The sequence below is a fragment of the Oreochromis aureus genome, linkage group 12 (genome assembly GCF_013358895.1).
Source record: "Oreochromis aureus strain Israel breed Guangdong linkage group 12, ZZ_aureus, whole genome shotgun sequence".
In the NCBI taxonomy this organism is placed as follows: Eukaryota; Metazoa; Chordata; class Actinopteri; order Cichliformes; family Cichlidae; genus Oreochromis; species Oreochromis aureus.
Window position 1 is genome coordinate 15,149,709 of NC_052953.1, and position 239,000 is coordinate 15,388,708.

The window sequence follows — 239,000 nt, forward strand, 5'->3', positions numbered from 1 at the left end:
CATTAAAAAATCTGAGGAAACTGCATAAGTGAAGGACAAAAACTATCTATGATAGTTGAACAGAGGCATGCCAAATTACACAGGAACTGAAATGAAAAGGCAACAGGTCTGGTTACCCCCTCCATGAATTGCCACCTAACCATGGTGGAGGTGTCTGTGCGTCCCACATTGAAGGGCTTTTGCTCTTGCCTCTTGGCAGCGACTCCCAAGGAAAACTGGTCCTGGGTGAGGTGCAAGACAAAGACCAAGTCAGTCAACTACTATGAGAGGAGGCACGGTAGGGGTCAGGAGGAATCCTGAGAGAAATACTGACTTTCAACCACATTAGAATTATACAAACTGTTTATTTATGTGTCCACACATGTTTCATGTTTCCAGTAAACCACTGCACCTTAGGGCTCAAAGCTCAGTGCTTTTGCACAGAACTATACATGTGACTTCACATGTATAGTTCTTCACTTTTTCTCTCTATGTATATTTTAAGTTATAGAAACTGTAAATCTTTTAAAAATTAAAGACTATCTAAATTAAATGAAGAATGAGTTCATTGCATTGGCAACCACCATGATATTAAGCATAAATTATTTAACATTTTAATAATTAGATATACTGTGTTTGAGGTAATGATAAATAATCCAGTCATTAACAGATTACATTAGATTTTAAGGGGATTAAAGGAAGATGAGATCATTTTCAAGATTGAAGTGAATTAAGTGATTCCAGTGTTCATTGCAAACATTGTCATATGTGTTATCATCTAATGCATACATTTACCAATGTATATTGATTTATATGTGTTTGTCGATTTATTTATCACCGCTTTGGATGCCTGCAAGACACTGAGGAAGAAATATTGGACAAAAATTGTAGGTGCACCCTGATGTGTGTTAGTATTTATTTGACTTGGATTCTTCTTACCAAATTAGCTTTTTGAGAATACAAAATGCCACATGTCCATACATGTATCTTGGTTCATCACCTCTCTGTTATCCTGTTGTGTAAAGGCAGAGCTTGCAGAGGACCAGAGCTGATGTTTTTGGTTTAAAAATGACTCCTTGAAAGCAGTTCAGACAACATTCTTATATAGAGATGTCTTACATTATATACACTTAATGATGAGCTTCAGCTAAACACCAAAGGCCTCAGGGCAAATCAACATTGAATGTTCTTGACATTTTCACTTAGGATTAGGAAATTGATTGCAATGTTGCTCCCTTAAGAGCCAGACTGGCATTTTCATATCATGGGAGCCTGAAACTCTCAGAAATAATTTATAGTCCATGGAGATGCAATCTCATTATAACCAAGAGATGTTGATCTTCTGCAAAGTTCAACATGAAATATTAATTGCATTTGGGTCCCTGAAGAGTTTTTCAGAATCAGAATCACTTTTACATGTGTGACAGAAATAGTTAGAAAGCGACTTAATGGCACACTATGCAGAGAATTATTAAAAACCAAAATGATCAGCGGTGTAAGGACATATTAAACTAGAGAAAGGAGGACAGCTTGAATAGCATTGTGTGACACACTGCAGAAATGAGGAGGATATTAGAATTCGGATGGTGGAGTCAACTAATAGAATGAGAGCCTACAACTGAAAAAAGTACAGAAGATTTCCCACTGGAACGTGAAGGAAAAGGTGAGTCGAGGCTGTTACAGTCGTGGGGAAAAGAGCAAAGATGAAATGACACTGTGATTACCATGAAAAAGGACCAGTAGTTGCTTTGGTATGTACACATGTGTACATACTAATGTCAATATTTCTCTAACAAGCCACTTTTTGTAGTGGTTGGAAACAAGGCAATTTCAGTTGGAGGTCAGGATGCACGGTAGTAGAAATTGTTGATATCTGAAACACTTCTTTCAGTTACCTCGAAATTACAAGAGGTTTCCGTCCAGAAGCTTTTTGAATCAGAGTAATTTACACAACAAATTGGTCAAAACAACTGAGGTATGGGAGGCATCAGGGATCGACCTTCTATCTCTTGTCCTCCTCTTTTATTCTTCATATTACATTGGTCTTCTTTGTATGTGTGTGCAGAAGTCCAACACCATAAAAGCCATAAAGCAGAAACTAGAAGGCTATCATTTTTTCCCTTTTTACTCTCTCTACGATTGTTGCCTTCTTTCAAACGTGTTGGCAATTTTGACATCAACACTTCAGAAGCATTTGAATGATACATTGTACAAACAAGTTTGCTTGGAGCATACTGTGACAGAGAATCTTAACCACACAGTACATAAGAAATGTGTAAAAATGCAGATATATAGATTGTCAGCGGTCTTTAATCTTTCAGTACTGCTGCTTTGATATGTAATGGCAAAGAAAACTGTTCTTGAAGTGAAAGTATCAATCCAGGCATCCATCCATTCTCTACTCGATGTAAAAAAGGAAAAAAAAACTGCTTGTAAAGGAATCATTAAACAGGAAAATTATATGACACCATCTAAACAGTCTAAAATACTTTAATCTTTGGTCGTCCACCTAAATGTTTGTGTGGCAGGGTCGGTATTTTATATTTCAAGCTGTAAAGTGTAATATATTGTGCCATGGTCCAGTGTACAGTGGAGATATTTCACAGAGTGGAATGAGACTTGAGGAATAACGATGAGGGATGGGTACCTCATATTTTTGTAGCTGTAGAGAGTTGTATAGTGCAAGGTCTGGAATTAACAGGGTTGTGCAGACGCTGTAGATTTCAAAGTATAAGCAATATCCACCCTGCTCGTGACAAATAGCATGGTAATAAATGGTGACTGTAGTAATGTTTATTACTCTATAACAAGAAGGAGTTTAGAGATTGTAGACGGCTGTGGGGTTTGAATCACAGGAGAAGTGTGATAGGATCAAGACAGCGTCTGCATAATTCTTAGCTATGGACTTCTAATGTACAAGACTTGGCCATGAATACCACCATCAAATGCAAAGAAAGTTATATATTAAAAAAGAAAAGAAAGAAATTATGATGTTGTTCAGTTTCTTTAACTATGGGTAAATAAACTCTGTACTAAGTATTTCAAAAAAGTCTTTACTACATGCAGTTAGTGCATAAAGCATTTCTTAAGTACCAGAAAATTACAAGTCTGTGTATGCTGAAATCATTAAGAAGGCAAATAGTGATATTTTTATTTGTGCAATATAAACTAAATATCATTTAAGAACAGATTACGTTTCTGGTTTTCATCTTTATAGTTCAAATTAAGCAAAATGAAGCACTTGTAATTTATTTATTTTTTAATCAAAGGGTTTCTGTGTTTCATGTTCATGCAAGCCATCCTATTTAGTGCTGTTGAGAAATGATTCTTATTTCATTTAATTTGTTTATCTTTGAGTGTTTCATCTTGCAAAAGCATTTCAAAAAGTTGTAAAAATAATACAGTTCCTTTGAAATACAGGATAAAGACCCAGAACGTCAAAGGCAAGTGGTTATGTTGCAACACAAAGGCCAAAAACACTGCATAGAAAGATGTGCTTTTAGTACAGTTGTTCTTAAATACAGGACTGAAAAACTTGAATTCTTGAGCCTGAGAGCTGAGACCACACGCTGCTGGTAATGATGCCCATGCTGACAGAGTTCACTGTGTGGTTTCTTTTATTGAAGATGGTGCAGTGGTTCTCGCATTTTCTACTTGCAGCACAAAGGCCCTTACTACCCAGTGGATTTGAACCCAGGATCCACTGGATCCATCGGCTGCTCAATCTCAACAGCCAATCAGTGCTGACACACCTGGAAGCAGTTTGGTATTGACCACCTGTCAGCGACTCAGTGATTACTTACATGTTACTATTTACTTCTTTTAAATCTTTTTGATTTTGATCTTTTTGATCATATACTTGACACTCAATTGAACAAATTGAAGTACTTGCAGAACTAATAGCCACAGAAGAATAGGCAAAGGATGTTAAAATGATGCAAGCTCAGAAAGCCAAACTGCATACACTTAAATATGAAATAAAGCAAGACAGAAATGCATCTGAAGCGTCATGAAGATAATACAGTTACAAAAGTTACAACTGGACAATGACATAATAAATAGCAGTATCTGGAGTACAAATAGGTAGGTGATGATGGCATGATGGTGAAAATAATCGTGAAACAAAATCAGGCTTTTGAAATAGCAACGCAACATGTATTAAATCCATGTGCCGTGCTATTTCAAATTCAACAGCCAATCTCTATGGCCTCTTTAAGTCAAGAGATGATCAGCCTAATTCAAGCAATTACAAACTCACTAAGCTTAAATTGCCTACTTGTTCCAGAACCCACTACATTTACTGGTGATCCTCTACAATTCGTGGATTGAAAAATCTCATTGATGGTTCTTATAGGTCATAAACCTCTCCCAGTAAATGAGACAATGCTTTATCTAAAGCATTATCTTGCAGGAGAGGCACATAAGGATGTAGAGGGATTCTCTTACACAAAGACAGAGAGCACCTATCAGAGTGTTTTTGCAATTCAAGAAGGGAGGTATGAAAGTCCATTTGTCATATGAAAGGCTTTCAAAAACAAGTTGCTGAAATGGCCCAAGATAGCTCCAAATGATCTGTTAGCACTTTGCAGATTTTTTCTAAGGTTCTTCCAAGGTTGCGCTGAAGCTATACCTCATGTCAAAGGTCTTACCATCCTTGATTACTGTGAAGAAAATCACAAGTTACTCAGGAAGCAACCAGAATGTGTTCTGTACAGATGAAGCCGAGTGGTTGTGGAGGAAATAGAGAAATCAAAAGACTATGCGAGTTACTCTTTCTTCACAGATTTCACACAAAGGGAAGCAAAAGTCATTTGTAATCCAGTAGCACCTTCATTCTTAATGAATACCAAAAACCCAGAGGACAGACTGCCTAAGAGAGCTAGAGCACTAAATACAAACATTTGGTCTAAAATCAGTTTATAAGATAGCAAGACACTCTAGATTACAAGCTTAGACAGCCACGTCTCACCTGCAGTTATGAAAGTCATAGTATTGCTAAGTGTTCAACCTTTGCAGCAAAGAACACTGACGATAAGAAAGCTTTGATTTATGAGAATCACTTGTGCTTTGGATGTTTGAGGAAAGGGCATACCATCCAAAGCTGTACAAGATGACATGGATGTGGTATAAGTAGTAGGATGTCATCTACCTGGAATTCATGAGGAAAGAGACAGATAGCTTGTGGAAATTCTCACCTACAGTATTTGATATTTGACACACAAGGGGTTCGACATGATTTTTTGGCAAACCTTAATGTTGAGGCGCAGTTAGTCAAGCTCAAACTAAACCCAGTGACATCTGTACAGAAGAATTCATAACAGCCGATCATATGTCCCAGCTAAGAAGACATCAATTCAGTGGCATCACCTCAGATATCTCAAAACTATCAGTGCTTCAGGACAGCAAAGTGAGCATGCTTATTGTTTTTTACGGGCCAGCAGCAATAAGCCTACATTGTTGTTAAAATGGCACAGCTGTCTCTTTTTCTCAAAAAATAGATAGTATTCCAAAATCCAGCACACTTTTTTGACTTGACCCTGTTCTAAATCATTGTCATTCTTTGTGTTGGTGGAAGATTGAAAAGGTCAATCCCAAGTCACAAGGTGAAACATCCTACAGCATCATTCCTACGAAAGACAATCACATCACCAAACTATGTGTGTTATACAACAGCACCAGGCCAACATCTGTAATTAAGGGAGAAATCAGAGTTTGATGGAGCTCAGAGTCAGTGGCTTTGGATAACTGATGGGAGAAAAGCTGTCACCAATTTAATTCACTAAGTTTCAATGCCAAAAACACAGATAACCAGCAGAGGAACACTGTAAGTACAGTGTACTCCCCCAGAACGTGTCAAAACTACTGCTCCATTCACATTCTGCGGAATGGACCATTTTTATCCATTTGTCATTAAAAGGTGCTGCAAAGAGATCAAAATATATGTTGATCTTTACATGCCTGTCACCCTGTGCAGTTTATATTGAGAAGATGGACTCACTGTCAATACAGTGATGCTTTTACCAGTGCCTTAAATTGCTTCATCATCCTGAGAGGTACTCCCTTTTAGCTCTATTATGATCAAGGCACAAAGTTTGTAGATGTAAAAAAACAAGTTCAAAGAAGTGCTTAAGCAGTGCAACACCCATCCGCTAGGCATTTCTTGCAGTCAAGCAGTGTGAATTCATTTTTAATGCACCCACAGCAAGTAATGCAGATGGTGCCTGAAAACAATGAATCTAGACCATCAGGACTGTCCCAAAGGTCAGCCTTGGCCAATACCCAGTGAGGCTGAATGATGTTTTGCTTTGGACACTATTCTATGAAGCCATGGACACTGTCACGGATGCAATCAGTAATCCACAGACACTAGAGACGCACACTCTAAACAACCTAATTTTAATAAGATCAAAGAATCCTCTTTCACCTCCAGGGGAATTGGTGCCTCAAGACACATATGCCTCAAAAAGATGCATTTCTGTCCATCATTTAAATGGACAATTCTGAAGTTGGTGGAAGAAAAGGTAGCTCATCACTTTAACCCCTAGTTCTTGAAGAAGAATGACATAGTCATTATCAAAGAGGAAATGCTGCCCAGGAACCAGAGGGAATTAGGAAGAGTGTTTGACAGTGACAGCTTAGTTCAACAAGTACAAGTAGGGAGAAAAACCACTCCACCAGATACAAATACTAGGACTCTCCACAAAATCCAAATACTAGGAAGGCCCATAAAGAAACTGGTTGTTCTTCTACAAGCTGAATGGTTAGCAACCTACCTTGGACTTTTAAATATACATGATGCATTTCAGTTATTGCTCTACTCTACCAACTACATTGTAAATATACTAATGCTAATTTGAAAGTTTTGTAATATGTTCATTTCTTATTCTAAAAGCCTTCCTGCAAAAACAGATGTCTTATTTCACCTCTGTATCAAAAAGATCTACACAGTAAGCATGTGTTGTTCATCTTTTTAGAGAACAGGATTATTGTCCTTTCTTAAGCTGTGTGGCTTAGTTTCATTGTATGAATTTAGAGTTCATTTATTTCGTTCACAGTTTTCACAGTGTGTCCATGGTACTCCATGGTGTGCAAGCTACTTAAATGATTTTGCAGTCCAGAAATAAAGAGGTTACAGCTGTGGAGACTCTCTACTGTTAATAGTTATTCCAAGGCCTGCTAAAATAAGTTTCAATGCACTTCTCTGCATCACATTTTTTGGCTCTTGCATAAGTCTTTATAGTCATCATCACTCCCATCAACTATTGTTGTTCTTTCTCTTCTGCTCCTGCTTAATGAAACATAAAAACATTTTTAAAAAATCATATTTGCTGGGGATGGGTTAGATAACGTCTTGGACTACTTAACTTTTACCCACACCGGCTTCTTCTTTTCCTGCTTATTTCTCATGATGCAATTGATCATTCTTGTAACTGTCTTTCCCTTTTCCTTCTGCCTAATTAATCTACTGTGATTTCAGTTTAAAAATCAAAATATAAAAACATTCAAGAGGAGATGAATATTAGACTCCACACCATGGGAAGGAAGGAAACTTTCAACCAAACATATTGACAATATAAAGTTTGAGTTGTTAAAAGTGTGTATTTTGCAGAGAAAATAGAAAACCCATTTTAAAAACAAAATGGGATTTTCAAAAATAAAAAGCAACTGCATTGATTTGCAATTCATTTAAATGCTATGTTTAATTGAAAATAGACAAGAAAAAACCTGATATAAATATTTTTGACATTTAACCAAATGTTCTCTGCATTTTAAAATGAGCACATAATGAACCACACAAACCTGAGTTACTATGGTTTGTGGCAGGCAATTTACTGCAAACTGGGTTAAATTTAACATCAAAAAGCATGCCTTAGGGATGGGGATTAATAAGAACTCAGTCATTACCATTCCATTATCAATAGAGCTGGGCGATATAAGATTTTTTCATATCACGATATGTTTTTTTCATTTCAGGCGATAACGATATATATCACGATATAAGCCAAATAACTATATTTGTAAGATTTAAATGTGCCGTTGCTCACAAGTAAAATGTGAAATAATTAGCAGCTTGTTTTAATTAAAATATTTATTTCCCATAATAAGTTCAACAGGGTAGATGTACTTAAGGAACATGAGACTTCAGTTTCAGATAAATAAAGGCAAATATTGTAAACTACACAAAAGGCAGCCGCTAAAGCGTTTAAGTTTCAAATAGAACAAACAAAACAGACCACTAAATTGTTAATTCCACTTAGAAACAAAATATTAATTCTAAAAATAAATCTTAGTTCGTTTTACAGAAGAACAGACAAAACTGACTAACTTTTGTCAATGTCAAATAAACTGAGAACTAAAAGGAAATTCTCAATCTCTCCTTGTTGTATAGCTTAGCTTTTCAAACAGTTTTAACAGTGACTTTAGTCTGACAAAAGCCGAATGATGAATTAGCGCTTTCAGTCAGAGATTGAGCATGCACCGCTTTATTGTATTTCCAGACTTGCTTTCGGCACAATTTACAGTGCGCGCTACTCTGTTTTTTGTCAGACTTGAAATAGCCGAAATGCCTTCACACTACGGAACTTCTATGGCCCTTCCGTTCGACAAGCTCTCCAGAATTGGAACCATCATCTGTTTTTTCTTCGGTAACCTTCGCTCACGCTCTCGGTTGATTTTTCTCTAGTCGGCAAACTCCTTTCCTTCATTACCCGGGCTGCACGGCTGTAAAAACAAATACACATGTGCGCCTTGGCACTTGTGCTGTACGTAACACGTCACGTGACGTGACGCTGCGGCTGTGATTGGTTCGGCTCTGCGCTACTTAATTTGGATTGGCTGTTCTTTTTTTTTTTTTTTCTAAGAGGACAAGAGAGATGAGGCCTATCGCAATAGTTAAATTTTTCTATCGAGAAAAAGTTATTTCGCAATACATATCGTTATCGTTTTATCGCCCAGCTCTAATTATCAATATCACTTATTGATTCTCATTGGGTTCTCATTGACTCTGGTTTGAGAGCCACCACCATCGCTAAGCAGCACATCAAAGATATTAGATTCATGCAAATTAATTGCATGATGTGTGGTCAGATGTTTGTGCATGTTGGAGGTATTTCCCCCCTTTTTTGTTATCAGTGTTGTGGCGGTACACAAGAAAAGTAATAAATTACACAAAACACTCTTCTTAAAAGTAATGCAGTATGTTACTTATTTACTCAGAGGTGGAATTTCTCACCATAATATGACCTTAAGAACCAGTTATCAATTTCCATCCCTACTTGTTATGTGTTTTGATATGTGTGTGATAGTTCCCGCTGTCACATCTGGATGGCTCGAAGCTGTATGCAGTTTAAAAACTGGGGCTCATAGCAAAGCTTTCTAATTACCATTTTATCTCAGTTTCATCACCATCTTGAAGCACCACAGTCAGTTTGAAGGCTGCAGCTGACTGCAACAGATCTCAGACTTAGGCCCTGTCTTCAAAATGACCATTTCAAAGGCAGGGAGATCGCAAGTTCATTACACAATAATTTTGATCTCAGAGCATCATTTTCCATAGTGTGACTGTAGCCTTACCTGTATAACAGTAACAAGTAAAACTATGAGTTACTTGACTGAGGGGAAGCATGATTGTTGAAAATAATAATGAGCCAAAAATAGTCTTGTGTTCCACATCACACTTAAGAGGCCTTGCTTGTGCGAAACCTGTATATTGTTCAACATTAATGGGGCCTTCACCAAAGTGAAATGCACCCTCATATTATCATGGATGCAAGCTTTTGAACCGTGTGCTGATAACAAGCGGGATGGTCCTTTTAATCTTTTGCCCGCAGCATGCTGCCTCCATGACTGAAATAGAATTTTAAATTTTGTTGGGCCAGACCACAGGCCAGTTTTTTGTTTTTTTTATTTTGCCTGAATCCATCTGGGAAAAAAGAAAACAGCAGGATTTCTATTTATATATGTTTTTGTTTCTTTGTATGGTAGGTTTTAACATGTATTTATGGATGTTGGAATGGACTGTGTTACTGACAGTGACTTTCAAAAAGGGTTTCTGAGAAAATGCAGCGATTTCCTCGACAGAATTGTGTTTATGTTCAATGCAGTGCAGCCCGAGGTTCTTAACACCATGGCCAATCAGTGACAGCTTATCTCATGTACAAGAAAATGTCTCTGCACTCTTGGAATATTTCTTTGACTTACTTTAGATCAAATCTCCAAATTCTTTGTAATTTTATGTTACACACTTTTATATATATAAACCACTATATGTATATGTATTTATACATATACTGTATGTAGAGTCTTTCCTCCTACATTTTTAAATTTATGTATTTATAAATGTAGAAGCTTCATTCAGCCCAGCTTTAGAATTTAGAAACCCAGAACCTATGTATACAGCCACTGCTGTGACTGTGTTACAACTGTGTAATCCTGCAGCTCTTCAATGTTTAATCCATGGCCTGTTCATGTCTTTACAACACACAAACAGCTATCTGCTATCTGCTGCTGCTGCAAGTTCTTATGGACCCCTGCTATGCATGATGCCCCATGCTAATGAATTTTCCGACCACCTCCATGTTTATACATCTTCCGGTAAACACAAAATTGTAAATAATTCAGAGGCTAAGCATGATCTCTAGAGAGGCGCTCTGATTATCCTGTAATTTACATGTGGTATTTTTTATTATTATTTTTTACCTATGCTCAAATCTAACTCTAATATTAAAGTCTGTATAAGCAGAAATAAATAAAATTTAAAACATCTGACAGTGTCTCTCCGTATCCTCAAATTTATTCTGGTGAAGAAACACAAGAAATACTCACTGTGGGAATTCTAAACACGTCATTGTCACAAAAAGTAGACCTGTAGATCTTTGTGTATTTAGAAACAGCTTTATAAATAGCTGTGAAAGGAAATGATCCATATTGAGGTCTTGCTTAAACTTCAGCCTTTCTTTGATAAGAAACTGTACACTAGCAAGTTGGAAGCTCAGACCTCCAGAGAGCCCTTAGGGAATTTTTGCAGAGTGTTCTATACATTTGAAGCGCATACAGTTGTTCTCTAGATAGCATCTCTTCACTTTTATGCAAGCTATTGCATTCATAATTCATACAATGTAGATGTGGCTTTAGGAAAAGAGGTAAATAAAACACGCAATTCTGCTCCATTTTCACACTCTTCGCACTTTAGTGCCTTTTAAGTATTATTCCGAAAATATTCCCCATCCTGGTCCTTCAGTTTATGAATATACAGTACTGTGTCACCTTTATGACTGTCTTTACATACATGCCTATTTTTTAAGGGCTTTAACTTAAAAGTGCAATCAGCTGTGATCTCTTTTCAGAAGGCAGTTAAAATAATGGTTGTAGTATTTACATGGGTCATTTGATGCACAAAACTGCAGTAAATTGTATCCATAATGTGAAGTGTTATGTGAAGATTCAGCAATACACAAAATATAACCTGACATGTGAACGTATTTCGTTCGCATGCATTCATACAACACACATTAGCTCTTCAGGCTGCCAGAGGACTTAATTCACCGTTCCATCCTCTCGCCTCTCAATTAAAACCTATCCATAATCGCTCTTCCTATTACTCTTCCTGACTAATCCCTTTGAGAATGCTTCTTTAACAATCCTTTCATCTTATCCATGAGTTAGTCATGTTTTCCTTTATCTCCTGTCTGTAATCTTGGCTCCAGTTGCACACCGCATTGTATCCTCGCATCTCACTCTCGGCAGCTCAAAGAAAGACAGAAAAAATACACAGAAATCACAAATTCAGGTTACTTTTCTCTCACAAACACCCTTCTAAAGCAAATGCAGACGGAAAAAATGGAGACACAGTTAGCTCCCAAGTACTATTCCTCTTAGAGAGTATGTGTTTAATCAATACATTCATCTAAAAGCATCAACCAAATCTATTGTATGAAAAGTAATATAAAGTAACATTTCAAAGTCATCTCTGAATGCCCTTGGGCACTAAATACCCAGCAAAGTATAATGAATCAGGTTTTTGAGTTCATTTTACTACAATATCAATGCCGTTGCACTGAGAATAGTGCTTTAAATGATTTTGCACAGCAAATACAGTTATATGCATTTGTCAGTCTCACCTGCTGTCGAGTTAAAAACAATTATTTTCTAATTGATCACATATTTGAGGCTCCCTTTTAATGTCCTCTGCAGTGTGCTTTTCAGATAGAACAGTGCTCTGGTCTGTAACATAAGCAGGCTGTACTGTCCTCCCTCTTCACAGCAGTGTTAAAATGATTTACTGCCTGACTTGGTATAGCCCAATTTCAAGGCTGGCTCACAGGCCCAGCTCATCTGATTATTCAGATTATCAAAGTCCTGCCAAAAATCAAAGGGGACTGTGTGGAAGAAAGTAAGTGGAGACAGGTTTGAAAAAAAAAAAAAGCAAAAGAGAAATGAAGTATTTTTAAACCACCTCCCTAGATAGAGTCAAGAGGTTGACAAGTTTGAGGAAAAATTGATGTTTAATCAAAAAATACATTCTTTGGTCTAAAATTGTAGGGTTTTTTTTAAGCTGTTCGCTTATAGAATAATAATGACTTCAATTAGTTTTGAATACTGCCTTTTTAACTTCTTATCTCTCACGGTCACGGCAGTGATTGATTCTCAAGTGGTTCTGTGAAACTCAGGATACCATTGCTTGTCCTCTTCACCATCTATTTTTAAAGGCAAAGTATTAAAAAATATATAAGAAGACCGGCAGGAAAGTATGTGTATTCTGTTGTTTTGGGAATGTTATTTATGTTGAACAAACACCGTAAATTATTGAAGAGATCCGGTTTATGTAGCTGTAAATCTATTATAACAAAACATTTAGCCTTTAACCCTTTTAAGCCTAACACAGAACAAGTCAGCCAGAGATTATCTTTACATTTTAATTGCGGTACAGCCATTTTTTGAAGAATTTCAAGTTGCTATGGATCAATACAACGTTTATATCCCAAATTTTAATAATATGTATGTATTAAGTTCATATAACTACATAAATTGCTACCAAAAAAAAAAAAGGTGCAATAAACAACAAAGAAAAACTTTTTTTTTTAACATATTTTTCTAGTTACAGAAATGTCAAAAGTATATCCCTCCAAACTGTAAATCCAAAAGAGTTGCACGAAATAGTTCCCAATCACAGGAAATTTATTTTGAGGGTCTTCATAATTTCATTTTGGGATACACCAAATTTTATAAACTGCAGCAAAAAAACAAAAATAGATATTATTGCGTACAATTTGGAAAAAACAAAACAAAACAAAATAGCAGTGCACTGTCGGAACTATTTCCAACAGTGCACTCAAAGTTCTAAGTGTCCCAGGAACTATACAAAAGTCAAACATGACTATAGATTGCCGAATCTACGGGGTGCACCTAAAGGCAACATGAACAGCGATCGGATGTTGAACCGTACATAATGCTGTAGTTGCGCAATTTTTTCTCAAGCGTGGATGGCACGATTGCGGCCTTTTAGGGGTTAACCCCACTGAAAGCCAACAAGTAGCTTGTCGGTCAGTAAAGAGGTTTTTATGGTTGAATGGCATTTTGTACATTAACTAATTGTGAGGGGAGCATTTACAAGGTCGTAGTTTACAGACATACTTAAGGTCATCTTAATGCCAACAGATATATTCAATATACTATATATTTTAAGCACAAGCTGATGTAATACATGCAACGTACCTATACCTCTCATACTGTCATAGCTCTAGCAGCCCCACAAGATTATACACAATGACATTTTTGATGAGCTTTTAAAATAAAATACAGTGATTAACCGCTTTTTCACAAGCTTTTTGGTTTCTTGTGTTATACCTGAAATCATTGCTAAACTTATGTTGAGGTGTAGTGGTTAATACATTTGCCTTTAATGCAAAAGAATCCCAATTTAAGACCAGAAAGAGACAGAGACCCAGCCTCAAGCAGTCAGAAGCTAATGTACTTCTAGTGCCAGTCTCAAGCCTGGGTCCTCCTCCTCCTCCTCCTGACAGCTCCATCAGATACTGATTTTTCCTTCTAAACTTTGCACATCAATATCAATAAATATTCAAATGATCAATTTTTGCTCACAAAAAAATCAAAGTAAAGAAAAAACAAAAACTGAATTGTGGTTTTTTTTTTCTTCTTTCCTGGCTCATCACTCATTTTCATCACAGCTCAGATTTACATGTCTCTGTATATAAAACTGTATATAAAGTAGTTCAAAATAGCTCTGCCTACATTTGTATGCTGCTCACACACCAGTGCTTGAGTGTTACCAATCTTATGATGTCATACATTATATAATAATAATGCAGTCATCCTCCCAGAACCAGTAGTATATCATGAATATACTACTGGTTACTAATATACTTGCATCTCATTGGATTTTTCAGAGAGGATTGATAGTTGGAGTAATTTACATTACTGTATTGGCACGTTTATTTAATTTAATGCACATCTTTCACCGCTAGACTGTTATTGCTGCTAAAATGATGTGTTAGTAAGAGATCATATCTGACCATTGCAATGTCATGGATGATAAAAAAAAAACTGCCTGAATAATACAATTTGGACCTGTCCGTTATGAGCCTATTTAGCATTCCTCTTGAGTAGTGTGCCAAATAGGCTGTAACACGCCACTGTTTTTGTTGAGTCAGCCAGTCCTCATTTTGAATCCTAATATGCTAAAAGTTACCAAGGTTATAACAGATTTATCCCTTCTCCAGAGATTATATCTCCAGTATGATAGCATAATATTTCCTGCTGTTCAAAACAGAGATGTTATATATGTGTATATATATTCACAGCCAACAGGCAAATATTGTTATTGTCAGCCTATAATATTTCATACCGTTTCTCTCACCCCCCATGGTAATTTTTATTTCTTTTTTCTGTCTTTAGGTCTTTTCTCTAAAAGTGGATTAGTACCGTTTTGACACAAGCTCCATGTATCTGTCCGATGCTGTCAGGGTTGACGGATGCACCTCTCCTCTTTTTTTTGTGTATGAGGCAGAGACAGATGCCCACGCATCTGCACCAGCCAAACATGGAACTTGTCAAAATACCGTAAACTGGTCGTGTACAACTGATTAATTTGGTTTGAGAACTGAAGCAGGTGTATTTATTAGCTTCAGAAACACAACAGGTGGTGAGGCTGAAACTAGAACTTGGCTTGTTTACATTTGTTTTCTCTTGTACTTTGCTGTCATCCCTCATTATTCAACTAATAACTTTTCATATTATGTCAACACTTTATATCAATATCTATTATTTCTTGAGATCCAGAAGCTGCATTGCAGCAGCAGCCTTGAAGGAAAGTGTTTTTCTTTAAAATCCAATTACTCTTCCTAGTTATCATTTTGTGTGAGTGTATTGGAGTTCTTCGTCAGGAGGGTGAACCAATTTGAAAATGGAGAGGGACCTTGATGGAATCGTTGATGTGTGTATGAATGCATGGATAATTCAGTGCTGATTTTGCATGTGTGTGTGTGGATGTGTTTATGCAGCGGTCTTTACAGTCTTTATCTGAGGTTCCCAGTCAGATGCATGTCCTGCTGTAGTGGTGAGTCTCCAGCTGCCTGGATCGTTGGCTTGATTCTGATCAGTAACCAACCGGTCCATGGCCGTGGTGTCACAGCAGATTTTTCTGGAGTGTGGAAAAGGTGGTTGGGCTTGGGGATTTGGAGGTGGACAGACCTGTTAAGATCATTCTGCTGTGACAGACCCTTTGCACTCATCCTCTCTACTCTCAAGTAGTCAACTCATTGCGCTCTCATTTCACACTTCAGGGCAAATGGAAAGGGGGGAAGGAAAACCAAGAGTGAGGGGAAGTAAGGATGAGGGGGAGAGGAGACACTTTTGTACGGTAAGGCAGAATGATGGGATGGAGAACAAGTGTCAAGAGGGGTCAGAAGAGGGCAAATGAGAAGAGCTGTTATGGGGTTGGCGAGATTAGGCAAAAAAGGAAGAAGAAGAAGGTCCAAAACAGGGCCATGGGCCATGGACATATATATGTATGTATGTGTGTGTGTGTGTGTGTGTGTGTGTGTGTGTGTGTGTGTGTGTGGGTGTATAGGGACAAGTTTTATACTAAACATTACCAACAAATCATATCACTCTGTAGAACAGAGGCTCGTGCTAAAAAAAACAGCATGACAGGATGCAAACCTTACTGTCATTCTCATAGCTGCATGTTAGGAACCTGCTCACAACAACCTGGTTGTCCAAATGCATTTTTTGGCTCTCTGAGTACTACAAGGCAAGTGTCATCTGGTTTCACTATATACATTTCTATAGCCAATGTCTCAAAAATTGGAAAGCTCACACCCAAACAGTTAATCACAATGAGTAGAGAGCACTACAGGCCAGAGGAACAATATATTAATTTGATTTAGGGGTAACTTGTCAACTTAAAACGAGACATTTGCTTTTAATCAGTGGCGTGCATTGACTTTGACAGAAAGTCAATGCACGCCACTTCCTCCACTGTTTAACAAGACAAATTGGACCAGATTAAAACTCAGATTTCGCGCTGCCTGTCTTATATATACTGCACTCTTCCTTGATGTCTTCACCTTTCTGCATTCCTCCCTGGTTGAAGAATTGTCAAATATTCTTACATCTACTCTTCTACTCTGCCGCCGTTCATTGATAACAATAGAAACATGTACTCTTAGAAGGAGGGGATTTGCTGCAACACACCTGAATAAAATTAGTAGGTCATTAGCAAGACTCTATAGAACTTGACTGCATGCTGAGGTGGCAACCCATAACCCTACTGAAGTAAATTAAAGTGAAGTAAGGTCTTTGGGAAAATGTACTTCTACAAGTACTTTTTTTGCACCATGTTCATTCACTCATGAGCTGCTGTACCATGAATCAAATGGCTTACTTGCCACCTCAGCATGCAGTCAAGTTCTATAGAGTCTTCCTAATGACCTATTTATGTTATTCAGGTGTGTTGCCGCAGGGACACATGGAAAAGTTTCAGGACACTGGCCCTCGAGGACTGGAGTTTGACACTTGTGCTCTAGAGTCTAAGAAAAAAATGTCCTTCTACACTCGGTATTGCACCAATTTGGTCCACTTCCGTTTGGCTTGTTTAGAGTCCCAGTCACCTTCCAATGTCTCATGGATTAGGTACTAGGTCCACACGCCACATACCCTGCTGCCTACCTGGGTGATGTTATTATCCACAGTGACACTTGGATGTAGCATATGTGGGGAGGGGTGCTAGAGTCCTGGCTCGCCAGTCCTTTAAGTTGATTGTGGTGACTTCCTCTCTCAGTCGTCAGGGAAGGGGTAGTAGGTAGTAGGTGTATTTTGTGGCATTGGAGGGATCGAGCAATGGTTCCACGTGGGCAGTGTCAGGGGAGGCTGGTCACAGGTTTCATCTTCTAATCATGCCTCCCATATTTCAGTATGATGCCAGGAACCAGAAGAGCGGAGAAAAGAGTGGGAGCAGCTGTGGAGAGAGCAAGGACATGAATAAGAAGGTGCATAGTTTATAAACTCTGTAAATAAAGCATTCACTCATTGGCTTAATTACTTGGATGCGGAAAAATTAAGTTGCATCCTTGTTTCAGAGTCAGTGGTCAGAGGCCAGAGGTTTAACTAAAATGCACATGTGCAAACAACCAGAAAAAATTGCTTGTTAACAGGATACAGATTCATCAATGAAATTTGCAGACTTCAGAACTGTAGTCAAGCAGAGTTAATCCTGCTTCCAGAGCCACACATAGGCAGTTATTTAAGTATGGGTACAAACAGGCAAGAAACTTTATGACAGAATGCAGTTTGATATTAACGGAGAGAGTTCCCATTTGATACATTTTAATTAATATCTATTTTTAAATTTCACTAGACCAGCACTGGTTGCCTTGTTTGCCCTGACAGAATGCCAATGCTTTTAATTGAGCAATTTCAGGCCTTTGCTCAATTAACTGAATCTTTCACCACAGTGTCTCTAACACTCAAGCACGGTCTTCTTTTGTTTACCACTTGAGAGCTTGGGGTTTCTGAAAATCAAACTTCAGATCAGCAGCCCTCTAGCAACATGCTCATTTTTAACCTTTTGACTTGAGTCTGTCTGCATGAATAACTTTGCTTTGCTTTGCTATGCTAGATATCTTCAGAAGGTGAAAAGGGGCTGTATTTTCTTTGGCACACAAAACAAAAAGGAAAACCGTGTTCTCTCTCCAGGGCCTTAATTAAGCATCTGACCAAATACTTTTCTTTTCTCATTAGATTTGCAAACTGGACTGTATGAAAAGAAAACTGCACTCTAAGCATGTTCAGAAAAAGAGCTGTTCATTTCAAACTTAAGGTAATACATTGCACATTTCATATTCTGAAATTAAGATAAGCAAAAGAGTAATTACAGTAATTATGTCATTCATAATTGTTTTTCACTGATGACCCGTTTTAGTTTCTTCACTTGAAACTGCCTGCCTAATGAGATAATATCTGTGGGCTGCAATAAAGATACTCTTACATTTTTATTCTAATAAATGCATAGTTTACAACAAAAGCTGCAGTTGAAAAGCAGCAAATCAGTTATTATTATGAATAGTCTTTACATCAATATCAGTATCTGAATGAATCATTTCTTTCTGTAAAGACCACTTGTCTTCTGTATTTACAGCAGACATTTCTCAATAGACGTGGCAGCTCAATGTTTTCTCAAGCTCATCAGTTTCTGTTGAAACACATCATCACAAACCATGCTTTGCATGATTATATAAAGGTACTTGTTATTGAAAAGAAAATAGAAAATTTATGCTTTAATCCATTATTTACTGTAAAATGAAATTTTAAAGAGCTTACAACTTGTATTCTTTTAAACATGAATGGGGTAACCCACTTACATTTTGAAGCAATAATTCAGTTTCTTTAAAAAAAAAAAGCAGGATTATACAATTTTTATGCTCTGATAGGAACAATTTAAAGTCACAATAATTGTTTAGTCACACACTTTGAATACATTTTAAATTTTCCTTTAAAATAAAGTCACGTATAGTTTAAAATTTCGCCTTGATACCCACACTGAAATTCATTTGTCCTGCTTTAATTGGTGATGTCCCCTCATAAAAAATAATAATAATATTTAAATTAAATACCGTTTAACATCAGTTATAGTATAAATTAAAAAGGCTTAGCTCACATCCGGAGTGTAATTTAATTTTGAATGTTATTTTAAAAATCATGCCCCTTGGAAATTCTCCGCTTGCTAAATTATCAATAAATTTGAGCCAGTGTGGCTCCTAAAATAGGCACATTTCCGCAGTCATTATTTAATCTTAATCTCTTCCAAAAGACACATTTTTTGAAACAGTGCCATTTCCCATAAGTAACATAGTGACTTAGACTCGGAGCTGTATACTGCCTTCTGCTGCAAAATGGGTTAGACGGCATGTACTTCAGATGGATTCTTTGTGTATTGACAGTGGCAGTTATACATTTTATTTACCCAGCTGAAATCATTTTAGCTATCTTTCATCCCAGAATAGAAGGGTAAGGCATGTCAAAGCTGCTTTTGTGTTTGGACGTGGTGACACATAGAAAGGACAAGGCTGCCGTCTCATCTTAAGCTGCTTCCTTTTATTTTGTAGAACAGACAAAGTGTATTTTGGCAAAGTGGAAAACATCAAGATTTTTTTTCCCCTTGCGAAGCTCTTTTTATAATGAACTTATGTATCTGTGGAGAAAGTCAAAGATGAGACCAAGAAAAAGAAGCAAAAGGAGTAAAGGAGAGAGCAAAGTGTGCATGTGTGTGTGTGTGTCTGCAATTTTTCCAAAAAGAAAAAAAATATAGAAGAGGGACTGTTCCAAGCTTCAAACGACAGGGTCTGCTCTTTGTTCTGTGCCATAGTGTTTGCACTGGAAGCTTTTTATGAAAAGTCTCTCTATGACTCAAGAGCTCCCACTCTGCTCTCTGCCTCCATCCACTTCGATTTATTTCAGGGTAGACTGACAGCACTCCACTCGATCAAAGGGATTAACACCGAAACAGAGCAAATCACAGAAATTAAAAAAAAAAAAAAACACAGCTATTTTTGAGCAGTATTAACTTCCAGCTACGTCATCTACTAATGCCACTTTACTTGTTGCACACCTCCGGGTGGAAGTGTGAGATATGAAAGCTGCATCTTTGTAGTTGAGAGATACAGACACAGACATTTAGACGGAGATACAGAGAGGGACGGAGATGCGGAGGGGGCTGCTGCTTCCCTCAGCCAATGCTTTTAGTGAGAGTGTGCTATAATTTTCTAAAACAGGAAGAGTGACTGCATCAAGCTTCAAACAGCAGGACCTGCTCTTTCATCCATATCTTTTCATGAAAATACTTCTCTGTTCTTTAAGAGTTTTCAATCTGCCTTCTGCCTTTATTTAGAGGATTTAAATAAGTAGACAAAGTACAAAATGCCTGAGATACAGCATTATAAAGCACACAATTACATTTTACGCTGTGCAATTAGAAGTGCGCTCATTTGCACGTTTGCCAGAGGCGCAAAAACTAAGAGCAACTGAGTGTGTTTAACCATAATAGTTCCGAAAAACAGGATTCGTCATCTGCAAAACAGGAAGATGCAAGTGATAAGGATCGACACAAAGGGATAGCTGAGGTTGGAGTAAAACTCACGGCTTTATAGTCTCATAAAATTCAAGGACTAGGGAGTAGCACAGACTGTGAAATTGTCAGTGATTGCCTTTTGCAGAAAAACATTGTTGTATGTCAATCAAGTTCCCCTCACTGTGATTAGTGAACAAACTAGGGCTCATCTGCATATTACACAAAATGTGAGAGAGTTCTGTGGCAAGATGTGGCAGTGTCCCAGCAAGTCCCAGTGAACTATTCAATAAAAACAAAAAATATATGCTTCCAGACATATTAAGAGGCTCTGGGCATTTTGGCAACAGATGCAACCAGTGACATCAGACACAATCCATTTATTAGCTGTAGAGAGGGTAACTGGGGTGGCTTTCTTCTGAAATAACAACTATATTTTTATTTGTAGGCCAAGCATGTTGTCAACGCTCCTCTCCCACCCACACACACACACACAAACAGCCTAAAAATAGCTTTATCAGTATTAATACAATATTATCTTCTATCTAATGTAGTATAGACCTATTCATATACTTTTTATGTATTCAGTACATATATATTCCCAGCAGTAATAAATGTTGCTCTCTAAGCTATAAACTAAAGTTTTGTGGGTGATTTTAAATGTTTTTTTTATTTTGCCTACATATAAAACAACATGCATTCCACGAATGCAGTTATGAATCGTTTCAGTGATATTGCACAGGGGAGCATGTATCCACACAGATCTATATAGCCTATATAGGCTTTTCTCTTAATGGGTGATTTATGAGAGGTACTAAAGTGAGGATGATGGGAAATCAGCTATGTAATTTACTTTGTCAGAGTGTGCGAGACTTGTAATATAGCTGATTGATTATAGGATCACGGTCAGGGGCGTGGGATTAATAAACAGCCTTAATCATTCTGAATTACACTCAAGAGACAGGTTGTAAATCTGAGAGTAGAACAAAGGGGTGAAAATCATGTAATACTGTGGTACAGTTACATTTGTCAGTTGCTGATGGACTGTAATTTAGAGGCAGTCAAGCAACAGAACACATTAGTAATGGCACTATGTCAGCACTCAGGCATATGTGGCTGAAATCAAGATTTAAGGGTTTGGCCAAAGGATGTGTCAAAATAGAAAGAAGTGAGATAAATTATCACTTTGGCTAAATGTCATTTGTGCTAACAGTGTAATTATTTTGACAAAAAGATTGCATCTGTAGCTCGTATAACTTTTTAAAATATTTTTTTTTCCTTTTTCCTTCTGTAAATATAATTTTTACAAGAAAAAGGAAGATATTACATCCTTCAAGGGGCTTAGACGACACTAAAGACATGTCAAGAGTAACAGAAGAATATTTCTTAATATATGGAAATAGGAACGATGTTGCATGCTTACAGAGTGAGCATTTTGAAGTGTCAGCAGTATCCATCAGCCACAGACAGCTGATTGTCCATCAGTGTCCAGCATTTGCTGATGAAGTTGGATGAGAAATAGTGGTGGCCAAAGACAATTTTCATCCTGATTATTCTGTCTGTTAATCTGTCAGGCAAGGCTTCCAGGTTTAACGCTGCAACTGAACTGCGGCACTACTTTCACCCAGCTCAGTGCACATACAAAAGAAGTGCACCAGTGGAGCACAAGCATGCACAGACTTATATACACACAGGAATGAGGACACACAAACTCCTGACAGATATGCCATCCTCAGTGTGTAAAAGTACAGACACGCAAAGGATAAGAGAAAGAGAAGGTAAGCAGAGAAATGACTGACAGATTTGGCTCTCTTACTGACCCACACACCAAATCGTTTTACGCGTAACTCACATCCCCACAGGGCTTTTATCCAAATCATATCCACCCTACCTCAGACTCATCATAAGAACTCAAACATTAAATCTGTCTGGAAAAGACGGCCTTACAGTACAAGGCGTCTAGGTAAAAATCAATAGGGATCAATTGCAGTGTGGACACACAGTGTGTTTCACAGTACCTGAGGCAAATTATGGAAGAATGTGTTCTCTTTCCAGAATACAAATGAAATGCCTAGGACAAGATTTAATAATATGTGTCCCGTTGGCTGTCTGCCTGACACAGGAGCTGCCACCATTAGATCATAAGTCTATATCTCAGTAGTTCTGGCTCAAAGCTTTAATTATGATTTGGTGGAGCAAAGGTGAAACTTTGAAAAAGTTCAAAAGAAGCTGGTTTTCGATTTTTCGTGGAGCATTATTCAATAATGAAAGGTCCTCTGAAGCCAAACCCTAACGGCAAAGTCCTGGTCATTGTAATTAGATTTTTTAGCGATGCTTCACCTCATGACTAAAAATGGATTCATGCCTAGAGGTGGACCTTTGTGCACTTACATTTGTAGATCATTTGGTTTGCACAAAAGGGGGGAATAAGTCATACATATTTGTGTTTTTGTTCTACTCTGCTTCATGTTAACACTGAAATTTTCCAAACAGACCAGACAAATAAATATGCCATACAAACTCATCCTGTATTAGCAGTTAATTTTCTGGACTCACCTAGAAAATCAGCTGACAGTTTATACAACACTTTAATGCAAACACAACATAACTCTGTGTTATTATATATAACTGGATTATGTCTACAGTTTTTTTGAAAGTATAGTGTATCTATAGATTTAGGCTTTGACTTAATTGTTTCTTGTACTCATGTATTTTTAAAGTGGCACAACAACACTCTCCTCAGATATGGTCCATCAACACCAGAGTCTGCCTCACAGATAAATAAAAGCCAATAAAGGAAGTTAGAATGGACTCAGTTGGGTAAATGTAAGGAAAAAAATCATGAATTTCATCTACTGCCTAGAGCAAGCCCCAGGGTTTGAATACCTTTAAGAAGTTCTGTGACAATGATCCGTTAAAAATCTGAAATGACCACTGTGATAGCCACAGTGGTCATTTCAGATTTTTAAGGGGTCTTCAAAAGGATTTCCAGCGGACCGCTCAACTGCTGGGTCGATTTTTGGTCTTACAAAAAACAGACTAATTTAATTTGACAGTGATCACATTAGTTAATCTGCTCTAAAAGTAGACATTCCATTTTCTACAGCTGTGCACTAGTCAAATACGCTTTATTTTATATTCAAAGTGAAATGATTAATTAATAGATTAGAGATGCTGAATCAATAGCTGCTCAGACAGTCTCACTGTTGTACAATGTATCTGCTATTGACATCTTACTTTTCAATATCATTCAATGCAGAGTAATCTGATAATGACATAAGACAAAAAGAAGAAACGGACAGACACGCCACGACCAATGAAAGAACTGCACCCCTGAGCCACAGACAGATGTTAGTGATACTGAGGCGATAGGATACTAATAACTGATATCCATTTATCTAATTGCTATTAAAAAAAGCAGACTGGTTTTAAGCATGACTATTGGCTTGAAAACTATCTCTGCTGTTGCAGTGAGCCAACATTTTACAGCTTCTATGTTTTTATCTTCAGCACAGGAATAAAAATGTACTTTTCTTCTACAGTATTCTCAATAAAGTGAGTAATCTTTTAATATTTTTTTTGTATTTGTATTTTTTTAATTTTTTTTTTTTTTTTTTTTTTAATCTACATTACATCACAGATAAAGGCTTCCCCTTACCTACAAATGAATATATTGAAAATCTACCAAAAGAAAGCTCAAAACTGTTTCAGCTACATTTTGTGCATCTGGATGAATCAATAATCAGCATTACTATAATCTATGACACTAGAGTCACAATGAGGTCACAAAGGTCTTTAGCTATAATCATCTGCACAAAACTAAAGTTTACATTTACATTTCCTGAGAGCAGCAGTTCATTAGGCTACACTCTGGCATCTAGCAAGTGTCATGATTTGCTTAGCAGGCTGCTGTTTGTAAACTGCAGTGGGTCTAGCACTGCTACAGTTCTAAACTCTTTGATCTCCTGATTTCAAAACTGAAGTCAAAATGAGAGACTAGGAAAAAAAAAACAGAAATATTTATAACTTCAAAATTGTGTTAGATGACACTGGGAGCAGTTTACAAAGAGTGTGTCTAAAAAACAAAAGCTAGCACAAAAACATAAAATCCAATTTAAGATTTAGTTCAGCAAATTACAGCAAATGCTGTATTCAATATTTTCTGCAATACTGCATTTGACATATTATCTGTAGGGACAAACTCCTGTATTTTTTATGGCAAACTAAATTATATAGTGTTCTTACTGAAACACACCCAATATGCTGAATTAGTTGAGAAATAAAACGCAGCTCATTAGTCTCATGTGTCCAAAGAATATTGCTCCAGAGGTCTTGTGGTTTGTTCAGATGCAGCTTTGCACTCAAGCTGTACTTCCATGATCTGTTTAGAGAGAAGAGGCATTTCTCTGGCAACCTCCTCTTCAGTATAAAGTTTAACAGAGTTAGAATTTTGATGTCTGGCAAACCGTGAGTCAATGGGCGGCAGTTTCATGGTAAGATTTTAAAAACGTAGCTTTAAAACGTGCTGCGGATGAATAGTGCTAATAAAAATCCAGAGAGGCCGACAGTGATCGCTGACTATTTTTTAGGGGTTTGTTCAGATTAAATAGAACACGATACAAAGCATTTAACATGTTACAAAGACAACAGCCCTAATGAACGCAGTGTAGTTTGGACACGGAAGCAGGGTTCATACATCATCATCTTTTTCAAATTGTACTGTAATGAACTTTAACATTAAACATGATGAATTTGCTGGAATGTTCCAGCTCTCTGGGAAGGATCTCTGGGAGGATTGCCAATTTGTGAACAATTTTCCTCAATGTAGAATGATGGACTTCAAATTATTTGGAAATGCCTTTCCAAGATTCTTCTGCTTCTCTAAGATCATAAAACTCCCCCCAAAACTCCCCAAACCCCTCCTTTTACAGAGGTGCTCACACTTGCCGGTGTTCAGCTCATCCAGTACATTTGATTAGCAGCATGTGCCTGCTGCTTACCCTCTTAACTGCAGGACGTGTTCATAATTTTCATACACTGCTTCTGCATTTTAGCTTTGCTTTTATTAAATAAATAATGACATGGTGCCATATTCTATGTTTTGTAATACATCTAAGGCTTTATTTTCTTTAATTTTAAGATCCGCCAAGGACTAGATATTTTTCATTATGCCCCCAAACTCTGGCTAAATTGATGTGAAACGGAAACTCACAAAAACAAGAAAAAGCTACATTTTTAACATCACCAGTCAAATCAGATAAAAAATGGTCCAAACATTTTGTAGATTTAGTCTAAAAACAAGTTAGAATTCTAACACCAACGCAGTTTCACAACATAACGACTTCATTAATGGCCAAGGATAAATGAAATATGGCCTGTCCCACCAAGACACCAAACAAATGCTATACTAATTCACATTATAGATCCATTTACCCAAGAAAAATGAAGTACACAACAATAGCCTGTCACTGAAGCTGTTCTGAATCTATACTGTGTGCATGTATTGGTGAAACAACATGATGTATTCATGTGTTTCTATTTAGATGTTGATTGGCTCTTTGGTAAAATGGTTAGGGAAAAGGCCAATTTTAGCGTTTCCAAATAATCCATTATTTTCCTACTTCTGTTTCAATTTCTTTTAGGAATTCTGATTCCTGTAATATTGATTACTGCAAGAAGCTTTTGGAAATATTAAATAATAACCATCTCAAACAAAAATTGACAAAAACCAAAACAGTCTACTTTTCTTTCATCTGAAGCTACAAAATTGCAGCTGCTAAAGAGCAATTTCCATGGCAAAACAAAAATACAGATTTCAGTAAGACGTCTTATCTTGATAAACACATCCTCAGGTGTGCGACTTCCCTCAGCTTAGCACAAGAGGGTTTGGTTTGCACAAGAAAATTACCAAACAGACACAAGCACACATAAGTGGCACTGCAAGCATATTAAAGTTAATGTTGGCATTGCAGCCTGTATCTTAAAATGAAAGGTCATTGCTCACTCACACACACACACACACACACGCTGCCGTCTATATTAAGTGCAATCACATTAGAGGAAACAAATTCTGTTTGAACGTGAATATGAGATGAGGATCTTTCTACATCTATTAGGAGTCTTATTAGGCTGAAAGGTTGCAGGTGAAAATACTAACCATTAATGCAGTGGTTCTAATGATGTGAGGCAGGTTCCACTGATGGGGACACAAAGTTTGCTGATGCTAAAATGCTAATCCTTATTTTAGTAAAATTCAACTCAATTTCTTTTTTTTTTATTGTTAATGAATGATAAAAAATTATGGAATGTGGCGTGTAAACATGGGTGCGTCTGAGCAAGTGTGTGTATGTTTGTCATGAAGGACTGCTCGAGGTAGAACCCACAAGTATGAAACATCCATTTCTTGTACACATTCAGACACTTTAGGTATGAAGAGTGCATCAGATAGGTATCATGCATCACAGATAATAAACAGCAGCAGGTTCCCTGCCCAGCAGATAGATGTGCATTGTTAGCATGTTTATCTAGAAAGTTCTTGAAGCTGTCTATTACCATATAGCCCTACTATGTGGAGCATGCAAACTGGGGAAACTGCCTTCATTATCATCATGTTTGCCATCAGTGCTGCATACATTCACAAACATCATTTGTTTGCCATAATCTTTTGACCAGAATAGCTTGCTATTTGACAGAAGGAAGTGACACAACACTTCATCATTCTAGGAGTAGCACAGAGCCATACAAGCATAACTGGGAAAAAAAGAAAGCATTTGGTTGGTAGGTGATGGAGCATTTCCTGTGATTTACAGCTGTTTGCCACCATCTATCAATCAGCAGTTACAGTGTGGACTGGAATTGCATCTAGCCAGAGTGATTGTGAACAAACTCTTCGATCATTTCAGGAAGGAAGGATGTTTTATGCTCTCGGCGAAGGTCAGCTTGAGGTGTGTGGCTTTTTGGTTCAATACAACTGCACGATTCTCCTTTGATAGCAACACAATCCTCTCAGTAATCAAGAGGAGGTTTAGCTCGAGGTGTGTGTGTGCTTGGGAAAACCAGAGACACACATAGCTGCAGTATATGTTAATATTATAAAGACTGTGACAGGGCCAGAGTCTCCATTTACCATCATTGTGTGCTGTGAATGTGAAGATGATTAGACGAACATGTGTGCCTTCAGACTGGACAGGTGTAAACACAGGGTAACTCGTCATCTTCTCTCAATCTTTAAGTCTTAATGCAATGTACAGCTAATTTTGCTGAAGGCTACGTCTATTATAACTATTTTACTAAGGCAATATGTTGATCTTGCCTTAGTAAAAGAAAACAGTAAACAGGGGACACCTAGCCATGTTCATGTAGGAAACATTTTTCAGCTGCTGAAATTCAAAGCCCCTTCATGCAAATCGCAACCTTACTGTGCTGGAATGGTTTGTGTGTCCCAGTCATCCCAAGGGCTATGTTGTAGGAGGCTTTTGCCCTTGTGAGGATCTTCCAAAGCAAAATGGTTTTGGGTGAGGGGCCATACAAAGAGCATTTCACAAAACCCATATGAGGAAAGGAAACCAGGGACACACCCTGGAGGCAGGCCTGGGGAGGAAGCTCAAGGGAGACTCCCTGATATCTGGGGCTCAGCCCATGGGGCCCAGCTAGGCACAGCCCAAAGAGGGGATTGGGATCTGCCCTTTTGTGGTTTCAGCATCTGCAGGTGGCACCACGGGGGTCAGCTGCAATCAGCAGTCAAGGTCCATGGCAGTCCCGTCCCGTTCTGTTGAAACTAGATCTTGGAATGTCACCTCTGTAGTAGATATCGCTCAGCCACCCTGTACATTAGGAATTTCCCCAGTAAATGAGAAAGTCGATTCCCTGTGGCTGGATGTTTGTTTGCACTAATGTGTGAAATGACAGATCCATACCCAACCTTCTTGGAGTTGCATGTTGTAGGAAAGGATACTGGACATTCCTGACAGCCCCAAACAGTGGGGGTGTGATGGGAATGTCTGGGAGAGGCCCCAGTTCATGAAATCTTTAATTTGCACCTTCAAGAGAACTTTAACAACATTTTGAGGGACGCTGAGGGCATTGACTGAAATGACGTGTTCCATACTGAGGTGGCTGTATGGAGTTGATTTGCCTCTGCAACACTGCACTGAGATCTTCTTCTGAAAGTTTCAGTTACTTCTGAATTGACTGGATAGTATAATCCAATTATAGGGAGATCACACTACATATGCCAGCCCCAGTGGGGCCCCAGTAACTTTGGTCCAGGCAGGGTGAACTGGTCCCTTTGTTGTGTCTTACAGTGATGCGAATGTTGCACTGGTCCTTTGTGGTCCTTTTTTCTGGTTACCTACGTACATACCCTCAGCTATGGTCACAAACTTTGGGTACTGGCCAAAAGAATGAGGTCATGGATACAGGTGACAGAAATATGCTTCCTCTGAAGGATAGCTGGGCTCCTCTTTAGTGATAGAATGAGGAAATCAGTCATTCGGGAGGGACTCAGATTCGAGCCAGTACTCCTCCACATCAAAAGAGGCCAGTTGAGGTCGTTTGGGCATCTGAAAGGATTCCCTATGGGGGTCTTTTGGGTGAGATGTTCCTGGCACGTCCTACCAAAAGGAGACCCTGAGGTACCCACTCAGGAGAGATTAAAGATTACAAAGACATTACATTTCTCAGCTGGCCTGGGAACACCTTAGTGCTCCCCTTGATGAGCTAGAGGAGGTGGGTGGAGATATGGAGAGGAGGTGGGTGGGGATATGGAATGTGTGGGACTCTCTGCTTATGCCTTTGCCCCCCTGGCCCGACCCTGGATAAGCAATAGAAGATGGATGGAAATATAAAGCTGTGTCAAACACAAACAGCAAGAGCTCACAGGAAACAGTGAGATTTTCATTATTCTGGTAGACATCCATTGCCTAAGGTTAAACTTAATTTGTAAAATCAGTGAGGAGTGTAGTTCAGAGGAACCATTAACCTGCAGTTACTAACACTTTAAAAAGTTTAAAATCTGCTTTGAAAAAACTTTTGGAAATAGGCTTTTGTGGATGTCTTTATAAATTAACCTATTTCGCTTTGCCACAAGGTCAGATGGACCTTTAAGACCATGTCATTTCAGATCAGATCACATGAGATGACCTGACATATGAGTGTCTGTGGATAGTCTGAAACAGTCATTCTAGTAATTTTGTCTGTATCCTCAAATAGAATAAAGGATTACCGTCACAGGAAAATCCCAGGGGAGAAATAATGCATCTAGAGGACAGCAGACAATACCAATCCAACTAATATTAACCAGTGATTCATCTCAAATCCCTTGATAATGTGTGTATAATTTTTTCCTCCCAGTCCTGTGCTTATGTAAACTGATTATTGTTGCTATTGCTATTTTGTGCACTATGAAATAAAGTCAGTATATACCGTACCCATCTAAACCCTGGAGCATACACAGAGACTATATACTGAAATCTACTCCATCTACCACATGCATGTGAAAGTACACAGTAAGCCTCTATGTGTTATCAAAGAGACGAATTACTTGAGACACAAATCTGGACAAAACGGGGGGGAAAATACATGATTCAGAAATAAATAATAAACCTTTAATCTGTGGCTGAGTGCAAGTGCATGAACCAAACATGTCAAGCTAACATGAGAACAGAACAAATTCATGTAATCTCACACCTTGGCAATGAAAATGTGTTGGATTCATAATATTTTGTGTATTTTGAGAGCAACGGGGCCTGTCATTGTACCCCTGCCTGCCTGATCTTTGTGTCATTTCTTTCGGGGAGAGCTAAGGGTGATCTTAAGCTGACAGTGTGATTCACATTTGGTGTGTACAGTGGCCTACAGCGCTCAATGTCAAATCGATTGTTCCAGTATGACATCGACCTACTAATCACAGTACAGCTTGCTGCTCCAACCTGCATGCTGTGCCAGTTTGACCATTGTATCACCACGTCAGAAATTCCAGGTGTGGGATTTGAGTGTATTTGTGTCCTCCGGGTGTGTGTGGATATGATTCTGTATAGGTGTACCTAATATAAAGTATGATGGTGAGAAATGGGTGATGATAGAAAACTTGACCTATCCTTGATACCTACTACCTTAAAAGGGTTCGTTTACTGTCAGTATCAATCCTTACAGCAGGCTTAGTCTGAGTACACACAAATAAAAGCATTAAAAACATACCTATAGTCAGTGACCACTCTGCTGTATATATTATACAAGGTAGCCACACCTACGATCTACCTCTCTAAACAGATTTAATGGGCTGAAAACTCAATCAGGACTCTTCCAGCTCCATTTGAGCATACACACTCTGGAAAAAGGTATAGGTAGCGGTAAACACAAACTCCACACAAAAAGAGTCAAGGAATGATTCGAAAGCACTTCATGCATGTCTGTGGACTGAAGTGTTGTTTTCCCTCAAAGGCTTAGTTTCTGATTGTTCCTTAAATCCCCTAAAGCTGATTTGACCTCATGCTGCCCAAGAAAGACCAACTGCTGTTAACCTTCCACTGTGCATGAGTGTTTATGTAAGTATCAAAGGAGAACATTGATGCAGGGGATTACGTGTGCCTGAGCAAACAGACTAGAAGACAAGAAAAAGGAGAGTGAGAAGGGGGGGGTGGAGGTCGTTTTGTGTCCGTGACTTAGTTCGCGTTTTTAGCAGTTCAGAATACAGCTGCATATTTTCACGGCGTCTTCTTGCATCACTGAGAGATCATCGACGGTCCCATGGACATAGAGCCTCTATTCTGATTAGCCTGCGTTCAAATCCTGGCAGTTCAACAAAAAGCATTTTTGTAACTAGTAAAATGTGTTCAGTTCACTCAAAATTGCAGCAGATGGTCAACTACAAATCTCCAAAATTACGGGAATCACTCAGCAGGAATGCATGCTTTTGTCGCTCAAAAAAGAGGATGCTTCACATAAACCAACTCTAACATAAAATAACACCATTAACAGTCACCTTGCTTTTGTATATGAATCTGTTATGATAAGCAGAACAAAGAGCTGCAGCTGCAGAGCTGTTCATTGTTATGTATTTCATAGCTTCTGACAACTTTCATCAGCGTACTTCAGCTTTTAATGTATTCACTTCTGAGATTGCCTTTCCTCTTATCTCAGCCCTCCTTCTCCTTCCTCCGCTCGCATCTTTCCACAGAATCACAGATGACTGTCAATGAACTTCCTACTTACAATTTTCTTTGCCTTCTAACCTCACTTGGCATAGCGCAGTTAAATCATTTTAGTTTATCTTTTTTTTTACCCCCTACTTGTCATTAGCAGAAGAGGAGATGGAGGAACAGAGTTTAAGGTGTGATGATGAATTCTTTTACAGAGAATGTAATCAGAGAAAGGACTTATTGCTTCTAATTGAGCAGCACATAAGCTCAGAGGTCATTTGGTTTTAGTCTCTGCCACAGTTATCTGCAACAAACTCAACTGCAGTATTTCCCCAGACGTGTCACACAGTTTTCTAGCAGGTGGGTGGCCAGCAGATATGCGCAGAGTTAACAGATCTGCTAACAAAAGGCTTCAAAATAAAAGGCAGTTGCACAGAGGGATAGGAGGAAAGACAATGAAAAGAAGGGCAAATGAATGCCAGAGAAAAGTGGGAAGAACAGAAGAACCACAATATCAGTATTCAACATGTGGAAAAGCATGCATGCACATATCCTAAAAGACTGTGAAAGAGAAGCAAGCAGAAGTGGATTTAGTGTTGACAGGACTGTGTAAGAACATGTTTCTCAGATCATTTACAATTTAGCAGATGTTAAAAATTACTGTTAGTTGCAAGTGTGAGCTCCCATGACCCCTTTATATCTTGATAAAACAACTCTCTTTCATTTTACAAGCATTTGAAAAGCACAAGTTTAAGAGGATAAGGTCATGACAGCCTACATCATAAATCTGAGATATATTTCCAGAAAGAAAATCTCTCCAGGATGATAAAATGAAGAGAGCAGCTGAGTATATTCTATGTTTTTGCCAATTTTCTCAACACTTTCCAAAGAATATTAAACCCACAATTTTCAGGCAGACAGATCTATGTGTGTCTACAAAGATGACAGGCTTCGCAAATATTGCAATCTCAAATTATTGCTTTTATTGCTATTTTTTTATGTATAAGTGAGTGTTTTAGATTTGACTGGTTTCCTCTGGACGTTTATCTATTGACTGTACTCATCCACACTGAAACTGAATTGCAATGTTATGTTAACCATTTTAAATACAGCATAAAAATGAAGCCGACCTACATCGTCCATGATAAAATAATAAATTTTTTATAATAATCTACGGTGGAGGGATGGTGGTTCCCTTTGATAAATGAAGCAATATATACAGGCAATACACCAGGGCTATGGACTTGCCATGGTTATGTATTATTCATATATAACACATACTTTTAACAACGAGTTATTTCATTAGTGCATCACTTGAGTTATTATTTTTCTGAGTGAAACTGAAATGCAATATCATAAAAAAATACTATTTTGTGAAATATTTATTTATCCTCACTGGTCACTTTGTTAGGTACACCTGTTTACCTTCTCTCATTAATTTAAATATCTAATTAGCCAATCACGTGGCAGCAACTGAATGGGTTTAGGTATGTAGGCACGGTCCACACAATCTCATGAAGTTCAAACTGAGCGACTAAATGGCAAAGAAAGGTGATTTTGATTTAAGGACTTTCAACGTGGCATGGTTGTTGGTGCCAGACGGAGTGGTCTGAGTATTTCAGAAACTGTTGCTCTCCTGGGATTTTTTCACAAATCTGTCTCTATGGTTTACACAGAATGGTGTAAAAAAAAAAACAAAAAAAAAAACAGTTCAATGGGTGACAAAGCCTTGTTGACATCAGAGAAGAATGACCAGACTGCTTTGAGCTGATAGGAAGGCGACAGTAACTCAAGCAACCACTTGTTACAACCAGGAGAGAATCTTGTTACACCAAGTCGAGCCTTGAAGCAGATGTGCAACAACAGCAGGAGATCACACCAGGTGTCACTCCTATTAGCAATTTTCACAGGCTCACCAAAATTGAACAATAGAAGATTGGAAAACATTGTTTGGTTTGAAGAGTCTTGATTCCTGCTGCAGCATAGTGCACAATGGTAGGGTTTAGAATTTGGCATAAACCGCATTAAAGCATGGATCCATCCTGTCTTGTATCAATTCAGTCTGATTTGATGGTGTAATTGTGTGGGGATATATTCTTGGCACATTTTGGGCCCCTTATTACTCCACGATGCCACAGCTTACCCATGTATTGTAGCTGACCATGACCACAGTGTGGACCTCTTCTAAAGGGCTGCTTCCAACAAGACAACACATCATGTCACAAAGCTCAAATAAGCCCCAACTCATTTCTTGAACATGACAGTGATGCCAGATCTCAATTAGTTGAGCAGTAGATTTGCAAGGTGGATGTGCAGTTGACGAATCTGAAGCAACTGTGCGATGCTATCATGCCAGTGATATGAACCAAAATATCTGAGAAGTGTATCCAGCATTGTATTGGCAGCTCTGACAGCAAACACTTGCACGCTGTACCAAGAAAAGCCTAGCGAATGCCCTGGCACCAAAGTTAGGCATCATAGATCTAATACTTACCAGGCAAAACTTTAAGTAGAAAACAATATATCATTTACACATGATGCACCATCATGTAGGAAACACCACCTCCAAGAGTTCATACCGGTATGATAATTTGCTGGAAATTATAAAAAAGCTAAACCTATTCATGTGTAATGACACCTCTACTGTGTGACACACATCAGCCAGACCGCATACAGAGCCATAATATCATAAGCAAACGCTTTCCCAGATCAAATCCTTTCCTGAACTTGTAAATCTCCTATAATGCGAAATTGAAACCACAGGCAATCAGGTAATCCAACAAGGCGTCTGGACCTCCAGGGCACCCATAAATCTCTTGTTGAGATTCCTCCCTGTTGTGGGCGCACTACAACTGATGTGTGAAAGCCAGAGGCAGCCAACAGTTTTTAGAGTGATGTTCACTATACTGAGGAGAAAGCTGGAACGTTTCCATGTTGTGATATTAAAAAGGTGACAATGTGAGGTGCTACACCACCGTGAACACGTTCTCTTTTGAAGCTGCTGCAATTACAGAGGAATTCTACCACACTATTAACATCGTTTTGATCCTGGATTGTGTACCTTTACAGAGAAATGCCTGCATAATATTCATATATGCAACCTTGTAATCTCTTTCCCTGGTAGGAAACATAATGACAGATTTGCCATCCAATATTAATCAGCCACCAGTAGAGAGAGACAGAGAATGAGTAAGAATAGAAGGGTCGAAGGGAGACTCGGATAAAAACAGGAGGACGCGGTGAGCATGTGTTTGTGCGTGTGTGATGGTGATTGCACACCCCACTTATTTCACTCTCTGATCACGCACTCCACTTACAGGTACTTCGGTGAACCTGAAACCACTCTGTCAAACATCTGTCAAGAGGCTGTCAGCGTGATTACGGGGAGCCACATCAAACAAAAGCTCGCAGTCACTGCGGCTGCCATGTCACAGTTAAACTTGCAGCCCATCAGATGTGAAATTAGCCAATGACAATCTTAACTCCTGTTTGAAGAGATGTCATTTAGCTAATTACCACCAATGTATCCCTTCTACAGTGGAGATTAAAATCTAATTTTGACTATAAACACAACTCCTGCTACGATATGGAACTAAAGTAAGTAAAGTCGCTGAGGAGCAGCTGCAGTGACAGAAGAAAACTATCCTCTGAGTTTCTCCACAGGGTGGTCACTATAATAAGAACACCTAATGGTAATTATTCACTCCAGTATAAAAGCACAGCAGAAAATATTTTGGCAATGCTTACAAAGTCAGATTTGTGTTAAGATTTTGACCAGGGTATCACTTCACCTCTAATTTATCACGCTGTGTAACATGTTTCAGAAACTGTGAGCTTCAAAGACCTGCACATCACCACATTCTCCAGGGGGATTTCCTTGTTGTTGTGAACATGGACAGGGGATTCCACTGCCGATGTCTATATCAAACAGAAAACTGTACAAACACAGCTTTTTCCGTTACAGTAAGGCTCTTTGCTTTTCTTTCTCTCTAACTGCATTCGTGACAATTCACAGACATGTCTCTTGGACTGCGAATCTATTTTCTTCATGTGGACAGTACTGTCACAATACCTGAAAGATTACAGCACACGCAAGTGGCTTGCCGCTGCGCTCGGCTCCACTTGCGTCGTGCACAGCTGGAGCTGAACAGGCTCAACACGAGAGAGGGGGGTCATTAATCCCATGGCAACAGCTTCCTCACTTTTACTCACAGGAATGGGATTCTCAGTCATTTTTCTGTGATTATGTGCTGCTAATTTAAGTGCTTTTTTCTTAATTCATCTTGTTTTACTAATAGCCACTTAGTCCATGAATACCCTCCAATGAAAATGCTTAACAGACTATAAACACTCAAGTAATCCTTCTACGTTCCCAAGAACGATATTACTCTGACTTCTGTGTGCCTTTTTACATTTTTTTTACTTTATTCACCTTGCTCTGAGTGCCATTAAACAGTGAATAACCGATAAGAGGACATTTTAGTTTATAATACCACTGATAAGGGCCTGTCTTTTCAGATACAGGCCTTATCTACTTTCCTTTATGGCTACCACTTATCAATGATTCCTTTCCAGACATTTCAGGGGATTACTTTAGGATTATTTCACTTCCAGAATTCCATCCGTTTACACTATCTTTTCAAGGATAATACAATGACATTGACAGCCTGAAACATCTATTTGTGGGAAAAATGACAAATAGACAAAAGCCTGTGTGCTCTCCTGTGATTAGCTGGACTGGAGTTGTACAGTACATTTGAAATTTACAGTAAATTTCTTCTTTAGGAAAGCACTCGTCCATTCAGTTTTTTCATGTTTAGAAAAAAGGGGTAATGCTTTAGAGCAGTTAGGCTGACGGTCAAAGTGTCTAGTTTTGAGTGTCAGCTGTGGTCTCAGTTTTTTTAACTTAAGAATGCTTAATGCTTTTTAGGTTGTTTGTATGCATAAGATGCATTTTGATTGCATCTAATCATCTCTTCCTATTGAGTTTCAACACCCTAATTTTAAGCCTTTGTGAACAAGCACATTTGCCAACTGTCTTATAGTCAAGACTCTTTTTGGCTTTGCTCCACATACGGCACAAATCTGCTGTGGGGAAATCATTGTTCTTCTTGTCGTTATTACTTTTGCTCTATGTTTGCGCTGATGTTAGAAAATGATCCCGCCCGATGTTGTGTGGTGGGTAAAACTCCAAACATTCAATGCTGAAGCATTTCCACAGTACTACATATGCATTTTACATTAAATAGGTCATAATCTGTTGCTTTTCAGTGAGTTCTCTAAATGAAATGACTCTTTAATACAGTGAGGAAAAAGGTAGTTTGTTATCACTGTGCCCTGGGTGCTGGACTCAAACTAAAATGTTGCTTGACATCAACATTAATGTGCAGCTACTGGGAGTCTTTTTGTTCACAGCTGAAAATGGATTACTTCCACCCAGAAACCTTGACTAAAAACATTTTCATATCATCGCCTTTCCTAATTTTCTCACTAGCGTAAGTAAGGCGAGAAACACTTTTTTGTTTTACTTTTAATGTCAGCCGATGCCATGAAGGCTTGCGGAGACGGATTAGTTTGTCAATACCCAAGTCAGGAGAAAAAAGATCAAAACAACAACACAAATTAAGCGACTCAATTAGAAAGAAAATAGCCTACTAATACTGTACAGGTCACGAGAACCCCCTGGCTTTACAGATGATCGATACAGTGGGTCAGTTCCATATATCACTTCAGTGGAAAGAAAACCTTAACATAATGGATCTAAATCCATTTCAGCCCACATGGTTGTAAATTGAATGAATAATAATTTAATAATTAATAAACCATTACTGCAAATCATTAGCAGCCCAAATGCATTTTTTTCCAAATAAATTCCCCTGAATAAAGACTAGTATACAATAAAATTTCCTAATTTAGATTACAAAATATACGATGAGCAAAAAACAAAAACTGCTTTAATATATGAGTTGTTTCTGGCACTTGCTAAAGAAATATTTTACTCTCATAAGGTACTGAGGGTTGATAACCAGCCAAAGGCAAAAAGTCTTGAGTCATATCCTGAGATAACTGACAATGTGTTGATAAGAGAGAGAAAGTGTGGCAGTAATATGACTGCAGTACAACTACTACTCTATTCTATATGAGCAAGAGGGAGGCAAAAGATGAAAACAAGACTGCATTATTACTGGAGTCCCCACCTGTGGGTTTCACGTTGGCTGCACTTCCTACAGCCTGCAGCGTTAAATGTACTGTGATACTCTGAGGCGTGAAGTAGAACATCTCCATTTCCTGCGTTCCCGTCTCTGTTCTTTGACAGAATTCCTGTGACATTTTGTCTTGTAGTTTCAGCTCTCATTAAATATTTACTTGCATTATGCTGCCATACTGCTGATGACTAGCAGGTTGTGAAAGCCTATTTTTACTTGTAATGATGATCTAAGAAGGCATGTACTTGTTTGCACAAGTGTCAAATAGCTGCACGGCCTTGCAAGATTGCAGTTAGCGTAAATGAAAAACAAAGACAGAAACATTGTGTTAAACGAAATAAAACACATACACGGCTTTAGGAGGAAAAATAAGCTAAAAGTACTGAGTAAGGAAAATGTGTTAAGAGTTCATCTCTGTCAGTTTGGTCAGGTTTGTCCTTACAACAAGGATGATGAGGCTTTGGTGCATATGTTTGTTAAAACTGGGATGTCTACACAACTGAATGAGTTGCCTTCATAAAGCATTATGTTTGTATAGGAATACATATTTTGAACCTCCTAAATCACGCCCCAGATCAGGGGAAGAAGGGAGCTTTATTTATCCACAACAGCATTTTTGGAGGCTTTAATTATTGAGTAATTACATCTGATAGGCAGGTTAACGCATATTACTGTCAAATTAGTTCATTTTTTTTCATGCTCTGCAATCTGGTGTCCCTTTCTTGGACAGTATGAAGATATGAGTTATAGACAATAAGTACATCCCACAGCTGCTTGCACTTCAGAACATTTAGTTGTCCTTGTCTTTGCTGTGATCCGTTTATGCTGCAGATGTAAATAAAGCTCTGGTAACATTTAGCTAGTACTCCAGAAGATGACTGAGCATGAAATGCAACTTTTCAAACAGCTCTGAAAATATCACCCAACACAAAAACTACCTCTGGGCAGTTTGTCACAAAAGGTGTCTGCTAGCTAATGTACTGCTAGCAGACAACTGCTGAATCTGCCAGTGAGAGAAAAAGCATGTTGTTGTGTGAAACTGAGAGGTAAAGAAAGATGCAAGACAAAGAAGACAGGAGAGGAAGAAGAGAGATTTTTTTTTTTTTAAGTTTTTAAATTAGATATTGGATCTATACATACCATGCTGCTGAATTACAGCTTTTTTTAAAATGAACTTTTTACACTGATGCACGTTTTTGGACTGGAGCAGAGCAACCTATAGTAAATGTGGTGAATGTCTGGTCACATTACAGGTGAGGACATCAACTTATAGTTAAGGAGATGATGCTGATTACATGAATACTATCGTTTCTGCTAGCTTTATAGTGTCTGGGCATTTGAAATCATCCATACAGCTTATTAAAGAGTCGTTTATATCTTGTCGACTTCAACTGGGTAAATTCAAAGAGTAGTGAAAGTTAAAAAAAACAAATCAATAGTGATAAAAACTAAACTAGAAATTAAGTTTTATAAACAATAAAATAAACTAAATTAATATGAGCAAAATAAAATTCCCAAATTGGTAATTAAAATGACTTGATATGACAAAATAAAAATAAACGATTATAAAAGTACAAAAATAGTTCAAACTGTGGAGCTTTAATAGCGTCGAAGTAGGCCTTCATTAATTATTCTGTTTTGCTTTAAAAATCTAAAGCGGTATTATTAAATTCATTCTTCAGTTCAACCATCACTTCAAAGATAGTAGCTCTGTTATCCAAAATGATTTTTGTCCATTAACTAATATATTAATTATTATTTTACCAAAATAATAATTTGGTCAGGATGCAAAATGGCATTATTATTGCTGTGACTAATGTGACATTAGAGTCATGTCCACTTTATATACACACTCCCCCCACCTGGTGCTATTTCTACGTAGCACGAGGTAATCGATCTCATGTCAGTGCTCTCTGAATAGAGAGCACTGACTGGTTGGTTGGTTGATTGGTAGGTTCTATACAACTGTCACACTTGCCTATAAATCTCATTAATCAGTGGACCAAAGTGACACTTCAATCAGCAAACTTTTCATATTCCTGTAACAGAAGCAAGATTTTGAACACACACAGATGTGCACAGAGGAGCACACGAGGACACTGAGTCATCAATACGAGGAGTGCTCATACACCTACTTGAAAGACATGCAGTATGGCCACATAATGATTGCACATGCCAAGAACTTCAGGTTTTAATTACAGGCTTCCACAGGCAGACAAGAACCGCCACTTCTAATCAGAATCAATGCATAGACAAATGGGCGCTCACCCACATGCTGTCACTGATACTTTTCTTCTACATAACCCGCACACAATCAAAATGACACAATCAGGTAGCTGTTGAAGCATTGCGAAGGAAGGACATATTTAAAGTATGCTTTAAGCAATATATTTTGCACATATATATAGTCACCGTCCACCACATCCCACAGGTGTTCTATTAGAGTTAGAAACTATAAAACCTAAGTGTGATAATGACAGATAGGACTCCCATTAACTTTTCATGGCCACATTCAACAAAGTGCTATTCTTCAGAGATTTTGGTCCACATTGATATGACAGCCTTGCACAGATGAATCTCTTGTTCCACCACATCTCTAAGGTGCTCTAATGGATTGAGATCTGATGACTGTGGAGGCCATTTGAGTGAACTTTCATAAAACCAGTTTGAGATGATCTGAGCTTTGTGAACTGGCATCAGCAATCAGAATATGTGTACCCTGTGGTCAGTGCATCCATCTTTAGAGTTTTAGGCTCTAAAGTGGAACATGGCTTTGAGGGATGTCGAGTGTGTGAGCAGACTTGTCACGAATATCCAAGTTATAGACAAAAACAGGTATGTGTAAAGAAATAAACATGATATAAAGGTTCTGCATTTCAGTTTGAGAAAAATGTATCAAATAACTTTTTTAAGCTAATACAATCGAAGTGGAAAAATTGTAGTGTTAGGACTGTGCCAGGCCTGCCCCTGCAGTCATTAAGATCAGGTAAATGCTTGCTGGCTGTGGCTTCATATTTACTATGATTAATGAGATTGGATATCATTTCCAGAACCAACTTGGAGCAAGGAAAAAAAAGGTAAAAAAACAAACAAACATTGAAGATATTTAAACTTTGCTTGCTATCTTTGAAAAAGCCTTCAACAGCATTTTTGTAAGTTAACTGCTACAAATGTGCAATGCAAATATTACAACAGTCTACACTGTAGTTTTTTTTTTTTATTCTAAAAACAAGTTACCGAAACAGTGAAAATAACTCGATAGAGTGAAGCAGAAAACTTCACAGCACTGATTAAACAGGGCTTCTAAATTTAGTTTGCTTTTTGATATTTTACCTCTTTTTCCTCATTCAGAAAAAAAATGAATATTTAAATGATCCCGGGTAATGAAATGATAAATGTACATAAATTAGAAGACTTAAATGAGAAAATTAGCAATTACCAAAGTTTTAGAGTGAACATGCTGCTGTGTAATGATCTTTGAAGTGGGAAGCTAATCCAATAAAGTTTGCAAATTATTGATTAGCTAATGAGCTAATCCTCCTGCTCTCCTTTACAGATAGTCTACCTGTGGTTCTTATCTGTCTATACAGAACTACACTGGTAGCAATAGGATGAAAGAGAGTGGGAGAAGAAAAATGAATGAATGAGTCCCTTGGATTAATAGTGCTGGCAAGGAAGAAAGGCAGGGTGGGAAGTGAAGATGGGTGCAGAATCCTTAATCACCCCTTCTGCACTCTATAAGCCACTCAAGTGACCAGTAGCCAGAAGTACATTTATTCTCCACCAATTAAGACAAATGGGCCAATTCCTGCCACTGCTGCCTTTTAGCATTGAAAAATGCATATTTAAAAAAAAAAGCAAAAAGCTGTAGTGCTGTTTTAAATGCAACTGAAAATAGAGTACAGCGATTCTCAAATAATTTAAACCCTATATATAGATAGAAGAGTGCAAAGTGGGCATATAAAATGTTAAAATTTCTTGGCATATACAGATGAAAATAAAATTAATGGTACAAGTATTTCCAAAGTGCTGTTAAATAGAGCAAAGACTTTTTAACACCACTTTTTCAAGCATCCTAGTTTTTTTTGGGGGGGGGGCATCCTGTTTCCACTGATGATCAGTCAGATGTGATACATTTATTTCACTGGACATGATTGGGAAAGGCACACGTCTGTCTATATGAGGTCCCATATTTGACATTGCATGTCGGGGCACAAACCTAGCCATGACATCCAAGGAATTGTGTGTAGACCTCTGAGACAGGATTGTACAGATCTGGGGAAATGTACAGAAACATTTCTGCAGCATTCTGAAGGTCCCAAACAGTGGCCTCCATATATAAATGAAAAGAAGTTTGGAAACACCAGGACTCTTTCAGGAGCTGGCCACCTGCCACTCTGAGCAATCTGAGTAGAAGCACCATGATAGGTTCATAGCATAAACCTATTCGCTGGAACGTTGAAGACAATGTAATTACACAGCAAAAGCATTGAACACCAAGCAGAGCTCTTTATGATTCTCGTATACGAGGGAGACCAACTGGACAAATGCCGTTCCTTCGCTTGACCCCAGTTGTTCTCGTCCGCTCCCCCGTAACACTGCACTTTTATTGAGGTTACATGAATATCCATAGGTTCATTAACATATGACGTCTACATACACACAAAGAGTACCTTGCCTGTGTGTTGTGTAAGAGTGTGTGTGTGTGTGTGTGTGTGGGGTCAAGATGTGACCCCGTGAAGACTCCCCAACGCTGGTGCCAGGAGTCTAACGGTCCATCTAAACAAAAGGCTCTTATACTTAACCAGATACAGAGTAGGTGTCCTCCTATACCATACCATAAATCAGTAAGAGCATATATAACCTCTCCTGACCTTAAGTTGTGTGTGCATGCCAGAGCACTCTGGAAGGCACACAGAATCTCCACAGGCTACTAAGGATCAAACCTCTACCAACATGACATTGATTATAAAACTCGAAGCATATATGAGTAGATATTTCTATGCATAAATGACAATCCACTATATAAACCTGACACACCATAGTCAGGGAGATGACCAAGAACCCGTCGATGACAGAGCTCCGGCATTGCTCTGTGGAGAGAAGAGAACCTTCCAGAAGGACACCCATTTCCCAGCAATCCACCATTCAGGCAAAACTCTCATGTCGGATTAAAACAAAGAAAGTCTTTGACCTTAATGTCACGCGTAATGTCTGGAGGAAACCAGACGCCACTTATCACCTGCCAATACCATCCCTACAGTAAATAATGGTGGTGGCAGCATCGAGCTGTGGGGAAAGATGAATGCAGCAATGTACAGAGACATCCTGGATGATAACTTGTTACAGAGCGCTGTGGACCTCACACTGGGGCCAAGGTTTGTCAACATATTTTTGCCTTTATTTTTAAATACATTTGCAAAAATTTCAACCAAACAACCAAACTTTGTTCACTTTGTTATTATGGGGTACTGCATGTAGAATTTTGAGGTGAAAAATGAATTTAATTTTGAAATAAGGCCGTAACATGACAAAATGTGGAAAAGGTGAAGTGCTGGGAATATTTTCCAGATGCACTGTAATCGTTCTCCAGGTTGTGCTTTGCATACTTCAGTTTGGCTTGAACATGTCAATGTGTGCAGGATTCTACTGATAGTCTTCTTAGACATTACAATTCCCAACTAGGCTAAGTCATTCACTAGTGTCTCAGAAGTTGTTTTGGGGTCTTCAGACACACTTCACACCTCTTTTCATTACAATCTTTCAGAATCTTTCACTTCCTACCTCTGCCAGGCTCATTGTTATGGCTGAATAATATTGAATTTCTTGATTATACTTGTCACTCCAGTTCTTTGTATATCCATCTCCTGTTTTGTGAGCATCAGCAAAGTTTTTCTGAAGTTGTTCTTTTGTTTTTGATGCTTTTTCAAATGACAGCTCAAACACTTGCTGATGTTTTTATACTGTGTTAAATTGGAAGATAACCCTCAGTTTTTGGTTGATTTTACAAGCTTTAAGCATTTCAAAGTTAAAGTGTAGCATTCCACGGCACTGGTTTGTGCTATAGGTCAATAAAAAAAGCAAGTTTTTCAGGGGCTAATAATATTGACCCTTGTAATTTGTATGTTTTGTTTTCCGTTGCTGCAATAATTCTGATAATGTGCGCAAACAGAAATAGTACGTTCAAAATAGTATGTTGAAAAGTTAAAAAAAAAAAGTGTCATCAAGTGCTTTAAAACCATCGTTGAGGTCACCACTTTTAAAAGCTCGTGGGAAATTAGTCAGCTAATTTTAACAGTTACCTGAGATTTTCAACCTGGCGTTTGTTTTTTTAAGTATTACAGTTTTGTAATTAGACTCCATTTCCATGTACCACTCAACAAATCTCGCATAGATCCATACAGTGTGCACACTAATCAAAAAGCATATCATGGATGACTTTCTAATAACTGTGAAACCATTTTGTACAAAAATTAATTCAATTTATTCCCCAAAATGAATTGTAATAATCTCGGTCATCACTTGAACTCTCTCATAAAACTATGATAAAGTCATATTTATTCTGTGGACTGGCATCACCCCAACCGGTCGGGGCCGCCCCTCCCTGAGCCTGTTTCTGCCAGAGGTTTCTTCCTGTTAAAAGGGAGTTTTTCCTTCCCACTGTCGCCAAAGTGCGTGGTCAGAGGGGGTCATAATTGGTGGGTTTTTCTTTGTATGTATTATTGTAGGGTCTACCTTACAATATAAAGCGCCTTGAGGCGACTGTCGTTGTGATTTGGCGTTATATTAATAAAAGTGAATTGAATTGAATCTTTTCTATTGCTCAAACCAAAGAGCCACAAGCATGGCTGTAGGATCTAGTTCTATTTCCCACTAATTGCCAGTTCATTTCCTTGTACTTTCTCAGTAGTTATTGCCCCATTTTTCTAACTGACAGCTTCCTTTAAAAAAAAAAAAAAAAAAAAAAAAAAAGAGCGTCTACCAAACTGACTTGAGTTTGCACATCAGGCATGCTGTACTCTCAAGAGAGGATACATCTAAACCTTATGCTTACCATCATATTTCAGTGTCCTGAGACTCTCCCACTTGTGCTCCTTTCCACTCCAATCAGTGGCTCAGTCCTTGATGTTCCAGCATTAAGGACAACTTCAAGTCCATCATATTATCTGCAGGACAATTATGTCTGATCTGCTAGAAAAATTCATTCAATAGAATCAGACTGCAAAGAAAACAGCACATCAAGAACTCAATAGGGACTAATGTTTTCAGTTACACAAAATGGGAATATAAAGACAACTATTCTGGCTGATTACTGCATTTTATTGAAGGCTTTGGAATATAAGTATTTTTCCCCATGAAAACATAACCAAGAGTTATAGCCCCAGAACTTCCTCTACTATGTCGTTTTCAAAACAAACTTAATAATTTCCATCAAGAGTTAACAAGTGAAGAAATCTTGTACTGTTGAACTAGTTAAGTAGTCAACATAATAGTAAAAAGGTCTTGTGTTTCACGGGTAGGTAAGGCTGAAAGCATAAGGCTGTAATTCTGACTGCTACTCAACTCTTATCACAGTGTCAAAGGAGCTAATGTCAGGGCCATCGCTTTCCCAAGAAGGTTAACACGCACCACGATGAAAAAAGAAAACAAAAAATTGTTAAACCATAAAAAAACTTATGTAAATAAGTCTAAAATTGCAACATAGTTTTAGACAATGTTTCCTACTGTGTGTGTAAAAATGCAACTATTAAATACTTAAGTGCCAATATTCAGTAATTTATTACTTTTCTTTATCAAATAGGTTCGTTCCTATTTATTAAGCATTTTAAGATAGAACACAAAAACAAATGACTCCTCTCAAATCAAATATATCAAACTATCACGCCAATTACAGGCCAATTCAGAAACAAAAATAAAAAAGACTGCAGGACAGCTAACTTCTTTTCCACCTGTGATGCATTGTGATTCTTTTCAATGGCTGTGAATGCCACTTGATAACAGCCGGACAGGCCAGAATTAAATTCTTCCAAATTAAAGTGATGATGAAACCTAACAGCATGTCACATTTGGAATAAGTCAAAATGAAGATGTGGCAACAAATCAAGATAAGGCTCTCAATGCCCCTAATGCAACTTCAGCCTAGTATACACTACTCTGAGGTCTTCTGCCATTGTGTTTAAGTATACTGATGTGAAAAGAATGAAAAAGCTGTGACAGTTTTGGTTATTAAAGTGCTCCAACACACCATTAATTAGCAGCGGTATGTATATATAAACATGGTTCAGCACTTTTGCAAATCAACCATTTAAAAAGCCCCCATTCTGCAATCAAAAAACAAAAAACAAAACTCCAAACCACCATACAAAGAAAACCAAAAAAACACTCTAGTTCTCTCAGTAGTTACTTCAATTTGACCTCAGGTTATGACAAAATTATTATTAAAAAAAATAGCTGTAGAGAAATTAACATGACGTAAAAACAAACTACAAATAATGTCAGGCAGAATATCATCCATACTTTACATACATACAAAATTACATTTCATTTTTTTCTCTTTTAAGAATAGATTCTGTAAACACTGCTTCAGGTCCTTCAGGTTTGGTTTATCCCCTTTTCTGCTACAATCTGTAGGTTTTTCCATAGAAAATAGTCCGAGGCTCCTGTTCTGGCACTGCAGATGATTCTTCCCCCACCCCCAACCTTCGCAACATTAATACAACTTTTTCAATTTTCTACCTATTTCACAGCAAAACCAAAAAAAGTGAGGAAAAATATAAGTATTGAGTGGAAGCTCTAGTGCGTTGATGTTGTCATGTGGGTGTTTTAAAAACGTGAAGATACTCTGACCCACATAAACCCAGTCTTTATAAAAAAGGGAAGGACAAGAAATAAGATAATAGAGAAGGGGGGGCATGGGGTGTTAGCTGAGGACAGTTGACAAGGCTAGGTTTTGAATATAGATAAGGCATAGCATGGGCAGAGGTTGGGGAGGTTTGAATTAGGAGTCCACATGTTAGGCAGACTGTTAGCCTTTCCAGTACATTTTCAAAAATGGGATCAGAGGGTAGCATTAGGCAAGGACGTTTCTGTAAGGTAGTGAAGGACTTTAGATGTGATTTAGAGGCCTTGGAGGAACTCCTGGAGCTGCCTGACGAGCTCCGTGTCCACAGTTTCCATCAGGGCTCCAAAGCCCTGGTCCCCCATCAGGGCCTGCTGCGCCTTCAGCTTTTCATAGACAAACTGCTGGAGAGAAACGCTGTGCACCGGATCCTCCAGGGCCAACTGCAGGAGGACAAAGAAAATGGAGAGTGGAAAAATTAGTGATCCCACCTGCAAATCAGCTGCTCATGGTTGTAATGTAGGTCTACCAGTTCCCATACATTAATTTCAGAGGCTGTTCAAGATACAGTAAGTAAATATCCAATTTTGAACTGAAACGAAATAAACCGATGCAGGGAGGATTAATGTTCTGGTACAAACTCAGATCTGGATTTTTGATTTTTTCCTCTCAGACTCGATTTCATTTTCATGATCTAATAACTTTTGGAAGAGATGCCGCCCTACACCAGGCCATTATTTTTGGTTACTGTCTCGGTATACAAGCTTTTACTCCGGTTTTCAGAATTTTTAATGGTTTATATGATTACTTAGCACTCTGAAGGACAACTACATATTTCCTTTTTACGACGCAGGATTATTGGTATTGCACACTATAAATAGTGGAGAGATACCGAGCAATATATACAAAGTATGTGACAGGAACAAAACAGGATGAAACACAAAAATTCATGACCACAGAGAGGTACTCCACCTAGAGAATAAGGAAAGCGTATCTTAATTAGAAAAGAGAGTGTAATCTTGATTCACTTAAAGAAAGAATATCAACATAATCCATAAAATGAGCTGCCTGACAAAAAAGGCAAATCCACTAATTACTCTTAATTTCATTAATGCCTGCTATGTGTGGCAATGTGAGTAAGTAGGTGTGTAAAGGACTTTCACTGAAAATGCACTGTGGATTGTTTTAAAATGAATTTTTTACAAAAAAGGAGGAAAATACAACAGAAACCTTTTACGTGTGGCGACTCTGCCATATACAAGTAACAGAAAACGTACACAAGAAAAAAATAATTCAGTATTCACAGTCACTGTCATCCATCTTATACCGAAGAAAGCGCTGGAAAAATAATAATTGACGACAGTGTAAAAAAAAAAAAAAAAAACAAGCACAGAAGACTTGAATGGTGGACTACAGCTAACACATTTCTGTAAACCTGCACACTGTCATTTATTTTCTGTGAAGTGAAGCAGAGGCAAACAACAGATGGCAAAAGCCTGAAAGCCGGGACTCGGCCTGCAAATAAATTAGAGAGGTATACAAGTTCTGTTAACACCACTGCACAAACAAAACTTCCACGCATGCAGTCAAGTTTTGAAGATTTCTTTTTGTGTGCGTCTTATAAAATGTATAAAGACAATTTTAGTCACCCTTTTATGTTTTTAATCAGTATGGGTACCTTACTATATCACCGTTTGTAACATTTCCACGTATTCTGGCTCTCTTTTTTGCTATGATTTCCCCACAGATTAATTAATTATCATTGTTGCTTCAAAGCAGGTGAGTATCTTGAATTTCAAAAAACTCTCCTTGTGATCTCCTTTATCACGTAGCACAAACTTGACATTTTGGCGAGCGTGTTCACTCTTAATCACATCAGCCCACAACTGAGAAACAACTCTGGGTCCTTAGAGAAGCACAATATTGCAGTGGCAAATCTTAGTCTCTAGCCAATCACTGGAAACAATACTTGTCATACTAATTTGTTCTTTGTCATTACAATGCTATCAAACTAGTAAAGAGAGGATGTTGTAGAGTGGCTTAATGGAAAAGCTTTCATCTAAGCTGCATAATTACCTTCTCTCTGTATACCACAACATCTTTAAGGTCTTTTGTGTGTGTATAGGTGTGTGTGTCTGAAGCCACATATCATGGCACTTGAATACATTTTTAATCACTATGGTCCTCTTAAGCATCTACTATGATCAAACTAGGGAAAACATTATTAATGCAATTCTTCATATGTCTCAGTAAATATCAGATTAGTTTGGGTTAAACAGGAATAGAAGCAATTAAGTCTGTATGTAGAGATTACAATATTTCAGCAGCAATGCAGCCCCTTATCAGGACTGCACACTTCATATATACTAAATGAGTTTTTAGAAAAATGCCAGAAAAACAATTCAAGTCTTTGCATATGATAGGGTGTGGATTAAAGTTTGCTGAAGTAGTGTAAATTATTAATTAATATTATAATTATTATTAAATTATTATTATTAATAAAGATTAAAGAGAAATTGATAAGTGAATAGAATTAAGAAAATAAACAGAATGTACACTCGCCAAGCTACTTCATTAGTTAACCCTGTTCAACTGCTCATGAACCCAAGTATATAATCACCCAATCACATGGCAGCAATATTATGGATTTATGTAGATATGGTCTTGATTGTATGGTTGAAGTTCAAACCAAGCATCTGAATGTGTAAGAAAGTTAACTTAAGTTACTTTGTATGGTTGTTGGTGCCAAACGAGCTGGTCTGAGTATTTTGGAAATTGCTGATTTACTAGATTTATAATAACCAGTCGTTATAACCAAGGTGTGCAGAAGAACAACTCTGAACCTACAACACATTGACCCTTGAAGCAGACTGGCTACAGCAACAGGAGACTACACAAGGTGACACTCCTATTCCTGTCAGAGAAGAACAGGAAACTGAGGATAAAATTTACACAGGCTCACGAAAATTGGAGAACAGACGATGCCTCTGATGAATGGAAAAAGAGAGATACCGAGAAACCCCTTTCCCACTTCAAGCACAAAGAGAAAGTAACATAAGTTATATGAGCAGAAAAATACTCATTTTCTGTTGTAACAGAAATTTGGTGTAAACAACATGAACTCACGGGTCCTTCCTGCCTGGTATCAGCAGTTCAGGTTGTTGCTGGTGGTGGAATAGTGAGGTGGGGGGTGGGGTATTTTGCTGGAACACTTTGGACCCCTTTCAACCAAGTGAACATTGTTAAAATGCCACAACTAACCTCTATTATGGTGCAATCATCATCTCTTTATGACCACAGTGCTTCCATCTTCTGATGGTTGCTTCAAGCAGGATAACACATCCTCTGACAAAACTCCTCTTAAGCTGGTTTCACAATGAGTTCATCACAATCACCATGTCTCCCATCCAATAAAGTACATTTGGGCTTTGGTGAAACAGTAAATCAAATTGTGGATGCGCAGGAATAGCACCTTGTTGAATATGTCCCACAAACGAAACAAAGCCGTTCTTAAGGAAAATGGGGGCCAACCTGGTAATAGTGAGGTGTACCTAATAAAGTCAATGTTTCTGTACCCCAAAAAACAAAGTTCTGAGATAGAGCAATGGACTGTATTTAGGACATGCTTTGTTGAGACTGTGCACATAGCAACACTGATCAAAAGCAGTTTACAATGTTGCCACTATCAATATAAACAGTATGCATGATCCAATGTCAACACAGGGGGGGAAAACAAGGGCAGAGATGAAAAAAAAAATAACGGTGGCATGAGGCAGTAAAACGTGTAGATGTGACTGGTATAAAGGAATGAAATGTGATAAGGGAACAAGGAGACAAATGTGACAAAAGAGGGAAAGAATCGTCATGCATGGGAATTAAGTACCAGGAACTGGCTAAGTAATGTGGTTCAGAGAACCCCATAAAGGCAGTGAGTGATAAAAACAAGATGATGTGGGATGCAAGAGTGGGCAATCACAGCTCTACCTCATTGTTCAGGACAGAGAAAAGAGATGAGTGGGAAACATGAGAGAGTTGAAGAGAGACAGCTGAAATGACAGGGGCTGTAAAAGCCCTCATCTCTAAAGTAATCCCAAGACTACTGTTGTCCTTTTCCAAAGCAAACAGTTCTCAGATATTTCTATAAAAACATCAGTGTTATTTAAAATTGGCCTAAGAGGGACTTTAAACACACTTAATTCACACAACATCATGTGTACCAGTAACCAAGATCATTAAAGCTCTCTGAATGACAGGCTCACACAAAGACAAATGGTATTAGTACAGAGATTGCCAATACTAGTTTCGGGACTGGGAGTAACAAGGACATATTGCACAGAGATGATAATCTCATAGACTTCACAATAGTAAGCCTTTTGTTTTTTGTTTTTTTTTAATCTTCAACTTTCTGATCTCTCATACCTGTTCTCCTATTTCCACTCCTCTTACAGTTTACTACAACAGACTACTCTATTCAGTCGAAAAACACATTTGTACTGTAGCAGAGGACATGAAAGGAAACTAAGTCAGGCAGACAAATGCTAACTGGAGTTAATGATGCAATAACCTGTACTTTTCCAGCTTTTATCTCACATCCCGTGGTGCCTCATGTCTAACTGCAAACACACAAATACTCCACAAGAGCGCGAGTGTGTGAGCACATACACTGACTTCTGTGTGATGTAATGAACTGTGGGCCTGCATGATGTATTGAAGTGTAAACTGTATTGTGTAAGGCGATGCTGACAGCACCGGGCTTAGTGGATTACACTGCGGGCAAATGTTAATTTCATCAGCTAATTTATGACACATCATCTGCAGCCTCGCCAGCTCGTCGCCTTTAGAATCTCTAACTAGACATGTAAGCTGCTCTCAAGTGGTCAAATTTGACTCAAAGCATCATGCTGTTTAAGAGAAGCTATTGTCAACTCAGGTTTTAATGGCATCGCGCTTATACAAGACCAGAATTTTTGAGTGAAATTATTTTTGATGTCAGTGAATATAAAAATATTATTGGACATGTGTACCAGTTATTAAAAACATGTGTAGTATAAGGCTTATGGTAGATATTGAGTCTCTTAAACATATACCATCATATACATTATAAAAAGTAAACTTATATTCTCTTATTTTTTCTGCATGTAAATTTTCTGTCATGCATTATCAGTGTTTTGGTTATAATGTATTATGCATAACACTTAAAAGCAAAAATAATGCATTATTTATTTGGTTCACAGTGAGTAATCCATTACACTACTCCCTTTGGACACGTTTTAGACTTTTGCACTACTCTGAGAGATGAGCTGTCACACGCTTAGATTGATAAATCTACCTTTAAAACTAACATTTTCATACACATCAGCACAAAGCAGTTTCCTAATGACATATAGAGATCTTTGCACTTCATGATTTGTAGATACTTTGCCATTTCTATACAGCCTTCTGTGTTAATCAAAGTTAGGTGATTTTTACACAATCTTGCATAAAAAGCAAAAAACAAAACAAAGAAACAAAACAAAACACGCATGACTTTCAATATAGAGATCATTTAACTCATGCACTGCAAGTGACAAATATTTGATTACAATTTGCATTTTGAGTGCTGAATTTAGGAGCAGTAATACGTTAGACAAATGTAAAGTGATTACATTTATGTGCTTCCCCAAACATTGAGGATTAAATGCATTTTTCATAAGCAACATTATTTCTCTATTCATTATTTCATTATTTTTCTCTTGGCAGGTAGTCCAAATCTGGTGTATAAACCTTAGCATGGCAATTTCAGCCATTCTGTTAATAAACAGAAGGGAAGACAAAAACAATCCCATCAGGATACAAATACTGCATAATGAAGGTGATTTTGTAAACTGGAAGCATATCTCATTTATGTCATTTGTTCAGTTGTTTGATGGGAGTGAACTATGTGAAATATGATTGGTTCAGGTCATTTGAGGCAAGGTTTCAATTTTGGAGTTTGTACTGTGAAGAAGATGAAACAGCAAAGTAATTGGGGGCTCTGGATAAGTGGGGAAAAGATAAAGGCAAGAAAATGACAATAACCAAAAAAGTAAACATGGTTTGCCAACATAATAAGTATAGTAAAAACAACTAGGAGGAAAATTGACCGAAAGGATGAACTGAAAGAAAAAAAAAACAAAACATACATCTGTATTAATATTAGGTAACTTTGTGCACAAGCCAAAAACAAACAAAAGAAAAACCCCAACAAACCCCCCCACAACATAAAAAGCAGGAAGGAAATATGAAACCAGTGAAATTTGAGGGGAAAAGAAAAGGAATAATGATGAGAGAAAAGGACAGAGGGAGAGTGACATGCTTCCTGCTGCAGCTCACTGATAAAGAAGCAATGGTCGCCATGCCACAGACACAGAAGAAGATAAATGAGAGGCAGGATGAATAGAAGAGACAAATGAGATGTGAAGGAAGTGGAAAAGGTTTAGTAGATGTCTAGTGAGAAGATATAGAGGGAAAAAAAGCAGAGGAGACAGAATGGAGAAGCAGGCGAGATACGCTCTGAAGGAAAAAACTGTAATTATGACGATAATGATAATAATAATGATCCTAAGCGCCCACGGCAGTCCACTTTTACCTCATACAAAATACCCAATAAAAAAGCCTACACTTGGTCCATCTGTTCTGACATTACTTAGAGAGGTTGCCAAACACCTTTTTGCTTGCATCTTTTTTCTGAGACCAGTGTTGTCACATGAACAACTGTTTCAAGGCGGCACAGTTTCACAAATCCATGCCAATAACATGTAATTTAGCCTCTACTCAATATTTGCTTGCAAGTTATTCATACACCTTTGTTTGGGAAATAAGCTAATCTGTGCCAACAGGCTGGAGAGGAATATAGCCTCAGCACACCTGAGAGAGTTTGGAACATGAAATTATTTGATCATGTCACCCCACTTCTAGGTGTAAAGTGGCTTACCTAAACGGAACAGAGGACTACTTAATGTTATTGTATGCAGCTGTTCTTTAGTCGGAACAGAGTGGTTTTTACTGGGAAAAGGGCATACAGTACTTTGAACAGTTATGTACTATAAAACCTAAGTGCAACATTCAAGAGTTCCATATCTGACACATTGGACCACCCTAACTTTTGGTGACACAGATTCAATAAGATGCTTCTCCACAGAGAAGCATATGATGGCATCATATGCTTGTTGCAGATTTGTTGTTTGTACACTGATGATGAGAATCTCCCATTCCACCACATGCCAAAGATGCTCTGCTGGATTGAGATCTGGCAACTTTGTTGTCCGTTTGAACATACTGAACTCATTGTGTTCAAGAAGCCAGTTTGAGAAGATGGCTACACTATGGCCCATAAAGGAATTTATGAGATACTCAACTGGCCCAAAAGTGTGCCAACAAAATATTCCTTACACCATTAAACTACCACCACCAGCCTGAACCATTAACACCAGTAAGGACAGATCCATGCTTTTACAAGTACGCCGTTTACGCCAAATTCTGACACTACCATCAAAATGTTGCAGTAGACATCAAATGATTTAGTACTTTCCTGCTCATATACAGTACTGCATGTCACAAGACATACGTTTTTAACTCACTTTCACACGTAACTTTTCTTATAATCATTAGTTTGGCTCTCTTCAGTAGCACGTCTTTATCCTGTCTTCGTTCCCTCACCTGAACTGGTCGCAGCAGATGGCCTCCCCTTCCTGAGCCTGGTTCTGCTGCATTTTTGTTGTTATTAAAAGAGAGTTTACTTTCCCACTGTTGCCAAAAAGTGCTTGCTCAAAGGGTGTCATATGATTATTGGGGTTTTCTCTGTTTTCTTTGTATTATTGCAACATCGTTATCTTACAATTTAAATCGCCTTGATGCAACTGGTGTTTTAAATTTGGCAATATATAAATTAAATTGAATTAAATTGAAAAGTCACACATGTTACATGCAAAATACTTTTGTATGCATGTCTCTTTTTTTCCGTTCATCAGTGTCTCTGGATGAACAGACCTAGCACTGGGCTTGTCTGTGCCAAACAATATGTGTTGTAGTAGGCATACGGTGCAAACAATGCCAACCACTAATAGTAAATTATTCACAACTTGGCAGCTTAAAAGTTTTAAGCCATACATTTTAATATCTATCTATATACAAAAAAGTCCCCAATTTATCACAGGCATATTTTTTTATGTGCTGCAGCAGATCTTTTTCATGCTATAGTTACTTAAAACCAGAGGATGAGCTGAGGGGAAAACACCATCAATCTGAATAGACAGTTAAAAATAAAAATAAAAAATCATGATGTGTCAAAAAACCTTCACTGCTGATAAAAAAAGAAAAAATGCTGCCATGAATGATGGTCCTTCAATACAATAATCATAGGCATTGGGGTTTGAGTAAATCCCACTTAGAAAGTATGATGCTTATAAGCACGGAAAGACAAAATCATGTAAAAATTAATTGTTGAATTTGCTCTTTCATGGGATTTTTTTTTAACAGTAAAGTGCAGGATAATGGGGCCTTGCCCTAATGCGAGGCGCCACATCAGATTGAACTTAAGACTGATTATGAACATCAAAGAATAAGGATAGCAAAGAATTGCTCCTTTGCCAGTAATTATGGAAGCATATATAAGAGTGTGGCTAATGGATATTATGCAAGAGAGGGAGTCTATATGTGTGCATGTTTTGTTGGCAGAGCTATGCTGGCTTGGTGGGAATGGGCCTGCTGAATATCCGAGTCTGACACTAATCCTATTACCTCTACTCCAACTGCTGCAGATATCAGCTATTGACTGGTGTCCCCACATACACTGTCCTGATTAAAGGACACCTACATACTTATACACGCAAGCATATATCTTAAGCTATTGGGCGGGGACAAATAAACATACACAGAACATGTAATCATGGACATGTTAATTCCACATTTTAAATGTAAAAGATGTAGTACAAAAATCTTCTTTCCACAGACATTCCAATTCGATGTGAATTTTTAAAGCATAATTTCATCTTGACGATGACTAACAAACTCATATCTGTCGTTATTCACATTCAGCTCAAGAGCAATTCAATTCCAACATTTTAAAGCCCACCACAGGCTTTTTATGCTCTTAAAGCATAAACATACAGTGGCTGGAGGGGAGCCTCTTAGCATCGGAGGAGCCAGTCCTTGTGTTTGCAGTAGCACGTTTACTCTTCCTGTGACAAACTCCAGTACAATCTTTCTGTGTCATAAGTGTGTTTTAATGCATATAAAACACAAACATGTGCAGGAAATGTCCACTAGTCCTAAAAGCCCTAAATAAATCCAGGACAGGAACACAGTAGATGATACTGAATAAAAAAGGTTTTAAAAAAGGTTAAAATAACTAATTAAAAATAAAGAAATAGCTTTGCATAATTTTTGAGAATGTTGTGTATTCAAGTATGTGAACAAAAAATTCATAAATAGGGTGTCCAGATCTAATGATCAGCTTAGCTCTTATTTACATCAGTAAGAAATTTAAGTGTGAGAAAAAAAAAAAAGATATTGCTTGATGATATAAAGTCAAGTCAGTCAGTATAATAATGGCTATAGCAATGATAGACATCCTGATCTCACCAACCTTGCAGCTGAGCAGACCGTCCCTTTCATTGCACCAATGACATTTTGTCTCGACCTGTATTAAACAGCACTGAGTGGACTTGCACCACTGGTCTCCCACAGCTCCATTTAGAAGTGAACAGTACCTCACTTTTAGTCAGTTGGGTGTTTTTGTGTTGCCTGCAGACTCTCTCTCCCACCACTTACAATGACAAAGATGAATTTTTTTGTAATTTTGCGTCTGTGTACCGCCACAGAAGATTTTAAATCAAATAATCAAGAAGTGATTGAAGTACAAATTGTCAGCTTTAATTTAAGGGGGTTAACTGTTTAAGATTTAGACCAACTTTTTAAAAAATTACATAGTGGTGGTGGTCAGACAAATGTAACTGCTCAAAAACCCACAAACAGTTAACTATGAAAACTCCAAACAATACAAATAAATTCCATTCTATCACATCCAACAAATCTTCAGACTAGTAAATAGGAGAAATTTCCTGACCAGTTGCTTTTTTACGTCTCACTCAAAAATACCGATGACTTTATGCTAATAAGACATTTTCAGTCACGCATTGCCCAAAAAAAACCCCTTTGAGACTGCATTGCTTGCTACTACTTTAGCATACAGTATTGCTAAGCTAATGGAAACCTCAGACAAAGAATCTGCATTACTTACAAAAAAAAAAAAAAAAAGCTATAATGCTCTCCAAAGGTCACAAACTATAGACTACTACAGACAGCAGCCTTACTGGATGACTTTACATTTAGTCATCCAGTAAGCATTTGCAATAACGTTTAATACCTAACATCAGAAACCTGACTGAAGACATATGTATCGCTCAAATCTGAGTCTTAGGGGATTTTAACACTGATTGCTTGACTACTGCTTCTGACCATTTAAAAAGGGTTTTCTACAGCCTTATTATATCTTAATCAGGGAGCCTGGCAGACCTAATCTCAAGAACCCCTCAGGATCAACGCATAACTTCTTAATATAAATAATATGAATGTAATTTCAATGAATATAGGTGTTCTAAATGACACAGGCATTCATCACACACAATGCAGTTCATTTCAGGTTTATGTATATAATTCCCTATTTCGAGTCTGAGTAACACCAAAGGACTTTAGGGACTAAGGTAAGAACTTTACAGAATTTTGGAGAAAAAACCCCAAGAATCAGATGAACCCTATGAGCAAGCACTTTGTAATAGTGGGATGGAGAAACTCCCCTTTTAACAGGAAGAAACCTCTGGCACAACCAGGTTCAAGGAGGGACAGCCATCTGCTGTGACCGGTTGGGGGTTAGGGGACAGAGAAAAGATATTAAATGCTGCACTGGGGTCTAACATGACAAGCATAGAGATGAGTCCACTGTCAGAGGCCATAAGGTCATTGGTAATCTTCACTAGTGCTGTTTCAGTGCAAAGCTAAAACCTGACTGGAACTTCTAAAATAGACCGTTCCTCTGCAAATGATCAATTAGCTGTTTCAAAAATTTTTGAAATAGGAGGACGCCTGAAGATTGGTCTATAATGAGCAAAGACAGCTGGATCAAGTAACAGCTATTTAAGCAGTGGTTTAATTACAGCCACCTTAAAAGCCTGTGGTAACTATCCTGCTGATAGAGATACATCGATCATATTTAACATTTTAGCGTTAATTAATGGTAAGACTTCTTTGAACAGTCTTGTACCGATGTGATACTTACAGACACGTTGATGATTTAAAGGAAGAAATTATTGCTAAGACTGACAGGAAAGAAAGCATCTAAATAAACAGCAGCAGTTATTAAAGTTGCTGTACATGTCTCCAGGAAGGCTGTGAAGGTTGTGGCAATCCACAACAGCAGCTGTAATGGCCGAGAACCCGTTTCTATAACAAGTTAACTCGTTTTCATCTACTTTTTCTAATTACTAAGTAAAAATAGACAAAAGTATTTAGGATTACATTTTGTAGGCTGTATTAGTTTTACAAATCACTATTTCATTACATGTGTTAAAATATGTATTTAGCATTCACTAATAAACAAAGACTACAACAAACTATACAATACCCAACACATCTACATAATTTAATCTAAGAGATTATTATGGACAATAAAACCCGAGGTTTGGGTAATGGATGGCATTAGTTACACTTTTAAAAAGAAGTATAAAAACTGAGCTCTCACTGTAAGCAGCTAATTGCCTACATTTTAAAACGGACAACACGTTTAGCGACGACAAAATAAAGAATTTATTATTTTTCTTTGTAAACTTCAGAAGCCCTCTCCAAGTATGTATTAGTTCATACATGAACAGAAAAGCATACTACAAAATGGAACTGGAAGCAGGATTGCGTACCCAAGTAGTTTCACAAACTGCATTTGACCTTTGTGAACTTTATACTATACATTATAGAGTGAGGGTATGGTGTTGGAAAATAACCATAATTTGACCACTCACCTCACCACTGCCGAACACCCACTGCCTGACGGCAGCAGCTGACCACAGCAAGACATGATGCCCTGCCACATTGCAAAAGCTAGCCAAGAACGTGCTGGAGGAACAAAACAAAGAGCCCAAGGCATTATAACTCTGCCTCCCAAGAGATCCCAAGCAAGGCGAGTATCCACAGCACAGCAAGCACTGGAATGCCACCAATCCATGAAGACTCCCACCCCTAAAACAAGTCCCTAAGACTTCACTGCCAAAGTTCTTGTGCCAGCCACCAGACAACACAGCAAGAAATTCTGTATCCAAGCCTTAAAATGCAAAGCTGTTTTGGTGGCATGCTTGGAACCCACAGAGTTTTAATATTATGATGGCTGTGTGTACATTCAAACATCACACAGGCAATCTAGTTAAGACATTAAGACAGAAATTAAACTTTCCTATCGTTTGGAGGAGAACCCCCCCCCCCCCCGAAAACAGCTGAAGCGGTCTCTCTGTTTAGGAATATGGTGATATGATGAATAGGGCATCAACTCCTAAGGCCTTGGATGTTGTTTATCATTATGCCCTTAGGCTTACTAATAGTCATGTTTATAGTGCATCATTAAATCTTATAAGAAAGACATGACAGGCATATCTCATTGCTTATCTGTAAGCCTCTCAGTGGGAAACTGTGACTTTACATCACTAATACACTAAACTTGTGCTCAAAGCTATATGTCAATGAGCTCAGTTTAAAAAAAAAGAAAAAAAAAAAAAAAAGAAGTGCTTTGGAAACCCCTTGGTCCATTCATTACTAATAGCTATGTCTCCAGTACCAGGACGTATATGTTACAATGACAAAGTAAAAAAAAACTTCTACAATAAAGAATATAAAAGAAACCAAACAACATCAGACAGAACAGAGAGTTGAGAGATGAGTAGGATAATCACTGTAAAGCAAAAATAAAAACAGAAAGATAAAAACACCACATACACAAATGTACACATCTCTCTCTACTTTTCTAAGTTTTCATTAGGGCATGGCCTCTTGACTTCGAGAGCAGATTATTCCTTGATTGCAGTAATTTCCTCACCTAGTGAGGCAGCATGAATGGCAATATCGTAATTAGTACTGTACTAAAGGGCTTAATGTAAGAGTTCCTCAGCAATCTGTCATACAGGTGCATACTAGAAAATGTGTAGGAGTTTATAAAGGCATATATATAGATGAGACTCAACATTTAAATCATTATTGTGTAACTTCCCCTTGGACTGCAGCATAGCTCTAAACCATTTGGACACATGGGGGTAAAAATATTTCTAGCAGGATCAGAAAAACATTTCTTTTTAGGTGCTCTAAGCTAAAGGCTATGAATTAGAGGAATCTTTGAACCAGGGCTTTGAGTGACAAGCTTGGTCAAACAGTGATATGTGACATCCTGTCTGAAATCTGGTGTGCCATCTGGTAGGCACTAAAAGATCAACTTCTGCATTTGTAAGATGGCACTAAGAGTGGAAACATGCAGTCAGCAACTTTTTCTGTTTAAAACTTTGTAAAATGTCATTAATTGAGGAAGCGTACAGAAAAACAAAGCACCCAGACCAAAGTTGAGTATTTACAAAGAACCTTTTCTCTTAAGTGGCTGTAGGCTTTTCACATGCATGCCAGATTCAGAAAAACAACAAATATTTGTATTATTGTTATTAACACTGCCGAGGAGGTATTTGATGTTTTTTCTCAATCCTGTTGCCTTAAAAACAGTTTTTCTTTATCAGTGCATTTTGCTTCATGTTCTGTATTACCCTGCACACAAATTTAAGTGTAATATTGCATATGTCCTCTGTTATTAGCAAATTAATATTTGGTTGCAATATTGGTAATTTGATGGTACGTCCAACTTAATACCTAGTATGTACTTTTACATACACACTAGCTATTAATGGTCCAGTGGGTGGCATTACATCAATTTTCTTCTCATGACAATACGACAGAGGTAGCTTAATTATTATTGATCTTTTTCATTATTATTATGCTAGTCATTTTCCATTTTCCTTTCCATATGACAGAGATATTTAAATTGCAAATTAACAATTTAACTTAATTAAACATTACTTGAGTTCAAGCAGAAATTCCCTATGATTATGTTTTGGCAGAGATGCCAGGTCTATAGCAGGCCTGGTAATGTATAAAGAACATGTAGTTGATTCCCCATAGTTAAAAAATAAAACATTATCTGAGTTGTATGTGTGTCTCAAGGGCTTTCCCAAATACTGCCAAATCTCATGTCCTAAAACAGACTGAGAAAGATCATTTGACAAATGTGAGTGCTTTTATTCATGAGAATTTAAAGAGGAAATGCTTAAAAAACGATACGGCTTAGGATGTTGCTTTGACCTGTAAAATACAATGCAGCAGACTTTGAAAGGACACTGTGTACATTATATTTTGCTCAATGATTGCTACAGTGAAGAGTTATTTTAAAAATCCACTTCTCTCAAGAAAAAAAAAAACCTTAATTGTTAGTAACATAATTTTTGGACTGTGGAGTTTAAACATGACTTTTTTAAGCGCACTTGAGTTCAATTCAAAGTAAAAAAAAACCCCACTAGTGTTTATAATAAAGTCTTTATTGTGACAAAATCTTCAAAATTGAGCTAATTGTTTAAGATGCCTGCAAACTATCTAAGGAGAACGTGCTACACTGTACCAGACACTTCATACTTAGACCGTGCCCTTTTAACAGCATCTGTTGTTCCATTACCCATCTTAAAATTGTAGCTTATGACAGAAAGTATTACATTATAATACATAATAGTCTATTCCACAATTCCAGCTTCACACATAATGTCACCATGATTTTGTTAGCAGCATGAGCAGTACATTTCATACTGTAATTCCATATCGCACTTTATTCAGTGTTCACTCCATAGCTTAACAATCTAAGTAATTTGTAAAACACTCAAAAAAGCGACTCTATTCACAGATCATACTGTTTATACAGTATACCAGATCCTTAAGTGCTGTGCTTTAGCTAACAGAGGGCAAAACGTAGTATCTGTCACTATATACTGAGGGCTTTTACATTTAATTAATGTCATTGTGTTAAAATTGCAAAATTTGCTAAAATAAACAAGATGACACTTGAAAGATAGTCATCAGTGAAAAAGCATTCATGGAACCAAACGGCTAAATTATTATTATTTTTAAATAGATAATTCATATATTGCTTCCCTTTCTTAAAAGCTTTTTAAAAGGATTAAAAGGAGGACTTTTTAATACTTCTAAGAAAATCTTCTACAGTCAAAGTCTAGTACCCATTCACATCACCAAATAGTGTGTTTCCTCACTTCAGATGCTCTGTTAGACCTTTAGTGCAGCCGCCTTCAGTTGCTGGTTGTTTGTGGGGTTTTTTGCATTCATTTTAGTCTTCAGGAACTGAAAGGCATGCTCTATTGGGTTGAGATCAGATGGCTGACTTAACCACTGACAAACATCGAACTTATTTGCCTTTTAAACTTGTTTTGGGTCATTATGTGCACTGTGAAGTGCCGTTCTATCAGTTTTGCTATATTTGGTCAGTCTGAGCAGCAAATATAGACCTGTACACTTCATAATTCACCCTACTTGTATCAGTCATATTATCAATAAACATTAGTGACCGGCTTCCACTGGCAGCATAGTGCATATAAAAAAGTATCAATTTCTACAGAAAGCTACAAGTGAGAGAGGCAAAGAAGGCAGCATGGCAAATTAGGAAAATATAAGATGTAGAGCAGTAAAATCACCAATTAAAATAATAAAAATAACAATTACAATTGTATATAAAAATAAAATAAAAATAAATGAGTTCTTCACATAGCATAGAATTTGCGTTAATTGCAAGAGACAATATTTCTCTTTCAAAAAATTTACTTTAACTTACCAATATAACTTACTCTAGTCAACTATCCAAACAGAACACAATGACAGCATTCCGAGTACTGCCTTACAGACACAATGCAATATTCTGCATTTCTTGATAAGCCTATTAGCTTTTCTATATCTTTTGCCAAATAAAAAAAAAACTGCAATCATGCCAACTCCGACTACTGTCATGGACAATAAAGCTGGGAACCGACAGAGATGAAAACTAATTTTGATAACTCTGTATGCCTTAGGCAGTACAAAGGAAAATCTGTATATCTTGTGCTACAAAATAACAGAGAGGTCTGTTATTCAACAAAACCAAATTATGCTGACACCGAAGGTCTGCTTGAGAACAGGAGCAATAATAAAGCAAGAATGACAAGTCTTCATTACTAATGCTTTGTGTGACTCAGAGTGAATTGATAACACGCTGAAACTCATTTCCTATAAATATATACCTCTGGAAGACCTTTGGAGCCAAGTTGATTGTTCTTTAAAATGAAATAATGAAAAACCGTTGAATGACAAGATCAATTTAAAGATTCATTGGTAGCTCATCAAAGCTTTAAATAATACTATTGGTTCACTCTGAGAAATGAAAACTTGTAATGTGAATTTTAAATGCACCAACTTTCTTAATTTAGTGTCTTAAAAACTCAAGCATATTTAATTGAATTTTTATTTAAGGAGCCAAATTAGTTACTTTGCTAATCTACACAAAATAAGAACACGTTCAATATTAATAAGTATTCTCTTGAAAAAATGTTTTATATTCATTTTGAGCAATACCAGCCACAGTGCAACAATGTGATAGGAATATAAACCTGTATGCCAACTTGCTGTCCCACATCTGAGTATGACAAATTGGCATTGGCTAAATCTGAGGGTGTTTTTTGTAAAGCAAAATCCTTTGTTTTGGTACAACGATGCAATGAATGCTTCTTAGCTAAATACAATATATACAATTATATTTCTATTTCTGAATGTAATTGCATTTGTGTAACAACATTCAGGTAGAGCTGCAGTCAACTTCTGCTGGCCCGAGATTAACTGTAGCATTGTCACTTTTCACATTCATAGAACAACTGTTCCAACTTTGAAAATAATTGTTATAGCACTATCATATTTACCAAACCCTTCCAATACCAACTCCAGAAAAACGGAGTACTGAAGATCAACTCATTAGCCTAATAGCCTGGAACAAAAATCTCATCAGTTACACATCTTGAGCAAATGCTATAAATGACTAAACCAAACATTCTGTTCAAATAAATCGAAATTACATTAAACAAAACATTTGCTGTACTCCTCAGTAAAGCACACCAAATGAGACTTTGAAAATGAGGATATGTAGCTGGTGTGCACCTGGGACGCTACAACGCAGCTGTCATATAATTACCCATAAGAAGTAATATGTGTAATGATATATGGAGTCCAATTCCAAGAGCTGATGTCCAACATCAAATCAAATGTGTTTATAATTGCTGAGACAATTTTTTACACATTAAAGTTTGGTCTGTTACAAATGAAGGGGGTGGGAAAAAAGTGAACACGCTTTAAAAAAAAAAAAATTAACTTGGCCAACTTTTCTTTTACTAATATTATGCATGTAGTATCCCAGATTCTCTAACTCTGTGCTTTCCCTAATACAAGTTCTATTTAATTGTACTGTAACTGGGTCACAACTTTTTGGCAAATCATACAGTCTGAAAAAACAAAAGAAACAAAAACAAAGAAAAAGAAAAATATAAAGTAAATATATATAAGTAGTATAATATAAAGTAGCACACAGGGCACTTCCTTATGTCCCTTGTCCATTTCTCGAGGTCAGAGTTATTTTGGCAGTAGGAGAGGAAGCTACACAAATTAATGTTGCGGCTCATTAGTGTACACATTCCTTCCTTAGCAATTACTATTGATTTGCCCTTGAGAAAGGTACCTGCCTACAACACACACTATTACAAATAGTACAAGGGTTGCTTATTTAAGCAGTCCATAAAGATTGAAATTAAACCTTGTGGTATTTTGCTATGTAAATAGGTATTGAATTTTCTTTTTCCAGTTCTATGGTCCAAACACTACAATGGAGGCAAATGGAATTTTATTTGCATTGCTCAAAGTATTCAATCAAGTGTGACCTTCCTGGATCACTATTCAGTGACTAGGTTTGGAAAACAGCCAGCTCACTATATACCTATTTATTTCTGAAGATTTGTTTGCAACAGGGCAGATGTATTTTTTACTTTTATGTTGTAGTTCAATCAGTAATTGGCATTTACTCACATAAATGCAGCACAATAACCTTTATGTGTGCTGTGCACATACATTAGCGTAGTGTAGTTTAAAAAAAAAAAAAAAAAAAAAAGACGAGCAAGAGTGATTGGTCTCAAGTGTGTGTGTGCCCCCATAACACAACAAACAGAACCCATGTCATTAGTACCCATTGGACAAAGTCTTTGATGTTGCCTAGCCTTCTTGTTGTTTGATGGTACTGGCCTTGTAGATGAAGCACAGGAATCAAATAATGCATTATGAACAGAAGCCAAAACACAGCAGCAGTTAGCTTAGTCTGGTTGTCTAGAATACTCAGATTTCATGGGCGAACATGCAAGTCCAAGGTTGCATCAGTAAGAGTTGATCTCAATGAAATTTAACTTTGTTGTGTTTTGCAACTGATCCCAGTTTCCAAAGTGACGGGTCCACTGGGTGAGTTATTAGGCTGATAGGGCTGGAAACAACTATGGATTTTTTTCCTGGCCCATTGGGATTTGTTAACATATAGAAAAATGGCAGGTACACCGCTGATAAATGCAAGATAATGCAAGATATTTAGGGTTGGTAAACATATTGGCCGCCTGACAAAATAAGAGGGTTTAAAAGAATTTTTAATGTTTCTCTGGGTTTTTAATGTGAAACTTTTTCATATTTATACGCATTAAAAAGTCATAAATTAGTAAATGAGTTATATTTTTGATGTAAATAACACAATGGGTTTAGTTAGTTTTGTTCACTTTGTCAGTACAGGTAATAAATTGGGTCTTTCTGAACTAACTGGCAAGCAATACATTAAGAATTGGTAGAATCAGTAGGAGATGAAGAGATGGCAGGAGCAAGATTTGTTGTTATGGTCTTGTGCATATGAAAGAAAGAAGGAGGAAGTCAGAATACAAGTGTGTAAACGTGAGGAAGACAGGTGGAAAGGTGAACAAGCAAGGAGTAGAGATAGTGAAGGCTGATGAGTTTAAATACCTGGAGTCAACCATCCAAAGCAATGAACAGCGTATAAGAGGGATGAAGAAGAGAGTGTGGAGTGGGTGGAAACAAGTGTCAGGGGTGATTTGCGACAGAAAGACAGCAACAAGAGTGAAAGAGAAGGTTTGCAAGGCAGCGGTGAGATCTGCTGTGATATATGGTTGGAGACAGTGGCAGTAACAAAAAAACCCAGGAGGCTGAGCTAGAGGTGGAGATGCTAAGATTTTTGTTCAGAGTGACCAGAATGGACAAGATTAGAAATGTGTATAATCAGAGGGACAGCTCAGGAGCAGTTTGGAGACAAGGTTAGAGAGCCAAGGCTGAGATGTTTTGGACATGTGTAGAAAAGAGATATATTGGACAAAGGATGTTCAATAAAGAGCTGCCAGGCAGGAGGAAAACAAGGAAACTTTAGAGGAGGACATGCAGAGGGTTGGTGTGACAAGAGGATGCAAGGAATAGAATAAGATGGCGGCAGATGATCCACTATGGCAATCCCTAAAGGGATCAGCTTACAACAACTGAATCAATGAGTGATGACTCAATTACAGTAATTTTTCTATTCTCACTTTATTCACCCATTGATCAGGACTGTGAATCCGTGCTTGGAAACAGCTAAATGGAATTTGGCAAGACGAAACAAAACACCAAACCAATACCTGCAGGCAGATGTTAACTGGCTAACTATACTATAATGTATAAAGACAGATAAATAGCAAAAACAAGGGAGAAGAAACACCATTTAGCAAAAAATAACAGTTACAAAGATGAGATGAGATAACTATAATGTTCTTTAATTTTTCACTCAATTTTTATATTTAATCTTTAGCATTTCCACACTAGTATATTCATTAAATTATTCCTTTTAAGAGACACTGCTGACATTTCCCTTACTGCAACGTTCACTTTCTATAATGGGCTGAGGCTGGTGTGAAATCAAGGGTCCCCTACACTGACAGCAATCAGTCCAATCGAGACGCTTCATGATTGTGATTTGCTTCAATGAAGAATGAGGAACCCCTATAAATAACAAAAATTACAATATGACTGGTGCTGCCATTTACTTCTGTGCTATCCAGTTTGAATTCTAATCTCACACTCCATGGGAGATGGATTTAGGTGTGAGAGTCCAAGTCAGAAGTCCAATTTTTATTCCCTCTCTGCCCCTGTGAGGTGGCTACTTTAAAGAAGTACAAAGCTGGACTACATTGCTCAAATTCTTTTTCAGGCACTTCGAAAATTAAGAAAATGAACAGAGTTCTATTCATCCACATAAAAAGGTAATGACTCAAACATAAGCTCAAAAGTCCAAGGAAAAGAAAAAAGAAAACAGAAAGAAACTAAATTATTTTGTTTAAAGAAAATACATGTGTATATCTGCTTGAAGAATTACTTAACCTCTTTTCCTGATAAACAGGACTTTGCAAAAATCCTAAACCAACTCTCATCTCTTTATGTTGTTTCCAAAGAGAGACTTTGACTTCTTTTTCACTCATTTTCAATCCAGTTCTTGTTCCTTCCCATTTTTATAGAAATATTTTTTTCTTTATTTGTTAGGGTGATCACTCAGATGATCACAATAACCCCTACTGAAAACTGTTGTTGAATCATTCAAGCACAAAAAGGCACCTAACAATTGGATGAACCAGTGTTGTGTCTAAACAATTTTAGATTGTATCACTAACCTCAAAAAACACATTTGTTCCCATTTCTTTAGATGAATCTATAAAAATGCTAAACATATGAATTTGACAGTCATAAAATATTATTTTTTCACCAACAGAGTAATTCTCAAAGAACTGTTGGCTGAAAACTTCTATTTTGACATAGTGTGCAGTTTGTATCTAGGAAAATTAAGAAAACTGGAAAAGTGGAGGATAAAAGAGGAAGTGGCAGGCCTAAAAAACTATAGGTTTTTGAAGTATCTGAAGAAGAAACAGGATAATATACAGAATGAAAAATGTAGCAAAACAGGAGAGTTCAGGCTGTGTTGAATAAATGTGTTCATACCAAATATAGACTTTTAAGCGTGTTAGAAGTGCAACAATAGAAGTCTGCTTTTCCCTTATGAACTCCATTTTCATGTCCTGTGTAGTTCCACATGTTTAAACACCTGCAGAACTTTTCATTTTTCTTAATAGAATAGAGAAATAAGGAATGGCTCAAGACTTTTTCACTATACTACAAGAAACACTAGAAAACGTGTCAGTGGTTTAACAAAACAGAACTCCTTCTGCATTATATATTTTCCTGTAATCCAGTCCAGTATATGGTGCTGGAAAGCAAATTTATCTGCAAAGGTTTTCTATGCAAAATGTTCTTCCTCAATCATTTTTTTAAAATGTACTTTATTAGAAAAACATTTTTTTCCAAAAGGGAAAATTCTAAACTAAGGGCTAAATTTAGGAAAACATGACTATCCACACGCCTGCACAGGGTGGCAGGAGGAGAGATTCCACCTCTGTATCGGACTTCAGTTCCAATAAAACATGTATGGAGGTGTGTTCAGATCTATTTGGGCCTGCTTCACCTCCTCCACTACCTCAAGCTTCTTCATCCCTAGAGACGTGACATTTCATGTCTTAAGTGCCAGTATCCAAGGCTTCTGCCCGTACCTTCACGTCACTGTTTACGCGGCACTGACCCAACCAGACCCCTATACTACCCCAGTGATGCAGATGGCAGACATATGAAGCAGCTTCTGATGAAAGCTGGAAAAAATAAATTCACTGAGAAGTGGACCTTAAACATAATCAAGCCACATGGAGATAACTATTTTAAATTTCAGCACAGAATTACATTTTTTCACATTAGCTGATCACTGATTTTCAACTGATGAGAAAGAAAATGAGAGGGGAAAAACTATAAACAAATAAATAAATAAATAAATAAATAATACCTGTGTATCTCACAAGATCTTTGAGACCAGCAGAAAAATACAGACATTAAGCACATTTCTTTTCATACAGATGCAGACACAGCTGCTAAAAAGTGTCACTAGTCTCCTTTCTCATCAACTTATGCCTCACATAGAAATCTCCATCATGCGGGCACTCCCATTGCTTGCACACATGTATTCATGCACGTCTCCGAGCACACAGACTCACAAACATTAAAAGGCAGAGAGAGGTGCGACTTTAAGTCTTCTCTCCTCTCTTCCCTGGAGCAAAAAGTCAGGGTCTGGGCTGAGGTGATAAGTGCACTGGGATGCTGCCAAGCAAATAGCACGCACACACATGCAGAGAAAAGTAAAACAAGAATATAAATATAGCTGTATTTACTCATTCAAACACAAATAAAATCCCATTTGTACAAAAAAATGTAATTTTGCCTAAGCGCACATTTAGAGAAGATCACTGACACCAACAATATAGTTAAACAATAGTGTGAATGAGTGAAGCAATTTGTGAACTTTCACAGTGTAACAAAGTGGTACAGGACGCATCCTCAGAGAACACATGCTCATACATACATGCACCACTTAATTGGCGTACATCTCCCACCTAGGGGCCACATGTGGGTACTCACTGACATTCATGCTTATCTAAAGACTTGCAGGAGGCTTTGAGCTTGCTCTGAACTGGTGTCTGACAACATAGTACATAAAGTGACCGTTTTCCTTTTCGCTGCCTGGAATAAACCTTTTTGCTCCTCTCTGCATCTACTGTGTGAGTTCCAGAGAGGCGTAAATTATCACAAGATTCATGGGACACAGAAAGACACTCTGATAAACAGAAAATTAAACTCAAAACAATAAGAAATAAATTCATTATTAAAGCTTTTTGTCTATTATCCAGTAATGAAAATGAAACAAGAGAAAAACTGATTTAAAGATTTCAAAATTAGATCTGTACTGTGTATGAATTATGCATTTCACTCACCAGTTTCTTCCTCTTGTCCTGCTCAGTTGGTGGCTCCTCATCATCACTCAGCTTGGGCTCTTCAAAATGGCTCATCAGCATGCAGCTGCAAACACAATAATATTCAACTCAATATTAATAACTGCAAATAAACCTACACAGTAGGAGACAATTTCAGAACAGGCAGCATGCATACACAGGCACTCCAAATGCTGAACCCTCTGGCACCCCTTTTTTCCTGAATGCTATTCATATTGGTTCATCTGCATGCAGAGAGAATTACAAGTGAAACCTTTGTGCACAGTATAAAGTCTGTGTATGGTCTTTTATTTCCTTTGTCCTTACTTAAGCCTTATTGTGAGTAGAAATAAGGTAGGGGGGTCCTGAATGTCACAATTTGTGATTCTGGTGAGTAGCTACTGATAACTCGTGATCAGAAATTTTAACTCTATTCCACCTAAACTAATGACATTCAAAGTCGCAAAAATTAATTAACTTAAAATTCTGAGTAGACAAAAATGCAGAGTAGTAAATGGTAACTCTTCTGGGCACATCATCAAAGAAGCTACAGTCGACATCTTGTACTGTTAACACTCAAAACCAGCAGCATGCCAAATTGACTTGGCAAATGGCATGTTATTTTACTGAATTTCATTCATGGCCGTAAGGACTTCTCATTTCACACTATGCAAAAACAATTCTAAACAACTTACGAAAACACAAGTCTATTCGTTTGAAAGTTTACGTAATTCCAAAATAAAAGGGGGAAGATTATATTGCTCACTGTTTTCTTTCTCAGTTGACTGCATTTATAAACAGCAAACAACGCTCAGAGGAATATGTGCATCTACAAATATATTATTGCTCATGTCACACCCAACAGGGACCCAAATCGATTCAACATATCACTGGCAAACAAACACATACAGTAGACTTTGCTCCCAGCTTTTCAGTTCATTTCACACCATTACATCTTAGTATGGTGCTGAGCATCTTTCACAGCAGTGAATAGGTGTCTATGTTTGGTGAACATCTGCTAAGAAACTGCTGAGAAAGAGAACAAAAATATTGAACCTTCTCTACATATTTCAAAGTGTAAGGAGCGCTGCACTCAGTAACTTTTCCCATAGTGAGAAAGTGATGTTAACTCAGACACGGGCATTACAGTGAAGGGGCGATTGTGGCTCAAGAGTTGGGAGTTCGCCTTGTAATCGGAAGGTTGCCGGTTCGAGCCCCGGCTCGGACAGTCTCGGTCGTTGTGTCCTTGGGCAAGACACTTCACCCGTTGCCTACTGGTGGTGGTCAGAGGGCCCGGTGGCGCCAGTGTCCGGCAGCCTCGCCTCTGTCAGTGCGCCCCAGGGTGGCTGTGGCTACAATGTAGCTTGCCATCACCAGTGTGTGAATGTGTGCGTGAATGGGTGAATGACTGGATATGTAAAGCGCTTTGGGGTCCTTAGGGACCATAAAAGCGCTATATAAATACAGGCCATTTACCATTTACCATTTATCAAGGTGCAAATACAACCAAGTCAATGACTCATTTGCTTTGCTTGTTTTCCCTGTAGTGAGCCGCTGCCCCCATGAAATTAATTTTTATCTCAAAATATTTCTTCTGAGGTTTGCATTTGATAAATTCCAACTTCAGCATCGCATCTGCATTTGTAGTGCTTCAAGCACTTTTGCACGTCTTCATTCATTATGCATGAGTTTTGTCAAAATTACAAACTCCATTCATTTGTGAAAAAAATGATGGGAAGGTTTGGACTGTATAATTTCCAAGTTTATAAGCACAGGTTTTTTTCTGCTCTTGAATTGTCAAGGAAAAAAAAAAAAATGAATACTTACTCTTTGAAAGTGCCCGTTTCAGGATCTTCTGTCATTACATCATGTAATGCCTCAACACAAATGTTGACGATGCCACAGAACTTGTCCTGAATCACGCTGATAACACAGAGAACAGAGCTTCATTACTCATGCTGATCTCACCATCACTTTTGATGTCATCAGTACATTTTTACTGGAAAAAAAATGGGACAGTGTTGATTTTACTTTATTAGTTCATGTAAATGTTGAGTTCCTCTCTCCCTGTCACACACACAAAACCTTATCATGTTGTTCACACAACAATTTCATATGGGCAAAATTCATAGTAATTCTATCTTAAAATGACAACTAGTCCAGTTGCTACTTCTAGATTGGACTATATTAATTTCTTACACATAAACACCCACACACACACACACACACACACACACACACACACACACCCACGCTCTTCAAGTACAAGAAGTCTTACTTTTTTTTTTTTGTTCCGTCTTCCTCTATCCTGTATGTCTTATCTGATTATTGGTTCACTGTTATCACTTATATCACTATGTCTGTAGTTCTACATTAAAGAAAGATAAACTGTATCATAACAGCCATTTGAAGAGTGTCTAGTTGAACTACTCCCTGTTCCTAAAACTAGCAATAAAACACCAGAGTTTAAAACCCCTCTACATATAAAGCCTTTAGAGACCAATCACACACGTACTACATTACTCCAACAGAACATTTCCATCTCATGAGTTCACACTTGCTTGTAGTTCCCTAGTTTCCAAAAGAACAATTCACTATCACGTACCCAAGACCTTGTAAGATTAGGCTTAAACTCTCAGTCACCATTTCATTTAACATGGTTTGCTGAAACAGCCTCTTCTTCTTCACTTCACTCTAAATGCACTCATAAGCCATTATTGCTTTAACTCATTAACTGTGTCTTGTCTTTCAGTTTGTAGTTTTTTCACTCTGTTGTCATTTGTCACCTGCCATTCTGCAGGTATATCTGGCTGCAGAGCTGTATTTTCCCAATCCTCACTTACCAGCCCGGCCAACCTGTCAACAGCCTGTCGTATTGTTTCTTCTATTTCTATACTTTTTACTTTAAAATCACCACAGTTGGTTGTAACAAATAAGAGTCCTCCCGGAGCCTGGTTCTCTTGGAGCTTTACTTCTGTTAAAAGGGAATGATTACTCCCGACTTTCAGAAAACGTTTACTTGAAGAGTCTCGTCTTGTTTATATCTGTAATACTGTTAGGTCTTGACCCTTCTATCTAAAGTGCCCTGAGATGAGTGACTGGCAATTTGGGTTATATAAGTAAAACTGACATCAACAACCTTTAAAAATTATATAGTTTATGAAACCCACCACACAAGCTCGGAGACATGCAACAGTCACTGGTGAACTACTTGAGTGAGTCTCAGTGGTTAGTGGTAGTGGATAGAATATATTTGTTTTTTTTCTCCCCTACATCAACAAGAATGAGAAAACAGGAAAGGAAGCGTTAGTGTGAGTGTGTATGGGCACTGATACATCAACTGTTCCTTCTTCTGTCAGTTCATATTCTTGCCCAGGTAGACCCCAGGCAATGCTACATAAAGTTCACTAAGCATTAGGACTAGCCATAACCTGGAAAATCAGAATGAAAGATGGTTCTGGAAAAAACACAGAAGAAGCAAGTATACACAGATGTGTCCCTTATTTTGTAAGTGTGGCAATTTTACACATACACATGGTACTAAATCAGACTAAATATTCATATCAATGCTAAATAATCTGAAATGTGCTCAATTATCTAGTCACCATAATATTAATTAGGAAATAAAGATTACTGGCCTGATGGTTTAAGCAACTTTCGCACACACACACAAAATCATGTCTAGCAGTGGCTCTACAGTTGATCCTTGTGTTTAGTAAAATATACCTACCAATATCCTGGGAGCGTAAAATAAAATCACTAAACACATGTGCCCCTGGTTATGAATAACAGTCTTAAATTGGTGGCCATAGCAACAACTGGAAATATGCTTTGCCTTTAAGATCATTTTAACATGTCTGTCAATTCTAATTCTATCAACCAAAAGCAACTCCCAAGTGAAAAACTAATAGCTGATTAGTGGTGCAGCTCAGTGCCTGTCATTTAAATCACCCTTAAGTGAAAAACTTCACAGTGATTGCATGATGGCTTGCATGCCAAAACAAACTATTTACAAACTAGTTCTTAGAGATCTTTGAGAAGTAGTCACTACTCTGTCACAGTAAATCCCATTTACTTTTCTTTCCCCTATTGTTTTCTTTTTTGTAAATCACAACATATTACATATATCACATATATCACATATAGTCACCAGCCACTTTATTAGGTATCCTTTGCTAGTGCTGGGTTCGACACCTTTTGCCTTCTCAGAACTGCTTAAATTCTTTGTGGCATAGATTTACGAAGGTGCTATAAACATTCCTCAGAGATTTTCGGCCATAGAGACATGACAGCATCAGCGAGTCGCTTCAGACTTGTTGGCTGTCTATCCATGATACAAATCTCCTGTTTCACCACTTCCCATTGAGATCTCATGACAGTGAACTTAGTCATATTAAATAAGTTCTGATCTTTGAGTTTCCTAAGAAAACATCCCCCAAACCATAATATTACCGGTAGCATCTTCAACTGTTGACCAGACAGAACCAGGTTTTTAAATTCTGACCCTCCCAACTGAATGTCACAGTAGAAATTAAAACTCATCAGACCAGGCAACTTTTCTCCAGTCTCAAAATTTGATGAACTGCAAACTGTACTCTCAGTTTCCCGTTCTAAGCTGATAGGAGCAGTGTCTGTTGTGGTCTTCTGCTGCTCTTGCCTATAACAAGTGGTTATTTCAGTCATTGTTGCCTTCCTATCAACTCGAAGCAGTTTGGCCATTCTCTTCTGACCTCTTGCATCAACAAGGCATTTGTCACTTGATATTTTCTCTTACTCTCTGCAAAACCCAGACATGGTTATGTGGGAAAATCCTAGTAGATCAGCAGTTTCTGAAACACTTGGACTAGCCTATCTGGCATAAAAAGTCACTTAAATCACCCTTTTACCCCCATTCTGGTGCTTAGTTTGAACTTAAGCAGATAAATTTGAACATGTTTGCATGCCTAAATGCATCAAGTTGCTGTCATGTGATAGACTGATTAGAAATTATGGTTTATAAGCGGTTCAACAACATACCTGATGAAGTGACCAGTGATTGTATATTGTGCCAGTTAGGGGAAAAGCTGCAAAGTTGGCTAATTTTTAAAAAATGTAACTTCACCATGAATTACATTTTGGAGCCAAGGAGTAAAGCTACAAAGCCTAAGTACCAAAAACTGTAGTACCCTGAATGGCATGAAGAGAAATTTGCCTCCAAAATGCTGCAAATGCATACGATATGATCCACAAGCGTAAACTAAGATTTGTGAGCTGAATTTAATAAGTTGTGAGTAAATGATTAGTATTTATTCAGTTTTATGATGTACGTATTTGCAAAATAGTTTTACGTGTGGTGATATTGCTTCATATTTGTGTTTGGATTGAACCGCATGCTTGTGAGTCCTCGAAAGTTACATACAAATCATTGAACACATTTGTAAATCTTAGTTTATGCTTGTGGATCTTATCGTACGCATTTGCAACACCTTTGAGGCAAATTTCTCTCAGAAGAACGGCCTATTGGGGGCTGCTCCAAAAGCAAGTAAATCTCTACAGGCTTTCATATGAAAATGCTCAACTTTACATCTGGGGAAAAAAAAAAATATGGTGACAGCTTGATAGAAAAAAAACAAACAAACAAAAAATTAAAAAAAGCCTGCCTGCATATATAAACATGTATCATTACCATTATCCTTCTGTCAGTACGGCACAGAAAATGTTCAAGTTCAAGTTCAATGTAAGAGGGCTGGTACTCTGTGTCTGTCAGCACGTGTCCACGTGTTTATCTCTTCATTATCATAGTGAGAGGTGTTGCCCAGAAAGTGTTTACTGTCGGGACAATAATCCACCAAAAGAAGACGGGAGACATAAACAAATATGTTTCATGCTTTGGCTAAAGGACGATGAATTACAGATTTAAGTAACATCGCTTACTATAGCTTGTGACATTAAGTCTTAAAAAGAGAGATGGTAAGTCGTTTTATTTCTGACAATATATTCTCGCCCCCATATGCAAGTCTGAAAACCCAGCTGTCTGCATTGGCCTGTATAAGGTGTGTATATCAGTATCCGCATTTGTGCTGCTCGGCTGACATATAATTGGCACCCAGAGTGTAAAGCAGGTGCCCGTTAAGCTGTTGTGCTGTTCTGCATTTTATGGCTGTAAAGAGAAATATATACAGGATAATTTCACCACCTATATCCATAATGATGAACAAGAGTCTACTAAATAATTTTCCAAGAACATCATTACTTTCCCCCTGTTGTGCCCTAAAGTCAGCTATGCGGTTCAATCCACTTTTCATGAGCTTAAAGCAAAATCAACACAGAAAAGAATTCAAAAATGATTCTCACCTGTTGTCTGATGGCAGGAGGGAAAGCAGAGCCAGCGATGACAGCTTCCTCCTCTCAGGCTGAGTGATGTTGTCCATTCGGTCAACCCACATCTCTATAACATTGCCCAACAACTGGTCCATCTGATGAGCGGAGAGAAGGAGGAAGATAAATAAGGAGGACAAAAAAAGGGGTTAGTGAGTAAAAAAAAAAAAAAAAAAAAAAAAAGAGCATCAGCAATTTGTATAGAGATCATCTCAACCTTCCCTATATTTTTGATTAAACTTCCTGACTTGTCCTCTGTGGTAAAAAACGAGCATGGTATGATGAGAGACAATTTAGAGAGGAACATCTTTGCATTTATTTAGATTAAGGCTGCAATCTCATAACTAGGCACAATTAATTTCTTTCCTCAGAGTTTCACAGAGGAGGACAACATTTTAGGGCTTGAAAATGTTACCATTTGCAATTCCTTGGCTCATTACTTTCAGCCTCGTTCACACTGATTCCCTTCTAACAGGCACTTTGCATTTATGTCTCCCACAGACATTCATCGAGTCTGTGCTGAGGAGACAGAAATGAAGGGCAGACATCAAACCTCACCTCCTGGTTACACTCAGAAGCCATTTGACTTAGCAAAGACGAGAAAAAACTGGAGTTCTGGAGCAGGACACGACCCATGATGCCTAGGTAGGTGGACATCACCACGGGATATCTCTGTAGATCATAGACACGCAATCATGCATCCAGATGATGAAGCATAACCATGCATAAATGGTTTTACATAAAACACGAGTCATTAAGCTTGATAAGAGGGAAAAGATGGACCCACTGACACAGCAGAATCCTGTGAATGTGTAACCTTTAACTGAGCTGACTTATCAATAATTGCCACTATACAGTCTTTGAAGAATTCATTTCAAGTGACAGTAAAGGACAAATTAGAAGAAGGGCCGGGACTATTAACACTTGAGAAAGAACTTACTAAAACCTTAAAAGACAAATTTAAGGTTAAATATGTGATGAATAATGAAAAACATATTTTTACAGGTTCCTCCTTTTACACAGTTCCAGTGTAGATTCGAGCAAGATGCAAAGGTAAAACTCACCTCACCATCCACAATACCTCTGAAGACAGCTGGCAGCAGGGGCTGAAACATGTGGGCTCCCAGCATGGGGCTAACCTTTAAAGCTATCTCTACCACCTGCAGGGACACAGGGCGAGGAAGGATGAAGGGCGACCCTCAGAGGGTGGAGTAAGCAAAAGGAGCAGAGAGAAACTGACAGGAAAATCTCAGGAGGAAGCCAGAAAAGGAGCACAAAGGGTCAGGCACATAAAAATGTAAAGGGACTTCTGTCGTTATGAGAAAATCCTTCATTTTATAGATGGTACAGTATGCGAAAGATGCAGCGTTTTTACATCTTGTTTTACTTTCCCCAGAAAACTAAATGCTGCTTCTTGTATTCATAATCAAAGACCGTGATGCTGCAGATAAGAGGGTCTAGAGTGAGCCGTTTGATATTCCTTATGTGCCATTTCTCAAATCCTTTATTAGTAATAAAAAAGTCATAGCTCCTCTTGCATTATAATGGGGTGTCAGTTAATAAGCAGCAGTGCTTGCGCAATTTGTGTGTGTAAATGATTATGTGTCTCCTTTTACTGGATATAATGGTGCTTTCAGCGCACCTGCTCTTCAGTGGCCACACAGGCAAAACAACCTCTCACAGTGGCTGAACTTAAAAGGAATGAAAAATAAATCCAGACAATAAAAGAGAATGAGACACAATCAGCTGTGATTTTGGAAAAAAAACATCTACGTGACTTGACTTTTAGTGAGAGGGGAGGAATGGGAGTACCTTGAGCACTTGCACCTGCCCTTCATTTGTGATGTCTTTCAGCAGGTCGCAAAACGATCGACACAAGGATTCGGCGTAGTTCTGGGGAGGGAATAATCGGGGTAGATGGTTCAGTTCTATAAAAACTTATGCAGATTATCATGCCAACATATATTATGACAGTATATCGTGCCAATATAAGAGTTATATGAAGTCCAAGTGTGTGAGTGCTCTTTTGTTGTGTCTCACCTGCAGAAACTCTGTGGCAGACAAATATATGTAGCCATTAACAATGTGGAAGCAGGTACGCAGGTTCTCAGAGCTCAGCTCTAAAACAGAAATGTAAATGTTGCACTTTACAAATTGGACAACAGGTAATTGTTGGAGCATTGCAGAACAAACAGAGGGATCAAAAACACTGTGAGGATATGGCTTTTGTTTCTAAATAATCTGAGGTGATAAGACTGCTGAGTGAGACTCTTAATTCAGTTCAGTTTTATTTATATAGCACCAAATGACAACAACAGATGCTTCACGGTGTGACTGGTAAAGACCCTACAACAGTATAATAATTGTTGTGGTTTTCTCTATATTGTGGGGTCTTTATCTTACAATATAAAGCAATATAAAGCACTCTGAGGTGACCATTTTTGTGATTTGGTGCTATATAAATCAAATTAACAGAATTTTTGTGTGTCTGTATGTCTGTAAAGTAACATCTGGCAATAGCAAGGAAGCAAAGCATTCAGCCATCTCAGGAATAATTAAAAAAAAAAAAAAAAATCATAATTATAAAAATTAAATTAAAAAACAACTGTATAATAATACAATTGATGTCATTTATTATTTTAGAATAATTTAAATTTATATAAATAAATGTAGTGTAGCCCATGCCCCCACTTTAGACTCAAATCTGCTTGCTGCAAGTATCACTGGAACAACAAGTGGGATTAATGCAGTCAGCCTTCAGCGAGCTACCCAATTTAAACAAAGTGTATTAACAGTTCATTTTATTTTAACTTCTGTAGCTTTATTTTAGATTTTTGCTGATTAAAACAAAATGTAGCTGCTTCCATTCAACATTAAGTTCGCTTTCCTTAATGTTGAAGCTTGCTGAACAGGTGGTTTGACTAAGGACTCCCGCTAGCTTTTTCCCAGTAAAGTTTGTAATGGTGGTTACAGTAGCAGGCACTGCTGTTTCAAATGCTACAAACACACTTTGTTTCACTTCACCTGAGCTAAACGTTTTGGAAATGGCTCGGCATCTTTGCTATTCACCCTCTTTTTAGACAGACTGGTTCCATGTTATTCACACACATGCCCCCTCATTAAATTTCTCTTGCAGGTCTGTTTTAGTCCCAAACCCTTAGAGTAAATGAAGGATTGAAGCAAAAAATCTGCCTCTTTGTGATAAAGTTATTTGAGTTACTTGATGAATCGTCTAAGGCCTAGTTTACAAGATGAGACAATAAACTCCTTAGTTATCAATAACTTTTCTTTTCTGTTAAATTAAGTGCATTTAGTTTAATTTAAGACCGATGAAAACAATTTCAAGCATTTCAAGTTATATCAGCGAAGGTAAAGACAAACTGTTCAAACAAAAGTCTTGAACAAAAATAAAGACAATTTATACTAGCAACTTGAAATCAGAATAATAAACCACCAGTGCTATCCCCTCTGCCTCCTAGTAGTCACACCAATGTATCAATTTCAAAATCCTACATCACCTTGTTTTCAACTTCTCGCATTCACAAATTCAGGTTTCCATGCTGCTCGCCCAGCAATTGACGACAATACGGTTAAAAACTGTTTTCCTGTGCAGTATTTCCTAGTACACAAACTTAAATATAATGTTGCTTAGGAGACTGCGATTCCTTGTCCTTTTAAACAAAATCCTACCTTTCTTTTGATTACATCAAAACACCTCAATCTGATGTGTTTACTTTTCAAAGTTTGTCTGCAAGAAGACTATAGTAGAATCCGTGATAAACAATGATAGAGGGCCCACTATGAGCGTGCCTGTTTGTAAAGGTGATATTTATGCTAATGCATGCAACATGTTTTCTCCAGCCAACTGTCAGACATAATAAAGTAATGAAGATAATGTATTCTCCCATCTGTTATCTTCTCAGGTGCATTATGTATTTCAGGAGCAATTTAGTCATCACATCAGCCAAACGTAGTATAAGGCTATATTACGCTAAACACATGTAATGAGAATTGATAATGAGTAGACAATTATTGAATATAACACAAAGGAGACACAGGTTAGTGCAAATTATAAATAAGGAAGAAGCAAACAGAGGAATGTCTAAAAACTCAAAATTACTATTTTAATATGTCATTCTGTGTAGAATTGAAGAGAGCATTAAGAGGAAAGAAATGCATCAGTTTGGTCAGCCCAAGTCATTAAAAAAAAAGAAAAGAAAAAGAAAAGTCAAGGCAACAGATTTCTTAATGGTGAATGAACAAGGGGACGTCAGTTCATTGAACATTGCAAGCATGGCAGGTCCGCAGACAATGGATAAATGGGTGTGCAAGTCCAAGCTTACTTAGAGACTGCATTTAATCAGCATTTGCATTCCATTTACATATTTTGACACGAAACTGTTTTTAAGCATATCCTTTATATATATTTTAGTAAATGTGCAGTAACTCTATAGTTACCTCTAACCCAGTAAAAACCAGAGATATTGTGTTGCTGGTATCCAGATACTTTTCCAAATGACCACAAATGCTGGAAGCTTTCCTCTCCTTCAAATTCCATTATACAGTTATTTAGTAAAGGACACAAAAGAGTTCATTTGATGGAAGCCATTATTTTCATAGCCTGAAAGCGAGCAAAATCAATATTTCAAAAATAAATGTATTCAAATAGATTTAACTTGGACAGAAATTCTTTTGTTGTGTCTAACTCATTTTATTCCTATCAAGGTAACCTGAAAGGAAAGGAAAACACGTGGGTGGCTAATCCATCACTGTGCTGTCAGTGACACCAATGATTTTATTAAACATTATTGAATCAAATTCAAAAGAAAGCAATACCTCCTGCTTTCACAATACCTGCTCTAGCTGCAAATTATAATTTGTGCCAACAAGACAATTACTGCATACACGTTTCTGTACACAAACAAATATAGGGTAAATAGAATAGCCTGAGCACATGCCAAACTAAACATAGCTCTTTAGCAAGTTTCTTTTGTTGTGACTGCAAAAATAGAACTACTAAGTAAGCAACTATGTTCAAACAATTGATGCAATTCATAAAACAAGACACAAATGAAAGTTGGCTATAGTATGTACTTAAATATCTCATTCATGTTTCTGCCTCAATTCACACTGTGTAACTGAAAACAGTTACAAGTTGCCAAAAATAGGCTGATTTAAACTACTGGTGGGCTCTGGCTGGTGGCAGAGCTCTCACAGCAAACCTCCAGTGAGAACCGATCAGCATCTAATATAACTGCTTTGAGCTGAGATTCTACCAGCAGGTCTCTAAAGGCCAAGACTGGAACAAACATGGAAAGGGGCTTTTATGAGTGAGCTTAGCGTGAATACCCCAGGCGCAGTTTAAAAGCTATTTCAGTTCATATGACAGGGAAACTAGTGGGGTGTACTAAAAATGTGGCAACAAGGTTAATCTGGTTTGATATGTAACCTTGAAATGAAGGGCTCTGAGAGGAAAAACAAATTTTCAGAAGAGTGGTGAATGTTACATTAATCATTTGTCTGTTATTCTACAATCCACCAAATAGAGTAACTTTGAGGGGAAAACCAGGTTGTTTCACCACAAATCTTCCCCAAGAGGGTAAAAAACAGAGCTGTGCACTGTAGACATTGATTGACAAGAAATAACTACTATTTGATATTCTGTTTGATCAGAGTCGGGGCTAGGCTTTTTATATTACTTTAGCTGGTTATTACTTGTATTTCATTCCTCTTCTTAAATGTGTACTTTCTGATAAGATGGTACCTTAAGTGTATACAATAGATCAGTTATGCTTACCTAAAATCTTAATTGAGTGAGCTACATGATACTGGAAGGACCAAAATACCCACACAGACAACTCAAATTTGAAATGTACACAACACAGGGCAGGGAATTTTTCAGGAAACTTAGTAAAATTATTTCATATATTTCTTACAGGTTTTTAAAAATATTAACTGTTTTACTGAGTAAACTGTCTTTGAAGTGGGACTGTACAAGGTTCTACCAGTAGATATGACCTCCAAGCAGACAAGACCACCAAGCCGTGATCGTGATCAGCAGCACGCATATTTTAGTTGCCAAAAAGAAATCATTATCATTTAAATAAATATAAGCATGGGTCTGTCATCAGAACATTTACAATATGAAAGAAGGACACAGACATCATGACATCACTCATTCATTTCGTGCTTCAAATTTTGTTGCTGCCATTTTTTAAATTTATTTTTTGGAAACAGAATTGATCATATTTAAAAGAAGATGACTGAGTATTCTACCCTAACTAGATTGGTTTTTGAGCTTCATCCACAAACTGTACAAATGAAATGCAGATATACAGATATTTGCTAATCAATGCTAATTAGTAACAGACTAATATCAGACATCAAAAAGCACAAACTTCTTGGGAGGTGTGCGCCAACAAGCAAACCTATATTAGTCAGTCCAGAGGTGTAATTAACTATGCATGCCATGGAGGCGCCACCTAGCAGACAATCAAACAGTCATATTCATAACAACGTCCAGCGTACAGCGTCTGCATCACTGCAGCCGCAGCACCAATCCATCTGCCGAACTCCCGCTCCCTTCTCCCCTGACTCGTAAACAAGACCCCAAGATATTTAAACTCCTCCACTTGGGGCAGGAACTTGTCCCTGACCCAGAGTCGGCACTCCACCCTTTTCCAGCTGAGGACCATGGCCTCAGATTTGGAGGTGCTGATTGTCATTCACACTCAGTTGCGAACCACTCCATTGGAAGCTGGAGGCAGTCACCTGATGAAGCTAACAGAAGCACATCATCTGCAAAAAGCAGAGATGAAATTCTGAGACCACCCAAGTGGAAGCCTTCTGCCACTTGGCTACACCTAGAAATTCTGTCCATCAAAATTATGGACAGAATCGGTGACAAAGAGCAGCCCTGGCAGAGTCCAACACCCACCAAAAACAAGTCCACTTTATTGCCGGCTATACGGACCAAGCTCTTGCAAAGGCTGTATAAGGACTGAAAGGCCTATAGCAACGGATGCAACGAATGCCTTCACCAAGTCCACAAAAGACATGTACACTGGTTGGGCAAATTCCCATGCCCCCTCGAGGATCCACGAGCGGGTATAGATGGTCCAGTGTTCCACGACCAGGATGAAAACCACATTGTTCCTCCTGTATCAGAGGTACTATTATAACGGAGGGACTCCTTTCCACCACCCTGGCATAGACTTTCCCAGGGGGGCGGAGGAGTTGGATCCGCCTATACTTGGAGCACACCCTCCGAACCCTTTTTTGAAGATGGGACCCACCATCTCGGTCTGTCAATCTAGAGGTACCGGCCCTGATCTTCACACAACATTGTAGAGGCACAAACCTCATCCAACCCAGGAGATCTGCCTCTAAGGAGTTGTTAAACTGCTTCAGTGACCTCACCCCCAGAGATAGACAAGTCACCCCCCTCTACCCCAGACTCTGCTTCTTCTACGGAAGACATGTCAGTAGGATTAAGGAGATCCTCAAAGTACTCCAACACCTGACAATGTCCTCAGTTGAAGTCAGCAGTGCTCCATCTGCACTGTACACAGTGCAGGTAGAGCAATGCTTTCCTCTCCTGAGTCGCCTGATGGTCTGTCAGAATCTCTTTGAGGCAGTCCAGGGAAAATAAAATCAACTGATGAAAAACTATTTCTTCTAAACAGTTTAGTTCTAACATAAACAAAGAGTAGACTGTTCTTTTTTCTATGCCTGTGAAAATACTGTCACCCCCATTATCACACTTCAGTGACACCATATGATTACACTCAAAAATACTTAATCTTACCTGCAAGCACAGTTACACATGCTGCATTGTCTTTAATGCCAAAGGCAAAATAAGAGGTAGTTAAATGCTTGTGACATCTCTCCAGTCCCTGTCCCTCCATAATGGAACCACCACAAACACTCCTGCCATGTCAAGCTGATAAGATGTGTACATATTCTGGTAATGCCCTATGAAGAAGAGTTTTGTGTAGCTATCAACATATAGAGGAAAAAACACGAATTAATATTAAAAGAAAAAATATACAAAGAATGTAATTCTTATTCTGGGCAGCCCAGAGTACCGAGGCCTGGACTTGATAAGACTTTCATCATTCACATCCCTCACGATTGCAAATGAACCCAGGCCACCCCCAGTGTCCATGTATGAATACAAACAGCCTGACAAAACAACACTGCATCTTTCTGGTTATTGGAAGTAAATTCACTTCCATTTCCACACAGCATCCCCAGACAATTTCGGTGTGACACTAATACGGCAGGAACAAAAGGATGGAGGATTTAGTGTGACTCAGCTTCTACATATTGGCTTCTTTTTACATCAACACAACAGCCTGATAAATGCTATTCTCTACCTTTGTTGTTCTCTCCTGGGTTCTATGTTGTGACTGGTCTTACAGTGAGATATGAAAAGTGCAATCCTGAAAGCACAATTATGATGGTCTGGAAATAAACACTCGGGTTCCAAATGAACAACAAAAAAATGTCTGCAATTGATGGTAACCAGTGGTAGCCCTCAGCCTTCTAGTAGGTAGACCTATGGTATCAATTTGAAAATCCTAGGTGACTTCCTTCTGGACTTATCCCGTTCCAAAGATTTTCAGAAAACTTGACCTCTGAGTGATGGTCAAGGTCAGTGAGATCAGAACTAGTCTGAGACTTAGGAGATACACCTATACTATTAATTTCAAACTCCTACGTTACTTCGTTCTCGAGTTATCACATTCACAAACTTGGGTGTCCATATTGAAGGCCACCTGTTCCACAGGATGACGCCACTATCCCATCAGCCTTTCACAGCTAAGGGGTAAAAAATTCTCTTTCAAATGTTTTTGAAAAGGGACAATGCACTTCCTCAGGTTTCCAGCAAAGTGCTCACCAAAAGTGCAGAACACACAGCTGGGCACGAGGAAATTTTTTTATTAATTAGTAAGATTTGGATGCAATTGAATTATAGAGAAATTATTTTAATTTTTTCTCCTTCCATGCATAGAAATGCCCATGGACAAAATATTAGAAAAGCCTAAGGAATACAAATTAGTCTAAATCAGAATAGGCTGTTTTGCCAAACACTATAAAAGCAATTAAATTTTAACAAAGATGTGGGAAGGGAGGACACAATCACCCCCTCCACGCACACACCGTCATAATCAAATAGTCACAAAAACAGATGCTAAAGCACTGATTAAGCTTTAGTGAGTACATCCTTCATAGCCCTGGGCATATGCTGCAAAATCCGCTTCAGTTATCAACATTAGCTGGGAAATGAGACTCACATCTGACTGCGATAACAGTCCCTGAAGTACCACTAATGGTTACTGGGTACTTCTAAAACATGTGGTCATATTCCACAATTCCACTATTGCACAATTTTCAGTTTATAATCTGTGATTAGGGTGAAAATGTTTGCAAAGTAAGGAAAGTGAACAGATAGCAAAAAAGCTGCGCCAAAATCTGCAATGAAGCGAAACAAGGACAGATAATGTTTGTTGGGCTCATTCTAGTCAGCCAGCTACAATAAGTTGGAGATCAGCAAAGCCCTAGGCTCGGGGGTTTAACAGCCTTCAAATGCATAAAACTTCACAGAAAAGTGACATGTCATGATATCTCTTGAATACAAATCCTAAAAAAAAAAATAAAGAAAGAAATTCCAAGTGTAAAACCTCTGGAAAGAATTTTAAAAAGTGTTATTTCAAAGTGTTAATAAATACTAGACCTTGTTAATGCTCTGAAATATTCCAAGGTGAAAGTATGAGATTACAGCAGTCATGAGAAGCTCTCTCCAAGCTCTGTAGCCAGCAAAAAAGTCTCAAACATCTCACACTGGTTAATGCATGAGGAACTCCAGGTTAAACATGGAGAGTATATCTGAAGTTATTAGACTGTAAGAAGAGCCCTTGTGGAGTATAATATCAAAATGGGAGAAAAGATGATAAGATGTTACCGCTTCCTCTATCGATGCATCAAATAAGGCCAAATATTTCCAACATATGTGATAGCTATAATCAAAGCCATTACTTACAGTTAGGAAACCTGTAATAAAAAGCTTGTCGTCTAATGGGGTTGTTCAGATTGATCCAGGAAACACATTAACAGGGGCAGTTACAGGGCAGTTAACTGTGAGTCTACATTATGAGAAATGTTAGCAATTCCCTCAGAGAGCTTTCATAAGCCCTTAGCAGGATTGCCTGATTCATCTGTGCCTGGCCAATATTTTTGCACAACAGCTCTGATGACACTGGATAATTGTTGCAACAACAACAACAAAAAAAAAAAACCCCAACAAAAAACAAAACAAACAAACGAAAGACCCCACAGACAATGATATATCTATACAATATGTTGGAAAAAATGACACCAGTGAAATTCACTTTCATCTTTGTTTACTGTGTTCATCTATCTGTTCTTTTCCGCTTATCCGATTCATAGGGGTTTTGGGAAGCGTATCTGCAACCGGAAGGTCGCCGGTTCGATCCCCGGGCTCTCTGTCCTGGTCGTTGTGTCCTTGGGCAAGACACTTTACCCTACCGCCTACTGGTGTTGGCCAGAGGGGCCGATGGCGCGATATGGCAGCCTCGCCTCTGTCAGTCTGCCCCAGGGCAGCTGTGGCTACAACAGTAGCTTGCCTCCACCAGTGTGTGAATGTGAGAGTGAATGAATAGTGGCATTGTAAAGCGCTTTGGGTGCCTTGAAAAGCGCTATATGAAATCCAATCCATCATTATACTCGTTGGGGGGTGGGGTTGGAAACTACTCTAGCTATTGTACGGAGAGAGGTATGATTCCCCATGGATATGCTGCCAGACTGTCACAAGGCTAACACAGAGAAACAGACAACCATTCACACTCACATTCATACTTAATTTAGAATCAATAACTAACCTAACACCACTAAGTGCACATCTTTGGACTGTAGGAAGAAGTGGGGGTACACAGAGAGAACCCATGCAGCGATGGAGATAACGAAACTCCACACAGAAAGGCCCCACCCAGATGGTGGATTCAAACCCAGGACCTTGCTGTGGACAAAAGTGCAAACCAACATACTTAGGAAAAATTTATTATAGTCGAAATATGAGTTTAGGGAGGAGTCATTCTGTAACAATAACTGTATATTGGTGTACAAAAAGAACAACTACACTAATGGTTAGTGCCTAACAGCCAAGAAGGGAACTTTTAAGCCATTACCAGCTAGGTTTTAACAACACACCTGAGACTTTAATATAACATTTCTTTTTCATTTTAAGGCTAAATTAACTTTCTTTCATCAAAATTTTCAGAATGATAGAAGCAAATGTGGGGAACTGGTTGGTGCCATTACCCCTTTTTATGCTTACTGCTGGCCATCACCCTCTACAAACACAAAATGCCCACAACGGTGAGCTAACACTTATCAAGTGCAAACAGATCTCTCATCTGTCAGCGGCTCTGACTTGACTGTGTGCAGCAGTATGTTATTACTTCAGCAAGGTCATGAAGCAGTTCTGTTTCAATTTATCAACCAGGAGGCAGGCTAATATACTGACACTACTAGTTTGATTACCAGTCACTCATCTGGCAATGTTTTAAACATATCCTGGTAGTAGCATCCTAAAGCTGAGTATTTGCAGATTTTTTGCTTTATATAACTGAACATTCATCATCTTAGAATTCAATGCAACCATCTATTTTCTTTACTGCTTATCCAATTTAGGTTTGCAAGGGAGCTGGAGCCTATCCAGGCTGTCACAGAGAGGGGCACAGGGTACACCCAGTCTATCACAGGGCTAACACAGAGAGACAGAAACATTCATGCTCACATTAAGACCTACGGCCAGTTTAGAATCACTAAATACATGCATGTTTTGGACTGTGGGATAAAATCGGAGCACCCAGAGACAACCTACACAGGAACGATTCAGAGTCCACACAGAAAGACCTTAGATGGCAGAGACCTTTCTGTGAACTCAGGATCTTTGCAGCTGTTAGGAAACGGCAAAAAGTAAAAACTGCAACGCCTCATTGTAGAATTTTGGATGACCATTTGGACCAAAATAAAGGTATTTGAAGACACAGGCTAAAATAACAAAAAGCTTATGAAAATTAGTATATATGGGCTGCAAGAGCTACACACGACTTCCATTTATCTCTTGTTATGAGAAGACAAGCAATCACTGGTTTTAAAAGATCTCTACATTTTGTGATTTTCTCTGTTTTATATTTCTCCGTTTTTAAATTAATACAACACTAATGCGTTTGTTTCTGACCAAAACTATGAACCTTTCGACCAAAACTTTGAACTGCTGAGTTTCTCAACACTGAAGGGACAAAGTAAAGTACATTAAAATGGCTACTTATCTCTATTTCTTGCTCACATTAGTCAGTGTAACGCCAGTAAGAGAGAAGAGAGAAACTTCTATGCTCGTGCTCCATCATCACAAGTCAGAGCACCACACACAGCTGAAATGTGTCCTAGTTCAGAGTGTGGTGGCAGTGATACAGAGCGTAGTGCTAGTCTAACAATTTAGCCAAAGCAAGGCTCTTGACATTCTAATTAGGGAATTTTCTCCTCCAGTTCAGCAATGATGGAGCAGGGCTCTTTATCAGGCAGGCCAGGCCACATACCTGGCAAGCTCCAACATCCTAGCGAGCCAGACTATCTCAATGGTCCACATCCCTCCATTGCTCTCTGTGGGCAAAATAAATGAACCACCAGATGTTCTAGTGAAAACTAGCCAAAGATGATGACTAGCTGAAGACTGATGAAAGAGAGAGATTACAAAACACAGGCAACTTTAGTTCTTGTATAAAATTTGTCATTGGTATATGGAAATAAATGCATGTTTTAAAGGAAAAATGTTTCTCTATTTAACTTCTTGTTCTTCCCAGCGTTAAATCACAGCTTTTCGAAGTGTTTCCTGATTTGTTCAAACCTGTGATCATACCTCTGAGCTATCATCTTTGAACATAGCAGCTTTGAAATTTCTATCTAATACTTGCACTCACGAGCACATTGAATGCAATTAATGAGCTTTAAACATGCAAACATAACCTTGGGAGAAACTGATTTTCACAAGAACATAAGACAGAGACAGGAAAAGGGAACAAGCTGTAGAGAAAGTACTTAGGGCTGACAAGTGGCAGTAATTTAAAGTCTTATCATCTGGGTTATTCGACTCATTAACGTAGCAGCAAGCATAGCCTAAAATAGCTGCACACATGCACAAATGCTACAATAGTGAAAACATCTACTGATGGCAAAGTACTATCTTAAAACCAGCGCGCTTGTTAAGAGTTTTTGAAAATTTGATAACAGCTAAGATAACAGGGGCCTGACTAACTGAGGCCCACTGATCATTCTTGACTTTAAAGACAGCAACAGAGAGAAGACAATTTCAGATTGCTCAATCGTGACATGACTGAAAGACTAAAAACTGGATCCTTTATCTCGTAGCAGAAGCAAGAAGAAATAAGTTGTCAATGAGATGTGGCTGAAAGTTTAATAAGTGCTATTAAACAGCCCTTGTGTTAAGAATTATCAGTCCTCATATGACATAACAGTAAAACTATTGCACTAAGCTAATATGTGCAACATCAATACCTAATCTAAATCTATTTTAGATACAGAAGCACAGTTTAACATGAAAAGATGATATGTCTGTATGAATAATTAGAAACTTGCCAACACTTTTTGATATTAGACATATGTATAGAAAACTCCAAAGATTTAGCCCAGATCTTTTTTATGAATATACAAACATGACTTGTATTTAAAAAACAATAACAACAAAAAAAAAAAGAAAGAAAAACACAATGCATTTGCCCCTCATTTATTTATTTATTTTAATACTAATGGAATCCAGTTTCCTTGTACCTGCAGAAATGTGAAAGCTTTTTTCCTTTTCCTTGCATTAATGTCTGGCATGGCCAGAGTAAAGTGGCACTCATCGTCACTGAACCAAATATTGACAGAAAGGCGAGCAAGGTCTCCGAAGTAAACACAGAAAATGGTAATAATTATAAGCATATTTGGGTCACAAAATGAGTCACATTATATTGACCAAGATGGATGTTGGCAAAGCAGGATCTATTCTTAAGGGAGAGATATTGTTTCTCTATTGCAGCCTCTGATGAGAAAGAATTATTATTTGTTTTCAGCGTTTTAACACATGAGGCTGCTGTTGGATCACTGGGAGGATGGATACATGATGTAATATGGCATTTCTGCTTGCAAAATCACTTTAATAACCAATTTGTTATCTAAATAGACTATTAATTTCCTAATTTGAAACTAATCACTGCAGCCCACATTTGAGCCCTTATGAGTTAAACTGCATATTAGGGAGATAAATGGTGCTGAATGGATGTGTGAAAGTAAACCTTTCATCTAATGTGAAATACCATCACAGCCTTTTCTCATATACCTTTATGACCGAGTTCATTTTTCTCCTGGAATTTGTGTTTCCACTTCCATCTGTCAATCTCCATTTCTACAGAACCTTATCTGTCCGTGTGTATCGGTCTCTCATTTCCCACCATTAAACCTTCAATTTTTTGCTGTTCTTTAATCTGACACCCTCTTATCAATATTACAGTCTGTCTTCTCTCCTTCGATACACTCATTAAGCCCACTTAAACCAGTAATATGGCAGCTGATCAGCACGCGCTGATTATATGACAGATCTTCGTCAATCAAGTGGAGGCAATCAGGGCTGACGTCTTTCAATCACACAGTCAAGACTTCTACGAGTGCATAAATGTTATTTGCATTATTAGTTCATCGTCTGTGCTGAAAAATGTTCAGCAAAATGCTCCTGAATGATTGGAGTCATTGTGATCACCTCCTTCCCACAAACTTTAATCTGAATTTAAAACAGTTTTTCTATCACTAGGATTTGGTATGCTTTTTCACTTCTCTTTTTTGGTTTCTTGGCAACAGTAGTTGTTTTTGTCACCTTCCTGCCACCTCTCTGTAATTTTCTGTGATTGGTCTAAAATTTAACATAACTAGCAGTGATGCCTTGCAAGAAAAAGCATCCCTTTTCCTGCTGTTTTCATCTCCTTGGTTTCCTGTTTCTGTTCAGCACTAGATAAGGCCTTCTCTTATCTTTCATCCATCCATGTCCACGCTCCTCCAATGCACAAACTTTCTTTTATGTGACTTTCTCTTTATGAATTTTCCAGCAATCACTTTTTAAATAATTCCTTTTCATTCACCACCTCCATGCCAAGTTTTATCAAGCTTTCCCCTTTCTTCATCCTCTTTAATTCCCTCATCCTCTAATACATCAATCCATAACTGTCAACCCGAGTCCTTTGCTCTTGTCTCATGATTCCCAGCCACACTGTAAGTGATCAAATGCTCCACCAAGCCAATCAAGCTACACTAGTGGTCATATCACTCGTTATGTGCAGAAGCACTAAATCAATACTATTCCTCATCACACGCAAGGCCACACACATACACCACTACAGAGTAGAACATGTGAGGTGTGTCCCAGTGCTGTGGGCCCGTGATAAATCACCCAGCCAGTTCTATTCAGTCTGCCACCCCTCACAGCTGCCTACAGACCAAGAGTAGTGACTCTGATGCCTTGAGGCAACTGCAAAGCCACAACTATGATCTTTACAAGCTACAATAGCCTGAGGTAATGAAACTATGAAAATTAAGTCCACGGTCATGCATTGCATCAACCTTCCCCTTCTCTGTGATTCTCAACTATTTGATCTGACAATGCTGGCTTGTTTTTGGGGGGATTGTGCAGCAATTTTGCATCACGGTTATGACCATTTCTGGAGTGAAATGTTTTTTGTCTCTCTCTTCATAACAACACACATACAAATAAATATAACCATTATACAGGAAACCCGCTCTAAAATGCATTATAGTCGCATTATTCTTCATATTATTGTGACAGCTTCCTTTCTAAACAACGATGTGATCTGCATATAAAATGCCATAAAGTTATTTTGGGGAGTGTGTGTGTGGTCATAAACCAGGCCAGGCAAACCGGCAAACAAAGAAACATCATGTGAGCTCACCTAGCAAAGCTGACATGTTCTGGAAAATTCTGAGCAGCTCTGGAGTGATGGCTGGGCTGTTCTCCAAAGTCACCAACCTGCATGATGACATGATGATGAGAGGCAGACAAGGGCAAAGTAAAAAGCAAGATGAGAGAGAAAGAGCAAAAAACAAGAAGTAACAAAAGAGATGTTCATTAGATTAGAGATGGCAAAAGAAAATTGGATGAGAAACAGCAACATGACAAATATTACAGGAAGAGAAAGAAGGTCACGGGGATTTAAAACGGAGGAAAAACAAGGAATTACGAAGGTTGTGTACAAAGAAAAAGGAAAATATCATAAAAGCAACATCAAATGGCTAAATTTTGGCTATAAATGAAGTCCACTAAGCAAATTGAAATGGAAGTTGCAGTCTATATAAAAAGAACTAATATTAGGTATCTAACAGGAAAATGTTCATTTCATTTACATTTTTAGGTTACTAAATGTGTTATTGACACATCATCAGGATATTATAAGCACAACACAACCTTAGAAGCAAACAAAAAAAAAGAAAGAAAGAAAGAAACCCGATTTCAGCTGTAAACCAAGCAAACAAATATTTAGGGCACCACTGTTTATCAAGTAGACTAAAAGATAGGAAAATAGATATAAGACTGAGGGTTTCTACTGCAAGACAGACATGGCATGCTGAATGCTGAACAGTGAAGCTCTCCAGCGCGGCAGACAGAAAAAGAGAGATTAAGTAGGACGTTAAAAAGCAAATGGATGATAAAAGAGCAATATAGGGTAACCCTGACAAATTCTCCTCTGCTGAACTGAACCCTTTGGAGGTAATGCATTTTCAAAAGTGAACATAGTGTACTGTAGCAGGCACCTTCATTAAAATGGTACATTCCCACACATTAAGATAAAGTTAAGATTGTGGTTGAGCTGCATGAATTAACAACACCTGCATTTAACTCAAGAATGGATGCCTTTGAAAAAGAAAATTGAGAGTCAGTAAATGAGGCTGATGTTTAACATGAGAAAAGGACTCCGGTGAAATAGAGAGTATGCGAGCACATGTGAGAATAGTGTGTATAAGTCATAAATGTTAGTGTACTGCAAATGCCTCTATACCAAAGCTCCAGCCCATCCTCCAGCAAATACACATGTGGCGGCTGCGAAACATCAGTGCTCAACTGGATGACAGGAAGGAGAAAAGGGTACAGGTTCTTGCTTTCTGCCCCGAGGCCCTGTGAGAACACAAAGATACAGGAAGTCAATGCAAAAAGAAGGCCTGACAAAGAATGCACTTTAAACACTCCACCTTATGTGCTTCAGTTTAATGGGTTTTCCTTGCAGATAACTTTAGCAGAATGGTGTGGAATAGAGACACATTGGCTTATCCAAAACCTGACACACCCTTCCCCAGCAACTGTTCAACTACTGGTAAAAGACCAGACCTCAGTGAATCAGGTTAACAGGGAGGAAGCTCTTTGTAAGCACAGAATGTTTCTTTGGCTACAAAATACTTGCCTTAGGGTGCAAGAGTTGTTTATGGATTTATTTTTTTAAATCCTCACTTTATGTCCCTTTAAAACACTATAGACCTATTAAGTTCGATTTCTGGAAAAAAGCATGGGTACAAGTCCTGGAACTAAGTCAGAGGTCCTTTCTTGGTCGTTTAGATTTTAATGACGTTTAAGATGACACAAGAGTACGAGTAAGAAATGACGGAACTTCCCCTTGGGAAATTTTTTTCTTGGCAAAGTCTACTTCACAAGCCCTTTGTTACTAATGCACCGGACATCAGTATGTGGCCATACTGTCAGACAGAAAAGGGGAATGAGCAACCGAGTAGTGTGTCATTTTGACCTCAATAGTATCACGCTGCTTTCAACTAATAGGGGACATAAAACAGTGCTACTGGAAGCAAAGATGAAGACTTTAAAACCAAACCCATATTTCAAGGTACATTACCACAGCTATAATGCTGGATTTGACTGTAAGAAAGGACACAGCTCAACACACATGCAGCTCTAAATGATTGTTAGAGGTTTGTGTTTCTGGAGTAAAATCTGGTCATCTAGTAAAGATTCTGCATCTCTTTTTCCAGATATGTTTGGGTCAAATGCAACAGCACCATATCTAGAGTATGACCAACCATTTGATTATAATTTTTTACCTTTAATATTTCAACCAGGCTATAGACTATCTCAATTTGGCTACACATAGTATAATTGAAACAGCTAAACTGAATGCTTCACTCAACATATCATAGAGAAAGAGAGTTTGTGGTTTTTCAAATTATTTAAAAAAAAAAAAACAACGCTGATTCCCAATACACTTTCCTGGCCAAAAAAGTCACACATGTCAATATTTAGTTGAACCATCTTAAGCTGGCATTGTTTCAATAAGCAAACCCCTGCTGTCTTTATCTTTCAAACTTGGGGGGTCTACCAGAGGCCTGGGAGCTTTAGGGTCCTGCGCATTATCTTTGCCTTTCCTAAGCTGTGTTCTTCTGGACGGATCTCAGATGTGGTTCCTGGGATCTGCTGGAGCTATTTGCCCAGTTTGGGGATCACTGCCCTGAGTGCTCCGATTATCGCAGGACCACTATTACATTCTCCTTCCACATCTTCTCTAGCTCCTCTCTCAGCCCTTGGTAAATCACAAGGTTCTCATGTTCTTTCTTCCCGATGTTGGTTAGCACTTGAGAGTGATACATCTATCACTACAGCCTTCTCCCTCTGCTGTCAATTGAAATATTTAATCGCAATTAATCGCATGATTCCCCACAGTTAGCTCGAGACTAATCATAAATTAATCACAGATTTCTTTATTTTTTCTAAATGCACCTTAACAATATTTTTTCACGTTTCAACATCAGCATGGAGGTGGGCAAACAGACTTGCTTTAGTCACATGTATGTTTATGTAATACTGCTCAGAATATTCTCCAGAAAAACCTCAAGGGTACTGCGTGCTCAAAAAATATGCCAAAAGTAGACTTAAGCATATATTTCCTCACAATATAACTGCCTGCAAGACATAGCCACCCATGTAGCTATGGCTGTTGAAAGTTTGTCCTTTGTTTTAGATTGTTCAGACGCCTCAGTTGAAAACTGTCCAGCATTGTCTGCGTTATTTGTGTTATTATCACATTAGCGTTGACAGCCCTTATCTCTCTGTGTGCGCGTGTGTATACATGGAAGTATATATGTGAATACACTGTTTGAGTGACTTCAAACAATAACACGGTTATTGAACTGACAAGAAAAAAGTCATCCAAATTCAGTTCAAAGTTTGTTTCATAAAAGGCAAAAGACAACCTTCCTTTAAGCAAAACTGTCAGCACAGTTACTGACAAAGGCAAAGACAAGTACATAAACACACACACAGCAAAAAAATAAATACATACATAAATCAGAATACACACAAACACACATCAAGTCAAGCACTCAAAGTTACCAATTATAGTGCCAACAAACATGTTTGTTCTAAATTATGGATTATGCCCTCTGAAGCATTTTTCACCCTTGATACCTCACTTCCATCTTTCTTCACACATATCCACAAACTCCTCTTGATGAAAACTTAACCGCTATCTGACACCATGGCCTTTTAAAGCACTCTATCACTTTAAGCTTTACACATCCACTCTGTGTATTTATAGAGAACACAAGATCATTTGGAAGAGGATAAGTGAAAGATGCTGTTGATGATGCTGAGTGCTTGGACACAGTCCCACTTTGGGGGTGTCAGCTCCTTTTATGCAGTTAAAAAGCAGCTCCCCATAAAAAATGATCAGATACTAAGACCTTGACTTAGCATGAGGTTGTGGTAAAGTTAGGATTTTTGCAAGCTTAAAGTAACTGTTAAGATTAGGCAAGTACTGGTTATGGTTAGAATGCATCTTAAAAGTCCTCAGAAGTGCTGAAACATGACTGTGCGTGTAGCAGGGGAATTAATCTGTGTGAAGGAAGACAGGATCCAAAGTAGCATTTCAGAACTGTCAGCACTGTTTTACTGATAGCATGACATTAATTTGGTCTAAATATGCCATCTCTTACATTTATGTGGGTGCAAAACGAAGACAGCATTTCTCAATCCCCAGATGGTGCAACCCTTCTCTCTCCATCAAACAAACAACAAAAAAAACCCAAGTCTCCTACAGGCAAAACTGAAGTTTAAAAGCAAGTAAGCCAATACGCCGGCTATTATGCTGTTGGATCACTGACGGGCATGAGTTGGTTGTGCCAGTTCCAGCTGGACATAAGCCAAACAATCCATACACACTTCTTTGCAGGCACAGGACTGGGTACATTAGGACTAGATCCAGGTACAAAAGGGTTAATAACACAAGTAACTCTACTGTACCTTACATTTTAACTTTTAAACATTAACCAGGGTTCGTACGCTTTTTTCAGGGTCAAATTCAAGCACTTTTTAAGCACTTTCAAGATCCGTTTTTAAGCTTTTCCAGCACCCCCCCCCCTCCCCTCCCCGCCCCCCCAAAAAGAATGCATGTTTCAATTCGCATCACCTCAGTAAGACCATGTGAAAAGACACCTTAGCTCCCCTTTTGTTCAGACATAGAAAAACGCACCACACAAAAATACTCCAAAAGGATTTCACTTAAAAATTAAGATGTGCAAATGTTAACAAATCAACTTGTTAGAGATATTCTTCTCCTGTTGAAAAAAAAAACGAAAAATAAAGAAGTAAGTTAGATAAGATATTGATGCTTCTTTCCTGTGTGCCAAAAAAATAGGAGACAGATGTTTGTTTGTTTTTTAAGTTATTTCCCAATAAAACTTGAGGTTACTTTATTCCGTAACCCCCGTTCTCTGATAACATGAGTGAGGTGTCTCACTATGGGGAACGCTCTCTCAGCGTTGTCCTCAGAAGCCTCTATATCATTACTCCAGCCAGTATTGGCTGGCAGTCGTGACGCCTGCGTCAGGGAGGGGCCACCCTCCTCCCTATAAAAGGTTGTGACGCAGCGTCACCCGTCATTCAAGATAAGCTCACCTCTTCCTCGCTTCGTGCAAGGAGGGTGATCTGGTGAGACACCTCACTCATGTTATCAGAGAACGGGGGTTACGGAATAAAGTAACCTCAAGTTCTCTTTCAAACATTCGCTTCGGGTGTCTCACTATGGGGATATGCAGACTCCCGTATTGCCAGATAAGCCCATCTGAACGACTGACTGCCAACTTAGGAGGTCTCGTGGGGACCCACACTCAACACAGTGTGGGCTAGAGATGGTGCAGTGACATCCAACCTGTAAAACCTTGCAAAGGTCGAAGGTGAAGCCCAGCTCGCCGCTGCACATATCTCCTCTATAGAGACACCCCTAAAAAGGGCCCAAGAGGTTGCCATCCCTCTGGTAGAATGAGCACGGAGTCCCCCTGGGGGGGACAGGCCCGTGCTTGAATAAGCCAATTGGATTGCCTCAACAATCCAGTGGGAAATGCGTTGTTTGCTAATGGGCTTGCCAAGCTGTGGTTTAGCCCAGGAAACAAACAGCTGATCCGACCTCCTGAAAGCCTTTGTTCTCTCCATATAGATACACAAAGCCCTAACTGGACAGAGAGCATGTAGGCGCTCCTGTCCAGGGGAGGAGAAAGGAGGAGGGCAAAAAGCGTCCAGCTCCAATGGGGTGCATTGGAGATAAGGATTTTTGGGCACAAAGGCCGGATTTGGCCTGAGTGTGACTCTAGAGTTATCCCGCGTGAACCGGATGCACTCTTTGTGTACTGACAGCGCATGAATATCACTGACACGCTTAGCAGACGCGAGGGCCAGGAGCAATGCAGTCTTCAAAGACAGGATTTTTACTTCCACCTGGCTTAGTGGTTCAAATGGTGGCTGTGAAACTGCCTCCAACACCAGAGATAAATCCCACGTGGGAACGAGAGGTTTAGACACTGGGTGGAGCCGTCGTGCCCCTTTCATGAAACGGCAGACCAGTGGGTGGTGGCTCACTGGGCCATCCACGAAGCCCACATGGCAAGCTGAAATAGCTGCTAGATATACTTTAATTGTGGAAAAGGCCTTTCCTTTATCTAACAGTTCTTGGAGAAAGGAGAGAATTGTTGTCACAGAGCATTGAAAGGAGAGAGTGTGAGACTTTCCACACCACTCCTCAAATACCCTCCACTTGTTCTCATACAATGATCTTGTGGAGGGGGCTCTAGCATTCTGAATAGTGGCTATAACTCCTGGGGAGTCCTGCCGTACTCAGATTCAGCCTCTCACGGGCCAAGCCCACAGGGCGGGCGCTCGGGATGAGGGTGAAAATCCCCCCTGGCTTGGGAGACTAGGTCTCGTCGGAGAGGGAGAGGCCACGGTTCGTCCCACAAGAGGGGCATAATTTCCGCCAACCAATGGGACCTCGTCCACCTTGGGGCGATCAATATCACTGTTAGCCCTTTTTCTCTCACTCTGGTTAGAGTGGGAGAAATTAAGGCCAGCGGAGGGAACGCATAAAGCAGAGCATGTGGCCAGTTGTGAGCTAATGCGTCTACCCCAGCGGAGCTTCCTGGTCCCTCAGGGAGAAATACAGTGGACACTGAGCGTTCTCCTCGAGGCAAACAGATCGACCTGTGGCTGGCCAAAGCGGTCCAGATTTCGGTCACCACATGTGGGTGCAGGGTCCAGTCCCGTGTTGCGGGTTTCCCCTGGACATTAAGTCCGCTCCCAAGTTCAGAGCTCCTGGAATGTGAGTAGCTCTCAGTGACAACAAATTGATGCTGCTCCACATGATCAGTCTGCGAGCCAGCATGTGCAACGGACGGGAACGTAACCCGCCCTGTCTGTTGATGTACGCCACAACAGTGGTGTTGTCTGTTCTGATCAGAACATGGTGGTTCCTCAACAGGGGAAGGAAGTGTCTCAGTGCTAGAAATGCTGCTAGCAATTCTAGCCAATTTATGTGAGCACCCTCTGTTGTGAGTCCCAGCTGCCGCTCACTGCTCTGCCCTCGTGAGTGGCGCCCAGCCCGTGAGACTCGCGTCCGTGGTTACCACCTTTCTGGCTGTGACAGCCCCAGTGACACCCCTGAGTGAGAAATGTGGGATTTCTCCAACAGCGGAGTGCTGCAGCACAGTCTGCTGTCACTCTGATATGGCGGTGGGTATGGCGCTTTTGATTCAGTCTCAGTGATGCGACCCATCGCTGAAATTCCCTCATATGCAGTCTGCCCAGTGGAATGACCGCCAGTGAGGACGCCATCAATCCCAGCATCTGCAGGCATTTCCTGAATGGGAGATATCTTCCCAACTGAAAAATGCCGGCATGTGATAGCATTTTCTGTGCTCTGTCCACAGAGAGACACGCTCTGTACGCTTGGGGAGTTGAGGGTTATTCCTATGAAAGAGATGGCCTGAGCTGGCTGCAGGACACTCTTTTCGTAGTTTATGGTGAAACCCAGAGCCATCAGATGATCCACTGTCAACCTGGTGTGCTCTCTTCCCATTATTTCTGACTCTGATAGCAGCAGCCAATCGCCTATGTATGATGCTATGCGGATGCCCCGCCTCTTCAGTGGGGCTATGGCTGCCTCTGTGCATTTCACAAATACCGAGGGCTCAGTGAGAGACCAAACGGCAGGACCTGGTACTGTACATTCTGCCCTGAAACGCAAAGCGCAGGGAATTTCCTGTGAGGCGGGTAAATAGGAATGTGAAAATATGCGTCCTTCAGGTCTATTGATGTAAACCAATCGCCTGGGCGCACTACATGCAGCAGAGTGGTGGGCGTCAGCATCCTGAATTTGTATGACCTCAGATGCTGATTCAGAGCCCGTGGGTCCAGTATCGGACGCAGTCCCCTCCTTTCTTGGGCACGAGAAAATACTTTGAGTAAAAGCCGCACTGGCTCTGCTCCTGGGGTATTTCTCGTACTGCTCCCTTTGACAGCAAAGTAGTTATTTCTTCTTGCAGGATCCTGGCTGATTCGCCCTTTGCAAGAGAGAAAATCACTCTGTGAAATCTGGGAGGGTGTTTGCGAATGCAAACGATAGCCTCGTTCTAATGTCCTCACAACCCATTCTGGTGCAGCGAGAGCTCGCCATCGCTCTATTCTCGCCGACAGCGGTCCCAATGACAGGCACTCCACAGTAGACGGAGCTCTGGCTCCCTCTTGTGGCGGAAACTGGTCCTTCGGGCCAGATCCGACTGCGCATCTGGGGGCTCGCGCCTGACCAGCGCTCATGGGTCCGGACACCACTGAGGAAATCAACCCGGTGGTGTCTGGGTGCGTGGGGCATTATGTTTTCAACATACTTTCTGTGTTTTTCACACATTTTCCCGTGCCCTTGGCAACATGCCTGGATGCAACGGGTGAGTTTTTAATAAACAGAATGTTTTTATGAGACTGTGACTCGCTTGACTGCGCTGAACAGTGTCTCGTCGTCTCTTTGTTGAAATGCGCTCTGTGGGATCCAACTCGAGTCCCAGGCGCTGAAAGGAGGAGGCAGAACACACTTCTCCGAACGGGCTCCGAACTGAGCCCTGGGTGAACTTGGAGCTCGGGCTGGTCCGGCTCCGATCTCCCGTGGGGATGTTAGGCAGTCCGCTTCTTCTTGCGGTCGGACTGCTTGGCTGGTGGTGGGGCACCCTGAGCGGCAGCAGGCGGGACATGCTTCCTGGGCCAGTGGGTCTTAGGGTTTTGCGATCCTAGGGGACCCTGGGCGCGACCTGCGGGCTGGGCGGCGAGGGATTTTAAACGTCGGCACGCCGGCTGGGCGGCTGGTGACCTGAGCGAACGTGCGGCGACCGGGTGGAGGCGGGCGCAGCCTGGGCCTTCCTAGGGAGACACAGCTGCAGGGCCTCTCCTCTTTCTTTTCTCCTCGCACCGTCTTTGCATGGTGGCAACAGCGGTCCCGAAAAAGGCCAGCGGGGTCGATGCTTTCATCCAGAATGTCACGTTTCTCTCTGTCCGAAAGCCCGACAGGTTCAGCCATCTGGCCCTCTCCTGTAGGGGCGATGATGCTGAGAGCCCTGCCCGCCGCTTGTACTGCCGCTCTAGTGAGGTGGAGACACTGGTCCGTGTGACGCCCAGCTCATCCCATAGCTCACTAGCATCCGGGTTCGCGGCAGCCTGGTCCTGGAGCTCCGCCGAGTAAGCTAGCAGGAGCGATGAGGCGTTCAATGCCCTCGCGGTGGTGGCAACCGATTTATACGCCTTGTCAGCCAGGGAGGACTGCAGGCGTTCGGCCTTGGAGGGCAGGGACGGACCAGATGACATGGAGAGTTTCTGGTTCGGGTGGAGATGGGAAGCCACCAGATTTTCCACTGTAGGAATTTGGTAGATGCCCTTCTCCTTCATTCCAGCGCAGTCAAACGCCGCCGCTCCCTGCACGGGTTGGGTGGCGAAAATGGCTTTGCCCAGCAGCGTGTGACCTCGTCCACGCATTCGGGGAAAAGCGGCAGTACCTGCTTAGTAGTGCGCTTTGCTTTGGGGAGCCTTTTACCCTCGTATCGTGAGGTGGAGGTCTCCGTTGTCACCGCGGGCCATGGGATTGCTAGCTTGTCAGCCGCCCGTTTTGCAACGTCGAATAGCTCCATGCCGCGGGACTGTGTGCGGGGTTGTCTGTCGGCCCCTTGTGTCGCAGAATTCCGACCAGAGGGGCAAAGAAAACGTCGTCATCCTCGTCCGAGACGAGATGTTCCGACGCTCCCTCAGAGGATTCGCTGAGTAGCTCGTCATTAGCCTCGAGGGAATCAGACAACATAGCTTCGCAGCTGACCTCGGCATCATCCACCAGCGGGAGGACGATATCCATCTCGTCGCCCCAGCCGGTGCCTGGTATTGCAGACTCAGTGTGCTCCATCGGTGGGTCGATTGGAGACAGCATTGGGTCCTTCTTTGACAGGCTAGCCTGGCGGGCTAGCCTTTGGCGAAGGCTTTTTAGGGTGAAGCGAGCGCAGTGTTCGCATATACCCGGTGTGGAAATAGCCGCCTGGGCGTGTTGCAGCCCGAGGCACATCACACACGCATCATGCGTATCTGAGCCTGAGATTTTGCAACCGCAGGGGCAAAGTTTGGGCAGCGGATTGCAGTCTGCCATGTTAAGGAAGCTTGGTGTAGCTAGCCTAGAATGGCTGGACGGCTAATGCTGATTTTTATTTTCTTCTCGGTCGAGTAGCTATGGTGAGCTCGTATGACCTAGCTAGTGTGGTGGCTAGCGCTTGTGCTACTTGGCTTGGTGACCGTGTGTAGCAAGAACAGTTAGCTTGGTCAGCTAGCTGTTGTGTTAGGTGCGTGGTGGCAGCTAACGAATAGTTATGTCTATAACTTCTGTTCCCTGAAGGAGAGGAACGAGGTACAACACATAAGTATGGGATATCACGCCCTCGCGTGTCCTGGCTGAAGAAACCTTTATTCACGCCTTTAAGGCAGATGACGTGTGATGACACGCGCACGGCCCCGCCTGCACATATAGCCGCTGTCATCACAGTCATCCCTCAGTTCGATAGCCGCTCTTCACCGAGCCAAACTGCTCAGTGGGGCCACCTTGTGTTGTACCTCGTTCCTCTCCTTCAGGGAACAGAAGTTATAGACATAACTATTCGTTCCCTTTCAGTCGATTCACTCGGTACAACACATAAGTATGGGACATATATACACGCCCGCAGAGCAGCCACCGAACGGAATCGGGCCACCACTTCCTTAGTGAGTGGTAGACCCAGCAGAAAGGACAGTATGAGCCACCGAAGGGGCTGTAACGTCCCAACCGATAAAACTGCACAAAAGTGTGCGGTGATGCCCAACTAGCTGCCGCACAAATATCAGCTACAGGCACCCCTTAAAAGAGCCCATGAGGTTGCCATCCCCTGGTGAAATGAGCTCTCACCCGTGGGGCAAAGCAAGACCTCTGGTGCCAGTATGCCAGTGAGATAGCTTCTATAATCCAGTGGGACAGCCTCTGTTTGGACAGAGATCTACCTCTATTTGGATTGGCGAAGCAGACAAACAGCTGATCACATAAACGCACATTCTGAGTGCGCTCAATGTAGGTGCGTAGCACACGCACTGGACAAAGAGAATGCATCCTCCTCTGCTCCTCAGATGCAAAAGGAGGGAGCAAAAGCTCAGCAACTCAAACTCCATTGAGCTATAAGATGCAGGCATGATCTTGGGAAAATAGGCAGCATTTGGACGCATGTCGACCTTGTGGCCATCAGGAGAAAACTGTGTGCAGGCGGGATGCACGGACAGCGCATGAAGGTCACCCTCTCGCTTTGCGAAGCCAAAGCGAGAAGTAATCTGAGTCTTATATGAAAGAAATTTCATATCCACAGACTCGATGGGTTCAAACGGGGGGCTACAAAGGGCCTCCAGCACCAAAGACAAGTCCCAAGCAGGGACACTGGACTTAAGCACGGGTCTCAGCCGGCGAACCCCTTTCAGAAAACGTATGGCGGGGGATGTGCACCTGGTGTCACCCGTCAAAGCCAATATGACAAGCAGATATAGCTGCTAAATAAACCTTAATTGTCGAAAATGAAAGGCCCTTATCCAGCAGCTCCTGCAGGAATGACAAAACATCCACAATAGAGCACTGAAATGGGAGAGTGTGGCGGTCCTGGCACCATTGCTCGAAGGCTCGCCATTTGTAAGCGTACAAGCCTCTAGTAGATGAGGCCCTAGCGCTCTGGATTGTCGCTATCACACTGGGTGGCAAACCCTTAGCAATCAAGTTTAGCCTCTCAGCAGGTAAGCATGAAGGCGCCACAGATCTGGGCGCGGATGAAACACTTCTCCTCCCGCCTGAGAGAGGAGATCCCTGCGGAGAGGAAGCTGCCAAGGACTCGCTGCTAGCAGGCTGATTATCTCTGCATACCACGACCTTGTGGGCCACCAAGGGGCCACTAGAATCAGAGAGAGGGAATGCCGACGCACTCTCTCTAGAACTGGAGATATCATTTCTACTGGGGGAAATGCATACAGGAGCACGTCTGGCCATTGGTGCGCTAGCACGCCAAAGCCCAAGGGTGCATCGTGGTCGATTATGGAGAAGAACAGGGGCAGTGAGTATTTACCCTGGAAGCAAAAGATCTATTTGCGCCTTGCCAAATAGATCCCAAATCTGAGCCACTATTAAAGGGTGTAACCTCCATTCTCTCACCAGAGGACCCCCCCTGGAGAGAAGGTCCGGCCCCAGGTTCAGGTGGCCCGGGACATGGGTGGCTCTCAGAGACAGAAAATGAACACTGCACCATAACAGCAGAGAGCGAGACAGCTTCAACAGGGGAAGAGAGCGCAACAGCCTGGGCTCCCTCCAAGGACGGAGAGCTAGCATGCAAGACGCGTTACCGCAGCCTCCTCCGGAGGTGACGCGATGCACACAGGCGGTGAGAGAGAGTCCAGTATTGAAACGCTCTCATTTTTAACAGTCCAAGTGGCACTACGGCGATCATAGATGCCATCATGCCCAACAAGCGTAATATCGTCTGGAAACGCAGTCTGCGTCCCAGCTGAAACTGAGCGAGGCAGCGATGAAACGCGGCCACTCTGTGCTCCGACAAGCGTCTTGGGCTGGAAAGCGAGCATATTTCCAAACCGAGGAAAGAAATCTGCTGACTCGGGATTAGCGAGCTCTTTTGAAAGTTCACAGAGAACCCCAGTGTCTGAATGTGTGACAGAACCAGTGACAGCTGTGTCTCCGCCTGCTCTCTGGAGCAAGCTACAAGAGCCCAGTCGTCTAGGTAGGCTAAGATGCGGATGCCTCTCTCTCTGGGGCGCTAGCGCTGCTTCGCACATTTCGTAAAGGTGCGAGGAGCGGCGACAGCCCGAACGGCAGCACTAGGTATTTGTAGGCTACGCCCTCGAATGCAAACCTCAGAAACTGCCTGTGTTTGGTGTATAGCCACATGAAAATAAGCATCTGTTAGATCGATTGTCGCAAACCAATCTCCCGGGCCGACTGCATTCAAGAGCTGTCTGAGTGTTAGCATCTTGAACCTGTACGTACGTAGATACGTGTTCAAGACTCGCAGGTCGAGGATGGGACGAAGCCCTCCCCCTCTTTTCAGAACAACAAAATAGCGGCTGTACCAACCTTTGTCTGTCTCCGAAGCGGGGACCACTCGTATTGCTCTTTTCTGCAATAGCGCCTTTATTTCCTCTCTGAGTATCATGGCCGCCTCGGTGTTGACAGTCGTGTTTACGACTCCTTGGAAACAAGGCGGGTTGACCCGGAACTGCAACCGGTAACCCATGGCAACGGTTCGCAGCACCCACGGAGAGGGGGCGCAAGCGCGCCACTGAGGGAAGTGAGCAGCCAGCCGGCTGACCTGCAGCACCGTCGGCGGGGCGTTGTCGCCCCCCAGTGTGTCTGCAGGGGACTGCATCACCTGCCTGACCTGGCTCATTCTGCCCGCAGGCTGAGCATTTGTGATTGTTTGAGAATAAACAACACTCTTTATTGATTGTAACATGGGAACATGTACATTCATACATTTTGTTGGAGGCACCTTTTCTGGGGCACAACAAAGAAAAACAGCGGGAACACTTGATGTGGTCACCTGAACATTTAACACACCTGAACAGGGAGTTACCTGAGGCATTTTGTGTGCAGGGTTTTGTGCTTGGGAGACAGTGTTAGGAAAGTGCAGCGCCTTCTGGGGCTGACAACCTGAACAGAACTTAAGCGGCACCTCTTGGGCGGCAACAGAGGGGTAAAAGCAGCGTCTCCTGCTGCTGGACCCCTTCTCCACTCGAAACCACAGCTAGGAGGGCTGAGGCTTCTTCCTCCTGGGCGTCGGGTCCCGGGGGGCCGAGGGTGGGCCTGTGCTCCAGGCCGACTGGCGTGGAGCTCGGGCCGGAGGATGTGCTCTCGCTGGCGGCGCACCCACTTCAGCAGTGGGCGCCGATCTCTTGCCAGTCGGCAGAGGAGCGGCGGGCCTGTGAGAGCTAGCTGCGGGCTTGGGCTTCGGCTGGCGTCTGGGGATGATGTCGCGCAGAGCTTCCGTCCTGCTTCTTCCTCAGATCGAATCTAGCCTGAATGGCTTCAAGTGAATGTCCGAATAACCCAGCCACAGACACTGGTGCGTCCCAGATATACAGCTCTGTCCCTATCCGGGACGTCAGAGAGGGTCAGCCACAGGTGCCTCTGCGCCACTACTGTCGAAGCCATCCCTCTGCCCAGGGAGGCGCTGCACAGCGAGATGCACGGAGGATGTAATCTGTGGCGACTCTGACCTCGTTAAGAAGAGGTGCCAAAGGGCTGTCATCAGGAACCAGCGATCCGAGCTCCGCCAGGCACATTGCCTGGTACGCGTCTGGAGCATGGTGGCGGAGCTCATGGCGCGAGCAGTGCCGCCTGAGCCCGATAAATCTTCTCCAGCTGCGACGCAGAGAATCTGCAGTGCTTGGGCGGCAGAGTTGCGGGGCCGTCGACACCATGGTTATGGGGCGGGGCCAGATAAGCAGCCAGAGACGGCTCCATAGGGGTGGGTTAGCTAAGCCAGCCCCTCGGCGCCGTCCAAATCCATGTACTGTCCATAGCCGGGCACAGTGGCTGGGTAGACAGAGGTTTGTCCCATGATGCTGTTAGCTCGCAGAGAAAGTCTGGGAACATGGGAAGGCAGTTTTTGGCCGTTGCGGGCTCCGTGGGAGGAAAAAACCCGCGAACCGCGACGGCTTCTGAGCTGGCGGAGGAGAGGGCCAGTCCACCTGCAGCTTCTCAGCAGCGCGGCGAAACAGGGAAAAAAGAGAGGTGTCATCGTGGCCGACCAGCGCAGCAGCGGCGGCACATTGGGCCGACAATGAGCTCTCCTGCTCATCCTCCGACAAACCATGGATGTCCAGGCCGATGTCCAGCACGTCATCGTCTTCCTGGGGAGCGCTGGCGGGCTTCAACCCAGGCTGAAGCCCGTCAGCGCTCCTGCATGGTTCCGGCTCGTCATCGGCTAACCCGTCAACATATTCCATGTGGTCAGCCCAGCTAATTGCGGGGACATCGACCGGAAAATCCTCGTCTTCGGACTCGGACGAAGCCGGGGCTCCAGACTCGGAAAGGAGAGGGTCATGCCGTGCGACAGCCGAGCATCCCAGCACTTTTTCCACAAACGTCACCCGTCTTTCCAGGGTCGAGCGCCGGAGCTGGCGACAAAACGCACAGGCTTCGGGCTCCGTCAACGCTCTCCTAGCGTGGACGATCCCCAGGCAGATAGGGCAGGCATCGTGCTGGTCGCTGTCGTGCAAACAGAAACCACATCCCTGAGGACAGGGGCGAACCGAAGATTTCTGCTTTGCTCGCTTCGGTTTGGAGTCCATTCCAAAACGCAAAGCGAAACGCTGCACAGGAAAAACTTGAAATTAGCGCTCCGCGGGCAGCCTACACACCAACTGGGCGGTGGAGGCTAACACCAACAGGGGCAGTTAAGCTAAGTTCAAGTCGGCAGACAACGGAGCTAACTAGCAGCAGCTAGCTAGCCCAACTCAGCAGAGGTGTTCTCAGCGAGGTGAAGAGCGTAAGAACTGAGGGATGACTGTGATGACAGCGGCTATATGTGCAGGCGGGGCCGTGCGCGTGTCATCACACGTCATCTGCCTTAAAGGCGTGAATAAAGGTTTCTTCAGCCAGGACACGCGAGGGCGTGATATCCCATACTTATGTGTTGTACCGAGTGAATCGACTGAAAGGGAACACACTCTCCGACCTGGCTCCGTGGTGAAGAGCAGGCGACTCGAAACGCGAACCGTGCAGCGCCCGGTGACCAAGGTGTTAGCTTGCTCGCGTGGACAGTTAAGCTAGCACTCACGTTCACAGTCAGGAGAGATGAGGTTTCTAAGAAGCGAGAAGAGGAAATTGAATGACGGGTGACGCTGCGTCACAACCTTTTATAGGGAGGAGGGTGGCCTCCCTGGCGCAGGGCGTCACGACTGCCAGCCAATACTGGCTGGAGTAATGATATAGAGGCTTCTGAGGACAACGCTGAGAGAGCGTTCCCCATAGTGAGACACCGAAACGAATGTTTGAAAGAGAACTGTTTTATTGCTAACTACATTGCTGTGTGTATTATTGCTGAAGTCCTAAATGATCACCTTTAAAGTGTTTGTGCTAATAACATCAAGTCAGACAGGCATGGAGAACAGCACTGACTGTTTAAGTAGTTTAATGTGTCGGTGGCGATAAACACATTTTGAATGAAAGCCGGGGAACTTCTTCTATTCTTTGTGACCATATGGATCACTCATATTACCATTATTTTCGTTTAAACGTCATTGATTGCGTTTACACTGCAATCTGCCTTTGGTGGCTTTTTTGCAGCAACTGTAACGTTCACTAGTAGAACTGACACACAAAACACAAAACGACTACACTACACACTAACTACACAAGACAACACACTAACTTGAGACTCCAAACACGATAAACGTCACAAATCTCTCACGTATCAAAACTCTCTCTCTTTATCGCTCTCTCTCTTTCCTCTCTTCCCAACAACCAAATGCCACATGTTGCCGTATCATTTTTTGACTGGTCGACATGGTACATTTTCCCACCAATAGGGAAGGAGTGTTTTTCTTTTTCACTCACAAGCAAAGCGTGTTTGCTAGCGCTCTCCTTAGAAAACACAGTTTTTACCGTTTCTTCCCGGAGTAAACGCCACTGTTGTATTCAGACCCCCCCCAAAAAAACAAAAAAACATCGGTTTTACGTGGCCTATCAACACAATTTAAAAACTGGTATACAGTTTGAAGTCCGCACGTTCGACCCAAGTTGAAATGGAGACTCTGGGTCCGTCGACCCCAGAGGGTTAATCAGAAAGCCTTAAGTTAGCTAGTTATGTATCGGGCTAATGTTTAAAGCTTTCACTTGAGTAAATTACTCATATTACTGCTAAGTAATGTTGGCTAAGTTCACAGCATATTCCGTAATAGCGCTGCCATACTGCATCACACTCAGTGCATTTCAATCATTTCTCCAGCGAGTTTGATAGCTAGCAAAATAATAATCTTTTTTTTTTTTTTTAAAATAGCATGTGTAACGTACGCGTCGCGTACTGGAAAATTATTTACTAGGACTCACCTATCATGCGACCAGAGAGCGCAAACTCCACCATTGTTGTTTTCCATCATTAAAAACATTAAAAGCATTAAAACAGCAACCTACAGGTATGTTAGCGCACTCATCCCCAACGTCCGAGGGAGGGGCGGGGTCACATATTAAAACAGACGCAAGGCAGCCCAGGCGGGGAAATTTTGCTTTTGCTTTTTGTGACTCATTTTATTTCTCTATCTGATAAGAAAACAATTCAATCAGATAGCTATTTATTGTGAATGAAATACAGTTACATTTTCAAGCACTTTTAAGCACCACATCTGAAATTCAAGCACTTTCCCAACCTTGAAAAGAGGACATTAGAATTCAAGCACTTTCCAGGATTTCAAGCACCCGTACGAACCCTGATTAACATTCTTCCACATGTATTACACAAAAAAACAAACAAATTAGCATGTGGCAACACAGTTGGATAATCTGAGGCCCTTCAGCTGCAGATTTTCATTTCGTTTGCCAGATGTGTACTCGTGTTACTCTCCCAGAGGAAACGTGTTTGTATCACCAGGCATTTCATTTCCCACCATGAGCTAATGCAGCCACACAGGGGTCCAAATCTTATTCAAGTCTGAGATAAGCACCTTCAATCCATAACATCATTCTTCTTGGGACAAATGTTATTCTCACTATTTAAGTTTATGGGGTTTCTCATTATTGATATCTCCAAATTAAGTTGCACATATTTGCAATCTGCAGCATAATTCTCACAACCCACAACTCCTATTTGATGATATCTTTAATTCTAATCATAATCAAAATCAGGTGGATATCTTCTGACTTTGACTCTGCTTAGTTGAAATGTAATTAATTATTTGAAAAAGGCACCAGCTGTGACCCCGGGTTCCTTTGGGAAATTAAAAAACAGACCACTGAATATTAATATTGAGATTTTTGCCAAGAGTGTTTTGAAAGGATCTTGAGAATGTGTACCTATAACAAGCATTACAGCTCTGGGGATTGTGAAATTCACAACTAAACTGAAATTTGGTCAATCCTGATGTTTTGGGGGGGTTTTTTTGTTTTTTTTTTTAAGAAAACTGTGGATCACACTTATAAACTTAATCACTGTAAAGTTGATACGGCGGATCAACTTGTTGTTGAACATTTTGACGCCTCATACTAATCAGTCAATTCACTCAATTTATTTGAATTGAATAGTGTGTGAATAGTCTATTTGCAAAAACTGTACCAACTAATGCAAAAAATACATAATCAAATTGCAAATTTCAGATGCACCATACCTGTACCAGTTGGATAAGTGTAGTTAGTATGGCACACCGAAGCATGTTGTGTTCTTCAGATTGCTTCCAGAGCAGAGGCAGGTATTGAACTAGACAGCCTACATAGGGCCGTATCTGAAAAGGAATCACATTAGATGGCAAATAAGAAGCACAGAAAATGCTCTGCAACTTAAGTTGCAGGTTTCACAACCGTTGTAACTCATGTTCAATTCACATCAGGCTCCTGTGGATTTGCAGAAATTAAAAGTCTCATTCGGGAGCAGAAAATGGGACAATGGTGAATTCTGATTCGCTGCTGTCTCAACAAAGTGTTATGCATATTTACTGCATGCCCAAACAAACTTGGAGACTACTCAGGCATATTTTCTCTCAAAATGTTCTTAATATTGTATATAAACTTGGCATAAGAAAAACAAACAGCCATCCAATAAGAAAGTTTTTTTTTTTGGGGGTTGTTTAAGTGAGAAATTGAGATCCCTTTCCTTTTATCCTCCCTGGCCTCCCTAGAAGCCCAAATCAGTCACTTCAAAACACATTTCAGAGGAAAGGCTGAGTAAATAAAATACTAGACAGGTAGGTGAAAATTCATAATATTTTTTTTCTTTTAAGTCTGTTTGTCAGCAATGTGAAAATTAAATGTGTCAACTTCATAATCTGCAAAAGCTCTTATGGAAGCTAATTTTGTTGACAGTGTCTGTAGCTCCACAGCAGCTAAGGCATTACATTTTACCAAACTATAGAGGATATGACACATGCACAGTTCATGCAAAAAACTTGACACATTTTTATGTGTCTCCGAATTCCATTATTATCCTCCTTTACAAAACACTGTTCTAATACCAAAATGGTATCATATCCATTTCCGTTCTTAGTTTACATCAAATCTTTTGTTTAAATAGTGTAAATATCTGGGTAGTTAGACACTAAGTGGATGCCATCACTCTCATTCCTGTGTGAAATTACAAAATGTGACGGCACACTGTGCAATTTAGGTGCAGTTACTTTGCAACCAGCCAACTCCAGGACATTTGAGTATGGCACTGAATTAACAACTACAGAAAGTATTCTGCTTTTTCTTGTACTGACTTGTGCTAGCCCTTTCTATTCCCTATAGTGGCTATGTGGCCAAGCTGCAGACCCCACACTGGGATTTTTTGCTCGATTACACCTTTATGAGGAGCCACCTAGGAGCAGAGAGAACAGTAAAAGAAAGGAAGAAAGAAAGAAAGAAAGAAATGCTGTGGAGCCTTGAGGAGAAAGATAAAAAGTGAGAAAAACAGACCCACAAAACCACCCTAGGATGACATTTGTGAGACTGACAGCATAAAAAGTAGCTAAATCTCATATCTGTCATCATGTTCATTTCAACTCAAGCCATATTCGTGGTTTCATTGCCTAGTTCCTCAACTGCTGCCACTCTTTGTGGGTTAGAATATTAATGGGACTTCCAGTGACACTAGAAGTTTAGCCAGAACCAGTGACTGGGGGAAGACTTAACCAGATTGACAGTTTGCTAGGCTAAAAGCCATTTTTGTGACAGATTTAAGTCAAGGAATTATTTAAGGGATGGCACTTAAAATGGATCTGAATAGAACGTAGGGGGGTCAAAAGGAAAGTCATTTTTTTCAGGGCTGGCAGTTAAATGGATTAGAACAACTTAATGGATGCTCAAAAAATCTAATCCATATGGTTACAAAAGCACTGCAGTGGCAGAGGGGAGACTGTATCTTCATTGTAAATGAGAGCAGACATCAGAAGAAGCGCTGCTTGAGGCTTTGTGATTTACAAAGAATCAAGATTTGGGCTTTATCTTTTAAGACAGATGGCCGTTTTACCTTGGTGGTGTGGGTATAACACAAGGTGACTGGTGATTTGTATCTGTGATTTGATGTTTTTAACAGCTTCACATGTCCCCTGCAGAGTCCAAGTCAATAAGTACAATTTGTGGAGTTACACTTCAAAGAGCACTGCCAGAATACATCTTTTCAGATGTCTAACACAAGGGCTCCTTCAAAGACACTTTGGAGTTTGCCTCAACTTTTCATACCATAAATGTCATTGTGCAGTAATATAAATATGCATATTACTTAAGGAAAACTTCTATCTGATATCAAACATCTTACCTGGATGCCTACTCTCTCGATGACGCAGGAGATGACATGGAGCACCTGCATTTTAGTGTCGCACTCTGTTACCTGCTGCAACAACTGGAAGAGCAGCCCAAAGATGGACTCAAGATACTAAACAGGGAGACAGAATTTAAATGTCAGACATAAATACTGATGTCTAAAAAACTTTTTTGGGGTGTGTTTAAACTTGAATTTCAGAAACTTGTACTCACTGGAAGGAATTGTTCTGTCCGGAACTCAAAGTCATCGACAGGTGATCATGAGTTAAAGAAGAAGTCAAACTTTAGGTTAGACAGACGTTAAAGCAATTCACCAAGACACACTCAAACATTGTACATTTGCTTTTGCAAGGACGCAGTCAGTTTACAATAACACTCAAAAGAATGATATATTCATGTGCTGCTGAAGTTAACTACCCTTATTTTCAAATAGGCCTATCAAAAGGATATTGAGTTTAAGAGTTGTAGCCGTCTCAATTCGCACCTATAAGAGGGAAAAAAAAAAAAGAAAAAAAACATGGATCAGAAGGTATTAAGCATTACATTGTCCGTCTAAACCGATACAAACAAATTCACATCGGGAGAGAAAAAATAGCAACCATAAACCTTAAGTAAAACAACTTTTCAGAAATAAACAAAGCTAGTTTGCAAGGCACCAAGTTAGCCTAATAAAGGCCATCAAATGCTCGAAGTGGCTGCTCAGCTTTCTGTATCACAGCAGCATAATCTGGCAATGAGAGTATGTTGGCAGAAGGTTAAAGGTTAGAGACAACTTAGGGGCAAAAAAAACTTAAATGCCACTCTACTAACATATCTCAAGCTTTAAATTCACATGCCTGTTTTGGTATATTCCGGTAAGATAACCCAGAACAGTCATAAGTCATCATCCATCTAATGATCTGTTACAACTCTCAGGTTATTGCCTGTAAACTGACAAATGTGAACTTGAGCGCAATTTGGGTGAAGAACCCTTAGGTGATCAGTGTGTGCAAATGGGCTTAAACTCTGTCACTGTAGGAGGAACAGAAAATCTTGTGAATTATGGATAGACTGTGGACACATGAGCATGGCATAAACTTATTGGTCCTTTGGCCAGATTTGCTAACCCGGATCTAAGAAATTCTTTTATGACAACAAATCAATAGGTGTGATTTTGACTGTTTTGTATCGTTTTTAGTCTGCAAACATTTTTGCAAGGTCTGTATAGCAAATTTCCCCGAAAAGGTGCTTAAGTTGCATTTTCCCTTCAACGATAATACAAATGGGGTTTCAAATTTGGATCACAGATCATTTCATATTCATAAACTGACTGGAAAACTTAATTGGGCTCTCTGTCTTTCTGTTTGTGTTGTACAACACACACAAAAAAATGTCTTTATGAAATATGAAGCACCCCATGGCTCTAATCTTGACCCTCAGATTTTCTCTCAATACTTCTTATCTTGACATATATACTATAGACAGTTTCACAAGCATTACCATCATCATTTATGCACATAACACAATCGTTTTCAAACAACACAAGTGCAGAGTTAAATAGGCTTCTTTGATTTATAGAGTTATTCTGTTAGGGTAAAGCCAGAAAACTGCAGAAATCAAAATTTTAATAAACAAGATTTGTGTTCTCCATTCTTATGACACACACGCACAGGTATATTCTATGCTTCCACCATATCAGTCATGTCATAACTTATCCTCCTTATTTTCATGCATATTTTTACATGTATAAAATACTGCCAAATCCAATTAAGTGTATTATTGTTCTGTTTTTTAAAAAGGACAATAGTAGAAAGAAAAGGCGTTTGCATTTCACTTTTCAATTCAGAAATCACAAATGTCAATATTTCTGACCGAATATCTTTAAAATCCTGAGCCATTTTTACTGAAGTTGTTGGTCTCAGTTTACTCTGCCTCATCATATCATGCCAAGTCAAGGTTTTGGAATTACTGGCACCAAACCAGTGGTATGATCACACTCACACTGGCACATTTTCCTCAATTATTAATTGACTTACTCAAATAAGCAGCATAACAACTTCTCCAGCTTGTGGTGTTTATACTTTTCTAACACTATGAACAGCTCATGTTTCTGAAGCACAAAAAATAAACTGATTTTCATATTATTTTTGATTTTTTTAAAAATGACATGACTGCAATAACTGTAAGTAAGCATAATCTAAGGTCTGCATCTCTTTGGTAATTAACTTACAACTCACACATTGATACATTAAGCAGCAGCTTAGTCAATAAAATATAAGCTGTATGATATTTGTCCACTAAACAGTTATGATACATTTGACCATTTTAAATGAATACAATTATTTGTATAACAATAATAATATGGGCTAACAATATTATAAATCCATAGACAAGAATTTTAAGCATCTGTTCTATGCTGAAAATACAGGTGACGAACAAAACAAATGGAAAAAGTACATTAACAAAAGATAAATCTGAAATTCAGACAGTCTGGTTTAGACACGAAGAAAAAAAAAAACATAGCCCTTCTGTCTGCATGTTCATAAAATACTGAATATGGTTTTAATAATTCCGCATACATTAACAAGCAACAAAAGGAGTATGTTGATGAAGTGGGCCCTGCAAGTGCCATCAGCACTGGCCTTGTTGGCAATTGGAATACTTATGAGTGAAACTACATTCTAATTCAACAAAGCACAGAGAAAAAACATGGGTTAAAAGATGGAGATAAAATACTCAGATGGGTCTTATACAAATGCATACGTATTGTCCGACACTGATTCAGTCACATGAAACATTCACTTTAAAATGTTACTGATGTTCAAAATATCTGAGAGGTTAAGAAGCCAAAAAGGAAAAAAAAATTAAAATCATCAGATTTATGCCAACTATAAAAGTCACTGAATGTCTAACCAGGGAAAACTTACATTTAACCAACTCAGTGAATCTGACTAAGATAAAAGTAACGTGAAAAAGCAATACCAAATCCAAAACAATTATCTGGAGTAAAATGATAATGAGCATCATCTAAGAAACCTGCATGCATATTAAGTAACACAAATGCATATCCTCTTCTGGAAAATATTTCAGCTAGTGCTCACTGATAAATTGTAAGTGTTAACTTAAAAAAATGTAATATGAATAGTGCTGGCAGATAAGCAACAACCATTTCCACAATTTGTAGTTACTGATGAGTTAAGTTGTTTTATAATACATGAGGAAAAAAACAAATTAATGATTATTGTTCACATAAATACATGTATGTGTGTGTATATGTAAAAGCTTAAGGAGTTAAAAGCTTAAACTCACCACAAGACTATTTTTAACCTTTACTAAGATTCTGTGAGTAAACAAACAAGAATGCTGCTGCAAGAGCAAAAACTAGAACACCTTGAAGGAAATGAGAAGATAAAAAAAAAAACTGTCACAATCCAAGTAACACGCATCTGTGATCTGTGATTTAGCTCATGAATGCCACTGATGGATGCTAATAAAGTGTGTGCATGGATGGCTATCTCACATATAAAGCTCCCAGAGTATGCAACACAACCACAGAAGTCTGCGTATACTGTAAAAATTTACATTTCTCAGAAGGAAAGCAATTACAGATATATTTGCATCTTGAATAACTAACCATGTTAAACCAGTTGTAAATACATTAACATAACTGTTGGATTATACATGCAATTTACAGTGCAAACAGCAAACCAAATACATACTAGACTCCAATTAGACACAGACCACTTCCTGTAGAAGAAAACACCCTTATTAATGATACTCTCTTTTTTTAGCCAATAAGCAATTAACTTGAAATGATTAGCATCTCGAAGCTATTTAAGAGAGCATGCTTGTGATAATCAAAATGTTAATCTGATCAAGACACCAAGGGCCAGTGCTTTATCACCTTTTCTAACAGTAAATGGCGCCATAAATTACAAAAAAGCTCATCATATTGTATTCAGTACAATGACTGAGGCCAATAACTCATCGGGAAAGTGTTACAGGTCACAGATCATGTTGTTTTTACCATAGACTTCTGCACAATTAGACTTCTTTATGCAACCAAATGAGCTTCCTTTTTCCATAACAATGAAGAGTTTGCTGCATTGCAGCATGAGCTCCTACATCTATCTTTTAAATACAATGCGACTATGACAAGGCACTTCAGTCTAATTTTTGGACACAAGATGTCACAATTAATTAAGTGAATAACTTTCCATGTTAATAAGGACCACAGTGCAGCAGCAAGGATATTAACAACTTAGATTGTTTATAAGTCTAGAGGTTTGATTAACAATTCATTCAGGTAAAGACTTTCTAATTGGCCCAGACAGATACTGATCAGGAACTACACCATGATTAGTGAGCTGGTCAGTTATGTAAATGCAAGTTCGTATGAGGAAATGCCGCTGAAACTGCAACAGCATTGAAATTAATCCCTACTTTATATCACAAACAATTTACAAAGTCCATTTACCTACACAGGGTGTAAATAAGAGTAAAATAGATAATACTTGCATGTAACTAAATTTGCACATTAAGTGCGCATTTTTTAATGCAATAAAAACCATCTGTGCACAACATCTGGATCAAAGCAGCCAAACGTATATAAGGTAACACCACACGAATTATGATCAAAGTTCAGGCTGGACCTTTAAAAAGCAAAAATCATTAGTGATTTCAATTAGGCTAAATTTGATATAGTGGCGCTACACATTTAGACTACCTAAGAGGCAGAACAAGACAAGTCTGTTTGAACTATGAAATCCTGCCTTCAAGAAAACATTATCGAGTTATTTTTTTCCCCCCCTCCTGTTTTGCCAAGAATATCAGTATAGCAAATTTCCTTGATCTATCATGATATAATTTTGAGGCTCACTTCACTACAACTTGAATTTTGTTTTGGTAGAACAAAGACAAATCTGGAGCCAGCAGATTGTGCGAGTGTGAGCGGTGGGGAGTTGAAACTGTTACAACTGTTTTGATATTTGTTCTCCCCAAGACATCTGAGGGATTACAGCAGTGCTCATCACTTGGCATATCACTGTGAATGTCTAAGAAAACCACAAGCAAGCTCCCGGTTATACTCCTGACCAGATGCGCCTTTATTAGTCAAGAAGATTGCAGGCTTTTTGCATGGCATAGACTTCTGCTTGGTTATCTGGGTCATAGCTATAGACCCAACTCTCCCCACCATTGAATATTTGACATGGAAGTTGGGACTTTTGATGTAAAAACGAACTTGCAGAATTTGATATATCCTACACCCACCTCATAAAGCAAATTGTTAAGTACACACGTTTTTATTCTAAATTCTAACCTATAAAAATGACTGACAACTCCTGTTGCATGTACAGGAACGGACAGAAACACTCAGTTCCACAAAAAGTGAGCCCGTTTGAATGATATGTTCCAGATTTGTTCAGTGTCTGCTATTAGAATTGTATTTGAACCCTAAACAAACTTCTCTAAGAGCATTAATTAGTGTTTCACAACTTAATAGAAGGTTGTTGAAATTCAAATGCGCAGTACATTTTCCAGTCTACATACGGGCACAAATAAATCTCTGTTAATAGTGAGTAACTATCCTAACTAGCCACCTACTGGCAAAGAAAAGTCAGCCCTCTGCAATGAATTTTACCCAATATACATGAAATGTATTTTGTATTCAACATCATACCCCCACAACATGACAGATGATAACTGAGTGTCAGTTAGTGGACACAGAAAATGATATTTAACTGCTACCTCTTGAGTGAACTGATCCCTGATCACATTTCTGGCTGTTTGGAGATTAAGTATTAAAATCGTAACTTTAATTAAAATGTTATCATATTAGTGGATATAAATTATATTAAAAGAAAACAATCAAGTGCATGAGGCAGAAAGCATATCGAATGATTAATCTAATTTTAACTTAAGGTGAAACTCATTCCAAATTGGGGTTATGGATTTGTCAAGGCCACAGCTAAATAAAAATGTTAGTGGATAGTAAAGGAAACATAAGAAAAAATTGAAAAAATAAAATCAATAGTAAACAGTAAGTTGAGAAAAAGATGGAAAAATCTTGTCACAAACTGTGATTACATTTGGCTTTTTTATGTAGAAAGATGGCAGCACAGTGGCTGTGGTTTCACGCTATTAAGCAGAAAACTGTGTTTGTGTAGCCGACTGTGCACTTTCACTAACAGCCCATTTCAGTCATTATGAACTGAACAGGATTGGGGGGGGGGTTGTAAGAGAACCTGACACTTTCATCACCAAGCAGTTTTGAGGGGGGAAAAAAACAAACAAAAAACTGTATATGTAGCTGCCTTACCACCAAGTCGGGATCCTGCATGAGACTTAAGATGACCTCATAGAGTAAAGGTCGAAGGTCAGATTTGAACTTGACAGAAATCCACTGCCCTATTAGCCAGATGACTCGTCGACGAATCAACTTGTACCTGAAGGACAGAAGAAGACAAAGTAACTTTTAGCTGAAAACCTGACCAGATGACTACTCTGTGCTCTTCAATTATATCGTAATATGGAGAAATTAACCAGCTGGTGCTATAATCTTAGAACCATAATATGAATACACAGCAGTAGTTAGCAGACCATTAAAAACTGCTGGGCCTATTCAAATAATGAAATCTGCACTGTCATTGTTTAAGGCTTATTCAGAATTGCTTTTTGTTTTGTTTTTCTATTGTTGCCTCCTGTATGCTGGAGGCTATGGCACAATTTGTGCTCTCAGGTAAATATCACTGTCACTTTATTACACCCTACAGATAAGTCCAAACTTGGACTGTAAAGAACGTATTTGTTCAGACAGATTCTACTGTATGTGCATTTGTTTAGATGAATTCATATGAGCAAGAGACCGAAAGCCTGAGGGACAATGAATCTTGTGACTAATGACCAAGTAAGAGAATTGGCCTAGTTAGAAAACTAGAATACTTAAAAAAAAATAAAAAAATAAAAAATAAAAAAGTACTTGTGTGGAGTGGTTATGTGACAAAAGCAAGCTGCATGTCTAAATTGCAAGACACTACATGTTTGGAAGTTATTTTTCAGACAATTATGTTTGGCAAGCTCCTTTTGTATGTCTAAGGACCACCTTGACAGTAATGATAGGGACTGAAGGACAAGGGAAGAGACAGATGAGGATAGGGAGTGACACTCTTGTTGGCTTCCTGTCAAACATCCACAGGGAGGCAGAGATCATAGCCTGGGCCACCAGCCAGAAGATGCTAAACAACAGTATGACTCAGGAGGTGGAGATGGAAAAACAACCTTGCATGTGTGCATTAGAGTCGTGCTGATGGAGGATGATGTCAGGGATCGATGATGGTCAAAAGGTTAATAGTGAAAGCTCACCAGTCAAGGCTATTTTTTTCCAGTTTACCCACTGATGCAATAAATCGATAATATTATCATTGTTCGGAGATTCATAATAATTTTAAAAAAGCCAAGCTACAGTGTCCCACTTCCACATATAACCAATACCTGCAACACAGAGGGGGATGATATAGTAAAACCATAACTGCAAGTTATATTATATACATAACAGGGTACATATTATTGAGTGGATACACATGGATACCATAGTGGTATGATGCTCTGGCACCCAGCAGCGATGCCATCACTCACTGGAGATACCATGAGGGGCAACAGGACTGGACTATGAAGCAAATCGTCAGCTTTAGTGTGTATGCACAAAACAAGCTACAAGTCTTGATCTTAAAAAATGTATAGCAAGGTAAATTCCATCACAAATAACATTAAATTAAAGGCCTGCTGCAAAGGATCACATTTAGAAACTAAAGTGGTTAAAGTGGTTAAAGTGCTCAGCAGAACTGGAGCATCAAAGAAGAATGAACAATCCATCAACGACGTTTAAAGTAAAACAAAGTTAACCAGACAAACTGGATTTCCACAGGTTTTTTCGAGGCAATAACACATGATGGTTCCATAATGAGAAAGCAGGTATGCCAATGCCACTGGCAGTAAACAGGCAACTGGGAACATTCAACCAGCTCTCAATAAATCAAAATGCAAGCATCTCTGATCCAAAGAGAGAGTGACACTGCATGTAAATTATCCCATGATCATCTGTTATCATACTATCACTCACACAAGTTAAAATCTGTGGCTAAACTCTGAGAATATAGTACCTTTATCCTTTAGACTTGCACTGCTTTTCATTAATCTAACAAGATTTCAGCTTCATGTTTGAACCCTACTTACTTTCCACAAAAACCTTAATAACGGTCCCTTCGAATCTTGGCCCCAATAATATTTCCATATTGCTTTCAACTCTGGAATAAGTCTAAGGGCAAGCATTTAATTAACGAATAAGCACACATATGAGGCATCAACAGGCACATCCAAGAATCAACAGGCAATGGCATCAGCTTTAATTAAAGAGTCTGCCTGCATCCAAAACGAGGAACCAGCCAGAAAAATTGGCAATGTGGAAGGAGATGCATGATGCTCAGATCACAGACGTCAGGAAAGTTTAGAGACCACAGCAGCATTGCCACACAAAAATGAGACGGCATCTTGAGCCAAGATTGGTAAAGACAATTTTTAAAAATCTGCGAATGCTAATATGTATGCATTTTTTAATCTTTAATTCTGTGGCACAGGAATTTCGGCAGAGTTCAGGGCTGAATTTGAAGAGTTATGATTAACAGACAGAGAAGTAAAGTCCATGTAAGGAACACATTTCCTGATTTGGTGATGGTTTATCAATGTTTGATTTTTGGCAAGGATCTGTGCCGCACAAAGAAATAAACAACATTTATGTATATAAGCAGTATTTTTTTATAGATTGTGTTGTAGAAAACCAGTTGCAAAATGTGTTTGAGTATCCAACAAATAAATCTTTAACCTTCTCAGCATTATTTCTGACTTTGTACTGGCGTGACTAACAGACTACACATTTCCAGGGCTATGTTGCATCCATGCAAAAAAATACTGAATATCTGCTTCAGCAAGGGAGATTACAGGTGGTACAGTCTATTATTAGTGCAGTAGCAAAGTGGAAGAAAAGATTAGAGAAGCAGATGGACAGACAGGTTGACAGAGGTATTTGTCAAAGGTCAGACATGACTCATCCATGCTAAAGCCGTTTCCTCCTCCACAACTTCACACAGCTGTCAGGAACCCTGTTCATCATTTCTGGCAAGCCCATGGGAAATCCGTGGACAGAAATGAGCCCAAAGGAATTTTACATTATCGCCGAGAAAGAAATCTTGCACAGTTGAGGCTACATAAATGTAATTTATTTCATACATTGCTGTGTGTATGTAAAACTTTATTTTCCCAATACTTAAAATTCCTAAGCAATGTAGTGTGGCACAAGAAATTCCCTTTACCAGTCCTGCAAAAAGCAATTCAGCCTGGGTCAAAGGTTTGAGTGAATAGTTCTACAGCACTGCCGTAAAGATTTAAGCACCATTTTTAGATTTTAGGACTCAAATTTCATTCACTTAGTCAACACCAAATGGAAGAGCTTGTAAGTCACAATCAGAGCTGATGCAAAAGAAACTGAAGAAAATGCAATGATATGACAAGTAGTATAAAAACAATAGCTGCTGCCAGAGCTACCCCTCACCTTCAAGTAAATGCACCTTTAGTATAAATGTGAAAATCCTACATTACCTCATTTCAGCTACTGTATTCACAAGATTTTCACAAAACTTGACCTCTGGTCACCTAAATGTCAAGGTCACGATATTCGAATGTGTCCAAGGTTTTTAGTAGATGCACCTTTCTCGAGTGATCCTGTTCACAGTATTTACAGAACACTTAATTCTCAACTTGATATCAACTAGTCCTAAGATTTTTAGATGTACACCGCCTCATTCTGGAATTAGGTATTCACAAAGTTGGGTGTCCAAGCTGCCTGTGATAGCACAAGACTTCATGGTTGAAGGATAAAAATGGAACCCCAATACAGTCCCAATCAAAAGTTCAAGACAACTTGAAAAATGGCACAAAAAAACTTAATAAAAATCACATTTTGCATGGTTGAATCTTAACAACTTTCCAAGCAGAGCTTCAACATGTAACAAGGAGAAATGGAAGTGAGTGAATGCTTTAAAAAACAAAATAAACAAACAAACAAACAAAAACAAAAAAAAAAACAGAAATCAAACTTCCAGGAATTGGAGTCGGATGGTCCAGTATCTTGACAAACAGCCAACTGGATCCTCCGGCTCAGTGCTGGTTAAATTTATTGGGTCTTCCACTTGACTTTTTTGTTCCATAACCCTCAGGATCATTTAAGAAATTCCAAATGACTGCCTTACTACATCCCACCTCAGCAGCAATGGCGTGCTGTGAGAGACCCTGCTTATGCAGTTCAACAACCCGACCACGTTCAAAAAGGAAACTTTTTTTTGCCTTTGCCATCAGAATGTCATGACAGTGTGACTACCTGACAGAAATTAACAATGAATCCACATTTTTGCACAAATTTGACCTTTTAAAGGCATGTGGTCAAACTTTTGAATAGCCTGTTTCAGTTTAAGCCTGGTTTTCAATAAACTGCATGCTCAAACAAATGTTTTGTCTCCCTCCCATTTCTTCTTGTCACATGTTGAAGCTCTTACTTGGAACCTTGTTAAGATCCAACCATGCAAAATGTGATTTTTTTGTCATTTTTCAAGTGGTCTTAAACTTTTGATCTGGACTTCATAATAAGCCCAGTTTTGTGCGTGCTTGTTTTCCCCAAGACTTGACCCCATGTAAACAAGTTTGTATCACAACTTGCTTGTGATACAAACCTAACAAAGATCAACCCAATGTGTCTAAAACTAGCAATAAGAGAACACCAAGACTTAAAAGGTAACCACTTTGAAAATTCTCTTGGCTAACCAACAGATGCTTTTTACTTCAGACAGACACATCAAGCAACAAAAGGGAATGTCAAAGTGCCAAAGTGTTTCACAGCCTTCTATGCTGGCAAAGCCTGGAAGCAAAATAATTGAACACAAACCATATCTGTTTAGGTTACAACAAAAAGTTTTTTTAGGTTAAACTGGGATGTCCAAGTAAATATCACACAGAAAAAGTTCTCAGCTATGTCCAAATACACGTCATGTGTTAGTTCTGAATATGTATGAGCTGCAAGATGCCTCACTATCTCCTCTGTTCTTGTCAGGCACGCTGTCCCGTCACAGGTAAGACAGCTGTTTTGGCTTAGGCAGGAAAGGGAGGAAAATAGTGACAGCAAGTCAAAAATTAAAGTACTGTTTCTCATGAGGGCTCAAGTGTGACTGTACACAATGTGCATCTGTGTAGTCATTATGCCAAATACTGACAAACAACTCACTGGCTGCCTGAGGCTCAGCCATAGGTGTAAGCCACACACAGCAGCTTTGCTGACAGATTTGGTGTGAATACATGCACTCTTACTACTTCACACCAAGTGATACAAGCAGACTTATCCAGGGCCTAAACTTATCATGAAACCTGCAAACTGCAAGAGGTGCAAGTGCACTATTAAAGCCTTGTAAGAAAATATACATAAAAAAAAAATGCTAGCAAATAAACATCTACATAGCTTCTACTGGATGAGCGGCCCAGAAGCATTAGATGGAGGGTGATTTCTCTTTGATACAGCCATCACAATTCACAATCAAATATCATTTGAATGCAAATTATATTCAAGTTGTTTTTAAGTTTTGTAAGTAAACAACATGAACTGTAGATTTTTTAAGTTTGCATTCTTAGGCAACACTTTGCTAAACGGTTAGGGACCCACAGCCCTGAGCCCTGAAATGCTGATTTGTTTTAAAATGGAATGAAGAAAAAAAAAAAGGTTTGGCAGATTTCTGATCTAAAGAATATATTCAACCCTAAAGAAACAACTCAAGATGATAAGTGGCACAGAAACTGTATCCAAGCAGGAAACAGAAAATCCTGTGAGTGAGAGGAGTTCGCCAAAGACATTGATTCAGCTATTGCAATGATATTGTTATTTGCAAAGAAACTGGTTTTTCTTGCATTAATAACAATTATACATGTCACTTGAGCATATTACTGGGATCTCTGGAATTCTATTATGTGTGAAAATCTGGAGATCGCAATATGCACGCCATATTAAACACTCCAACAGTGAATACCCAAAGGGCCAAGGAAGGCAGACAGTGCAGCATCTGGGAATGTTCTGGTAACAGTGACAAATGTGCATTGAGCAAGTGTGTCAGCCAGAAAACCTGCTTTGAATGTGACGTCTGCAAATACCAAACAGGTATTGTCCCTCTGCTTCCTTCTTCCTACTGACACTGCCAAGTTAGAGAGCTATTTTAGGTATTCTGATGCTGTGCTTTATTTGGTGCTAGTAGTGACTGGTGTGTGTATACTGCCCTAATCTCTTTACATACTCAAATTATCACAAGATGTAAGCCTCCCATTAAAATAAAGTTTTTAGATGTTTTTTAGATGTTTTAGATCTTTAGGTCAAGCAAGCTGATTAAAATTGAGCAAGTACATGTTATGGCTGGTTAAAGTTTCCCCCAAGCATTCATAAGATGACCTGCGACACAGATTGGTGGAACCAAACCCTCTATTTGCTAACGAGTCCCTGTCCCCGTCTAATTACTTTACACCAAATAAAGTGTATGAAGCTACTAAAATGAAAACGTGAGTACTAAGTGGCATGAAAAACAGTAGAAATATGATAGTGGTGGAAAAACTTTGCTCAACTGGCTAGGTGTTGCTATTCAGGGAAGAAAAATGGTAAAAATGGTATACTACACAATAGTGTAAACCTGCATTGAAACCAGAACAGAAGATCATCTAAGAACCTTTGATTTTAATTGCTTGTTTTTGTATACTCAGTCACTAGGGGGGAAAACCCCTTAGTTTAGCAAATAAAGTGATTATTATCATTTCCATAAGCACAAACATATACTTGGTATCAAATATCAGGTATTAAATATAGTAATAATCATATCAAAATTATAGCAATACAGTTCTTTAACAGAAAGGACTAGAACATTTTAGAGGTGTGATACTTTCAAAAATGTAGCAAATCACAGAAAGTTGAACAAAGCAGAGATAAGTCAGGTGGCACAGGCCACTACAAGTAATTACAAGTCTACAATAGAACACTTCATGATCTGGACCCCACAATTCAGCAGTATCAAATCCACCTACACACCTTTGGGGTGAACTTCAAAGCAGCATCAGTAAAAAAAGAACTTCCACATATAAACCTTGGGGAGCTGTGCAAAGCACTAATGTCTGCTTGGTTAGCTTTGATACCAAGAGCACGACGGCTCTGTGGTTCAGTAAGTGCCACGAGGGTGACAACTCTTTCAAATGTGGGCCTTTACTGTATGGAACAGCGACTTTCAACTTTATGGCCACGGAGTGCATATCGTATAGATATACTATATAAAATGAGTAGTTCAGATCCACTGTATATCAAAAAACCTGCAGATCACACATATTTGGAAGTTTAAAGTGTTTGGATTGCAGTCATAATAAAGTGTTCTGAATATACAGCTTTAACATCAGGTGGCTTTAGATCAACTAGGTAGGAGCGTGTGCATATGTGTGTGGGAGGGGGGTTAGCGGGCTGTGATAAGGCAGGTTACAAACAGCAAGTTAATTGCAGTAACATTACACAAGTGTATTCTTATTTCTAGTACACCCCACTGAGAGCTGAGAATAAAATACTACATTGCAACTTGAAAAACAAGATAATATACTGACAGTGTAAAGACAAGCATCACAAAGATGAAGTCCATTAACAGATGTAGGCAGTCATGCATGAGCACTTGAAAACAGAAACCTCTGACTGCTACAGAGAAAAACTCCACACACCACGGGAGATCATCAAGCATGTCCCTTTTTAAACCATCCATGATGAATACACATTCCCACTTCAGAAGCCCCATCAAAGTACTGTGGGAACCATGTGACAGAAACACAGCTTCATTTGCACACCACAACGGCGAAATCAATGAGAGTTGAAAAGTTTATCTGCTGTCCTCGATGTAACTAACCTTGGCTTTGCTGAATCCGAGTACAGCTCAAGGATTTGTTTTATATGACTTGCTTTGTTTTTGTGGACCATGAGTCGGAATATTGAATGACTGATTGATAAGGCCAGTATCTTTTTATGATCACATTTTTACTGAGAAGATAAAAAACAATAATGAATTTATATTGTAAGCAATGAACAGGCTGTTCCACTGTGTGCCACTCTTTCACCATCATCATGCAACATTGAAAGCATTTTATTTTAAAAACAAATACACAGACAAATTTTGTAAAATTTATGACACATATTGAGTGTCATGCTTCTTTGGGTAGTCATACCGCAGTGTCTACTGCTTTGATTGTGCATTCACACTGTAGTGCAAAAAGAACTACGAGACTCATGGCTTCACCATTTCCCAGCAACTGAGGAGCACCGCATATGACATGTTTCCAGAGTTTTAGCCGAAAGGGAATTTCTTACTGACTTCTAATTACTGTTCTACTTTGCAGTTTTAATTTCAATTTGTCATTTGCATCAATTTTAATGCCTCTACACTAGCAACAGCCGTAGCTTCAGGCACTGAGTTTTCAGATTTAAGTTGTGCCTCTCCATCTCCCCTATCTCTCTCTCTCTCTCTTCATTAATTTTATCCACACCCTTTATTGGGAAGGATATGGATAAAATTCTTAAAATTTGGAAGAAACATTCAAGTGGACTAAAAGACAGCCACTGTGACGTTGCAAAAAATGTTTTGGGCCACACTCAAGAATTTATATGCCAATTGTGATAAAATATGACACAGAGTCTATCAGGTAAAACTCATGACATGCCCAAAAGGTCAGAGGTCTACTGTTCTTTGACAGAATCCTGTGCATAATTATTTTCTAATCATCACTAAATAACATGCAAGGATTTTGATCATATTTCACATTTGGTCAGATGATGAACTGGTAATCTTTGTTAAGCTGCAACTTGTGTGTTTTCTGGTTGGTGCAGTAATTCAAATAGTCTTCAACTAACACCATTAATAAAAGATGTGCACAAAAAATTGAGAAAGATTCAGAGCTGGCATTTGACTGCATAATGGTGTTTTGGGTAGGGCTGCTCGATTATGGCAAAAATGATAATCACGATTATTTTCACTGAAATTGAGATCTCGATCATTTGACGATATCTATTTAACAATAACAATGTATTGAATAATGGCTTTAAAGATTGTCAAAAAATAATATAAAATAGTGTGCAAATACTGATTACAGTGGAAATGTTTGCAATATAAAAAATAAATGAAAAATGTAAACATCTATGTTTAGTGAATTTCAAAATACTGCACAATATTTGATCCACGCCTGACTCAAGAAACCCATAATGTTTCCACACCACTGAAGTCGTTTTTACCTCTCTTTTCAACCAACGGCATTCTTTCTTCAGCAGCCATTATCCTCTCCTCTACAAGTAACTTCTGCTTAGCTTTCCGAGCTTCCCTCGGGTCCTCTTAATTGTTGTGACGCATGTTCGAAACGCAGAGAGGTGCGCTCGATTTGCCACACGGAGCAGCGCGAGAGTAAAGCACGAGTGAGGTGCTAATAATCGGCTCAGTCATTTTTAATGATCGTTGAAAGCCCAGATCGTAATCTAGATTGAAATTCGATTAATTGAGCAGCTCTAGTTTTGGGTTTGTTTCTTTTTAACTCATCTTCAGTGTTTCTCAGGAGTCTCAAAATGTAAAATCCTCCCTTAGAGTAAAACTGCATTCTGTATTGTTTCTTTAAAGACTGGATTAAGCTTTAAAAAGAGATTAAACCCCAGGTAAAAGTGGAGGGGTTATCTGCACTTGCATAGCTTGGAGGAAGAATCAGTGTGACATCAGATACCATGCACTGTGACGTCAGCACCAACCCTCGGTGACCAACCTTCTGAGTGCTGCAAGGTTTTTGCTTTGATTGTGTTTTGCGTGTGTGTGTGTGTGTGTGTGTGTGTGTGTGTGTGTAGGGCACATCCATTGTTCTTCATTTCCACACCATCTCACCTCTGGTCAGTGTCTCCCTTTTCTAACACCTTTTAAATCCATCCATGTAGCAACTCATTGTAACTTTAGCTGACTGCCTGTAGAGTCCTTACAGAGTTCTTTCACAGTTTAAAAAAAGTTTTTCTATTGAGTGCTGCTGATGTTCGCATTTGTCTGCTGCTTATAAAGTGATGTGAAAACTAGCAGTATTTTTTTTAACATAACCATGACAGAAAACACATTCCAAGTATTTGTTACTTATGAGCTTTTTTGTATGCATTCAATGTGCTACAGGCTGTGAGAAAGCTGGAGAGAGGTTAATAGTCAATTAACTTGAGTACACTGGAAGGAGTGTTAAATATGCAAAATAACAGACATTGAAACTGAGCTTGCATACAGTAAAACAGCTATTACAAAAGAACTGCTAAGCTGCTTCACTATTATCATTTCAACCCTGAATGAGACCGATGTGGTCAAATGAGACATGTTCAAAAAAGGTAAGTATCCTCCCTCCAAGCCCCACACACACAAAAAATAATAATAATAATAATAATAGTTATAATAATAATAATGACAACAACAACATTCCTTTTAATAATACAGTAACCATGTCATACAAAACAAAGTCCTTATAGAAGGCTAATAAATTACTTAGATGTGATATATCACCTCTGTGAAGCCATAGGTGATTTAGGGCAAAAAATAATTTTATTGTTTAATGTTATCTAACCAGTAATAATTAGAGTGAAATTCCAAAAACTCATTTCACGGTCAAGTGGTTTACCTCTTCTAATTTAGTTAGATTTTTTTTCATTAGTGCATGCTTTAATATTAAAATACATTTTTAAAAAAAAGAAACAATTAAAAATAGAATATTTAGAGAAGACAAAAGGAATACCTGTGATGGCTGACTTGCAGCTCTCCAAGGAGCTGATTCTTGAACCACTGGTCAAAGTCCACATTGTCAAACAGTTCATAAGCTGCTAATCCCACTGCATTGTATACTGCAGAGAAAAAAGTCAAAGTTACATTAGTTACAATATTCACAATACAACTGACACGTTTCCCCTACAAGAACCTTTTCATTTTACAGTGTGACAGTATTATGCCATCTCTGCTTTTGAAATGGACTGACTGCCCAGTTCAGGAGCGGTGACTGGCCGGTTAGCCTCATGCATGCCTGAGGCCAAGTCCATTGGTTAGATGCTTGTGCAACACATGCACAGCAGCACAGATGAGCAGCTCTTGAAGCTCTTTGACGCGAGTGAAAACACAAAATTTAACAAATTAAACTGCAGGGGACCATCACAAAAATGTAACATCATCCAACTTAACATGGACATTTTAAAGAAGGGAATAAAAGCAAAATGGCTAAAGCTAAAGCTACACAGAGCTCAGAGCCAGTCAGGCTCTGCCAACCTTGACCAAGCTTGAGATGTTATTAGGAAACTTGAAAACTGGTAAGATAAAACATGTCAGGTAAATGTGGGTATAGAGTAATTTGGGGTTACTGGAATGTAGTTGTGGTTTCCAACAAATTAATGCTTGTTGTGAAGCTTTCATTCTGCTAACAGTAGGCTGAATATGCTTCAAATATGCAGGCAAATAGTAACATACCAAACAACAAAACAAAAAGAAGTACATGTTATAGAAACAGACATCATAATAATGATACTATAGGCTATGCTTCAGGCAGAAATGGGTGTAATGGTGACTAAAATGAAGAGGAGTGCGATAAAAGAATAAAATAAAAGATGAGATTAGAAAAAGAGTGACAGAATGAGAACAATATAATATAAAAAGGGATAAAAGAACACACACAATACAAGAGACAGTGGCTGTTACTATTTATAATTTATCTTCAGAACTAATGAATTTTGAAATGGCAAAAAGCAGAGAACAGGACTGATAAAAAAAAAAAAAAAAAAAAAAAAAAAAAAAAAAAAAAAACGAAGAGAGAAGGATCCGATTTACCGAGAAAGAAACAGACTTTTTCCATTATTTTAATTCTCTTGTATTATGTAAGGCTGAATATGGGCAACTTTTGAAACAAAGAGCAAAACCATAAACCAGCAAAAACAAGGGAAATATAATCATCTAGGTGTCTGTGAGCAGATTTAGAGGAGTTTAACACTTTAGATACATATTCTGTCATTTATTTTGATGAAAACTGGGACTAATGATATGATGTACAGATGGATAGTGGAGTGGTGCAAAAATAGCAATCTTTATCACAAAAACATTTGGGTTATATATACTACTGACAAGGGAGGGAAGTCTCAGAAGGCAGCTAAGAGGTCTTTGAAATTGGTTTTTACTATTGTTTATTTGTTTTTGTTTTTTTCATTAGCATGTCGTCACATTTTTGCTGTTGGTAAATTGTTGTTGCCCAAACAATTTGGCATTGTAATGGCCTGGTCTCCATTAGTGCTAGACTGTCCTTCTAAACACTATTTTTGTATTTTAAATTTTGGGTGTTTCAAAACAGGCCCATTTCTAACCTAAATAACTCTGAAAATGAAATGCTGGTGCCCTTACATGATTGAAAGTCCTTTTAATCCTGCATGGGCAGCAGCATTTCATTTTCAGTGCAGGATTGTCACAGGAGCAGGGTCACAATTGTGAACAATTTAGGAGCCAAAGAGGCCCTATATAATGTGAAGCCTGTTTGAGTATTTATTACTCCTGTAACGTAGAATAATTACGATTCATATGTGCAATACTCTCAGTCTCATATTTGTCATCACTTGCAAAGCCAGCTAACCAGACATGTAATTTCTTCAGAGACATGCAATTTTATCAGAGCAAGGCAACCTCGGTGCATAACTACAGTTCAACAAGTTGAAATAAGAAGCTGCTAGGTTTTTGGATTTCTTGTTTTGTTTTAGGGGTTTTTTTTGTTGGAGAAGAATACCCAACAAAAAAAAAAAAGGGGGGGGGTTATTTCTTTGGTGAGAGTCCTCTAAATCAGACACTCTGAATCCAATTTATTTCTCTTTTACTAAAACGTGGTAGACCATAAGAAAAGGGGAACTTGAGGAAAAAAGAAAACACAGGATAAAAAGATATGAACATGAGCAATTTGATGAATGCAATAACTAATAAGAATAAATTGGATTATAAAAATGTAACCATGTGATGATTGAAAATCTGTAACTTTGCTGCTAAATGCTTATTACACATTTTGTAGCTACTTTATTTCAAAAGTGTATCAGTGTCTAAATTCAATCAGTATATAAATCCTTCAAATTATTCCTTTGCCTTTCTCTCACACTATTTAGATTGCTCGGGGACTATGGTCGGAGAATTTCAGAACAAAAAACAAAAAACATTTGGCAACAGTAACATTTGTGTGTTAGAAAAGTCAAACTCTGATACTCCCAGCATGACAGGGCAATAATTACAAAGGAATAAAGTATAAGTATAAGGAATAAAGAATAAGTATGTGAGCTTTTGACTGACCTGCATCCTTCATTAGCAACTGAACAGAGTCTTCCACATTGGTTGGGCCTGAAAAGACACAAATACACACCGGATTTAATTTCAGTAACAAGGCAGAATCAATAAAATAAGCATTACAGCAACATATCTATTGTCCCAGTATTGCTCTTTGACAGTGAAATGTATGTAAGGTATGCAACTGACAACTGGAAATTAAACAGACACGGTTCCAAATAGATCGGTCTTGCTTAAGCCATTTTGATGGCCTGTTCTCTCTCTCTAGTTGTATACTCAGGTTTCAAAATCAATAGATGTCTTCTTTCAACCATAGAATTACCCAAACTGGTGTTTTCCTTGCTCCAGCAAAACCAATTTCCACTCTGACACTTAAAAGGAAAAGTAGCTCGAGAGACAGGGCAGAAGTGGACCTTGTAATCCACCCAAGCGAGCAATAGCACGACCAATTCAGCAACAGAACAAGAGCTACACACCAGTACCCCCATGAGATGAGGAGCAGTGTGCCAAATTTACATGTGTACATGACCGAGAGTTTAGAAAGGTGGATGTAATGACAACCAATAGCAGACTTCATACTGACTGTTAATCTTAAATATTGATTGTTAAAGGGCTAAAAAAAAAAAATCACAGCTTTAACTAAATCTGTGATTCATCAACAGATGTGAATAGACTTGTTTGTACTATGCAAACTGCCTCAGACCATGTGTATGGGCAAATAATAACACAAACAACAACATTAATAATTTTATTTATATACTTATTTAGCTTTCCAGACTGATGTCACCTAAAATTTAGTCCAAAGTTAGAATATTAATATTTATTATAATAATAAATATCATAAAGACAAAAATATCTTCTTCCCGTCAGCCATCGGGCTACTCAACACCCACAATAAACTCCAAGCTGTCACTAAACACTGCCGATACTTGGGTGGTGATACAAGAAACCATGTCAAGTAATATATATATATTCATATGAAAGGGCATGGAGAAAGCTCTACAACAGACTTTTTATTTTTTTCAATGCAATGCCCAATGATGTCACAATGACACCAGTTGCGCTGTCTGAGTGCTTTTCTTTGTCTTCATCTTATCCTTATATTAAGTGTATGAAAAATTAAAAACACTTCATGATGTCATTTATCACTTGTTACTCCAGTTTCAGTCACAGCAGTGAGTTTCTTATCTTGGGCTGATACGTGAGCCGTACCTTCACCTGCTTCCTTCATATTCTTTTGGTCTACCTGGTAGCCCCCCCCCCCCCTCCCACACAAACTTTGATGTCAAACCTTTTTTTTTTGCCTTCAATATAAGCCACAGTGCATGTCTCAGGGGATACAGAACTCATCTCCTCTGTTGCTGGAGCCCGAGCCTTGCTTTATTCTTTCCCATTTTTACCATTGTCATTTCAGAGGAAACACTGTGGAAAGTTGAACCTTCTCTGGCACTATTTTTTATCTTTTTTTTGTCAGAAATTCTCCTGCACAGAACGCCCCAAAGTTAATGTTTCTTTATTTAGAAAAATGGAGGTGTTGCAGATTGTGAGCCAATCGCTAATATAAGCAGTGCAGTAAGAACAAACTCCAGAATATTCCATGAATCTGATGGTAGTTTTGTGGGTTTACTTTTTCTTCCACACTGTAAGAAAATTTATATGCAAATATTAGTGACTCATGGCCAATTTCACTACTTTCAGCTGCATGAGTAAGGGTATATACTGCAGCTGAACAGAGGTATTCAACACAATCTTTACACAAGTATAACTTCTTATGAAAACGTCTTCTTAAATGCATTAAGAAAATCACTTATTTTATAAAAAACTGAAATTAAGATTACTTGGCACAAAATTTATTGTTTAAAAAATGATTTTTTTCTTAAAGTTTGTGTTTTGTTTATGTGATACTTGCACTTTTTTCCCCTATAAAGGACCTCCTGGGATATGAATTATCACATATTAGTGGGAGAAGTTGTTTGTTTCATTTTTGCCTTTTCTATTGTTTGTTTTTTGAGGTTAATAACCAAAAAAACAAAAACCCACTGTTCACCACAATCAGGCTACAAAATGATTTGCACAAACAGCCTCTAAAATGATGATAAACTGAATCTATTTATGCATTTCAAAGATGTATGAGTGTATTATTTTTAGCTAAATGTGCCCAATTGACTGGCTCCTGCCTATACAGTTTTCATTGCCAAGGTGTTAAAAATTCACTGGAATGAAAGTAGACTATGTGATTTGTAGGTATAATGCTTAAACTGACCCTGGAGATTCTGAACCATATCCAGCAGCACTGGTGTCAGGGTCTGGCTGTAGTTGTGGAAGATATCCAGGAACAGTACTTCTGTGCAGGGCTAAATACAGAAATAAGTTAGAACAAATAAAAATAGAGACAGGTAATCGACAGAATATTAACACATGCAGCATCACAGTTAGCGTAAGTCATTACAGTTACTTTTTATAGGATCACAATTCTTCAGCCTTAACAGCACCTTGGGTTCTGCTGGGCATTTAGAGGTGGGATAAGGTGAGGAGCGCAGCTATTGCATTAATATTTGATAAGGACAAAAACAAAGGTCATACAAAAACGTGTGACAAACATAAATAAACAACACATTGTGTTCCCAGTTCAATAGAAATACAATCAATATAACACTGTTAGGGGATTTTTGTGTGTGTCTATGCTCAATAAAGAAACGGCCTAGATGACTTCATTAGTTTACTGGGTTAAAAAAAAAAGCATATTAAAAAGGTGTAAGAAAGAGGTCATAGTCTGTGCCATTTGTGAAAACATGCCATTTGCCACTATATCAGTGAGAACTGATCTACTGGTAGTATAACCGGTCCTCTCACACAGTACTTCAATCAGCTTTATGAGAATAGGACAAACAAAACAGATTTTAACTGATACAGAAATGATCCGTCCTGAGGTTCGCAATGTGCTAAAAAAGTTGTTCAAATAAGTTTTGAGAAAAGAACAAGTCTGCCACCAAGCCTAGTGGTTGGTTTAGCCTATATTTACATGTACAATTTTTAAAAGTAAGTGTTCTACTCGAAAAGCAGCAAACTCTTTTGTTCAATAAAAAAACAAAAATGTCACGTGGGCTCCTAAAAAATTTTCTTTGAAATTACAAATGAATCCATTGTAAATCAGGATACACTGCAGTTGCAGCATACATTTGTGGATCCTGAGACTATGAGCGTATCTGTGGCGATTTTAAGACTAACTTCTCTCAAAAACAGAAAAGCTTCATAATTAATGGGGCGATCGTGGCTCAAGAGCTGGGAGTTTGCCTTGTAATCGGAAGGTTACCGGTTCGAGCCCCGGCTCGGACAGTCTCGGTCGTTGTGTCCTTGGGCAAGACACTTCACCCGTTGCCTACTGGTGGTGGTCAGAGGGCCCGGTGGCGCCAGTGTCCGGCAGCCTCGCCTCTGTCAGTGCGCCCCAGGGTGGCTGTGGCTACAATGTAGCTTGCCATCACCAGTGTGTGAATGTGTGTGTGAATGGGTGAATGACTGGATATGTAAAGCGCTTTGGGGTCCTTAGGGACCAGAAAAGCGCTATATAAATACAGGCCATTTACCATTTTTTAATTGCCATGCACATGTATGAATTCATGTGTGAATTCAGAAGTTACTAGATTCCAAAATATATAAATAAAATCATCCTCTAAGGCATGCAGTTTTATACCACTGCATTTTAAACAAAAAAAAAACTATCAGAAAGAAACAGATGCATTAAAAGGTATGAAAACTCACAAAAATGTTTTCTAGAAGAATTCAAAACTATGAAGTAATTAGATGTTTAATAAGTTCTTAGACCATAATGCCACTTTTCTTCTGCTGCGGCATGCCTTAAATGAATAAAAACTCGTACAAGGCTTGGAGTTCACTGAAAGAATGTGTTACTGTACTTCAAAGAAACAGCAGGGCAGACGTTTGTCATCTGAAGTGATGAAAGTAAGTGGAATGGGGCACAACACAGGAGGGGGATAGAGAAGATATAGGACCATGGATAAAAGATTATGTCATGCATCAGCAACAGCTGAAGATAAGCCTCTAAAACTAACTAGACTCATGACAACCTTTAAAACTCCAGGCACCACTAAATGTTTTATGATGCTGCAATGTATACAGTCTTCCACCACAGAACTGCACAGCATTTCTGAAAATACAGCACACACAGAAATATGTAACAATACCGCTGCAATTAACTGAAATGAAACTGGCTGTTATGATCATTTAAATCTACATTTTTATGATTGTAAAGACAGACATCAGAATTGATTTCTGTCTGTTCTCGACATTCAGTTTTACCCAAAAACACAGGGGATCGATTTATTTTGCTTTATTTATTCCTCTAATGCTTTTTTTTTGTATGATGAGGCAAATATTTAATTTCCTTCTTCTTCTGAGCATAAGACTGAACAGACTGTTCTTCCAAACCAACTCAGTGTGCTATATATGTAACAGTTCAAAGTACTGGTACTCATATAGTTACACTTTCCTATTCTAACTGAGCACTCAAAGCAAAGCAAAACATTCACCTATCCATAAACGCTCATGAATGTGCTGGTAGAGGGGACTGAATCACTGATCTTCTGATTAGTGGACGACCTGGTCTACCCTCCTGAGCCACAGCTACCCTATTAATTTACCATTTCTCTGCACATATATATAGATACATATAAAAATATACTTACCCGCAGACTGTATTTCCAAGAGTCACCACCTGTCTCTTCCACAGCTGAAACAGTTACAAAAAATAATTATCTATTAGAAAATGTTGATCAGGAGGTGATGGCTGAGACTACACAACAGAAACATCATATATATCATGACAAAGCCCTGAAATTGCAAATGTGTTTTCTCACACACACACTCCAATATGTGGCTCTGACTGACTATAAAATTGGATTCAAATGTCAACAGACTGAACTCCCACACTGGGCCCTTGTGGTTTTAGCTTTATGAAGTGTTATGTCTGAGTGGTCAGTGTCATTACGTAAAGCCTGTGAGGACACTATAATGTTTTGAAAATATATCAAGATCTCAGATGCTGCCTATAACTACAAACGCGCACCAAGAGCTATACCCTGTAAATTATGTCAATTGACAGTTTTAAGGAGAATCAAAAATAAGTATTATAAATCACAAAGTACTGCTTTAGACAAATCTGCAAACTGTCCAATTTATGGATTAAGGGTATTAATATAATATGGTGATATAATGGTAGCAATCATTTACCTAATGCTGTAGATTCTCCCTAATACATCAAAATTCAAAATACACAAAAAAGACAAAATCCATACAAGTTCAAATCTGGCAGCATATTTGTAGATGTGATATTACCAAAGCTCTCAGGGTCCTCTTCCCACATTGCTAGCTCTTCCTCTGTGAGAAGGAAGTAGTGTGAGACAAGGCGACGTCCAATCTCTGTCAATGTAGGGTGGGTGAAGAATGCCGTCTTGATTTTGTGAGCTTCCAGGCTCTCTGGTTTACTGTCTGAAGGATGGAGAGATACAATAATAAATAAAGGAAAAAGATAACACTTGAGTCATAAGTCATCATAAACACAGACACTTCAAAATATTGTTACTTAATACAGTCCAAACATTATATCAGTACTGCCACTACAGACATTTAGTATGTAAGACTCCTAAATACAAACGAGGACTGCAAGGCAAGATCTCTTAATTTTAGGGAAGGAGCAGCTGAAGTAATCCTCAAGTGTGACTCATTTTTTGCTGTCTGCTCGTTAACTTCAAAATCGTAATACATTTTAATAATGTTTCTGGTAAAAAAAAAAAAACATTCTGCTCTGTTGCTCATTTTTTATTTTGTATTAATTTGTGCATGATTTAAGGTTACAGTAAAAGAAGAAAATTAAACAGCCTTTTAACTTCCTCATTTATCTTCTCTGTTATAGGAAAGTAAAACTGAAGCCATGACCAACTCTGATACAACAACACAGTCAGATATTCGAATGAAACCCAGAACCTTGGATTGTTAGAATGGGAAAGTTCTTGAGTAAGGAACCCCAGAGATTATGCTAGCTGACAGAAGAAAGACCAACTGCTGTGCCATTTGCTAATGAAGCACTAGAAACATCAGACAGCTTGGGAAAAGAAAAAAGAAAAAAGAAAATACATGGAGCTGCGATAAAGTACAGTGACACCGATGGCGTTATAGCCCTGTGCTATTCAAACTCACTGTCAGTGACGCATATTCAAGGGCTTGTGGCATTTCTGCTAATTTTTAAATCACAAACCTAAAATGAAATGTTTATTACCTACCTAGAGCATCATTTTAATTTTTAGTGTTATCACGTATATTTTTCAGTTTTCTCCAACCCTTCAGACTCCTCCTTCCTCACACTCACAACTTACCATCAATGTTCTTGGCGGGTTTGTAGGCATCATTCTTTACAATCATCTTGATGAGGTTCATGCACTGAACAATAAAACGCTCAAAGGTCACTCCCTCTCCTGCAGGCGTGAACACGTAGGTAACAGCAAACTCCAGGGACCGCTGGATTAGCGGTATAAATGCGCATGGATGGTATTCCAGGAAATCTAACAACTACGTGAGAGGAAGGGGTAGACAGAACACAAGGACAGATACATAAAAACAGTGGTAAATTAAAATATTTTACAGAAGAAGCTATAACAGGCCACCCTCAGAGGCAGAATGCACAACCTATTCATGAACAAGTAATGCAGTCATTTATATCATCATAAATTAATAGACGGGTCAACTCACAACTTTAGTGTACAAAATGATGGTCTTTTCCAGCTTTTCTCTGCATGTGCTGTCTGAACCAACCTGGCGACCTGAAGCATAAAACAATCACATAGCTTTGTTACTTAAAGCAGTATTACACTAAACATATGCATGCAACATTCTTGGAACTCATTTCATTTAGATCCAAGATACCGGACTAAAAGGTAGGAAGCAGGAGCTGCATCTGCAACTCTTATTAAACTCTTATTGAAAAAAGAAAAGAAAAAAAAAAAGAAACAAAGCAATAATAACAATTTTAAGAGCTTTATAATCCTGGATATTCAATGCACACATGACAAAAAGGAGGAGGAAAAAACTGCAAACCTAATCACTCTGAATTAGTCATTAGCTCTATTTATTTTGGAAGAATTTATTTAGGACGTCTTTGAGATCAGTGATGAGGGTAAAGGGGTATGAAGGTACACCGCAGAAGAAATCTCTTTCCCCATTTCCCTAGTATTTTCCACTTCAAGGCCAACCTCTTCACTGATTAAGAGATTATTACTTGCATCTGAAATAAAAATGTTTAAGATCTCAGAGCTTAGGCAGAAAAGCCTTAAAGATAAAGACTGCCTGCTAGATGACAGCGATAGCGACCTAACATTAACAGACACATCATCTCTAAAGATCCTGTGTTAGCAGTATAGTGGCATTATTTTTTATAGAGGAGTTACTCTATTTTGAAGGCAAAAAAATCAAAATTTTTAAGCAAGATCTTCAGTTTGAGGTTTTAGAAATACTCAATATAAAGGTCAGAAGAAGTCTCAAAGCCTAACAAGAAAAGCAAATAAGTAAGTGTCCGAACTCTTTATAATTTCTAATGGCCATCAATTGGTGCACTTGATTTTAGTAAACATTTACCTAATGCATATTAAAGTAACAACCACTTCTTCTAAGTCATCTTCAATGATGCTTGATGTTCACTTTGTAAATTAATGTTTTAGATTAAAACAAAATAAAGCAGATATGATTTATGGCTTGGCTACCTTGTGACTGAAAGTTCCTACTGTATGTGTATGGTCTCCTCAGGTTCTCAGTCAGATTCACATTTTTGCTTCTTAAGAAATTAGAATGATTTTATATTAAAATCCAGGTCTGAATATCTTCAAAAGTATCTTTTAATTCCAGTGACATCTATGCATCAAATACAATTTCATCAGCATAAAAATGGTATTCTTGTATGCGCAGAATAAACAGCAGTATGTCCAATACCTAGGGACACATTCATCAGTCAACTTGGAATATGAGTTAAAATCACTACGAGTTGTAATACACCAAAAAGAGATGATTTTAACCGATAGTAGAAAACATAACTGACATTTTACTTATCAACAGATAGGGGAAAACCCTTTCAAGGATCTCAGACTGATGGACAAAAATTAAAAAAAAAAAAAAAAAAAATTGCTCTTATTGTCCCAAGTGAGCTAACAATGCCATTTACATCAATCGTTGCAGTACAAGGAAGACAGGAAAGAAAAGAAAGGGGGGGAAGAAAGTTGACTCTCCAGCTGAGACTTCCTTTTCTTTAAAGTCAGATGTCCACTACACCTTGCTGACCCTCTGATAATCCCATGAGTCCTTTACAAGCGCTGATGCATATAATAAAGCACAGTAATATAAAAGCTAGAAAATAAAAGACTCGCTCCCTCTGATGTAAATTTTGGCTCCATAAAACCACTCATGATTCTAGAGGCAATAAAGATGTCCCCTATAGTTTACATTCTTGCCAAACTCATTGATGAAATCAGCTCTGCCAACAACAGTCTCACACATTCCTCCAACCACTTGTGAGCATGCAAGGTCATTGTTTCCTTCAGCTTCATACACACTTAAACGTCCATCAGCATGTACTAATTTGAAATGACAAAAGCTTCACTAAAAAAGCAAAATAGGTTAATTTTGCTTTGTTTACTTTTTTGGCCACATATTCTTGATCCATACAAATTTTCAGAGCCCACTGCATTCTAACTGAATTCGTGCTCATGCCATTGTTTCTCTGATGATATGCAACAGTTGGTAATGTTAGATGCGCAAAGTCACCCACGTACTAAGGAACCAATATCTGAGCGATCAAAAATATCTTTAACTAAGCAAAGAAACATATTCGAAGAATTAAACCTTTATTCATTGTTCTTAAAAGATAAGCAGCTCAGAAAAAAAATATATATATGTATATTACAAGAATATAGTGACTAACAAAAATAGACAGGTGATCCGTCTTGGAGTACAAACCTCAAAGATAAAGAGTCTGACATCAGAATGGACCACAAACACTGTCCCCAAGAAACCAGTGTATATAGCTGACCTTATCAGACTGTGCAGAGCTGATATTTCTCACCACAAGCACTGAGCTGTCTTTCCGTTTCCCCTATCTGTCAGGCCAAAATACCAACAGGACCACGATCCTGTCTCCACTGCCATCAGCAGGGTGAATATTAGAACTGATAGTACTGGCTGATACTGCTAATGATATTTTTTCAACATCTGCTGCTACGGCAGATGGTGGAGTTGTGCCTGAGATTTATCTCAAACTGATTGGATGCTATGACAAACTTTTATAGAAAAGAAAAAGAGACCATAAATACCGAGATGAGAAGAAAAGTGAGCTTACGCAGCAGCCAATGAACTAAGTAGTTCCCAGTGGATAGAAATCCAGCACAAGGGCATGAGAAACCTGTTTAACTGATGGAACTGCACTGCTCAAAAAAACTTAAGGGAACACTTGATCATCACAAGAAAATCAATGGCCCCATACACAGGACTTTATGGAGTCTGGTTCTGATGGAGGTTATGACTTCAATTAGGTAAAACAGGTGGCCAACGTCCATGGTGCTGGGCTGTGAGTACAGGTCCCACTAAGGATGTTGGGACTTCATGAGTGTTGCATGTCCTTTTTCTGACAGTTTGGTCAGGAATCTGCACATTAGAAGCCATTTTGTCACCTTTTGATGAAGAGTTGGGTTGATGCCGTTCTACAACCCTGTCCTACTTTCCTGAAACTGCTGGGAAACAAAGCATGCTTTCTTCCAACACCATGTACTGGCTCCATGTACATTCTGGAGGAGCTAGACTACTTGTGCAGCCTGAATGGGCTGCACCTGAATGGGCTTATGCTATCAGTAGTGCAAGGACTAGGACTTGCTAAAAGAAAAACTAGAGAAAAAAGTCAAGACAGATAAGATCAATGGTCACCTCCAAAATCATTCCCATTTTGGATATCAAATCAAATCAAATCAAATCAAATCAAATCACCTTTATTGTCACATCACATGTGCAGGTACACTGGTACAGTACATGCGAGTGAAATTCTTGTGTGCAAGCTTCACAAGCAACAGAGTTGTGCAAAATACAATAACGTGCAACAAGCAAAATATAAAAATGGTTAATCTAAAAGTAATAAATATATGTACCATATATAAAGGTATATACATTACTGAATGTGTACTAAATATGTTTTTCTGTGTGTGTGTGTGTGTGTGTGTGTGTGTGTGTGTGTGTGTGTGTGTGTGTGTGTGAGTGTGTATATACATGTTTTACAAATGAAATAGAGTAAACAATAAAATAAGATATATAAAATATAAAATATACAGAGGTAGGTATGTGCAAAACAGTGGCATTAATGTACAGTATGGAGTGCATAATGTTGAAGTTCCAGTAGTGAGGGTGAGGTGTCTATGACGTGTTCAGCAGTCTGATGGCCTGGTGGAAAAAGCTGTCTCTCAGTCTGCTGGTGCGGGACCGGATGCTGCAGAACCTCCTTCCTGATGGAAGTAGTCTGAAGAGTTTATGGCTGGGGTGACTGGAGTCCTTGATGATCCTCCCGCTTTCCTCAGGCACCGCTTCCTGTAGATGTCTTGGAGGGAGGGAAGCTCACCTCAATTATCCGTTCAGCACACCGCACTACTCTCTGGAGAGCTTTGCGGTTGTAAGCGGTGGTGTTGCCATACCAGGTGGTGATGCATCCAGTGAGGATGCTCTCAATGGCACAGCGATAGAAGGTCCTGAGGATGCGGGGCTCATGCCAAATCTTTTCAGTCTCCTGAGAAAGAAGAGGCGCTGCTGCGCCTTCTTCACTGTCTTGTTTATGTGTACTGACCACGTAAGATCCTCAGCCAGATGTACACCAAGGAAGCGGAAGCTGCTCACTCTCTCCACAGCGGGCGCCGTTGATGGTGATGGGGGGTGTGTACTCCTCTGCACCTCCGGAAGTCCACTATCAGCTCCTTTGTCTTTGCGACGTTGAGGGTGAGATGGTTGTCTTGACACCAGTGGGTCAGGCGCTGACCTCCTCCCTGTAGGCTGTCTCATCACCGTTGGTGATAAGACCCACCACTGTAGTGTCGTCCGCAAACTTCACAATGATGTTGGAGTTGTTAGTGGCCGTGCAGTCGTAGGTGTAGAGTGAGTACAGGAGAGGGCTCAGTACACACCCCTGTGGAGCACCAGTGTTCAGTGTGATGGGGGATGAGGTGGTGCTGCCCAGTCTGACCACTTGGCGTCTGTCAGACAGGAAGTTAAGGATCCAGCTGCAGAGGGAGCTGCTCATATTGTCTTGGATGCTGCCCTTTCTGTGCCTCTGGTACTTTCAAACAGCTAAAATGGACTCAAAATTGTTTGTGCTTCCTAACTGTGCATGAAATTTAACTGACTTTGTGGTATGTAATGATAATGTGTTCCCCTATTTTTAAGCAGTGTACACTGTAGGGACTAAGATCATTTGCTGTAGTTCTAGTTAACAAGAAAGTCCCTGCTTTTTAAACGTAAACACTCCGGACCCTTCCCATTTTACAATTTATTTACACAATAGCTAAAGAATAAGTCAACTCTAGTATTAAGGAGGGAATATTAGTATTCATGGTTTATTGTCCACAGAGCCAGAAACTTTTCATTACCAAACAGAAAATAATGGAAAAATGCACATTTCTGCCAAAGCAGCAACAGGCTTTTTGTCTGCTGATCACAGACTAATCGTGAACAATCGTGTAGTCACACCTCACAGGCCCATCGTGATCCAGATGAAAGAAAACCAAAAAGGGGTCTTTGGAGATTAAATTAAAAGTAGATTCTAAATTCCTGGATGAATTTCTGTGACACTTTAGTACCTAGAATAATGTGGCCCAAAATTGCAAATACCTTCCACCAAAAGGAGACCCCACTCAAAGGTTGTGATTAGGTAAAACACAGGATAGATTCCACTCACCCTCAGGTTGTTTTGAGCAGCACTGTTGAAACTCATTAAATACACTATTAAATAGCAATGTTGGCTTTTTGAGTATAAAGTTTGTGATTCCAAGTGAAAGAAATAGTTTTAAATTCAACTGCTGCTCAGAACCAGAATATAAAACTCTAGGTCAGCAAAAAAACCACACAGTAAAGAACTATCATCACACCTAAAACAACATAATATCAAGGAAAAGAGGCAAAGAATAGGATAGGAGTGGCTGATAGGTGGGATTATGTCATACTTTTTTTTATACTTTGATCTTATGTTCACATGCGCACGCACATGATTATCAAAGTCGATTCATGATGTATTTTACTTTTTTCCTCAAGACATAAAATATTCATAGATTAGGACGTCTTTAATCCAAACTATTTTTTTAATTTAAGAAAAAAAAACCTTGTAATTAGACATGTTCCAATACTTCAGAATATAAATTAATGAAAAACGAGGCCCGTTAGGATGACTCTCTGAACTTTTCATTTTCAATTCGACCACCTAACTTCAGAAATCAGAAATTATCGGAGACTTTTCAGGAAATGCCTTCTGCATGCACTACATGAAGCACCACTAACACGTTTACTGAAGTGTGAAGCCTATAATCATATACTTAAGGAAAAAGAAAGCAACATATACTCACAGCATTCCAAGAACTGTTTTAGCCTTTCAAACACTGCATTCAGGAAGCCCTAAAAAGGAAGAGAGGGTGAAATAAAGTTTAATCTCTGACATTTTTGCATTTGATCACTGATGATTGCTTCATTAGTATTGCCCAAGAGGAGATATACTGACAAGGGAATAACTTTTGGTATTTGTGTAGGTGGGGAAGCTTGCAGCTTTACTCAGGAGTATATATATGTACATATATATATATAAAAATAAAAGTGCCAGCTACTCTGTATGAAAGAGAATCAATTTTCTGTAGCCTGGTATAGTCATGGCTTAGCATGGGAAATTAGATGATAGATGGAGACACAACTGTTTAGTTCTCCAATAATGTGCAGCCATGAGGTCAACAGCAGTGGCATTAATCACGCATTCAGCCAACACAGTCTAGTCAACAACTAAAGGTCCTAAAAAGAGTGAGTGAAGAAACGGGGGGGTCACAAGTGGAGCACAGAAGACAGTGTGGAAAATTACAGAGAACACGGTTCACAGCAAGCGTTCGCTATGCTCATGGTAGGATTTAGACAGAGGGGTATAGGCAAGGTGCATGGGGGGATATCAAAATGGAGCATGTAGGAAATTGCAAACTGCGAAAAGGGAGTGCAAAATAATTTCAATCAAATCAGTCATGTCAAAAAATATTCTAGAACTAAAGAGGAAGGGAAATGAGGCTAATAGTAATGCCAAGGAAGAATGCACAAGGATGAGGAGAAAAGCAAACAAATGTCAGCAAAATGAACAGAGATGGAAAATGGATACACAGTGATAGTCATCAAATGGGTATGTCAGCAGTACTGTGAGAAGTAGGAGATGAAAAAGGCAGATGAGTGTCAAATAGGCAAGTTCGCTTTGAGAAAAGATCTAAGGGAAAAGCAGTGAGTGGCAATTTAAGTAGTGAATGTTTTAGCTCTGTGATCAAGTATATGGGCACAGACCAGTTTTACAATGCCACAAGTGAATGTGCCTTTTTTGATGCATAACTTTTTGGAATGGAGTGACACCCAGATGCTGGAAAGCTCCTGGATGTTATTCATCCAGCTTTAGTGTTTTTTGTCTATGTCGAACAAGCTCTATTGAAATTCTATTGCGTCCTCACTCTTTTAGTGATTGTTTGACAATCAAGCTAGGAAGATTATCAACTGCAAAATGAGTTTTAAAATTCATCACTGTGGCAGCCTGTGTGCAGAGTGACAATGTTCTTTATTCTTAGAGACAGTATTTTCCAACTCACTGCAGTTCTGCAATAATGCAGCCACTGTGGTGAGAAGAAAACAAACTTAATCTTTTCAGAATGCTCATGCCATGTGTAAAGAGATTCATTGTAAAACAGCTTTTTAACGGGACCGCAAGTACGAACTCCATAAACGATGCCATAGGGCTGTGACACACTAAGCAGAGTTCAGGGGAAGTGCCAACTTAGAACAGATGGCTGCACAGCTCATTCTTCTGAAAATGTGGAATCTGAATACACTGGACACTAGAATCAATGGCATATAGTAATGTGCAAAAGTATCAGTCCACCGCTTTGTTCCTTTAAATTTTGCTCAGGAAATGGGAACAGCAAAGTATTAAAACATGTACACAAATGGAAATGTAGTCTATAAGGCAAAAAAGGGAGTTTGCACACTTCTAATGAGCTTGAAGGTCAACATTGGGATGACCACATTTATTCTCCAACACATTTACAACATTTATGCAAGTTTTCTTACAGTCTTCAAGTAGTTTTAAGGGACAGTTCTCGAGCTTCTTAGAGGACATTTAAAGCTTTCTTTGGATGTTGGCTGCCTTTTGTTCCATTCTATGTCCGTTTTATCACACATTGCTTCAATGATGTTGAGGTCTGGGCTCTGGGGAGGCCAATCTAGGATGAATGGTGTTCCATTGTTCTTATACACCAAACTGGTTTTTATATAGTTCTTTCCTAATCCACTTAAGTGCTCAATCTGCTTCATTCACCCACTTATACATGCACTTTTTTCAATCCTTTTCTACCCAAGCGCTTTCTATCTAACACCCCACTCACACTCCAATGAACAGATCGGGGAGCAACTTGGGGTCAGTATCTCACCCAAGGATACTTATCATACAGACTGGAGCAACCAGGCATTGAACCACTAACCTTACGATTAACACATTACCAGGAGGCAAGGAGATTCTATGCAGGTATACTTTTACTACATTGGCAGTGTGTTTAGGATAATCCCCATGCTGAAGAATGAAGCTATTGCCAACCAACAACATTTTCCAGATAGTATTTGATGGTGGATCCTCCACAAAGCCTGCACTGTGTTTTACTGTACACACTCACTGCTGTACCTCTCTCGGTCTCCCCTGTAGATACTGACAACAATCTGAACTAAAAAATTTCAAGTCTGCATTTATCACTCCATAAGACCTGTTGCCACTTACGCAAGAACTCATTTTCAATACAGTTCTTGTGTAATTTGTCATACCTCAAACCTTTTCTGCCTATTTCCCTTCCGTTCGAATGGCTTCTTGATTATCACCCCTCAACCGAGACCATATTTGTTGAGGCTTCAGTGAAAAGTAGATGGATCAGCTTAAAGGTCAGATCCATTTCTCAGGTTTCAGTTTTAGGCCTGACACTTCTTTTATCATCCACTTGATCCAGTTTTTTGTTTATTTGTTTTTAGGGCACTGCACACCATGCCATGATATACCATGTTTTCAGCTAATTGTTCTTTGGGAATCACCTTATTGGTGCAAAAATATTAGTTTGTCATCTTTGGGGTGTGTGTGTGTGTGTGGGGGGTATGCACTGAACTAAATAAATGGGAACAAATTATGTGCTTTCAGTAAAAGATGCAATTTCAAATTTGTTCTTCGCTATCCTGTCTGTCATGTGTAGACACAACACTAGTTGATCCCTTGAATTAGTTTTTTTTTTTAATGCTTGAATGATTCATAGGTCAGTGTTAAGTGGCTTTAACAAAAATACTTCCTCTGAAAATGTTCAAGGACTGGACTGGACTGAAAATGAGCAAAAAAGAAAGTGTCTACAGAAAAACTTTCAGAGACCTTCACAAAGCCTGCAGAACTATTGCTCAACACCGCTTTGTTTTGCTCCTTGGAAGGAAAAACAAATGCACACTATTGTATGAGGAGACTCTCCGTGAATCGCTACCTTATCGTGGTGGAGGGGTTTGTGTGTCCCAGGGATCCCAGGGGCTATGTTGTCTGGGGGCTTTTGCCCCCTGGTAGGGTCTCCCATGGCAAATTGGTCCTGGGTGAGGGACCAGACAAAGAGCGATTCAGAAGACCCTTATGAAGGGAACATCGAGGGAACAGTTTACCCTGCCCGGGATAGGGTTACCGGGGCCCCGCCCTGGAGCCAGGCCCAGGGAGGGTGCCCGAGGGCGAGCGTCTGGTGGCTGGGCCTTAGTCCATGGGGCCCGGCCGGGCACAGCCCGAAGAGGAGACATGGGCCCATCCTCCCGCAAGCCCACCACCAGCAGGAGGCGCCATAGGGGTCGGGTGCATTGTGTGCCGCGCGGAGGACAGGAGCGGAGGCCCTGGCGGACTGATCCCCGGCTGCCAAGACTGGCAATAGGGACATGGAATGTCACCTCTCTGGTGGGGAAGGAGCCTGAGTTAGTGCGTGAGATTGAGAGGTACCGGCTAGATATAGTCGGGCTCACCTCTACGCATGGCTTGGGCTCTGGAACCAGTCTCCTGGAGAGGGGCTGGACTCTGTCTCAGTCTGGAGTTGCCCCTGGTGAGAGGCGGCGGGCTGGGGTGGGTAATTCTAATATCCCCTCGGCTTGCTGCCGGTATGTTGGGGTTTTTCCAACCCTCATCTGCGCTTATGCGCCGAGTGTAGAGCAGGGCGATATGGCCAAAAATATTTATCACGATATATATTTGAAAATTTGCGATAACGATATAACTGACGATATAATTGATGCCAGACAAAATACAACTCCACAACTTTACTAGTGCAAAAAAACCCCCCATCCATTTATTTTCACTTAAACAAGCAGCTGTTTTTTTTATATGCATTAAAGCTATATACAAATTTAACAGTGCAAATGCAAATTTCTTGCTGAAAGTTTAACCAAAAGGCATTTCCAGTAGAAATGGGATGACATATCCTGAGCATAACCATGTATAATATCCACTGTAGTTAAAAAGAGGTGCTTTGCAACATTAAACTGCAGTGTGCCAAATAAAAAAGCCAAATATGTATTTTTCGGACCATAAGGTGCACGGGATTATAAGGCACATTAAGCGAAACAAAGCAGTCAGATAAATCAAACTTTATTCAACTCATTCTTCTTGCTTCCTCCACTTCTGTACCATTGATTCATTAATGCTGTATTCTATCACAGCTGCTCTATTCCCATGTTGTTGCAGTATATTAATGACTAACCTCATATTGTGGATGGATTATCTCAGTTGTTCTCCTGACTGAAGTTTGGTCCGTTTACAGCATCCTGCCATGCGATTGCATTTGTCCCTAACCACCAGGAACCCTCACGTTAACGTTTATCGAGTGGAAAAGTGTTAGCGTTCATCCTCCAGCTTCACTGTTTATGTTATGCTAGCATAGCTGTGTCGCTAGCGATCACGTACCACATCATTATATACCACCTAGCCCAACTTCAGTAACCCTACAAACGTCACTGCTGTTTAGTTTCCTGTCTTCATTTATGTTGGAAGTGATAGCAGAGCTGTGCGTTTGAATTTTTTCAGAAATCTCTCAGTCAGAACATGCTATATCATGCTTAGGTAACTAGCGAAACTAGCGAGCTAACTTCCGCTAGCTTCCTGCTAACTTCTAACTCCGTTAAATGTAATAAATTCTGTTTTCATGGATGCCTGGATGTTAAACACCTGGTAAAGCAGCAATGCTGATCGTTTTATTAAAGATGAAAGAATTTAGACAGTTTTAACTCTCAGTGATGCTGTGTGTTCGTTTGACTTTGGGACCTGAAGAGGACGGAGTTTAGGACCCAGATTACTCCCAGATTTACGAGCACCTTAGTCCGACAAATACGGTAATAACGACGGCCCGCTTGCATGTTCTACAAAAAAATGTGCTTTGTTGTGTATCTGACGGACAAACACCAAACCAGTTCCACATCACTGAAGTTGCACCATTTTTACAAACCAATTCTGGTTCATCTGTTTCACTCAACAATCGCCATGTGCGCACGAAAACAAAGGCACTGCGCATGCGCGTTTTACCCATATTCTATCGCGATATTTCATTTTCTTATCGTTGCCCAACATTGTACCGGTATTACCGTGAACGGTATAATATGGCCCAGCCCTAGCCGAGTGGCAGTTCAGAGTACCCAGCTTTCTTAGAGTCCCGGGGTGGAAGGTGCCCCACCTGGAGACTGGGAGACTTCAATGCTCATGTGGGTAACGACAGCGAGACCTGGAGGGGCGTGACTGGGAGGAACGGCCTCCCTGATCTGAATCCGAGCGGTGTTTTGTTATTGGACTTCTGTGCAAATCACAGTTTGGCCATAACGAACACCTTGTTCGAACATAAGAGTGTCCATAAGTGCACGTGGCACCAGGACGCTCTAGGCAGCAGGTCGATGATCGATTTTGTAATCGTATCACCAGACCTGCAACCATATGTTCTGGACACTCGGGTAAAGAGAGGGGCTGAGCTGTCAACTGATCACCACCTGGTGATGAGTTGGATCAGGTGGCGGGGGAGGACGATGGACAGACCCAGTGCACCTAAACGCGTAGTGAGGGTGTGCTGGGAACGTCTAGCAGAGGCCCCAGTCCGTGAGATCTTTAACGCACACCTCCGGCAGAGCTTCAACAGCATTCCGAGGGAGACTGGGGACATTGAGTCCGAATGGACCATGTTCAGCGTCTCCATTGCCGAAGCTGCTGCATTGAGCTGCGGCCGCAAGGTGGTTGGTGCCTGCCGTGGTGGTAATCCCCGAACCAAATGGTGGACACCAGAGGTGTAGGAAGCCACCAGGCTGAAGAAGGAGTCCTATTGGGCTTGGTTAGCCTGTGGGACTCCGGAGGCAGCCGACAGGTATCGACAGGCCAAGCGGAATGCGGCTCGGGCAGTGGCTGAAGCAAAAACTCGGGTGTGGGAGGAGTTCGGAGAGGCCATGGAAAAAGACTTTCAGAGTGCCTCGAGAGATTCTGGCAAACCGTCAGGCGTCTCAGGAGGGGAAAGCGGTGCTCTACCTGCACTGTGTATAGTGCTGGCGGAGCGCTGCTGACGTCGACTGAGAAAAAATTGTCAGGCGGTGGAAGGAATACTGAGGACCTCCTTAATCCCACTGACACGTCTTCCGAGGAGGAAGCAGAGTCTGGGGATGAGGGAATGACCCGCCAATTTCGGGCGAGGTCACTGAGGCAGTTAAACAACTCCTTGGTGGCAGAGCCCCTGGTGTTGATGAGGTCCGCCCAGAGTTCCTGAAGGCTCTGGACGTTGTAGGGCTGTCCTGGTTGACACGCCTCTACAATGTTGCGTGGAGATCAGGGGCAGTACCACCGGGGTGGTGGTCCCCATCTTTAAGAAGGGAGACCGGAGGGTGTGTTCCAACTACAGGGGGATCACACTCCTCAGCTTCCCTGGGAAAGTCTATGCCAGGGTGCCAGGGAGAGTTCGTCCGCTAGTCGAACCTCGGATACAGGAGGAACAATGCGGTTTTCGTCCAGGTCGCGGAACACTGGACCAGCTCTTTATCCTCTCAAGGATACTTGAGGGTGCATGGGAGTTTGCCCAAACCAGTCTACATGTGTTTTGTGGACTTGGAGAAGGCATTCTACCGTGTCCCTCGGGGTGTCCTGTGGGAGGTGTTGCGGGAGTATGGGGTGTCTGGCCCATTGCTACGGGCCATTCGATTCCTATACAACCGTTGCAAGAGTTTGGTTCGCATTGCCGGCAATAAGTCGGACTCGTTCCCGGTGGGTGATGGGCTCCGCCAGGGCTGCCCTTTGTCACCGGTTCTGTTCATAATTTTTATTGACAGGATTTCTAGGCGCAGCCAAGTGGCGGAGGGCTTTCACTTCGGTGGCCTCAGAATGTCATCTCTGCTTATTGCGGATGATGTGGTTCTGTTGGCTTCATCAGGTGAGGGCCTCCAGCTCGCACTGGAACAGTTCGCAGCAGAGTGTGAAGCAGCGGGAATGAGGATCAGCACCTCCAAATCTGAGGCCATGGTTCTCAGCTGGAAAAGGGTGGAGTGCCCACTCCGGGTCGGGGATGAGTTCCTGCCTCAAGTGGAGGAGTTCAAGTATCTCGGGGTCTTGTTCGCGAGTGATGGGAGAAGGGAGCCGGAGATCGACAGACGGATTGGTGCTGCGGCTGCAGTGATGCGGACGCTGCACCGGTCCGTCGTGGTGAAGAGGGAGCTGAGTGTAAAAGCGAAGCTCTCAATTTACTGGTTGATCTACGTCCCTACCCTCACCTATGGCCACGAGCTGTGGGTAGTGACCGAAAGAACGAGATCGCGGATACAAGCGGCAGAAATGAGCTTCCTCCAAAGGGTGGCTGGCCTCTCCCTTAGAGATAGGGTGAGAAGTTCGGCCATCCGGGAGGGGCTCAGAGTAGAGCCGCTGCTCCTCCACATCGAAAGGAGCCAGTTGAGGTGGTTCGGGCATCTGACAAGGATGCCTCCTGGGCGCCTCCTGGGTGAGGTGTTCCGGGCATGTCCCACCGGGAGGAGGCCCCGGGGCAGACCCAGGACACGCTGGAGAGCTTATATCTCTCGGCTGGCCTGGGAACGCCTTGGTGGCTGGGGAGAGGGAGGTCTGGGCTTCTCTGCTTAGGCTGCTGCCCCCGCGACCCGGCCTCGGATAAAGTGGATAAAGCGGATGAAGATGGATGGATGGATGGATGTATGAGGAGAACAAAAAATTAGTCTCTATATTCAATGAGCACTACAGCAAGACCAACTAACCAAGCCTTTTAGGATCATTCTATGTAAAGTCAATCAGTTCCTGACCACTTCAAAAGTGGCTAACTGGTTGCTTTTTTTTGTATAACAACTTTTGTATATTTAATGAAACAATGCAGAATTATTATAACATCAAGCTATGAATGGGTTGAATTTTTGTTGTATTTCGTTTTTCTTATTTTCTGAGTATTTTTGAGCCCTCATAACTTCATAAGTAGAAAACATAGTTAAAACTGAGTGACACAACTTTTTTTTGGTTCATAGCTATTGTTTGTTAATAACCATGTCTGAGCAAAACAGCACAAAGTTAATGTCTAGAATGTAGACTCACAGAAATTAGTTTATCTGTTACTGATCACTTAAAAGAGGAAAAAAAATATATTCAAGGGTTACAGTTTTATTAATATGTGAGGCTCAATCAACCTAAGTTATAGCATATGAAAGGTATCCTTTATACCCATAATATCAGGCTCATCTTATAGCATGATACTTATTATTTTGTTATAGAACATTTGACACACATCAGCTATCAAAATCAATGAAGCAACTCAAGCAACCCAGTAACCTACAGACACTTTACTTTAGTTCCTGACAGAAACATGACCTTGAAAGGGAACTGGAAATTAGATCATGCAATATGAATTAAAAGGGTTTTCTTCATCATCACACCCATCATCAAAGGAAGAGCAAAATGGGAGGTGACAACTCATCAAATTCTTCAAGAACTAATCAATACATAAAAGAGCATGACACATCCATAAACAATCACAACTCTCTGACAAACTTAAATAAAAAACATGGAGCAGTCGCTAAAACATTCAAAACAATTTAAATGAGATTCCTGTTACTAGATAAAAATTAAAAAATACTGGCAAATGCCAGTGCTACCCCTCAGCCTTCTAATAGACACACCTATGACATCAATTGAAACTCCTCAGTGCACTTATTCTTGAATTATCACAAACTTGCGTGACCATGCCGCTCTCCGGCATGGTAGTGACAATTCCCCATCAGTCTTTTCGGCTGAGGGGTAAAAAGCTTAACATATGGCAAAAGAGTGAATAACTAACAAGTTTTCTATTTAGAAAAGAGGTTAATTTCTTAATTCTTAATTTCTATATTGATTTAAGAGACATTACCCACTCTGAATCAGCTCATTTTTTCCCCAACATTAACTTTCAGTTATGTCCAATAAAAACAAAGGAATAAAATGTTGGAAAAAGGAAACGTATTCCTTTGTCTCCAAACAATCAAGGGCCTGACTCAGATTCACTGCAATCACTCTCAGACAGCTTTTCAAATAATTGCCATTGCAGATAATAATAATTGTCATTGTCAACACATTGCAATCAGTGTGAGACAGTCTGCTCCAATAAGCACAACTTGGCTATGACGCATCTCTGTGCAACAGGGAAGTCGACTCAAATGGTTGCCAACTGGTTGTATTCCGGTTATATTCCTATATAAAAGCAAGACTGCTGAGTGCCCATATCATTCTGTAGATAAGTCTCCATCCACAGCAGCTACATCACTATCAGAGGTGGGAATTCTCTTTCAGATCTACAAGACTCTGGCTGGACTCTAAATGTAAGTAATTAATGTGGTAGTTAATGTGAATTTCGGCGTATGTAGACGGCAACAGGTTTGCAACAGATTAGCAAATTTTACTAATCACGAGCAGACTGCGTGTAATTGCAAATTTGACCCCATTCAGTCGCAATCTTATAACAGACTGATAGGAGACTGACTACATCTTCTTGCCATTTTATTGCTATATTGATGCACCAAAGTCTCTTTCAAGACTGCACGTCACTGCGAGTAGTTGCAGACCTGGTCCCCATCTTTTCAGCAATCATTTGAAAGGCAAAAAGATCATTGCGCACAATGGCAATCCTTTTCGTCATGTCAGTTTCAAAACACTGTTTTTCCTAGTGTAAATACAGCATTAAACAGTTTAAGATAGTTACTCTGTGCTTAGTCATATTGGCATTATGTTGCTTACTTGTTTCTATGAGCACCTTCAATTTCACAATCCACAAGTGAGAGAAAGCCTAATTATTTATTTAAAAGATTAAACAACTTCTTACAGTGCACACTTGGAGCCTAATATGAATATGTTTATATAACTTGATTTTAACATAGTGACTTATATGAAATTTCCCCTTGTGGGACTAATAAAGGTATATAAATCAATCAATCAATCAATCAATCAATCAATCAGTCAATCAATATTAAGACATGGTTGCCTAAGTAGATTCAAGGTAGGCATATTCCTGTGTTTATTCAGCACCAGGAGAATGACAACAACTATTAAAGTAGTAATTACTAAGAAAAGCAACAATGTAAATTAAATATGAAATATTTACTTTAAAACACTACAATGAGCTGGAATAACCAGTGAAAGCTTGAGGCAAACATCCGTTTAATGAAAATATTGTGACCATCTTATAACCTTCAGCCTGGAGGCTAAGTTGTCGTCTCATTAGTGGAGAAACAGGGCACAGTAAACATTTTTTTTTCTGTCATAAAAATGTCCTTGCTATCTACAAGCATAAAAAAGCAGGAAAAAACAAATAAAGCAATAAAAATCAGAAATGACAGAAACATAACAGCAGAAGCACAAAGACGGAAAAGCACAACAACAACTGAGCACACTTTTAATGTTAATGACTCGTTGACCTTTCGTGACGACTTCCATTGTATCAAAGACAAAAGGACAAACTGAATTCCCCTTTGGCAACTAACATTTATTTTTAATTTTCAGTTGTTCTGGCTTTAATAGATTGACAGAACCTATATGTATGTATATCATAAATTAGTTATAGCCAGCAATTCTGGATAGCTTCAAGCATATCTTTAATGTCAAAGTTGTTACTGATTGCCTTTACTTTCACAGAGTGCAACAACATACGACCCGCACCTCCAATCTAATCTCCTTAATTGGAAACCCTGACTCCAAATAGCTTTTGGTGAAGTCATTAACACAGAGGTTCACTAACATTTTCCAGCCTGTACCATAGATGATTACTCAGTGCTTTCAAAAAAGACCAGAGAACAAAACTACAACAGTTGGGACCTGTCAATTTACTCACACTGTGTATGAATATGTAACAAATGTACATTTTACTACGAGTTAAAATTCACAGACAATAAACAAAAACAGAGAAGTTTTGAAATTGTAGCAGACTACGTGTTGTTTTGTTGTTTTTTTAATGAAAAAGCTCACGAGGTCACATCTGTCCGAGGCTATATTGTTATTTATTTCAGCCTACAGGTTATAGCACTGCTGGCATCCACTAGGTGACCCTGATACAGCATACATCCCGGAAAATAAGAAATACTGCTGATCACAGTTTTACATAGAATTCATTTATGTTCTTTTCACTTGCCTACATATACGGTATAGCAATTTCAGGTAAAAAAAATTTCAGACACTCAAGAGCACTTACCTTCACTAAGCCTAAAGGTTTATATCTATTTTTTCACAGATAATTTAGTCCTAAGTGCATTCAATTTGCTATACTGAAAAGGTTATCTGATAAAAAAAAAAAAATTATCACCAGTATGGTTAGCAGCATTATAGGACTGCACAATGTGCTCAAGATACAATTCGTTTAGGCACAGAACAGCTAAATGCACCAAAATGTTTTCCGTTTTATTTTGGTACTTAAAATACATTAAAATTCCAAGCATGAATTCTCTTGGCTAAAATCAAATTCAAAAAGCCTTAATCCTTTAAAAAATAACCAGTAACAAGGTTTATCAATTATTCTTGTTCAGCATTCATTATTATTCTTTCACCAAACAGGAGTACTCAGAATATGAAACTGGAGTTCAAAGAATTGGGACAGTTTGTGCAAATGATTCCATTAACTCTGAGCTATGAGGAAACCAAAGCCCTATCCAGGCACATGCTAAAGATTTTTTTTAAACCAGATTTAAACTAAATTGAATTAACAGTTTCATGCAGTCGAACTTTCTTCACACTAGGAGTGAGAGAAGAGCTCCTGACTCTTTGAACCGAGACAAGGCTCAAGGCACTTTCAATCATCGTGGCCATCCATATTTTGCACGCTGTGATTGGAGTCGTATTTGACCCAAAACACCAACAGAAAAATATCAGCTTTTCCAAAATATGAGAGGTTCTAAAGCAGCCACAGCTGAAATAACTTGAGACTCACCATTACTTCCATATTCTGTTGCGGCTCTTGAAATCCATGGACTGTCAGTTTGCGAAGCACTAAAAGGAGCATAAAAACATCACTATGCAGGATTTTCACTAATTAAAAATTAACTATATTCAACATCTCCTCATAATTTGTGTTTCACAAAGTAGCTGCATATATTAATAGTTCCATGTTTGCATGTCCAATTACCTATGTTTTTAATCAAATGGTGGGATCATAACGATTATATTACCATGTTGTGCTAATAGGTGACTGCATGTCTTTGCATGATAATGCAGGTTTGTGGCATTCGTGCATGTGTCTGGGCAAGTGTTGCTACCTTTAAGAGACAGCAGTGTCCTCTCCAGCGAGCTGAGTGCCGCAGCCTCATCTCTGGCGTAGATCTGCTGGAGGAAGCAGTCTGTGTGATGGCTCCACAGGGAGCATGCAAAGCTGTAGATGCCCGATGCCAGCTGCCAACATACACATTAACATTTTGGTCAGGCACACCTGGGTTAATCTGGGTCTCGAAAGCATTTGAGGTCATTTCACTCAACATAAATGCATAAGAAATTCTGGGCTAATATGAGTGTAGCTTTGTACAAAAGCCTACTTTTGTTTTTATTTGCCTGTTTTTTATTGTTTATTGGTTTATTAACATTAAAAATATCCCTTCAGCACACCATCTTTGATCACTTTGCCAGTAAATTAATGTGACCACAGGTAAACATCGGCCACTGACATCAGTAAATGTCATTTTATTTGTTGATATGGTGACAACAAGGTCGGTGTTGACGAGCGGCCATTAAATCGGCGCGTCCCTACATGTAACATCAGAAACTCAATTGCTGGTGATACACTCAAACAAACAGGAAGGAAAGATTGACCTGTGAATAACAGGTCTAATTTAGCTCCAAATGAACTTCCAATTATAGTCTCAGCCATAGTATTATTTGGGCTCAAACAAATTACACTTGTCCCCCCCCATAAGAGCAACCTCCTGTAGATGCAAAACAAGATCATCAAAGGCAGATAAAAGCACTCAGTTCTATCAGCCAAGTGGGAGAATGTCTGCTTAAAACAACCAATAAATCAGCAAAAGGAACAGAGTAAGTGTTGAATTTTTTAAACGGGGGAGGGGTCTCTAAACAATAAATCTCATTAACTATTCAAATAGTGAATTGACAATAACATTGCAGTGGGGTAACAGTCATTTCATAAGTGTTTGCTATTTGATCAAGTTAAACAAGACACCCACATTAAAATTAGTCTGTGGAAAATTGTGAACACCATATATCAAACAAGGAAAGCAAGCAACTTCTAGCCAGAGGAACTGTGCGCTCTTGGTAACACTCAAGAGTCAAGTGGGAAAAATCTGAGAATCAGTGGTTAAGTTGATGTTCGGCTGTTCAAAGAGAAATCCCTACTTTGACAGCACAGCATAGGCTTTGATATATTCTTTAGAGAAACCGCAAGATTGGCAAGTTTCTTCTTTGGAGAGATTTCTCTACAGCTTGTCGTTTTCCATTCCTCAGATCCCAGACTAATCCAACCCATGGAGCCTAAAAGTGATGAGCCAAGTTCAGAAAACAACCTCATATTGTTCTCATGACTTCCTCAGTCTTCGTGTTTCAGTAGACTGATAAGCTATTGTTTATATGGGTTTTTACATTCATTACATTCTGTGAATGCACAACAGGTAAATCGCATCAAAACGTCAACACACAGTTTTCCAAATCTTACAGACATTCAAAAAAAATAAGAACCTACTCCAGTCCACAGGTGCACTGTAGTCTACCTTCTAATCCCCCTTTTTATTCCTCACTGTGCTACATCTGTGCAAAAAAAAAAAAAAAAAAAAAACAGTACATCCTTGCCGTTTGCATTTTCTACCCCATCAATCAAAAAGAACATTAAAAAAATTAAAAACTATCAAGGTGCCTTTAAGTATAGGTCTGTAAGGTCCTAAGGCGAACCTAATTTCTGAATTAGTCCTCTCCCTAATGGCCCTCTAACACTACAATGATACTTTTAATCTTTCACGCTGCCAAACTAAACAGGAGCCCAATGACATAAGCAGCGTTACCAGTCTTAGAATTACTATCCAATTACTATCCGAGAATATAATTACAGCATAAGCAAAATGTTTGTATGAATAAGTACACACATGATTATGAGAAGAAGAGAGGAGGAGGAGAGGAGAGAAGAGAAGAGGAGGAAGAGAGGAGATTCAGTGTCAAAGTCATCAGTGCATCATTAAATGAGTTCACTGTTTAATGGGGCTCAGGCTGCCTTTGTTTCTTGTGTTGCCTAAGGGCAGAAATTTTGGCATACAGGATGCCTCTGCCTGGCATCCAACTATTTGGTCTCAGCCACTGCTCTCATGTCCCTTTCACCCTCTGTTGGTCTCCATCTTCCCTCTGCTTGATCATCTCATTCCTCTAAAATCCTTCTCTCCTCAAATGGCCTCTTTTTTTTTACTCAAATTTAAATCAAGCATGAAAGAAAAATGTTGTATAATGTACGCTGTATTCACCAGAAATACCAGAAACACCAGAAATACTTACTGAAAAGTTCATTTGCCTCAACGCAAAATCAACACAGACACAGAAGCTCTGATAACCATTTCTAAACAAGTCAACCATGCTTGAGTCATGTGTGACAAGGGAATATTTTTACTATAAATCTTGTGTTTAACATGCTTCTAACAGAAGCTAAACAGCATCTCCTAGAGACAAAACCTAAAACTGAAAAAAAAACGCAAGTCTCAGGATAATCTTAGTATTCATCTATTCATTTTCAAATTCTTCTGAAGGAGGAAAAAAATAGCAACAAAGAAAAAAAGTTATATTGCACAGAGCAGGAGGCTGCAACCTACAAAGTATAAAAATCCAGAAAGTTTCACTGTTTACTTGATTACCTAACATAACCTTTTATTCAGGTATATACAGCTGATGTATAAAGAGCAAAACACAGCTAAAGAAACACTTTAAATGGATAAGAATAAGAATAAGAAGCAATGGAGAACAAAATGTTGTAATAGAATTTTGTATCAACACAGAAGCCGCTAATATTGTGGACTTACATCCTGAAAAAGCCGTCTGTCCTGCGCCAGTCGTTTGGATGCTAGAGTTTTGGTGACATGATAGAAGGTTAACAGCGCTCTGTGCTGCTGCAGGCCATCCTGACCCTTCACAGACTCGAGCAGAATGGGGATGAGCTCTGGCCATTGCCTGGGGCAGTCCAGACGGGCCACCTTGGCTATCAGTACTGCGATCTGGGTTGCTATCTGTTGGGGAAAAAAAAAAATACATGCAGGAAAGAAAGTTGACCAGGGACAAAGCATAAACACAGCAGAAGGTGGAGCAAACTTGATGGGAATTTTATTACGTGGTTCTCTTTAAAAAATAAGTAGCTTGAACAAATATGACACAGAATATCAAACTTTTACAAACAACAGTGCACATAGTACATGCATCTGGTGACAGATAGGGAATCAGTTGCATGGATTAAGTTGATTTTTAAGATAGAGTGCTTTTGCCTAAGCTATATCTGCAATGTGCATCACATGATCTGGTAACAGCTTCACTTCTCATATTTTTTTATTGGGTTTCCACTGAGCCCAACAGCTGAGCAAATATCACTCAAGTCTACTCATTACTCCAACACAAACTGCCGGTAAGACACTTAATACTTCGAGATTAATAACAAGCTCAAAATGAAAAAGACACTTTATACCTCAAGACTTAATGGACATTTTATGATAAAAATTAAAGCTCCTTATATTATTTGAACACACTCCAAATAGCTGTTGTTTTTTAATGTGAAAACCTTGCGTGAGTTTTTGTTCGTATGGTTGTATAAAAGATTTATCTCAAAACGTCTTGCAGTACACAGTTAACTAAGTATTTAAACTTGCATCCTCACAAATGATTAAGCATCAGTAAGTCAATTTGTACACAAGTTACACTCACTCTCGCATGCACAAGCATAAAGCACCCTCATGAAATTTGGACTCAACAAGAGGCTGTGACTAGAGAGACATACGGTGTCCAAATCGTATTCATTGCTTGCCATATGGACCTGATCAGTCCTGATGTTCGAGAGCTGTCCCACAGGGACATACAACCTGTAGAAACCAAGATGGATGGCCATCATTTAGGGCCAAGTTCCACGTCCCCTCAGACAGATGTATTACGCTGCTTGATTCCTGAATTATTTGTTTGTTGTAACCTTCCCCACACAGCCCCCCCAAAAAATGTCTATCAAGAAACTAAAACATCAAATAAAGTCCTAGTATGCACAATTAGCAGCTTTCATCACTTTCAAATCTCATTCTATGGAGTCACATTTCATTGTGACAGCCTAAAAAACACATCTTAATGCTGTCAGTCAGATCCTTTGTAAGTTATCTGGTTTTGATAAAAGCACTTTAATAAAAATCAGTGTTTTATTCATCAGTACACAATGATCAAACATGTTTATTTCCCGCTCCTTTTTCCCTACTCACCTGATTGACAGGCTCGTTGAAGTTTGTGATTAGACCAGCACGCAATGACGTCTTCTCCTCTTCTGATAATGCACTGCGAACAAACCAATCAAAAAGCTGTTCAGAGGAAGTAGAGAGGTCGAGAGAGATGAAACAATAAAGCTGACAAAAAGACAAAGGCAGCACTTAATATAGAAAAAAAGACTCATTTGAAAACGTCTATAGATAAATGAGTACAGTATTTCAGTATTACTTTAAAAGAATCTTGCCCCACAGTAATTTTGCTTTTACAGTACTGTGCGAAAACCTTAAACCACCTTTTATTTCTTACTTCCAAGCAGCCAGACGTTCTTGCACATGAACAGTATCTGATGGTCATGTTCTTAAGAAACAGAAACAAAAAAATCCAGCCAAGTCCTGACCTGACCTGACAGATTTTGATCCGTCATGCAATACCATATGGAAAGCATCAGATTGGCAAAAGCTTCATTTTTCAACATGACAATGATCCCAAACACCCTGCCAATGTAGTAAAAACATTCCTGGATATTAAAAAAAAACAAAAAAAAAAAAAAAACCACAATGGACGTAATAAGTCACTGACTGGCCTGCGCAGAGCCCGGACCTCAACATTATTTAGTGTGCAGTGTGGGATCATCTTGGCATCGAATGAAACCAAAGGCAGCCAACATCCAAAGTAGAGTTTCGAATGTCCTTTAGGAAGCCTTGGAAACTATTCCTTAAAACTACTTGAAGATGTTATAAGAAAGCTTGCATAAGAGGTGAGACTGTGATGAAGAAGGTGGTCATCTCAAATACTGACCTTCCATACCGTACTTCCATGTATTTGAACCTTTCAATAAATCACTGCACATGAAAAAATGAGGAGTGGCTCAAGACTTTTGCATACTACTGTACATTAATTGTAGACATAGATAAACTGTTACTTTTTTGCACAATGTCTTTATTCATGTACCTAATGTTGCAGATTTATTTAATTCATTTTGATCTTAGACACAGTAATCAGACTGTAGTGTGCAGGAATATTCATTCAAATTATCCACAATAAAACAGGACCAAGTGTTAAACCCAGAATTTTCTAGCTGAAGGCGAGAATGCCAACTACTGAGCCACCATGTCGCATTACGAGGAGCGAGTGCCAGCCGCCCTGGCATTGTTGAATGCAGCACATATCCTAAGAGACCCCTATTATCTCAATTTGGATTCTAGACGTGCAAATCACAGACTTTAATATTATGGCAATAATGAATATGACAATATAGCCAACTTGGTAAGGGATTTATTAAAATCAATTAAATGTGTTACATTATTAAGTGAAGATCCTGTGAAATGCATGAATTAATTAGTAAACTTTGAATAAACCTGCTGTCCTCCAAACCAAATTTAGTTTGGAGATCACAAAATAGTCACAATTTGTGTAAATATGCAAGAAAATATGTTGTTTTATGATGAGTTACCCTGTTCTAATTCAGCTGCTGCTGAAGTTAGGCACATTGAGAGCAGATGATTTGAAGAACCGTGAGGAGTGACTCATGCTGTAACCCGTGGCAAAAAGAGAAGCGAGATGGGTGGAAGTCAAATTACTTGCAGGGAGATTGCGAATTAGTAATACAAGATTTGCTACACACACATATTTTGGGAATACGGGGGTGAGGCAAGCTTTAAAGAAATACAGGATGAAAGATTAAAAGATATATTAACGTAAGCAAGTATGCTCCTGAGCCCCATTTTGTCCTTGTAAGTCTGCAAGGAGCTAGAAAATCTGATGAATCCACAGAGTGAAAATTTCCTGATAAGGAAACACTAAACTCCAAATTTTATTAGGTTGTTCTGGCTATTATGTGGGTGTTTCCAGCCACATAATATGTTGCAGGGAGATGAATTTTCAAAAATGCATTTGAATAAATGCAGAACAAAAAGCAGATTTGGTGTAAAAACCTATCTAGCAACTGCAGGTTGCTCAAGTGAGTCACTCCCTCAGCAACAGTGGAGAATATGGGCCAGCTTTCTATTGTTTTACAAGTAATTTAAGTGATTTTACAAGCAAATTACTTAACTTCTACTTTAATAACATTTATTCATTCATTTGCCAAACTAGGGCACACTATATTACAACTCCATAAAATTAACTCACCATAACAATTCAGCTAAATCAACCGATTTCCAACTAAAAATGTAAATCACCCTGTTCTGCATAAACGTCCTTTTCATTTGTACAATGTTGGTTCTAGGTGCATCGAGATCAACAGTTTTCCCAAACCTGACACTATATCAGGGATGGGATAAATGTAACAAATAGATTTATCAGTTTAACATTAGGTTAAGTAAAAATTCTTCAGCTATAAGTTTTTATGTTTTAATTTGAAGTCACTGGAACAAATGTTGATCAGGAACAGGTAACTGTAAACAGGTAAATTACTGTATTATCCATTAATGTCATATTTTTAACTGTACTCGTCTCTGTAGTTTTATTATTTGATTATTATTTGATTGTAAATCTGATTTACCTTTTACATTTGTACCATCTTAATTAAGGCTTTTTTCATAAAGTCCATTAAAAAGGAAGTTGACCTTTTTCATAGGAGAATTTCTGGGCTTGTCATAGCAGCAGCACAGGTGTCACATTAACGTTGATGACGGCACTATTAGCTCCAAGTGGCACAGTCATGCTAAAATGAGCCAGGACGCAGAGCCGAGTTGGTGCGGCCTGTGATGGTATCTAGTAACACCATTTTGGATGGAAATGGTCATTGGCTTTTTTAACAATGGCTTGTTAAAACTATTTATCATCATCTACTACTCTACCCAGTACTGTAACTAAAAGTCCCTTCAGAAAGTGAGACAAAAATCCAGGGCTTGCTGTTCAATAATTGCTTATTTAAAGGACTGACGCAAAAACTTGGCAATTACTAATAACTAAGAAACAATAACTATTGTAAATGTACCGGGACAAAGTATTTCAAAACCTCAAGTTAACTAAATCAGGAAACACACACAGATTTTTTTATTTTTTTTTTTAGCAATTTTGAAATTAATTCAGTTACAGTCTATTACTGTAAGCTGCTGTAACACAAATGTTATATAATGTTGCCTGCACTTCATACACTGACACCACATGAATTGTGCTGAGTCACACACTATCAAACCCCTGGGTAAATGGCATTGTCCAAAGGTAATCGCATCAATAATCCACGGACCACAGCACTCCAGCAAATAAAATTCAGTTTACAGAACTACTGACAAGAGGGAATCAACTTTGGTAAGAGCAGAAAACTTACCAAACTTACAACAACAACAAAAATGAACTGCAACAATGCAAAGCAGTCAAAGAGTGGCCACAAGTGCTTAGGCAGAACAGATTACCTCCAACCAGCTCCTCTCCTGTGAGTTTAACAGCAAACAAAAGCCAGCTAGTCAGGTACCCGAAGAAAAATTGTAGGTTTTGAATACTAAAATCCGATCTTACACCAGACAAAAGAGACACAAAAGAATAAACCGAGCATAAAATCAAATCACAATGATATGAATAATCGGGACAGAAGGTAAAAAATGGGGGGAAATGGCAGCTGTGAGAAGAAATGCAGATGTAAGCTAAAACTAGTGAAGGAAAGACAATGGGAAAATGGAGGACATGGAGGCTGTGACAAAACAGAAAATTGCAACTGCAAATATGAAACAAAAAGATTTGAAAATAAAGCCTCAAAATCAGGCAAAGAGATTAAGACTGATGAATAGACATGCTACAGGAGTGGAAGAGACAAGAAAGGAAATGATGAGCTGCAGGAGAAAAAAGGTCTAAAATGGAAAGGCAGAATAGAGAGGCTGATAGCAGCAGAGAACGTGAGAGACAAGCAAGCACTTACTGAGGTGCAACTCTCCTCCAGTATCTGTCGATGCCATTTTTGAAGTACAGAACCGCAAGCCACCTGACATTCACATCCAGCATGTGGTTATTGAAGATATTCTGTGGAAAAGAAACATATAATCAGCTCAGCTCACAGTGCCTTGTTAGCTCAAATGAGTAGGACTGACACAGTACTCTGATGGCTACAAGCCCTTTAAGATACAGCACCATTAAAATCCAGGTCACACTGACTTTATGTTACAATATGTCTCAAGTGACCAAACTAATGCAGCTTTACTTATCATAAATGCCAAAACCACTGAGATTTAAAATGTAACCACAGAAAATACTGCTGTGTAAAGTCATTCTTCCTTACACAGCAAAGGCAGAGGCTCCATAAAGAGAGAACAGTAACATCAAAGATTGGAAACTTAGTCCTTTCAAGTTTAGGAGATAACATGACTTTTCAACATGATTTTTCAAAAAGCATAACTTTTGCTTTAATGCAGACCTGAAAACATCCATCTGTTTTATATTTAACTATGCAAGTTAAGAAAGAAAAACCTTATCAGATTCCTCTCTGAAACAGTAATTCAGCTGGTTTGGTTCCCTTGCTCTTTATTTACTGACACCTTCTGTACCATCTCTGAGGTGAGAGATTAAGAGAGACCGCTATAATACTAAATGAGATGAGACAGCGCACACAGCACACCATGGCCTAATTGCCAGGGACCATGGTATCAGGAACATCTCTTGAAAATTTAAATCATCCGTGACTCCAGAGATAACACTGAACTCAAAGCTAAGGATGATCCAAGATGGGATCATCCTTAGCTTTGAGTTCAGTGTTAAGGATGATCCAAGATGGGATTTTTGAGATGGGGTCCAGCAATATGACCCCACCCCTAATTCCAAAAAACATCAAAGCACACAGAGGCTTTTAAAGTGAGTTAAAGAAAAAGTCTGTGGTGATTTTCAGTATTACAAATGTAATAATAAACCACCTTGTGACTGTATGTCCCCACCAATTATGCTACAGTTTGTACCTATGTCTATCCAGACTAAGAAACCCATATAGAAAAAAGTTCATGCTAAAGAAAAAAATGGCTTTTACATTTTTGCAATGTAAGGTCAAAGTTAACATCTTGGCCATTCTACACTTGCAAATATAATGGGCCATTAAAGGAGAGAAACAAACGCCACATTCTGATGTGCATCCTCTCCATAAAAGTTACAGTCTTATTTGGCTGGCTCTGGTAACACTCACTTATCACTTTTAAAATGGCACAAGTCTGAACTGCATCCAGGAAGAGACAGGCTCACAGAACTGTTTCACACATCATTAGCTGCTCAGCTCACTCAGTCAAGCTTGTTTGAGAATGCCCTATACAGCAATAATGTTAGGGGGGAATTTTAAAAAACCTCCATGCAAGAGGATCTTTCACTTTATGCCTCGCCATCACTTTGTATGTCCTAACTAACCTCAGGGAAATCTCATAGTTGGTCCTATACATATGAGATATGCAAAAAGCCAGCTTATTATTTTACAAAAACTACCAGAGTCAACTATTACTATTAGCCTTCCTGTTACTAATAGACAATTCTGTATTGTGTATCCTTTTTTTTGTGACTTGTTGTAGCTTTAAACAAGTCTCACACGTTTCCTGCAAGGTTGCAAACCTTTCTTTGTCCATTTCTGTGCAGGATCGTCTTCTCTGACACTTTGCTAGTCATCCACTAGTGACTTGGCACTTGTTCTGGGGTCTTTAGACACATCTTTCACTAGTTTTCTTTCTAGAATCCTTCAAATCTTTTGCTTCCTATCTCTGCCAGGTTTGTTCTATACTGTGTGGTTCTCTCTTCGATTTTTCAATAGTTATACACTATGCACTGTGATAACTTTGTATATCCATCTTCTTATATGTAAGTACCAACAATTCTATTTCTCAAGTTTAATCAGATTTCTTTTGTTTTTAGTATCATATTTTTTCCTCAAGTTTTTATACTGTTTTTTAAGATAACCTTCAGTTTTAACTTGATTTCACAAGCTTCAAGCATTAAAACGCATCAGTTCACAGCAGTGCTTTGTGTTCAATAAAAAGTTTAGTTTTCCAGAGAGCTGATAATATTGCCACTGGTAATTTTTAGTTTTTCTTAAATAATTCTGTTAATGTGTGTAAATACAAATATTTTATGCTTTCTAAAGAAAACTAGCATTTTTAGAAATGCTATATTGAAAATCCCTTGTTTTGTTGAAAAAGCACTTGGGAAAAACCAAAAAACTTCAGAACTGCCTAAATTCTTTGTGGCATAGATTCAACAACGTGACCCCATTCCTCAGACACAATAGTATCACACAGTTGCACCAGATTTGTTGGCTGTACATCAATGATGTGACTCTCCCATTCCACCACACCCAACAGGTGCCATGTTGGATTAAGATCTCATGACTTTGAAGGCCACTGAAGTACAGTGCTGTATCAAAAGAAATCTTTGGACCTTTGTGACTTTGTGTCCATTACTCCTGCTGGAAGCAGCCAGCAGAAAATGAGAACAAAAACAGCCTTCACACAAAAAAGTGTGGTCAAAAAGAGATTGAGATGGCGAGCCACATTACTCAGGTAGGCTCGGGTGTTTAAACAATGCTCAATTGGGACTAAGGGGCCCAAAGTATGAGGCCTTTTATTGTCAATTTTGGTCATGTCGTGTGAACTGTAGGTTCCTATTCTTAGCTGGCAAGTGTGTCACCTTCGTATTGTGTGTTCAGATACTCTTCTGCATACCTTGATTGTAACAAGTGGAGTTATTGTGGTGGTCTTATTAGCTTGAAGCAGTGAAGCCATCTCCTCTGACCTCTGGCAGCAACAACGCATTTTTGTCCAGAGAGTGGCTGTTCAGTGGATATTACAAAGTTTCTGAAATATTAGGACCAGCCTGTCTAGCACCAACAACCATGCCAAGCAACGCAACTTGAAATCACCTTTTTTCCCCTGTTCTGACATTGAGTTTGAACTTCAGCAGGTCATCTTGGTCATGTCTACATGCCTAATTGCACTGAGTTGCTGCCATATAATTTGCTGATTAGGTATTTACGTTAGTTGCATCAGTTTAAGTGCTGTATCCAACAATGTGACCGGTAAGTCTAAAAGTTATTCTCCTGAGTTAACTGATTACTAACGAGATGGAAGTTCCAGCAACACCTTTAGTATACACAGTGTTGGGGAGTAACGGAATACATGTACCGCCGTTATGTATTTAAAATCCAAAATATGAGTAACTGTATTCCATAACAGTTACCGTTTTAAAAGGTGGTATTCAGAATACAGTTACTTTGTTGAATTAAAGGGATTACACGGGGGCCTTTTCCTGTTTCATGTTAGGCTGTCCCCTCTCTATTTTTGGTAATTCCACGCCAGTGGAAACCCAAACAAAACACATATTAAGAGGCTCTAATGCCTGTGTCTCAATCTCGCGGCCCATGTCACCCCTACTTGCGGCCCGCATAATTAAAAGTTATTGTACAAAAAATGATTTAATATGAAGGCAATAGGCAGAGTGTTACAGGCATAGCCCTAAAGAATGTAGCGTTATGGGCAGTGTAGCCCAGTTGTAAGTAAGCTCTTAAGACTCGATTGTATTCTGTGTTCGTGTTTTCCTCCGAAACAATAAGTTCCGTTGGAGCAGCCTTTCAACGCCCATCTCTGTCTCTCGCTAGCAAAGTTGACCCAAACAACAAAGTAAAGCTAGTTTTTGGCTACGAGCCCGACAGGGAACCCGACGTATTAGCCAGAGGTCCCTTTACTACAGTTCGAGCCGTGGACCTGTTCCATATACGCGCGGAATAGTTTTCTATACAAGATCGCTGCAAAAAGTGCAGCCTTACCTAATGTCCACCCTACTGTTACTCATTTTATATTAAGATTTAAAAATCTAGTTGGTATTGGTATGGCGAGTAACCTTCAGTAATAGTAACAATTCACACAGCAATAGTACATTCATGTAGCTGTAAAAAGCTTGATAATATATTAAGTAATCCAACATATTCAGAATACGTTACTCTCATTGAGTAACGTAACAGAATATGTTACAAAATACATTTTGGAGCATGTATTCTGTAATCTGTAGTGGAATACATTTTAAAAGTAACCTTCCCAACACTGAGTATACAGAAGACCTTTACTGCTTAAGCAGCGCGTTTCCGCTTGTAGCCTTCATCAGCGTCATCATTAATTTAATACTGCAGCACTGATTCAATACCTGCAGCATCATCATCAGGAGGATCCATCCTTATGCTTCTCCAAAGAGAGAGCTCAGCATTTATTTTTAGTCACATAGCACAACAGTCATAACTACATTTATTGCCTTTAAAAAAAATAAAATAAAAAAACACCCCAAAATAAAGACCAGAATAATCAGAAGCTAACAACAAATTACTTTGTGTATCTCACCTCACACAGCTGTCTTTACAAACCTACACATTACTAATTGTTGTTGTGACTTACTAAAGGTTACTAAAGTGTGCATGGATGCATCAGCATAACTAGGTAGGGTGTCATCTTGCAAATGATCAAAGTAGCTGTGAAAATGTTTTCTTCTAATACGGTTAAAAGAGGAAGTCTAGCCTAATGCATCTAATATTACGTGATGTACTGTTAGATCTCACCCATAGAACCCATTGTGCAAGAAGCATGGCTCATTCAGTAACTGTTGTAACATCAACAAATATCATCAATGTTTGAATAATAAGATCATGTCACTGTAAAACCCGGAATGTAACATATCCTGTGTCTAAGGACTACGAGAGGAGACCAACAAAAGCTATCGTTAGTTTCACTATATTTCACATCGTGGAGAAGTAGTTTCAAAAGGAATTTTCTGAGAGACTTCCAACGTGAAAAGGATATTGCATGCAGTGTTGTCTCACAAATCTACAGTGTATTATTGGCAAATATAAAGGAAAATAATAAACTTTTCCATGAATGTAATAATCATTTGAGCTTAGCCTTGCAAAACACAACCTGAGCCAATTTCTTTACGAAATGCAGAGAGAGATGAAAGTGAAATCCATCTCATTGTATTGTATTGTATTGTATGGTTTAGACAGCAAACAAAAATGTGTGAGGATCCACTGTGGATCCACAAGGGCTTTGTGGTGAAAACCACAAGTGGTAGGTGCTGGTCAGGGCACTCTTTACCAGCTTTGTCACCACACATTGCTTTTGCATATTGACAGTTGATGTGGTTAAAAAAGAAAAAAAACGTGTTAGTTATTTTTGTGTGAAGGTGACTGGACAAACTGTTAAAACAGAATACATCTTACTCTTCAGTGTCCTGTTCTAATGCCGAGAGAAATATTTCCATCCATCTGAAAACAAAGAAGCTCTAAAATGATACGTTTCAGCAGATAAATTAAACCCGGTGGCATCTAACTTTCAGCAAAATACTCCATTAAGATCTTTATTTATTAGTTTTAGTGGTTTTGATGTAGACTTTATTTCTCTTCTTTGATATCATCCCCTCACCAGAAGGACTGAGTAGAAGCCTGGCTGGGTCTCCCACTGCCGGAGCTGCTCCTCCGCAGGCTTGAGCACAGCTGTGTCCTGACTGGTAGCTTGGGTTAAGGCCTGCAGCACCACTGAACTGGCACTGTCCATATCCATAGCTGGATATATCTGCAGGAAAACATAAGAGGGGAGGGAGAGAAGGAGAGACAGACAGAAAGCAGAATTTATTTTTTCTGTCCGTGAAAAGTTCTGGTTGAGCTGGGAGTAAAACCTTTCAAAATAGTTTTAGTGTAGCTAAAGCTGATGCAGTCAAATTACATCTACAAAAAAAAAAATGTCAGTACAAGGAATTTCTACTGCTTTGTCTGTGGCTGCATCTTTTTCCATCTTATTTTTATTATAGATCAAGCAGTGCTGAAATCACTGTCAAACTGACTGAGAAAGAAATAAACCCTTCCGAATAAAGAGAAGCACACCTAATAGAAACACTGACAGTCATCTCGGCTGTACAAAGAGCTGTTCTGTCCCAGATAGTATTCAAGCACCCCAGCTTCACACGTCCAAAGGTGTTTTTCAGTCTCAAAGGAAGTACCCGAGTCACTTTCACAGACTGAATAATGAACTGTTGCCTAACCAGGCCGACACTGATAACATAAATCCTTCATTATGAGCTCAACATTTCAACGAAGGGATTAACAGATTTTGTTTGCCTTTTTTTTTTAAACACTCTCCTCAGTACAAAACAAAACTAGCCATTTACAATATGAATAAAAAAAAAATACATTTATTAGTGTTATTCCAAATACATTGCATTAAAAACGTTTTTAAAAATTCCTTTTAACAAACCAGTCATATTAAATTGGCACAGAATTCATTTTAAGTGCCATCCGTGAAATCATTAGTAGTATGGTGGCTGACTTTTCATGACTAGGTTAGAAAAACAGAATAGGGAACAACAAGACTGCCATCTACAGTCCAAAAATAAATATCCTGCACCACAAAACACTGTGTGCTTCTGAAACTACATGTGCATTAAGAATGCATCAGGAGCATTGCGGCCGGTGCAATTTTCACATTACAAAGTATAATTATTTTAGTGCACAGTCCATGCATTATACATTATCCATTATTAATTTTGATTATAGTAAGACTAGTACCAGTCAATTCTTAAAGAGATTAATGAAGGTCGACTTTGTGAGCAAACAGTCATCTTGATTTAAGATAAAAATTCACCTACAAACTGATAAGCGTTTCCTCACAGATAAACTTTAGCTTGGTGGGCCACCCAGACATGTTAAGAGTTATCAAGTATACTTTAAGTAATTCAAGCTTTTTCCCCCCCTTATTTGTCCGAGTAAATGATACTATCTGCGATCAGTGTCCAGGTTGCTATTGTGGCAATGTGGTTTCTGCTTTCTCTGAGAGTGGAAGCAGAACTGCTGCGAACTGGAGGGTCACTCCAACTAGAAACTGCAGAAAGTGACTACTGATTCAAGTGCCGCTACAGTGAGTTTACTGAGCCTGCAGACCAGAATAAGGACTGTCACCAGCTGCAGTCTAAGACGGTGGAATTCGAAGTTCATCTGCAGGATGAAAGGCTCATTCTGCAGAGCCAACTGATTATAATATTCACTTATTTATTTTTCACAAAGCACTTGACAAATAAGATTTTCTCCTTTTATTTACAGGGAGGGGTACTTCTATAGCATACACTTTCATTTCCAACTCACATTCCACTCTCATGGCTGTTGACAACGCTTTCCTGACCATCTCCAAGCAAACTGAATCAGAAATGGCAAAAAAGGATTTCACTCCAAAGAATCCAATGATTCAGTCCAATAATTTAAAATCCCTTGTTTTGACATCTGTAACTTATGTCATATTTTTATTTCTATTTTCTTTCCTTAAGTATGGCGTCTTGACAGTCACTCTTCTATAAATACTATTTGCTAATTTTTGTATGTTTGTTACACTTAAATGTTTTAGATCATCAAACAAATTTAAATATTAGACAAAGATAACACAAGTAAACACAAAATGCAGTTTCTAAATGAAGGTGTTTATTATTATGGGGAGGAAAAAAAATCCAAACTTACATGGCCCTGTGTGAAAAACTTATTGGCCCCTAAACCTAATAATGGCTGGGTCACCCTTACCAGCAACAAGTGCAATGAGTCTTTTACAGAGAGGTTTTTTGGCTCATCTTTGCAGAATTGTTGTAATTCATCCCCATTGTAGGGTTTTCAAGCATGATCTGCCTTTTTAAGGTCATGCCACAGCATCTCAATCAGATTCAGGTCAGGATTTTCACTAGGCCACTCCAAAGTCTTTATTTTGTTTTTCTTAAGCCATTCAGAGGTGGACTTGGTGGCTTGTCTTGGATCCTGCTGCAGAACTCAAGGGCGCTTCAAGTTGAGGTCACAAACGGATGGCCAGATATTCTACTTCAGGATGTTTTGGTAGACAGCAGAATTCAGCAAGTCTTCCAGGTCCTGAGGCAACAAAACAGCCCCAGACCACTACACTAACAGCACCATATTTTACTTTTGGTGTGATTTTCCTTTTCTGAAAAGCTGTGTTTCTTTTACGCCAGATGTAATGGGACACACACCTTCCAAAAAGTTCAACTTTTGTCTCATCAGTCCACAGAGTATTTTCCCAGAAGTCTTTGGGATCATCAAGATGTTTCTGGCAAAACTGAGATGAGTCTTTATGTTCCTTTTGCTCAGCAGTGGATTTTGTCTTAGAATTCTGCCATGCAAGCCATTTTTGCCCAGTCACTTTCTTATTGTTGAATCATGAACTCTGACCTTGACTGAGACATGTGAAGCCTGCGGTTCTTTAATGTTGTTCTGGGTCCTTTGTGAGCTCCTGGATGAGTCGTCGATGTGCTCTTGGAGTAATTTTGGCAGGCTGGTCACTCCTTGGAAGCTTCACCACTGTTCCAAGTTTTGTCCATTTGTGTATAATGGCTCTCACTTTGGTTCAATGGAGTCCCAAAGCCTTACAAATGGCTATGTAACCCTTTCCAGACTCAAAGATTTCAGTGACTTTCTTTCTCAGGCGTTTCTTCAGATCGTGGCATGATGTGTTGCTTTTAGAGCTCTTTTAACCTGTTTCACTTTGTCAGACAGGTTCTATTTCAGTGATTTCTTGATTCAGCAGGTCTGCCAGTAATCATGCCTGAGTGTGTTTAGTAAAACTGAACTCAGCTTTCCAAAAAATGTGGTCAATCAAAGTTAATTCATGATTTAACAAGAGGGGCAATTACTTTTTTACAGGACCAGGTAGATTTGGATAACTTGCCTCCCTTAATCAGTGAAATCAACATTTAAAACTGGAATCAATATTCATTCGGGTTATCTTCGTCTAATATAAAATTTGTTTGATGATCTAAAACATGTAAGTGTGACAAATATGCAAAACACAGGGGAATCAGGAAGGGTAAACACGTTTTCACACCACTGTATGTAAGACATAACACTGCTTTATCCCTTTAATTGGGTGCCTTTTTCGGCATGAATGCTTCATAGGTCATAGTAAGTCGTTCAACAAAAATACACTCCTCTGAAAATGGTCATGACAGACAGACCTGTAGCAATACTGGAGAACTCAAGACCATGAAGAAAGAAAAAAAAAAACTATAAGAAAGTCCGACTCATTGGAAGCAGAAATGAAGGGTGGTTCAAAAGTTTTAGACAGTACTGTATGTTTACTGCAGAAACTAAAGTTAAATAGCGATTAGTCGGTAAAATAAAATAAAAAAAAATGATACATTGTAATTAAGATTCACAAACTGAAATAAAAGTGAACATCATACAAAAAAAGAAAAATGTGTTTATGGTTTAATCTTCTCTTGTTTAAAGTTTAGTAGAGTTTAAATCCAGTCTAAAAGCTTAAAAAAAACAAAAACAAAAACAAAAACCAGGGTGCAGCAACAGAAACTCAGCTGGTACCGAAATGACAATGAGTGTTATGTGGAGCATTCAAGCACTGAAACGCTTGCAAAGCAGGGGGAAAAAAAATTAGAAACTTGGATAAAATCCAGTTTTCGAAATGTTGTATAGAAGGACGGGTTTGGCAAAGAGCCTAGTCTTGGCTCCAGCAGTAGCAGCTAATAACGTTACACTCAACCCCCTGAGAAAAGCACAGGAGGACAGGCTCTGTCCTCAAACTCCTCCTCCCCATGCAAGACCAATACTGCTGAGGTTAGATCAAAAAGTAAATAAAGATGTTCCGCTCTCTGCAGTGAAACTTAACAACAAAACAATAAAATTATACTGAAATACAAAAAGGTTACATCCGTTGGACTTGGGATTACCAAGGCAGCCCACACACAGTACCTAAGGTATACACCAAGTGTACCTTAGGTACTATCACTTAATGAAAAACCTAAAAACCGTGTCGAGCACTGCTGAGCTGACCTGAGTAGGTACTAATGGAAGGGCTTTAAGTGAGCATGTAGTGGCAAATGAAATAAGCCTTTGGATGAACAATGACGGCATTGTGACTTTGCCAAGCAGTTCCTATTAAATACCATCTATTAAAAATGTTTATTTAGGTAATATATGCTTTAATATAATAACTTATTTTCCTATTGTTAGTGATGTTATAGCACAAATTTCTGGTGAGGTAGAATACATTATTAAAGCATTACTGAAAGAAATTCTGATAACACAGAATCTGCATATTGACTCCAATCAGCAGCATTATGAGTTTGAGTCGTGCTCATCTGTTACTGTAATGTAATAAAATATCATCCATTTAGAAAACTCACCTGTGTGAGCTGCCTGGTTTGCTAGGACATTGTCTACTGATATAATCTCACTGTCATAGACAGCTGTTTTATACAAAGAAGGTTTACAGAGCAACATTTTAAACTATTTTAAAGTGATTTAAATATGGTTTCAGTGGCAATTTCCGGAGTGGAAACTGAATCTCAAGATTGTTTCAGGATTATCTAGCTTACTCTTGGTGGGTATTTTAGTTAAAGAAATCATTGAAATGGTGATAGTCAGTAGACCACTGTAATATACCAAACCTCTTTTTCATGACACATGATTTAACTTTTACCAGAAAAAAAAACAACACCAAAAACACAAAGCACTTAGACAGTTTTTTGCTTTCCCTATGCATGCAGTATGAGAATGTGCTCTGTTCTGATCACATACTGGGTTTTGTTTTGGTTTTTTTTACCACTGTAAGATTCACAACCTTAAACTTGTTCATCCACAACATCCACAATCCAAATCTGCATACCAGTATTTCACCACTACAGGAAAACCTTTACCCGAAAGGCAAGGATTTAAACATGGGCTGTTTAATTTCTTGGAATTTGAAAACAGCAGTTTCATCTGTAACCTAAGTTAAATTGTTATGCTGTCAGTTGGGGCTGTTTGATATATAACATGATATAAAAATGACATTAAAATGTCATATCGTGATATAATTGCTATTTACGCTCCTTGGTGAGTGTAATGAGACAAAACTGAGGCAAGTCTGACTGCAGGAGCAAGACCAATGTATCAACCTCAAATTACTATTTAGTACCTAGGTAGCTACTTCAATAACCTTCAATAACCTCCAACAAAGCACAAAAGAGGGAAAGAAAGCTGTTCCCGCTGAAGATAGAATAAACAAACTTGTTTTGCCACTTGAGACAAAAACAGGCCACTGAGTACAACCAAGCTACAAAGGAAGATATACTAGCACCTAATGATGTGTGACTCAAACAAATTACTCCAATTACCACTGTTGTAGCCCTCACTAGTTTACATGAAGAGGAAAAGATGGACGTAAAATTGCACAGTGGAAAAGCAGGGCGTTTCGCATTCTGTTAAAAAGCTCAACACAGGAGAGATCATCCCACGCAGAAAATATTTTCTAGTTTTATTATCTGACGATGCTCTGCAGTTTCTGAAGCGTTACAAGGTTAAGATACTTTATTTATTGTTAAGCTAAAGTGTTACTTTTCTGCTTACATTTGACTTATGCTGTGTCACTGGATTTAAAGCTGCTGGCACCTTCTTTCAGTAATCACTCTTGACAACAGCTAATTGGGAAAGGATAGAAAATACCCCTTAATTTACATACACTAAATGCTAGTACCTGAATATCGTGATATAATTTGGGGGTTATATCACCCACGCGTAAATTGCCAACACATTAGGCTAATCCAGCGGTAGGCAGCTAAATATTGTTTTGCACTTGCCGTAGCTTCTGTCGCTAACACTAGCTTGCTGTCAAATGTTGGCTCGGTTGACAAGAAAGCTAGGGTGGTAACTGCAGGGGCTAGCGGTACATTTACTGATTTACCTCTAACTAAAGCTACGGTAACACACGCCTGGACATTTTACACTATATATAGCTATATGTGTCTACAGGCCTTTAGTCAAAGCATGGATTTGTTATGATTATACAAACGCAGTCGCTAACAAGTCTACGCAGTGGGTTAGTTTGTTTCTGAAGCACAGAAGGAACCAAAACAAGCTCAGTGCCGTGGGGTAATAGTGGGGCAGAAATTTTAAACTAATGCGATTCACATTTGACTTTTACTACTGCTGTAGGATTCGCAAATATAGTCCAACTTGCTGTAGTCTTGCCCCAGTGCGTGTCATGTATAATCAAAATACCGCTCACTCACTAAAGAACCGGGTGGGCAGAGTTCATAATCGTGCATATACCCCAAAACACCAAAGCTAACTTTGGGCTGGCTAGCTAGCAAGCTTGAACTTATTCTATCCAAACCAACGTCCGTCAGTAGTATTTGTCCTGGCAACCAATTAAATATTTCTACAAAGATATATGAAGCTGGACTCACCTAAAAGAAAAGCAGTAGAAAACAGAATCTGTGCTTGTAACAGTGGCTGCTAAAGCGCTGCTAGTGGTAATGTAATGAGAGCTGGAAACACACGCTTGTAGGAATGGCGCGGGGAGAACAGCAGGCGCGTGTTGATGACGTAGGATCAGCGGCAGGCTGCTTTCATCATGAGTAAAGAGAGCCAATCGCTGTTTAGTATACTGACACCAAAAAATCTGGCTGCTGAATTTTTGTATTTTGTTTGTTTCTTTGTTTTTGTAGGAAGGATTTTAAAGTTAATTCCGTCCTGAACTGGGAACCAGTGAAGTTACTTCAGTACTGGGGTAATATGTTCAAATTTCAATGCACCTGTAAGGACTCTGGCCACTGTATTCTGAACAAGCTGAAGTAATCCTACTGATGATTTGGCAAACAGATCATTACAGTAGTCTAGCCTGCTTGATATGAATGCATAGACCATTTTTCAAAGTCAGTCTCAGAAATATATTTTCTAACTTTTCATACACTTGTTAAGTGGTAGAAAGCTGTTCTGGTGACGTTATTAGTATAATTATCCAAACTGAGATCACGTTCCAAAATAATGCCAAGGTTCCTGACTTGCTCACTGTGTTCAGAGAGAAGAAGATAAACATGGACAAAATTCTGTATCTGACATTTTTGGTGTAATCACAAATTTTTCTGTCTTGTCTCTGTTCAGTTCTGAAAAGTTTCTATACATCCATCAGTTAATATTATCAGTGCAGCTTATTAAACTGTGAACAGTAGTTAGATGATTAAAGAAAATAAAAAGCGCAACTTTGTATCATCTGCATAAGAATAGTAGGACATATTATTATTCTTTTTGATAGTGCCAAGCACATACTAAAGGACATTTTAGTGTCTTGTTTAATATATCTAATCTATTTAGACTTGCATAGAGACCATGCAATATTCAGATATACAGTTTCATGATTACTTAAATTCCTGATTTCCTTTAATTATCTTTTTTTTTCAGTTCAGTACATTAGTTTTAGTACGTTTCCGGGTGGGCTTTCTCATTTCAGTTCAGTTTTTGTTTAGTTGCTTGTTTGTTTGTTTGTAAGTCCCAAAAAGTTGATTCTGTTCATCTGGACGTAGCGTTTTCAGTGGGAAAAACATTTCGTCACTCATCCAAGTGACGTCAAAGTGATTGCCTGTATTTAAACTGCTATAAATAACTTTTTGGCCTATAATATGTGAAACATATGTCAAATGTGTCCAGTTCATCATGAATGATATCAAGTCAACTTGAGCCACAAACGACATTCCTATCACAAGGTTAAAGCCGCAATCACTTTTTGGCAAAGCGACTTTTATATATCCTTTATTTATCCAGTTAAAAGGTCTCATTGACATTAAAAAATGTCTTTTAAGAGTAATCTGACCAAGAGAATAGCAGAAATTGCAACAAATATAACAATAGGTCTATAAGGGTATTTTAAGTGGCCATAAAGGGTTGGATTGGTTATAAAGTAGGTACAATAACACAAAGTCATCACTTGTTAATTTTGAAATTTTATATATAACCCCATTTGTAAATCATGCTCATAAAGTCTATTTCCCAATATAAGTAAAGACATTAAAGTAAAAAATAAAAAACAATAAAAAATAAACTGGAATTTTTTTTTTTTGAAAGACAATCACCTTTTTGCCTGAAGGGCTACTGCGCACCGGCCGAACAAGCAGTGACAGCAGCCCATTGGTTCATTTTCATGACTGACACTGGATTGCCCAATCAAATCTCGTAACGTAACCGGCCCCTCCCATACCTACGCTGTGCCCACACGGATCAAATGGCGAGAAGGTGGAGCTGGAAAGCTGAGAGAAAGTAATAAAAACAAACTAAAAATAGATACAACAAAATGTGCCAAACGAACAGACATGTTAGCTGTCGGGGCTGCTGCACCGTGTACAGTAGTCCCAGCAACAAGTCTTAACCAGGCCTCACAGTCACGGGAGCATGCTGAAACCGGTGTTGCAGTTGTGGTCCCAGAGTTTTCGGTGGAAATGGGTAAAAGGATTAGTGATGGGCTTTCTGTATACAATGGGGAAATGATCGCAATATTGTTAGCTGTTCAGTGGGTGGAAGACATGAGGTCATTACATGCTGTCATTTGTTCAGATTCAAGTTCATCATTGGTCAGTCTACAGCATAGTCACTCAGACAGTAGAACAGATGTTTTGGCGGAAATTCAGCAGTCACTTTTCCGGATACACATGATGGGACTTGCAGTTGTGTTTTTATGGGTTCCAGCGCACTATGGAGTATAGGCGAATGAAAAGGCAGATAGAGTTGCAAAGGAGGCCGTAAAACATGGGGTGGTTGACATGGCTGTTAGTTTTGGTCAAGCAGAGATAAGGAGTATGGTAAGGCGAGATATGAGAGCAAGATGGCAAAAGCAGTGGGAGGAGGAAAGGAAGGGACGATGGTTGTATAAAATTCAAAGGAGGGTGGGAGGAATGAGAAACGCAGGACGGACTAGGAGGGAGGAGGTGATCATATCCAGACTGAGATTTGGACATACTTTCTAATTTTTGCTTCATAACTTTTGCACTGTCCACTTCCTGCTGTGACAAAACAAATTTCCCACGTGTGGGACTAATAAAGGTTATCTTATCTTATCTTACTGGCTTGAATAATACATTATTCATGATAGGGAAACATAGTACCGGAAAATGTGATTACTGTGGGGTAGAGGAAACTATAGAACATGTCATATTGCAGTGTCAGAGGTATCAGGTTGAGAGGAGACAATTGATTCAAAATCTCAGTAACCTAAAAATCAAACAGGATCTTGTTGATTTGTTGCGAAAGGAATCGGGAAGTAAAAGTTATCAGGCCTTATTTCAGTTTTTAAAAGAGGGGAAGCTGTTTGGAAGGATTTGAGGAATTTTTTTTATTTATTTATTTTTTTGAGCGTCGTTCCAGACCATACTCCATACCAGTTGGTGGCGGTAATGCACCTTTCAGTTGTTTGCCAACCGCCAATACAAATGTAAGAAAGAAGAAGAAGGAGCATGCTTCTGCTAGCTGCGAGAACATACCTATAAAAAAAAATCCAAGTCCAGCCAGTCCTGTTGACATATCTGATCCCTAAATGTGGCTTGTATTCAAGGAATTCTCTAATCTTGAACGTGGCATGTGGTCATTCACTGGGGGGAAAGGCATAACCCAGAGTACACAGGATAGTTATCTACTTTGAGTGTAGACGAGTTTATCTTCTCACATCATCTCGAACTGCTTGATTTAGATTTTCTTCCACTAGGTGGCAGAGATATTTCAAAGCAGATGTACAGGCCTTTAGGTTATCAGGTCAGAATCTTGACTAATGTATAAATGAAAAGTGCTTATTTTAAAAACCTGGAAGTTATACAAGACAAAGTGGAAGACGTTTCTGTCAGTCTATCATCGGTGACACCAGAGGTAAACAAAGCATGCAAGAACCACACATTTATGTTGGCTCCCAGGAGAGTAAACATTCTTCTCTGTGGTTTACCACACAGTAAGTATTATCCATTCACTGAATACTGATCACATCAAATAAATATAGTTTACCACATAAAGCAACCTACTCAGTGCAAGACACCAACTGACTAAATGTGCCCTATTTCAGTATTTCTCACAATCAAAGTAACTTGATATTTGTGTGGAAAATGCTGGTCAAATAACCTTTAATGTGTTCTGGGCAATAAACAGACATACCTACAGACATATCACTTAAGTATTTGAGAAAGTACAGGTACTGTGAGAAATTAGTTTGCCTTTTTGCACATAGCACATTGTCAGGTGACGCGCAGAACATGTTTTTCCCCACAGTTATCTAACTGTAAATCATAGTGACGCTAATCCCTATCAGTCTGTGTTTGAATTTCGGTGGCATTTTGCCATTTCACTGAAAGCTGTGTATTAACTGGGATAACCTACAATTATGGCACACATGTCAAGGAAAAAGCTTTCTAGACATTATAAGGACAAGAAAGATGATCACTTTTGACAAACAATGGATTTGTTGATACAAATAGAATAGAACAGAATCATCCTTTATTGTCCCTCGTTGGGAAATTCACGCGTTCCAGCAGGAAAGTGAAAGGCAGACAGAACATGCAGATTCAAGTAAAGAATATCAAATAAAAAATGAGAAATGACAATTTTACAAATATTTGATCAGATATTGCAGCACTAAAGGTGAGTGAGACTTTTTTTAAATGAAAATGAAGTCATAAAGCAGCTCCTCAGAAAATGATCAGATTTAATTACACATTTAGCACTCTTACACACATACCAGCCTAACTTTGTGTGTGTGTGTGTGTGTGTGTGTGTGTGTGTGTGTGTGTGTGTGTGTGTGTGTGTGTGTGTGTGTGTGTGACTGTCTGCCTGTCTGTGTGAATATTGAGATGTTTTTTTAAATGGGAGGGTCCTGTGGCAGGGTTATTCGTTCCTCATTCCCTCTTTGTGTCAGTCTTTCTCACTGAACAAAAACCTTTCTCTCACGGACACACAGACACTTGAATCCTGAGCCTTTTGTACCAGAGAAGCATGGATTTCATGGAACTCTTTTTCATTTCTCTTGGTACTGGAGTTGTGGTGTACTATGGAGTGAGGCTACTGCTTTTCAGTAGGATGCTTTTTCCAAAACTGTGGTTTCCACTGCCAAAAACTTTCTTCACCTCAATGGGAGAGTGGGCAGGTGAGCAGCATGTTTATGCATGTCCACGTGTATGTGTTTGTACTGTGGGTGTCTGTGCCATGTGTAATGAATACCATACAATCTTCAGTAGGTCATACTAGGAAAAATAAATCCTGGAACTTCAGTAGGTTATGTAGTATCAAGCCAATATAGGTATCACGTTTTGTGATACAACACTACATTTATGTGTATACCGTATGTAATTAGAACTTTTAAATGACTACATTATTAGAATTAATTAATATGCCAAAGTGTACATGGCACAATCTGTAAGTGTAATGAACACTAAGCAGTGAAAGTGATTTAGTTGATCAACTTGTGGGTAAAAGTGCATTTAGTCATCACAATAGGATGACTTCCCTGCCCAAACTTGTTTTAACATTTCATCGTTACACAAGATTGCGCTTGTGCGCTGATATACCCAAAGGAGGCAAGTCCCGACACTTAAAATACTTCTTTTTTTATATACTTGCAGGGCAGCTGATATATGTACAGAAAACACAATTCAAATTCAATATCAAAATATATGGAATATCAAGCATAAACTGCATGTTTTTCACATAACATCCATTCTGAGATGAGCAAAATGATCTGTGTCAGCATAGCTGACACTGGACAAAAGCTGCGTGACGACAAGGAACACATACCTGTGTGGCTAGAGTAACAGGAACAACTTGATACAGTACAGGGAGTCAGAAATAGTCCTCTACCTTACCACACTACAGCTTACTCTTCAACTAAATGTATTTTATACACAATTACATGCAGTGATAAGCTCACTGACAAAAACACTTAAACACTCCAATCGAAACTACAGAATAGTGTCAACTTAAAGGCGGCTGAGGAAATGAGCAAATACTGGTTCTCTTGCCAATTTCCTTGTGACATTCCTCTGCAGGTCCAGAAGCAGTTTCATTCACTCAAGAGGTTTCCTTTGGCATCTTCTGAAGAGGTTATTCTGTCACAGTGCTAAAAGAAGCCTAATAAAAACACTGGGCTAATCTTGCTTTTCTTCCCAAAGCCCACTTTCCTTCCCACTTTCATTCCATTCCAGCACAGAGCAATAACATCTGAACAGCATGTTCTAAGCTACATAAATGCCACTCCTTTCCAATTATTTCTCCCAATAATTGGAAAGCCTCATTTGGATCCCTCTTCAGACCTCTTAAACGTTTTTAGTTTCAAGAAGCCTAAGCGGTGTTGTGTATGTGCATGGATCTATTGATAACAAACAGAATAAGTTACTCAAATGGTTACAGTATGCATAATACCCCATTTTTTTAGAATAAAAAAATCAGGACACAAATAATTAGGATAATTGACTATTTCACTATCAGGTGAGGCATTTTCTTTTTTTTATTTCATAATAAGATTAGATTAGATTAGATTAGATAAGACTTTATTAATCCCTCGGGTGGGTTCCTCCGGGAAATTCGGCTTCCAATAGCACAGCACCGACAGAAGTTACAGATAATTAGGCAGATAAGAGATGTGGGCTTTTCAAATATTAGTGCTGTACTTATATTTGGTAGCCGTCCACCAATAAGATGTCAGTGCAAGTGAGGGAGGGAATCACTAGGCTGAACAACCAAAACAAGCCTGCCAGAGAGACACTAAAAACACAGGAGTAACCTAATCATCAGCCATAAAGGCACTGGGCAGCTCAGCAGCACCCAAAGACAACATCTAACCAAGGTAAGAACACTTTTGAGGAGGTAGGTGAATCATCAGAGCTACAATCAAGAGACGCTTTCATGAACGTAATTACAGAGGGTTTACACCGAGATGCAAACCACTGGTCATACTCACAAACAGGAAGGCCAAGAAACCCAACTTAACTTGTCCCAGAACAATAGCAAGGAAAACTGCTCGTGATTTGAAGCATACCACCTTATCTGACAAAGACGGTAGGGGCATTATTACGATATAGGTGTGTATGGTTCTAATTTTGAGTGAATCACTATTGTTTACTGATAATGTGACTGATAAATGTAGAAGGATGAATTATTTAGTGTGCAGGGCTATACGCTCTGCTCAGATTCAGCCATGTGCTGCGTAACCTATCAGGCAGTGCAAATAGATAATGACCCAAAGCATGCTGCAAAAGCAACCCAAGAGTTTCTCAAGCCAAAGTAATGGGATACTCTTCAATGGACAAATAATTCACTTGATATCAGTCAAATAGAGCATGTTTTTTAGTTACTGAAAATAAAATCTGAAGGTAGAGAGAAACAAAAACTGAATGTAGTTGCAGTTAAGGCCTGAGCAAAGCATTAACATCTGGTGATGTCCACAAGATTTCAATATAACTTAAAATGATCTTAGTTTGTCCAGTTTTTTGAGTTTCAGGGAACTATGCACAATGACGTCTGTAATTCCTAAAAGTTTTGTTAAACCACTTGAATTAAAGATGAAAGTCTGCCCTTAAATCACATTTATGTTATTTGATTTAAAATCTGCTGCGCTGGTGGACAGAGGCAACATTGCAAACATTGTGTCTAACATTGTGTCATCCTTCAGTATTTATTTACTCAACTCTGACAATAGAGTACAATGAACAAGCCATGACATATTATAGTGAAGTAGCTTGGCAAGCTTTGTGAGACCACACTGTTTTTGTATAAAGTGGACTCTGGACAAACATGGCACTTAGAAACACTGTAACAATGGGGACAAATAGACTTTCTATTCCCTTGTTGCCCTTGTTGAGTGCATAGGCTCAACATTCATTTAATATTGGAAAATGTCTTAAGTTGGCTTACAGTTTTACTATTCTGCTGGCTTCTAAATGACAGTCTTTCTTTCTGCATCACTCTCACACAACAGCACATTTGTCTTTGAAGAGAAGCCTCCACAGGCTGCTGCAGTTCACAGAGCTCATTTCCATAAAGGGAAATGTCACAGTCATGTCTGGTTTCAAATTATTTTTGGCACAGAGGAATCCAATTTTTTTTTATAACCAAATGTTATATAACTGTCTAATGGTGTGTTTCTTCACTCTCAGAAAAATAATGGTTCTTAAATGGTTCTTTTTAAAGACTCTATGGTTCTTCAAAGAACATTACCAGTTAAGGACCCTTTTAATTTATGAAAATGTTGTTTCATATTTTTCATTAAATATCACAAATAGATTTTAAATATATTGTAGCGGGCTAGGGGGAAGGGGCCGCTGGCCCGAGGACAACTTAGAACACCTATGCCTGATGTTAACGTGTTCAAAGTTGTATTGTTATAATGGCAGTTACAGTTATCAGGTGTTGATTTGCCATTTTTGTGTTACTGTGTAACATTACAGTCGCTGTGTGTTCTGTGTTTAATGTGGCCAGCGGAGCACCGTGAGTTAGACTGCTGTGTCTGTTTACAATCTCTCACTGCTGTGGTGTATGAAGGAGTGATCCTAATTAAAGGCTGTGCTCCCTGTAGTTTAGCATTACAGCTAATGCAGGAATAGCAAGTTGAAAACAGAAGTCTTTGTCTCCTACTTGTCTGAGCTTGCCACAGTATTGTTTTATTTAGATTATTTAAAGGAAATGACACAGAACAGTGATTTTCCTGTGAATGGCTCAGGTTTGAGTAACAGTGGAAATCATGAATCACAGATGCTGCAATCTGCAAAAAGGTGGACTATAATTAAATTGTGAAGGGACAAGAAGTTGTTCTTGGGTTAGGCATCTTTAATAATCTATTGAAGCAACACCCTAAAGGAGCAGGGGTGAAGCTCTAGTGTAGCTGTCTGTCATTTTTGTTGCAGTACATGTCATTTAGATAGGCTTTCTCTTGAAATATTATGGTGTAGACCAGCAAAGGGTGGCTGAGATTTTATTCTTTCCTCATGACTTCCAGCCCTTCCAGTGCTGCAGTGTCAACAGAGATGTTTAATCCTCTCATTGTGTTATGGGCGTGCAGAAGGACATCCTTTGAGCTGAACATTTCTGCACAGGAAGACTGATAAAAGTCCAGCTCCGAGTTGGCTCATTTAGAAAAAACATGCTCATTCTACATGTGGGACTGTTTTCATGGTCAGAAAAATTCACATTCACAAAGTATTTCCCCAAGCGAAAATTATTTTTATGGATGAAATACTACAAAGAATTTCTCAGAATCAACTGAACCCGTTCAGTTCATGTTGATAGTACAGATATAGACATACATCAACAAATCAAGAAAACAAGTGATCTGCTCTGCTAGTTTGCCCAAAAATATTACAATTCATGTGGATTAACAAGAATCAGACAACTGTAGTAAGTCAGCTTATAAACGTAAATGACAACTTTGCACAAATATTACAAATACTATAACCTCAGTGGAACAATTTCCCTACAGTGCTGCTTACTTGCAGCAGCTGTCTAGCAAGTCCTTTGCTGTTGCGTCAGTAAAAACATCTGGCGTAGATACTTTGCCAAATCAAGCATGGGGAGCTACTTGCTATGGCGACCCCTTGTGAATGAGCTGAAAAAAACCTTCCCTAATCCATCCATCCATCCGAGATGGCTTTCTTTGTTTTTTCTTTTAATTTTAAGATGCATCAGTGCAGTATAGTTTTGTGGAGGTCCTGCATAAAAATATGTTGAAATTATTTATTACATCCTTTAATGTCTTGATGCATCCAGGTAAGGAAATCCCAAAAAGTTGATTCTGTTCATCTGGACGTAACGTTTTCAGTCTGATTTCTTCAGTCTCAGCTGAGTGCAAAATTTTCCACCATTATAAACAGTACATTTGCATAATGACTAAAACTGTCATGGTCCTGGGTCATTTTGACCCAGCGCCCTCAGTTTTCTTGTTTTTCGGTATTATGTTAAGTTCATTTGTTACTCTAAGGAGTTAGTCTATGGGTCCTTAGTTGTTCAGTTTGGATTTCCCCTCGTGTCTTTACCCCCTTTGTCTCCCTCTGTGTATTGGAGTTCTGGTGCCTTGTTTTCCCCTCCTTGTGTTCTAATCCATGTTTCCCCGGGCCGTCATGTCTGTGCTCTCCCTCATGCTCCTCAGTGTTCTCTCTTCCCCTCCAGTCTGCATCTCTGTGTATTTCCTGTTTTATTGTGAAGGTCCGTGTCTTATGTCAGTGTGTTCAGTTTACGCTTCCACTGTCTCGTCAGGTCAATTATGTTCAGCTGTGTCTCCCTCCTGTTTGCCATTCCGCGTCTTCCTCTGTGTGTATTTATAGTGTGTGCTCATCACTGGTTCGTCTGTGTTACCTCCACATGTCATCCCGTGTTCCACCCTGTATGTTTTCCTGTCAGTTATGGTTTCAGATTTGTTTCGTTAGATTGTCCCAGTTTAGGTTTGTTCTTAGTTTCCGTCCATCCCATCTCTGCTCTGTCTGTATTATCACCTCGTGTAAATAAAGCCCACTCATTGCATCGTCAGTGCCTGCGATTGGGTCCTTTTCCCTTCAACCCCACACAACTGCCGCTGCAGCAGTGACATAATCTAGCACTACTGGCAAACAATGGCCAGTTTCTTGATCATTAATATGCAAATTTTTACAACCAATGATCAACAACTACTGATCAAAGACCACTGATCAATGGCCATGAGTGCCATTCAGAGAGCATTGTGAGATGGGGAAAGATGTACCCTTAGGCCCCCTCCTCCTTTCAGAAATGGTCTTTCCCTTTTCATGTGAATGGTCTCCTTGACTCCCTGCTCAAACCAGCGTTCCTCGCTGTCCAGGATGTGTACATTCTCATCATTGAAAGAGTGTCCACTGGCCTGTAGGTGTGAATAGACTGTGGAGTCCTGGCCTGACAAGTTAGCTCTTCTGTGGTACATAGGACCATTGATCAATCATTGCTGATCAATGGTCATTATAATTTGCATCTTAACGATCAAGAAACTGATCTCACAGCCCATTTTTCACCAGTTGTGCTAGTTTAAGCCATTATGCAAATGTGCTGTTTATAAGGTTGGAAAAATTTGCAGGCAGTTGAGACCGAAGAAATCACACTGAAAATGCTACATCCAGATGAAGAGAATCGGCTTTTTGGGTACATCTTGTAATGTTTCTTCTTTAAAAATCATGATACAGGACAATCTGTATTTCATTTAGTTTATGTTTTCATAGGGATTATTCAAATGGTTCCTGTCCATTGGCAAGTATTTTAAACAAATGCTCTCCTTTCACCTCCATTGTATTTTGGTGGAAGCAAAAATTGTAAAAAAAACATACATAGTGTATTTCAGGTTTGTTGCAATTGAATTAAAAAATATTTGAGTAATCAAGGTATATTGAAACACCAGATTTGAGGTTAGTCTAGATAAAGTTTGTAAATGGTAAATGGTAAATGGCCTGCATTTGTATAGCGCTTTACTCAGTCCCTAAGGACGCGCTTTACACTACATTCAGTCATTCACCCATTCACACACACATTCACACACTGGCAATGGCAAGCTACATTGTAGCCACAGCTGCCCTCGGGCGCACTGACAGAGGCGAGTTTGTGTAAACTTAAATAACAGTAACACAGTTTCTGCAGACAAAATTAAAGGACACTGACTATGGCAGCCTATTTTTGCCACTCTACCAAGTGAACAATCAGGCCCCATCTTATCTTAATGACCTTATAGTACCATATCACCCCCATTACAGCATTTCGCTCTACGACTGCGGGCTTGCTTGTGGTTCCTAGAGTATTCAAAAGTAGAATGGGAGGCAGAGCCTTCAGCTTTCAAGTCCGTCTTCTGTGGAACCAGCTTCGAGTTTGGATTTGGGGGACAGAAGGTCTCTCTACTTTTAAGATTAGGCTTAAGACGTTCCTTTTTTGATAAAGCATATAGGTAGGGCTGGATCAGTTGACCCTGAATCCTCTGTTAGTTATGCTGCAATAGTTTTAGGCTGCTGGGGGATTCCAGTGATGCATTGTTTCTTCTTCAGTCACATTTTTCACTCACTATGTGTTTATACACCCCTCTGTATTAATTATTAGTTATTACTAATCTCTGGCTCTCTTCAACAGCATGTCTTTGTCCTGTCTTTGGCCGCCCCTCCCTTAGACTGGTTCTGTTGGAGGTTTCTTCCTGTTAAAAGGGAGTTTTTCCTTCCCACTGTCGCCAAAATGCCTGCTCATAAGGGGTCATATGATTTCATATGATTATTGGGGTTTTCTCTGTTTTCTTTACAATATAAAGTGCCTTTATATTGTTGAGATTTGGCACTATATAAATAATATTGCCTCCTGGGTGAGGTGTTCCGGTCATGTCCCATCGGGGGGAAGCCCTGGAGCAGACACAGGACACGTTGGAGAGATTATAGAACGCCTTGGTGTTTTCCTGATAAGCTGGAGGAGGTAGCCGGGGAGAGCGATTGCTGGGCTTCTCTGGTTAGGCTGCTGCCCGCAACCCAGCCCCGGATAAGCAGAAGATGGATGGATGGATGAATAGTATAATTTTTATGATCAAGCAGAAAAGAGTGGGCTTAAAATAAAAAAATAAATACCAATAAATAAAAGAAAACTGACTGAATACCTGTTAGAGCCATTTGCCTGAGCATTTATAGTTTTCTTTCCAGATAATCACTAAATGGATTTTGTGCTTGTGTGTGCTTAGTCGATGTTCTTTTATAAAGCGAATGTGTTTACTAATGTTAGAGTAATAATCCTTATTTATCTTCTTCTGGGGCATAGTGCAGATGATCACCGTTTTAGTGCCTCTCCCTTTAAGACGACACTCTTTTCGATTTTTTCGTTTGTTTTGTTTGTACTGATTGCTCCATGCAAACATTGAGAATCACACAACTCACTTTGAACTTACCGTAAGTGGGCTGGTACAAAGAAACTCCCATTTCTGTCAGTCTAAGGAAGTTTAACAACAGAAATTTGTATTATTGATGATAGTAAAAAAAAGACTGGAATTTTTCTGTCATCTAATTGTTTATTTTATACTTAATCATTTGGTGCAGGATGAATAGACATGGGGGACGTCTTTATCAACAGGAAACATTATAAAACTTGTGAAAATCCACTTAAAATTTCCAATGCTATCCAGTGGGCCACATTGCAGTTTTTGCTGGGCCAGTTCTGGTCCCCAGACCATGTGTTTGACACTCCTGGCTGAGCAGTCTGAAACTTGAGCTTTTGGTTCACTGCGTTAACTTTTACTTATGTTGACTATATTATTTAAAACTTTGATCATGTTTAACATGAGCACCATATATTAAAACCAAAATGTCCACTTCTCATCACATCACCTCAGCACACATGCTCAGTTTGGTTATTTTCACTGTTTCATTGTCTTGAATGTAGTTCTTATAGTTGATATAATTAGGGGGGTTTTTTTCGTTGTTTTTTTTTTTTTTTTAATATAGTTGAGTGTGTATATCTACATGGGAAAGCCCTATTTGAACATACTGCTGCCTGTTTGTGTATACTGTAGTTTTCACTAAAGAAGAAATATAAATAACTAAACCTGTAGCGGATTGCATTGCATAAAACTGAGGCTCAATGTGAGGTTTCTTTGTCATTTGATACTTTCCTAATTAAGTAGTAAAAGAGCAGAAATCAAGTGTGCATTCAATTTATTTGTTCAGCTGAACAAATTAAAACAGAGGCTTAATTTCAGTTTCTGTTTCAGTAGTTAATAGGCAGTGTCACATTACTCATTTTCCTCCCTGTGCTAACAACACTTCAAACCATGGGATCTTTTTAATGTTTTAATGGCTTTACACAATTTTCTCAGTGCTGTAAAACCTACTTAGATGTGAATGCTCATTTAGGCCTGAAAACAGTGATGAAAAGAGCCTGCGATATTTGTAATAAGGGTCAGGAGGAAATGGGAGAGCAGTGAACACTCAGAAACAAGCAGTTCCCATCAGTTCTTTATCACACAAGGGGAACATGCTGTTTTAGCACAGTTTGTACGAACAGAATGGAGTGGGGATAAACTAATGTAAACAAATAATAAAACAATCCTGGGATTTGACTGAAAGCAGAGGAAGATGGGTAAGGCAGTGCATTACTGTGCAGTACAGTGCCTCTAGTGGTCAGAATGGAAACTGCAGGAGATTTGATGAGGGATTTATTTGTAATTCTCAGTCTCTCCATCCTCCTTTCAGTGGTGACCGGTTCTTCAGAAGGAATAGGAAGAGCATATGCATTTGCAGTAAGTGACTGTTTAAACAATTCTGCTTGTGTTCCCATAAAACAAAGCTAATACACATACTGTACATAATATCTTTTCGTATTTTAGCAAACACTTATATGTTTAATAATCTGAAATGAGCATATCATAGTTAAACTACTGTTCTTTTGATGCACACTTGCTACTTTTTGCTGTGTAATTGTGTTTTGATATGTACTTTTCCACTATCGCTATTACATCTCAGCTAGCTCAGCGGGGAATGAACATTGTAGTCATGAGCAGAACCAAAGCAAAACTGGATCAAGTGGCTAAAGAGATAGGTATCTATGTGCATGTTTTATTTTCTTTGCTTCTTAAAATGTATGATATCTACTAATATGCTGTTGATCCAGGCTAACGGTGCACAATATTTGTTTTGTCATTGTTCACAGGAGAAGCCACGGGGCAGAGGGTGAAAGTGATAACAACAGATTTCACCAAAGAAAATATCTTCAGTGAAATTGAAGAGCAACTGAAGGACCTCAACATAGGAGTTTTAGGTGAGCCTTTATTTGTGCCTTCATACAAAATCCAGTTCCAAAAAAGATGGCATGCTGCGTAAATAGAAACACAATGCAATGATTTGCAAATCTCACGAGCCCATATTTCATTTACAACAAAACATCTTTATTTTTAAAACACCATTTTAAGGAAAACATTAGCTTTTAATTTGATGGCACTAAGCTGGGACAGAGCCATGTTTACTGCAGTGTAGCAGCCCTTCTTCTTTGAAGAACAACCTGTAAATCTGCTGGACTTACAGATTGTGGAATTTTGGGAGATGAATGTTGTTCCATGTTTTCTCCGATATAGGATTCTAGCTGCTCAACAGCCCTGTGTATCCTTTGTCATATTTTTTGGTGAAAGTTATGGAAGATCGGCAGGCCTGTTCAGCACCCAGACAATGCGGTTGTAGTTGATGCAGAATCGAGTTTATCAATGTTTTGCTGGAACATGCAAAGATTTCCCTAAAAAAGACAACCGACCTGTTACCGATCAATCTAATTAGGGGCAAAACATTCCTCCAGCTGTTTCTTTTTAGTATCATTTACTTTTCCAGCCTTTTGCTGCCACCATTCCAACATTTTTGAGACATGTCATTCACAGTGAGCTAACATTATTCATGAAATGGTCATTTTAAACATTTGACATAATTTTTCTGTGTTCAACTGCAAATAAAACACAAGTTTATACAATTTGCAAATCAACACAGGCACTTTTTGGAATTGGGTTTGTAAAGTTTGAAAGTGAAGTGTGTCTAGAGACAAAAAAAAAAAAACTGGGAAAAAACCCTAATTATTTAAGAAAATAATATCAGTTATTTTCCCCGCTTTTTTTTTTTTTTTTTTTTTTTTTTTTTTACCCCAGTCAACAATGTAGGAACACTGCCTTGCTTCATTCCCTCCAGATTCCTTGAGTATGATGAGCTGGACAAGGTCAGTAGTACTTCAACAGCTTATACTTAAAGGTGTTTAGTATTTTGTGTATATGTACAAGCACATGATGTTTATATTTGTTGTTCCTTACTAAAAACCCACTGATGATTAGGCTCTAAAAAATTCATCCATGCTTACCTGCTAGCTGTGATTTCTGTATGACTCTTATGGTTTTGGCAGATATAATAGCATCACCTGCATATGTGTGCAAATGTATAATAAACACATCCAGCACCTAGTGCCGACTCCACAGATGTACAATAAGTTAAAAAAAAAATACCACTACAACATTATGACTAACTATAGATTGTTTGGATTGACCCCATTTGCATAATTATTACTTTTATTGGTAGTAAGTTTGACAGCAGATAGCATCCTGATGGTTCAGAGGGTTCAGTTTATAATAACATGTTTTTACAAATACATTTCTTTAGATTTAAATAAAGAGATTATCTGAGACCCATGTTCATGCATGCTTTCAGACAATTACCAAAGTGATAAACTGCAATATGAAGACGATGGCCAAGGTAAGAATATATTTTTATTGTTACTACAAAACAATGAATTTAATGTCATATTGATTGTTTATTGATGAAGACAGTATTTAATCATCAGTATAATCTGAGAAGGTTTGCCAGTAAATGAAGCACACGTAAAGGATTTTGTAGAGCAGGGCTGTCAAAGTCGTTTTACCCTGAGTGCCACATACAGCCCACTATGATCTTAAGTGGGCCGGATCAATGACCTTCCCCTTTCTGTCAGTGTAAAGAAGTTTAAAACAGATCCCTGAGATATGGAAATATGATTTCAGCAGTATGTCTCAGTTTTCTACATCAAAAAGAAATAAAGAAATAAATTAAATTACAGACAAAGTTTTGGTAGCTTGCCACCCAGACTGTCCTGTAATTATAAAGCACAAAGTTTTTATTAATTTCCAAAAAATTTTCTTTTTCATTAACTTTTTTTACTCTGGACCCAAACATTTTTCATAGTTAATAGTGAAAGAACAGGGACTGTTATTTACATACTTTTGTATAGAGTTAAAATAGAGTTAAAACTCCACATTTTATGCCATCCTTTACATTTTACTAAAGCTTTCCAGTGGCCGGATTGGACTCTTTGCCGGCCCAGTTCTGGCCCCTGGGCATTTTGTTTGACACCTCTGTTTTTTGAGGATTATTTGTATTGTTCTAAAACAAGTTAATGCTTTTCATTGCTACATATGACTCGAGTCTGAACTTATTTTCTTTTGTTTCCAGATGTGCAAAATTATTCTCCCAGGCATGGCGAACAGGTTTCCTACCCATGTTTTCTTCATTAGATGTAATGTGTAAAATGATGGATTATAACATGCTAATTAATACTGAGTTTGTGCTCATAAGTGTTGTTTAATTATTTATATCTGTTTGTATGTTTCTTGTATTTATAGAGGGAAAGGGATGATATTGAATGTTTCTTCTGGAATTGCTTCTATCCCATTTCCCCTGTACGCCCTGTACACTGCATCAAAGGTAAGTTTCACATCAGCGGTGCACTTTTAACTCTCTCTGCCCAGGCGACGTATGATCCTTCACATTTTAATTTGCGTTCTTATAGGTGTTTGTGGAAAGATTTTCTCAAGGTCTACAAGCTGAATACAAAAATAAGGGGATTATTATCCAGGTATTTTGATCCTCACTCAGACATCATCTCAAGGTTTATGAAACGAAAGCAATTATTTTCTTTAAATGAACTTTAAAGTCTTTTATTTCTTGTCCTCTTGTCCTAAATCTTCCCTCTCATGCACTGTTTTCAGTCAGTGGCTCCATTTGGGATATCCACTCGAATGGCTGGGTTCCAAAAAACTAACATGGTGACTTTTTCACCAGAAGACTTTGTAAAATATTCGCTGCAGTACGTCAGCGCTGGAGACAAAACAAATGGAAGCGTCTGTCATACAGTTCTGGTAAGACTTAGAGTCACAAACATAATGCCAAAAACTGCCACCAAGAGACTGACCTGCAGTTTTGTTTGTGTGTGTGTGTGTGTGTGTGTGTGTGTGTGTGTGTGTGTGTGTGTGTGTGTGTGTGTGTGTGTGTGTGTGTGTGTGTGTGTGTGTACAGAGCTGGTTGCTGCAGACTATTCCACTTAAGATTCTCTATGCAGAACCTATGTTGCAAGGCTTACAAGACTACGTCAAGCAAAAACTAATGCAGGCTGGATTGGTCTAAATCAAATCAAATCAGAAATAAACATGAAGAAGTTTGTATGAAATATTTCTAGCCATAAAGAAATGTATTATGTATTTTTATGCAGCATTATCATGTAACTAATGGATGTAATTTGTGAAAGTATCATTATTTACTGTGTTCATTGTGTGCAAATTGTGTTTATTGTATGCGGTGACAGCGTTTTAGTAATTTTGCCTCTGTACACCACCACAGTGGGTTTTAAATCAGTGAATGAAGATGTGATTGAAGCGTAAACTTTTGGCTTTAATTCAAGGGGTTTAACAAACTGTTTAGGAATTTAAAAGCAATTTAAAAGCATGCTCTGTTGGCTTAAGATCAGGTAACTGATTTGTTTATTTAAGAATATCCCATTTCTCTGGCTTAAGAAACTCTGCTTTAGCAGTATGCTTTGGGTCCATTTACACCGTGAAGCGCTGTGCAGTCTGTTTTCTGCAGCACGTGGTCGAATCTGAGAACTGTATACTTCAGAATTCATCCTGCTACTTCTATCAGCGGTTACATCATCAATACACAGTTGTAACTCAGTTCAAAAGACAGTCCAACATGCCCAGGCTGTAACATTGCCTTCATGTGTGACAGGCATGCTGGTGTGCTTCAGATCATAAGTTCTTCTCTCCATGCTTTTCTTTTTCCATCAACAGGTTAATCTTGGTTTCATCTGTCCGAAGACTGATTTATTCTTTTTCTGTGGAGCTATGCAGGTTCGTTTAGATGTTTTCTGGGAAAGTCTAATCAGGCTTTCTTGTTCTTGACTGTAAACGGCGATTTGCATCTTGCTATAAACCCTGTATTTATGTTCATGAAGGCTTCGCTTGATTGTAGACGTAGACACGCCTACCACCTCGAGAGTGTTCTCGACCTGGGTTGATGTTGAAAAGGTTTCTTTCTTTCTTTAATTTGGTTTAACCATCAAAATAATTCTGCCATCGCCTACTTTTGTAATCTTTGTGTGGTCTTTCAGGCATTTTGGTGTTCCTGAGCTGGTCAGTGTTTGGTCACTCCTAAAGTTTTTGCTATCTCTCAGATGATTTTGTTTGTTTTTTTCAGTCTATGGCCTCCCTTACTTGTACTGACATCTTTGAAATTCCAGTGAACAGTTACTAAATCCACATTCAACACTCAGAATCAGCTTCAGAATAACAGGGGAACAGGCCTCGCCCGGCCATGATGTTACTTGTCAGTCAACTGCCCAATTAATTTTTACAGTTGACTGACAAAACTGGTTTAGGCAAAATTGTCTCACAGTCCAAATACTTATGGAACTAACTGTATTAATATGTATGCAGTAGTACTGTCTGAACTGTTTTCCTGTAAAACACACGTCTATAAATTACATTTGTAATTTAATCTCCAAGTCTTCATCTTATAGTGTTTGTTCACTCAAATAAATGAAATATCACCATTGTTGGTTTTAAACAATATTGTTACTGAACAAATGATGCTTTTCAAGTTTACTTGAGTAATTAGTGTTATTTCAATGTAATACTGTGCACTCATAAACAAGCTTTTCGATTTGCTTTAAAAAAAACTTAGGTCAAGTTATTCCACCCAACTGTAAAGTAACTTGTTGTAATCAGACTATTATTCAAGTAAACTCAAGCTGTTTGTTAGGAGTTAACATGGGTGTATGGAACTACTTAACATAACCTTTTTAAGTAAATCCCAAAAACTTATTTATGAGTGTTCCTGTCAATAGAAAAATGATGTCGTGTTTCTCCTTCATTGCACCTTCAGTTTTACAGTTCAGATATAGATCTCTTACTCCACACAGTTATTAATTCTCATGCAATTCAAGGTTAAAATTTACATAACTTTCTCATATGTGGCTAAGCACCGATAGCAGTGACAAATGTGTGTGTGTGAGTGTCTACATATCTTGTAGAGATATGAGTAATAATAATAATAATGACACCTTATCTGCTAAACGGAAGGACCTGTCTTGTTCCATTAATTCACTCCCACACACACACACGCACACACACACACACACACACACACACACACACACACACACACACACACACACACACACACACCTTTAACTGTCATTAGCATCCTCTATTCTCCTCTGAGATCAAGAAAACATTTGCTCACGTGATGGGAAGACACGATCATCTCAGGGTCAGACTCTTTTCTAATCCACAGCAGGAGTTTGGGACAGAGACTTATCAGCTTCTACCCGCATCCTCAGAAATTAGTTTGACAGTGTGCTGCAAACAGCATGATATACAGTGTTTAAAGAATACAAAACCTTCCCTCGTCTGTGTATGTATATATGCTGACACGCACAGCTGTTTTAATTAGCATGTGCTTCAGTGATGTCTGACCTAAAAGGGTCACTAATCACACGGGGACAGGGGTGTTTAGACAACCGTGATGAATGATCCTCCCCATGAGAGATAGTGTGGGGAATAAGAAAAAAGAAGGAGTGAGAAGGGGGAGGAAGGTCAGAGTGACCCTGAGCTTAGATAGTCTATTCCTAGTCTGAATGTTTAAAAAAAATAAAAATAAAATAATGACCTGTCCACAAATCAAAACTCATTTCTCTTGGTATCGATCAGTGACTGTAGGAAACATATACAGTGATTGGTATGGATATGCATGGGAAGAGAAAATCTCAGAATATACTTTCACATTAATAAAAAAAATAAATCAGTGAGCTGATCAGTTCATCTGTAATTGATACATATGACTTTAGTTTTGTAATATTTAGACAGGAAATCCTCGATTTCCACTGTGTACATTCACAGCAACTACAAGTAGTGTAGGAGCCAAACTCACGTCCATAAAGCCTTTTAAAATTGTCAAATTATCAAAAATGTGTTACTGCCTGCTTGATAATCGCTAATAATGGCCGATGGTAAATCAAGTGTGTGGACACTTTTAACCTATTCCTACTTGAGCTGTTTGTTTTTGTTGCACATCATTGTTTATGGTAAAGCTTCAATCTAACCTGGCCTGGACTGCAGATGTAAATTAGCAGCGTTGTTTAAATTATTTTAATGTTTTTTTGGTTTATGTATATTCATTTGAAAATGAAAGGAAAGAAAAAAGAAAGAAGGAGTATTTATCATACCAACACAAACAGGGTGACAAAAGAGTAACTAGTAAATCATACCTCATGAAAAATAAAGATGTGTTTTAACTGAGTGATTTTATTTCTTCTCAAAGTTCTCTAAGGTCAACTGAATTTTATTTATATAGTGTTTTTCATAAATACTATGAGCAGGAATAAATGATTGGAGTGCATCCAGGAGTCAGAATTGACTCAGGGCTCAGCTCAGGAAACAAAATCAGTTTAGTTGTGATGTGAAAAAGTTTATGAACAGCTGCAATAAAACAGCAATGACCAAAATCTATGTATTGAATAAAATGTACTAATTCTATTAATGTATTAATGGATACAAGTATTAATGTAACCATCCATTTTTTTTCCACTTATCCAATTTAGGTTTGCCTCTATTGAATTGGATTGAATTGTATTTTATCTCTGTGGAGCCGAATAGCAACATTTGCCTCAAGTGGCTTTATTTTGTAAAATAAAGACCCTATAATAATAAAGATAATTAATATTGTCTTAAATGACACTACTAATAACCTATCTCAGCTGTCATAGGGTGAGAGGTAGGGCATAACCTGGACAGGTTGCCAGAGTGTTACAGGACTAACGCATAGAGACAGACAACCATCACACTCACATTCACACCTATGGTCAGTTCAGACTGGACTGTAGGAGGACGCTGGAGTCCTCGGAGAGAACCGAGACAGATGTGGGAAGAACAAAATTCCACATAGGAAGGCTGCAGGCTGGATTCGTACCCAGGACCTTCTTGCTGTGTGGGGACAGAGCCGGTTTTAGTGTAGTGTTGTTATTTTAAAAAATGTTATTTGATATAGAAATAAATATATGGAAGGAGGGGGGCTTTACAGTGTAAACAATACCCAGTGGGAAGCTTGCATAATATGCGTATGATATGGATAAAAATAGGTTTATACTGGTATTAAAGTCATTTAAAGCACCAAATGGTCTCATGTGTAGCTTCATAATTTGTGATACACGGACACCTGCCCAGGGTTTAGCCCAGCTAGGATAGGATCCAACCCCCGTGAGACCCTGAACTTGAGCTGGATGGGTGAATGTTGAGATCGTGTAACGATTCGTCATGGCCACTAGAGGGCACAAAATGTAAAGGTTTCATCGTGCCTTGGGATTCCTGAGCGACAGCGCTGCAGCAGAAATCCTGCGATCAAATGTATTAAAATTACCATTTTTATCACGACACTGTTCCCCGCCACCGGGGGTTTCCCATCATGTGTGCTAAATTGAAATATTTGTGTAAATGCATCTACTTTCAAAGCTGCAGTCTGAGCAACGTGTGTGTTACCTGCAGCTGAAATCAAAGGATGTTTACCCGGGTTGCTCAACAGCAGGGACTTTCCTCACCTGGGGTGATCTGCAATTTATGGGTATGGGTGGCAGCACAATTATGACACCTTTTAATTTATAGTTTGCCTTACAAAGCCTCTCTAACTTCAAGCGCGGTTCTCAAAGCTAATATTCCACTTATTTTCCAGACAGTGTGTGGGAGAACTTTTCTTCTACACACGCAGAATGAGGGCTTTAACCATCAAATAGGTCAGATTTGGGTACACATATAAAACCCAGAGCGTCTAAAGCCTCCAGCAGATGATGGATTCATTAAGGAAGGAGTCAATAAAAAGTTTTTATCTCAGAAGATGACCATGGGTGACATGGGTGGTCCGGGCTCTTAGAGACACCTTCTTGTGTCTACATATATGTTTGTGTGTATGCGTGTGAGTGTGTGTGTGTGTGTGTGTTGAAGCACGGGTAAGAAAAGGAGAGCCTTTGAGGATGCTCCCTGTGTGACTCCTTTCTCCACCCTGGACACTGCTTGTGTGTTGTTTCAGTAAACAGAAGGGTCCAAAGATGATCCAAGACAAGCAGATTGCCACTGCAGCCCACCCAGGAGCCAAGGTCAGCACTACTAACCTTCAGACACATGCGTAAACTTACACACTAAACCAAGCTCACACACAAAAAAATTCCAGGTTGACTCAAGTGTTTAGTTTGAAACTAGAACTTTATCCACCTTTGTGCTTGCAAAGTAAAATGAAGGTAGCAATTAACCCGGATAAAGGAGTTTTGAAAAAGTCCATACACTTATATACTTGACTGGCCAAACAGCCCAGATGTATATACTATACCTTTAACTCCATGCTGCCTTTTTTGGAGTGATGCTCATCTGTATCAATGGACATTCATAGAAGCTGAAATATTTCTTTGACATAATTAACCGATCATGTTTTTCAGATTTTCTTGCTGAGCCCATGAACATTTAATTCCCACAGAGTAGTTCCAGGGGGGCTAATTATTTCTCCCAGCAGTTATAATACCTACAGCTTTCCTGCCATCCAGGACTGGGCTCTTTGAAACTCAAGAAGATAATTCCAATCCTTCATCTTCTTCAAAAGAGCAGGCAGTCAGGGAAGAGCTGGACTGTCAGCGAGGGAAAGCAAACAAGCTGAAGGAAGAGGGACAAAAGAGACAGAAGAGTTTTAGAGAGATGGATGGATTGAAAAATAAAGGGCAAGTAACTTCTCCGAGGGCCCAGTGCTCACATATGGCTAGGCTTTGCTTGTATAGCCTCACTTCAAGGCGAAGGGCCCTGCAAACATAAACAGTAGAGAGGCTGCAGCTGGAGCGGGGAGGCAGCCGCTTGCTCACCGAGACCTCTCTACACTAAACAATGGATCAAGTGACGCACGGGCCTTTGGCAGTGCAACAGAGACCCGGGCTGCTTAGAAAAGCCTTTCTTCCGTGCGTTTATATCTCTACTCTCTCAATATTTACCCCATGGGAAAACACACAATTTTCCATTCCTTTTGTTCTGAAAGCAGCAAAAAGAGTAGCCCTCGCATTCCCATCTCTCCCACCTTCAACGCAGGGCAGGGTCAGAAAGGATAAGTGTCCTTTTTGTGCAAATCTTTAAAAATATTATACAATATTTGACAACAGTAGAACCCCAGCTAAATAATTAAATCACTAAATTATTGCAACAGCTCGATAAAGGTGCTAGGAATGAAAAGATTAAAGCTTAAAGCTTAGATTTGCACTGAATCTCCTAGACTGATATTCCCACACATGGCCTATTTCCAGCCGTGATGAGGAGAAGCAAACAAAATGAAGATTAGTCTCCCTTACTGTGTGAGTCACTGCATTAGAAACTTAGTTTGTACAAGTGTGTGCATGTGTATCGCTGTGTGTGTGTGTGTGTGTGTGTGTGCATCTGTGTTATATCTCTTTTATGATGGGGCACAATGGGGAACGGAAGGGCTCGGGAGCTAGTGAATTAACCCAAATTACAGCTAGCAGTTACCCAGACAACTGGATAGGAATGAGGGGCAAATGGTGTGTAATTTTGTAATGAAGGGGGAGTTCTTTTTCACATTTCGAGACCTCCTCTGCCTGTTACCGTAACAGGAGGACTCTGTATCCCTCCAAAACAGTTGTTGCCTGCTGAGTCACCTAAATGTGTGCTTTCTTTTTAATAGGCCTCGGATAGAAACTATTTATCTGTTCCCACGTTATCATCTATGATGGTCAGTTAAGTTTCTTTTATGATTTCTGAATGGTTAATTCTATTTTCAGCTTATTTTTTTAATAAGCTATAGTGTTGCATGAACTTTGAGGAGAATTATACACTATGATTTCCTCCATGAGCTCTTAAAAAGCCCTAATAACTAATTCCTTAGCCAACCAACACGTTAGTTTGTAGAGTTGTGACGTTTAGATGAGTTTTACTGAAATCGTGAGAATTTTTTTGCATTATTTCCACTTTTCGGACTCATTAAAAGTTAGAAAGTTTCAGTAACAGTACAAATGTTAAAATAAAGATCTGGTAAAAGAGGTAGGGTGTTTGTTCACTGCTCAAATAGGATTAATTCACACCCACACGGTCCTAATGAGACAGATTAAAAAGATTTTTGAGCACAAAACTTTTAAGGCCACAGTGAAATGCAAGTTAAACCAAGGATGTGAGTGTTTTGCATGATCAGGAATTTTTTACGCTGTACAGGAAATAGTGGCTGGAGGGACTTAAGTAAGAAATTCAGACACCCACAAATGCTGTATGTGGCTTGGCACACACAGCATAATAAATGCAGGAACTACCGCCTACACACACACACCTCCCTTTCCCACAATATGAGGTCAGAAAAAAGGGCTAGGAATAAATTAATTTAATACAGTCTTAAGTGATGCATTTAGAGAATTTACTATAGAATTTGTTGTTACAGTTGTCCATATTTGATATTTTGTCCTATTTATTGAAACAGGTGCACACATAAACAGAAAATCTGTGAATGAGGCAAAAACAGACTTTGTACTACCGGTATTCTAATGAGCTTGAAAGTCAATATTTGGTATGGTCGGCATTTTTCCGACAGCCTGAACTCTCTTAGGCAAGCCTTCTCATAACGTCTTTAAGTAGTCTGCAGGAATAATTCTCCAGGTTTCTTGAAGGATATTCAAAGCTCTTCTTTGGATATCAGCTGTCCTTTGCTCTGTTCTCTGCCAAAATGTTGCCACACTGCTTCAGTGACGTTAAGGTCTGGGCTCTGGGGAGTCCAATCCATGACTGATCGTTTTCCATTGTGTGTTTTTCTATCCGGGTATGCTTTTTACTACACTGGCAGTGTGTTTCATCAGATGCTTTCTGGATAGTGCTACATGGTGGAGCAAAATCTGATGGTATTTTTCTGCATTTAGATTTCCATCAGTTCTGACAAGATCACCAACACTACTGGCTGAAGTGCAGCCCCATGACAGAGGCCGTGTCATGTTTTACTGTTGTACATCTCTCCTGAGCTCCTCTGTGAATACTGACAATTTGAACCAAAAATGTCAAATTTGTATTAGTCACTCCATAAGATGTGTGTAGATACAAAACTGGTCCATCCTTTGAGTTTGGTGCCTTTTTAATGCTTGAATGATTCGTATGTCACTGTTAACTGACTTTAAAAAAAAAAACCCAAATCCTTCTGAAGGCGGTCAGGTACAAGGACTGGACTGAAAATGAGTGTAAAAGCAGTCATTGTCCACAACTTTGACCTTCAGAAAGCTTTAAGAAATATTGCTCAAAGAACTATTTTGCACAGTACTGTAAATCAACATTTATCACATTTATAGGGATAAGATTTGGGAACACTTTTTGTATGTGTGTGGGTTTTTTTTAAAATTTCACAGTGTCTTTAAAATAACAGAAGCAGTTTGTAGTGTAGATTCTTTTGGTTGCTTCGTTTTATGCATTTATACATGAGCTATTTCTTAATCTGTGACAGCCTGCAGATCTTCACACACTGCAGAGTCAGCCTATAGAAACCCGATCCAAAGATGACTGCAGGCTGAGGTCAGAGTGGGTCACAACACTCATTCACAGTTTTTTACAAATCAAATCAAACTAGGTGTGACAGTCTGACCTGTGAAAATAAACTTAGAGGTTCACGGCCATCTCTTTGCTTGACTGTGCTGCATTTTACAGGCTTACAGACACTCAGGTTATTGTGGCAGGAAATATAAACAGACTTCTCAACCTTCCCTCGACACATAAAGACAAGAAACTAATGAGAGGACTGGAAAAACAGTCTCTTTGGTGGGATTTCTTGTAGCTCCATCTGTGAGAAACGACCTCCCATGGCATGTAATAAAATACAATATAATAATCCAACTGATTTGAGACATTGTCAGTTATAAGTCATGGCAGCAGAAGCAGATCTTTGGTATAATAATGTAGTTAGCACTAAGGACATGAAAGCTTTGTTTGCCACTGAGCCATGCTAGCTGGCCTCCATTAGCCTGGAACCACTGCCAGCCAGTTAGCGAGCTTCACCATTGCCAGTAAAATGCTGTTGCTGCTCCGCTATCACCCTGGAACCAGGCTGTAAACACAAAACGATAAAAAAGATAGGGATCTGCAAATCTCAGATGAATCAGAAACAAAGAGAGAAAAATGTTTTGGGGGCTTGGAAGAGAAAAGGCTTTTGATTCATTAAACAGGTGTGACAGATGTGTGGCTTCTAATTTAGCAAACACAGCCATGATCTACCACCCAGAAGTGCGCACACACACACACACAAAAACACTTTACCGACCTGCATGATTTGTTGAGACACGTTCAGTGATGTTTACCGATAGCTATCCGCACTTTCTCATTTCTGCTACACAGAACACAACACTTAAACAGAGCAGCTTTCATTTACATCAACGCAACAGCTGAAAGAGGTCAAACACAGCTGTGTGTAACAGCACAGAAATGTGCACTCCCAAACAAACACGATGACTCTTTTTTTTTCATATTAAGACAAAGCTTAGAGTTTGATGAATTTGACAAATGCAACTACAACGAAAAATTTCAGATGATGGGTGGATGGAAGGGCATGAACACTACCTGCCATCCCTCATCTCGCTGCGCCACTTAAGTCTTGAATTGCTTATTGTTATTACACTAATAGCACAGCAGCTCTCCCCTCTGAGGGGCCTTTGAGGCACAACTCAGCAGACCCACAGAGCGCTCAGATTACAGTGCAGATGACTGCAGGGAAACATCACCATCTACACTATGTAATGCCCACTCTCCTGGGAGGTGTGAGGCAGCAACGGGTGTGGAGTGACAGAGACCTAACAGCCATTAAGGAGTTTTAAGTGGTATCTCTGCAGTCACCAACACTTATTGGGTGACAATTATGATATCAGTCACACAGGCCTAGAAGCCAGTCGTTAACCCCTTAACAACCAGTGGTTGGCAGGAAAAAAAATGTGTACTCCCTGATGCCAACCACCTACCAAATGAAAAGTTTAATTTCAGTCATTTCACAGTTGCTGCATTTAGGAACAGCTGATTGGCCACTATGCCTGTGTGATCGGCCTAAAGTGCTGACACTATACAGTCCTGCCTATGCTAAGTCCAAAACATAATCGTGTTTGATGAGATTTGAGTCAGCTTCGCCCTGAAGTTCCACTTTTTGTTTCTCTGTTGGAAACAGTCCAGTGTAATGGAAACTGTCTGTTGTCATCACATGATACATATATACAACTTACCACTGTGATGACAAAGTATAGTGCTCAGCCAGTGTAGAAAAAAAGAGCAGGGAAACTATTTTCATAAAAGTATATGCACGTTCAACTAAATACTTTCAAGAATGATTACACTGAAGTTTATTTCAGTAACAAACAAGATAATTCTCTTTTTTTACTTTTAAAAAAAGACAATTTAAAAGATTCAATAATTTTAAACAAAAGAAAAATACTAAAATTTGCAGACAAATCTGCAAAACTGTTCACTAATACAAATTCAAATGCTATTTTTTCCACAGGAACTTCTCATTAGTTTTCCAGAGACTCTTGCTGTCCTTCTCCACAGACACAGTTCTAGCTGCAAAGTTGGTGGTGATGCAAACTCTCTGCACTTCTTCTGGATCTGTTAATCTATTGATACTCTCCTCATTACCCTCATTCAGGATGTCCCAGAAGTCTTTGCGACTGCCCTTTGATGCCCGTGCTGTTGTTTCGACCTGGTGTGTAGTTTGGGTGTGTAAGGTTGCATCGGAGTCGGAAGTGAGTGCGGATGGTAAGGGCGTGGTAAGATTGGTGTTTACAGGTGCTACGGGTGGTGTTTTTGGGATGTGCTGAGTACTCTTGGGTTTGGGTTTTAGCAAGTCATCTAGGATCGAGGTGTCTCCTATCAGCTCTGTTAGGTAGGAGCGATTAGTGGAGATGGAAGGGGGCTGAGAATTTTCTCTCTGCTCCCTCTGCAAAGTTTCACTCATCCTCAAAGATGACTTCTGCTCCTGCTCTTTTCCTCGTGCTGTGGGTTTGGATACCATGGTGGAACTGCCATGGCTGAGGTCCGAAGAAGAAGGGGTATCTCTGTCTGTGCAGTTCAGGCGAGCAGAAGCCTCCCCAGACCCAAGACCACTGCTGCTGACTCGATCGCCGCCAAGACCACCACCAGCTATGTGGGCTCCAGAAGTAGAAACACTACCTCCCTTTGTCCGCTTGAGTCCTCTGGCACTGCAGTGTGTCTCGTCCTGCTCCTCTGACTCAGGACTTGGAACATCACTTAGAGGTTCCAGCACATTCCTTTGTGATATTCTTTGCTTTTTGCGAGGTTTTGGAGCATCGCCTTTTGAGTTTCTAGCCTTTTTTGGTGGCACAGGAGTTTTTTCTGATGTTTCAGGTTTAGTTCTGAGATTCTTTTGAGTGAATATCAAATTTTTTGTGGCTTTTGAAGCATCCTTTTGTGGATTTTTGATCTCTGAGTTAGCAGCTGAGGGGGAGGCTTGTGCTGAAACAGGTTGTGGGAAGTTGTTTCTGACCGTATCAGCCAACTCAGGGAGGTTCAGTGAAGTGTAATACTGGTGAAGCAAGGCCAGTCTCTGGGTTGAATCTTTGCTCAGAATTTCAACAGCAAACTGGTGGACTGTGGGAAATTTGAATTTTTCTGCCATTTCCTCCAGCTGTTGCCTGCAAAAAAAGAAAAAAGGGAGATAATGAAGGAAGAAAGTGCAAAAAACCCATCTAAAAACAGAAAATTGTGTTAGATACTAAGGACGACAGGATATTTTAACAGCTAATGGTTTCTCCTAACCTATATTCACAAACGCACAGTAAGATCAAGGCTAGAATCTGGCATTTGTGACCATAAAGTGCCTTAAAATCTCAAATAACACCTCTTTAAAAAAAGCCACAAGGCCTATACTATTAACCAGATATTGAGTGAGGCTTAATTAACGATAAACATCCCATATTCATGCTCATATCCAGAAAGCAGTGCAGTGTGTAGTATTTTTCATTAGCTCCTAGGCACCTATTAAAACTCTGCTTTAACAATTCTTGGGGACAGAAATACCTCCCTGGTGGTAAAGCAGAATTATAGTGGTGTTACTAGCATTTGTGGCTTTTACTGAAAAAACAAAACAGTAAATAAAAGTAGGAGCAGTATAACCTGATGCGCATGTGGATTTTAATCATTAAACACCAAGGTTAACTGAGGCGACAGCAATATAACTAGTGCGTATTTTTGCTCCCTGGTGAGCCTCCAGGCAGGGATACAGCCCTCGGGGAGTGAGACTGGAGCCACAAACAGTGTCTGTGTGTCTGCGTTTGAGTATTTAGAAAAGGGTGGAGGTGATGCAGCAGAACAGAATCGTGTATTTGAATGCTATGCATGTGAACGTGTGCTAATGCTTGTTAGGATATGTGTGTGTACGTATCAGAGTGGGTTTGGAAGTCCTAAGGCGATCATTTTTGGTTAGTCCCAGGAGGGCTGCGGTTGTGAAGGGGAAAACTCCTGCACTGTTGGGCATGGTCATAACTGGGTAATCTTTGGCACGATGCTGGGAAATAGGTGGAAGGAAAAGCTCAGAGGTGGTCCCTCACTAAATACACACACACACACACAATTACTGAGGCCCAGGTGGGGCACTCAACACTATATCTCCGGTAGGTTTTGGCCTCATTCCTCACTGCTAGAAATTCCTCTTTCTTTTCCTTCCCTCCCCATTACTCCTCTATTCAACCTCTTTCACTTATTATCCTACTTTTTCCCTCCCATATGAAAAGTGTTTTTACTCCTCTGTTGCAGTTTTTCCCTACACCTTCATCACCTCTCCCTCTTTTACCCCTGACCTCTCTTATCATCATGTGATTCTTCTGCCTTAAAATAAGTTAAACTCTTTTACAATTCACTACCTGCGTATGGCTTTGGGAGTCTCGCCAATGATGAAGGTGTTGTGTTTGGTGTGGTGCACACTCTTGCTGGTAAAGGTGACTGGATGATCCAAACTGAGCTCTTGCAGCCTCATAGTGGAATGGCATGGCTCACTGTCTGGCAAGCTCGCCGGCAAGCTCTGGCACAATCAAACAAGAGTAAAGTTTCAGAGAAATATTCATCCACTCTAACAACAATATAGTTTATAGTCATTACTGGTGGACCACATTTGCAGGCATGAAAGAGCATGTAAAAAATTAAGCACTGTACTGCAATTAATGGATAGTCTTAATTAAGTCACTGGTCCTAAAAGTCCTATAGGTACGCTAAATCATAATGAACAGCACTTATTTACCCGATGGTCTGTGGATAATCATGTTGTGTTCTACTCTTTTTGTAAGTAATTTCACTGATCTACTCAGTTTCAAATCAGCACAAACTGCCCAACAGTAATTTACAAGTACCACTCCCATGTGATAGAAAAAAAATTGTTTTATAAACTGGGTGAAATGATCCTTTAACTTGTCATCAACACAGGCTTAAAGGTATGATGCTTGACTGAGGGCTCTATATTATACTGTGTGAAGAATCAATGGATCAGACCAGTGTTTGACCTCTTGTTTGTACCTCCTGGGTTCCTAGAAGGTGATTGGCCGGGAGCTGCGAGTACATTTTACGTTCAAACACATCCCGTACAGCAGCTCGACTGATCAGCTCTTCTGCTTTGCTGCCACCCACAACGCGCTGGTTAGAGTGGGTGTACACCACCTCTTGTACACCTCCTTAAAAAGAAAAAAAATGTCCATCAATATTGGTAACATTTTGTTATTAAAAGTGTTTAAAGTAGTACTGGAACTAACCTAGCATGCAGTCAATAGTTCCATTCTTTTCTTTAGATGCCAGGTTTGTCTGACTTTTCAAAGTTGTAAATGAAACAGCCTTCGGCATCAACGCTTCCTTCTCTGTTGTGCCCGTCACAGGTCTTTGCCCAAGTTTTTGCAGTTTAACTCTGGATCTTTCCATGTGTGGACTTACATGTTCCTCCTCTGAAGATGAGAATGTCTCTATATCTTGTGTGTATTTTGATCTTCTTTTGTCCCTTTCACTTGCACTTTGCCTCTTTTTACTGTAGTCCGTCCTTCCTTTCCCCCTCTCTCCTCCATCATGTAAATATAAAGTATCCTTTTTGGACCACGACTTTGCCTCTAAGTCGAAGTCTTCAGATTCATCTGAGTAACCCTCAAACTTGTGTTTTTTGGGAAACGTAGTTTTGAGTTTATTAACTTTATTTTTTTCTAGTTTAGAGTTTTTATTGCAATCTTCATCCACAGTAATTATTTCACTTATCTGCCGTTTCAGACCCGTGTCACCGTCTTGTCTCCCATTATCTCTTAATTTTCTGTCTGAATTGCAGGATGTGTCCCTGGTTTCTGTTCCCAAAGGAACACCGACATTTCCTGTGCTGGAGGTGGACGTGTCTTCCCTTTTTTTCTCCTCAGGATCTTCCTCAAAGCAGCTTCCTTCATCTTCTGGACTCGTTTCGCCTTCTAACGCTGGTGCTTCTTTGACTCTTTCAAGGAGTTTGGAGAAACCATGCTGTTGGAGACTCATTCGACCAGGACCTGTTGTAGCACTCCTGCTCCTATTCCAATCATCTGTGCTGAGGTTTGAGGCCTTTCTCTCATCCTCTTCACTGCTGAAGTCCAGCACCCCTGTGGAGACTTTTGATGCATCGCTGATCTCCTTCGCTGGTTTATCATTTGGTACATGGACATTTGTTGGTGAAGAACCTCCAGCTTCCTAAAGCAGTAAACACAAGGTAGAAACAAACTGAGAAAAAAAGGACAAGAAGGGCAGGCAATACATTTCTCTTATTAGTTGCATCTTGTTGTAAGTAGCTTTAGCTCAAAAATCCACCTGTATCACCACTGAGTGACCCAATCAGGCAATCTTTCAAGTGATACAAAGCTATTTGTTAACTTTCATTAATGTGGTGTAAAGCCTCTATAATGATAAAAAGAAAAGGGTCATGATGTGTTCCAGTGTTACATGAATGAGTCTCTGGCTGCCCCCCAACTGATTCTAATTTCAATTTCATGAACTAGGTGACCCAGGTTAGCTCATATTTTTGCAGGTATCCAGGTTCTTTGAGTATGCCTGAAATCACTATAGTGTTTCAGTGTTTCTATTATTTGTTTTTGGATTTTTTTGCAAGGAAAAAACTGCTCTGGCTGTTCTCAGTGGAGTAGTAAAAAGGCAGCATAGTGCACACTGCAGGCCTGGCTGGGAAAAGGATGATAAGGGGTATCACTGTATAAATAAAAAGCTGAAAAGTGGAAGACAGACTTCATTGTGGTATGTGCCTTACATTAGGGCAAGCAAGTAATGACACCCAGCTGTTCATATGTGGTGGTGACACAGCAAGAGCCTCATCCTTCAGTTTCACTAATATACAGGGAATAAAATGTTATCTGTGAGCCAAGGCCTTCTACAGCGTACTCCAGAGTCTACTGCACTTTATGTGTTTGCAAGTATTAATAGTAGCATGTTGCCTTGGAAGTGTGCAGTACAAGTTGGTCACTTTCACTCTCTCAGAACAGCAGCTGAGATCTGCTTAATGAGACTGTGTGGGCTGGTAGACTGACGGACAGCAGGGTTCACGTGGGAATGGGAAGACAAGTGGGCTGCTTGGAAAGAAGACAGAGTCAGGGATGTTCTGAGTTTCTGAGAAGAGAAGACTACTCACGCCAGCTCCCTTTGTCTCCTCCTCCGTGTCTTTGCCTGTGTGTGTACTCATCATAACACCAGCCTCCACTTGCCCTTCTCTCTGAGAGGAATTCATCAAAACAAACATTTCAGTGAACGGCATCAACTCGGTTTTGTCACAATCATCAGCAAAACAAGATCTTTCACTTTTGATATTTAGTATAACACTGTGAAGGACAGGTTAGGGCTTCCGCAGGATACCATTTTTGTAACTTTATGTTTAAGCATATCTTTAACTTGAAATGTATAGGGAATCCTATTTGGGCAATATCCTGCTTTTTAAAAACACAATATGTAAGCTAGAGTACTGTGAAACTGCAGGATTTCTGAATCCTGCCAACCACCCTTGCTGAAGCAGCTTCAGCCATTTATTTTAACAACACCTGAATTCAAAGATTAAGAAGTGTAGTGCATTTATTATGTAGATGGAAATATGTACACCCAGTTTTCTCTGTGCTCCGAGATGATGAAACCAGGACAGTCATACCAACCTAGTGTAGTTTAAGTCTTGATATTGAGTGGGAAATCAAAGCAAGTGTTAAATGCCTCTAAAGGCCCAAGACAAGAAACACTAAAAGTCATTTTGGTTTGTGAAACCCTGGATTGCGACTGTGGAAATAAATCAGTGGGATGATGCGAGTCCAGGCAGGCAGCAGAACACACAGTCAAACAGTAAAAGGTCTGTCGGCTATCTAACCTCTAAAATCTTGCGGGTGAGACAGGTCCCTTGAGTTTGCAGCCTAAATAGGTTTTTGATCCCAAACAGTTCATCCTTATGGTCACCATGCCCCCGCACTGCTTCGAAATACCGCCGGGAGCTCTCCTTGCCAACTACAGAGGAGTGCAATTGCTGGAACATGGGAGAGAATGTGGAAATGCAGCATCTAATTTATATACTATAGCTTCATCTGTATACACAGTAATTACATTGCAGATTACATTATGTCTATGAGTTCACAGTATGTCTGGTACCTGTTTGTAAATTTGTCGCAGGTATATGACCTCTTCCACAGTCCCCAGTGAGATCAGCCTAAGAACAGTCACATCCCTGCACTGGCCAATGCGATACGCCCTGAGGACATGTATAAAAAGACACAAAGTATGATGCTTTTCAACAGCACAAAGAGGCGCAATAACATCAAACATTTCTGCCTTGACTTTGGATGCAGTATGCAACAGTTAGGAATTACCAGAATATTGTTAGGTTAGCTAAAGAGCTGCAGCAAAATACTGCTATGAAATAATATCTAGTCAGGTGGCAACCTACCTGTCAATAGCCTGAAGGTCATTGGCTGGGTTCCAGGTGGGGTCAAACAGCACCACAACATTAGCACCAACAAAGTTAAGACCAAGACCACCTGCCCTAATAGAAAAGACACATATTAGTAGGTTTCAATACAAAATACCACCTAGGATAAAATTAATTGTTACAAGTGTTGTTATTTCCAACTGACATGGTGGAAACCAGGCAGAGGTTGATGTGAGAGGAGCTGTTAAAGTCTCTGACGATCTGGACTCGCTCTTTGGATTTGGTGGATCCGTCCAGCCTGCTGAAGTCCAGCCCCACAGCCATGCAGTAGCTCTCCAGCACATCTAATAACTAAAAGATTCAATACACAATAAATGACCATTTAGGATTTCATTAATCAGTAGATTTGTATAGAAAATAGATGCTACACGTGTAAACTGAAGCAGCACATCTAAAAATATCTGCTGGACTTCAGTCTTTACAGCTTATACTTACAGCTCTACAGTGAGGCTAAACACGGAGCACTACACTGGCCTGTATGGACACCATGATTAGCATTAAAGTAAAACCAAGGTCATGAAAATATGACTTCATATCATGTTTCCTCCCTTCTGCACACTCTGCCTGCATCCCACGCCCACATCAAAAATTAAGTACTTTAAGTTTTGATGTGAAGACTGTGAGAAAAAGAAACTTAGCCTCAAGGTTATAACTAACTAAAACTAATATAAACCCTAAAAATGAGTGTGAAAGTGTTGTTAACTAAAATGAAAACAAAACAGAATTTTTAAAACAACCTAACTGAGATAACATAACAATACTTAACATAACAATATTACTTTTAGACTTAAGCCTATGTGACCGTGTATTATCAGACTGCTCTGCACTTTAATGTCACCTACATGATAATGACAACAAATCTAAAACTATTAAAAATTCAACAAGTAAACCCACTCTGAAACTAATTCCAGAATTATAGCAGACGCAGCAGCATTTCAACAGAACCTCACAAAGACACCTGATGTAATCCTGGAGAGAGTGAAATTAAACTGAACAGAAAGCAAAAACTATAATAACTGCTGATTGATATACCTGAAGCTTAAATGAGCTATACTGTATCAGGTGACTACAACCATTAGACTGCAGTCTCAGTCTAATTGTCTTCACCACAAACTTATAAATAAACATGATGTAATGAGAAAACCACATCCTATAAGCAATTCATTTAACAGAAGAAGCGATTAGCCGGGTTCAGGCTGCTCCTTTGTTCAATTTAATTTTATTTGCATAGCACCAATTCACAACAACAGTTGCCTCAAAGTACTTTGTATTGTAAGGTGAAAACCCTACACTATTAGAAAGAAACCCCAACAATTGCACAACCCCCTATAAGCAAGCACTTTGCAACAGTGGGAAGGAAAAACTCTCTTTTAACGGAAAGATTTAGAACTCGTTTCTCAGGATCACTCTGAGACATGATGATATTTTGCAAATGAAGGAAGGCAGTCCTACATTTGCATATGCATATGTGTTTAATATGCATACAGTAGGACATATCCTGGTCACAAAGAACTCCAAGACTCCTCATAGTGTTACTTAAGGTCAAGTTAATGCCATCCAGAGTATCCGGTTAGACACCATGTTTCCAAGATTTTTAGGATCAAGTACAAAAACCTCAGTTTTGGATGATTTAGAAGTAGGAAATTAGAGGTAATCCAGGTCTTTAAGAAATGCCAGTAATTTAACTGGTAGATTTGTATCATCTGGCTTCAAGAAAAAATAAAGCTGGGTATCATCGGCATAGCAATGAAACTGCACAGAGTGCTTTTTAATAACACTGCCTAAGGAAAATATGTATAATGTAAAAAGACCCTGTTGAACTCTAGAAGAAAACTCCTGATTTACATGAACAAATTGGAATCTATCAAAATAGATATGACTCAGTATTTAATTCACTCCTTGCACAACATATAAACCTTCAATCACACATCCAAAGTCACAGAAACACAAAAAATGCAAACGCAGCTCTCACCTTGGTTGAGAGAGAAAAAATAAGCACTTTATCTCTCTTTTGTAGATAAAATTTGAGAAGCTTCTGCAGCACCTAAAAGAAAGCATAAACCTGTTAACCCCCTTTAGAAACCGCCAGTGAAGAGATCACACACAGCTGTTTTCATGCTTTACCTTCATTTTTCCACTGTATATTGGGTCTGACAGGGCTTCAAATGCTTCATTTTTGCATCTATGCACAAATTCCGGAAACTTCTGGAATACCTTTGCACAAACAGCACTCACATACTTTTCCTAAAAATGAGTAGAAAAGTCATTTTAATGAACCAAATCTTGAGAGAATCTTTCCAAAATCATGTGCAAAGAAACACAACTCTACCTGTTTCTTGCTGGTGCCTGGAGTAGACTGAAGGAGTGCTACATGGTTCGCAACTTTTCTCAATATGGCCAGGTAACTAAAGTACAGCTCCTTCATATGAACACCATCAGTGTTTGTCTATGATAGAAGGAAAATATTATTTAATGTAAGAGACAAAGCATCTTTTTGTTGATTTTTATACATGTGATTTTTATGCAAAAGCATAAAGTATCCTTTCTGTTTTAATGGGATCTATTACTTGGTGTATTCTAGCAGACTATAATGAAGTTTAAACAGTTACTTAATGAAAAAAAAGATTAGGCACCTTCACAAAGACACTTTATATAGACTGCAGTTAAAATAAATTGTGATATTTTGATGTGATACGTTAAAGTGGGCAAAATAAAATGTAAACAAACAAACAAAATATCCAATAAAAGTGAGTTTGGTCTCAACATATAGAATCAAGTTGTGCTCGGTAAATTGCAGGGACACACGATAGCAGAAGAGAAAAACTAACTTTATAGCAGCAGCTTCTGCGGGTGCGTCTGCTGTGACAGTCACATTTTTCTGATGACCTTAGGAGTAATGTCACATCTTCACTGTTGAGCACTGCCTGATACACTGTCTGCTGAAACTCTGTCATAGAGCAATACACCACCTTGGACGAAACACAACACATACATAAGCAATTTCCAAAAAAGAGAAGGTAATTAAGTCAAATAAATTTGATTGAATTAAAAAAAATGTAATGACAGTAAGTGATAAAAGTGTTGGTCACTCTGACATCTAGTCTTACCCGGTCGTCCTTCTTGGGCAGCTGTTCTTTGATAAGAGCTTTAGTCCTTCTGAAGAACCAATGAGAAATCTTCCTCACCAGGGCTCTGACGGCCTTCCTCCCTGTAGCGAGAGCACGTTTGGTTGCGCTGTGCCTCTGCCCTTGCTCAATTGGATCTGAAAACTTGTTCTTGAAGTGGCCTAAGCTATCAAGACAACCTGGTATAGCCCTAAAGAGAAAAGTAAACATAAATCTGAATCCCTGCATAGAAGTTAAATAAAAACATAATGCAATTCATTAAATTTAATTGAAAATGGGGCAAAGTCTACATATTAAAGTAAGATTTTTAAAATATGCTAATTGTTGAAGAGCTCCATCACATCTATGATGGACTGATGTAAAGCATTAAACGGTTCCTGTTAATGATGAGACCAGAGGCAAGCATTTGTGGAGGTGTGGGAGTGCATTAGTGCCCATCTCTGCACATTGATGGGACCATTGATGTTGAACAGTCACAGATGTTTTTCAGGGAAGGCTTATTTCAGCAGCATGATGCCAACCTACATTCTGTTTGCATTAAGGGAATCCAGGTGCTAAAATGGTCTAGTTAAAAATGCCTTCTTTAGGCTGCTCTTTTTAGGTGTCACCACAGTTGAGCATCTAACTACATCTCACGCTATAACTAGCATGCTGCTCTCCAACACCAACCCTCTGCATGTCCTCCTTCACTACATGTATGAATCTTCTCTGCGGTCTTCTTCTCAACCTCCTACCTGGAAGGTGCACATTCAGCATCCTTTGTCCAATATATACATTATCCCTGCTCTGGATGTTCGAAACATCTCAATCTTCCAACTTTGTCTCGAAACTGCTCAACCTAAGCTAAAATATCTTAACGTCTTCAGATCTGCCACCTCCAGCTGTACCTCCTGTGGTCATTAGTGGTGTCATCTCCAAATAAGCACACAGCAGGTCTCAAAACCATCTTGTAAACCTTACTTTCACACTTGCTGCAACATTTCGGGAACACATCACCCTTTACACTCATCTCCACCCTCTCCACCCTGCCAGCACTCGCTTCTTCACTGTTGTGAACTATCCATTGCTTTGAATGGTTGATCCCAGGTATTTAAATTAATCCACGCCACTACTGCTGCTCTTTGCCTGTCTGCCTGCTCACTACCCTCACTACAGATTGCAATGCCATCTACAAACGTTATAGTCCACAGAGACTTTTGCCTGACCTCATCTGTCAACCTGTCCATTACCATCACAAACAACAAAGAGCTCAGAGCTGATCCCTGATGTAATCCCACTTCCAGCTTGAACTCACATTTCACTGGTTTCTCGCTGTCCTCGTACATGTCCTGCACCAACCTCATAGTTTTCTCTGCCACTCCTGATTTCCTCATGCAGTACCACAGTCCCTCTCTTGGCAGCCTATCATGGCCCATTAAAAACACTGCAAATTATGAAACAATAAAAACAACAGAGGAGGCCAAGAAATGTTGAGCAACTGAAATCCTACAGTGGTCAAACACTTGCTGAGGGCTGTAAAAAGAAAGGGTAAAGTGAAATAGCCTCCCATATCTCAACATGTTCCCGATTTGCATTGCTTTATGCCTCGCACAGTTTTTAAAAGATAAGAAGGTTGTAATTTTAACCCACCAATCCAAAACACACCACAGCTCCTCCAGGTTGTTCTGTAAGATGGTTCCAGTGAGACCAATTCTGACCTGATGGAAATACAAAGTTAGAATCCTGACTCAAAGTTGAGCTTGCTAAAAAGTTTAGAAATTAATGTGTAGAGCCTCAAATACAAATACACTTTCCACTATCAGATATTTGACACAGACTCATTAGTAGTCCATACTAAATACGAGAATTCTGAAATAACAACACAAGCTCTCTAACCTTACATCTTAGCTCCTTCATGGCCTGAGTGATCTGAGAGTCTGGATTTTTTATCTTGTGGGCCTCATCCACAACCACAGCAGACCAGTCAATCCTGTAGGGAAGAGGCAAAGGTATAATCTAGGGCATAAATAGATAGGGCAAATTTATTTACGGCACAAAATTGATCTAAAATGCAACTAAGGTGCTTTAAAAATAAATAGAAACCAAAATAAACCATTTCTTAAGAAGCCTAATTTATAAATAGTACTAAATGTTTTTTAGGCGTGGGTCTTACTTATTAAACTGATCCAGGCAGAGACGAAGAGTTTCATAGGTAGTGAGGGCAATTTCAACTCGCCCCTTCCTAATGCGGGCCAGCTCCTCCTCTTTCCTCAGTCCGTGGACCACCACACACTGGAAGTGACCCCATGTGTCCAGCTCATCTTTCCAGTTATAAAGCACTGACAGCGGGGCCACAATAAGGAACACCTTAAACAGAAATGTCGCAGAAATGTCGAAATTGTGACTGTGATATTTCACTGCTGTCACTTGTTGCACTTGGTCAAATACATAGTGTGTGTATTTTTCTTGAAAATTCTGTTAAAACACAGGTCACATTTCTATGTAAGCAAGCTTAAAAAAAACCTACTTTGCTGGGATTACTTTGCTTAGATGACTGCTGACTCTGCAGAAACTGGGGCCTGTTGTTTGCAATGTCCTCCCATGTGCCTGTTTTGTGCAATACAGCAGCCAGAAAACCAATGACCTAAGATAAGATCCAAGAGATGACAACAACGAAAAGGAAGAGAGCCACAGGAAGCCAAATTAAAAACAAACACTGGCACTTTAACAGTTCTCACAACAAAATAATGTGCTTTGTACCTGTACAGTCTTTCCCAGGCCCATGTCATCTCCCAGGATGCAACCTCTGGAACGGATGTAGTTATTGTAAATGAACCTGATACCTTCCCGCTGGTAATCTCTAAGGTATCTATTGATGGTATAGGGAACTCGGTCTTCATGAGCGTCACTCAGCTCTAACGGGACACATAACCTGGGGTCTATCAGGCTGGTAGGAAACCAAGGTTTCTCCTGCATGAAGTCCCTCAAACCAGGTCTCATAAGTTTTGAGATAGGTATGGCTTCCGCCTCTTGTTCTTCCTCTCCCACATCTTTATTAGTGTCTTTAAATAACACCCACGCTGTATCTTCATTAAGAGAGCTGGAGGTCAGTTTCTGGATAGTGGCTTCTCTCAGGACACCATGTCTTGGGTGTAGAGCCAGACAACTGTCACCTTCACGCCATTCTGCTGCAAAATCATGGTGACATTATATTTATTAATGATGTAGATGTATTAAAGAATTTCACATTAACTCCAGTCATTAAAATGAGTGCAAATTTAACCTTGGACAAATATAACACTGGCTATAACATATAACAATAATCTTCGCAAATACTCTTTAAGAACTGGGTCAAAAAAAGGAAAGAAATTTCTTTACAGGAGGGGACATTTACCACCAACTGCTAAAATATGGCTAATCACTAATTTGTGAAAGTAAAACTGAACGTAAAAGCTACTTGATAGAAATATAAACATTAGCTACGGAGAAAACAGACAGAATAGGAAGAAAAACAGAACAAAAATACCTTTTCCGACTGCAGAAGTTGAAGCCATCAGGAGGAAACAGAGACTGCACTCTCTGATCTTCTTCCGGTAGAGGAAAAGGCACTGTAGCTTGTTAGCCTGCTAGATTAGCTCAGCCATCATATACAAAAAAGGAAAATGGTTAAATAGGAACGAAAAACCTATCTGTGTGAGTCACGTAATTCCGAGTAAGTCGCTCATACTTTCTCCTCTTCCAAGAGTCCTTTATTTGGGGGAAAGGCACAACAGGCTCACAGCAGGATCAGCTCCACTGCAGGCTGCCTAGTGTTTATCTGTTTTCACAATCGATACCGCACTTTCGACAAATTTCACCGACGAATCTAAATTTAATAAATGTAAATATAAAAATGTCGTTTGTGCAGCTTTGTTGATTTGATTTAAATAATATATTAAACATTGTCTGGTTTAATGATTCGCTCTATTTCACCTCTTTAACCATGCGTCTCTCTTGTGTGGAAAGTGCTATGTGAGTCTAAGGTGGCTTAGGTGGAAGAGCGGGTGGTCTACCTATCTGCCAATCAGAAGGTTGGCAGCTCAATCCCTGGTTCCCTCAGTCCATCCTGTGCATTGATACTGAACCCAGAGTTGCCTCTGATGCATCTGTATGGTGTGTGTGAGTGAATGGTACAGTAGATAAATGTTCTGTATGAATATGTGTGTGATTGAGACTTGAAGTTGTAGGTGCTCAAATTGATAACAAAGGTTTTATGTACAGTAAGTACATCCTGCAAAGTGCAGAGGACTTTCATTTAACCCAGTGGTCAGCCCACCCAGCTTTTCATGTGAAAGGACCTTTAGACTGGTAAACTGTCCAGGGTGTACCTTGCCTCTCACCCTGTGATAGCTGGAATAGGTTCCAGTCCTGAATTGGCTAAGTGAAAAAAAAAAAAAATAGTAAATGGACTAAGACTTTACTCTCACTTGGCTCCACTTGAGTGAGGATGTGTTTGTCCACAGATGGTTACTGATCATTTGTTGGCCTTATGCATTGAGAACCTACATATTAGCAGTGGAGCTGGTTGTAGATTTTCTGTAAGAAACCCCCCAAAAACAGCAGAGTTTGTACTTCCTGACAGTGATGAAAAGTTTAACCTGCCAAAGAAGATAATGATGCACTTTCTCCATCTCTGCCTGGTACCCTGCTGGAATGATCATTGACAAAAGCAGATGGTGGCATATAATATGTTCTCCTAAGAAGGCAATTGCTGCCTCCAGTTTCTACATGACCAGTACACCTGCAGTATCTGCTGGCAGCCAAAAAACCTTGTAGCTGAGCCCTCTTAAATCAGATGCAGACTTTTTGTACATGTACATGCCTTCTTGAGCAGGGGGAACTTGCATACGCTACAAAATTTTAATCCATTATAGCAGGGGTGACAAACTTAAGGCCAGGCGGTCAGAATCAGTCTGTAAAAGGATGCAATACAGCCCCCTGGATGGCTTTGGAAAATGTTAAGGAGGGCATAAATTTTGGACTTATTTTTTAACTGTACTGATAAAGAACTTCCCCATGGCTATTTATACTACGCCAAATTAATAAATAATAGTTAAATATTTGAAAAAACAGAACAGTCTAATATAGAAATTTACAGTGAAACAATTAATTATATAATTATTATAAGTTAACTAAATAAAAATACATTCAGTGAAATAAACAAAAAAATCCCTTTTTCTGTCATTTAACACATTTATTTCTTACAACTTAATCCCAAAGAGTTGTAGTGAATGATTTACTACAGAAGCATTTCTTTATCGTGTACAAAAACTGAGACATACTGTTGAAATTGTACTTCTTTTCTTATGTTAGGATATCTCATAACTAAATGTCTCACGATTAACCTTCTTTACACTGATGGAAAGGAGAGTTTCACTGGTCTGGACTTAAAGTAGGCTGTATGCAGCAAATGATGTAAAATGAGTTTTACATCCCTGCATTACAGTGTAGTGTGTTACCAGTGGTGTTGTTGGTGACTGTGGTCACGACTGCCATCAGATCATTAACAAACTCCTCCCATGTAGTTTTGGGATGATCCTCATCCTGTCATGATTATCCTCACCCCGTGAGGTAAGATCTCAGGGAGGGGGTGTCCATCTGCCATGACTGGCTGGGGCTAAGTGGATGAAGACAGCACAAAGACATGCTCTGAAATAGAGCCATAGATTAATGATAAGTAATAATTAAATGCAGAGAGGTCTATAAACACATAGTGAAGTGACTGAAGAAGAAACAATCAATGCATCATGGAAATCCCGGAGCAGCTTAGACCTATTGCAGTGTAACTAAGTGAGGCCTCGGGGTCACCTGATCCAACCCTAACTATATGCTTTAGCAAAAAGGAAAGTTTTAAGTCTAATCTTAAAAGTAGAGATGGTGTATGTCTCCCAAATCCAAATTGGAAGCTGGTTCCACCTAAGAGGGGCCTGAAAGCTGAAGGCTCTGGCTCCCATTCTGCTTTTAAATACTCTAGGAACAACAATTAAGCCTGCAGTCTGAGAGCGAAGTGCTCTAATGGGGTGATAAAAGGTCATTAAGATAAGATGGGGCCTGATTATTTAAGATCTGTTATGTGAGGAGCAGGTTTTTAAATGAGATTTAAAATTGGATTTAACAGGCAGCAAGTGAAGAGAAGCCAATTTAGGAGAAATATGCTCTCTCTATCTAGTCCCTGTCAGTACTCATGCTGCAGAGATTCTGGATAAGATGAAGGCTTTTCAGGGTGTTTTTAGTACATCTTGATAATAGTAAATTACAATAGTCCAGGCTAGAAGGAATAAATGCATAACTAGTTTTTCAGCGTCACTCTGAGGCGGGATGATTCGATATACAGTTTGAGATCAGGAGTATCTGTGATTGATCGATTGGCTGATTGCAATCATGGCACACAGCCAATCTGTGGGAACAATAATTCTGGCTGAGTTTTAGGGATGGGACTTATTTCCCTCAATGACATGCAAATCAGTTTGTAACTTTTATGTAAAGTGTTGTTTTTTTCTGGATTTTTAGTGTCCCTCCACTAAAATCAATCTTCTTCACTCACCTTTTCACTCACTCTGTGTTTATACACCACTCTGGATTTAATCATTAGTTATTATTATTCATTATTGGCTTTCTTCTACAGCATGTCAGCATGCCTCTTCTCCATAACCCCCAACCAGTTACAAAAGACGGAAGCCCTTTCCCGAGTATGGTTCTGCCAGAGGTTTCTTCCTGTTAAAAGGAAGTTTTTCCTTCCCACTGTCACTCTGTATTATTGTAGGGTCTTTACCTTACAATATAAATTGCCCCAAAGTAACTATTGTTGGGATTTGGCACCTTATAAAAAAAAACTGAATTGAATTGAATTGTCAGCATTTTTCACAAGTCTGAAAAGTCCCAAAAATCTGCCAAGAAGCCAGAAGCATTTGAATGAGTGCATGTTTAATTTAGCACTGAGTGTGTCTGCTAATAATGTGCTAATAATGTGAAATTCTGATTGCCTATGGGATTTGTTAAACAGATATGTCTATGGGGCTAGTTGAAACTTTAACATTTAGATATCACAGGCACTGAAGACATTCTTAAATAGGAAACAACAACATTGTCACATCAGCCAATATTTCCCATTAAATGCCAGAATACCACACAGATTTGGTCTGTTGAAAAGTAAAACCAAGACAGATGTCTTGCTTGTTGTCTGAGGCTGATATGGTGGCAATCAGTAAGATCTCTTCAAGGTTGTCTGTTGCTGTGCAGAACCGGCTTGTAAACATACACCAACATTATCTCAGTTCTCCATCCCCAATTTGATTTTCCCAAAACGTCGGCCATGCTGCTCCAGATGAGGCACGACTGGGTCCGCTTCTTGCCATGGTACACTGCTATACAAAAATGGAACTTTTTGTTCCTGCTTTCTCAACATTGGGAATTTATAGGGCAGCTGCTGCAGATGTTCTCATAAAGAAAGCCCAAACACTGATGTCAAACGGTTTACATACTCCACTACATCTCACACACACTTGTTCTCTCACTAAATCACAAGGACCTTTTCTGGCCCCGTTAGAAATTCACGACTCAGACAGATAGAGTTGAGATAAATAGATCACTGGCTTCTGGCAAAACCTTCTCATTTTCAAAATTGACTAATTGACTTCTTTGAGATATTGTGCCAAGTGCTGGATTTTGATTTTTCATTTCTGAAATCAGTTGATGGTTTTCAAACTTAGCTTCTTCTTGATCAAATTGGAGGAGAAAAAAGATGTATTTTATTTTATCACTGCTCTTTTTTATGTCGGAAAAACTTGATAGAGAGCTAGAATTTATAGCAGCCTTCTTGGGAGCCTACCTGCCTTCAAGAAAGCCCATGTTGTCTCTGCTCGTCTTTCAGCTTGAGCCAGCTCTATAGCCAGACACACTCTAACTTGAATATGGGTCCTTATTTCTGAACTGCCAAAAAAAGAGAAGATGGAAGTGGTCAGATCCAGCACTAAAATAAAAATAATAAAAATGTGAAAATAAATAGTGGCAAGTGAAACAGTGTGATTATTCATTCAGGTGTGCAGAGATATTAACTCATTGTAGCCACCCATAAAAATGTATCTTTATCTGGTGCATAAATGTACATTTATCGGCTACTGTTGTACTATTTTTTGTGTTTATATCATTATGGAAAAAATGCAACACCTAAAGTTGTGATTATAAATCTCTCATACATTATACATCACCCAATAAACCAAACTATAGTAAAATTCCGAATCTATCTAGCTGATCTATAAGATATTTACTTATGTATGAGAAGTAACATGCATGGTGGTATTTTTGGTCTACTGCAGTGATCTCTCCTGAAATGTGACTAAATAGAAACTAAACTAAATAGAAAAAAAATTCAATTTTGCAAAAGTACACTTAAGTAAAAGTGCAACGAGTTAGTTTTCACTTCTGTTAAGTAATGACTTTGTGTATAACATTCTTGCTATCTCAGCTTTGTGCTTTCTTGAGATGAATATTTAACATTTTAACATGTTAATCTCTAAAAAAAAGAAAGGAAATATGTTCTAATTAGGTCAGAGTGTTGCATTCTCTTGCATTCATGGTGAAATTTCTCCACTGGCTTTCCTAAGAACCTACCTGTATTGACTTAAGAACATGCACTTTTGTGGACGAGGTGTTTCCTGCAGCAGTAGCTTTAATCTCAGTCGGATTTATTTGCTTCAGTTGAGGTTTGATTTGAATAAAACAGCGTTGGACCAGACATGGGTGAAACTTCTGTCGTACGTTGTAATCAGCGCCTAGAAAGACCTGAATGGAAGTCTTGTCCTGCGCTCGGGAGCTTCGGAAACACTCCTGTGTTCCACGTCCTCTCTCTCATGAGTCAGAAAGTCCGCTATGAGCCAAAAGCAATTACCACTGTGCCAAAAATGACAGTTTCAACTTCATAAGCACTGATTGCACAGACGGAAAATTAGGTTGATAATTCATGCTTTTCTCTTTGTCGCAGTTGTTTAATTCATCTGTTTAATTCATTCATGGTATAAGTGTGTCCTGCAAAAGCTGAAAATAGTTTAATTTAAATTAAGTAAGATGTCTAACAGCAACATATCCACAAAGCTTTAATTAAATGAGTGTGGATTTTTAAAAAAGATGAACATTTCTGACATGTTTTTACTTTTTTTTGTACCAGTTGCATTGGTTTCATAGTAATGGTCTTTTGCTGCAGAGCTAATCTTTCTCTAACCATTCATGGTAGTATAATTCTAGGAAATGATCTTACTTTTATGAAAACTTTCTTTCAATTCCTCCAGTTGTCCATACGTACTGTTCAAATTAATGAAAAATATCAGGAACTCCCTGAGGTAATTTCTTTAAACTGGCCACAAAAGGATATTATAAAGAGATTTTAGATGTGAATAGCTAACAAAACATCTTTCTGTCATAATTTTGCACACTCTAATTTTGTACTACTACAAAATTTCACAGAAGTGAATCATTTTAATTCAGTTCAGTTTTATTTATATAGCAGGAAACACAACAGCAGTTACCTCAAGGCACTTAATATTGTAAGGTATAGACCCTACAATGATACAAAGAAAACAGAGAAAACCCCAACAATCATATGATCCCCTTTGAGCAAGTGCTTTGGTGGCATTGGGAAGGAAAAACCTCCTTTTAACAGGAAGAAACCTCTGGCAGAACCAGGCTCAGGGAGGAGTCGCCATCTGACATGACTAGCTGGGGTGAGGGGAGGAAGACAAAAAAATCATACATGTACAAATGGTCAAAGGAGAAACTTTACTGTGACAATTTTAATGTTCCGCAACCCCCCCGAAAAACTTCTTGGCCATTATTCAACACCATTACTCAGTTATTAACATTTCATAATGTTCATACATTTGGCTGGATACAGATCTTGGGTTCCTGCTCTGAACCTGTGGTGACTGTACAGATCTTTTGTCTATGTGCTATTCATTTTAAATATGAATACATGAATATAAACTTTATTTTGACCAGCGGAGGAGTTCTACAACTCCCACGCAGTAATTGTAGTTTTGAATACAGTTAATAAGATAATTTGCATCACTGACTTCTGACGTGATTACATCCTTAGAGACTGCACCACTCCAAATCATAGGCAGTATGCAATTAAGACTGTCATCTATGTATTTATATTGTTTTAAAGATGCCAGGATGTCTCAGAATCACTTCAAATTGTGTTGTCACAGCTGCAATTTTTTGAAATCCACCCATTATCTTGTCATTGTCTCATTTATCATTATAAATGTAAGAGCTAGTCACTGTAAATAGTGTCCATTTAGCAAGGCTGGAGACAAAAGTGCTGTAGTTCTTTTTAATAAAGTTATATAAGGCTTGAATAAACTTTAAACATTATCCAGCACGTCTCATCCAAACTCCTTCTGCTCTCACACACTCGCTCCTCCAAAAACTGATAATTAACCTCCCTCTAAATGTCAGAGTGCTCTCAGGCCTGCGGCCACACTGAAACGGTAAGAGGTAAATATACAAAACCACTTTTTGTCATTCTGATTTCATAAGTGGAGAATCCTTCAGCCTCTGCTGAGCAGTTTGGGGCCACAGACAGATGATGACGCAACGTATTCTGCTCAGCAAATTGATTTACAACGTAGAAGCCTCTAATGACCCGAATTTGATGGCTGGTCCCCTTTGTCCTGCAGTGAGATGGAAAACTCTGCAGAGCAACATATTTACAATCACACTGCCTCTCATTACACTGCAACCCCATAGAAGAGCCTTTTGTTTGTCCTCTTTGGCCACACTACCAGAAAGCCCATCAACCAGAAAGTATAACTGACTGTGGAGTCTGTTCATGTCTGTGTGTGTGTGTCCTTGTGCTTGTGTAGTTGGCATCTTGCTACAAAATTCTCCACAGGGCCTTAAAAAAAACAAAAAAACAGCTGATTAGATCGCTGACAACAAGAGTGTTAAACTGCAGGACAGAAACGCAATGGAAAGAGGGAAACGCGTCCGATTTCTGCCTGTGTTACTCCACTCTGGTAATAATCACACTCTTCCTGCCAGGCATATTGGGCAAGCATGGACTGTTTGATACTGAAATAAAATAACTGGACCCTAGACAATATTTTCCCCACTTCCACTCTTCTGAACCACCCCTAACCCAACACTGACTGCAAGTCAAAGAACTGCATGACTGCACGTCTCAACAATGAGGCCACACAAAAAGCACAGATTCAGCAGAACTGGATGTCCATTTCTCAGGCGTTTAAGCATGCAATTATGCTCCCCTTTGCTCCCCAATTCACAAACAGGATTAGGGGGGAGTACAACGTGGTATCTGTAGTAGTTCACTAAGTGCAGAAGGATCTGTGGAGACACTGTTATCTTGATTGGCAGGATTTTAAAGTTGTTGCACGTGAAATACCTAAGGGTTTGCGTAGTTGTGAGATTTCATTTGCGTGAGAGCTGGCAGTTTCACGCATAGTTGTATTTTTATGTATCTTGTGTTAATGTACTGTGTTTTTGAGTTTTTGAATATCTGCATGTGTTTATATATTTGTATGGGTATTCAGTGGGATGTTTTACTGTGGGGAGCAGCCCTGCTGCGGGTAGGCCGTGCATCCATGCATCTAGTCCACACATATTCACCATATGGGGTCCAGAGGGGCTTTCAGGGCCAGGCCAGGCTTATGGACCATTTAGCACACATTGCTTTCTCCTTCATGGCTACACTGCATTTCTCCTGATACACAAATCAGAGGTGGAAAACTTCACAGTGAATAGAGAAAGACTCCACAGAGAAAACAGGATCTAACGAGAAGGATATACAAATCTGTACTTATTGGAATACCAACACATTTTTCCATTTGCCTTTTATGCTGGTTCCTTGATACTTTGGGATATTCTCTATTTAAATCTGTAAGCAGTACTGCGGGCAGTTAGTGTGACCTGTCAAAGCTGACTATTGTGAAATGTAATCATATACCCAGTTAAGAGAAATATGGCCTCGGGGTAGTATAGCATATAGTATAGTAGTTTAGCACAGCCATTTCACCTTTTACTTGAACGCAACAGCTGATTTAAATGTGTCCAAATGTACAGTGGACACATTTAAAGGATTTTTAACTCATAACTCATATAAAATGAGTAGTACATATATTCTACTGTATGCCACATATTGAGTTGAAAAAATTTTTTTATTCAGTTTTCTTGATTTGAGGAAACATTTTGAGATTCCATTAAGAAATCTAAATGCAGAATGAGGCTGTTAAAAAACTAAGTACACAGTAGCTTGTAGAACCTATGTAGCAGCAATAACTTAAAGTAATCATTTTTTTCTATTACTTTATCATTCTCTGACATCACTGTGGACAACTTTTGGCCCACTCTTCTTTACAATATTGTTTCAGTTCTCTGAATTTGCATCATGTACAGCTCACTTAAAGCTGTGCCACAGCATTTCAGCTGAGTTGAGGTCTGGACTTCGACTGACCACTGTAGCGCCTTGATTCTTCATTTTCAGTCATTCTTTTGGAGATTTGCAGCTGTGCAGGGACGTAATTTCCAGGGGGGTTAGGGGGGTTATGACCCCCCTTGCATAGACAGGCTGTTGATTTTCTTTACTCATTTCAGGTATTACCAGCAAAATCTATTTTGCATATTTAATCATGCAAAATAGTTGCATGTTTATTCATCTGGGAATTTTGTTCAGCACAAAGTTACGCCAATGCAGCTATGCTTAGGTTCGTTGTCCTGTTGCATGACACAGTTTGGACCAAGCATTAGCAGTCAGGCAGATGGCCTCACATCTGACTCTAGAGTACTTTACAGTATACAGAGTTTATGGTTGACTCATTGAAAAGTGCCAAGGCTGCAAAACAAGCTCAAATCGTTACCCCTCCACCACCATGCTCGACCGTTAGTATGAGGTATTTGTGCTGATACGCTGTTTCGATTCCACTAAACAGGGTGCTGTGGGTACTTGCTGTGATTAATTTATATTTTAGCAACAGATGAGCGTATAGCCTTATTTGATGTCAGAAGTGTGCAGACTGTCTAAAGAAAATAATTTTTGGTAATTTTGGGTTCACTATGTGATGGTCTTTGGTTGGAACGCACTTAAGTTTGTAATCCAAAGATGTTATTTAATTTAATGAGTGCCTGTAGTTCAGTGATTTGATATTATTATCACGATAAGTCATTTTCTGCCCCCAGAACAGCTTAAAATATATAATTCTGTAACATTAAAACAGGGCACATTTAATCTTCTTTTTTTGTTGTTGCTACTTTTCCATATCTCCGCTCTCCTTTCATCCATCCCTCACTCTTCTGATTTGTCTGTGTGCGGTCTAGAGACATTGTAAATCCCCAGCTCATGCATGGTGCCACCCAATGCGACGTTTAGGCCTCCTTATCCACAGTATCAGCCCAACCAAGTCAAGGTCATTTATGCCTTTCAAACTTTCTCAAAGAAGACTTAATGATCTCTTTCTACATATATAAACAGACTGTATCTGTACACTCTGATATGCAAAAAACTCTAACTTATCTTTCCTTGTGGAAAAGTTAGCTATGTTAATACAGTTTTTAAAATTTTCCTGATGGATGGATACTCTCACAGTCATGTATTTGTTCCTCTCAGTCAGTCATTGTCAGTACACTAAAGATCAGCAGAAGTGTTCATAAATGTTATATTTTATATGGAATTTATTTTAAATTATGTGTCCCTCCGGTGTACGAATACCTAAAGGAGCATTTGTGTTTTTTCCTAATTTACTTTTTACCCACTAGAAAAATCCTTCTTCATATGACTCGACCATTTCTTTCTTTTTGCCTGTTTTGCACATCCTCTCTTTTACCTGGATGTTCCAAAAGTGACTACTATGCAAGCTATGGCATTAGACACAGATGGTGGTGACAGAGAAGGGATTAATCTCATTCAGCTCCGAGGCCCTGGGAACAGTGGAGGCGTTGAAAAATAAAGCCTTAATTCCTGAGTTTTGGCCTGACTGGCTGGGTGGTCTCACAGGCACAAATATCATACTAAGTGACCATCCTCTCTACAGTTCACATCAGCCTTTTCAAACAAACACTGGGGCAGAACCCACTGCTAGAATGGCAATTGAGATATGCAACAGTGGGCATGCAACCTCTGCTCTGCCTGGGTCAGGCTGGCCTGAGAGAAGATGAAATGTGGGAACAGTGTGAGAGAGCTATAATGAAGAAGGAGCGATACTGAACGGGTGACCATTTAAAACAGTGGGAACAAGTTAGACGGTAAGAAGGGAGGAGAGGAAGGAGAAAAAGAAAGAGAGTCATGGAGAGATCTTTGCTTGCTCTGTGTGTGGTCTGAAGACCTCCAAGCTTGTTCCGGGCTGACTGTGTCCTTCCTGGGCTCAGAGAAGAAGGGGCCAAAAAAAAGAAGCAGAAGACGCCTGCACAATAAAAGGGAATGTTTGCCTTTGCTTGTGTAAGAGCACGAATGAGTAAACTTTTCTTTTATGTGGAATAAGCAAGCAAACACTGGCATGTTTGGCCCGCCATGGGGAGATTACTGTGTTATTTGCAAATATATCAGCTAGCCTGCCAAACAGAGCTCTTTTCACCGGGCATTCACCCAGGAAGAATGGAGCCTCACTCTGTGACACATAGTAGTTTTTCGAAACACTTGTGCACCTGTGTGGATTTTGGTGGATGAACTTGACTAGATGAATTTTCCAAATAGCCAAAACATATTAGATATCCTTATATTACATGTTGGTTTTCAAGCTAGTAAAATAAGTGCATTATAGGTGAGCTGCTGTGCACTGGATTGCTGTAAAGCATGTGCTTATCTCCATTTAGGGCTGTCAAAAATATTCAAAATTCGTTGCAAAAGTAGCCAATTTAAAGATGTTAAATTAACTCACTTAAATTTAAACACAGTCATGGAAAACAGCAAATATCACTGCACATGCACAAATACTTCAAATGTGTGTGCATGTCTGTCTGTGTGTGTCATGTATAAAAGTCACAGAAACGTGCACATGCATACACAATATGTAAGCAGTGGTTCCCTGGACAACCCAATAGCTGTGTGAGCATAATTATATAAATGCATGCATATAGTACACGCACACAAGCTCACAAACCCAAACACAACACACGCCCACATACATCAAACACACACATACTTGTGTTCAATTAAAATCAACACTGACTGAGGCCTCAAACCCTGAAATCATTTCCAGAGACATTTTGTGTCTCTCCAGTGAAATGTAGGTTGTGCCTCAGTCGAGGGGACTGTAAAGGCTCGGAGTGAGGAGGTCTGGCGCTGAACAGACAGGGTTACATATGAGTCCACTGCTGTGTGCCCCAAATACAGAGAACTGAATACCCTTCTTCAAATAAAGACTCTGATTAGACTCCATCAGTCATCTGTTAACACTGAACCACAGGATTTTTTCACCTTCAAGCTGGAGGAGAACAGATGTTGACAGATAAACACACTTATGCACAGGCACACAGACACACACACATTCACATGCACAGACAACATCCTGAGGCCATATATGGGACCTTAATGCAACCCTAATTCTGTTTAATGTAAATAAAAACAGAATTAAATCATTTGAAAATCTTATAAACCCAGGTTTCATTCACAATAGAACAGAGAAAACATATCAAATGTTTAAAATGAGACATCTTACAATTTAGTGAAAAACATTGGCTCGTTTTGAAATTGATGGCAGAAACATGTCTTAAAAAGTTGGAACGGGTGCAACAAAGGGCTGGAAAAGTAAGTGGTACTAAAAAGAAACAGCTGGGGGAACGTTTTGCAACTAATTAGATTCATTAGCCAGTAATCAGTAACATGATTAAATATAAGAAGAGCATCTTTGAGAGGCAGAGATTCTCACAAGTAACGATGGGCAGAGGTTCACCAATCTGCAAAAGAAAAAAAACTGCATCTACAAATTGTGGAATATTTTCAGAATGATGCTCCTCCTATAAAATTGCAAAGACATAATATCATCATCATTCTGAGAAACCGGAGAAATCTCCATGTGCTGGGGACAAGGCTGAAAATCTGTATTGGATGATCTTAAAGCCCTCAGGCAGCACTGCCTTAAAACAGGCATGATTCTGTCATAGAAATCACTCTATGGGCCCAGTAACACATTCAGAAATCATTGTGTTTTATCCTGTCTTCCTCCCACCACCCTAAACTGGCCATGGCAGATGGCTGCCCTTTCCTGAGCCTGATTCTGTTGCGGTATCTTCCTGTTAAAAGGAAGTTTTTCCTTCCCACTGTCACCTAGTGTCTGTTTGAAGAGGGTTGTTTGATTGTTGGGGATTTTGTCTCTATTATTGTGGGGTCTTTGCCTTACAATATAAAGTGCCTTGAGGAGACTGTTGTTGTGATTTAGTGCTATATAAATAAAAATGAATTGAATTGTCTGTGAACATAGTTCACCGTGCCATCCACAAATGCAGCGCTACCACACAAAGAAGCAGTCATGTGTAAACATGATCCAGAAACCCCACCGTCTTCTCTGGGCCAAAAATCAATGAAAATGTGCAGAGACAGAAACGTACAGAGACAGAAACGTACAGAGACAGAAATGTACAGAGACAAAGTTGAAAACTGTTCTGTGCTCAGATGAATGTAAATTTGATCATTATTTTTGGAAAACATACATGTCATCTCCTCCAGACTAAAGAGGAGACATCCAACTTGTTGCCAGAACTCAGTTCAAAAGTCTGCATCTCTGCAGGTTAGGGGTTTATCAGTGAAAATAGATGGGATCTATACTTAAAGCGCAGTATGATATTCCTGTTTACTGACAACAAACAGTGTTTATGGGTTGTGTTATGGTTTATCTGTGCTTCCACAAAAATATATTTTGGGCAGAATCCAAAAAAAACTCCAAAAACAAAACAGTGATTTATATTTTATGAATGATGTTATTTGTTATGTAGCATCTGGTTCAGGGTCATATCCAAAGTATTACTATCTTCTTTTTCCCCATAGCACCTGATAGTTAACAAATTAGGGTATTTCCAGTGGGTCAGTTTCGTCATCAGACAAAGTACTGGAACATTTGGAAAACACATGAGTATTTACATAGTGTTAGTATTCTCTACAGCACCTATTTCAACAGCGGGGGAAACAAACACATTAATTTGACATGCATGCAGAATCAGTTAGGATGAGGTTATCTGCAGGCAAACACTGATGTATGGATGGAGTGTTTATTAAGTCAGGACTGTTTCTCAGAATTACAGCATGTGTTGAGGTCATTTGCCACAGCCCCACATGGATCCCAGTGCAAACAGGATGTCCTGTCTGACAGCTAGAAATAATCAGTCATTAGTCACTCTACCTTAGCAACGCACAAAGACACAAAGACACAAATACACAGTGCACACTGCTCACAAAGACACTAGACCCCGGTATGGCTTGGGTCTGGTGTCTTTGTCACATCTTCAGCCCTGCTTTCGTCTACAGATTCCTGCAAGCGGGCAAGCGTACAGATAACACATTATTTCTATATTTCCAGACTTTACAATGGCATTGCGCCACCTGACGTTGTGAGCAAACTGGTTGTAGATTAATGATAATTTACAAGATATGCTTTTGATCAGCTGTGTTTTGTAGAAGAAGAAGAGTATAATGGTTAGAAGGCCATAAAAGGCATGGCCGTGGCTGTGAGGCTGTTACATGCACTTGTTAAATCCACTTGTCACTTTTATACACATTCAGAGACATATCCTGTGGTCCTTGGTGGGGTCATTCATAGCCTCATCTTTACTGTGGTAGCCCCTGGAGATGTAAAGGGTTTGTGATGGGTCAGTGGTGTTTCTGTATAGGCACTGTTGATCACCCAGTCTAGGCAACAGCTAAGTGCTACCTGGTAATGGTTTAACACTGGAACGAATCCTATATGCCAGATACGTTTTTATCAAATTTGATTCAATTCAATTCAATTCAATTTTATTTATATAGCGCCAAATCACAACAGCAGTCACCTCATGGCGCTTTATATTGCACAGTAGATCGCAGATGCAAAACAAGGTGTGTTGTAATGCTTCTACGTTATAGGAGGGGCAGATTTATTTCTTTTTTATTACATGGTTTGGTATTTTGCCATCAAACTGAATTAAAGTTGGAGCAAAGGGGGAAGTCAAATTATATTATTTAGATCTTAGGAGTCTATCTATTTCCTATTTCCTACCACAATCTTAAATTAGTTGGATGGGTAAGTGAGGTCTTTGCTTTAATGGCAAATGGCAAATATCCTGATACTGAAAGGTAACATGCTCACTTAATTTTAATTTAATTTTTAATTTAAATGAACAAAAAACAGAGGTCACTGTGTTTGGTCCCTGTGACCACTATGACTTTGGCCTTTTAGAAATGTATAAAAAACCCTTTGCGAGGAGTGATTTTTGACAGTAATCTAATGTTTGATAAACAGATCAATGCTGTAATCAAAACCAGTTTCTTGCATCTTCAGCTACTTGCAAAAGTGAAGCCATCTCTCTGTTTTAGAGACTTTGAGAGAGCTATTCATGCCTTCATTTCATCTCGCCTCGACGTTTGCAATAGTCTTTAATCAGGTGTCAGTCTGTCATCAGTTAACCGACTGCAGCTGGTCCAAAATGCTGCAGCACGGTTACTAACTAACTAACACACGCAAGCGAGATCACAGATCTCTATAGCATCCTTACATTGGCTGACAGTTAGTTTTTGAATTGATTTAAAGATTTTATTACTTGTTTTTAAGGCATTGCACAGGTTAGCACCCTCATACCTTTCTGATCTTTCGAATTGGTACTCTCCTGCAAGATCATTGAGGTCTGCGGATCAAATCTTGCTAGCTGTCCCAAGCTCCAGATTAAAGCACAGAGGAAATCAGACCTTTGCTGTGGCTGCTCCTAAACTGTGGCACAAACTGCCCCTTCACATCAGGACCTCCCCAACATTAGACACTTTCAAAAACGGTTTGAAAACCCACTTTTATTCCTTTGCTTTTAAATCAGAATGACTTTGTACTTCTTTTGTCTTATTTCTCACTGAAATCTTCTCATTTCTTCTTCTTCTTTTCTTAAATTTTGTCATTTCTTCCTATTTTTATCTCTTTTGATTATTTGAAATGCTGTCAACAGTTGCTGTTTTAAATGTACTATATAAATACATTTGATTTTGACTAATTTTGTTACATTAGTACAATGTAAAATATTAATGTGGTCAACTGAAATTTGCTTGATTTATATATATTTAGTTTACACGAATGAATAAATAAACCTCTTATTTTATACATTTCAGTTGCATTTTACTCTGAATTATTGCTTCATGTTTACTGAGGTTGAAAAATCTTTTTTCTTTTAAATGAACACTCATTCAACTGTGTTATTCTTGTTTTTAAAGGTTTCGATCTACTCATTTTTCAATTTACTCATTCATAAGCCTTGAAATTGCAGGTTCGAGTGGTTGGGAAAATCTAAAAATAATATGTGATACTTTAAGACAGACATAACACAGAAAATGAATGTTCAATTAAAAGCAGCCCACGGTGCATTCCCACCTATAGCTATCATTCATACAGATGTGCCTGCATGGGAGACCTATGTATATGTTGTGTTTACCCACCCGTCGATCTTACCAGAGACACTTACCATTTAGATCTAGTATGCAGGAATGTTTACGACACGCTGTTAAATATAACGATGGGTTGGTTTGTCTCTATGAATTAAGGCCTTTCTCGTAAAAAAGAAGAGGAGGTTCCCCTGGGGCAAGTTTGGGTCTCTCTCATCACAGCACAATGGTTTTTAAACACAGTTCTGGAGCGCTGTAATAGTATTCTGTATATATGCTGTGACTTCACGATGTCTGCTAAATACAAGGTAGAAGCTTTATAGGATATTCACTGGATTTTTACTGTAAGACATTCAACTGAAGCTCTGTTCTGTTTCATTTCTCTTTAAAAGGCATAACAGCATATTTTTTGCAGCCATGCTTCCAGAAACACTGGGAAAAACACATGCAGTAGTTACTAATGCCTTTAATGAGTAATGGCAAATGAAAAGAAGTATGAAGTATGTTTGTTTTACTTTTCAGGTTTGTTGTGTATTGATTTGATATAAACCAATGTGATTCAGTGCCACAAATATGTACTCGTAATAGTCTGGTGTCAAAATCTGCACTCCTGTTCAGATGTATAAGAAGAAAAAATTATAATAAACACTTTGAATACATAAATGTGACATATCAATCTGCAAGAAATAGGAAACTACAATGCCGTCCTTGTCAATATGAATAGATATCTTCATCTAACCCTAGACTTTATACACTGACCAGCTACAACATTAAAATAATCTCTGTAATTCTGTGTCAGTCCCCTTCGTTCCACCCAAACAGCTTTGACCTGTTGGAGCACGGGAACACGGGACCTCTGTCACCAGGAAGTGGCAGTGAATGTGAAGTGATGTGAGGCTGCACTTTTCAAGTGTATCTGGGGGATGATCGGATGATTCCTTGAGCGGTCTTTGAATAGGTTTTGAGGTGTGGGAGGGCCCATTCTCCTCTTGGAGGAGACCACTGCCATCAGGGAGTGCTGTTGCCACTGGGGGTCTCCTTGGTCCTCAGCTACGCTTAGGTGGATGGAACATACCAGAGTAATATCAAGGTTATTGTTACTTTCTTTTTTTCTTTACTGTTGTGACAGATATTGTCTAAAAGTAGCATCGTGACAGGTTTAGCCATTTGTTCCTGAAAATACCAATGTTTTGCATACCAAGCACTTTGTTTTTTCCCTCCTGTGGCATGCAACAAAATAACTCAGAGGAAACAATTGAACATTGGTCTCTGAATCACAACCCAGGCCCAAATTCGACAAGAGCCAGATGTGGCTCTAAAGATGCTGATTATGTTTGTGTTGTTTACAAATGCTGCTCAAAGCAGATTCCTCCATTTTTTGGCCTTTTTCCCTTCCTTGGGTCTATATACACAGACGCCCATTCTGACATAAACTGCAAACAATGAGGGTTTTGGTTTTATCATATAAAAGGTTCTGTTTGTTAGAGATGGCCCTCAGCGCCATGGTTTATAGCAAATATAGGGTTAGGCTTAGGTTGGTTAAAAGTATAGAGATGACACTATTTCACCTAAGCATGGTCAACAAAATGAAGCTGGCCTTTGTAACACTTTACATAATAAATTCATTTACATGCTGCTGTCCTAGTGTATCAGTATTTGGTTTTATATAAGTAAGGGTCTTCCAAGGTACTAACACTAAAACACATATCTGCACATTATTACAAAATATGGTGCTCCTCTGCCGATTTATGTCCCTTACCTCCGGCACCCAATTTTGAAGTTTCGCCCCCTTTTGTCCCTCACAGTGACACTGGCAGGAAATGATTTCAGACACGGAGAATGAATCCACACCATCAGACAACAACCTCCTTCACCTAAGGTCAAAGGTCAGTGTAGTCACAGGGGGAGTCAGAGTGTGTGTGTTTGAAATGTGTATGAAGCCAGTCTCTGATCAGTTGTCAGCAGTGGACAGTTTGAGTGACTGATGCATTTGTGTGAGCAATTCTGTGGTATGTCAAGCATCTGTAACTGTCCATGTGTGAGTCCAAATATGTTTATTTTTAAGGCCCCTTGGATTTTCTTTAAAGTCACGCATGACCTCTTTTAAAAACGACTGCTTGAAACGGACAGTAAGGCCACTTACCGGAAAGCCTCCTCCTTGAAGCGGATGTCCATTTTTCTTGCACTTATTAGGATGTATGTGTAAGCCTTCTTAGGTGATTACTAGTGAAAACTCTGTGAGTTTTTAAAATAAGGAAAATGGTTATTTTAACCACATTGTAATTAATCCTTCTTGGCAAAATGAGCCATCTGAACAAATCTTTTATGGGGCTATTTTAGATTTTTGCTACTGTAACATAAAAAAAACCCCATGAAAACAAAAGAGTGAAAAAAAAGCATGTGGGTTCAAGCACAACCTTGCTAGGAATTTATTTGTGCAAGGTGAAGCCAGGGGAGTCGCGGTGAAACTATCCACATGGGTTCATGTGACTATTAGTCATCTGCAAGATGAATAGATGGTTGGCTAGAATCCCATCAATCCCCACTCAACAACTGAAGGTTTGACTTTATCTTTATGATAAGGATATGACTCAGGATTGGATCTGTGTTTAGTCAGTGATGCTTTTATTTTGATAATCCCACTCTAAGGCTTCATATTTGCCTGAAATGCACACATGTATTCAGGAAAGTAATGCAAGCAAATTTCTATTTAGTTTACAGCTCAGTCCACAAAGATCGATGATTTTCATGAAGTGGAGCATATCACTGATTTTATGTCCAGATGCTCAAAGGAAACTGTGCCTTTTTCTGCACCTTTGTGTCTTCAAAACCTGTTTACACATTCATTTCAGCTCTATAGTATGTCAGGGTCAGGGCGGCTCCACGTTGTGCTGGGTTTTCCATTAAAATGTTTTGGTGTGAGGACGGATGAATAGTACAACATCTGTACTTTGGATGAAGTAACTTAAGTTCCAATACTTTATTTCTCGAATCTCTTGAGTCTGTAGTCTTTGTCAACATGCTCCTCACGAATGATAAAACCAAGAGCAGCTTTCAGGCTGACATTCCCCCCGTTGCAAATTTCAGAGTCCCTCTGTATACAAGCGCATGTTGACTTTGTCTCGGACTGTTTGACATTTCTGTGCTGCACACCACCATGGTGGCGAGAGGACAGATGAATGGGTGTTTCTCTGATGTCTAGAGACCAAAGCCTGCAAACAATGTGTTAATATGATGCATGATATCAACTTACTTTTATATCTATGAACTTCCTAACTATTTCACCCACTTATTTCTCTTTTAACTTCTTTTGTCCCTCATTATTTACTGAGAAATGATTGCAACAGACACACACAAAGCTCTGGTTGCATCACACTTGACTACATGATGAAAATCTTAAACAATGCTGCTTTTGAAATGTGCAGATGGATATCTCCCGAGTTCCAAGACTTCTGAGCAAGTACCTTTGCTGCAAAACATGAGAGTGAATTCAGATTGATATTCTTTGTATACATAACAGCCTTTGGCAGTCTACAGAAAAGCAAAGCAATAATTTAAATCAAACTAATAAATACTCTCATCCAGCTGTGTTTACACTGATCCATTCCTTTCTGAAATGTCAGAGGGCATAGTGACTTTCTGGCTGTTACCATTTCTTTTGCTTCTTTAATGTATTGTTTTATCTCTTTGAAATATTTACATATTCATGCACACCTTGCGTGGAAACTGCCGTGTCATTCTCTTGCTGATGAAAAGGGGGACCCCTCATTCTTCAATTTAATGTGTAGCTGTTTTCAGCAGAAATTATGGTTGAATGTTCACCACTAACAATTTTGGTTGGACTGGAAAAGAGTTACAGAAGGGAATGCCCACATCTCTTGACCAATACGCATAAATTAGCAAGATTGCTTGCAGGCGGTAATTAGGAAACAGGGATTGGATTTCAGCTACAAGATACAGGCTTGGGTAATTATGACAGCTATTTTCCCCTGCTCAAGTCAGACCTCACAGTAAGCACACTAGACACTTAACCAAAACAGCCCTGATGCCCAAAGACATAAACCAGAAATGCACATAGCTAAGCGCACAGAAGTGCAGGTGTGATGTTACCGTGATGGGGATAAGTTAGACAGGTTTCATAATCCTCTGTTTGCAGATGTCCAGTGAAGCAACCATAAATACCCCTCTTCGTTCTGCTCATGCTATCACCGTAGATGTCCCGGGTTTAACCGTGTTTGGGCCGATTAAGCTATGACTTCATGGTATTGTGAAGAAAATAAGCAGACGATGACTGTGACGCCACATTCATGAGTCAGAAGAAAGCCGAGTCAGACGCAGTGGTTTGGCAGCAGGTGGTCTCAGCACATATTCTATAGGTCTTTACCACAGTTTAAGCAGTGTTATTAAAATGAATGTAACCAGCTTGTTTCCCTGTCTCTGTTCCACTTATTCATTCCCCCCTTTTTTCCTCCACTCCATAAAAGTGGAAGAAATGTGACTTGAAAAA

At 39.3% G+C, this 239,000-nt stretch overlaps 3 protein-coding genes across 4 annotated transcripts; 1 reads left to right on the top strand and 2 right to left on the bottom strand.

Moving 5' to 3' along the window:
* Positions 1-45,203: 45,203 nt before the first annotated feature.
* ipo11 (importin 11) lies at positions 45,204-177,583 on the bottom strand. The gene is made up of 30 exons (XM_039620775.1): positions 177,446-177,583; positions 170,644-170,793; positions 165,141-165,241; positions 161,278-161,350; positions 159,853-160,056; positions 157,108-157,240; positions 156,783-156,841; positions 144,669-144,717; positions 138,787-138,857; positions 138,414-138,606; positions 137,377-137,529; positions 136,728-136,771; positions 134,288-134,378; positions 132,031-132,078; positions 129,467-129,572; positions 118,893-119,019; positions 113,045-113,078; positions 112,808-112,848; positions 112,590-112,706; positions 110,467-110,580; positions 93,284-93,399; positions 92,180-92,256; positions 78,177-78,256; positions 77,949-78,029; positions 77,201-77,296; positions 76,695-76,808; positions 76,113-76,234; positions 71,607-71,702; positions 69,783-69,867; positions 45,204-47,186 (listed from the first exon to the last, which is right to left on the bottom strand). Exons 2-30 carry the CDS (start codon positions 170,779-170,781, stop codon positions 47,022-47,024), a joined length of 2,928 nt encoding a protein of 975 aa, XP_039476709.1. The 5' UTR covers positions 170,782-170,793; positions 177,446-177,583; the 3' UTR covers positions 45,204-47,021.
* A 4,360-nt stretch (positions 177,584-181,943) lies between these two features.
* Positions 181,944-196,351, top strand: hsd17b3 (hydroxysteroid (17-beta) dehydrogenase 3). 2 transcript variants are annotated; one of them, XM_031728206.2, is made up of 11 exons: positions 181,944-182,151; positions 191,201-191,247; positions 191,471-191,546; positions 191,658-191,765; positions 192,634-192,701; positions 193,184-193,228; positions 193,961-193,995; positions 194,131-194,212; positions 194,298-194,363; positions 194,497-194,646; positions 194,804-196,351. In XM_031728206.2, exons 1-11 carry the CDS (start codon positions 182,001-182,003, stop codon positions 194,909-194,911), a joined length of 936 nt encoding a protein of 311 aa, XP_031584066.1. In that variant the 5' UTR covers positions 181,944-182,000; the 3' UTR covers positions 194,912-196,351. The 2 variants fall into 2 exon arrangements, with proteins under 2 accessions (XP_031584066.1, XP_031584067.1); XM_031728207.1 differs by lacking the exon at positions 181,944-182,151 and adding an exon at positions 183,838-183,846.
* Positions 196,352-202,908: 6,557 nt separating this feature from the next.
* Positions 202,909-218,740, bottom strand: ercc6l2 (excision repair cross-complementation group 6-like 2). Its single transcript, XM_031728204.2, has 20 exons — positions 218,426-218,740; positions 217,660-218,087; positions 217,427-217,543; positions 217,073-217,266; positions 216,796-216,889; positions 216,550-216,617; positions 214,903-215,110; positions 214,624-214,764; positions 214,125-214,241; positions 213,920-214,039; positions 213,768-213,839; positions 211,941-212,086; positions 211,754-211,849; positions 211,459-211,558; positions 211,184-211,336; positions 210,467-210,547; positions 208,581-209,520; positions 208,348-208,502; positions 207,702-207,859; positions 202,909-206,474 (listed from the first exon to the last, which is right to left on the bottom strand). Exons 1-20 carry the CDS (start codon positions 218,451-218,453, stop codon positions 205,310-205,312), a joined length of 4,581 nt encoding a protein of 1,526 aa, XP_031584064.1. The 5' UTR covers positions 218,454-218,740; the 3' UTR covers positions 202,909-205,309.
* Positions 218,741-239,000: the final 20,260 nt, after the last annotated feature.

Bases quoted from the DNA above. Each gene is read 5' to 3' on its own strand.
- ipo11 (XM_039620775.1), bottom strand. From the start codon at position 170,781: ATGGATATGGACAGTGCCAGTTCAGTGGTGCTGCAGGCCTTAACCCAA. The intron at 165,242-170,643 runs GTGAGGGGATGA...TCTTTTCCACAG, and splicing joins GCTTCTACTCAGTCCTTCTG to AATATCTTCAATAACCACAT. The intron at 129,573-132,030 runs GTCAGTCAAAAG...TTTTCTCTGCAG, and splicing joins GTTGCTAATGAAGGATGCAG to TATACAATGCAGTGGGATTA.
- hsd17b3 (XM_031728206.2), top strand. From the start codon at position 182,001: ATGGATTTCATGGAACTCTTTTTCATTTCTCTTGGTACTGGAGTTGTG. The intron at 193,229-193,960 runs GTAAGAATATAT...TTTTGTTTCCAG, and splicing joins ATATGAAGACGATGGCCAAG to ATGTGCAAAATTATTCTCCC. The intron at 193,996-194,130 runs GTTTCCTACCCA...TTGTATTTATAG, and splicing joins CTCCCAGGCATGGCGAACAG to AGGGAAAGGGATGATATTGA.
- ercc6l2 (XM_031728204.2), bottom strand. From the start codon at position 218,453: ATGGCTTCAACTTCTGCAGTCGGAAAAG. The intron at 211,337-211,458 runs GTACCAGACATA...CCCATGTTCCAG, and splicing joins TGCGACAAATTTACAAACAG to CAATTGCACTCCTCTGTAGT. The intron at 210,548-211,183 runs GTTAGATAGCCG...AATTCCTCTCAG, and splicing joins TCACCCGCAAGATTTTAGAG to AGAGAAGGGCAAGTGGAGGC.